Genomic DNA, 288358 nt, shown 5'->3' with positions numbered 1-288358 from the left:
GCATTAGGGAGTCGTTTGTCAATAAGGGCGGGTTTCCAAATGGCTGGTAGGCGGGAGGTATCATCTCACTTGTTCATGCTGTGTGGGCGTTTTTCTATCTCGATGGCTTCTCTGATTATTCTGTTATTAAAATGTTCACTTTTGGCAATGGTTCTGGTATTTTTAAAGTCAATTTCATGTCCTGTGGCTTTAAGGTGTTGGACCAGGGAAGATGTTGGTTCCTCTTTTTTGACTGAGTTCTTATGTTCTTCAATGCGTGCACTTATTCTTCTGTTGGTTTGTCCGATGTATGTGGTGGGACAAGTGGTGCATGGGATTTCGTATACTCCTTGATTTTCTAATTCAATTTTATCTTTGGGGTTTCTAAGGATGGTGGATATTTTTCTGTTTGTGCAGAATGCTGTTTTGATGTTGTGTTTATGGAGGATCTTACTGATTCTGTCTGTGGTGCCTTTTATGTATGGGAGGAGGGCTTTGCCGTTTTCTTGTTCTTTGTCTTGGATTTTAGTGGGGGTTTCTTTTTGGATTAGGTTTGTAATCTTATTTCTTTGGAATCCATTGGATGTTAGTACATTGGTGAGAGTGTGTAGTTCAGTTTTTAGGTGTTGTTCGTCAGCTAAGCGTTTTGTTCTGGAGATGAGTGTCTTGGCTACAGAGTTGATCTGTGCTGGGTGGTGGTGTGAGAGAGCGTGCAGATAGCGGTTTGTGTGTGTTTTCTTCTGGTAGATGGTGTGTCCTAGGGAGCCATTGGATTTCTTGTAGACTAAGACATCCAGGAAGGGAAGTTGGTTGTTAGCTTCTGTTTCCATGGTGAACTGTATTTTGGGGTGTAGGCTGTTGAGGTGTGTGAGGAAGTTGTCCAGTTTTTCTTTCCCATGTGGCCAGATTATGAAGGTGTCGTCTACGTATCTGAGCCAGAGTTTGGGTTTGTGATCCGATTTTTCTAGAGCTTGGGTTTCAAAGTGTTCCATGTAGAGGTTGGCAATGACAGGTGAGAGGGGTGATCCCATGGGTGCTCCTTCTGTTTGTTTGTATTTTTGTCCATTATAGATGAAGTATGTGTTGGATAGGCAGTGGTTGGTCAGATCTAAGATGTGTTTGGGGGGGTTATATTTGTTTTATAGCCTTGACAGCTATCCCTAAAGGGGGCCGCCTACTTAGGGAGGCATGGCTCTCGGATAATAGATCTATTAATAGACATGTCGACCTATGCCCGGCATACGTGGCTTTAAGATCATGGAACATTAATAATCAGCGGCAACACCCCCGATGGCTTAATAATAATCCCGGTGATACCAAAGAGGAAGGGCAAACTGCCCAACAGACCTGGTGCAATCGGGAGGAGGAAGGGCAACTGCGGGACACCCCGACCACCCCAGTGAGGCTACCGCAATCCCAGAGGACTAGGGGGGTGGTGGAAACTGAGATCTGGAGTTCTGATAGTGAGAACGAGATGAAGGAGGATACGGCAGGTGGAGGCGTGGGGGAATCGCCAAACGCAACAGCTCGCCTACGCGCTAAGAGAAACATCGTGGCCGGTCCGGAAGGGAGGAGAAGACTCCCTCGCGCAGCCAGAGCGATCGGATCCAGGGGGGATAGATCACGGGACATGGCCAACGACGAACCCCCGAGCACCGCCAGGGAGGAGGGGAGAAGATCAGAGAGCGGTGGAGTGCGAGGGATCGAGTCGTCACGCCCCCTGCCCGACGATCCCGACGACTCCCATGGAATGCACATGAACACCAACAGTGCAGAAAGGGGGAGAGCTGAAGAGGAATGCTATGACAGCCAGAAGGGGCGTGATTCGACTACCACACACACACACCCCGGACCGAGTACCCGAAGCAGGACGCGCGCAAGACAGCTGGGTATGGCGATGACCAAGAAACGACCCCTCCACCCTGCTGAACACCCCCCCACGCCGTATTTGACTCGTAACAGCTCGCAAGACCATCCGGATGACGGGCGCACCAAAAATGAAAGTATTGGGACTAAAAAGGAAAGTTACTTTAAAAGGAACAATTGGATAGGACATGGCTGTGAAAGGAACGTGGAATGTGCACTACCACCTGAACCTGGGGGGAGATCAGAATGCAAAGACAACCGAAACAACTGGAGTTGCCACCCAACCACCCCAAGGTTGAGAGAAATAAGGATGGATGAAGATAGAAATGTAACCAAAAAGAGAAAGGAAAAACAGGTTAACCGTACGCAATTGAATCAATCAGGCCCGATAACAAGATCAAGGAGCCGGGCGCAAACCTTGACACGCCTATAAAGGACTTTCTCATTCTCTGGAGCGCTAGCCCTGAAGATGCCGGCAGGTGACAGCGAAAGCTTGGCGCTTTTAATTAAACTTTTATAGTTTTAATTAATTAAAAACTTTTACAGTTTTTATTACCCTGGTTTTCATTTTATTTCTTCACCATATATATATATATATATATATACATACACACACACACACACACACACACAAGCCCTAGTGGGACGGATGATAACATTAAGAGAAAATCAGATACCCCCGAGACCCGCAGTAGAAGGAAAGATGAAATGGGAGTAAATATCATCAGAAGGGAGGAGGATATAAGGGTGTTAACAAATCCAAATATTGACAATGAAAGAGCAGGTAAGAAGATCCGGAAGAATGACAGAAGAGAACGCAGTACAAATATCAAGAAAACATCTGGAATACAAATTGACCGGCCAGGGCCGGTGACATGGTCTAAGAGCCGAGTGCAAATGTCAGCCAAACCTATTTAAGTCATCTTTGTTAACTGGCTTTTAGCCCTGACGATTTTGGGAGTTCCCAACGAAAGCTTGGTGGTTTTAGTGAAGTATTTTCTTACTTGGATCCTCCTAGTGGTCGTATGTTATTTATTGTTATTTATAACTATGCCCAGGAGTCGTATTTTTATGGATATCAGTGTGTGTGTGTGTGTGTGTGTGTGTAAAAGTAAGGCAAGTATTTTTCCAAAAGGGGAAAAATGTTTATTAAAGATACATACAGAAGGAAAAGTTCTACAAAGCTATAGTCCATCTGTCAAATATGTATGAAAACTTATATAAAATGTTGTTGCATAATATTTTGTCACGCCTGGTAAATAATAAACCATAACTCTTTCTGACTAAACAATATCAACAAACTAGAAACATTGGCTTGTCCATTCCTAGGTTCAAGACACCCAGTCTTCATCATTAAAGTTCCTCTTGAGACAAATTGAACACCTGGTGATGTTATGGACACATCCATATCATTTTCTTGGAATTGATTTGTTATTACTTTCTTTGGGTTTTCCTCATCTTCCATCTACTTAATTGAATCCAACCCCACATAGTTGGTTCTCAAGAGCGAGGTAGGTGCTTCCATAAATCACGAATCAATCCAGATTCTCCCATAGAAAAGCATGTTTTAATATCCTTCTGTAGTCCTTTTGTGTGTAATATTCCAATCATATAGGTTTAGTTGCCCACATAGTACCAAATGAAAAGGAATGTGTTGATCAAGTATGTTTGGTTGGCTTATTATAGATATATAAACTTTAGATTATGATTAGATTAGATGTAGTATCCAAATTTCACAACGTTAAGATTTCTGGATTTCAACTTCCAGAATTCTGCAGCCAGCCATGTTTAGTTTAGTTTGGGTTTGGGTTTGTTTGAGGTTTTTACTTTAGCTCCAGGAATGTTATGTACTGTTGTACACAGATACATTTTCTTTCATGATTTAGAAAGAAAATAATGAAATTTTGTACAAGAGCCCAGTCAATTCATAAGAGTCATGCGGCTATAAAGAGCGCAGGCTGAGGAATAGCATCAATTGAATTTTGTTCTTGTTACTCTTATAGCTGTTTTATGATTTCTTTTTGAGCACGCTGATCAGTGATGATAAAGCTATCCACCTCCATTCTGATTCTTAGGTCTGCTGTTTTTAAAACATAGTGGGAGTTGTTCAAAGGCAACACAGCTAACTCTTTGGAATGTTCCAATAAGCTTTATACTGAAGACATTAGATATCCAACAACAATTGATATGTTTGAGAGTACACACTGCAATTGTTTGTTGTAATTGTTCTCTGGAAAGTAATTCTATAAAGACTCATTCTGGGGGAATCATGGTATGAAAAGAACCACATGAAGGCTTACGGCTGTTCCCCTGCTTCTGCCATGTAATTATCTGTAAAGCTCTACCATGCTGCAAGTAGATATATAATCTCATATATGAGAATTGATCCTCTTTCTCCAAAAAAAACCAACTGCTTCCTCCGACTGCAAGATTCTGCTGGCTCCAGATTCCCTATATTAGACCATCAGGAGTGTTATTCTCATCCAGTGTCTTTTTATATGTGTATGTTATTTAGGGAAAACATAAGTACTTATGTAATGAGAGTTGATGACTTTTTGATTTATGTGGCTACCTCAGCAGTTTTTTGAGAATCTGGATATTTCTGTTGCACAATGCTGTTGTTGCTTTCAGTTTCCCTTTGGGCTTCTTGGAAAGCTCTTTTTTTTTTTTTCAAACCACGTTAAAACTTTTAGGGCTACAGGACATATAGTAAAAGCATTTATGTTCCATTTCAGCAGATAGAAAGTTAAAAAATGGAGCCCACTCTAAGTTGAAAGAAAGGAATGCCAAGCAATGATTTAATATGTGCATCGCCATCTAATTTTGATCAAGGAAGGAACTTCAAGGTCACTTTCCAAATCCTGAAAATAAAATACTGTATACCCCAGGTGATAGCTCTGACTTCAAAGATCTTCTATGAGAAGCTTGCTTGTTGATTTCAACACATATATAGGTTTTGTTTTTGTTTTTTTTTTACTTACAATCATATCTGAGCTTGGAAGTCTGATTTATCTGCTGTTCTTGTTCTGGCTACAGTTCATCTATGCCTTTTTAAACATTCATCTTAATCAGCCACCAGATAACCATACCCAGAAGGCAGAATTCAATTGTAAGGTAATGATAAACCTTCTCACCAACATATAGAAACTTTGTTTGGTTCTTTCTTTAAAATGGGACAGATTTGTATGTACACACAAGTTAAAATTCTAAATTCAAGTTATGAGTTGATCATTTCATTGAGGACATAATAAGTTCACAGGACAACAGTGACTTGGGATTCAGTCCCAATACAATAGAAGGCTCCTAATTTCAAAGCATCTATGAATTTGGAAGATTATAAAAAATGAATGAATAAATGAACAATGTTGATGAATTTCCTGGAAAGAATTATGATTGTTTTTTTTAATATACTCAAGTCACTTGATTTGCATTTTTATATCCTTGTGCTGACTTAGGAAAGGAAAGCATCGCTCATGGTACATGGTGATTCCATTTCTTTCAGATTATTTTATGGAAATTAACTTTTATGTATTTTGGACTATTACTGTTAAAAATCCTCCTCCTCCTCCTCCTTGCTGATGAATAAATATCAAGGATCACACCTCTATCTTGCAATATTTACAGAGCTAAGGAAATCAGCTTCAATAAAATAAAATAAACAGCTTCATGTTTAGAAAAAATAAACAGCCATGTTCCCTCAGCCATAACTGAGGCCTGTTGTGGCAAAATAAGAAGCAAATAATGACTTATATCTTGCTTTATTTGTAGACATAACTGCCTTCAAATTTTAAGACTATAGCAAGTTATAACTAGTTTAGCCTAGTGGTTAAGCATCAGGCTAGAAATCAGGAGGCTGTGAGTTCTAGTCCTGCCTTAAGCATGAAATCCAACTGGGTGACTTTGGACCAGTCAGTCTCTCTCTCTCTCAGCTGAACTCATCTTGCAGGGCTATTGTCATGGAGAAAATAGGAAGAAAGAGTATTATGGGTCAGCATTTTTAGTTCTTTATAAAAATATTAAAGCCTGGATATATTAATAAATAAAATGTAAAATATCTGTGATTAAGACAGGAAATAGAGTATAGAGGTGAGTCAAGAGTGAACAATAACCTTAATTTAAACTGATAACAAGACTTTTTTTTAACCTGACATTTTTAGTATTATTTGTAAAGGCATATACATTATTTAATGATAACATTGTTTGGAACAATGATGTATATTTGCATCTTTGATGTTCTTCACTGAACCACATGGAAGAAGTGGCTTTCCATCCATGGCTGATGGAAAGTTACTGTATGTGATTTATTTCAAAATAAATGTTTTTGTACTCCATCTTCAACATCAAATTTCTGTTCTCGGTATGTTGTCTAGCTGGAAAACAGAAGGGGTGAAATGCTCAGTGAAGGGATGCCTATTTCTCTTCTGGTTTTGCACAATGTGGCTACAGTATAAAGTACTTTACTGGATTTTTGCTTAATGTGTTATGTGGATCCAGCTATTATGGTTTGTAAATAATGATTTCTGTCTCAGCATGATATACTAACTCTGCCATTCAGTTCTATTTCTTTAACTTGTATGGTAATAAAAGGTAATGTTCAGATGGAACTGGAGTGTTATTAAGAAATAAAGCAGTGCAGGGTGTTGGCACACAGTGGTACACAGGACACGTTGGGGAGGCATTGGTAGAGTGATAGAGATGGGATGTGCAACTTCTAGTGATTAGCTTTTCTTCAATTTCTGAAACTCTTGAGGTAGAAATATAATATTCATGTGATAGAATTTTCAGTACGGAATATGTTGTGTTTATTAAAAAGAGGCAGTTGACAAATGATCAAAAGGAGTCCTTAAATTGTATGAGAGTTCTTTTTAGTAGAATATGTGAAAAGAGAAAATTGGTTGCTTAATATTTGATGTTTTGACTTTAATCTTCTGCTATTTATCAGCATCTCTTGCATGGTCCCAAATGGTTTTATATTAACATATTTCTAGCTAGGACACACAAATTAGTTACCAGAGTAATTGTAGCATTCCTTGTGAAGTCTGACTAAATGGATGCTCTATGCACATGGTCTACTCAAAAGGGATAAGTGATACAAAACTGGGATGAGATGTTTATTCTGCCCATTTTATATGTTTGTTGGTACATTACATGCACTTACAAAATAGATGGAATGTGTTGCATAATGGAACAACTCTGCTTTAGTTGGTCTGACAGAAATTGTGATCCTGCGGACATTTCTAGACTGTCCTCTGATTCACTTTCATTAGCATTAGTTGGAGATAACAATTCTCCTATTGTGATCTCTGCACCATTTCTAGAATGTAGTAAGAATGAATTACTACCCCAGTAAGAACAGCCCAGGAAGAATTAATTAGTATCCAAGGAGAGTATACATACCAAATCTCCAAAACAAAACAACAAGAATACTGTAGGCAGTTATTATCTGATCCAATCTAAAATTAAAAGTATTGAGAGTATAAGGCTATAGCATACCTCAAAGTTTGAAGACAATTCTCAGTTTTCCTGTCCCACCCACAATTCTATGTTATGTTCATTTTTTTCCTGAAACAAGTAATTATATATGTGCAAGCAGTGGTATTATCCCTTCATAAGCAGAAGCTGTAGCTTGTTTTGAACTTAGCACAGGTTATGCAGACTTGGATATGATTAAAAAAAAAACTGAAGGAATCTTTTCTCAAGATTGTACTACAGCTGTGAAAGGCAACTGTTCAATTCTGGGAGAAGATGCAGCTGCTTTGAGCAATTGCCAAGAGGTTCTTCATGATTTCCCCTGTATTCACCCAAGCCCCATTTTCCCTGTGAGAGAACAGAGGTCTATACCCAATATAAATATCATGCTCAGGGTTGGTATTTTCTGCTTGACATGCAACTCACTCGTGTTTCTGACATGTGGAGATTTGTTTCTGAAAGTCTTAGCTTGCAAAATGTATGTTTGAATAGCCGAATTTCCAATCTAGGATAGTGTGTTATTTCCAAAAATAGAAAAGTTGTTTTAATATAATGAAAAGAGAGAATTTACACTGCATTCACAGAAGTTTATTTCTATCCTGCTTCTGGTCTTTTCCTCATCCTAGCTCCTAATGTAACTCAAAGGTTAAATGTTGCCTTTGGCCCCAAAATGTATCCTGGATAGTGTTGATTGAATCTGTCAAGTTTAATTTTATTCTGTTCATTTTTTTTTCAAACTTGGTTTTGTTCCATCCTGATTTTACTGATTTTCTTTCAAACTTGTTTATAGAGGTCTCTAAATATGTACATTTTAACATGCACATCTTACAAATTATGCATTTATATGCAACACTTGCCTTGATGTGGTGAGACATCAACTCAAGATTGATCCCACTCAGCTGGCCACTGATGTAAGTGACTTCTGTGGAGGAGCAACACAACATAAGAAAAGCACTGTGGTTACTCTACTCTGACAATCAATTGGGACACTGTGCTTCACAAGTCACTTTGCTTGAACTGTCATCAAAGTAAAGTGCTCCTTTGAATAACTAGTTATAGATTAGTGTGCTTTTATACTTTTGACCAAAGGATATAATAGCTTTCTTTAGGGGTTCATTGTTTAATGTATTGGGAAAGAGTGAAGGTTAATGCACTACTCTCCTCAGACACTATCTATGTCACCTTCCTCATGCTGTGGTTAAACATCTGCAGACAGGATGCTTTTCTGTCAGTGTATACCACCTGCATAATGTAGAATTAGAAATGAACATGTAGTTCCACCAAGCAACCTATTCACCCAGTGTTCCATCAAGTCTACATGAGAAGAATTAATTACATAAATTAGTTACATTATTTCAGCAGAGAAACAAATAAAAAATATAAGGCAATCAAAGGCCTCTGAAAAGGAGGGGTTTTTTTCACCCACTTGAAAATGCTTTATTACAAATCAGCTTTGTTAATGTTCAGATTTCTGTACTTAGTTTCTCTTTTGAAATCTACCTTCAACCATTATTGACTGAATATCTGTATTGCTGGTCTTCTATGCAAGAATTGGTCCAGTTAATGGAAGATAAATGTATTAATGATTATTGCTGCATGTCCTACTTAAACAGTCTTTAAGAAGTAAGAGATTGCACTAAGGGACAGTAGATGTATTGCTAAGAATGTTAGATCTGGTTTTTAAGCATTAACATGAAGGCCACCCCCATAGTTAGTCTAAATTTAAAAGCATGCAAGGAAATATCTGCAGAGTTTTAAGGAAAGGATTGTGATAGCATGCTTTCTAAACTATTTTGGGCATTCCTCTCTGCATTAAAAAGGTGAAATTTTGTGGAAAAAAGAACTTTTGGTATAACTGCTTACTCCATGATATCTTTACTCTAGGGTGGAAATGTTATCAAATTGCAATTTACATGTTTATCACACTCCTTAATAAGAAGGATATGGCATGGATCAGATTATTTTGGTCCCCTTTAGTTTTTTGTTTTTTTTGGTTTGGTTTTTTTTTAAAAATTATGACAAATCATTTGTATGGAAGGCAAGAGAGATGCCATGAACCAATCTGAGACATGCCCATATACTCTTTTTAAAGTGTTTTATGTACAACATATCTGTTCTAGCAGAACATGCAATCCCAGCTCAAGTGAAGTAAAATGTTAACGGTGTCATTAATTAGATTATGTCATATATATCAAAAAGGGGATCCCCTCCCTGAAATCCTGACATCTAGTGAGACCTCAGAAAACACAACTTTTCCATGGGTATCCATAACTTGTGGAAACCCCCCCCCCCACACACACACACTATTGATTTGACAGATACCCCCACCCTTCTAGCTTTTTGGAAAGTCATTAAGATCTGGCATTTACTGAGACACTGGAATTATACAGGTAGACTCTTGCCAAACTGAAGTACCCTACCATTTAGAATAGGCATGTCAAACTCGTGATGTCATGTGACATTGTGCAATGTATCAGGATGGTTTTGCCATTGCCGGCAATGGGGTGGGCGCGGCTTCCGGATGACGCGTCCGGCTCACGGGCCGGCAGTTTGACACCCCTGATCTATAACAAGCTCTGAGAACTATTAGGGAGGAGCTTTTCTTCACTCTCTTTCTCTCACACAAATATCTGAACTGAGCTGCCTCTTATATCTCTGGAATGACCTTCCTCCCTTCTGGGAATTTAGATTGCATCCCATCACACAACTAAACTTGTTGCTTTTTCTTTAAAAAGAGGATTGATCTCTTTAAACAAGGCTGATGGCAGGCAGTCTGATGCCACATAAAGGGAGAAAGAGATTATATTTTGACTCCCTGGTTACCATAGAATAGGTTTGATCCTGAGTTTATGGTTGGTAAGTGTTATTGTTTAGTGCCCCTAAAGAAAACGTTAAATCAGAACCTCTCAAAGCAACTAAAATCATGAGGGTTAGCAGTAGACCAAGATACCTAAATACTGCTAGAGAAAGCAATAGCTCAGGACTTTTTTAAGCATGTAGAAAAGTTCTGGTCTATCAGATCTAGCCCCAAGAAAAACAGCAACAGAAAACAACAGCAGCTGTACTAAAGGAATGTAAGGGCATTTCAGAACTTGACCAATTGCTTTGAATTGAATGTTGTAATCTTTTTAAAACTGTAGATGTATTTTATATATGACAGGACCATTTGTGACTTTATATCTTAGCTTCATGTGGGGCTTTTGAAAAATTGATACATGAACAATGGGCCATTGTTTTAATTTCATTCAAATTATTTAAATGGCATCCTGTTTAAAGAGCATTCAGTCTGAAGCCCTTCTGAAAAAGTCGTTTGTGGAGTGCCGTTACTTATCTATTATTTTGTGGAAACCAGAAAATTGATAAGTCATAATGATGCATGGAACTCATCTCAGCCACAACGCACCTTTCATTTATCTGCCACTGAAAAAATGTGCTCCATACAAGCTTACTTTGATTTTTGTTAGACAGGAGAGCTTCACCTTCTTACGAGCTACATTAAATGATCACAGAAATATATCTTAGCTCTCTATTTCTGTGTCTCCTGATGCCAGAAGATCAGATACGATGTTTTCCCACAGGGGAAGAAAGTATAGTGAAAAGAAATTGTTAACAAAGAAATGTTTTTGAAGATTAATGAAAAGAATAAAATATTTTCTCTACAGATATTGGGGGCATACTGCTCAACAAAATGGTCAAAAATTAAAACTTTTCTTTTAATGAAAGTTAACCAAAATAACAATGAAACCTAAACCTTTTGTATTTGTTTGAAAAAAATTGGACCCAGACATTCTCAAATGTTTGGTTTCAATAATATTACTATTAGCAATGTAAATCTGAATAGAACCTTAAATAATGTTATGACATGTACTGCCCACTTCAGGAAACAGTACCTCCACTTTTCTTTTTATAATGTCTTATTTTAGGTCAGCTACATTCGTGATAGCACTGATGTTAGAAATTTCACCAGACCCAGCCAATGATGGGACAATGTAATGGGAAAAAGCACAGTATCCTAATCTCAAAACTTGAATACATTCTTTGGAACGTTATAGAACATGAAACCAGTAGAATGGCTGTGTATTAAAGTAGTCTCATACATCTAGACATGTTCAATCTATTTTCAGTAAATAAATACAAAACTTCTTTACCAAAGTTCTTTAGCTGTCATGAGAGGAATCATTCTGATATATTGGTGAAAACAGAACAAGGAGAGGCCTCAGATTTGCAACAAATACATTAATTATTTTGCAAACCATTCAAAAGTAAACATATTTTAAATTGCATTGCCCTGCAGAATATGACTGGGTTTGCTGGATCCAAACTGGGTTGGTCACCAGGACTGGTAGGTTTTGTCTTCCGAACTTTTGGACTCATGCTGGAGCCCATCTTCAGGAAACTTCTCTGTGTGCTCTGGACTGTTCTGTGTATGGTATTTATATGGTGGCTGCTGGGTGTAGCTTTTTAGATGTAGATTGGGGTGTTGATGGCTGGCTATTAAGTCGTTGGCTGTTATTTCCTTGTGCTGCCAAGCCCCCACCACCTAGGGTAAGTACTTAATACGCTGGGGGTAAATCAGCACACCTGTTGATTGACAAAGGGCCTGTTTCCCCTCTGGTCCCAGTGATCAACCCAGATTGGATCCTGCAACATTATCCTGGGACACGTATATTTGCCTTCATTCATGACTAGGTTGATATGCATTTCTTCCTAAACAAACAAGCATCTCTTTAATCTTAATCTAGAAAACATCTCTCTCTCTCTCTCTCTCCCACACACATACACACACACACACATCTTTGAATAATTGAAGTGATAAATTATATCTGATCACACGATTCTGTGATACATAGTATATTTTCTGAATGTAATGCAAATAATTCATGCGTTTAGTATTTTTAACATTTGTACATAACTTTAAAAATTAGAACATCAACACCTGTTAAAATTAAAATAACTATCTGACTACCCAGATGACATGTTTAATGTCAGTTAAACATATTTCTTTTCCAGATTTTGTAATAGAGAAATACTTTGTGTAAAAATCTGGCCTTCAAAGGATACATACACTAGCATTGTAGAAAAACACCTTTGGGAGATCAGCCAAAATGTTGGCAGAAATTACAGCTTCACTTTAAATGATTGCACTTACATAACATATAATAAGCCTTGGTGTTAACTATAGTTAAAGCATTCACCTAGATACATACTGCACCTGGCCAATTTCTTAATCTGCTTTCTTGTTTCATATCATAGTAACCTTTTCACTGGCCATTACTTTTACTATTTTAATTTGTACCAGTAATATTTAGTGACACCTATTTGTGGAAGAATAGAAGGAAGAAATCACCAGGACTCCCACAAACCTTAAAATTAAAATAAGAACAGTGCAAACACTGTTGTGGGAGCAGTTCCCTTTAAGAGGAATACGTTTTCGATAACATGCACAGCTGTGTCAAATGATTTTATATATACAGTGAAAAGGAGAATGATGAGCCATGCCATTTAGTGTACAGAAAGCATCTTTTTGTTCTTTCCTTTTCATTGCTCTTTATTTTCCTTCACCAACCTTGTAGCAGTCCTTGAACTCTTTTTCCCATTGTGATATAACAATGAAGCTTTTACAATGGGTAAGCAATCACTTTGGGATTCATCAGGAGCTCTTTCAAGTCAACTTGGCTTGCAAACCAATTTTTCTGATTATTTTTTTCTCTCTTTAACTTTTGTTTTTAACATCTGCAATGTTGCCTCATACATAGCTACTATAATAATGGCAAGCTCCTATCCTAAGGATGGATTCTTATGAAGTCAAGATGGCCCCGTGCATTCAGAAAACAGAATATCAGCTAAAAGATTATTACAAGAACATCTAAAAGGCATGGACGGAGAAACACTGTTTTAACAGTCCAAGAGGAAATGGAAGGAAATGGAAAGCAACATGTTGAAAGAGGTTATAACTGATTTATTGGAATAGATAACATGAATCTCTATGCTAAAAATATTTCAGTGGTTTCCACTAATTAAAATAAAGTGTAAATGTAATACAGAAAGTCCTCGAATTATGACCACAGTTGAGCCCAAAATTTCTGTTGCTTAGTGACACATTTGCTAAGTGAATTTTGCCCCATTTTAAGACCTTTCTTGTCAAGTTGTTAAGTGAATCACCATAGTTGTTAAGTTAGTAACATGGTTATTAAGTGAAACTGGCTTCCCCATTGACTCTGCTTGTCAGAAGGTCACAAAAGGTGATCACATGATCATAATTTTGATCATGTGACCATGGGGATGCTGCAACGGTAATAAGTGTGAAAAAATTGTTTTTTTCAATGCTGTTGTAACTTCAAATGGTCCCTAAATGAACTGTTATAAGTCAAGGACTACCTGCAATGGTGGATAATCACTTTGGCAAATGAAAGCCACGATTACTCAGGAAGTTGTAGAAAATTAAGTCTGAGTGGTTTGGAGTTACCAAAATGTGAGAGTGTTTTGATCAATCAAACCATTGTGCCCCCACATTCTTTCTAAAATGGCGCACTCACAAATAGTCTGTGTTAGTTCAAAATTAATGCCATGGAACTTTGCAAAGCCAAGCAAGTCCATATCCCACACCCAATTCTATGTGAGCTATGCTTTATTTGGATTGTTTGCAATGTTGTGGTGCTTTAGAGCTTGTGGGTGGTACCCTTTTACACTGGTCAGAATTTTTCACTTTCTTTACCTCCTAACACCTTCTATACAAAGTGGAAGTCCTTTTCTGGATCCCTGATTTCTTCCCTGCTCCTTTCCCATGCATATTTACAAAACTTTCTATTTCATATTCAGAAGCTTTTAAATGTAGCAGTGGGAGATTTTTTTTTTTTAAATTGTCTTCTCTGCAGGTCTCACAGATTCAGCCCATTTTTCAAACTCAAGTCTTTCTTTTGCTGGCTTTTCCTTTCACATTTAGTTCAGATTTGATTCCGTGGTGCTCTCAAAGTTATATCACAGCTGGACAGACATTGGGTGATGCCTTCATATAATTTCTTTCCAACATCCTGTTGGATTGAAAAGAATGAAAACAGAAGTGGAATAGAGAAAGAATGTGATGGTCTGAGGAGGAAAAAAAGTGTAGATAGCTGATAGATATTTTCTATAGGTTATATACTGTATGTTGCTATTTTGGGTTAGCCTTTTTTTTTTCAAACTAACTAGTCCTGAGTTTAAGAAAATATCCCATAGGAAACTCCTATTTGTTGATTTCCTGTCAATTCCTTTTTCTAATTCCTATGAACACTTTAAGTGTTTTGACAATTTTTGAATTAGCAGTGATGCAAAGAACATCTTCATCCTCCATAGACCCTATACTTATTTATAATCTTTTTAAATCCAATAAATTGAAATATATTAAATAGATAAATAACAGATAAATAATAAAAAAATCTTCTAGATATGAAGAAATAGCTTGATTTTGTTACCTGTATTCACAATCAAAGACTGAAAATAGATCTATCCCAAGCACCAGTTTCACTTATTTTTTCCAACTTTACTGCAATTTCCTGGGTTACAGACATGTGAAAAAAATATTAAGAATCTTTAAGTGTGTTATATAAATATCATTGTATTGGAATAACATATTATATTAAAACTGAGAAGAAGAAACAATGGATGGTTTACATGGCTAGATTTAATAACATGTTACAGGAATGAGGTAGTTGTATATGAACACTTAATGTTCTTCAAATGTCACTCATTTAATCGTTATTCAGTACAGTCTTTCCTGATTATATTAACACTATTATATTTTTGCTGTACTTCTGGTTGTTATATTTCACAAATGAAATATTTTAAGAAGAAAAAGTTTGGATGTTATTGTGGATTTGACAGAAGTACTGTACTATTCCTGCATTGTTGAAGTAAGGTTTAGGATTTTTTTTTGTTAATCCAAACAAATCTCCAAACAAAACTTGCATCTTGTTTTTTTAAAAAAAACATTTTGTCTATTTACATAGTACCTTTGGATGCAGCCACCTGAAACTTCCTGACCTGGCAATGCTCTTTTACTTCTGTTCTCAGAACTAACATTTCTATTTTCCCATCTTGTTTGGCTTAAAATCTAAATTGGGAGGACAAACTGACTTTTTCAGATAAGGCAATTTCTTTTAAGAATTATATTTTAGAACAAAACAAGCCCTGGCATCAGTACGTAATAGTAATAATCACCCCAATGTGTCACCGTGACAGTGTAATCATTTTATTCACTCATATTAATAATCCTAACTTATGCTTGAGAATCTTCACACTACATATAGTTCTTGAACTGCAGAATATTTGAAAGGAAAGAGAAAAGGGAAAGGAGAAAGAAGGGGAAAGGGGAAAGGGGAAAGGGGAAAGGGGAGGAAAGGAAAGGATTACTGTAACACGCTCTACATGGGGCTACCCTTGAAGAGCATTCGGAGGCTGTAGTTGGTTCAGAATGCAGCCGCGAGAGCGATTGTGGGCGCGCCAAGGTATGCCCACGTGTCACCTATCCTCCGCAAGCTGCACTGGCTTCCTATGGGTCTCTGGATGCAATTCAAGGTGTTGGTTATCACCTTTAAAGCCCTTCATGGCATAGGGCCAGGTTACTTATAGGACCGCATACTGAAAGGCCTACATTACAGTTCCCAGAGACCGGTGAGGTCCCATAGATTGGGCCTCCTTCAGGTCCCGTTGGCCAGACAATGTCGGCTGGTGGGCCCTCGGAGAAGGGCCTTTTCTGTGGTGGCTCCGACCTGGTAGAATCAATTTCCCCCCAAGGAAAAGAAAGGAAAGGAAAGGAAAAATAAGAAGTCTGTGTAGAGGTAATGTTTGTCACTGTGAGGACTATCTTTCTTTTCCAAGAAGAGCATTATAGATGCTGAAAAAAAATCATTGTATATATTAACATTTAAAGATATGTAGAAATAATTTATGTAATTTATGTTTGAAAACTTCAAACTACACACACCATCATTCATATCCACTGAATGTTGAACTGGTGTCATAGTCTCCAATTGATATGTGAACAGGAGAAATAGAGAATAGGGTTTCTTTACATCAGTGTACAAGAACTCCTAGTCATCCATCCTAGTTGTTGGCTGGATATACTATGAACCCATGGATGTATAATATGGACATTTGGAGAGTATTGCATTTGGAAATTGAGTATCATATTGGAGAACTAACCTGCAAAAAGTTAAATGTATTTAATTAAAACTAGTTATTATGATTCTTTAGTTCATCTCTTCTTTCATTACATGAAAATTCAGTCACAATTTTGGCAGAGGGAGTGTTTCAAAGGGTTTTGAAGTCAAAACATGAGCATCTGCAAGAAGTGGAAGTGCAAATGACAAAGTATGCATCCCAACATTGCAATGACATTTTTCTCCCTTTGGAATATATGGCCTACATCATGTCCATATATATAAGGAGGAGAAAGTGAGTTGTAATGTCATGATGCACAATTTGTTCTTTTGTCTAAATATTGCCTTACTATGTTCTTCTGGTTCAGGTGTGGCCCTGAAGAAGCAGGTTCTCTCTTTATATTACATAGGATTTATCATTATGAGAATGTATTGCATCTTCCCCTGGTCTTATACATATCATCTCCTTTACTTCAATGGGATGATCAGGAGGAGAGTAAAAAATGTTATATTAGCCTGGAATAATGGCTGGTGTGTATTGAAGTCAACTTTATGTTTGGCTGAGGTTGGCTTCTTTCAAAAAAATCATACTCAAGACTAACCATGGTTTATTGGTTTCAAATGATATATCAATGATAGTTAATATATTAAAAATACTATAAATGCTTTCAGATTATTATTTCAGCCAGGTCACTAGAAAATGGGAGAAGTGTGGGAAAGCATAGAAAGAGAACCTAGGTTGGTCCCTATAATGGAAAACAAACAAGTTTTCTTATCACTGGAAGTAAAATCTGGTCTGGTTCCAAGCTGGGAGAAAGATGCTGGAAAAATGAATTGGAAGCAGTCTGCAGGAAAGGAGGTTTCCATTTATTTAGGAATCAAAAGTGAAGTGACATAGCAATCGGTTTAGGACAGCTGACAAAACAAACTAGTGCGTGGATGGGTTTTTATGTGGTTCCAGGGCTTTGTGATTTAGATGCCCAGATTTGTTGTGAAATGTACTTTAATCTTTACCTGAGTGTGCCCTTTTAGTATTCTTATTATTGTTGCCTGACTCCCATTGTGACTGAGAGTTGCATTCTATCTTTGGAGCTGGGGGGGGGGGGATGTAAATCTTAGGTGTCTTTGCCTCTCTGCTTTTTTAATTTGATCAATTCCAGCCTTCTGTGGGAGATGTAGCTAAAAGTGTTTTCTTTATGAATAGAATAGTTTGTAAAACTAAATATCCATTCACAGGGGCTGGCCATTTGAGTGGTTTTACTTCAGGGAAGTCTTTTCTCTTCTGGGGATGGGGAGGCATTTCTTTGCTTATTTGGGGGCTTTCTTATATTAAAAGGGAGCGTGTGGATTCTCCCTATATTATGGTTCATTACCACCAATCAATAAACAATGGAATTTAGTCATATAAACCTTATTCATACATACATCTTTCAGAAATAAAAGAAAAAGTACTTAAATCTCCCAAAACTGTCTTTGAAAGAAGGTAAGCTTAAATATTGCCATCTGGCTAAAGCATATTGTCTTTTTATTGAAACATGCAGCATATTCTTAATATTTTCTCAGAAGGAAATTACCTTATAAATGAATTCCAATCTGAGAAGCCAGCTCCATCAAGCTTTGTTTCTCTCTTACTCATCTCATTACTCTGCTGTGGCACAGGAAGAGACAAAGAAAATATATTTGCTTTTCCTTTTCTGTGATGCCTTTTGAAATTGTACAGTTAAGGTCTTTCTACTGATACGTAGGCCACACCGGGAGCCTTTGCAAGTGTAGAAAGGATACATGGATGAAATAAAGGGGACTTTATATAATACACTATGACTGCTGAGCTTGTAAGATCTCCTAAGTGCCTTATTGATGGAAGGGCATCTTTATAATCATCCTCTTAAACTAATGCATAATATTCCTTCAGGTTTTTCTCTAAATAAGCATTCTTGAAACTCTAGCCAGTGGCTGTAATATTATGTATGTTTACATTTTCTTTAGGGATAAACCCTACATAATTCAATGGGACTTGGCTGCAAGAAAATATGCTTAATTAAAAATGTTTTAACTCTCAAATGTGCAACAGTTTATGTACAATTATGCGCACACACACACACACAGAAAGAGAGAGAGAGAGAGAGAGAGAGAGAGAGAGAGAGAGAGAGAGAGAGAAGAAAGAAAGAAAGAAAGAAAGAAAGAAAGAAAGAAAGAAAGAAAGAAAGAAAGAAAGACAAATAAATGTAGATAGCTCTGCATGAAGACTTTTAAAATAAAACATGCAAAAATAGCCTAAGCAGATTTTAGTGAGTATTTTTCAGTAAAATCTGTTGAAGCTTAAATAGTCTAGCTGCAGTCCTATACACTTTCTGCATTATCTATAAGCTTATCCTTCCAAAAATCAAAGCGGGTATTTGCGTAACAGTTCCCAACCATGTCAATTCTAGTGCCAGAGCAGCTTAAATGTAGTTGAAAATTTGTCTCACATTCATGGAGTTCAATCTTTGGATTGCAAACTTCCAAAAGTGGGAAGAATTATGTTTAAGTAAACACATATTGGAAGAAACCAAATGATGCTTTTATAGATTGTTTGCAGAGTTTTAAAACTCCTAATTAAAAATATGTATGAAATGACAGAAAATTCCTTTGTTGATTTTCTGTAGCGAGAATGCAAAATTGGCTTATCTTTGCCAGTTTGCACAGGTGCAGATGTGTTTGATCATATGGTGTGCTTACGAAAAGCCAAGGCAAAACTCCAAATTGCTGGCCCAGATGCTTGGCTCCTTGCTGTTAACTCACTGTTTAGATGGAGCAGAATATACTGGTATTTGCTAAACCAAAAGGCCATATGCAAGATATGCAAAGGAAAATTAGACCACAATTCCAGAGTTCCATTGTTAGTTTGGCTTTAAGAGAAAAAAATATAATCATATTTTATCCTGGTTTATCTACACTCAAGCTTAATTCTCTGCCTGCTCCCTTGATACGATTCTAACACAAGGAAAAGCTATTCTCTTCTTTCAAGTCTTGTCTTTTTCCTCAGACTTCCTCACTTCTTGATATCTGGTGCTCTTTCCATCTATTGAGAGGCATGTCAAACCGCTGGCCTACAAGCTGGATGCGTCACGCTGAAACCACACCCACCCCATTGCAATTGGGAAAAAGTTCCGATACATCGTGCGATGTCACATGACGACGCGAGTTTGACATGCCTGATCTATTATGTTACTCTGCTCAAAACAAGCTCATGTCAATTGTCATTCATTCATCTTCATGTTTAATTAGATTCTCTTGTTTTATTGCATCAGTAGAAAGATCTGTGTATCATTTAATAAGACTTAATATTGGGAATATATGTTTTAGATAGCTATAGCTTCAATATTCTTAAACATAAAGCCTTACATTTTAAAATAGAAAGAGAAAAATAGCTGAAGGTGGGATTGATGCAATTCTATGATACAATGTAGGCCTTTCTAGTTTTTAAATCAGAAACTGAGAAGGAGAATGTATGCTATTTCAATTTGGCAATGCACATTGGGATCCAGATTGAACAGATCTTTTGATGCAAACAGAAATGTGCACCACCATCTGGGCCTGTAAATTGTGTGCCATTTAATGCACAGAATTAAAACTGGATCAAGGATACATATATAAAGATAGCTTTCAAGAAACCTCAGCTTTTGTTTTGTTTTGTTTTGTTGCAAAAAAATAAAAGTTGTGACTATTATTTTCTACTTTTTCCTCCTTTCCAGTCTAGCCAACTAGACAGATGTCTAAATACTAACCAGGACTGGGCCTCCTTTGGTTTTTATGAAATATACTAAGATACTATGAAAAGAGAAGACATAAAGTAGTTTTCTGTTCTTTCCTTTAAGGCAGAGTCCCCAACCTTTTGGACACCAGGGACCAGTTCCGTGAGAGAGGTTTTTCCACAGACCAGAGGGGGTGTGGTTTTGTGTACTGCCTGCATATGTGGATGGGGCTTTGCTTGTTTGCTGGAATGCCACGGCCCGATTCTGATCCATGGACTGGGGGTGGGGACCCCTGCTTTAAGGTACTTTTTGAATAGGAGTCATTAGAATCTGGATGATAAAACATATAATAATCTATCTGAAAATAAACCAGTGGCATTTAGCCACTTTATGCAGTTGAAGTCCATACATAAAGGCTAACCTAACTTTGAATAAAACATATATAGGTATTGTTTTTGACAATTTAATAATGTCATTGATGAGGAAAAATGTTTTCCAGTGCTGTATTTAAACAAGAGAGAGTGTATGTACTCACTGTCAAATCCCAAGATCAATGCTTTATGTCGTGTCATGCTGCTTTGATGGCTTCTTTCCTTACCAACCCTAGATATATTGATCATGCTTTTGGATCATCTCTGGCATTGGTAGGATGGGGGATGTGCTTCCATCTATGTGCTATTAAATGTCTCATGGCTTTTGATATCATCAACCATATATTCTTCTGGATCAGCTTAGAAGATTGGGTGTGGGAGCATGTTGTTGTGCTAATTTGCCTCCTTTCTCCAGGTTTGTTTCAGTCATTGGTGATTGGGATATTTTTATATTGTGCATTCATAAACAGATTAAAGTCTCCATTTTCTCCCCTTAGGAAGCAATGGACACATGATCATGTAATGTTGTATTGTTTACTACGAAAGAAGAACAGAGAATGCAAGATTGTTATTTTTACAGAAGGAAAGAGCAGAGATCTTCTCTTCCTCTGATCAGAACAAAGAGAGGGGATAGTCCAATCTGAAGGTGACTAGGGCATGAATGATTGTAAATAAAGCCTCCTGATCTAGCAATGAGCACAAACTGGCATACAACACAAAGCTGTACAAAGACCATACTGGCCATTATTGCCATTTGTTCTTTGAGCAGTAGTAATGAGTCTAGGAGGATTCCCATAACAAGCACTAGATCTGTCCTGGGTAGTGCGGCCTCATCTCATCTAAAGCAGTGGGCAATACAATCTCATCTAGCACCAAAGATGGCATAGTGCTAGATGGTAGGTCCCAATACCCAAAGCTGATCAGTCTTACCAGGATTCAACTGAAGACTGTTGTTCCCCCTCTAGACTCTCATAGCCCCCAGACCCTTGGATAAGATATTCATGGTGTTACTTTTCCCATGCCTTATGGTTTGTATATTTTAATTTTTAATGATATTTTAAAAGTTTTAATAATGATTGTTTTATGTTTTTTTTATAATTAGGGTTTTTATATTTTATTCTTTTATTTAGTTGTTGCATGCTGCCCAGCTTCACTCCTGCTTGCAAAGAGCATGAGACCTCTGCTGCTAATCTTTTCTTGTGAAACAATCATCAATGGTCATTGGATAATAAAGTGCTTGTTATTGATTAACAAAGGAAAGGATTAAAAGAGTTCTTGCACTATTTTGAAACAAGTGTGCAGAACTCTTCAGAGAACCCAAGAAGGAAAACAAAATCTAGGGAAATTCAGTTTACTTTCCCTCTTTCGTTTTTTTTAAACAAGTTTTATTCGTTTTTTTTTTTTTTTCATTTTACAAACAAGTGCTTAAGAATCAACATGGCAGCAGGGCAATCAATTGTCCACAAACAAAGTCATACTCATAAAGTTCAGATTAAATCGTTAAAAAACCCCTCTCTTTTCCCTCTAGTAACATATTATATTCAAGTTAATGTATTTCAATACAACTAAGTCAATCAAAACAATCATCAATAACCTTTCATCTAAATAAATCCAAATCCTATATTAAGCTTTACTATTTCAAATGCTATATTCCATATTGCTAATATAAATACATGATTAACACTTCAGGTGTCTCTCCATTCCATTTTTCCTTAACATAATCAATAATCATTTATTAATATCATTCCTTCTTTTTTCTTAATAACATTTCATCTAAATAAATCTAAATCCTGTATTAAGCTTTACTATTTCTGTTGCTATATTCCATATTTCTAATCTAAATACATAATTAATGGGTGTCTCTCCATTATCTTTTTCCTTAACATATTCAATAAACATTTATTAGTATCATTTCTTCTTTTTTTTCTTATTCTTCTTCCATTACAAAATAGCTATCATTTCTAATAAAAAAAATATTAGTTCAAAAAAGAAAAGAGAAAAAAAAGAACAAGAAACAAAAGAAAAACAAAGACAAAACAAAAAAGAGAAAAAAGAAAAATATCTTTCTATTTCTATTATACTTTATAATCTATCAATCCCTCAATATCTGTGTCAAATTCCTTTAACCTCCTCCCAAAATTACTATATTCACAACAAACATGTTAATACATAGACGAACATCTTGTTATTAAATTCAAACCTTTAATTAATTTTTATTCAATCTAACATCTTATTTAACTGTCTTAAGCCATAAATCAGTCCATATCTAGTAAGCCTTTTAAACCCATTACATAAAGCCTTAAGTCACACTCTTAAATCTTATTCTAGCTTTCTTTTTATGCCAGATAGATTTCCATAACAACACCTCTATATCAATGAACAAGTCACTTTTTATGCCTTGTAGTATCCTTTGGGTCAAACAAAAGCATCCCCTTTTCTGTTTTAGAGTCCTAGCTCCTTTGTAAGTAATCCCTTGTTGTTTTAAAGAGTCAAGTCTCCACATTTGAAATTGTTGAATAACAGGCTCAGTTATGTCCAACTTTGTAGTTAATAGTTGCTTATCCAAGCTACCATAGTTCTCAGTTAGTTAAGCTTGTCTGTCCATTTCTGTTGTTTTTAAAGTTGTAAGTGGTTTAGTTACAATCCTTTTTAGTTCCTCAGAGATCTCATTAGCATGCATACGAAGTAAAGTGGAATCTTCTTTACCCTTAGTTGATCCCGCTTCTGTTGTTTTTTGGTCTATCGAAAGCTCAGATAGAGTCTGGGGGTCAATTTGTAAATTCAAAGCAGGATTTCTGTTTTTTATTGCCATAACATATTTTATTTGCAAACATATTTCATCAGTAGCTTCATAAAGTTTTTCCAGTATGAGTTTATAGTCAGGTTGAACATAGGGTTTCTCCGTTTCAAAAATAATTAGAAACAGTCTGTATCATTTAGTAGAGGCTGTGTTCAAGGAACATTTAATCAGTATCCACCCCCACCAATACAGCTGTTAAATTTCTTTGTCTTTTTCCTTTTTATGGTAATCTGAAGGTCAAAGTCAGTCTCACTATCAGAAAAAGAGACAGTTGCAGTTTTAACTTTTTCTACAAGGTGTCCTCAGTAAAGTATAAAATCTCCTCCCAGAGACCAGAAATATTATAAACAAGATCAGAAAACACAGAAAAAAGGAGAATTCTTCAGATGTAGACTGAGTCCAATAGTAGATTCAATATTAAAAAAAAATTCCAAGACCCCAAAGTGAATAAAAAAAAATAAAAATAGAAAAAAGTCACTTTAAATTAATTCAGTCCTTTTAAGCTTCTTTTTCCCACATTCACAAACGGCGCTTTCATAGAGCAGAGAAATAATTTCAAAAGTGCTTTTTACAGGCACAAAAGAAAAAGGAGAACCAAGAGAGGGAAAGAAAAAAAGTCTCACCCAGCTTAGCCATGTTGGTTCTGGTGCTTAGATGTTCTTCTGACTTCTGGTTACAGCGGCAAGGTGAACGACCATTTTACTGGCCGGTCTTTCCACCATCGGCCCAAAGGAGCAATCTCAGGCCGTGGAAGAAGCTGCCACTCTCCCATGGACAACGAGGACCTCCTCAGTGGTAGCTGCCCCTCCAGGGTGGCTTTTCGACCCGATTAAGGGTCTATCGGCAGTGGAGAATCAGCTGGCAAAGAGAACAGTCTCTTTGCACAGCTGCAGGCGCCGTGATCCGGAACTGGAAGTCTATTTTCCCTCTTTCTTGAATTGCAAGTGGGATTTGTTCAATGGCAAAGAGATTAAAAAAACAACAACAAACCAAACATCTTCTTGCCTCTTTCATGTGAACATTTGGACCCCACCTTTCCTTGTTGTAATCCCTGCCTAAATAGAATTGTGTGATATTGTGTAATATTTTTATTTTTTTTATTGCCCGAGTCCTGTGTGTTTTGTAATAACCTGATGTTTTATACCATTGTAATTTTTATTCCTAACTTTGTACATTGCTTCAGATTACCTTATTAATGCTAATAGATAAATGGCTTGTAAATATTTCAAGAAAATTAAGAGAGTGTAAAACAAAATCACTGGAAATTTTCACAGGGGTAAAAACATTCACAAAACAATGTATCCTGGTGCCTCAGTGTTAGTGATAAAGCCTACTTTCTTCGCTTCTCTTGTGTGTTGAGGATAAATCGGGAATTAATTTTCCTTCTTCCCTGATAAATAATACATTTTAAATTTTCAATAAACGCATTTGTGCCCTCTGAGTATATGAGAAGATTCCCCAAGTGGTGTGCCATATGGCAATTTTGGGTGGAAGCCATGCTTCATGCTGATGCACTAATTAAAACAACTGTGACTTTAAAGACATTGCATGGGTATTACCACAAGGGGTTAATAAGATCATGTATTAATAATGCTACAGTGTTATTTTCAGAGGACTGTAGTTAGAAAGAACACAAGCTAACCAAGAAAATAATTGGAGATAAATTCTGGAAGATTATCAAGGAAGGCCTAGCTATAGGAAATGTCTTGGCATCCTGAAACAAAGAATAAAAATAAGGTCTGGTCTGCATATGTAATGGATTTACGAAGTAATATGGATGGATTGAATCATAACTCTACAGCCACAAACCCTGATCTTTAACTGAAAGTACAATTAAAAGATCAGTATTTGAATCTGAGGGGGAAGGAGAGGGTATATTTCTACATTTAGCTTATGAATACGTAAGAAAATTGTCCAGCTGCAAACCCTTTTTCATTTCTTATCATATGTTCATTTTTAATTTGCACAAAGTAATTTTATAGAGGCAAAGATTTTTAAGGAGCCTTTTAGGCAATTAGCTCTAACTCCTTGCTTAGTGCAGGAATCCAGATTAAACCATCAGAACACATCCGATGAAAAGTAGCCCACCACCTTCTACATAAAAGATTATATCATCAAACTCTCTGAGATCAGAATTACCCTTTATGTAACTGAAACTCAATCCAATATATCAGTTTATATTCAGGGGCATTAAAGAGAGCAACTCTTGGATGTATATGATCTACGTTTTAATTTTGTATAAATTGTATGGCATGCATGGAACTATTCTAACTAAGGAATTATGGTAAGGCAGGCTGCAAGAAACCTAGATTTCAATATTATCATTTGGACAACGCACAAAGTGCTTTGGGAGAGATGCAATAGTTCTCATAAGAAAAAAATGTGGGTTACTGCTGGTTTAAGTATAACATGTGAACCAAGATAGGTGTGACTTAATGAAAAGCCATGTTTACACAAACCATGGCTTAGTGGGCATGATGGGTAGTCACAATAAACTTTTCCCTTCCCTGACATGCATATTTTTTTAAACTTAAATGTGATTTCAAAGGTTACTTGAATTAAAAATAGATACTTTTCTAAGATACTTCTAAGAAGCAACAGAAAGAGTAATTAGGTGTTCTCATAGCTATAAGAGTTATAGATATGTCATATTTTTCCAATGAGTTTTTGAAGCATAACACAAAAACAGATCATCAAGATCTTCTGTGGTCAAATACAATCATTTCCCCCTGCCCCAAGGAGAAAAATGTGAAGAGTATTCATTCTGTGTAAAAAAAGAAAAAGGAAAGAGAAAGAGAAAGGAAAAGGAAAACTGATTCTCAAATACACAACCCCTCTAGATTTGTGCTTAGATTGTGGTAACATATGCACCAGAGTAATTTCTAAACTTAATGACTTACAAGTCTCCCGAAGAGCTTTGCAAACTTCCATTAATTTTTGTTATTCCATAAAATAATATTATCTAATAATAATAATTTGCTTCTGTACAGTGATAAATAAGTCAACTACAATGATTAGTTAATACAATAATCAGAAATTTGTAAAAGGAAAAAAATAAAAAGAAACCAAAAGGCCAGACTCAAATCTAACACTTCCTAATGAAAATTACTGTATATACAGTGAAACAGAATATTGCTATTTGCACAGAGATAGCCGTGTCCTGATCCATTCAAATATAACCTCTTCCTGCCAGCCCAAAAAATTATTTATTTATTTATTTATGAGACTTATATACCGCTTTAAGTGCAAGCACTCTCTAAGCGGTGTACACCAGTAAGCAATGTATATATATATTTACATTGCCCCCAACAATCTGGGTCCTCATTTTACCTACCCTCGGAAGGATGGAAGGCTGAGTCAACCTTGAGCCGGTGAGATTTGAACCGCTGACCTGCTGAACACAGTCAGCTAAAGTGGCCTGCAGTACTGCACTCTAACTGCTGCGCCACCTCAGCTCAAAAATAATTTGAAGTTATTATCTTAGACAATCAGTTTTCATAAAAAAAATCACAGCTAATTGGTTTCTTTTAGCTTCACCTGAAGATGGACATAATTATCCTGAGAATGGGACATGACCATATTCTCCCTTTAATCATATGGAAACTTAGTATATTACTACAGTGAAGGGTTTTTGGTGAAAAAGAGATTGGATAGCAAAGAAACATTTTGTTTTGGAGAAAGCTGTAAATTGGCCTCTGTTGCAATGGTTTGAGGTTTTAAATCCAGCTCTCTTAAATTTAAATTAAAAACCTTAGTTCGGACTCTATAAGGAGTTGTTGAAGGACAAAGTTTGATCAAACAATAAACTGAAAGATCTCTTCTCCACAAATAGGCAAACACATTGATATGGATTGACCAAACCAGAGAAGGAATGTTAAATTCACACAAGCGCAGAATTTAAGAGAGAATTTTTACAAAATGTTTTATAGATGGCACCTTGACCCACAAAAATTGTCTATTATGTACCCTGATTTACAGCCTAAATGTTGGAGATGTGGTTGTTTGGATGCTACCTATTATCATATTTGGTGGTCATGTAAAAATATAAAAGCTTTCTGGATTAAGATATGGTGGAATATTCAAAGAATTTTTAGAAGGAGGGTAAAATTTACCCCGCAATTATTTTTATTAGGTATTGTTACGGATTGTGATGCTAAGGAAGTTATATTGATGTTAAATTTGATCACAGCTGCAAGGCTGCTAGTAGGACAATATTGGAAGAAGGAATCTTTGCCTATCCTACAAGAGTGGTTTTATAAAGTTTCTTATTTGGCGGAAATGGCAAAGATTTCGGCTTTCTTAAAAGAGCAATCTCAAGAGAAATTTTTTGTTGTATGGGAAAAAATGGATAAATTTTATACAATATAATTTGGATATGGATAAATATTATTTAGCTTTTTTATAATTGTATAAATTTTTTTTTGATATTTTACAGATTGTTTTTTCTTTTCTTTTCCCGTCTTTTCTTTTTTTTTCTTTCTTTTTTTTATCTTTTTTATCCCTTTTTCCTTTTTTTTCTTTCTTTCTCTCTCTATTTCCTCTCTTTTTTTCTTTCTTTTTTAAGTATTTTTTTTAATGCTTATGTTATGTATATTTTATTATTAATTATTTTATAAGTTGTAAAAATTTGTTTAGGTTTTTTAAAATTTTAAATAAGCCTGTAACCAGTTCTGGGAAGTTCGGGGAGGGGGGAGGGAGGGGGGGTTGGGAGGGGGGGTGAGGGTTGGTTGTTTATTTGTAAAACTTTTAAAAAATTTTCAATAAAAAAAAAAATCCTCATCCTTTTCCCATCACAACTTTTCCAGGATTTGAAGACCATTATTAATGGTTTGCATAGCCTTTTTTTCCTAAATAGCTTTATTTAATAGCTCTTTATAGTGTCCAATCCTCTCACCTTTTTTTTTCTATTCACCCTTTCCAATTTCTCAGTATACTGTGGTGACAGAACTGGGTGCAGCATTCCAGGTATTATCAGCATGCAGCAGAATTATTACTTCCTGTGACCTAGACACTATAGCTCTGTTGATGCAACCCAAAATTGTATTGCCAAGTGCAGCACACTCCTGGCTCATGCTTAATTCATGGATGATCATGCATTGATCAGGTCCTTCTCATATGCACTGTTGCTGATATTACCCGTCAAGCATCTAGTTTTTCTTATCTATTCAGAGCTTTACATTTTTTTTCCACTGAACTGCACATTGTTAGATAAGACCTAATATTCAATTCTGTCCAAGTTCTTTTGAACCTCAAACTCATCTGCTGGTCTTCTTGTAATCTCTCCTAGTTTTGTGTCATCTGCCAATTTGATGAACATTTTTTTTCCTATCCCCTTTTCGAAGTCATTTATGAGAATGTTGAAAAGCACTGGATCCAGGACAGAACATCCACTGTAAAACTCCATGTATTCATAGAACAATTAAAGCACCTATGTTGGGGACTATGAATTCATTTAGTAATGGGACCATCCACCCTACACTTTTCCACTTGGTAAAGAAGGAGGCTGTGGCATATTAGGATGTAATCCACCCAGAACTGGAAATCTGAATCCATTCAAAACAGCCAGGTATGCTACTTTATGTTGCATCTTATCTCACTGGCTCAGGCTGTCTTTCATAACTTTTGTCATGAAGCAGAACCTGAAATTAATTATTCCAAAACATGTGTATCAAGTTGGCTAGTGTATTTCCTTTAGTCTCAAAGAAAAGCTTCCTAATGTTTAAATCTGCCAGCAAATATGCACTGATTTAAAGCTAAAGCCTGAATGGTGCTGGATGAAGTATCGTAATACTGAGATTTGTTTTTTTTCAATTCCTTATGAGTCATGTGTTATCAATTTATATATTCAAATTCATGCCCTCTGATAATATGGGAATTGGCATAGCCCCTTTTCTAATTTAAGATTTAAACCAAATTTCCAACTCTCTGAAAGTATATTAATATAATGGATTGTAGCATCCTTATATGATAAGTAATAGAACTATATCATTTGTCTTTAGTACTTGGTTGGGCCCTCTGATACTTTCCTTTAGCATTCATTCATTTATTAAATCCTTTCATTTATTTAGAGCATTTATAGCTGATGCTTTTATCACCCCCCTTTTTAATTTTGAAATGCCCACAGAAGGGTGTACAGAATTGTAAGAACACACCTATCTTGTTTTCAGATTTGCAGTCCCAAAAGACATGATCCAGAAGGACTAATAATTATAAATTAAAAAAACCTAATTTGCGGTGCAGTTTTTAATAATTTATTGTTGGCATAATGATCAATTTTGGAAATGCATTCCTATATTTGACTCCCCATTTTTTTGTCCTTTCTCAAAATCTCTGTGCCTTAGATTTTCATCAGAGTTAACTTTCATCCACAAAAGCTTAAGCAAGATCACTTGCAGTAATACATTTACTTTTAAGGTGGCATAAGATTTTTCATTTAAGAATATACAGTAATTACTAAAATTCTGATAGGCTGTCAGTCATGGCCTTTTGTTGAATTTCTCTTGATGAGTCATAAATTGTGCAAACTGGTTTTCTGAAAAAGATTCCATTTGGTTTTTATCTCTATGTATTTCTACAAGTTCACTCCACCCTGCCTTTATCTGTCAGTAAACCACACATATTGTCAGTCAATTATTCTCCATTTATGGAAAGCACATGTTGAGTATTCAGTAGCAAAACTGGAACTGCTCATAATCACAGAATATCAGAAGAGCTGTAAGTTAGTATGAAGATCTGTACAGTGAATACTCATGCCTGATCACAGAACAAGCTTTTGACCATACCAGCATAACTGAACTGAATTTTTAAAGAATCCTTTCAGGGTCTACCATTCTAATTTCTAATGAAAAGCACCAATTTTTCTTTTAAGGGGGTAATTTTCTCATCACTTCAATCCTTTTCTGGGGAGGGCCTGAAATTATTCCTCCTGAATATTTTGTAGCATCAATATAATTTCTGCATAATAAACAACTGTTACATATCAAAGAGATAAGCTGAAAAATCCTGGGTTTATGTGCTTAGCATCAGTAGTTAGAAAGTTCCTGTGTGCCTCAGTGTTGTGTTTTGATATTTCGGCTGCATGTCTTTTTGCAAATCCTAACAGTAGTTGAGATTCATATGTATATTGTAAGAATTGCAGTTATGCTAAAAGCCTAGGGCAAAGGACACATAGTTCATTCACACCCATGTGTGTCCTACTACACCTGCTAGCTGGAAATGTATTATTTGAATTCATTGCATTTGCAGGAAATGAGGCAGTACATTTAAGTTTTATCAGTGATTTGAATGTGATGGCTCATTCAAACATACAAGTCAGCAACTAATGCTATAGCAATTGTATGTATTTATTGCAGGCATCCGTGCTTGCATTGGCAGTTTGTAACAAAAGTAGCCATTGCCTTGAAAACAGCAAATACCTAAGCTAAATCCTTTGTTCTGTATGTTCAGTTGAACTAGATATTTACTATTCTAGAGGGAGGAAATTTACCACAAAGCACTTGGCTAAAAATCTTTGCAATTGACCACAAACAACAATTATTTCTATCCAGAGGATAAGATCCAGATCAGCTTTAGCAGGATATCAAAATTAAATGGGACCCAATTGAGATATAATAATAATGGAGGATGAGGATAAAAGCAAAGGACTTCCATTATCTAAAATTGGCCAGTACTTTGTTACTTTGCAGGAAATTGAAAATCTTCATTTCACCCTAAGATAGTTGATGGCAACCATGAACTGCTTGGGGAGAGAAATTCTGTCAATATTTTTAACAGCTTAATTAAAAATGATTTTTTTCCATTGCAAAGCTATAGTAAATAATAGTGACCTTCAGTCTTTTGAAGAAAGAGCACTTATCCTTAGTCCAACTTGCAATTAGGAATGATACCTGATTATTACAGAAGAGTATTAGAAAAGATCTACCCATATATCTTTAGCTTGTTAGTTTCCTAGTTGGTAATATACAATATAGCTATGTCTTCCTTCACTTTTTGTTTGTCCCTTTTTTCTTAACATTCTCTCACTTCTACTTTTCTTTCTTGAAATTATTTTTATATGAAATGTAACCACAAAAACAGTACATTGAATATAACAGCAGAGGATAAAATAAAGTCAAGTTAAATGTCTAGGTATATATTAACATTTTAAAAGGCACACTTTGCTGAGTATATCTGTAATAAGCTTTGAGGAAGAAGAGGATAAAGAGCTACAGCCAGAAAAATGGTCAGATCTGAGTCTAAATTAGGAATATAATTTGAGAAAACATCTCAGACTTAACCTTTGCTAGTTCTCTTTAGGTAAAAACAGGAAAGGGAGATGTATTTTCAGTGTCACAAGGTTCTGTTTTATAATCTTATAATAAAAGTTTTCATGTTATTCATGACTTTAGTGTTCCAGTCCAAGTCTACATCAAAAGACTGATAATATCAGACTGGGAAACCAAACCTGCAGAATACATAGCAATGGCAAAATTAATTGCATATACTCATATGAGATGTTTGAACAAGTTTAAGAAAAAATGGCTTCCCTGTATATCATACATCACACAAGAAGGAACACTTAAACATTTTGTCTTAGGCAAACAATATATTTTTTAAGAGGAAAACAATTAATGTAAGGTCTGTAATCAGAAATCATTTAAATTCATTGAAACATGTTGATTGTAATGAACAGTTGAAGTAAAATGGAGAGAATATGAAATCTAGTAATTTTCTATTAATATTTTTTTATTTTATTTTTTTATTTTCCTATTCCCCCTCTTCTTTTTTGTGCAATTGCATTTATCCTTAGAATAATGGTGGTGACATTAACTTTTTGTTCAGATTTTTTATAGATATTTTTAGACTTCTTAGCAGCAATATAACATACTCAGTTCTACACAATCAATCAATCAATTAGGGGACCTGGTGGTTGCAGTGGCTTATTCGTGCTGGAACTGCTGGCCAGAAATGGACTATATTCCAGTGGTTCAAGCCTGGTACTGTGAAACAGAGTGAGCTCCCATCACTCATTCTCTACTTCCTGCCCACCCAGCAGTTCAAAATCATGCAATATTGAGAGTAGATAAATGGGTACCACTTCAATGGGGAAAACCTAGTTGCATTTGTGTGTGGGGAGAACAGAAGATGACACTGGACCTGGTCTGACATGAGACTGTTGGAGGAGGCCAGAAGAGCCAGCAACCTGAGTTCTACTTGTTAACTGGTGTAAAGCTAGTTTTCCCCCCAAGGTGCACCAAGGATCGGTGTACAAGCACCAAACAGAATAAACTAGCAATCTAGGCTGTCAGGACTACATTGTGTCTAGCATTTGTAGATTTCATTGACATTGTATGCCTTATGCTAAGTAAATAAATCAGTTAATGAAGGAAATACCAAGTTAATTTCTATGACCAGTATAAACACCTTGTTTATTTTATCCTTCTATTCATTTTTTTATTTTACTTTTTTCTTAGGTTATTATTCTATTTTTAAAATGTTTCAATTAAAAAGATCTAGTTGTATATTTTGAATCCTGTCAACTGGTATCTCCAACAGTTCTTTGATGATTGGGCAATAGTGGAAACAGTAGCACAGATGTCGCTTTCTCTCTCCCCATCTATCATTCATCTGCCTGTTTTGAGCATGTGCTTGTATCTGTAGATAGATCCATTATTTAAATTCACAGGAGTTTACTCTCTGGTTAAAAACATTTCTGAACATGCTTGGTTCAAGATTTAAACCACAGTGAAGTTTAATAGAAGTTCTTGAACTACCTGAATGACAACCTTTGTTTTTTAATTCCAAATGTAAATAATCTTGCAAATATAGGTTGCCCTTCAAACACTTACGGTGAAATAGGAGTGATATCAAGAAAGGGAAAAATAATATTCAACCCCTGACTGTTTATTTTACTCTAATGCCCTTTATGATCTTTTGTCTCTCTGGAAATCCTCCCCTTTTCATTTGCTGGAAAAAAAAATATAGATAATTTTTCACTGGTTAACCGCTGCTTCAAGCAGATGCTCTGAAAAATTTCTTTTCTTTTTTTTTTTTTATTGAAAATTTTATAAATTTTACAAAAAAACAAAAACAATACAAAACAAAAGACAACATATACAAAAAAGAAACTAAACATTACATATATAAAAAAAAAAAAACCCATCCCCCACCCCTCACAAAAACCCTCCCTTCCCCCCCCTGAGCTTCCCAGAGCAGAATATAGGCTTAATTAAAAATTAAGAAATAAAAATAAAAAATTAAATTAAAAAATTTATATTTATATATATATATATAAAAATATCTATATATATATATAAAAATAAAACTTATAAAAAAGCTATGTGATATTTTTGTATACCCAATCTAAATTGTATAAATTTTATCCATTTGTCCCAAACAGCAAGGAACTTCTCTTGCGTTTGTTGCTTTAAGAAAGCCGAAATCTTTGCCATTTCCGCCAGATAAGCTACTTTAAGAAACCATTCCTGCAATGTAGGCAAAGATTCCTTCTTCCAATATTGTCCTACTAACAGCCTAGCGGCTGTAATCAAATTTAACATCAATACAACCTCCTTTGTATCACAATCTGTAACAATACCTAACAAAAATAATTGCGGAGTAAATTTTACCCTCCTTCTAAAAATTCTCTGGATATTCCACCATATTTTGATCCAAAATGCTTTTATCTCTCTGCATGACCACCAAATATGATAATAGGAAGCATCCTTATAACCACATCTCCAACATTTGGGTTGCACGTCAGGGTACATAGCTCTGAAAAATTTCTTGAGTGATGCTTACATTTTTGTCACTGATCTTTGGTAATAAATCCAGCATATTTTCTAAACTTAGCATAAGTATTCTGAAAATATCAGAAAGGATAAACCCTGTCCAAAATCTTACACTGAAATAGCTAAAACAAATTCATTGTTTTTTGCAGGCCTTTGTTTCCTTGTCACATGATTAGAAACATAAAATGAGAGAACATCTTACCTTAAAATTTCAGATGATTAAAAATGCTGAAATAGCCTCCATACATCTGTGTAGGTCTTATTACAAGGAAAAGGAAACATATGGTTTTATTTATGATATTTAGGTTAAAACACTTATGCTTCTTGGCATCAGAATATAGAGATGCCTTTGAGGTGGGGAAATATTACAAAAATATGATAGTTTTGTACAGTTAACACCACTAATGATGCAGATAGATCTCATGGTAGAAAGAAAGATAACATTTGGGCTATGTCTATTTAAATCTTAAAAAGTTAGTCAGTTGAAATAAGGGAGAAACAAGTTCCATATAGAATATACTTTTTTTCCCCAGTTAAACTGGGTAAAATCCTCAGGGACTCCTTTATCCTTTTTTTTTTTTTTTTTAAACATGCTAACTTACATAGTGTTTGAAATGCCTTGATCCAAGAAACAAACAAACAAGCAAAAATAAATAAAGCAAACAACACAGATGTCTTAGGTTTTAGTTTAAAGGGCACGGGTGAATTCACAACCACATCTTGGTCATTTCACTTAGCTGTGTAATTATGCTGTAGCAGTTTGCAATACCTGGATGAAGAGGCAATTCTGATTGATGAAGTTAAGTCTGACCTTTTGCTTGGCTAAACCATTTTTTTCAGATCATCCATACTGATCTTGTACCATTCCAAATTCTTTCCAATAGATCTTCGTGTCTCTTGGGGCTTACTTCTATATTGAATTTTGTTCTCTTGAAGCATTCTTTTAAAAACAACAACACACATTTCATTGCACCCTCAAGTGAGAATTTTAACACTTTTTAAAAAATAATACAGAACTGCTTATTGGATTCTCACTTTATTTAGCAAGAGTTGTAATGCTGAGCCATTGTACTTTATCTTACTCATATTAATAGGCATCTTCCATTCTTAAGCTAATTTATATACCTGATGCAGTTTACAGATTGCACCAATTCTAGGTTATGAAGATTTTAATCAAGAAGGATGTCTTTTTAATCTTTTTGCCCAGCCTCGTTTTGCTTCAGTATTAGCTTGGCAATTATAGGTAATGAATTTCTGGGAGGAAAGATGAAGGAATAGCGCCCTTTCAAAACAGACACCTGGCATGTGTTGTTGTCATGGTGATTTCCCAGATGCTCAAATAAGGGGAGAAAAACAGCAATTCAATATCCCCATAACACAAGAAGCAAAAATGCTAATTGATAACTGTTTCAGATAAATAAAGGCTGGGCTCTGGAGTTTCTCATTCCAGTCACATTTGGGGAGGGATGCAGCTAGCTATAATACCCTAGAAGCACCAGAAGACGGCACTACTTGAATATCATATCAAACTCTTCTGCTCATTAACAGGGTGCATTATTCCAATTAGATGGACATGAAGTGTGATTAACACTGTCATCCTTTGGATCTCTAAGTAACAGTTAGTTGAGACTAAATTTAATATTTGGAATCCTAATTCCATCAGCTGACTCAAAGAGGACTGAACTAAGAATCTATGGGGAGACCTTATATTCAAATATATCCTGAGGCTCAGCCTCAAAGATAAGATTTTTTTTTCCTCGCATGTACCTGCTCAATACAAATGCTAGAGAACTACTTAACTACAGTGACTTTATATTATGGGGGGAGGGGGCACTCATAAAGGACAAACCTGAAAAGGGGGCAAAACTGAAAGGGGTTCATAAGGGATTTATTTTAAATGTTTATGTTTATAACTTTGTTTTACAAAATAAAATTCAAGAACCCAGGAAATAAATCAATGCGTATATCTAAAGGACAGTTTTCTGAAATACTGTAAAGATCTACCCTTTTATAATAAAGAGCATATGGTTACTGCATCCTTAACATGAAAAACCTACTAAGCATTTGAGATTGAGTGCATTCAGGTAAGACGATAGCAGGTGTTTGAAAAATGAAGGATTTGCTAAAATCTAGTATGTAGCATACTAGCCTTTTTTAGGAATGTATCCCAGATTTAAAGGAGGGGAAAGAGTTCCTTAAATGAAACTATATGCCTGGTGTTTTCATGGAGCTATTTTCTTGGCAACACGATGGAAAACATTCCCACTGGTACTTTCTAGGGCAGTGATGGTGAACCTTTTAGAGACCGAGTGCCCAAACTGCAACCCCAAACCCACTTATGTATCATTGTGTGCCAGGTGGGCGTGGCCCATTGGGTGGGCATGACTGCAGTGGAAATGACAGACTGGGTGGGACTAAAAAGTTTAATCAATCAATTCCAACTTTGCGAGATCTTTTTTCCTGTGAGAAGTTGAAATTGATTGATTGAATCTTTTTTTTTTTTTTTTTGCACACAGCGGCAGAAGCCTAAAGCAAAAAGGTTTTATAAAACCCAGCTGAAGACCTAGGACTGGGCAATGGCACGTGTGTCCACAGAGAGGGCTCTGTGTGCCACCTGTGCCATTGCGTGCCATAGGTTCACCACCACAGTTCTAGGGACTTTTTTAAAACAACCTAAGACTTTCTGGTGGTGACAAAGTAGCTTAGTCTGAGATCAGCCAAAATCTTTTCTAAGTAAAAAGCTGGTTTGCTTACTTTGACTTGAGGTTTGGTAACTTGATATAGACCAAGGGTGTCAAACTTGATTGTGTCGCATGATGTATCATGATGTATCACAATGTTTTTTGTCTTTGTGGAACTGGGGTGGGTGACTGTGTGTGATGCATCCGGCCCATGGGCTGCCATTTTGATATCCCTGATGTAGACAGTATCTTATGGCTCTGAAGCCAAGCAATAGTCCTCCTTACCCATATTATTTGATTTCCAGCCTTTTCCATCATGCTCTTTCAAAAGTCTCCTAATATATTTGTAATCAGGGATATCTGCAATGTACGGTCAAAACAATGGTCCAGACATTGACCACAGTGTGTGCAAAGATCCAAGTGATTTATGTAAAAAAGCAAAAGCAACAACAACAAGCCAACAACTTCAAACATTAAAAGGGCAAGACAAGAAACAATGGTTGGAAACTGACCAAAGAGAGAAGCAACCTGGAATTAAGGAGAAACTTCCTAACAATGACAATTAATCAGTGGAACAGCTTGCCTTCAGAAATTATGGATACTCAATCACTGGAGATTTTTAAGAAGAGACTAGACAGTCACTTGTCTGAAATGGTATAGGTTTTTCTGCTTGAACACCACCATGTAAAAAAGATGTTGAGACTCAAGAAAGAGTGCAGAGAAGAGCAACAAAGATGATCAGAGGGCAGGAGGCTAAAATATAAAGAACAGTTGTTGGAAATGGGTATGTCTAGTTTAACGAAGAGAAGGATTATGGGTGACATGATAGCAATGTTCCAATATCTCAGGAGTTGCCACAAAGAAGAGGGTGTCAAGCTATTCTCTAAAGCACCTGAGGGCAGGACAAGAAGCAATGGATAGAAACTAATCAAAGAGAGAAGAAACCTAGAACTAAGAAGAAATTTCTTGACAGTTAGAACAATTAATCAGTGGAACAACTTGCCTTCAGAAGTTGTGAATGCTCCAACACTGGAAGTTTTTAAGAAGAGATTGGACAACCATTTGTCTGAAATGGTATAGGGTTTCCTGCCTGAGCATAGGGCTGTACTAGAAGATTCCAAGGTCACTTCCAGTTCTATCCCTATCCCTATCCCTATCCCTATCCCTATCCTATCCTATCCTATCCTATCCTATTCTATTAACAGAGCTTTGATTCCACTGACATATCCACCATCTTGGCTCTTTTAAACTATACCCTGTGAACACCTCTCCCTCTAAAATAGTACTCTTCATCCTTTTTAGCTAAATGCTGTACTTCTCAACCTTTTCAAAAAAAGATATATTAGATTTTTTTTAATTTTCAGATAACTGATTCACAATCATTCTGTGTTTTTTTACATAGTGATCAATTTAAATGTATGCACTTCAGCATTGTGAGGAAATAAGTATGTATTATGGGAGAGAAATAAGTATGTGTTTATGTGAGGAGAATCAAATTCACACATAGATTTCAGTTTTGTTCCAGCTGCTGCTGGTTGTTATTTTAAAGAAAGTGTTTTCCTGCTCTTACAATTTTAGAAAGTAACTGTCTCATAAAGTAATTAAACACATTGCCATTGATTGCCTGCTGAAGAATATTGACAAATAAAATGCTCAATAATCATAGTATAAGATATTAAAGACGTTTGCAAACACCCTTTGTAAAGCTATTAACTACATAGCACAATCTCTTGTATATGACTCTTTGTGGGCTTTCTCCTGGTGTATGAAAACCAAGATATCACAATCGGTTTCATTGTAATAAAGCTTAATGCTTTATATAGTGGTTGAGAAATCAGTACCAAAAGCAATATTTCAAAAAGAATAAAAGTTTCAAGTACATACCTTAGGCTAAAATGAAATAATAAAAAAAGACTTCCCTGCCCATCTGTTCCTTATGGTAATGTTTTTGTTTATTTTTTAAAGACAATCTTTCTATTCAGGATGGTTCAGATTGCCAGTTTTATATCAGCTTAATCTTATTATTTTAACAAGGCAAAATAAATTAGTGAAGGGTTTTTTTTAACAGCTGAAGAGCTCATTACATTTTTGCACATTTAAAACTACAACTTAGAGAATCATAACTTCAGCATGCTTTCTCTTTCTTCTAAATGACACCAGAATCTGATCTGTTGATATCCTGGTTCAGTGGTGGGATTCAAATATGTGAACAACCAGTTCTCTGTGTGGATGCTGCTTTCGGAAGTCCATTCTGGGCCTGGGCAACAAAAAAATAGCTTCCAGTTCTGCCAAACTGGTATGAACTGGCTGAATTCCACCACTGTCCTGATTTGAAAGCAATATTCCAGCCCTGTCCACATTGGATATCAAATAAGATTGTAGTCTATGAAATTATTATTACTTCTTTAAAATTGGAGTGCAATGAATGAGATAGAAAGGTAAGGAATATATTGAGATTGAGATAATTTCATCTGTACCATGTCAGAAATAAAAGATTATCTCGGAGTGCAGCTGCTCATGTCAAGAGCCAAAATTTGAATAGGAGCAGCTGTTTCTTAATTGGAATTTCCTAACATAGACACACCTGTAGCATCAGGTAACAGAACAACAAAAGCTGTTCACACATACGTTTTCCTTCCTAGACCATTATGTTCAAAACAAGAACTGAATTCAACACCGCTCATTAAGTCCCATTCTCTGTGTTACAACTAAATAGGACTCTTTAAGGCTTTAATTCCTCAAGAATTAAAGAGGAAAGTATTAAACTGATTAAAGTCTGATAGCCCCAAAACATGATTTGAACTTATTTGATTCTTTTTTTTTTACTATTGTTTGAATTGCATATATGTCGATCCTAATAATGATTTGAAATAGTCTTCTGAACTCATGATTGGGAAGATATGCAGCGAGGAATTATACCATAAATTACTATATTTGTTTCTAATCAGAATACTAATAGGCAACTTGCAGACCAAAGTTCACATGCAGCCCACCCTAATTGGAGAAGGAAGTAATTAGGATAGATTCAGGGGAGAGAGGAGCCTGTTCTTAATTTGGCATCCTGTTTAGGTGAGAATGATTAAATTCAGGGGGTTATATAACAGGTCACTAGAACTAGAACAAGAGATGAAGAGTTTCAGGTTTGCTCTGATTTCACTCATCCATGGCTTTAGCTTCACTCACCATTAGCACACAGTCTTCAAGTGATATCTCTTGGGACTTAGGAAATTAGGAGAGCGCAACAAAGCCCATTGTGAAATAAATGATGTTCTTGTACTTTGCACAGCAAAGACGCCTATGTTCACCCATTCCCCTCATTCCTTTGAAGCAGCCCCAGAAAATGCAAACTGCCTGTTCTTTGTAGGAACTGTGATTAGCTTGAACTCTAGTGAATAGGAAGCCATGATTATCAACTGATTAGATCCTGCTTTACCTGAGCTGCTCCCCATTTAAGCTAATCACTGTTTCTTCAGGTTAAGATGTAATAAGAAATTTGTCTCTTCCAACCAAGCCAAAGGAAAGTTATATTCACAAACTCAGCTTCCCAATAAACAGCATAGACCAAAGATAAGTCCAAATTGTTTAAAAGATAATATGCAAATACATTTTCAAAGAGCTCTAAATAAGTGAGGAAGCCAAAACGTAAAACAAACATTGCTGAATGTTATTGATGTTGTTTTGCTTAGGCTGGCATGTTTTATTTAACTATGAATTTTTAATATTATAAACCAATTAGAGTATTTTTAGAGTTAGGTGGCCTCAAAAAAATTATCTAAAAATAAATTTAGCAAAACAAAATCATAGTCTGGGAGGGTATAATCCCTTGAAAATGTAGGTTTTATTTATGTTGTAATATGATTTTAAAAAGAGCCAGTTTGGTATAGTGATTAAGGTGCTGGTCTAGAAGCCAGGAAACTGAGATTTAGGCCTATCTTAGGCATAAGAACTACTGGCTAGCTGGCTGACTTTGGGCCAGGCATTCTCTCTGCCCAGCCCACCTCATAGGGTTTGTTACGGAGAAAATAGGAGATATTTAGATATGTTTGCTCCCTTGAGTTATATGTATAAAAGGGTGATTAAAAATATAACAATAACAACAATGTAGCGACATTGACAGACTCTACTTACCAAGGAAACTGGGTGGACGTGGACTGATGCAAATTCATCAGATGACTGAAGAAAAAAAAAGCATTGGAAGAATATCTGACAGATAATGAAGAAGATGTACTGACACTAGTATATCAGGAAGACATACTGAGTACTGGAGAGACCAAACTGGCCTACCAGAAAGATCAAATGAAGAAGAGAAAGGAGGCATGGGAAGACAAAGCATTACATGGTCAGTACATTAAAAAAAAATAGCAGGGAAAGCAGATAATAATAGGATCTGGCAATGGCTAAGAGCAGGACAGTTGAAGAAAGAGACAAAAGGACTAATTCTGGTTGTATAATATCAAGCTTTAAGAACAAATGCATACAGATCCAGAATTGAGAAGACAGCAACATATAGCACATGCCATCTCTGCAAAGAAGTTGAAGAAACAGTAGACCACCTGGTTATTAGCTGCTTCAAGAAGATCACTGCAAGCAATGGCATGACAAAGTAGCAATAATAGTGCATTGGCATATCTGCAAGAAATATCATTTGCCTGCAAGCAAGAATTGGTGGGCTCCTAGAATAGAGAACGTCATGGAAAATGAAGAAGCTAAATTGCCCTGGGACTTTAAAATTCAAACAGACATGCACCTGCCACAGAACTATTGATAGGAAAGACAAGAAAAGTTTGGATAGTGGATGTGGCAGTACCTGGAGACAACAGAATAGAAGAGAAAGAACTGGAGAGGATCACAAAATACAAAGACCTGCAAATAGAAATAGAACACCTGTGGCAGGGGCAAATGAAGTAGTTCCAATAATAATACGCACCTTGAGTACAATCCCAAAAACACCTGGAGCATTACTTCAACACCATCAGCACTGACAAATTCACCATGAGTCAATTGCAAAAGGCAGCTTTACTTGGAACAGCTTGCATCCTGCAATGCTATCTGTAACACCATCAAACATCCAGATCTGCCTATCCCAGTGCCTTGGAAAGAACCTGATAGGTCGACAAAAATGCCAAATCCAATCTGAACATCTGGTTGACTATGCAATGACTCACAGTAATAGTAGTAATACTGAGAGTCATTTTGGAGTTGAGTCTCTTTTTATAATCCATTATATAGCAATATTGAGGAAAGAATAGCATGGATGCATCAAAAAATTGTCTCTAATTTGGTGCAACAAACACAATGAAATAATGTTTGCCAAAGCCAGGGAGAGCAGTAATGCAGAGCTTTTGCCTTCTTGTCCTTAGCAAGAATGCATTTGAACTTTTCTTAAAGAATACCTTGAAGAAATACATGGGTTAAATATCTGTTACTTTTCATTATTGAATTCTTAGTCTAGGCTACAATCGACATAAGGATAGCAGAAAATGTCTAAGACGATATCATGCTGCTCAGCTAAATTCTGTGCCTTCAGCTGTTGGCTGTTCAGGAAAGCAACACAAGCAGGTCAGCCAGCCCACAGAGCCCCTAATGTAACAAAGCCACAAGGAATTGTGAAAGCAATCTGCAGGGGAGTATGCAAACACCTGTGTTGTAGGCATTTGTGCAGAAAAGTACAGTATGTTGTTATTCTCAGGTTCTGTGGCATTTACGAGGTAAAGCAAGGGATAAATGTAAAGAATATAGCATAACAAAATAAACCAGTACCCATAAATCAATAAAATGCATAAAACTTTAAAAAGTAGAGCCTGCATCTAGAATCTGTCTTCCACAGGTAAGTAACATGGATTTTTCAACAGAGCTGGGGAATGAGTGTAGGTTACAGCTGAGCTGCCCTTTGGTTGTGATATGGCTAAAATTGACTTAACTGATTTTTCCTGTTCTTTAGCAAATTCTGAAGGGGTTGGGGTAGATTACTTCAAGTGTTATCAGAACTGATAACAGATAACAGAATTGGAAGGGACCTTGGAAGTCTTCTAGTCCAACTCCCTGCTCAGGCAGCAAACCCAAACCATTTCAGACAAATAGCTGTCCAAACTCTTCTTAAAAATCTCCAATGTTGGAGCACCCAGAACTTCTGAAGGTAAGTGATTCCACTGATTAATTGTTCTGTCAGGAAATTTCTCCTTATTTCTAGGCTGGTTTTCTCCTTGATTAATATGTGCCCATTGCTTCTTGTCCTGCCTTAAATGCTTTGGAGAATAGGCTGACCCCCTCTTCTTTTTGGCAGCCCCTCAGATATTGGAACACTGCTGCCATGTCAATCCTAGTCCTTCTTTTCATTAAGCTAGACTCTTCTTCATATATTTTGGCCTCCAGTCCCCTAATCATCTTTATTGGCTTTTTTGCATTCTTTTTAGAATCTCAGCATCTTTTTTATATCATGGCGACCAAAATTGAATGCAATATTCCAAGTGTGACCCTTACCAAGTGTGATATTATGCCAGGTAACCATTGTACTATGACAAATTATTTTTTGCTATATTTAGGGTTGGGAAAATAATTATAGCTGCCGTCTTCTATGGCAGATGAGTACAGTCACTTGTAGAGGAAGAAAAAAAGCATTGCAAGTCTTTCACTAAAAATAAATCAGCTCTTAAAGGGCTGCTTTCTGAGGCATGTCTTTTACCCAGCACATCTCAAAGCATTTCAATTAAGGATAATATGTGTTGTTTGGGATCATTAAAGCTATCCATTTAAATCCTGCAATTTATGAGAAGCTTAAGCAAAGTGATTCTCTGTTTCTTACTCATAGATCACACGTCCATAAGAAGCAAAGGCCAGATCCACATTTTCAACTTGCTCAATTGCAAGTCCAACCCACTATTTTTTTTAATGCATGATCAGACTTTTATCCCTGATCTACCCCGGCTTTTCTACAAGTGCAATTCCTGTCTGTGTCTTGAAGCCCTACTTCATAAGTACTGTTTTCCATTCTCAGCCCCTTTAAGCTCTTCCAGTCTCATAATCTACAGAAGCTTCATTCTAGTCTCAGCTTTGATTGGCTATAATGCTTGGCACACTCCTTTCCTCCAGCAACTGGTCACTGCCCTTTATGACCATCCTGGACTGCTAATTTTTTCAACAGTTTTTCCCCCTCCCCCCCTTTCTAGCTGATTGCTCATAAAGAAGATGGAATAGAGGGGATGCTATTTCCATCTCTTCTGCCAGCAGGTTTCTGTTCCAACCTTGCATTTCCCAGTAAGTATCCTTTTGATTTCTGCCCACATTGGGTGAAGCATCCCACCCCTTTTTTGCTACCCTGTAAGTGCTGCAATAAGATTCTCCCCTTCTCTTAAAAATACCTTTAAACTGCAATGTAGACATATTGAAATAAAGCCATGGGGTTTCAATGAATGCTACTTCTTTGATTCTACTTAGTAAGCTGAGTCGTCAGTTCTTTGTAGCTACCTTCAATGGAACAAAGGAATGAAGGCACAACAACCTTTTGATCTTGCTTTGATGATTGTATGATTGAAAAAAAGATGGTCCAATGGGGTGTGGGTGGGCGGGTGAGGGTTGGTATTAGTATCAAAATGGACAACATGGGAAGGGGACATAAAGGCAATTCTGTGTATAAAATATCTGGAAAATAAAGCAAAAGGGACTGCTAGCGCCACCCAGACCTGACCTTATTGGTAAAGCCAAACAGAAGGAGAAAACAATTCATCAGAGGCTTTGGTGGCCATAATTCAGGGTTTTCTCATTCCCAAACCATTGCAATCTGGATTGGAATTTTTAAAGTAGGAAGAACTAGGAGTAGCATGGGAGTATGAGCTGCTTTATGGAATTGCTCATGGTAATAGACTTCTCTTGAAGAATTTCTGGTGCCTCAAGTCACATGATGACCTGCCTAACTATGTGGAGTTGGAGATAATGGTGTATTATAAGTACAGTATAAATGTGGTGGTTTGTTGCTACCTTCAAAGCATATTTCTCAGTGCTATTTTTTGCTAATAATAAGCATCTTTTTTTCAGTGATTTCTTATGAGAAGAATTAAGAGCCTACAACAACTACATGATCAGAGTTCAGTCAGATATAGCAAGGTGTCAAGTTTTCAACAGCCACTCTACAGCAATGGGTTTCTCTGAATATTTTGACACTAGTAATCACTATCCACTTGAAGTCAAGATGATTTATAACTTTAATTTACTTATCTCTTTTGACAGATTTTTCCCCTCTTGAATCCCACTGAATGTAGTATATGTCATAAACTTTCAGAATATATAAAAATATCTTACTTTGACTTTGTTTTCCATATTTGTTTGATATAAAATAACACCCAGATTCAAGAACTTCAGAATGGAATATTAAAAATACTACATGTTCAAAAATGCCTAATGAATCCTCTGACATTATAAATAAGAAGAAAATAGTACCTGGCAAAAGGGGAAAATCTTATAAATCACATACTTAAGGTAATCTTCTTGTGAAGAAGAAAAGGAGGAGGAGGAGGAGGAGGAGGAGGAGGAGGAGGAGGAGGAGGAGGAGGAGGAGGAGGAGGAGGAGGAGGAGGAGACAACATCTGTTTATCCCATATTCATGATAAGGTTTCAAGAGTTGGCAAAAATGCCAAATCTAATCTAAACATTTGCATGATTGTGTTTCCAACTACAATAAAGTAAACAACAATAAAAATATGATGGAAAAACTGTTCCTTGTGCAATAAGACATTGGCAATTTACAGCAAAGACTATTTTAAAAAGCATAATTTAGCTGATCATCACAATGTGAAGAAATGCATCAAACCTGTCATCTCAAATATGATAGCATATGAGGTTCCTTTTTCACATTCCTATGATCTGCAACAATTTTAGATTCATGATATAACAATATTAAAACTACAATGAGATATCAATTTTTGGAGGCTTCTGTTTTCTTACTGCAAAATGCCTGTCTCTATGTAACAAAAAAAATTCTGAGTTTTGATTCTTTGGAATCTTTTTTCCATCATCTAGTTGTAGTCTGGATATTTGAGCCTAAGTCATAATATATCTCTCTAATCCTGTCTTACTATCTAAGATGCAGCTGGAAATCATATATTGCACTGTATCATTTTGTGGAAACTGAAGTAGTACTTACAGGACACTCCATCCAGATAACCACTCAAATGGTTACAGTACTCAGAGCAATGATGTAGACATCCCAGTTTAATTTATGCCTTTTCTGACTCTGTTGTAACAGGAATAAAAGGATACATCTAAGTGATATATTTAAAGTAGCTGGACATTTTAACCTGAACATACTAAAGTCTGACAAGCAAAGGGTGAAATGGTATTGAAATTTAAACAGAAATAATATTATTATTATTATTAATAATAATAATAACAACAACAACAACAATTGACAAATTCGCTATTAGTCAATTGCAAAAGGCGGCCTTACTAGGAACTGCTTCTATCCTGTGACGATATCTGTAATACTATCAAACATCCACATCTGCCTATCCCAGGTCCTGGGTAAGGACTCGATAGGTAGACAAAATGCCAAATCCAGTCTGAACATCTGGCTGACTGTACGATAATCAATAATAATAATAATAATAATAATAATAATAATAATAATAATAATAATAGAGTTGGAAGGGACCTTGGAGGTCTTCTAGTCCAACCCTGTGGTCAGGCAGGAAACCCTATACCATTTCAGACAAATGGTTGTCCAGTCTATTCTTAAAAACTTCCATAAAATTTTTACATAAATCCAACTTAACAGAAAATGTTCCAATAACAGTGAGTGGATTTTATGCATGTGCAAAATGCACAAATAGACAGCATGTTTGTATTGTATATTCAAATTGGAGAGTGTCATATTTGCACATGCATGCAGTGAATAATCCAACACATGCAACAATTAGCATATGGAAAAGATCTTGGAACAGAGCACTAACAACTCTGTGCATTACAAATAGAAGATATTATAGTCCAGGTAGTTTAAGGAAAACTTCATGAAAATGTTTTGTGTTAAAGTTGGTATAACATCAAGTCCATATTAACATGTGCTCTCTATATTTCATTGACTGCAGCCCAGTAGAAGAATGTCCATAATAATTATTAAAATTTACTTTAGATATGAAAGTAAAAGCTTTTGTCAAATTAGAGAACTTTAAATCTATGAACGCTTTATTCACGATATTATTAAGTGGACAATCACTTAAATATGAGCCAGCAGTGTGCTGCAACTGCCAAAAAAGCCAACACAGTGCTGGACTGCATTAACAAAGGGATAGAATCAAGATCACGTGAAGTATTAATACCACTTTACAATGCCTTGGTAAGGCCACACTTGGAATACTGCATCCAGTTTTGGTCACCACGATGTAAAAAAGATGTTAAGACTCTAGAAAGGGTACAGAGAAGAGCAACAAAGATGATCAGAGGGCAGGAGGCTAAAATATAAAGAACAGTTGCTGGAAATGGGTATGTATAGATTAACGAAGAGAAGGATTATGGGTGACATGATAGCAATGTTCCAATATCTCAGGAGTTGCCACAAAGAAAAGGGAGTCAAGCTACTCTCCAAAGCATCTGAGGGCAGGACAAGAAGCAATGGATAGAAACTAATCAAGGAGAGAAGAAACCTAGAACTAAGAAGAAATTTCTTAACAGTTAGAACAATTAACCAGTGGAACAACTTTCCTCCAGAAGCAGTGAATGCTCCAACATTGGAAGTTTTAAGAAGAAACAGGACAGCCATTTGTCTGAAATGGTATAGGGTTTCCTACCTGAGCAGGGGGTTGGACTTGATGACCTCCAAGGTCCTTTCCAACTTTATTATTACTATTATTATTACTATTATTGTTGTTGTTGTTGTTTTATAAGTCCCATATTTAACCCCTGACTTGCTTTTTGTTTTTAGTATCTCAGGTAGCAACTAGAAAACTGGTTGTTGTTGTTGTTGCTGTTGTTATGATCATCATACAGTCAGCCATATGTTCAGACTGGATTTGGCATTTTGTCTACCTATTGAGTCCTTACCAAGGACCTGGGATAAGCAGACATGGATGTTTGATGGTATAACAGATATCGTCGCACGATGGAAGCAGTTCTTAATAAGGCTGCCTTTTGCAATTGACTAATGGTGAATTTGTCAATGCCAATGGTGTTCAAGTGGTACTCCAGTTGTTTTGGGATTGCACCCAAGGCATCTATTAGTATTGGTACTACCCTTGTTATCTTCTCCAGTTCTTTCTCGTCTATTCTGCTGTCTCCAGGCACTGCCACGTCCTCTATCCAGACTTTTTTGTCTTTCTTATTGACAATTGTTAAGTCCGGTGTGTTATGTTGCAGGTGCTTGTCTGTTTGCAACATAACACCCCGGACGTAACAATTGTCGATAAGAAAGACAAAAAAGTCTGGATAGTGGACGTGGCAGTGCCTGGAGACAGCAGAATTATTGTTATGGATCATTGCACAGTCAGCCAGATGTTCAGACTGGATTTGGCATTATATTATTATTGTTGTTATTGTTATTATTATTATATAGCTATATGCTATCTACTGGATTCTGCAAGTCATATTGATATCTATATTTCCAATTCCCCTTATTTGAGAAGCTGTACTAAGATGGCAGGTTGTTAAGCTTATTATCTCTTCCAACCATTGGAAGTGGTAAATAGATGTTTAACATCTAATTTCCATTTACTCTAATGGCAAGATGCAATTCCTTAGGTACAGCACTCTACCATTCATTTACTCATTTGTATTTTAAAAGGCTATTTACTAGATTTGAATCCCACTTTTCATTCAGGAGTTCAAGGTGCTATACACAGCTCTTCCTTCTCTTGTTTCTCCATTCTACAACAGTCCTGTGAGCTGAGAATAACTCTCCCAAACTGCTGAATTAGCTCTGTTATTTAGGATAAACTTGAATTCAAGTGTCCATAGCATGAATTTAGTGCCTTAACTACAGCAGCATACTTGGCCTATTTAAGTCATAATAATAGGAAAACAGAATAAGGGAGCTCCTGGCATACTTTCTTACTATATTGCACCTTTAAGATGTCATCTATGGAGACATTGATGGATACAACATTAATTATGCCCTACAAGATTGTTTCATAGCCAACAAAATAATGGAGAGCAGTACTTAACCTTTCAATTCACTCATTCAGTTTCAATATCCCTAATAATACTTACAGTGGATGATTTACACATTATTTTCTAAGCTTCAGCATTATGGCTATAAATATTGTAGTTCAGGTAGGTTTATAAAACAGCCCTTCCAGGTTTCAAGATGCCATGCATTAATTTAAAGTTTAGCTGCTTGGCATTCATTTTGCAATATTCCATTTTGCAGAATTTTAGATGATCACAGCCTGCCTCATGGTTCAATTTGTTTTATACTTGACCTCATTTATTGGCAATTGGTGTGTAGGGATGAGTTCCATTTTCATCATAGACCAATAGAGAAATGGTTCTTAACCATGTCTCATACATTAATCATACAACACACAAACATACACACACACAGAGAGGCAAATATATAAAAGCAGAAAAAAGTTACCTTGTGCTGGTGAAAAGTTCTGATCAGAGCAATTCTTTATATAATGTATTCCACTTAGCATTGTCTCCTAATTATTTACAATGTTAGAAAGCCTAATTATATGTCTATTAAATCTGTATAGCTTTTAGAATGTTGTCTAAAACACTACATCTTTTTTAAAAAATGTAAAATAGATCTGCAAATGACCAGGTGTGTATTTTCTTCTTCTGTCTTATTTTAGGGTACTTTTCAAAATATTGTGATAAGTGAACACATTTTTTTACTATAAACAGAATGGTAGGCTAATACCTAATTATACATTAGCACATTTGGTATCTACGTTTACATAATAATGTTTTCTTCAAATTAATTTCTAATTCAGTATATGAATTAGTATATGAAAATGTTGATAGTACAGGGCTCCTGGTTGGAGTGGGGCTCAAATACATTTAGCCAAACTTGATAAAGAGATTGTTTTAGTCAGTCTGGGAAATCAGTGACGTAAATAATTCATGTCAGTTCAAAGCAAAGGTCTGAATGGGATTATGATTATGCAGAATATAAATGCAAAGTGCATATTCTTATGCATTATTTAAATGCACAGAATAATTTGGAAACAACAAACTCTGCTATAACAAGTGGCTATGGAGATTCTCAGTCATCCAGGTCATGGTTGTCCCAAAGATGCTTTTTCAAAAGGCAACTGGACTTTGTTTTTCCTTGAAGATGTTTTGCTTCTCAGCCAAGAAGCTGAACTGAAGAAGCTTCTTAGATGAGAAGCAAAACATCTTCAGGGAAAAACCATGTCTAGTTACCTTTTGGAAAAGCATCCTTGGATCTGCTATAACAACTCACAATTTGCATGTTAGAAATGTATACCCAAGAATTGGGAGAATAAAGAAAAGGACACATAAATATATTTTATTTCAAGTTCTGTGCAAATTAGATCCAATTTGCTTCAAAGCTCAACAGTAACAGAACATAGTGTGCATCCAAAAGTGCACACACACACACACAAACAAAGAGAGAGAGAGAGAGAGAGAGACTCCAAATCTCAACAGACCAACCAAACACAAATATTACTAGCACTTTTTGCATTACTGGTACCCCACTATCATTAGCAATGGATTGAAATGTAAGATGGACAGGCATATTTCCAAAATTATTCTTTGCAAAAAGTGATCTTGGATTGAAACCATTATATAATACTTTCTACTCATTTTTATGGACCTTCCTTACTGGGCATGAGGTCAGCTGGATGACCTTGGGCCAGTCATTTCCACTCAGCCCTAGCAGTGATATTGAAGTGACAGAAAGATATAGAAAGATAAAAAAGCTAGAAAGAAAGATAGAAAATATTCTGGATGCAGTTTGTGATCTAAAGTCAGATAGTTATAGACATTTCAAATATTGCATATCCCAGGGAGTTATATCAGGGACAAAAACTAGAAGCACATCTTTATTCATTCAGAAATGAATTTCCTTTGAAGACTTAGGTGTCAGAACATATGGCAAGAATAAAGACATTAGTAAGAGATTTAAAATGCTCAAAGCATTTCTCTGCATTCTATTTATGCATAATCAAAATGCTTCAGATTTGTACCTCAGCTTAATTCATGTTCATGTTATCAAAGTGACAGAGCAAATATGTTCTGGCACAGTGACTGAGGTAGGTGAATGCACAAGAAAAATAATTGGGTAGATTTATGGCATTGTTTGAAATTCACATGCTAAATCTCTCCCCCTCCTTTTTGATTAATAAAAGGAATATAGAAAGATGAAACAATATATAATATAATATAATATAATATAATATAATATAGTATAGTATAGTATAGTATAGTATAGTATAGTATAGTATAGTATAGTATAGTATAGTATAGTATAGTATAATATAATATAAATATATTTTACTATTCTTTTCATGAACTGTCTACATTTTCTGTCTACCTGTATGACATACACAATGTCCTTGATTTGAACCTTGAGGGAAACAAATTTAAAAAATATGTACTATTTTCTTATCCTGAGCTATTTACTTCCACTGGGCCCTTTTTTTAATGTCCAGCAATATACTATTTTAACATGTTTCCAGTTAATTTTTTTTTGTTTGTTTGTTTGCTTTTAGTTTTTCATACCCCAGAGACAAAGTAGGCAGCTTAGGGAAAGAAAATAGTTATTAAATCAAACAATCAAAAACTATCCACATTTCTGCTATATATTAAAACAGGGACATATTGCATGTCACACAAGTGTTATAACTTCTATAATAATGAGGAGATCCTGTTATAACAAACATTGCAGTGGACTTTATTCAGGAAAGATTGAGAAAATGAAAACAGACAAAAAAGTCTAGTTGTTCTGCTTCCTTATAGGTTGTGCATTTTGATTTTTTATGTATAAGTCTAACTTTGTTTATCTATGTTTTGCTTTATGTGTGTGTATCCAGTAAGATGCATCTACCTAAAAGAAAGCAGTTGGTTTAAATGTAAGCTTAATTCTCCCAGTAGTAGTGGGAGAATTGCCTAACAGGAGAAGGTGTGAATGAATTCACTATGAATGAATACATTGTAAGCTGCTGCTAAAATGTTTGAGGGCAATTCTACACTGAAGCCTATTACCTCCTATGCTGTTCTTCATTTATTCTCAAATAAACCTAAACAATTCTGCTCTGGATTGCGTTGGTGGAAATAGAGCTAGGCTGGTGCTCAGTCTGAATTATGGCTACCACAAGATCTCATTGGTTGAATCTCTCCTTGCTTTTCCCTACTTCCAGAGGAGACAAGTCTTAGTAGATGGCTACTTTGTAGACTGGCCCATCCATTCCTTCTTTTTTCATTTTTATGATTTATCCCTCTTTTGATTGTCTTTCTTTTGATTTCCCAGATATTTGTCTATATGAAGGCCTTTATCTACATATATCTTCCCACATTATATCTTCTGATGCTAGCGTAGATCCCTTCTCTCCTTCCATTCTTGTCTTTTTGATACTACTATACCCTGCAAAGCAACAGGGAACAGATTCTTCTTTAATTTTTGCCTTATATGTAGATCCAGGAAGATTCTGCACCAAGGAAAAACCTGATAATTCAGCTCCATAGAAACAAAGCAGCAGTGGATCTAGTTGCAATATAAATATGCTTTTACAAAAAGGAAAAGAGAAGATTTGCAGTACTTTAGCAGAAGACCATGTTTGCTGGTGTAGAAACAAATAGGATATCCACTTATAGGTGAAAATCCTGAACTGAGTGTGACTTTCTAAGTGTTGAGAATAATTCCTTAGTTTAACATGCCATTTTGGATCTACAAAAACAAACAAACAAAAACAGACAAAACTCAACCATAAACTAGCAGGTAAGTAGAGCAGCTCAAACTGGCCACCTGGGACAGTCAGGCACTATAGCCAATCAGAGTTGAGATTAGTAATTGCAATAGCAATTAGATTTATATACCACTCTATAGAGCTTTACAGCCCTCTCTAAGTGGTTTACAGAGTCAGCATATTGCCCCCAACAATCTGGGTTCTCAATTTACCAACCTTGAAAGGATGGAAGGCTGAATCAACCTTGAGCCCTATCAGGATTGAACTCCAGACTGTGGGCAGAGTTAGCCTGCAATACTGCATTCTAACCACTGCACCATCATGCCTGGCATTTATTGTGGTTACAATAGAAGGAAGCACTGTACACTAATTTCAAAGTTGTGGGTTGTAAAGCAGAGGTTTTTAATTGAAATTGAAATTTATTGGGATGGAAAAGGCAGAAAGATGACATCATCCACCCCTGTATGATGAAATAATGAGTTGCCTAAATTGGCAAGGGATCAAATTTCCCTCAGTCAGGTTCTTAAACCCACCTAGAATTGAGCTACCATGAGCATTGGACAGAAACAACTTAAAGATATTGTGCAAATAAACCCTGCATTCCAGAACAGAAGTTAGAAGATGCTAATGTCCTCATGCCCTTTTATAAATGTCTCCTAAAAAAAACCTGGTTAATCGTTTCAGGATTAGATAGATCTTCAATCTGACCCAATAGGTTATTCTTAATAGAGATAGCATAGAGCATGACCAGGCTGAGCCCGAGGCAGGGGTCAAATGAGTCATCAGTCATGAATCCCTTCAACATTCACAAGATATCTAAGTCTAGCCCACCTTGAATTCCTTTGTCTCTTATCTACCAGCAAGTTATTTTGGCCATTAGTAGTTCAAATTCTTGTAGAGAGCTTAAGCTTACGATAAATCTTTATAACCATTTGAACTGCCTGGATCTTCTGATTTCCCTGCTTTTGATAAGATAATCTGTATGTCTTTGATTTTTACGGTATTTATTAGTATGGATTTTTATATGTTATACCTGTTCTTTTTATATTTGTTATTGCATTGGATTGTTGTGTGCTACCCAGAGTGGGTTTTGGGGAGATGGAAGGGTATATAAATTTGATTAATAAATAAATCAATAACATATATCTAGCTCTAGCTCTCTGTATCAGTGTAATTCATGGTGATTTGCTCAGAAGTAAACTTCACTCAATTCACTCAATTCAATGAGCCATACTCCGAGGAATTTATGTAATCTAAAACCCAGTTTAAAATATTTTGTACTAAGGAATAATAATGGTAATTAGTTGATGTAGGTTTTTGATGTAGCTATTTGAAGAAAAGACGATGAATAATAACATAAAAGTAACATACTTTAATTAGGTGTTCAGCAAAAGCTGAGTCACTTATGAAGTCTCATATGCTTTGACAGTAGAAACAATAGCATTTCCAAAATCTCCATACAACATGTGTTTTTAGAAAGAAAATTAATACAGCATTCTTAGATCAAGATTTCTGATAATTGCTATTATTTGAAATAATTACATGTCCTCTTCTTATACTTATATGAATCTCTCTGTTGAATGGTCTCTGGCTCCAGTATTTATTTATTTATTTATTTATTTATTTTTATTTATTTATTTATTTATTTATTTATTTATTTATTTATTTAATGCAGGTGTTACTGAATTTCTGGAACAGAACTTTTCTCTCTTATTGTTGGAGAACAACCAGCCTGGACTCCTATATAAACACAAGAAGGCTACGTCTGACACACACACACCCTTGAATATTTTAGAGTCTCATTTGGAACTGGCTGGTACATCACTTCAGTTTTCTTCATGTTGATGAAGAGACCAAAGTTGTGAATTTGTCCATGTTGGCTTGCATTTCCTGCATTAAGAGTGCAGTCATCAGCAAAGAGAAGATCTCCTAGCACAGTCTCCTTTACCTTGGTGACAGCCTGAAGTCTTCACAGGTTGAACAATTTCCCATCAGTTCTGTACTTCAGATTAACTCCCACTGAGCTGTTCTGAAAGGCATCTGACAGCATGGCTGAAAACATCATGCTGAACAGGGTTGGTGCCAGCCTTGCTTAATGCTGTTAGTGACAGGGAAGGCCTCTGAGGCTCCACTGTTACTCAGAACACGAGCCGCCATGCCATCATGGAACTGCCGTACCATCAGAATAAATCTGTCAAGGCAGCCAAACTTCGACATAATGCGCCATAATCGTTCACGACTAACTGTGTCGAAAGTCTTGGTGAGATCTACAAAGGTGGCGTATAGTTTACGATTCTGCTCCTGACATTTCTCCTGGAGCTGTCGAGCTGCAAAGATCATGTCCATCATGCCATGCTCTTTGCGGAAACCACACTGTGTCTCAGGTAGTATACCCTGTTCCAGATGGTCAATCAGGCGATTTAGCAACACTCATGCAAATATCTTGCCTGCGACGGAGAGAAGTGATGTTCCTCTATAATTATCACAGACTTGTTGATTTCCTTTCCTCTTGTAGTGGTGCACGATGGATGCGTCTTTCAGTTCCTGGGGAATGGAACCTTGTTTCCAGAAAGATCGGAACAACTGGGTAAGTTTTTCAACAAGCACAGCACCACCAGCCTTATAGACTTCCGCTGGGATTGCGTCAGATCCTGGCACCTTACCACTGGAACACTGACTGATGGCCTGTGAGGTTTCAGCCTCTGATGGTAGGGGATCCAGGCTATAGTTGATATTTACCTGGAATATCCTTTCAATCGCCTCATTATTGATGGTGGATGGGTGGTTCAGCACAAAGTGGAAATGCTCAGCCCAACGCTATATATATATAATGTGAAGTAAAATGAGGTGATCACCAGGATAAAATCCTAAACATAAATGTTTAATCTACAAAACCAAGCTTTCATCAGCCACACTACTGACATTGTCAGGGTATAAAATGCTGGATCCGGGAGTCCATTTTTATGTGGCCAGCTGCCTCAAAACAGACTCCCGGATCCAGTATTTTATACCCTGATGATGTCGGTATTGTGGCCAACGAAAGCTTGATTTTGTAGATTAAACATTTATATTTATGATTTTATCCTGGTGATCACCTTATTTTACTTCACATTACGTATATACCCGGGATTCGTGTTTTTAATACTATTAAGGATATATATAATTTTTACTCCATCACTTCATTCAGAAACTTTACATAAATGCAATAGAATACAGAGCTTGGCATGTATTTTCTTAAAGAAAAAAAATGATTTGCTGTTATACATTTACACTTAAATACATCAGTCTTTCCCAAACAAGCATCCCCCAGAGTGACAGAATAAACTCTTACCTTCCATAGCTGCAACAACTGTGGATGCTAATAGCTGTATTCCAAAGCATCTAGAATGATTGGGGAAGGGAGATTCATTCCATTCTTTTTTTGGTAAACATATCCTTCCTCACATTATTTTCAAAAAGAAACCATTAAATTCTTAGCAATTTTTTTTGTTATGCACGCAAAGTGAAGTGGCCATGTTATAAAGGAAATATATTTCTTGAATAGGCCAGCACTTCATTTTTCTTTTTCACCCAGGTTAGAGCTCTTTTAAAACAAAGTTCAAATAGATAAAGTGGATTTGGTGCAAACTACTGTCAATCTGAATTGTTTTCAGGATGCATCAGCCTGAATCAATGGAATGATTCTCCTTGCTGTCAGGTGGACACTGATGACATTCTGCCTAGAGTATAATAAGCCCTACATTTGCTGATATATTTCTAGATTTAGGATGACAAATTGTACACCAGTAGAAAAAAAAATCCAGCTATGAAATATGATAAAATTTATGTCTTTTCTACTCTAATCCTCTTCCTATGATCAATCAGTTTATAAGCTCTGTTCATACATGATAGAAAAGTTTTAAATGACCTTTATATGTCCTTTATAAATTAAGTGCCCTCACCATTTTTTGTGAAAGGGGCTAAATTTTATACTGATATGTGTACAGCCAACATGGAGTGTTACCTATTTAAGCCTCACCAGGGATGTATCAAACTTTGTCACCATCAGAATATTTGCTAATTTGATGAAAATATGGTTGCTAGTTTTCAAGAAACTTTATCTAATATGGAACCTCTACAATTTTGTAAAAACATTTCCCTGCCGTAGCAGTTCTACTACCAATTGTTAAATTTATAAAAGAAAGCAATTTCTTTCCACATTTTAGTGATCTATTTTCCCCCTTGAACAAGGAAGACCCAAATTTTAAATATAGAATGAATAGATTCAATAGATGAAAGCCATTTAGAATCCTTGTAGAGACTTTTCCTGCAGTTCCCCCACAACTAATCCTACTGTGTTAGTTGTTCTAAACTAATGTCCTCCTGCTGTACCAGCAGATACAACCTCCATGTGACTGAGATACTTGAGTAATCATGGTATTACATTGTTAAATCTTAATGAGCTGTAGAGGGCCTGGAAGGACATAAATCAAGGAACCAACAACTCCCTAAGGAAGGAGAGAGAACCATTCTTGGCTATAATTCTGTATCCTACTTTACATGATCTCTAACAGGCTATTTGTGCTGTATTTAAACTTGTGGCTCCGTCATAAACTACTGGTAAACAGGATGAAAACTACACATCAAGAGTTTTATATGATGAGGATAACGAATGCCCCATGGGTCTCCTGGGATGTTTCAACTGCAGCAAAATACTCAAACTCTTGTTAAAACCAGAAAGGACTATTATTTTACAGAAGTGCAATAACAGATGGACTTATAATTTCAGCCATTTTATTCATCCCCCTTGCACATCTAACTATAATTCCTGATACTCTTTGATTTAGAAACAATGTTCTCTTCTGTGGGACTTCAAACTTGCATACAGGAGTTGTCTCATTTTATTTGCATCTCTCTCCCTCTCTCTCTCTCTCTCTCTCTCTCTCTCTCTCTCTCTCTCTCTCTCTCTCCCCAATTATTTTCAGAAATTGCTACTTAACAACTGATTCATAAATGGAAAAGCCATCCTTAAAAAAGGGGATTCATGGAATTCCATGAGTTCCTAAATCAGTTCTCTCTCAGCTTTACTGATTGACTATTGAGCTATAAATTTCAGAGGAAATTTATTTGGTGGCTTCTTTCCCACACTTATTTAGAATGGATGAATCCTTTATGATAGGTGATTTTTTTTTTTTTAAAAAAGAACACTTTAAAATATTATTGAATATTTTTGGCTACAGCTAATATGAGTTGGACTTCAACAGCACCTGATCTGAAAGAAACAGCCCTATTAAGGAACTTGCTGGGAAAGGAACAAGTTATTTTGATTTGAATGCGAAAAATATTCATTTCTCTTTCTCAGCTAAGACAAGCAAGCTAACAGTAAACAACAGCCTGATCAAGAACCACCAAGAACACTCCCACCAACACTGGCAGGGCAAGACATTAGTATATAAAAACAAGAGCAAACCCCATTCTTGTAAAGCACTGATGATGTTACCTAGTTTGGTAATTAAATGTCTGCGAGAAAACAAGCTCAGACCAAGGGCCCCACAACTGAACATGTATTCTCATAACCTCTCTTGCTTCTTCTTCTTCATCTACAGCAGGAAGCAAGCTACACTTGAATATCAGATTATGACTCAGTTTTTACTGTATTAGGAGAACTTCTATAACCAAGTAGAAATGTATGTTTAAATGTAGACCAGGTAGAAATGTATGCTCAAGAACTGTCTCTTTCTATCTCTGCTGATTTCTAGTGTGCTCCAAGTAGAGAGGCAAATCTGATGGCACAATACACTCCCCAATTATCATGTCAATCATTTTAACTCCATGTATGTATGCATCAAGTTATAACTCTAAGAACAAAAACAATTAATAATCTAACACCAGAAAAAAATGGATACTTGGCATTTCATAAAGAAACTGCAATACTAAAAAAAAAGTGTTCCATGCATTCATATTTAGTACCAGAATCACCAAGGTAAGCATAGGTATAAATGGTATCTAGAAGTATTCAGCAACATATATTTTGAATGTGGCTTTCTATGATGGCAACATGCTTTTCTAGAAAAGAAGGAACTTTCTATAATTGTATAGTCATGGGAAGATCACCATCTGGTGGTGTTTCACTAGGAATCAAAATGCCTGGTGGAAGGAGAGTAAAGACAGTCTGCCCTTGGAGACAAATGAATTCAAGGCAGTTATTAGGGAATTTCCAGCCCTCTCAGCAAAGAAATTGCTTTCTGAACTAGTGAAGAATTATTGAGGATGGCTGTCTCTTTAGGAATTGAAGATATGAAAGGTTCATATTCCAAACTAAGCAATTCTGTGACATTGGCATTTGAAGTCAGTGTTTTTTTAACAGCACCTCCTCCCCCCCTTTTTTGTGACTAAAACATTGTTGTCCCTTCTATAGGGCACCACAAATGGCAGAATAATGAGACCACCATTCCTCACTCTCCTTTTGTGTAGACATCTTGTGTGCATATACTGTAATAGATGTTTCTTACTCTCTCACCCTGGAATCTGAGCTGACTTCTTTTCTTTAAAACTTTTTTTTTTCACAAGATTAGGAAGGAAAGAAGTGATCACAGAAGCGTGTGTTCTGTTCAAAATTTTAAAAAAGCCAAGTTTGCTATAGATTTAATCTTCTTTATACCTGAGCCTTCTTGTAATTCATAGAATTGCCATTGTAGTGAAACATGGATGAAACTCCTTGCAAAAGGTTTTATGTCAGAGATGCATCTGACTTAACTAGTTTGTAGAATCTGGAAATGTAATTTGACCCCTTTAAAAAAATAATGATTTTTCTCTTAGACACAATGGTAAGACTATATAACTTTGAAATAACAGCTGGTACCCTGAGCAGTAGTGAGCATAACTTCCACAGTTCTGATTTAATGAAAGATAAAAATAATATCTGTGATCAGAAGCTGTAACAAAGGTTGATACCAGTGTGGCTGGTCTGAAGGCTCAGAGATTGATATTAGCATTTCTAAAATTATTTGAAAACAATTACATCACTATTGCAATGGTTTAATAGCAGTGTTAATGTTTTATGGAGCAACAGTAAACCAGATCCTGTCTTTTAGTGTGTTCTTCATGAATGACTCCCATTATAAATGAATAGATATAATTTTATTTTTTTTAAATAATGTAAGCATTTGTCTTGCATTATAAAAACTGCATTAATTAAAATAATCAAAACTGTGATCCAGTTTGGATGATTTAATGGATTGTTTTTATGCAGTTTGTAATGAAAATTGACCTCTTTGCTTAATCAAATTTCAGAGTAATTCAGCATTTTCTGAATAATACATAATATTGTAGTTAAGGCGGCACAAGAGCAAAGGAAAAAAAACTATTGTTAAAAGTTTTGCATTTTTCAATTTCATAAAATTCCATCAAAAATAATAAATGTTACTTGCATTGTTAAACAATGTAGTAATATTTATTTATCAAATTTATATGGTGCTCATATGTCAGTGAAGGCAACATTGAGCACCTTATCTCATTACTATTATTACTATTGCACTGTTCAAAAATAGCAGTAATTAATTTTTATTTGGGTTAATGGCGGAGTTGCCAGTGTTACAACCTGTCAGTTCATGGATTATTACATCTATTATAGTTCTATAATGTCATTTCAAACATTATTAAGCTGTGAACAAAGAAGAAGACAAGCTCAGGTTCCCAAAAAGATCTTGACACACTTGAACAAAGGCCCCTACCCAACAATATGAAATTTAATGTGGAGAAAAATAAGGTTGTACACCTAGACAGGAAAAAACAAAGGTGCAAGTACAAATTAGGCAAAACCTGGCTGGAAAAAAAAAAAAGCCCGGCTAACCAAAGAGAAAAGCAACCTAGAACTAAGGAGAAATTTTCTGACAGTTAGAACAATTAACCAGTGGAACAGCCTGCCTCCAGGAGCTGTGAATGCTCCAACACGGGAAGTTTTTAAGAAGACACTAGATAGCCATTTATCTGAAATGGTATAGCGTATCCTACCTGAGCAGGGGTTGGACTAGATGACCTCCAAGGTCCCTTCCAACATCATCATCATCATCATCATCCTCATCATTATTATTATTATTATTATGGATCATCGCACAGTCAGCCAGATGTTCAGACTGGATTTGGCATTTTGTCTACCTATCGAGTCCTTACCCAGGACCTGGGATAGGCAGATGTGGATGTTTGATGGTATTACAGATATTATTATTATTATCGATCATCGCACAGTCAGCCAGATGTTCAGACTGGATTTGGCATTTTGTCTACCTATCGAGTCCTTACCCAGGACCTGGGATAGGCAGATGTGGATGTTTGATGGTATTACAGATATCGTCGCAGGATGGAAGCAGTTCCTAATAAGGCCGCCTTTTGCAATTGACTAATAGCGAATTTGTCAATGCCAATGGTGTTCAAGTGGTGCTCCAGTTGTTTTGGGATTGCACCCAAGGAGCCTATGACTATTGGTACTACCCTTGCTTGCTTTTGCCACAGTCTTTCTATTTCTATTTGTAGGTCTTTGTATTTTGTTATCTTCTCCAGTTCTTTCTCTTCTATTCTGCTATCTCCAGGCACTGCCACGTCCACTATCCAGACTTTTTTGTCTTTCTTATCGACAATTGTTAAGTCTGGGGTGTTATGTTGCAGGTGCTTGTCTGTTTGAATTCTGAAGTCCCAGAGCAGTTTAATTTTATCATTTTCTATGACTTTCTCTATTTTATGATCCCACCAGTTTTTGCTTACAGGCAAATGATATTTTTTGCAGATCTTCCAATGCACCATTGTTGCTACTTTGTCATGCCGCTGCTTGTAGTCAGTCTGTGCAATCTTCTTGCAACAGCTTACCAGGTGGTCCACTGTTTCTTCAGCTTCTTTGCATAGGCGGCACTTACTGTCTGTTGCTGTCTTCTCAATTTTGACTTTATATGCATTTGTCCTTAAGGCTTGGTCTTGTGCAGCCAGAATTAGTCCCTCGGTCTCTTTCTTCAATTTTCCTGCTCTTAGCCATTGCCAGGTTTTATTATTATCTGCTTTCCCAGCTATTTTTTTTAATGTATCGGCCATGTAGTGCTTTGTCTTCCCATGCCTCTATTCTGTTCTTCATTTGGTCTTTCTTGTAGGCCAGTTTGGTCTCTCCAGTAGTTAGTAAGCCTTCCTGATATACTAATTTCAGTGCATCTTCATCATTGTTCTTCAGATATTCTTCCAAAGCCATTTTTTCTTCTTCAACCATCTGATGTACTTGTAGCATTCCACGCCCACCTATTTGCCTTGGTAGATAAAGTCTATCAATGTCACTGCGTGGATGAAGGGCATGATTCATTGTCATTATTTTTCTGGTCTGCCTATCCATTGCTTTTAGTTCTGCTTGAGTCCAGTCCACTATTCCAGCTGTGTACCTAATGACTGGGATTGCCCAGGTGTTGATTGCCTTTATGGTATTTCCTCCATTGAGTTTGGATTTTAAGATCTTCTTCACTCTCTTGATGTATTCACCTCTAATCTTTTTCTTGACTTCAGTGTGCTTGATGTTGTCAGCTTGAAGGATACCCAAGTATTTGTAGTACTCTTCCTCATCCAGACTCTTAATGTTATTTTCGTGGGGCATCTTGATTCCTTCAGTTTTCATTATTTTTCCTTGTTTGATAGTAAGTGTGGCACATTTGTCCAAGCCAAACTCCATTACAATATCTTGGCTATATATACGGACAGTGTTGAGCAGCGATTCTATTTCAGATGATGTTTTTCCATACAGCTTCAGATCATCCATATAAAGGAGGTGGGATAGTCTGGCAGATGTTTTTGATGTTTGATAGCCATGTCCTGAGTTATTCAGTATTGTTGACAGAGGAAACAGTGCAATAACAAATAGTAATGGTGATAATGAATCTCCTTGAAATATTCCTCTCTTGATATTAACCTCTCCCAGCCTCTCACCATTGATCTGCAACTGTGTCTTCCATTGTGCCATCGATCTTTGCACAAATTTTCTGATGTTTCTACTGACTCCTGTTATTTCTAGGCACTTTATTATCCAATCATGTGGCAGAGAGTCAAATGCCTTTTTGTAGTCAATCCATGCCACATTCAGGTTGGTCTTCCTTCTCTTGCAGTTTTCCAAGATCATTTTGTCTATTAGGAGTTGATCTTTTGTTCCTCTGCTATTGGGGCGGTTTCCTTTCTGCTCAGGTGGAAAGAGATTGTTTTCAACTAGATGCTGTTGCACTGCATCAGCTACTACACCAGTTAGTAATTTGAAAGTTGTTGGTAAGCAGGTAATTGGCCTGTAGTTACCTGGTGTTGCCCCTTTTGCTGGATTTTTCATTATTAGGTAGGTTTTCCCAGTTGTTAGCCACTTTTCAATTTCTCCTCCTTGTAGTATATTGTTGAACTGCTTGGCAATGAGTGGGTGTATAACAGTTAGATGTTTCAACCAAAACCCATGCAGTTCATCTTCACCTGGTGCTGACCAATTTTTGATTTTCTTTGCTCTTTTTTCTACCATTTTTGTTGTTATTACTAGTTCTTTCATTTCAACTTCTGTTTTATTTGCATCCACCTCTTTTAACCAAGCCGCATCCTTGTTGTATTTCTTTGGGTTATCCCATATCTGCTTCCAGAACTCCACTGTTTCTTCCTTGTCAGGTACTGACTGATTCCTTGCAGTTTCTCCATTGATGGATTGGTAGAAATGTTTCTGATTGGATTGAAATTGGAGGTTCTGCCTATAGTTTGCAATTCGAGCTTCATATCTACTGATTTTCCTGGCTATAGCTGTTATTTGTTGCTTTATTATTTCCAGTGCTTCCTTGATCTTCCTTGTTTCTAAGTGGTATTTCTTGATTAGGTATTCTTTGGTCTTCTTGTTCTTCAGCTTCTTTTCTTTCATCTGTTCTAGCTTGCTTGCATGTGATCTTAACTTGCTGATCTTATTTTCTAGTCTAACCTTCCATTTTTCTGGTGCACTGTTTGTTTGTTTTTCTTCTTTGTTGATTTTGCATCCCAGGTATTCTGTTATAACTGCAGCTGTGCTGTACATTAGTTGGTTTGTTTCTTGCAATGAATTGGTGCTTATACTTGATATTGCAATATTTGCATCTTTTAATGCTTGTGCTAGCTGTTTCTTTGGAACAAGCTTCAATGCAGGTAGCCTTATTCTGTTGTTTTTGTGCTGTTCTAGATGCTCAGTTATTCTTTGTTTCAATTCTTTTATTTCTTTAGTTAGAGGGTTTTGTTCTTCCTGAGGTAGAGGTGCCTGGTTTCCAAATGAGAACAGTTGTATATCTCTGCTAGATTCCTTCACTGCCAACTCCCCCTGGTTTGCCTCTACATTCTGAATTACTTCTGGTAAGGCTTTGATTTCTTTGCCCTGGGTAAACCTTTGCAGTTCGTCCAATTCTGTTTCTGTGAATATTTTATTTCGTGTTATAAATCGGCGTTGATCTGCTAGTCTCTGTTCTGTTATTTCTGATTCTGGATGTTGTTCTTTCCAGAATTGGTGCATTCGTTTTAGATATCCTCTTCTTGTTGGACTTGATCTGTAGTAACAGATCATTATTTCTTTGTTTTCCATCACTGTGTATCTGCGACGGGTAAACACCTTTTCTTCCAGTAGTTCTGCAGCTGCTGGCCCTGGTTGCTCAGCCAACAGTCCTGAGTCCTGTAACCCATTTTTCACCAGATATCCAGGAACTCCAATATCTAGTGCGGACCTTGTTAACCCGGGCGACGTCCGAGCCGGTATGGCATTCTGAAATTTACGTCTCACCATATTTTTTATGGGAGAGACACTCTTTGTCTGACTCCTCTGATGAGACCTGTCCAGTATGGTTGAACCTCTGGCATAGCTCTCATCTTCCTCAGAGTACACAAGCCCCACAACCACGTCAAGGTAGTGCCTCACTGGGGGATTATTATTATTATTATTATTATTATTATTATTATTATTATTATTATTATTATTATTATTATATAAAACAGTAACTGTAAGAGGGACCTTGGAATGCTAGTGGAAATCACTCATGAGCCAAAAATGTGTGCTGTAGCAGCCAAAAAAACAAATAAAATTCTTGATTGTATAAACAGAGGGATAGAATCAAAATCATGTGAAGTACAGTATTAGTACCACTTTATACAACTTTAGTAAAACCACACCTGGAATATTGCATTCAGTTTTGGTTACCACATTACAAAAAAGTCATTGAGACTTTGGAATAAAATGCAGAGAAGAACAAATAAGATAATTAAAGGCTTGGACACTAAAACTTATGAAGAACTATTGCAGGAACTGGTGTAATCTAGAGAAAAGAATGACTATGGATGACATGATAGCAGTATTCCAGTATTTGAGGGGCTGGCAGCCCCTCTTTATTTTCCAAAGCACCAGAAGAAACAATGGATGGAAACTAATCAAGGAGAAAAGCAACCTGGAATTAAGGAGAAACTTCCTAACAGTGAGAACAATTAATCAGTGGAACAGCTTGCCTTCAAAAGTTGTGGGTGCTCCATCACTGGAGGTTTTTAAAAAAGATTGGACAGCCATTTGTATACAGTCTCCTGCTTGAGCAGAGAGTTGGACTAGAAGACTTCCAAGGTCCCTTCCACCTCTATTCTGATTGAGAATTAAAAGCAGAAAAAGTAAACTAATGAAAGATGGGAGAAATATGCTAAATTCTTGCTCTATTTTAGTATTTAGCTTTTAGGTAGGATTTTTTTTTTCCAGTGATACCCATGATTTAGGTTTATACCCAGTTGGCTAAACTGACATATCAATGAAAGGATTAATATTTTTTTTGCAATAATATAGAAATAATTTGCCATTGATGCCTTCTTTTTTTCAATTCCCACAGCCTACAGCCCTCTGAGGATTCTCGCCTGATGGATTAATTAGACCTGCCTTGCTTGACTTTCAAGTCCAATGCTATATGCTTGACATGCTGAATAAATTCTTCCATTGGTCAATATGTGTTTTAGAAAATTAAATGATAGAAATAAGAAAGGATTTCTTTCTGCATGTTCTTTGTATCTGCATCAAGCTAATATTTGAAGGATCTTGGGTTAATGCAGAGGCAATGTTTTGCATGAGAAGGTCCTATTTTAAATCATGGCATCTCTAGGATCATATAAAATGGATGAAAGGAAGATCCTCTCTGTCTGAGACTTTGGAACATTCTGACTGTTGAGAATAATCCTGGATAAAAGCAGAGCAAGAAGAAAAAATAAGAAAGAAAGCTATTTATCTATGAGGCAAGATTCCAAGTATCATTATCTATTCTTGTGTAGCTGCTACAGTATAATACAAGTTGTGTAATTTACAGGCAGATATTCCTTCAAAATTCTATTTTCATTGGTGTGACTAGCAATTTGAAGATAGAAATAGTAGAATAGCAGAAATTTTGAAATGATTAACTACTATGAAACCATGGAGTGACTATGGTAGAGATAGTAGTCATCATGATGGCAATTCCTGCTTTTTTCAATTTATTGGGAGAGTTTCTCCAGCATGATTGGATGGAGAACCCACGGATGGGTTGTCTTAATCTATCTGCTCCAATTAGACTAAGTCTGAAATTTAGTACCGCCCCCTCTGTGCCAACTGCACCCCAGTTTTAGACTTAGTCTCTTTGCTCTAAGATGTGTTTTTTCTTCACTCCTGGAGCAGAAGACTGTGTATTCCTATTTTATTTCATCCCAACCTGTAGCCTAGCAGGCTGACAGGCTGACAAAACCTCCCTTTGGGGGGGGAAACTTTCCCTTTCTCCCTTTGAGAGCCTTTCAGCTTCACAATCAGCTTGAAAATTAGATTCCCAGAAGCAAGAGAAATATCCTACCAGGGGCTGTTCCTCTGCATCAGAGGCTCCATTCTTCTAACCAGAGCCTGGAGGCCTTAGAGGCAGGGGTAAGCTTGCCAATTGACTGGGGGGCTCCGCAAGGGACGACGAGGCTCATCAGGCCTGGAGGGAGCCTTTTCTAGGTCCCTCGGCCTCAGCAGACCGCCCCAGCAGCAGGAGAAAGTTTTTGGCACCGATCCAATTTTCAGAGCCTGGAGGCCTTACTAGGCCTCGGCCTGCCTCAGCCTCTCTCAGCTCACCTAATTGTAATCCATTCTCTGCGTTAGGAGCCCAAGCGATTCCTCGGAATGAGGGCTCATCGCAGCTTACGCCACAGGCCTCAAGGCCTTCTTCTTCTAATGGCCTTTTTTTTTTTGGAATCCATTCGCTGCGTTAGGAGCCCAAGCGATTCCTCGGAACGAGGGCTCATCACAGCTTAGGCCTCAGGCCTCAAGGCCTTCTTCTAACTGCCGTTTTTTGTGGCGCAAACTCTGCGGCCGTCATTTTGAATTGACTCACAGCGGCCATTTTGTGTGAGACTGAGGCCCAGACTGCCTGGAGTTTCTCCTGAAGGCAGTGTTTATCACTGGTGACAGAGGCTTCGAGACTACAGCATTGAACCGGGGAGGGCCTGTTCGCTCCCAAGGGACGCGGTGCCCATTAATTCCCCGCCCACCCCCCTCAAGAGCTGAATCATCTCTGCAGGCTCCCTTGGTAAGTTACAGCGCCGAGGGGGGGGCATTTTGCCAAGGTTGAGCCCATCATGGCAGAGAAAATCAGCGAGCCGGCCAAGAGGAAACGCCAAACAGAGGCAAGTGGAAAGAACACCACCAAGCGAGCCTGGCCAAGCAGGGAGCCACAGAGGGAGGAGGAGTCCCAAAGACTGAGAGCGGCCTCCCCAGATCTGACAGGCACGATGGGAAGGTCCATTTTTGAACCCCTTTCCTCACATTGTGCCTCAGCCCCAGGGGCCTGGTCTTCCCCCAGGGGAATTCCCCAATTAGATTTAACCACAAGAGTGGACCCAGGGAGGGGCACAACCAACCAGGACACCCCAGGACCCCAGGCCACATTCACCCCCACTGCAGCAGGGCTTCGCCCTCCTGAGAACCAGGCCTTGAACCCGGACCTCCTTCAGTCCACGATAGCCCAGGCTGTGGCTCAGTTTATGGCCTCCAACACCCCACAGCCACCCCCCCAGGCCACGTATCATCCACAATCTCCAGATTTGATGGAGGATCCCTCATCTGATTTGGAATCTACAGGGGCTGAACAATCTGGCCTGATTTTGTTTGAGGACGAGGGCATCACTCCCTCTGACCCCACCCCTCCTGTCGGTCTCTTTGACCATTCATTCTTTAATTCCCTGCTACTCAGGGCCTGCACTACTGCAAACCTCCCCCAAGAACAGGAGACCCCACCTACAACGTCCAAGGGTCCCCACGCCATATACACCGAGCCCTCAGTCTCGCAGAACAATATTCCCTGCCCTCCCCTTTTTCTGAATATAGTTCAAGAACAATGGGAGAACTTAGGATCCTTCTTAAGCCCCGGTGCAGTAGAGGGAACATTATTCAATGTTGCCCGTTCCCTGGCCTCCCTATTGGAGATTCCTGAGATTGATGAGCCTTGAACTCATTGTTTCCCAATGCTAACATCCCTGGGGACATAAATGAGGCACTTAGGGCGGAGGATAAAAAGACTGACTCCGCATTGCGTAGTTCCCATCTGGCATCAGCCTGGGCAACAAAGGCGGCAACGTCCATGGCCTTCTTCACCAGGGCTTCAGCCCTTGGGTTACATGAGCTCCAGGACAGGATCCCTCCGGAGCAGCTCAGAGCTCACCAAAATCTGGGTAAGTTAGTGGCTACATCCCAGTACCTAGCCGACGCTTCTCTGCACATGGCTAGATACACTGCCAGACTATCGCTGCAGACATCTCAGCACGAAGGCTCCTTTGGCCCAGGAATTGGCGAGCAGACACCAAGACCAAGTGGCGTCTGGCCTCTAAACCTTACACAGGTGGACATCTATTTGGTAAGGCACTAGAACCATACTTAACTGAAGGTAAGGACAAACGTAAAACTCTGGTTAACTCATATCACAGAGCAGTTACAGGAGGCTGCCTTTCGACCAGCTCCATCCTGGGACTGGGCCCAGGCATCCCCCTATTCCTTTCAGAGACAAGAACGACAGCAGGATCGTTCAGCATGCAGAAGCAGACCACAGATCCAGGCCAAGCGGCCCCTTCAAGGCCGAGGGGCCGTTCTTCTAAACGAGGCAAGTGATCTCACAGTCTCACTTCCCATAGGAAGCCAGCTGGCCCCTTATTCCAGCACTTGGGCAGTCACCACTACAGATGCTGGCTGGCCCCTTATTCCAGCACTTGGACAGCCATCACTACAGATTCATGGGTGTTAGACACTGTCACGCAAGGTTTGAGACTAGAATTTTGTTCTCAACCACCTGACAAATTCCGCTCTTGCCCTATCCCAATGAGCAGGTCCAGGGCTGACTTTATGTCAGAGGCCATAGCTCATTTATTACAAATACGAGCAATTGAACCAGTACACAAGACCAAGAAGGACGAAGGTTTTACTCAAACCTCTTCGTCATCCCTAAGACTTGGGGGGCTGGAGGGCAATCTTAGACTTGAAAGATCTAAACCTTACTTGAGGTATAAGAAGTTTAAGATGCAACCACTTCAATCAATCCTGGCCAGCATCAGGCAAGGTGACTTTCTTACCTCAATAGACCTAACTGAGACATGTTTCCTAACCACCGCAAATTCCTCAGATTCAGCTATGCCCACTACCAGTACAGACCACCCTACCCGAGGGTATTTACAAGGTACTGGCAGTGCTCGCAGCCCACCTTAGACAAATTCCAATCAGAATTCAATGCTATTTAGATGACATACTAATTCAGTCATCATCATTCCGAAACGCTCAGTCAGACCTCGCCCTAGCCATCAAGGTCTTTCAGGAGCACGGGTTTTCTGTTAATTTCCAGAAAAGTCATACAACAACCCGGCTCCTCCATTTGGGCGCTGTTATAGACATGGACAATTGTACGGTCTACCTATTTCAGGACCGAAGGAACTCTATTCAGACTCTTGTACGTCAGATCCAAAGGGCCAGAGTAGTCACATTGGCCTCCCTATCACAGCTACTGGGGAAGACGGTGTCCTGCATGCAAATTGTGCCATGGGCACGCCTCCTTCCATTTCAGAGACTTGAACTCCCTTCAATGGTGGGACTCCCCGGCGCTGTCACGGGGAGCAGTATTAGAACCAGACAGGATTACCATTACCACAGATGCAAGCCTATTTGGGTGGGGGGCACACCTCCACACGCACTGGGCTCAAGGTTGGTGGTCCAAACAGGACCTAAAGAACAATATAAACTGGCTGGAACTCAGAGCCATACATATGGCCCTAAAGGGATTCACCGATATAGTACAGGGCCAACATGTCCTGATTTTAACCGACAACATTACAGCCAAGGCCCACGTCAACAGACAAGGGGGGACAAGGTCCAGGCCTCTCATGCAGGAGGCCAAATTGCTGGGGTCCTGGGCGGAACTGAATCTTGCCTCCATCAGGGTGGAGCACATATCCGGAGTGACCAACCAGCAGGTGGACTCACTGAACTGAGCAACCGTGGACCATTCCGAATGGCAGCTGGATCCAAAGGTCTTCAGAGAGATCGTGGACAGGTTTGGTTCCCCAACCTTACACCTTTTGCCTCCCCCACCAACTCACAACTTCCCAGATTCCTTACTGGGTTCCCACCTCCATCAGCGGAGGGAACAGATGCGCTCCGTAGTCCCTGGCCCAGGGAACTGCTCTATTCCTTCCCTCCTCTGCCGTTTCTTCCTGCCACGATCAGGAAGATCCTTCGCGAACGAGCAGAGGTCCTCCTGGTTGCGCCGCATTGGTCGAGACGCTCTTGGTCGCCGACCTTATGGAGCTCTCCGCATCATCTCCATGGAGGATCCCAGCAAGTCGCATCTCCCACATTCAGGGGGAACTACGCCATCCAGACCCTCAATGACTCCAGTTAACCGTCTGGCACTTGAGAGGCAGGCCTTAGGCTGAGACTCATATTCGTCAAGGGTCATAGCTATGATTCAGCAATCCAGGCGAACCCTCGACGAATAGAATATACGATGCCACATGGAGAGACTCCTGTAATTGGTGTTCAGTTCGAAAAATTGACCTTTTGGCGGTTTCAATGCCAGTTATCTTGGAGTTCCTGAGGGATGGTCTAGACAAAGGGCTTTCCACAAGCACCATCCGCAGGCAGGTAGCAGCACTTGCCACAGTTATTTCCTGTGGCAATGAATCCTTAACACATTACCCTATGATACGCTCCTTCCTAAAAGGAGCTAACAACGTCAGACCATCAACTGTACATAGATACCCCTCGTGGGATCTTCATCAGGTTTATAGGCTCTTGTTTCGCACCCTTTGAACTATTGACACTGGTTTGTTTAAACAGTTATCGATGAAGGTGGAATTTCTTGTTGCTGTAACTTCAGCGAGAAGGATATCTGAACTGGCTACTCTTCAGTGAGGAAGGACCTGTGTACGTTCCATAAGGACAGGGTAACCCTTAGGCTAGGCCCCTCCTTTGTGCCTAAGGTCAAGTCCTTGTATCCTAGATCTCAGGAAATAGTTTTGCCGGACTTCTGTCCTAACCCATCTAATGACATAGAGGTTCAGTGGAACAAATTGGATGTGCGCAGGGCTTATATTGTTATATACAGAGAACCTCATCTTTCCACAGAACAGAGGCTCTGTTTGTGTCCTATCACCCTTCATCACTAGGTCAGAAGGTTTCTTCAACCACAATACGCAGGTGGATTAGAGTTTGTATTTCTCTGGCATACCAGTCTCAGTCACTGCGAGATCCCAGGCATATCACGGCCCATTCAACCAGGGCGCAGCTACTACAGCTGCCTGGTCTACTCAGGCCTCCGTAGAGGGAATTTGTAGAGCAGCAACATGGGCATCGCCCTCTTCCTTTGTCTGTCACTACAAGAGGGATGTATATGCATCTTCTACGGCTTCATTTGGCCGCAAGGTTCTAGAACACGCATTAACATTGGATGGGACCCAGGCCCAATCTAATTCCCCACCCTAGGGACACAGGACTTTGGTATGTCCCATCCGTGGGTTCTCCATCCAATCATGCTGGAGAAAGGGGTGTTGTCTTACCTGAACGCCTTTTCTCAGCATGATGATGGAGAATCCACTCCATCCCATTAGGTCAGTTGGCCTGGTTCCCATATTGTTCAGACGCGTCGGACTAAAGTCTGAGTATCTCCTTAGCCTAAATCTGGGCTGCAGTTGGCACAGAGGGGGCGGTACTAAATTTCAGACTTAGTCTAATTGGAGCAGATAGATTAAGACAACCCATCCGTGGGTTCTCCATCATCATGCTGAGAAAAGGCGTTGAGGTAAGACAACGCCCCTTTTTATCAAGACTTCTTTTTTATTTCTTTCATAGGATTGGTGTTCATCATTTTGACTTGTTATAGATCTATAATAAATGTTGCCATTATTATATGTAAAAAAAATGTGAAGATACAGCTGCAGGATCTTAACCTGGTGTTGGCCTTCATACACATCGAGTTCTTCTCAAGAACCTAGGATGTACTAATGGGTAATATATATGTGGATCCCAGCACTGTGGCTTTTTGTAATTGACAATGGAAATTTTGTCAATGCAGAGGTTTTCTAAGTATCTCCCAACATTTTTAATATGGCACTCAGTGTGCCAATATCTAGTGGAACTGCAGGCAGTTTATGTGGTAAAGTTCCAAACTTTCAGATATTGGTACTTTGTGGATATTATCCAATTTTTGACTTTGATTTTATTGGTATTGTCACATCAATCACTTTCTTCTTTTCACCCACAATTAAATCTGGTGTGTTATGAGGCAACACTTTATTAGTCTGTATTTGGAAATTCCACAATATTTTAACCTACTCATTTTCAACTACTTTTTAAACTATATATTCCCACCAATTTTTCATTACTTGATATTTTTAGAGGAGTTCCATTGAATAATTTTGGTGACTATGTAATGTTGTTTATAATCAGTTTGTGCGATATTCTTGCAGAGCTGAGCATATGAATTACTGTTTCTTCTGTTTCTTTGCATAATCTGCACTTTTGACTCATTTGATGAATTTTCAATTCTGGCTTAACTGCATTAGCTCAAATAGCTTGTTCATGAGCAACCAAAATTAAGACATCAGTTTCTTTTTGTAATGTTCCATTAAGGTCTTAGTTTTATCCACTTTCCCCTCAAACCTTTGTAGAAATTGACCATATAATACTTTTCTTGCCAACCTTCTGTTTGTGTCTTTTATTGCATTATTTTATGTTACATAATATGTTCTTACATTATATTATATAAATAATGTAAATTACATTATTTCACTTTTTTACTGCATATTCAGTAAGCTCTATTTTTTAACTTGCATAAATGTTGTTCTTCTTTGTCTGTTATGTAATCAGTTGATACATGCTTTTCTTCTTCAATAGTTTATATGACTTGAAATAACCCACTGCTTTCTTTTTTGTAGGGAGGGTATAATCTAGCAATATCATTATGGGTTACAGTATAATGCATAATGAATAGTTATCGATTTTCTTGTTTTTTAGTCCAAACTGTCCAATTCCTCTTGTGTCTAGTTAATAATTCCAGCAGAGTATCCTATCAGAAGTATGGGCCAGGTATTGATAGCTTTGATGGCATTTCCACCATTAGTATAAATTATACTCTATCTTATGGTTATCTGCTTTGCCTGCTAGTTTTTTTCCCCCCTTAATGTACTGGTCATAATAGCTTGCCTTGCCGTGTCTCTTTTCTTTCTTCATTGGTTTTTCTTGTCAGTTTGGTCTACTTAATAGGCCTTCCCAGTATACTAGCTTCAGTCAGTGGTGGGATTTAAATATGTGAACAACCGGTTCTCTGTGTGGATGCCACTTCCGGAAGTTCATTCTGGGCCTGGGCACTTCTGCTGAAGTGGTGCGAACTGGCTGAATCTCACCACTGGCTTCAGTGCATGTTCTTCACTATCCTACAGATAGTCCTACAATGCCCATTTTTTCTTCTTCAACCATCTGATATACTTACAACATACCACACTTGCACATATTTTCCTTGGTAAGTAAAGTCTGTAAACATCACTGCAAAGATATTGCAGTGAATGAATGAAGAACAGGATTCATTGTCATTATTTTTCTTGTCTGATTATCCAGAGCTTTTAGTTCTGCTTGAGTCCAGTCCATTATCCAGCTCTGTATCCAATTATTGGAATCACACAGGTGATTTCCTCCAATGAATTTGAACTTTAAGATCTTCTTCTCTCTCATGATATGTTCACTTCCAACCTTCTTGACTCCAGTGTGCTTGAAAGATGCCCAGGTAATTATAGTGTTCATCTTCATTCAGACTTTTGATGTTATTTCCATGGGACATTTTAATTCCTCCAGTATTCATTATTATCCCCTTTTTGATAGTAAGGGTGGCACATTTGTCCAGTCCAAACTCCATTGTCCAGTCCAAACTCCATTGTCCAGTCCAAACTCCATTGCAATATCTTGGCTATATATATTCAGGTGGAAAAAAAAACTTTGTTCTCAACTAGATGCTGTTGGACTTTATCTGCTACAATACTAGTTAGCAATTTGAAAGTTGTTGGTAAGCAGGTAAATAGCTTGTAGTTGCCTGGTGCTGCCCCTTTTGTTGGAGCTTTATTATATTCAGAATGTCACCAAAGAGGCTAACCATCTAAAAACACATTATATCCTTTAGTTTTTGAAAAATGGTCAGAGACTTCACCCAAACTGTCTTAAAGTAAAATTAGATTATTGGTTTTAGAAGGTGTATGAATTGTATCTTTGCACTATGAGACTTCAGCTTAGCTTGACAACAATATATTTAAATTCTCAGAATAAAGCTTGTTTCTCAAAACTAAAAAAAAAAAAAAAGTTTCTTGCTCCTGCATTACTGTTGCTAATCCAATAAGCTACAGCATAAGCTGGAATGCCCTGAAAATAATCTTTTTCAAATCTGGAATGTTATTTCTGCAATCCTGAATGAATTAAATAATCATACAAGGGTTAAATAAAATCAGATTGTTAGGACCTGAAAGCTGGAAAATAGCTTCTAATATGATAATTGTTAACTCTGAATTCAGGTAGCATGTTTTTTTGTGGCAGTGGGTCTAATAAAAGCAAAGAAGCCTGCTTATGAATTTAAATTTGAATATGAAGCCTGAAAGGAAAGATAAGATATGCAGAAGATATGGGTAGATCCAGGAAAGGTGGATTCACCTCTCAAATTCAGCATTAACATGGCATTATATTGTTTATGGAGCCAATCCACTCTCAGTATATTAAATAAAAAATGAGGGTATGATCTCCTTTGCTTTAACATCCCAAACCACAGTGCATTGTGGAATGAAACAGCTGCATTCTTTTCAATGGCCCTATATTTGCAGAGTGCTTCCATGGCTCCTCGGAGCTCCTGGAGGCATATAATTGGCAAATGACTTAGGCTAAATGCCTGAAAACACACACACACACATCCATTTTTGTAGACTTCCTCAAGTAGCCCATGATTTCTAACTAAAAGACCAAAGCAAAGCACCACAGAGCAGGGGGTGCGTTTCAAGTTGGCTATTTCCTGTTGGCTAGTAAGCATTTATTTCAAGAAAGCAGAGCATTTTAAATTCCCCATTCTTGCTTTTAATTATTTGCAAGGGAGATTTGTTTGATATACGTCTCTTCTTTCAGACTATGACCAACTGCAGCTACCCAAGAGAAGCTGGGAGCTTTTATTGCTTCATCACTGCCTGTTAGTATCTCCCTGTGATGTAGTCAGGCTATTATGATTTGAAGAGGCATGTGGAGAAGGCTTGCTCATGGAACACCTTTTAAAGTCAGACTTTCTACTTCTGGTTCCTTTGAATCCAGTTTAAAAGGCAGTTGAGTCCCACCCAGGTAGTTTTGAACATTTTTAGATAGCTTGGGCATAAGGACACGATGAGCACTAAGCTTTGGCCTTTCTGACTCATAATTAAGTAGACAGAATAATCAGCCAATAAGTCCCTGTTACTGAGTTCTTGTAACTGAGTACTTTATCCCACCCTCTCAGGTCCATACTAATACTACCCTTTCTCCTCTTCAGATATTTTTTAAAATTATGAATGCTTCTTCATATTTCTGTGCTTACTGTAGTGGCAGGCTTCTGTTGCCTTCCAAATTCTACTAATACTACTTTGGAGAAATTCTGTATTTGGTCTCTTATCCTTAATTATGACAGCACACTGTTATGCGAGCATCTTAGTCAGTGAGAGGCAAGGTGAATCCTCTTAAGGCAGTGATAGATTGCCCTTCTAAAGCAGAATTTGCTCCTCTGTATCAAGGCTTCCCCATCACTGCTAACCCAGGGATACACATAAAATACTCCCAATTATCAACCCCCAGTTCCAGCATCGTGTGAACAATGCAGTGTCAACTCATGTGCATAATGGGACTGGAATGTTTGTCTGGAAGATCTTAGAAAGAGAAATGAATCCTGTCATCCTAAAGAAGTAATTCTTATACTTTGATCAATGACCTGGGATAAGAGAGAGTGCTGCATCATACTGGCACCCTGAGAAATTATATGGAAGGAAGATTGATTTTCTCCCCAAGAACTCCCCTCTGATCTTGTTGCAAAATTTTCAAAATCTGAAAAGTTCTTTGATGGAGCACTTCTTAATGAGTTCCTCCTTCATGGAAGTGTGGGAAGAATCCAGAGAAAGAAATATTTTGGAAAATATTAAAAAGGCAAAATATATTTCCCCAAGGGAATAATGGAGAAGATCTTAAAAGAAAAAAAAACAGAAACCAGCCCCAGAAATTAGCCCAGCCCCTAGGTAGAAGCCAGCTTTTAGAAATGCAAATTCAATAATCCTTTCAAAAAGGTTGGAGCCTTCCAGCTAGAAACTGAAGAAATTAGGAAGACAAAGACCCTTAAAATCTACATACCCCACCTAAACAGGACATAATAGGATTAACCCACCAATACCAAAAGTGCACACACAGGCTCAGGTCAAAGTACATGACACAGGAAATACAAAGCCTCAAACAGGAACAGGAAACAACCTAAAGACCCCCAGAAGTTACAAAAGCCCACCACTCTGCTCCATGTGGTCAGTTGTTTTTTCCAGAGCTATCTTTCTGTCTGGCTCTCCTGTTTAATAAACTACAACCTTCTTTCTAAAGCAGTGTCCATGTTTGTTTATTCCCATCATGGTCTGGACCCTGATGAAGATTTTTCTTTCAACAGAAGATTGTAACCATGCACCTGTACAAGCACACTTGTAGAGTATCAGGCATGGGATAAGGCAATGCTTTCTCAAAGAGGAAGTCATTTTAACCCCATATACTCAAGTTTTCAAGAGTAACAGAAAGGGAAGTAAACTGATCCCCTAATACAGCTTCTTCCCAAAGTCAAAGCCTAGGATTCTGATGTTCTAACTAGAATTTCACAATTTGATGTTTCTTAGTAATGCTTCAAAGTAAAGTACAATAAACTAAAGTAAAAAGTAAAGTATTCACTGCCAAAAATCTGCAGAGAGTTAGAGGAATCAACTCCATATGCCTTCTGAGATGTAAGGAATATGATGCTGCAATTGGAAACTAGAGCTTCATCTAGATGTTAGTTGGAACTGTAAAATTAATTACCCAGAGAAGACTTCTTCACTGACTTCCGTCCCTGCAGGAAACCACCATGAGAAGAAAAACAGAACTATACCTTATCAAGATAATTGAAGCCTGGAAGCCTGGTTGTGTTTTTCCTCCTCTCCCTTTTATAACACAGTGAGTCAGAGAAGTGCCAGCCTGAGCTACTTTCTATCTCCTTTCCTAGAGTTTAAGGAAGGTTTTAGACCTTGTTGTTTCTGTAATGCAGTGGTTCTCAACCTGTGGGTCTGGACCCCATTTGGGGTCGAGTGACCATTTCACGGGGGTCGCCAAACAACGCAGTCCGCCATTTTTCCCCCCTTTTCCTTAGCTGTGCTACTCCCTTTTATTCTATTGGCATTTGAAAGCCAATAGAATAGACTCTCTTGAATAGAATCTAATTCTATTGGCTTTCAAAAGCCAATAGGAATTGTCCAGGCTGTCTCTGCCCTGCTGAGCCCACCAAAAGTCCCATTCTGCAAACGGTACTGCACCAGTTGAGTAGTCCTCGACTTACGACCGGTTGAGTAGTCCTCGACTTACGACCGGTTGGGGGTCGCGGCATTAAAAAGGTTGAGAACCACTGTTGTAATGGCTTCTAAATATTATATTCAGTACCATCTTCATGGCTTTCTACACTAGTCGTGTTCAAGGAAATTGGATTCCTATGGTGAGCAGGGGCTGGACTTAGTGGCCTAATGATACCATGAAAATCTATAGTTCCGTGATGCTAGATTAGTTCTGTAAAGATCGAAATAAACTCTAACCCTAACCTGAAAAAAAGGAAGTGGTTGTAGTATTTGGACTATTGTAAAGGCACTATGTAAAGCAGTGTTTTTTCAGACTTGAATATACATTAGATCTATCTATCCATCTATCTGTCTGTCTGACTGACTATTATCTATCTATTTATCATCTGACTTGCATGCTACTCATGTTGCCTAGATGTGAGCAGCATACATTAGATATTGCAGAGAAGCTGTAATGGAATCAGATACATTGTGTGACTTTTTTTGCCAAATGTTCTTCATACAAAGACAGAGGTCCTGCTGCCAAATTCAAACATGTGTGACATAGTTTAGGGCATTTTATAATACCATGTATGTCACAGAAACCAGAGCAATAGACCTTGTCTATTTATACTTTGGATTTCTCCAGGTTTAAAAAGCTTTTTTTTTAAAAAAAAAAAAAAATACATTTATTATGAGTGTCCTGTGCTTTTTTTTTTATGTTCATAGTGTACTTGCTGATGGATTTTATTTTACTCATCCATTTTTTCCCTGCCACCAATTCTTCTTGTTTGTTTAATTTTAATCCCTAGAGATTTACTATAGAAACCTGAAAATATCTTTATAAATGTCTCCATTCCATCCTTTTCAGGTGCATCTTCAGTATTTCAGTCATCTAAAAAAAAAGACATTTCTATCAAATAGATGAGCTAGCGTTCAGCAACACATTTTGTTATATATCTTGTTTTAAACAGGGTATAACAAACCATCCTGCTATTGCAGTGGTTCTCAACCTGTGGGTCGGGACCCCATTTGGGGTCGAACGACCATTTCACGGGGTCGCCAAACCACGCTGTCTGCCATTTTTTTCCCTTTTCTCTAGCTGTCCTACTCCCTCTTATTGGTGGCCACACCCACTTGGGGGTCACCACAACATGGGGAACTGTATTATGGGGTCACGGCATTAGAAAGGTTGAGAACCACCGTGCTATTGTATGTGGGTGGGTGTTCATGTGCCTTCATATGTCTGCCAGTATCTACTTGAGAAAATCTAATTCTATACAATATAAATTTATTAAACAATTTAAACAAACAATGCTGCTACGATGCACAGCTTTTATAAGGCACATTCTAGGTAGCCTTAGATAGTCCACTTAGTATAGGTAGAAGAAAGAAATAAGTGGTCCAGCTTCACACTGAGAGAAAATAATGATTGGTTTAGTCAAAACTAAACCAATATTTTGGTTTATAGTGAGATGCTGAGAAAAAAAGCAAACACCTGTCATTAGGAATTGCTGGGATATAGAATCAGAACTTGTAAGTTCTGTTGGTACAGACCGGACCATCCCTCTGGTGAGATAACAACCCCATCAGGAACCAGACTTTGAGCTCAGATTATTAAGATGGAAAACTAAAAGAATACAATCTATAGATTCTTCCATGCTGGGAAAATAAGTGAGATAGCTGAAGCAACTTGCTGGAAAGACATTGCCAAAAGTTGTCATATGAGAAATATATTCTTTTCACAAAAATGAGAGTTGGACTATAACCAACTGCTTCTTATTCCCCAAACAGTTGGAGGACAGTCCAAATCGAATTTAGTGCAGGAAGGTAAGTTGAGCACTAGATGGCAAGACAGATTGCCAAAATTATTGGAAAAGTGTACGATATCAAAGAATTAGTAGAGATACAATCAGTGCTGAAGACATTAACTCAGAGATGAAGCATAACATTATCAAAACACTGCTGTGAATAATAGGTGCTAAGGAGAAACAAATGGCTAACTTGGATATAAAGTGGTGGTATCAAGGAAGACAAATCTACAGACAAATTACTCGTGTTTCCAAATACAGGAGAGATATATAAGCTTCATTAAAGTTCAAATAGAGCTGTATTGTAAATAGAAAGTAAATAAACATTCAAATAGAACTATGATATAAATAGAACTATGATTCTAATGAGAAAGTAAACAAAGCACTTATATAATAACAATAACAATAATTGCTATTATTAAGGGTAGTACCAATAGTGATAGGCGCCTTGGGTGCAATCCCAAAACAACTGGAGCACCACTTGAACACCATTGGCATTGATAAATTCACCATTAGTCAATTGCAAAAGGCGCCCTTACTAGGAACTGCTTCCATCCTGCAATGATATTTGTAATACCATCAAACATCCACATTTGCCTATCCTAGGTTCTTGGTAAGGACTCGATATGTAGATAAAAATGCCAAATCCAGTCTGAACATCTGGCTGACTGTGCTATGAATAATAATAATAATAATAATAATAATAATAATAATAATAATAATAATAATAATAATAGTAATAATAATAATAAAGTTGGAAGGGACCTTGGAGGTCTTCTAGTCCAACCCCTTGCTTAGGCAAGAAATCCTATACCATTTTAGACAAATGGCTGTCCAGTCTCTTCTTAAAAACTTCCAGTGTTGGAGCATTCACTGCTTCTGGAGGCAAGTTGTTCCACTGGTTAATTGTTTTAACTGTCAGGAAGTTTCTCCTTAGTTCTAGGTTGCGTCTCTCCTTGATTAGTTTCCACCCGTTGCTTCTTGTCCTGCCTTCAGCTGCTTTGGAAAATAGCTTGGCTCCCTCTTCTTTGTGGCAACCCCTGAGATATTGGAACACTGCTATCATGTCCCCTCCTCATCCTTCTCTTCATTAAACTAGACAAACCCAATTCTAGCAACCATTCCTTATATGGTCCACCCTCTAGTCCCCTAATCATCTTTGTTGCTCTTCTCTGTATTCTTTCTAGAGTCTCAACATCTTTTTTACATCGCGGTGACCAAAACTGGATGCAGTATTCCAAGTGTGGCCTTTCCAAGGCATTGTAAAGTGGTATTAATACTTCTCGTGATCTTGATTCTATTCCTCTGTTAATGCAACCTAGCACTGTGTTGGCTTTTTTGGCAGCTGTAGCACACTGTTGGCTCATATTTAAGTGATTGTCCACTAGGACTCTGAGATCCCTCTCACAGTTATTACTATTGAGCAAGGTACCGCCTATACTATACCTGTAAATTTGGTTTTTCTTGCCTAAATGTAGAACCTTACTCTTTTCACCATTGAATTTCATTTTGTTAGATAGTGCCCAGTGTTCAAGTCTGTCCAAATCCTCCTGAATCCTAAGCCTGTCTTCTGGAGTGTTGGCTATTCCTGCCAGCTTGGTGTCGTCTGCAAATTTGATGATTTCCCCATCTATCCCCTCGTCCAAATTGTTGATGAAGATGTTGAAGAGCACTAGGCCTAGAACAGAGCCCTGGGGCACACTTCCCTCCATGTAGATGCATTTCCATTGAGGACCACACGCTGAGTATGGCCGGTCAGCCAGCTATGAATCCATCTGGTGGTGATGCTATCTAATCCACATTTTTCTATCTTATCAAGTAGTAGGTTGTGATCTACTTTATCAAATGCCTTACTGAAGTCCATCATGATCCACATCATGATGGCAGAATGGACTCCTGTCATTTCTGGAATCTAGAAAAAGCAAATATAGATGGATTTTTAATCTGATTTATGTAGACAACAGTAGTTCGTCTTCTGAGAAAGAGGATAACAGTAACTTTCTCTATAATCTGAACCACATTTTGAAATTAAGGATTTGGCTAACATTTCATGCTACTGTAGTATATAAGTTGTACCAAAAATTAGAGAATTAACCCTGAGTGAGAGTCTTCAATTATAATCAGAAACACATCACATCAAACTGCAAGATATTTTTAAAATGGTGAAACAAAACATTTTCTTTTTTAAAAATATATATAGTGACAATCTGAAAGTCCTGTGCAGAGGCATTACAGTATTTCAGTGGCTAATAATGAGAAGCAATTTGGAATTTATTATATTTTGCCCTACTGACAAGGTCAGACATTTTTACTGCCTTGGGAATAATCTAGAGAAAGATTGCAAATTGACCCAAAGGGACTGAAGTGTAATAAAAATGATCATAGATTACCTGTGCTGAAGCTGCCGGAATCACAAACCCAAACCTTTCTCAACCTGGATATCATCCACATGAGCAGAAATCATCTTCCAGAAATCCTCCAGTTCAATCTTTATGGCCATTCTTGAAAATTCTGAGAGGTAAAGTCCACACATCTAACAAAAGCACAATTGTGGAAGGCTGTATAATACATGGCTGTATTATATTCCATAAGTACATTCACACAACACAGGTGATAGTTAATGAGACTTAAAACACAGCAACTTTTTATTTTATAATATACTTTGTTAGCAGTAAAAATATTGTACTATTTTATGGTGCAAACCTAGCCCCATGTAGAGCACATTGCAATAGCTTAATTAGGTTATGGGGTTTTAAGTTCCCAGAAAGAAAGATGCAAAATCCAAGCATGGCATTTCTCCCCCTCTTTTGCAACATAAAAGCTTGTTTCTTTTTACCATGGGTGAAATGATAGGCAAACCTTTTAATTATCTCAATTAAAAATTGACCAAGAGCGATACCAAAAGGTTTCCACTGGATCTGAAAGTTATTAGCATTAGAAAATTACCTTTCATTGTCTGAATATTCTACCGGGTCACAGCCCAGTAAAGAGCTGTGGGCTGCTTGGAACCAGGCTGCACAAGTGGCCGGCGAATGTGCTCACATGCAAAGCTCCATTTGTGCACGTGGTACTTGTGCAGAACCATCCCCTCTCTCTACCATCACTACCACTGCCATCACCGATCTGCAAAGCCAGAAAGGTTGGGGGCCACTGTTCTAACACTATTACTTGCAAACTATTAGGATGTGCCAAAATTAAGGCTATAAAAGTAAATGTGGGTCAATCAAATTTTTCACTAACAGCTTCAGAGTCAAGGCACTTGGGAAACAAGGCACATTACGCATTTCAAGCATTCCGAGCCAATGTCATGTAAATAAAAAGTAGCAGAAACCTTGCATTGGTTGCACGGTATGAAATTGTTCCATTCAATGTAACCATTGCCAGGCCTCAGAGGGTCATGCTCAAGGAGATTCACCAAAGAGTAATAACTCAGCAAAAGAATTGGGAAATTGTGATGAGAGAAATTGCGCATAAAAAATGGGGGGGGGTAAGTCTGGAGAAGAGGACTCTGGAGCAAGATACAATTTTTAAAATGGGTTAAATGTTACAAGCAAGCCGTTATACCCATTATGGCCAGAGAGACTGAGGAAAAACAGCAACAGCCTTTAATTAGGAAACAGGGTGAGGGAATACACATTGAATATAGGCAAGGCTTTAATAAGAACAAAAATAGTGAAATAAATGAAAGAGAGTATCCAGGGAGGTTTCATGAAAGCATGAAATAAGTTAGGACAGGGACACAGTAGGCCACTTACCTGCAGTTAAGATAGCCAATTACTTGCAAACAGTTGTTCAAGTGGTTTAAGGAAGGAGGCTATAAACACCTGACAAGACTGAACAATTAATAGATGCTCCCACTTAAAGGATAGCCTTGAAAGGTTTATCTTCTCCAACTTTTTCCTAGAGTGATTTTGATCCCATGAGACTACACAGTGAGTATTAAAATATTGCTTAATATTTGGAGATAGGAGTAGAAGCTCTCTTAGTTGAACCCTTTTCAGTAAATGACAACTTTAACATATGACAGCATCATTTTTTTTCTTTAGCAGGGGTCCATTCTGTGGTGTTTTTGCATTAAAAAAAATCCACATATTTGTTTTTGTTTGTATATTTACATATAGGAAGGGGGACAAAGTTAAAAATGATTGCAATGATATATTAATGAAATAATAGCTTATCAAACCATATATTTTATCCCAAAGATACATTTATTTAGATAAAGCCTTACACTATTCTATTAAAATATGCTTTTAAATGTGCTCTGGCATATTTATTGTGGCAGGAACGTGTAGGGACATCTGAAAAAATAATGGAAAACTGTGGGTGGTTAAGAGTAGGGTGTGAGCAAAATAGAAAATGCACTTTTTTCTAAACTTGAAACAAAACATTCCATCTGCCAAACCAGTTCAAATTAGCCATGATTCTTTAGAACAATTCCTCAGACTGATTGGAGTGTTCAATATTTCTTGTAAACAGAACTTAAAATAGTTAGATACAACCTTCTTCTGATACAATCCAGAAAGCCATGAAACAGCAGTAACCAGATGTAGAAAAACATTAATGGTCAGCTGGATGTTTGTAACTCATTTATGGCTCCTTAGCCTAATCCTCATTGAACTCAATAATGCAACAATAATTTATGCTCGTTGGATAGCCATAAATTATGAAATTATGAAAAACAATGCAAGGATAGAGATTTCTAGTAAGCTACCTCAATATTTTGGATACCTTATGCAAGATGCAACCCTTTCCAATCAATCAATTCCTCCTTAGCAGGAGGATATTCTGGTAGAAAATATGGTATCCCAGTCTGGAAATTTAGTCCAATAATTGGCTACTTTTAAGAAATGATTTAAAATAAAGATCTTCAAGTTCTATGTTCTCTGCACCTAAACCTAATCTTGTAGACAGTCAGTACTATTGGCCTCTGCTCCAGTATTAAAGGTTTGCCTGCCCTTCTCTCTTTCTTCATTTTGGCTATCAAATAGTGTATTATTATGATTGGTCACACAGTCAGGCAGATGTTTATTTCACCTTTTGGTTCACCTATTGAGTTTTTCCCTAGGACTTCTGATAGGCAGATTTTTAATAGTATCAATGGTACCATCACAGGATGTAAGTTGTTCCAAGTAAAGCTGCCATTTGGAATTGATTTTATCAATGCTAAAGATGTTCAAGTGGGACTCCAGAGCTTTGGAATTACAATATATCAGTATACAGGTAGTCCTTGACATACAGCCACAATTAAGCCCAAAATTTCTGTTGCTAAGTGAAACAATTATTCAGTGAATTTTGCCCCATTTTACAGCCTTTCTTGACACAATTGTAAATGGTTCACTTCAGCTGTTACGCTAGTAACACTGCTTGTCAGAAGATTGCAAATGTAATCATATGACCCCGGGACACTACAATCATCATAAATATGAATCAGTTGCCAAGTGTCTCAATTTTGATCACATGATCATGGGAATGCCACAATGGTCCTAAGTGTGAAAAATGAGTCACTTTTTTCAGTGCCATTGTAACTTTGAACAGTCACTAAATGAACTGTTGAAAGTCAAGGATTACCTGTATGCCTTTTATTACTGGTACTATCTTTGTCTTATCGATCCAAAGAGTGTGGCCATTTGTAATTGACAGATGCAAATTTTATCAATGTACAGATTTTTTTTTTAATTCTGGACTAATTGTATTAGTTCAAATAGCTTGCTCACGAACAGCCAAAATCAAGGCTTGAGTTAATTTTTTAAAATGTTCCAGTTGTAAGGGATTGACAGTGTTTAGCTTTATCTACTTTCTCTTCTATCTTTTGTAGAAGATGACTATATAAATTCTGTGCTTTGCCAGCATTCTGTTCAAGTTTTTATTTCATTACTTCAATAGTCATTTTTTTAATATTTCCTATATATTTAGTAAGTTTCAGTTTTTAACTTGCATCAATGCTTGTTCTTAACTCTCTTTTAGATAACAGTAAATGCATGCTTTTTTTTATCTGAGTTTGTTTGACCTGAAGTAATCCTTTGTCTCCATTTCTGTAAGGCAGGTTTAATCTATCAATATCATTACAGGGCTATAATGCATGGCACATAGTTATCAGATTTCTTGTTTATTTGGTCCAAATTATCCAGTTCTTTTTGTGTCCAGATAATAATTTCAGCAGTGCATGGTATCAGAAGTATGGTCCAGGTATTAATGGCTTTGATGGTGTTTCCATGATTCATTTTGGGGTTCAGGACATTTTTCTCTTTGGATGTATTCTTTACTAATCACATTTTTAATTTTTCCTTGCTTTTGTTATAAATAAAATGCCCAGATAACTGCAGACTTCATCCTGGTGATTCCTGATGGTTTGGCATTCAGCATTTCAATTCAATTACTGTTCATGAATTTGCCCTGATTTATTGATACCATAACACATTTCTATAGGCCAAATGACCCTGCAATATCTGTGTGAAAAATATTATTACTATGATTTGTCACACAGTCAGATGTTTAGATTGGACTTGGTATTTTAGCAACTTTTCAAGTCTTTTCAAGCAACCGGGGGAAGTTAAAGATGCCTTTTGCAATTGACTGAAGGTGATTTTGTCAATGCTGGTGATATTCAAGTGGTGCTTATTAAGGAAGGAAGGCAGGTAGACTGAGCTGCTGCCTATGGAATGACCTCATAACCGTGAAAATTAATAAATCTCCCTTTTCCTCACCAGCATGGATGTCTTAAATGTTAAGTACATTGATTTAGTAGAATGAAAGAGCAATTATGTTTCGTGCACATACAATGTTTTGCTTTGCAAAACAACTCTTCTTTTTAGAGGGAGGTGGTAAAGAAATGGATTGTAGAACTGCAGCCAACAAATGGAAATATATACCAAAAGCTCCATTAATAGAGCTGAAGGGCATTCAGAGAATCCACACATAGCAGGCCAAATCATACAAAACCTGCCTGTATTTGAAATATCACTCACGAAAGGGCAATAGATGCAGAGAAGGCAGTATGGAATAAAACACACAGATAGAATAAAATACTGCTGAAAGAAATATCAGGTCCAGTTTCAAGCCAGGAGTAAGACACTGGAAATAAAGTGGAGGCTAAGATACTGGAAATAAAAAGGAGGCTGCTTGGGAAAGAAGGTTCTTGTTTATTGATGAGCAGAACCAGCCTTAAAATGCAGTTTTAGGACAGCTGACAAAATGGAGTTGAGAGTGAGGAGAGGGGTTTATACCTTCTTTGGGCTTTGAACTTGAGATGCCTGTTCCTGTGCAAAAACATGTCCTTTATTATTCAAACGGCTGTTGCCAGATTCTTATGGGGTCATGTGAAGGTCATGGTTGCCTCTATAGGCAAAAGGGGAAATGCAAAACCTAGATTTTGTCTGAGCTAATGTTGTCAACTTTGGACGTGCCTAATTTTGTTGCTCATCTGGAGTCTTTGTTTGCTCTTTGCTTATGAATAGAGTTACCCAATTTTTCTGAATGGAGACAACATCTCCATTTCTAAAGACTTCACACTTTTCAGGTTTCCTGTAGCAGGATGACTGGAGCAGCTTTCTGCCTTTGTTACAATTTTTTTTCTCCCATTTCTCCTTTAGGGAAAATATTTTATCCTGCCTCTTTTTAATACTCCCCAAAATATTTCATTTTCTAAGGAGGAGGGTGCTAACTTCCTACAGTATGAAACAGCATGGAATGCATTGTACAGAAGGAATATGGAAAAAGCAACATGAGAGGAAGCAGAAATAGCATTTCATTGAAATACTGAGTCATATATGAGGGTCTTGCCCTTAGCTAACTTATGAATTGCCAAGGAGTGCTTGTGACTGCTTCAGTCTTTTACAGAGCAATTATATTTTTTAGTATATTAGATTATTATTGTTACTTTTTGATGAAGCACTTCCCTGCTCTTGATGGCCTTGGGCAGCCTGTAGAAGTTGTAATTCTTGCAGATCTCATTGGAGTTAGTTCTTTCAGTAAAGGAAGCAGCCAGAAAAATCTGCTCCTAAAATAAGTGTCATTTGATCGATCTGCAGAAAAGATGTACAGTACCTCTGGCAGTGTCCTGTTTCCCCAGATCTCTGCATTTCTATTATAACTAGGGCAGATGTCTTGAGATAATGTTTGTCATGGAATACTCCCATGTCGAAGCATATGGTCCAGCTACAGAAATTACAAATGCATTCCTTTTTTGAAATGTTCTCTTTTTGATCTTGTTGAATGCATGAGTTGAACAAATATTCAGTGCCTGTCACCTCTAGCTAGCATAGAATGTAGTAAGGACTGTTAAGAATTAAAGTATGTGAACATTGGGTCACATTTTGCTTATCTCTGGCATTCTGATTTTAATTTTAGCTTAAATTAATTGCTGTTTTTCTTTTTCTGTCTGTGGTTTGAATCTTGGTATATCATATACAGTTTGATTTCAGTTCATCTTTAATGGGGGAAAAAAATCAAACACTTTGAAACTTTACTGTGCAAGTGTTTTCTAGAGAATATATAATGCCTAACTTATTACGCATTGCATTTCAAGGCCCTAGCAAAGGAACCTTTGAAACAAACAGATCTAACTTTTTTCATTTTGTGCCAGGAGTTGAAGAAAATCCCTCAATGGATCTCTCCCGTTAAATAGACACAAACATCTTTTGAATGTGCATCAAGCCAAGCTTCAAATTAAAATGTTCAACCTGCTCTGAAGGGTATATTTTTGATGTCTTATGATTGTCTTTCTGCTTAGGTAATTAAATCTGTAAATCCTAGCTAGGTGAGATGCTTCTAAGCAGCTTTCAAAAGACAATTTAAAGTTTTCATCTGAAATATATATGAGAATGTTATACAATTGTTGCTCCTCTCTCATTCTGTTTTAATTTTTTCTTCTTAAAAGACATTTATTATAGGAAAAATATTTTAAAGAATACATGTGATACAGGTGATTCTTCAGTGCTTTTAACCATCATTGAAAACAAAAGCAACCCAGATTGGTAGGCCCAAATTATAACCTGTTTCTTGGAAAAGAAATAACTATGCAGTGGCCATTTCTTGGTTCACTGTGAGAGAAAATATATTTTAATTCAAATGAAATAAAATAAGTAGGTTTCCCTTTTTTGCCATCCTTTCTTTGCCAATACATTTACATTTATTTAAATTTACATTGTATGGTTTTTAAAGCAGGAATATTTTTTTCTTCTCTATATAAAAAAAAATAAGTATACAAAATACTTCATAACTATAATATCAGAGAAAGTGAAAGTGTTTGGATATATCTCCATAAATTACTATTACATTCCTGAAGGTATGTTCAATCTTTATTGATTAGTTTTTCTTTTTGTTTTAAAAAAAGAAATATGATAAAGATTTCTCTAATCTAACTTGCTACTTTGAGCCAGCCAGTGCCCTGCCCATGTGATCTTGAGGAAATAGTAAACTTCTGCTTCTGTGGGGCAGTTATCATGGGTAATATAATGTGTGCTCTATTACATTTATCTATATTAAGAATGGACATTGTCCAAATTTGGAACCATTTGGAACTCTATGTCTTAGAGCTTCAGCCAGCAAAGACAATAGACGTGGATTTTGGGAAATGCAATTTAGCAATATGTTTAGAGCACAGTTCCACACCTTTTCCGGTTTTGAGGACCGTTGTGAGGATGGAGAGGGGATGGTTATGTGTGAACAATGGGCAAGCGGGCACTCACATGCCACTTCTGTGGCCCGGTTTCAAATGGCTCAAGGCCTGGTAGTGGACCATCGCCCGAGGGTCATGTCTCATTTTTTTACAGCATAGTTTCATCAATTCCATTGTATTTGTGTAAAGAGATTTTATTTGACTCAGATCTCATCATTCTGGTCCGAACTAGTGTGCAATTATTCCCAATTCTAATATAGTGGAAGAGCAAGAGGTGTAGAGAACAGTTTCTTTAGATATTTTCACCAAAGCAGAAAAATGTTTTAATGCCAATTATAGTCTTCAGTGATTCTGTAACCAAATCTTCTCAAGTTAAAATTCCAAAATTTTCTAGTCAGCATATGGCAGCAATGTCATGAAAGTAGAGAGCACCCACATCTTCCTTGGGGCCAACGAAGTCATACACTTTTACTGTTTATTTTAAGCATGTAAATTGCATACAATTTATAATTATACAAATATAAATTAAAAATATAAATTGTTTAAGTCAAAATAATGAAATAACACGCTTATTTGGGAAAAGGATCCTAAAAAGGCTTTTACTGCATAATAGTAGATTTATTTATAACCTGGAATTAAGGAGAAACTTCCTGACAGTGAGGACAATTAACCAGTGGAATAGCTTGCTCCCAGAAATCGTGGATGCTCCATCACTGGAGATTTTAAAAAAGAGGCTAGACAGTCACTTGTTTGACATGGTATAGATTCTCCTGCTTGAGCAGGGGGCTGGACTAGAAAGCCTCCAAGGTCCCTTCCAGCTTCTATTCTATTCTATTCTAGTCTATTCTAGTCTAATCTAGTCTAGTCTAGTCTAGTCTAGTCTAGTCTACTTTGGAAACTGAGAAATTGTGAGGTTATGATTATCATACTAAAAAGTGATTAATCCTTGGTTTTCTTTATTTACTTTTTCTGTTATCATTATAGTGATTTTATTTTGTCTGGTATTACTATACTGTACACCTGTCAGAGTCAGTGTGGAGTCAGGCACTGTTTAAACTGAAAAAAAAAATTAATCTGACAGGCATGGACAATCTATCAATGTATGATGTCACATGAAGCTGTTCTCCAGCTGTAGTTTCTAGCATCTAGTGGAACACAGATGATGCTATCCTGTTCATAATTGCCAATAACATTATTCCCATCCAGAAAAATCTTTATTATAATGCCCTTCCTATTATAATGGCCCTTGGTAGAAGCTTGGCATCTGAGTGTTTTGTTGTGGATTTCTAGCAAATGTAAGGCTATTCTACTTGCAATTAAGCTTGTCATTGTTAATCTGCCTTCACACAACTGGGAATTGTGATGTGAAAGAAACCTGAAACTGTGGTGTCTGCTGACTTCTATATTTCTTCCATCAAATTTCCACATTTTCCCCCCAAAGATACATTCAGAAAAGGTAAATAGTTCTGAAAGTTGACATAAGTGGGCTAAAGGAAGGGTGAAGACTCCCTCAAATTAAGCTTATTTTTTTCTTCACAACAATACAAGTAGTCCCCAAGGTACGAACCTAATAGAGCCTGCCCATTAGGCTCATAAGTCAAAAAACTCGTCAAATGATTCAGACTTAATTGTACAAATTTTTAAAATCAAATTCATTAATTAAATCAAATGGGTTGTTAAATGAACAAAGATCTGATTTACTATTTTCTCTGATAGCTGCCATGTTAACAGAACTGGGAGGGTTTCCCGCCAGCCATCTATCAGCTGTTTCCTGTGCGCTCAGGAACTAAATTGCCTCCAATTGTTAAAAAAAACAAAACTGCTGCTAGCCAGCTGAAGCATCTTGAGCTAGCTGCTGGGGGGGGGGGGCATTGCGTTTTTAAAAACAAAAAACAAAAACAAGCACAACTTGCCACTAATTAGCTTAGGAGTCTCCAGCAAAGCATCCAGAGGGAGAGGAGGAGGAATTTGCAGAACTCTTGGCTGGCAATAGTAACAGAGATGGAAGGGACTTTGAGGTCATCTAGTCTAACCCACTGCTCTCACAAGACAGTATTTCTGATAAATGCCTATCCAGTCTCTTCTTAAAAGCTTCCAGTGATGGGGCACCTAAAACATCTGGAGGCAATTTAAATTTAAAACCTACAAACTACAGTAATATATGCTAATCTCCAAAATAAAACCTCAATAGTTTGCAAACACAATAGTTTGCAAAGTATAATACTTAAAAAGCAGAATGTTCCCAAAGTGCTTGCAAACAAACACTATAGAGTAACAACAACAACAAAATTAAAATACTTATACAAATAATTGTAGCACTTGAGCCTAGGCAGTAGCAGATTGCAGCAAAAGCTCTCGGCTCTTGTTTGGCCATGTGTTCAGGGACAAAAACAACAACAACAACACCCTTACAGTTTCAGGAAATTGCATTTGTAACCTAACGGCCCAGGAAAGTCATAGAGATAAAAAAAATGTCCGCCGTTGCAGTAGAACTGAAACGCTCGTACCTGAGGGATTACCTGTAGAGAACTAATTTGTCACTGTCTCCCTCCCCCCCAGAAAACCAGCAGAACTGTATCAAGGGTCATAAGAAATAAGGACTGATTGGTAGCACCAATTGGTAGCACTATATTGCTTTTAAAAGCTTCATAAAGCCTGGCACATTTTCCTCTAGAAAAATATGAAAAGTGAAATCAAGCATGGCTTATTCTAGCTTTCATTTTTGGAGGAAAATGTATGAGTTGATTCCACCAAGACATACTGTAATTTCTTATAGTGGCACACAGTACTCTTCCACTTCGGAGATTTAATACTGGTGAAATCTTGCCTTGGGGAGAACATACACAAGAAAGAACAATGTTGTGGGAATTTCTGTGAGAAAGAATTCTGATGGAATTTAAAATAAACGCTATCATGTTCACGGGAATAAGCAACATTCTCATTGGGTTTTATCCAGATCCATGCATACTGTGGAGAATTTTGAATGTCCAGAACATGCATTTGACCATATTTCATTGAACAACAATGGAAGTTTTTAAGAAGAGTTGGACAACCATTTATCTGAAATGGTGTAGAGTTTCCTGCTTCAGCAGGGGGGTTGGACTAGAAGACCTCCAAAGTCCCTTCCAGTTCTGCTATTCTGAAACTGAATCTTCACCTGCTTAATAAGACTGTAAATCTGTCATTTCAATTTCACACCTATGTCCATCTTAATTCTTTGAGATTGTCAAGACCTTATTTTTTTTTTAAATAGAAATGAATAAATAGCATAGGTAATAAGAATGGCCTGCAGAGAGCCAGGTATGATAACTAGAACTGTAAGGAATCTAGGATAATAGTAAAGCACCCCACAAGGTGAACTTATCAATATCTATTACACTATCAGAATGTGTGCCGAGTGTGGATAGTACATCCTAATTCACTTGTTTCCTCTCTCAACTGTTGTTTGGGACCAATATCAGCTCAGTGAAAGAAAAGAGTATATTATCTCTGACTTTTTTTTTCAGGATTATGATATAATGTAAGACGTCTCCTTACCATATTTAGGATGGTGGAACTTCACTTTTCCTTCAAGAAGATGTCAAGTAAGTCATTATTTGGTTAAAGGAAGCATGACCATCACAGTTTTGAATTACTTGAAGAGCAATGAGAAGCATCCAACAGGATCTAAGACAGGGATGTCAAACTCGCAATGTCATGTGATGTTGCGACGTATTGCGACTTTTTCGTCATTGCCGGCAATGGGGTGGGTGCAGTTTTGCTATGATGCATCCGGCCTGTGGGCCGGCAGCTTGACACCCCTGATCTAAGGCTTTCAGCAACATGTCAAAAGGAGCATTGTGTCATTGGAATACAAACTCTGTGATACAAATAAGAAAGAACTTATGTCCTGGCAACATGCTGCTGTTGTCATCATTTTCTGCCTTCAACCTGCCAGCAATTTCTTTCTGGAAGAATTGGTAATGTATCCTATGCTGTTATGAAATGAATCATCAGAGAAAAGATGGCTTACACTATAATTTTTAGGGCTCTGCCCACTTCAAAAATGAAATATTTCTGACCTCCTTCAAGTATAGTCTCTTCTTGCAATTCATCAAAGTATCCTAACATTTTCACATTTATTTGCAAGCCTGGAAAAAATGTAACTGCTTTAAGTAGTGAACTTGGGCCTCTTAAAACAGCTGCAGTATTTTTCAGGCACATCATGTTTGAACATGATCCAAATAAATTATCTTCATTCTTTTTTGACAGTATCATTACTTCTCCCTGCAGACTGTTGGATCCAGTTTACATACCTTCCAATATTTTATTGTAAAATAGTGAAGTCTTCTATAGGCTAAACAGATTTCCACCAATGCTCACTTTTATAATAAAGCCTAAGTAAAAGTGAATTACATTGTGAATGCTCCTTTACCTGCCAAATATAAACAACAATATTGTAAATAATAATAATCAGAAATCTAAACAGCCAGTCAGAGGCTGAGTTCATTTTCTCTGCTTGATTTTTCTTAAAGTGAATTTATGCTGGTGGTGATAGACTGTTTCTATATCAGTAGCCACCTCCACAGTGTAGCAGACTGGGAATAATTAGTCAACCTTGTGCTATCTGCCACATAGTTCCTTCAACTGTTTCTTCAGAATCTTTCAATGTTGCTAAAAATTGGGCATTTGTGCACTATATTTTGACTATCTGTCCTTGGGTCATACTTAGAGAGGAAGCAGATTTAACACAATAATGCTTGCATGTCAAAGAAGCCTTAGCGTTATGCTGAAACAATATGTAGTAGCATTTCTCTTCCAAATACTATTTATTTTATATATTATGTACTTGCAAGAGAGTGATTTCAAAAGGGGACACGATGTATTGGTTGGGGTAAATTATCTTTCTCTCTTTGGCACAGTTGAACCCAATAGCTTGCTTACTGAATAATTCCAGTTAGTTGTTCTAGGGTAGTTATGTTAATACCTTCCAGTGGTTTTCAACTATACCTTGCTAGCCATTGAGAGTTGAAATCCAAATGAAAAAATAAATAAAGCCATAAAAGGGCTAGCTATTAGATCTGAGATCCAACAATCTAGACTACCATAAAATGGCTGTAAATAAAGTTTCTGGATTTCTTTGGTGTCGTCTAGTGATAAATTCTTGTTTGTTTGTTTTTTACAGACCAGATCTGATAGCTATAATCTGCAAGGGCCATATGGCTGCTTCTGATGCTCAAAAGCCATTTTTTTCACAACCATGTGTCTTTTCTAGTTGCTATCTGAGATACTAAAAACAAAAAGTAAGTCAGGGTTTAAATATGGGACTTCTTCCTACCAAAGGTATAATTTGATAATAAACTATGACTTTTAAAGGTGCCAATCAAGTAACTAAAAGGAAAGAGTGAAGAAAATCATGTAGCTCCTTAAAACAGAGATTAGAATAACCAAAACCACAGCTCAAAATTCCTATTGAAGAGCCTCGGCAGTACATATCTGATGCCGCTGTTGCATTGCCTTTATTCATTCCATTGTATCATCACCTAGTTTAAGAAATATACTCTTAATTCTTCCACTTGATTTCCTGGGAACCCAAGCTTGGGATGACTTTGAAAAATCATCATTGATTTTGTATTGAGTGATGAGGGTATTCCCTGTAGCTGGTTGGCAGCTTTAAACATTTCAGGTTTATGGTTGTGTTAATTTGTCAATCTAATTGCAGAAGCAAGCTGACATGGTAAGATGCAATGCCACAGAGATAAGTCACAGAGGAATAATCTATGGCATTTTGGCATATTGGATTGATCAGTCTGCTTTTATTTTTATTTTTTTAATATGAAACTTTATTATAAACACATGGTCCGTTTACATTCTTCAAGCTGTTAGAAAGTGTTATATAACTCTTTGCCAGCAAAAATCTAAATTTACACACACAAACACACACACACACACACACAGAAAGAGAGAGATAGAGATAAGCAAAATATTGAAATAAAGTAAAAAAAAACCATAGAAACTTATCTTAAAAGAGGAATTTTTGATGTAAAATTCATTTAAATAATTTCATCTGATGCCTTTTAATTAATTTATTATCTCTTTTTTCTTAAAAAAATATCCAAATATCTAAACCTACCTTGCCATGTGATATATTGGATATAATGGAGCCATTTCTGCTTCAATTTAATTCAGTTTCTATTATCAATATATAGAATCCAATATACAGGTAGTCCCCATTTAATGACCATAATCATGACCGGCAACACTGCTGTTAAGTGCTGCAATCACTAACCAGAAAATTTAGTAATTTGTAAGTGCATTAACAAAGGCCAGTTCCTACCTTCATTAATAAAATCTTTCGGTGTCTTTAAACTAATAAGCTTTGAACCGATATTCAAAAAGTTGGGAGCTGGAGATTTCCAGTGGAGGCGTGACAAGTTAAACATGTCTTCATGGATAATGGAGAAGATAACTGTGGCAAAAAAACCCAAAGAACCAATAAGTAGACCGATTCTTCAGAATGTCTCTGGGCAAGGAGATGACTCAGGATTGCCTACATGTGTTCTGGATAGCTGCTCCTCTCAAGAAGATTGTCTGACAATGTTTTCCGATGGGTTTGAGTGCCAGGAAACCCGGGGATTAATGATAAGCCATGGCAGAGCCTTTTAAAGGACATACACATAATATTTAAAGTGGTGTTTCTCAACCTTGACAATTTTAAGGCATGTGGACTTCAACTCCCAGAATTCCACAGCCAGCATTCTGGGAGCTGAAGTCCACATGCCTTAAAATTGTCAAGGTTGAGAAACACTGATTTAAAGGATACTAAGTTCACTAGCCTCACTTCTAATCACTTTCAGAAGTTGCTTATTTAATCATCTTAAAGCTATCAGAGATCTTCAGATCTTCCTGTGTGAAAACCATCTAGTGAGCTATTTTTGAGCAAAAGAAAAAAATAACTAAGTTTATATTAGTTTTTATTACTGTAATTAAACTCTTCAATTGTATGTATGCATACATGTTGGAAGTTGAGTTGAACTTCCATAAGGACTAGCACAGAAGGGTATTGTTCCACTAACTTAAGAGAGAATAGAATGAAAAGATAGTGCTAGCCTCAATGCAGATGTCCAGAGTCATAGCTTGAAAGTTCAAGTTGCCGTGCAGGGAGGCAGAAGCAAGAAGCCTCTGATACAAGATGTATCAGCAGCCCAGGCTGTATCAGCATCCTCAACTCATTTGATCTACCATGTTCATTTGATCTACCATCCTTTTCCCAAAAACAGAGGTATAAACATATCTAGAATTATGGGTTTGCTCTTCTTTTTATTTATATTCAATTCTGCTAGCATCTTCACAGAAACCTTTCACTCTCCAAGATCTAAACTTTTTTTTCTTTTTTCTTTTTTCTTTTTGTATTTTTAAAGGTAATTTTTAGTTACTAATTTAGACAAGGTCACAATCAAATGTGGCTTTGAGTTTCTGTGGCATAAATGGAAAATAAATGATGAAAGGAAGTGTTGCACTTCCTCAAAGAAGCTTCCCTCAAAGAGGGTGCTGAAAAAGATAATTTTACTTTAAGTGGGTTGAATCACAGCTAAATAATGCCAGACAACTAGAATATTTCTTACATTCAATAGAAGTAAAAGATGAAATGGATTTAATTTGTCAGGCAAGGGAAAATTAATTTTCTTCTTGTTCAACTTCTTTCTACCTACCTCCTTCTGCAAAGAATGCTAAGTATTTTATTTATATTTATGGCACAGAGTTTGGCTGTAAGACTACATAATAAAATTAATAATAGGGGATGTAATCTATGGCAGAGTTCTCCAATTTTGGGGGGCTCATGGCCTGGAGGGCAGAGCAGCTTCCAAATTACTGTGTGTGCTTGCACGTGCAGGGATGCAAACAGGGCCACGTCCTTTGGCACAGTACTAGTGGGTGCGTTTGCGTATGTGGCATGCACTGGTGCCGTGCACATGCAGGAATGGCTGTGCACCCCCATGGTGGCTAGCAGCCCACTCATGCATGCACAAACGGGGAGCAAACACCCACCGCACTAGCATTCCCATTTGTGCCCATGCACATACACAAACAGGGCTGTGGGCGCTAGCACGAGTGGGGGGAATGGATGCCCATGCATGTGCGCCCTGGCCAGCCATTTCTGCAGCCTGCTGGCCAAGAGCCTTTAGCCCTGATCTATGGCATAGATACATCATACTGCACAAATATAGTGACTATGGGTTGAATAAATATGTAAATGGTGAGACCTAAAAAACAATCCAGGTTCATAACTAGAAATCAACATGAGGCTTCATGGGGAATTTGGAGGCATTTACTCTCTCTCAGGAGAATCTACATCACAGGGTTGCTATGGAGATAAAATGAGAGGGAAGGGGGGGAACGGTCAGGTAAGGGGAAAGGAAAGGAAAGACAAAAAAGGAAGGAGAAAAGAAAAGAAAGGAGGAATGAAAAGGGAAAATAAATCTGGAATACTGTCTTTATAATTTAAAATATTTTATAGCACTTTTGTAGGCTGAAAAAAAACTAATAAGGAAGGTGTGTCACAAAAAATGTTTTCACAGAAATATCAAGAAACAAGCAGATTCCAAATAAGATATAATAATAATAATAATAATAATAATAATAATAATAATAATAATAATAATAATAATAATAATATATAGCTGAAACTGGTGTGGTAGCTGATGCAGTACAACAGCATCTAGTTGAAAACAATCTCTTTCCACCTGAGCAGAAAGGAAACCGCCCCAATAGCAGAGGAACAAAAGATCAACTCCTAATAGACAAAATGATCTTGGAAAACTGCAAGAGAAGGAAGACCAACCTGAATGTGGCATGGATTGACTACAAAAAGGCATTTGACTCTCTGCCACATGATTGGATAATAAAGTGCCTAGAAATAACAGGAGTCAGTAGAAACATCAGAAAATTTGTGCAAAGATCGATGGCACAATGGAAGACACAGTTGCAGATCAATGGTGAGAAGCTGGGAGAGGTTAATATCAAGAGAGGAATATTTCAAGGAGATTCATTATCACCATTACTATTTGTTATTGCACTGTTTCCTCTGTCAACAATACTGAATAACTCAGGACATGGCTATCAAACATCAAAAACATCTGCCAGACTATCCCACCTCCTTTATATGGATGATCTGAAGCTGTATGGAAAAACATCATCTGAAATAGAATCGCTGCTCAACACTGTCCGTATATATAGCCAAGATATTGTAATGGAGTTTGGCTTGGACAAATGTGCCACACTTACTATCAAACAAGGAAAAATAATGAAAACTGAAGGAATCAAGATGCCCCACGAAAATAACATTAAGAGTCTGGATGAGGAAGAGTACTACAAATACTTGGGTATCCTTCAAGCTGACAACATCAAGCACACTGAAGTCAAGAAAAAGATTAGAGGTGAATACATCAAGAGAGTGAAGAAGATCTTAAAATCCAAACTCAATGGAGGAAATACCATAAAGGCAATCAACACCTGGGCAATCCCAGTCATTAGGTACACAGCTGGAATAGTGGACTGGACTCAAGCAGAACTAAAAGCAATGGATAGGCAGACCAGAAAAATAATGACAATGAATCATGCCCTTCATCCACGCAGTGACATTGATAGACTTTATCTACCAAGGCAAATAGGTGGGCGTGGAATGCTACAAGTACATCAGATGGTTGAAGAAGAAAAAATGGCTTTGGAAGAATATCTGAAGAACAATGATGAAGATGCACTGAAATTAGTATATCAGGAAGGCTTACTAACTACTGGAGAGACCAAACTGGCCTACAAGAAAGACCAAATGAAGAACAGAATAGAGGCATGGGAAGACAAAGCACTACATGGCCAATACATGAAAAAAATAGCTGGGAAAGCAGATAATAATAAAACCTGGCAATGGCTAAGAGCAGGAAAATTGAAGAAAGACCGAGGGACTAATTCTGGCTGCACAAGATCAAGCCTTAAGGACAAATGCATACAAAGTCAAAATTGAGAAGATAGCAACAGACAGTAAGTGCCGCCCATGCAAAGAAGCTGAAGAAACAGTGGACCACTTGGTAAGCTGTTGCAAGACTGCACAGACTGATTACAAGCAACGGCATGACAAAGTAGCAACAATGGTGCATTGGAAGATCTGCAAAAAATATCATTTGCCTGTAAGCAAAAACTGGTGGGATCATAAAATAGAGAAAGTCATAGAAAATGATAAAATTAAACTGCTCTGGGACTTCAGAATTCAAACAGACAAGCACCTGCAACATAACACCCCAGACTTAACAATTGTCGATAAGAAAGACAAAAAAGTCTGGATAGTGGACGTGGCAGTGCCTGGAGATAGCAGAATAGAAGAGAAAGAACTGGAGAAGATAACAAAATACAAAGACCTACAAATAGAAATAGAAAGACTGTGGCAAAAGCAAGCAAGGGTAGTACCAATAGTCATAGGCTCCTTGGGTGCAATCCCAAAACAACTGGAGCACCACTTGAACACCATTGGCATTGACAAATTCGCTATTAGTCAATTGCAAAAGGCGGCCTTATTAGGAACTGCTTCCATCCTGCGACGATATCTGTAATACCATCAAACATCCACATCTGCCTATCCCAGGTCCTTGGGTAAGGACTCGATAGGTAGACAAAATGCCAAATCCAGTCTGAACATCTGGCTGACTGTGCGATGATCAATAATAATAATAATAATAATAATAATAATAATAATAATAATAATAATAATAATAATAATATATTTATGGTCAGAGTAAATTAATCAGTTTCAAATAAAAGAAAAACAGTGTGAGAATTAAAAAACAATAGAAATGATAAAAGAGCAATAATAAAATAAATTGAAACAAAAATGTTAGGGACAATTATCTAAGCTTTTGATTTAATCTCAAAAAAGTGACTGATTTTAATTATGCTATTGAAAAAATAAACATAATACATTTAGCACAAATGTACATTTTATGTACATTTAAAGTACATAAAATGGATGGATTTAGTTGAAAAGGTCCTGGCTGATTTTTATATGATAGTATTGTATCTCTCTTCTTTCATCTTAAAAAGCAGAGAATTAAATTTCACCGGGGATAAAACTCTTTGAAGTGACATACTTAAGATATTCATTAAGTAATTGGGTGAGATAAATGATATTCTGCCTACAGCATAATAGAAGATATAGTATTCTGATCACTGTGAAGGTCGATATTGAAGAAATGCTATTTAAATTCATTCTGATTTCATTTAATAAAAATAAGGCATATCGAAAGGCAATGTTGTTTAAAATTTAGATCAATTCCTTTATTTTCCAGACTGTTTGGAAAGGCATCAGTCTAGTTCTTGAAGGCTGTTGAAATTTATTCTCTTTATATTTTATCCAAATACTTATTTAGAAACGGATAGATTCAGTGTAAGACCAAAACAAGCTGTATACTTCATAATGATTCTACTCAGGTCTTCTTCTTCTTCTTCTTCTTCTTCTTCTTCTTCTTCTTCTTCTTCTTCTTCTTCTTCTTCTTCTTCTTCTTCTTCTTCTTCTTCTTCTTCTTCTTCTTCTTCTTCTTCTTCTCCTCCCCCTCCTGCTCCTCCTCCTGCTCCTCCTCCTGCTTCTCCTCCTCCTTCTCCTTCTTCTCACAGTCACATGACCACATTTTACAATGTTTTTTTGCTCAACACCAGCATTTACTGTATTTCTGGTTTGGGGCAAAGCTGGCCCATAGCAAACAATGGATTCATTTAATGGTCTTGGCATTCATTTAATCACTATCATGTTCACTTTATGACCACCACATTCACTTAACAACTGCCACAAAAAAAGTTTGTAAAATTCAATCGGTTAAATGGGTGATCCATTTTATAACCAGCAAGATTTACAAAACTAATGAGCAGGCTCAATTACACTCATAGGTCAAGAACTACCTGGACTAAATAGGCAGGATGTTTGTAGGAAGATTCTACCGACTGGAAGAAAAGGCAACATAAAATCCAGAAATACAGCAAATGTCATTTGAGAAATAGTTGAAATACCAGCTTTTATTTTCAATTTTATCTTAGAGGCCAGTACGTCATGTTTTTAACAGCTCCCAAAGAAAACTTGGATTTTGCACAGTGGAAACAATTGCTCATGACTTGGGATTTTTTTTTGTCATGTTTACTGTCAAGAAGAGAAGTTTTTTTTGGGGGGGGGGGGGGTTGGTGGCAAGGGAACAAGGATTCCAAAGTAATTTGACTATCAAGCTATGCTTTGAATTAGAAAGTGGAACTGGATTCCATTTGTGGTTTCTTCTTAGGCAATAAAAGGAGTTGACCCCAGAAAATATAAGTAGGGGGTCTCCATATACTGAATCACAACTTTATGTTTCATATGGCACTTCAAATTTAAGGAAAATGGCAGTTTTCTTATTTTACTTATATAATATTTGAATACCTTTAATTAATACCACAATTTTGCATACACTTTTCATGGTTTTATGTAGAAATTATTGTATGGTATAAAATACCCTATAATAATTTGTTAATATTGTTAATAATATTTTTAAAATTCCCAGTTCAGGGAAAAAATATAAAAATATAAACATTTCTGTTTAAGTACTCTAACACTTAGAATTATATACCACTTCATAGTGCTTTACAGCCTTCTCTAAGTAGTTTACAGAGTCAGCATATTGCCCCACCCTCAACAATTTGGGTCCTCATTTTACCAACTTTGGAAGAATGGAAGGCTGAGTCAATTTTGAGCCGGTCAGGATTGAATTCCAGGCTGTGGGCAGAGTTAACCTGCAATACTGTATTTTAACCACTGTTCCATCACACTCTTTTAATTTCTTAGTTCTAAGTTTATTATTCTTGGTCATGTTGCATTTAAAGACAGATCAGTTTTGTTTTGTTTTTTTTCAATCTTTCCTCCTTCAATTCACTTTATCTTCAGATATTCTAGCAAACAAGATAAAATTGAAGCACTCCTATGTGTGCTCTTTCCAGATGATCAAGTCCTAAATATTCACTGCAGTTTTTTGAGGAACTTACATATTTTAACATTAAACATGAGATGGATTGTAACTTGTCTTTAAAAGAATCACTCAGGTTTAAGCTGAGCAACACCAGTTATAAGCAAGCTTTTTATTTTTGCACTGTAGCATAGCCAGTGAGGCCATGAATGGCCATGTACCAGTTCAAAGGCAGTGCTTACAGATCAGTTTTCTGACTGAAAAAAAAAATAAAAACATTTTGCATCTGGTAATTTTGTTACATTGATTTATACAGTAGGGAAGAGGTGGTATGTCTGCAAGAAAAGCTTATAGATGTACTAAATTTCTCACTCTGGTAAGCTTTTTTTTCTTTATGTATTACAACAGTAAAACACTTTTCAACAATTGTTTTCTTTGTCCAATCAATCTAAAACAGCATAAAAGGGAAAATGTGAGTGCATGAACTGAATTATGTATTTTTTTCCTCATATAAGTATATAAGGATTTTGCCATTTTAAGACAGTTACCAAGTGAACTGATTTAATTTTACTCATTTGAGGACTTCTGGTTCTGCACAGCTAGCACAACAGCTGAGGGATCACAAAGATCCATGTCCTACGGTTGATTTCTCTCTGTTTGGGGACCCTAAATGGGCCCAAAGCCACCCTGGAGAGGTGGCAAGGAAGGAGGGAAGCCCCGTCAATCCTGGGGAGATGGTAGTCATTCTGGATGTCTGGGGAAAGCTCTCCAAAAACTGACAGAAGAAAGGCTAGTGTCATTTGTGACTTTAGCCCAAGCTACATGCAGCCGAAGCCAAAAAGCACTAAATTAAGCGTGATTGTAAAAAGTGTGAGTGAACTGGATAAGAATATTGATTCTCTCTCTTCTACCTGGCTGATTTCCTGAAAAAGAAAAAGAAAAAAACCCAGAAGTAAAAGTCCTCTGAAAGTGAGCGGGGTGTGTCTTTGCTCCACCCTCCTCTAAATGGAAGCAGCAAATTAGGTTTACAGAAAAAAAAAATACAGAAAATTGAAAGATGGACTGGTGCTGACATCTAGTGGTGGATGAAAATACTGCCCTAAATATACAGCCCAGAAAGAAAAGCCTATTGTGACCTTCAGGGCTTTGATTAAACAAAGTGCAGCTGTAACAAAAGAAAAGAAAACATTGTGGACTATCTACAAAGTGAGAACTATAAAACATTTTAAAAAATTGACCTTCCTGTATTATAAATATTTTTTTAAAAAATTGTGACTTTAAAGTGATTGGCAGAGAAAGTATTTTGGTCATTATGGAGCATCAGAGATCTGCAGAAAGAGCATATCAAGAAAAAAATACTTACCAGGAGGAAATGTATGTTCTGTTACATCAAATGCAAATGATATTAATTTAAAACCACAAGGAAATTAAAAATGAATTTGAAAATTTAAATGAATGCATTCTCAATTTAACATCACAACAATTAAATGATTAGAAAACAAAGAGAGAGAGAAATCATGTAAAGCAGACAACTGAATATAAACTATTGGAGACTCAAGTGCAGAAGGACTTACAAGAAACATAGAACATGGAAAAGGTAACTTGTACTCAAAGACCACAAAGTTAATTTGAGGATAAGGAAAAAGATTTGACAAAATGGATTGCTGAGCTGTTGGGAGTACCATAAAAAAATGGAGAGACAAGGGATGATGAGAGAAATCTTCAATGATTATGAAGGGGCAAAATCTTTTTACAAAGAAATGATATTTGATTTGCCTATTATATCCACAACAACATTTACAAGATTATGGGAAGATTCTTTGATTCAATAGAATATATTGATTGGGAAAGATGCTTGGCAAAAGGAAAAGAGCTAAAGTGAGAATTGAAGAATTACATGATGGGGTGTATAAGAGGGAATATTTAAAAATTAAACACTTGTTTGAATATGGTTGAAGAAATAGAAAGATTTTAGTTTAAGAGGGATGAACCCTCCAAGTAAGATAGTTGTCAAGACTGCTAACATCGTATGTTCTTGCTTGCCATATATGAAGAAGCAAACCTGTTTTATTTAGCCGAGTAGCATTTCTAAAGTTAAGACAGATAGCAGTAGGTTAAGGGGTGGGAAAGTATGCAAGTCAACCATAACAATGTCTGGGCACAGTGTGGCCAAGGTCAGCTCAGTGCAACGGGAGGGGCACCTCATGGTTCACATTAATTGGAGAATGTGATTGATGACTGTAAAATGAAGGAGTGAGTTATGCTTTGTTACAGATGCTTGGGGGAGGGAGGATTCAGTTTCTGGCTTAACTTTGTTAGTGCCGAAGCTATGCAGAATAATAAAAGTTTCTTTTAGAGGAAAAAGTCTCTAAATTCTTTGAAAATCTGCTTTCTTTCGGAACCATGTCAATAGTACTTTTTCTTTTTTTGTTTTGTTTTTTGATATGAGAAATACAAAAATGTTTGGGATGATCAATATAAAGGAAATGTTTTAGTTATTTAAATGTAATTGACTTTTTAAAAATTCCAATGGATAATTAAAAAGGAAAAATGTTTTGAATAGTGTTAAAAGATTAGATGATTGGATTTATTAAATGGAATATTTAAATATTAAACATAGGTTTAATTATGGGTAAAAAGAACAGAATTTTTTGGGGGGGAAATAAGTGTATACTAGTTCAAGAGGGATATGTATTTTAAGTAGTATATTATTTTCTTATTTTTCTCTCCCTTTTCTTCTTTTTCTCTCTCTCATCTTTTCTTTTTCTATATTTTTCTTTTGTGTCTTTTTCTTGCTTAGTTTTTAAAATATGAAAATAGATTTAAATACTTTAAAGTAATTAACTCTGGGAAAATTTTAACCAGTAAGAATGTTTTGAACATTATAGGGAAAATAAATTTAAATAAGAATTGTAAACAGAATTCATGACGAGGCAACCAAGATGACCAGATAGAAAAGAAGCATGATATTGATGTGATTATTATTGGTAGAATTTTTAGAAAAATATTTATATTTAATTTTTACCTATCAAATTAATAAGAATTATATTAATTTAAGGTTGCAAAGAGAATATTATTGGAAGAAGAGAAAATCAAGCAAAACTATTATGTGGACTTTGGAATACACAAACTGACTGTTAGTGATTACTTTGTAAACATAAATCCAGACAACATACTGTTTACCAAATATCAAGATGTTTATGTTAAAAAAATCAATAAAATATATTTAAAAATTACTCATTTGGCAATAAACATATTGTGTGTAGATTTCCATTCATGAAGCATTTTTTTCCCACTGGGGAGAAACAGTTTTATTTATCCTTTGAAAAGGTATCAGTTGACCTTCCAGAACAGGAAAGGGGCTAGTGTAGAAGTTCTTCAAAAGAAGAGATGGAGCTGATAAAAAATACATTTTTTCTTTGTCTTTTTCCTACAGGAATCTCTGCTAAAATTAAAGGATTTCAGTGAAACTGTAACTCTGGATACAACCCATGATTATTATTGCAATATTGGATCTAAAACTAACATGCGGTCAGAAAACAGTCAACAGCTTGATATTAACAAAGTGTATCACTATGGCTTCATGTGAGCCTCAGAGTTTCTGATAAACTCCCTGGAATACTTCCAAATTATCCACCATTTTTTAAGTAATAAAGGGGGAATTCTTAATTATCTATAATAAGACATAGGCATGAGATTAATCCTCAACATTTTAAATTATGATAGTTGGAGCCCTCCGGTCCTTTTGCTCCGAAGCACCATTGATAATACAGATACCGCATAGCTTTCTTCACCTCAGAGTTATGATGACATGATGCAGTTTGCTCTATCTGACAACCCTCCCATTTTTATTCAAAGCACATTTCTTCAGACAAATATAGAGCCTTAATCCCATTCCTTTTTTCCCCCTTTCATTTTATTAGCTTTTATTTTCCACTAATAGGAGCCTGAGCAAATGGAAAAGGTGTTTATTATTAGGCCATGCAAATGCATGGCACCACATAATGTTGTATATTTCATTAGGAGTGGAGCATTTCCTCCCCCCGCTGCTTATTTTATTCATGCTATGAGCAAGAATGCTGCTGATTGTACAGATGTATTGTAATTTAGCCTCCCCCCCAAAAAATGTCCCAGAAAGTCAAAGAAAGAGGGGGTGGGGTGGAAGATGGAAGGTTTTTTTTTAAAAAAAGTAAAAAAAAATGAGAGGGATGTTTAATTTCAGAAATCCTATGAGATTGGCTGAGTTCCAAAATGAAAACATGAATGTTTTGAGACCAGATTATATTACATTAAATAGATATTGCATGTCAACTCAGGCTGGAATCTTATGGTACTTACAGTACAAGAGCATCCCAGGGATCATAAAATATTTGGATTTGAAGAGTCAGAATAGCTCTAAACTTTCAGAGGATATCTAAGATAAGAAGGTAATTGTGTTCAATATTAGGAAGGGTGATTCTTGGAAAAAAAGGTATGCTAAATCCCAAAATATCCTGGCTTCCTACCAAACTGATAATCTACACTATCTCTGAAGCTGAGTATATTTCTGTTCTTTCAAATGGCTCACCCATGCTCTCTTTTATTTCCTCCTCCTCCTCCTCCTCCTCTTCCTCTTTTATAATAATAATAACAATAACAATAATAACAACAACAATAATAATAAAGTTGGAAGGGATCTTGGAGGTTATCTAGTCCAACCCCCTGCTCAGACAGGAAACCCTATACCATTTCAGACAAATGGCTGTCCAGTCTCTTCTTAAAAACTTCCAGTGTTGGAGCATTCACCGCTTCTGGAGGCAGGTTGTTCCACTGGAAGTTTCTCCTTAGTTCTAGGTTGCTTCTCTCCTTGATTAGTTTCCATCCATTGCTTCTTGTCCTGTCTCAGGTGCTTTGAAAAATAGCTTGACTCCCTCTTCTTTGTGGCAGCCCCTGAGAATTGGAATATTGCTATCATGTCCCCCTCATCCTTCTCTTCATTAAACTTGTTGTTGTTAATTGCGAAGTTGTGTCCGACCCATCATGACCCCATGGACAATGTTCCTCCAGGTCTTCCTGTTCTCTACCATCTTCATTAAACTAGACATACCCAATTCCAGCAACCATTCCTTATATGTTTTAGCCTCCAGTCCCCCACAAGCAGTCTTTGCTGCTCTTCTTGTACTCTTTCTAGAGTCTTAACATCTTTTTTACATCGTAGTGACCAAAACTGGATGCAGTATTCTCAGTGTGGCCTTACCAAGATATTGTAAAGTGGTATTAATATTTCTCGTGATCTTGATTCTATCCTTCTGTTAATGCAGCCTAGCATTGTGTTGGCTTTTTTGGCAGCTGCAGCACATTGCTGGCTCATATTTAAGTGATTGTCCACTAGGACTCTGAGGTTCCTCTCACAGTTGTTACTATTGAGGTACCACCTATACTATACCTTGCCTAAATGTAGAACCTTATTGCTCTTTCCTTGATAAAAAAAGAAACCTAGGCATGAAATCCAGTGTTTGTATGAATATGAACTGTTTTCTTTTTTTTTTTTCTGGTTCAAATAAGAGATTTTTCACCCCATCTTATTTTCCTGCAGTCAGAGCATGGGCACGTTTACAGATGAATGTCCTTTTTTTTTTTTTTTTTTCCTGGTTGTGCTCGCAGATTGTCAGCCTGCCTGAAGAAGTGATCGTGGGGTTGATTATACTAGATGCTCACTTCTGATGGCTTGGATGCCTGCGAAAAATGTGTAAAATTTGTTACACAAAGTTTCCTTTTTTTCTAGCAACAAAGTTCCTACTTCCTTGTATTTGAAGATCATTGAAAAATATATCTTTTTCAAAGGCAACTGAATGGGAGATTGAAGCAATACAATTAAGGACATGCTAACTATACACTTAGAGTTTCATTTTAAATGAGAGTAATTGTCCAATGAAGTAGAGTCTCAAAATATTTCAGCACCAAGCCTAATCTTTTTTTAAGTCCTGTCTCAGTGGAAAATTTGAAGAGATAGCTCTAATTCTTCTGAAACAATGGGCCATGAAATCCCAGATCAGTCCACTTCATACAATGAACTCTTACAGCACACATTTGGATAAAGATCTTTTAAATGCAGTATGGCTTCTCATCCGTGAAGTTAATGAAGGGTAATGGACCTCAATCTGTTTTCAGACAGCTCTGATTTTCTTCAAAACACAAATGGTTGTCTGTCATCCTTCAGCAAGCAGTGTGGATGAAGGTTGGGTGCCTTCTCCTGCCCCCTTCAGATTGCACTGTAAATGGAGAGTTATAAAGACAAAGAGCATCTGGTGCCTTCTGAAAGTTCTTTGGGAACAAAATTACTAGAACACAATTAGTTTTCACAGTGGTCATTTATCATAAATGTCCCTCAAAGGTTTTCAGACATGAATGATTTAATGAAAGAAGTATTCCCTTCTATGTGACAATAGGGGTTGATTTCTTTTTGTCTATTTGTTTCTTTGCTTGACCCACAGTACCATGTAAGAGCAAATTAGGTTCTCACTTTGTTACCTTCCATCTTTCCTGCTGTGCTCCAATATTCTTCCAGTGGGAAAAACTGACACTCCTAAGACACCATGACATCAGCACTGAATACAGGCATAAAATAATATCGGAGCATTTTAACCTTCCGGGACACTTGATTACAAATTTGAAAGTTGCCCTTTTGGAACAATGAAATTACACCAGCTTTACAGAGCTAGAGATTGTGATCTTGCATATATCAAAAGGTTTCAGGCTATTTTAGAAGATGTTAAAAAACACAATAGGTTTCTAACACTTTACAAGTTCTAATTGATGAGGTACTTGTAATCTGTCTTGCATGTAGCCTGCATCTGCATAGCCACTCTTCCCCCCACTCCACTTGCCTCATCACCTTTCAAACCTCACATCCATTGAACCACTCCAGGAATCTGATGAAGTGAGTTACATCTTGTATCTTTTAATAACATTTGCTAGTCAAAAAAATATGCAACCACAATCATCCTGATTTTTGAGCTACCCTAGATCAATATAGCTCTCCTGCTGCAGTGTAAATATATTGTCTATCTCTTCTGTGTGACTGTACCAGATCTAATGAAGAGTGAAATTTGTTTAGGAAATTTTCAATGAATTGATTAGTACCATCAAGGTGGTAAACTCTGAATTTGCCTCTAGTCTTTTCCCTTACTTGCCATGAAATTTAGGAACTGGAAGTAAAGTAAAGTAAAGTAAAAAGTAAAGTAAAGTAAAGTAAAGTAAAGTAAAGTAAAGTAAAGTAAAGTAAAGTAAAGTAAAGTAAAGTAAAGTAAGAGAGGAGCCAATGAACCACAGTAAAGGAAAAATACTAACAAATTTGTAGTGTCCAGCAGGGCAAGTAATATCCTGCTTATTTTCGTTATATAAAATTGAGCAAAAGCCATGTATAATGTGTGAAGCTTGTTAAATATCATTAAGTTGAATTTATAACTGTGAACAGGATTTTATCCAAAGTACTATTTTTCTAGTAATAAATAAAAAAAAATATTTATCATGCCTGAAATAGCTGACTTGTTGGGGTAAGTCTTCTCTTCTCTTCTCTTCTCTTCTCTTCTCTTCTCTTCTCTTCTCTTCTCTTCTCTTCTCTTCTCTCCTCTCCCCTCCTCTCCTTCCTCTCTCTCCTCTCCTCCTTGTGAAATGCCCAAAAAGAAAAACAGTAACATTTAATGATTGAATTACAAGTGAAATTTAAGACGTAAAAAGAAATATAAAAAGGGCATAAGAACAAACCGCAACGCAGGAACTAAGATGAAACGGACATAAGCCAATAACAAGGCTTCATTTTCACAAATCATTGACTTGTCAATCTGCATCATGAATTCTGTATTTTTTAAGGTGTCAATAAGCCTTTCTTCCACATCAGCAGCCATTTCATCAATTCTTTTTGATACGGTGTCATTGCATGATAGTGCTTGCACTGGGCCCCAACGTGGTGTCAACAATCTGTTTCACTGCTGGTAAAATCAGTGTTTCTCCGATAGTGTGAGGTTTGCCACATTTTGCTATCAACAAAGATACTTGTTTGCTATCAACAAAGATACAAACACACGTCGATAAACCTAGTTTCAACAGTTACGTTGACATTTCAGCTGACGTCACAGAGAACAGCCACTCAGCATGCGATGTTTCGAAAGAAGCACTCCCCCCTCTATCACTGCCCATTCTGGCCAATGGTGTGCCACTGTATGGGTAGAGGATTCTGCGCAACGCGCATGTAGATAAGCGATGTGTATTCACATATGTATATATTCTGTACTGAAGCTAGCTGGAGGAATATTTGAAAACACAATTCAATGCACTAATAGCGAGTGATCTGATATTTTTGTATGACAGATATACAGTGATTCACTGTACAAAAAAGTCTCAAAAGTGTCCCCAAAATTTCTCGCTCCAACGCCCCCATATCACCCCCTTTTTGTTCCTTCACCCCCACATTGCCCCTTTTCAGTCCATCGCCCCACTGAAAAATTAAATCGCCCACTGGGGAGCAATATCACCCAGGTTAAGAACCACTGATTCAGGACACTGCATCTGTTAATTTGCCTCTTTTGACCCTACAAATGTCACCCAGGGGTAGTTAGAGAGCATGAAGGTGGAGCTTTTAGAGATGTATACCATTTTTCTCTACTTTGTTATTTCTGCCTTGAAATAACAGGTTTTCCCAAATAGGCTCTATAATTTTGTATGAGGTTCTACCACTGAAATTCTAGACAATTGGCTGGCCAGACAGGATAGGATTATAAAAACCTGGCTGCTTGGCAGGAACTTGTTCTCATTTTATCAGTTAAACCAGACACTTTCTAAGAGGAATAATAATAATAATAATAATAATAATAATCATCATCATCATCATCGTCGTCATCATCATCATGAAGCCTTAAGGACAAATGCATACAAAGTCAAAATTGAGAAGCCAGCAACAGACAGTAAGTGCCGCCCATGCAAAGAAGCTGAAGAAACAGTGGACCACTTGGTAAGCTGTTGCAAGAAGATTGCACAGACTGACTACAAGCAGTGGCATGATAAAGTAGCAACAATGGTGCATTGGAAGATCTGCAAAAAATAGCATTTGCCTGTAAGCAAAAACTGGTGGGATCATAAAATAGAGAAAGTCATAGAAAATGATAAAATTAAACTGCTCTGGGACTTCATAATTCAAACAGACAAGCACCTGAAACGTAATACCCCAGACTTAACAATTGTCAATAAGAAAGACAAAAAAGTCTGGATAGTGGATGTGGCAGTGCGTGGAGACAGCAGAATAGATGAGAAAGAACTGGACAAGATAACAAAATACAAAGACCTACAAATAGAAATAGAAAGACTGTGGCAAAAGCAAGCAAGGGTAGTACCAATAGTAATAGGCTCCTTGGGTGCAATCCCAAAACAACTGGAGCACCACTTGAACACCATTGGCATTAACAAATTTGCTATTAGTCAATTGCAAAAGGCGGCCTTACTAGGAACTGCTTCCATCCTGTGACAATATCTGTAATACCATCAAACATCCACATCTGCCTCTCCCAGGTCCTGGGTAAGGACTCGATAGGTAGACAAAATGCCAAATCCAATCTGAACATCTGGCTGACTGTGCGATGATCAATAATAATAATAATAATAATAATAATAATAATAATAATAATAATAATAATATACAAGGAACATCTTCTCAAAGAGAATAATGCTGCATTTTTCTAAATCTCTTCTATAACCAGAAGGGAATTGAAATGGTTATCCATGAATAATTCAGCAAGGCTTAGCCTATTTCCCCTTCCAATGTATTGGACAAGTTCTTCATTATTTTTTCAGTGACAGATTAGTTATTTTTATCAATTTAAAAAAAAATAGAATCCATGTAAAACATTACTTCCAATTCCTTCCATCCTCAGGTTTTTCATTTCCAACCTTCTCAACTGGCTTCCAACAAGGAAAAAATTTGGAAGTTACCATGTGATTCACTTAATTGCAGTGATTTGCTTAACAACTATAACAAAAGAGGTCCTAAAATCAGGTGTGACTCATCTAATAACTTTATTGGTTATCAATAAAGCATATCGTATTACCAAGAAAAATCACCTTGCTTTACCCTGTTACAACTATTAGCTATTTTGAACAAATCAATTATCCCGAATGTGCTTTTTCAAAAGGCAACTGGACTTTGTTTTTCCTTGAAAACATTTCACTTCTCATGCAAGAAGCTTCTTCAGTTCTGACTGAATGATGGACGATGGAAGGATTTATATTCCTTGTGGTCATCTGGTCATTAGCACTCTTTCTGAGAGTCATTGAGAACGCTTGGAAGTTTATCTGTGCCCTCAGGGTCACCTGAATAGTGAAAAAGGTGTGGAACCTTCTTGGAACTGCTAAAAGGACTCTGTTGTAAACAGGAGATGGGTGGTGACATATCCCTCCCCCTCTGCTGAGAGAAGGCTATTCAATGTAGATAGCCTCTACATTAAGAGAAATGTCTTCAAGGAAAAACAAAGTCCAGTTGCCTTTTGGAAAAAGCACCTTTAGGACAACCATAACCTGGATGACTGAGAATCTCCGTAGACAATCAATCATTTTTTTATTATTATTATCCAGTCAACAGACCTCCACTTTACAGATAATAATATGATAGATCTCCAGAGAAAGCCAAATCTATGAACTCAAATCCTACAATAATTACAGAGCAAGATGGCTAATTTAAGCAAGTCCTCATAGCTGACAAGAGAAAGCTGGCTGCTACTATAACAGCTTGGACTTTCAAAGGAGGTAAAAGATATAAAAAGCAAAAGTTCTCCCAGGAAACATAAACAGTATTGGGACAGTTAGTTCTGTACATAAATCCTTCTGGAAGAAACAAAAGAGCACCAATGCTGCACCGTTTCTACTTGCTCAAAAATCCAAGGTCATGCTCTGTTAGCACAATGTACTGTGCAGAACAGCTGGTGACAGCATTATAAAACAGGCTAGAGTAAATGACCACTCACCCTTGGGGAAACTTAAATTTTGGAGATATTGAGCTTGCAAATTAATTTTGATATAAGGCCATTCCAAAAACAGAGGTGATGAAATCTTTTTCAGCTGTCACAAATGAATTCTAGTAAGCAGCAAAAATCCTTCTTATTTTTAGTTGTCCATAAACATAGAAAAGAAGATACAATATCAAATAAGGTGACAATTTTAATGCCACCTATTAATTCAATTTAAAAGAAAAACTCTCAGGGCTCTAATACATGTGTGTGTGTGTGTGTGTGTGTGTGTGTGTGTGTGTGTTTATGTATGTAGAATATATACACATATATTTATACATAGATAGATAGATAGATAGATAGATAGATAGATAGATTTGTACATACATAAATGTGAATATTTTATATATACATTATTTTATAATATCAATTATAGATTTACAATCTAAAACCACTAACAACACACACACACACACACACACACACACACACACACACACAAATCTCCAGATGTATTTGAATTCCATACTTAATATATTCAGCAAATATTTGCTTTCTGGATAAATAGTGATTATGTGACAGATGGAAAGGTGTTGAGACTTTAGATTGTTTTTTTTAATAAACACTTACTCAAACATTTGAGTTTCTTCATATAAAGAGTGAGAAGAACAGAAGATTTATAGACATTCTCCACATCTGATAAAGTTATATAAATCTCTGATTTGGGGATAATTTGAACTGGATCAGGGTCAGTTGATACTAAAAAGACTTAACATAGAGCCATGGTACTTTTTCGTGTTCCCTTCTATTTTTAAAAGATGCACATGTTCCTTCAAAACATTGTTTTTGAAAGATAGGTTGCATGCCCTTTTAAAGCAATAATCTAAATTCACTAATAACAACAGTTTAGAATTATTGAACAGCACAATGATAGCATTAATGGCTACAATGGCTACAGCAGCAGAAATGGAAACCTCAGAACTATGTTTAATTAAACACTGCATTGCAGCTTAGCAGAGTTAATATTAGAAAGCCTAGAAGGTTTTTTTTTTTATTGTCTCTGTTCTTCATTTTGGGAAGGCATGTATGTTACTATGAGGATTTCTAGAAAATAATTTATAACTTTGTCTACTACATTTGACCAGTGAAGATCCATGGGAACTTCATAAGTTCACTTTAAAAAAATCTGAACATGAAAAAAAAACTTGACATTAAAAATAAAATGTGGGAGCAAGTATGATTGACATATTCATCCATCCTTAGTCATCAAAGGCACATTTTGTCTTCTGGGTCCAAAGAATTAAGAAAAAAGAGAGAAAGAAATTGCCAAGAGACATAGTGAAAAACTGAAAGAGAATGGGGCCTTCAAAGCTCTGTAGCTGGAAAATATACATAAGCATGTTTTCAGTGATTATCTTATTTTAGCATGGACCTTTGGTAACTCTTCACAAATTTTAGATTATGGGCTGATCTTATAGCAAATTAAGTTGCATGATGAAAACAAACTGAATCATGGTTATGGAAGAAGACATTCAAAGTTGCAAGATATATTACATTGGAATAAACATAGGTTTAGGGATTGTATTCATATGCTTCTTTGATTTCCTATAGATGTTAGTATGGTGTGGATGGTCACTATATGTTTAAGCTCCTAAGATCAGATATATCAATACTAGAAAATAAATTTATTCATAGATTTGCTGACTGATTTACAGCAGACTTAAAATGAATTGCAAGTGATGAGTTTTATGTGTGAAAGGAAGTTAAATGTGGAGTGTCATGAGAGGAAATCATTCTGACTTAGACCTTGGTTGCAATCCTATGCATATCAAGCTGTGTTGACTCTCCACTGAACTTTTTGGAGATTAATTCCAATACAATTTTTAATGAGCTCATTTCCACATTAAAATAAGTAGGTACTTTATTTTTATATATCAATAAATAGCAAATTTATTTTTCACGGTTGCACAAGTTTTAATAGGTTTTGCGGTCTATTCTAATTTATATGTTTAATAAGGTTGATAAGCAACTGAGGGGGTCTTTGGTGCTCCCTAAGTTTGGTGGTTTTCCTGCAGACATTTCATTACCAAACTAGATAACATCATCAGTGCTAGAAGAGAGTGGGGTTTGTTCTTATTTTTATATTCTAGTCACTTGCCTTTTCAGTGTTGGTGGGAGTGTTCTTGGTGGTTCCTTGATTAGGTTGCCATTTAATGTTACTTGTTTGTCTCCTATCGATACTTCAACTGAAGCTAGCTGAGTAGTATGCAATTCCAATCTTTATAACTCAAGCAAGCAAATAACATATAATAATCCAAATATACACAGGAAACTAGTAAATAAAAACTGGTAAGACAAAAATCAATACCTCAAAATTAAAGTACCATTTTAAAGTGTAAACAATCCCTATATGAAAACAGAAGGGGGAAAAAAAGAGAAAAATTAAATGTTGTTCTAATTAACAAAAGAATTCCAAAAATGTGACCAAATTGTTCTTCCCTGCAATCAATTAATCAATGGATATATACAACAGACCGACCCACACAGAGGCATATACCACCTGTCAACAATTCACTGTTGTCTAGTGTTTTGTTTTGTTTTTATTCAAGGAAACTGATTTTTTTTTACTAGTATGTTTAATCAACCATAGTTTCTAAGTAATTTTTTCCAAGCTGCCTTTAATCCACTGTGTACTTCTTTTAACTGGCTTATTGACATTTAGAATTATTTTTACAAGTTAGTAAATTCTACTTATTGTGTGATATTATGAATTATAGGAGCTAATCTGAATGAAGAATGGACATTTCGTGTAGATTCTGAATAAGACTAACATTTCTTTTTGTTTTTAATCCCATTTTTTATTTTTTTATCAGTTTTATTTTTTTATCAGAGTCATTCTTGGTAAAAAAATAGTTTAAAATATCTACTTTCTCATGTTTTTACAGGATTCACCATTAAAAATACAATTTACTTTTTTTGGGGATAGGATTTATTGTTTATCTACCTGTATAAATTTTGATTGACAAAAAATGATACAATTAGCAATAGTACTACTTAGCCTTTGCCAGAAATGCTGTTAAAATATATATATTTCAACTAGATTCAGAAGTGCAATAAATCAATTGGTTTTGACTAATTCACTCTCTTTGTTATGTGTTAATATTATAATTAACTAGATTTTATATCATGATTCAGGAAAATGATTACTATGCAATGTTATTTTAATCAGATAATATATATAGTGAAAAGGCATTTCTGAAGCAAAATTATAAACAGTTGCAGCAATCCTATCAATTTCACAGGATGTATTTAATTAAATTACTTGTTCTGTTTCCTATTTTGAAAATGCTTCATCGTGATTCAATCTATGACTGTCTAATACAAAAGTAATTTAACTGAGTGTAAAAGCTTATGGATTTTGTTTAAATCAATTTTTTCTAATAATACATTTTGTCACAAAACTGTACATACTATTTATTTAATTTTAGATACTGCAACATGCACGTGTTCTAATCAGTAGTAAATTACAGATAGTCCTGGCTTAACAACCACAGTTGGGACTGGAGTCTTGATCATGGAGCAAAGTGATCATTGCGTGCCCACACATGACTATTTTGCTTAACAACTGCAATCCCAGTTGTATTCATTAAGCAATTTCCCAGGTCATTAAATGGATAGAATGAAAGAGCTACCTTCAGAAGATTTCATCTAAGCTCATCCCTAAATATTCCTGCAGCCTCACAAATGCCTTTCCCTCTCCTCCATGCACAGAGGGAAAATGCTCCAATAGGCTGAGATGGAATGAGATGAAATCTTCAGGATTTCAGCTATGTCCCCCAGAGTCCATGAAGGATTTCAACTCCATATGTCCCCCTTGGCTTAAAACCTTCCAGGCCAGCTTACCTATTTCCTTTCTGGGAAAATCGGCAAAGATTGCAAATGGCAATCAGAAGATTATGGGTCACTTGTCAACCAATCATAAGTGTGAACAGGTTGCCAAGCACTCAGATCGCAATCATGTGACCACTTCAAGAGCCATAATTTATTCAAATGGCTTTTAAGCCCCCAGTCATTTAATGTTTATGGAAATTCTTAGTCGTCTACATCATGGTTGTCGCAAAGGTGCTTTCTCTCAAAATTCAACTGGACCTTCTTGTTTTGCTAGAAGACATTTCTCTTCTCATCCAAGAAGCTTCTTCAGTTCTAACTGAATGGTGGAGAATGGAGGGATTTATATTCCTTGCAGTCATGTGATCATTAGCACTTTTGGGACAGTCATTTGATGAGGACTATCTGAACTTTAATTTGTAAATATTTTTTAAAAAATGCATTTGCTAATAGTAGGAGCCAGTAAATATCATTTAACTTGTTTGATTGCTTCTTTGCTGAATTTCTACCTTTTCTTGCTTTATACATTCTTCTCCAAATCCTTCTTTCATTATATCCATGATGCTTCTGAAGAACAGTCCGATTTTTAAAAAAAATGTCTAGAAGAATCAACTAAGTCTCTTTTGTTTTTTAATATTGGATTAAAATACTTACTAGGAGGGACAGAATGTTAGGTTTTGTATTTCAACAATCAAAGATAAACTCTGAGAATCCTGGAAAAATCAGAAATTGAATTCACTGCATTCATAACATTTCACTATCCAGAGGGAAAACACAGGTTTCAAAAGTTGATAAATGTTGAGTATTCTTGCTGGGATGGAGACATTTATTTTTCTTACTAATTTTTTTTACATTTGGGGAAGGTAAAATTATAAGTGGAGATTTAAAATCTCTTTTAGGGAGATGTTTTTAAAATTTCTTCCACAATTAGGTTCTTGTATTTGTTTTATCTGTTTAATATATTCTTCATAAAATTATTGAAACATAAATTTCTTTTGACCTTGAGGGTAATTTTTGATTAGCTTATTAAATGACAAGCAGGGTAGTTTTGAAAATGAAACACAAGTATATCTGGGAAATCATGTGATGACATCATGTCAAATCATTCCAAAGATTTCACATCTTAAGGCAGATATAATGTAAACTTCTATATTCAATATCCAATGAATCTAGCAGGTGAACTTTGGGAAGCCTTTTTTGGATTTTTTTTTTTTTTTTTTTTTGGAAGGGTGTATGGGATGGAACAAAATCACAAAAACATATTTTTTTAATGAAGTAGAAGAAGCGTATGAGAAAAAGCAAAACCGACAGATAGGTATAATTATTCTAGCCATTGTCTATCCACTGCAAGATAAAGGCCTCTTCCACATGTTTCCAACCAATACGGTCTTGAGCTTTCTTTTGCCAATTGGGGCTGCAATACTTGCTGATGTCGTTGATCCATCTTGTTTTAGGTGTCTTTTGTGGATGCTTTTTATCAAGTGAAATCCATTCTGTAACTGTCTTAGTTCACTTGCCATCAGTTCTTTTTGCTGTGTGGCCAGCCCATTTTCATTTCAATTCTTTTACTCTCTTGATAATATTGTATATTTTCATTTGTTCTCTAATCCATGTGCAGGTCTTTCTATCTTGTCTTGTGATGCCAAACATGTATCTTTCCATGGCTCTTTGCCACTTGCAGATTTTGTATTGGTTAGTGTCCATGTTTCACTGACATATGTTAAAGCAGGTAGCACACGCTGATCAAAAACTTTTCTCTTTCAGTTCTTGAAAATTACACTTAGCTTGCCAAATGCCTGCCAACCACATTTAACATGCAATTCAATTTCCTTTATACATATACACATACACATAATCTGTCAATAAAGTAACATCAGCTTATTTTTATATTGTTCTCCAGTCAGCTACAAGAAATTTTGCATTCTTCAAAGTCCTACCCTCAAACATAGGGTTAACAAATTTGGACCATAAATAATATAATAGAATATATTAGGAGGGAAAATGGAGGCCAAAAGTTAAAGAAAAAAAATCATACTTATAAATTTTGTGAAATACACTATTACAGCAACTACACAAGCATGTGTTTCATTAAAGTTTTATTGGTCTTTTTTGCAGCAATGTAATCATCATATTTAATAGAGTAAACACATTTTCTGTTGCTCAGCTGTGATTCCATTTTTTTTTCATTTAGAAACTTTGCATCAATTCACTCTTTGAGTCTCTTAATAACTTTCAGCATAATATTAAACTACTAAAATTATCAAGGACATTAATCTTTAATAGGATAATGTAGTTGTTGTCTTTCCAGAAAATTTTAATTAGAACATACCCTTCAATTGTGTGGTGCAGATAGTATTCATCATCATAATGTTCAATTTATCACTTTTTGTCTTTTTTTGTTTTTGTTTTTAAATTCACTCCACTTGCATTATCGGGTAAATGAAACGCAAAGTATGTGTTTCTCCATTAAACCAAAAAAAAACCTGTTTTCAAAAATGTTTTCATTATTTCACTAGCATATTAGATATGATAATACTTTTGGTTTTCCACATGGTATGGAACAGTTTCATTCCTTATTACACTGGGAAATTTCCTGAAATGATAACAGTTAGCATTATTCCAAATGGTTTCCCTAATCTAAATTATTAGATAAATTATGAATGGGCACCACAGAAAGCAATACAAGTTTTTCACAATTCACTTGGCAGATGGTTTCCATTGCATGGGACTCACCCTATGTATTTTCTCAGAAATAAACTCTACTAGTTTAAAATACATGCAAATGCAGGAGTATTTCCTTCAAAGCCAACTTAAATATGGAATGCTTAATAAAGGTTTGCTTCTGCTGATATAATTCTCCTTTTGCTGGCCAAAACAGGTAGATTTAGCCTTTTAAAAAGGTCAGCCAAATTGTTCTGCTAGGTATGTTACAAGGAATCAAACAAGAGGTGATAAAGAGGTGATGCTAGTACAGTTTTAGGCTGAGGCAGTGGTGGGATTCAAATATGGGAACAACCAGTTCTCTGTGTGGATGCCGCTTCCAGAAGTCCATTCTGAGCCTGGGTAACAAAAAATTAGCTATCGGTTCTCCTGAACCAGTGCAAACCGGCTGAATCCCACCACTGGGCTGAGGGTATTCTAATTTCCAAGACATTAAAATCAAAGAAGATTTAGGATTTGATTTTCAAATTCTCCTATCATGATATTACTTAGGATGAACTAGTTTCATCCAAAACTAAAGCTAATTCAATTAGGCCATTATCATTTGGATTATTTAGGAGTGGACTGTTTTGGCCTGGCTTACCTAAACAACCAAACCAGTTTGAAGATACAACATAAAGTTATTAGCTTGTTGGGCAGTTCTGAGTGAAGGAAGAACCATAGGTGCTGTACTCTTAATCCACTACAGTGCAAAGGCAGACACAGTGAAAACTACAGCATGATATTGGGTGTCTTTTATAAATCCATCTGGGTGAGTTCCTTTTCCTTCCCATAGGGTTTGAAATGTATGCGTGTACGGCAGGTACCTTTTACGAGCACAGAACGAAGAAAAATCCTTCCAAATGGTCTATATGATGAATAGAACACAGAGGAAAAAGCAGTTAGAGGAAGGAAGGAAGGAAGGAAGGAAGGAAGGAAGGAAGGAAGGAAGGAAGGAAGGAAGGAAGGAAGGAAGGAAGGAAGGAAGGAAGGAAGGAGAAAATAATATGGAGTTAAAAAAAAAACTTTAAAACCTGGGTGGTAAATGAGTCATTATATTAAACAATGGCCAGCCATAGTACAGAGCAATAATAATGGAGTGAAAATACTAGAAGGCCTATGATTTGGAAAACACAGACGATTAAGTAACTACCGAGAGTTACTAGATTTTTTGAGTTAAAATCAATTTGTGCATGTGGACTAGTGAACATTAAAGTCCATCATGAAAAGACCCCAAAAATGACACTGGTTAAAGAAAAGGAAAAAGAGAAGGATGTTGCTTTTTCAGCATACTTGTCAATTTATCTGTGTTTGGCTAGCTCATTCAATCTCTTTCTCAGGCTTTCATTATTTTCTCTGGCAGCCTTTAGGCGAAATGTTCATCATGATGAGTAGCTGGAACATCTATTTGCCTGAAAAGAAGTTATGAAATTAGGTAGCACAAACCCATTTGACATTCATCCAATGCTTCATTTAAATACAAAACTAAATAATAATCAGATGTTCAGCGTGGGAGAATAATTTCACAGCCATCTGCCAATCACTGCAAACACACCCGGTTTGCTCTGAACTTCACCCTGAAGAGGGGTAGATATGTTTGACCTTATGTATTTAATGAATGCATTTTCAGCATATTTAGATAGGTATTTGTTGGTGTGCATCCTTCTAGCTCAGTGGTTCTCAACCTTTCTAATGCTGCAACCCCATAATACAGTTCCCCATGTTGTGGTGACCCCCAACCACTTATACATTACCGGGTGCCAAGGGCGTGGCCAAAGAAAAGGGGGAAAAATGGCTGACAGCCTTGTTTGGCGACCCCTGTGAAATGGTCGTTCGACCCCAAATGGGGTCCCGACCCACAGGTTGAGAACCACTGTTCTAGCTGATATAGCACAATGGGGAGATTTCATTGAAATTATACTTAAAATAGCCACTACAAGGTTTACCCCCCACACATACACACACTTTTTATGTTCCTTGGAGCTTTGCTAATACTTTACATTCTTCCCACTAAATCTTTGTCATTTGGAGTAGGCACAGAATCAATTAAGCAAATCTTTAAGATTTTTAAAATAGTTTTAAAGAGAGAATCTAGTAATGGGGGAAAAAGTGCTGCAAGAGAACATCCGTGATTTGTAGGTTATGTGTTAAATTCTAGGGTTTCAGTGATACGTTTTTTTTCCTCAACACAGGGCACCACATCGTGATAAAATAATATCTTTTAACATGTTGAGGTCTTCCACCTCCCCAAAAGATCAAGGTGGGATCATCCAATTGGGTTGTCCACCTTCTCTTGAGAAACAGCTTCTACTCAAGCTTCTACATATGCAGAAGTCCTGTTTGCCAGCTTGGGTAAAGTACTGTAGTTTAGCAATTAGAAAGCAGGAAGTCATTTTGATTCACTGAATAACATTGAAATGGGGCTTTGCTTGACATTTCATGGATCTGAAGCATTATTTTGAAGCTTCACACATTCTTTTGAAATGAGGAGAACTTTTGCAGCATGAAAAAAATTTCCTGACTTGCTTGTCATTCACATTCTGCCAGTCATTTCTTTTGTAGTTTTTTGGACCCTTGTAATTTGATGAGGAAAAATGCCTTTTCGAAAAAAGAAAGAAAGAATAAGAATATTCTCAAGGTTAGGGATTCTTCAGATGCTTAAGAGCTTAAGAGCCATGATGGCACAGTGGTCAGAATGCAATATTGCAGGCACAGTCAGGAGTTCGATCCTGACTGGCTCAAGGTTGACCCAGCCTTCCATCCTTCTGAGGCTGGTAAAATGATTGTTGGGAGCAATAAGCTGACTCTGTAACCTGCTTAGAGAGGGCTGTAAAGTACTGTGAAGTGGTATATAAGTCTAAGTGCTATTGCTACCGTGTTTCCATGAAAGATCCAGGTCTTATATTAATTTTTGCTCCAAAAGATGCATTAGGGATTATTCTCTAGTTAGGTCTTATTTTCAGGGAAATACAGTACTAAATGCATTCATCTGGATGACGACCTTAACTGGACTTTATTTTGGGGGCAAGGCTTATATTATGCGCATCCTGAAAAATCATGCTAGGACTTATTTTCCAGTTAGGTCTTATTTTCAGGGAAACAGGGTATTAATCTGGATCTCCCTGGTCCCGCCCCTGCCCAGGAACACAACACCACCCACTTTGAATAAACATTTCACTGAATTCTTGTCAGTGCTTACAATTGTTGTACATAATTTCACAGCAACCACATTAGGGGGGAATCATGTGGAGAATTCAAAATTGCCTGTTCGGCACACTGCAATGGTATTACTTTTTTCTGGCAGATTATATAGCTTTGTAGATCACCCTCTTCTCATCATTCAGCCTGTTTGGGATTGTTAAGCAGTCGAGAAGTATTACGGTTTGATATATGAACACAGTAATAGCCTGTTGCAAGACAGCAGAAACAAATTAAGCAAAGTAGTGGGAGACTGGGGGTTATCTACTTGTCTTTTTTCTTTCAAAAAGCTTGACTGCTAAAATATGTTGAATGTGACAATAGACTTTCTGCTGGGGTTCCCCTCTTCCTCCCAGCCCTGTTGTTAACAAAATAGATTCATTTTGATGACAGATTTGAAATCTATTTGTCATTAGAGATTTTTGAGTGGATAATTCTCAGTCCCTTTCATTATGGATATGTGCCCTGGAAGGGAGCGGGAGGTGAGTGCTACTTATCCATCTCTAAATACATATTTATTATTTTGCAAAAAAATAGCTCTGTCTCTCCACAGTGAATATAAAGTGAACATTACACTTTTCCTTTTTTAAATTCTTTTGCTAAAAAAGCAAGCTTGTCTACCATACAAACAAGGGATCCAGCCATAGATAATATTTCACCCCAAGCTTAATGAGGCCCTTCATTCTATCTTCATTTAAAATATTGCAAAAAAAAAAAAGTGGGAAAATGACTAAGCATTTGGTAAGTTATAAAACTGACCAATATCCTGCAGTTGGCTTGGTGGCTTCTAAGTTGTAGTGGCCTGGATTAGAAGAAAGAGCTTGTTTTGTATAGTGGTTAAAGCATCAGAGTAAAAATCAGAAGACTATGAGTACTATTCCTGCTTTAGGCACAAGCCAGATGGGTGGCCTTGGGCCAATCACTCTCTGTCAGGAAAGTAGACAATAGAATCTTACCAAGAAAACTGCAGGGACCTGTCTGGCAGTTGTCCAGAGATTTAGACAAAGGTTACCCCCCTGCACACACACACACACACACACAAACACACAGAGAGAGAGAGAGAGAGAGGGGGGGGGGGAGACAGAGACAGAGAGATGCTACAAAAATTACATTCTAAAAAGAAAGGAAGTGTCTCATAAGGGTCCCTTAGTATTAATACTAGTTTGTACTTCTTGTCTAGGCTACCTCAAACAGCTGACAAAATCACGGGAGGATAATACTAAGAAAGTATGAGATTTTAGCGTCATCAAGCAAATTCACATCATATCTGAGAATCAGATCTGGAATTTCTTGATCACTCACACAGTCTGTTGCCAGTTTATAGGCATTCTAATGGCTGAAATTAAACAGAAAGTATATTGAGTATCATTACCATGTTGTTAATTCATCAGTGGAAGGTTCTCTTGATAGATTGAGGTGGCTAATGGGGTCCCTTCATTGATAGTGTCATTATGAATGCTTTGTTTGAACCAGCCACACCAAATTAGTTTTGAGGATTTTAACTTGTGGGGATGTGTGTGTGTGTGTGTGTGTGTGTGTTTGTGTGTGTTTATACATATACATATACAGAGAAATACAGAGAAACCTACACATGAAAACTCATATACAATAACTCCCTTCTCCCACAGATAGTTAATACTGATGCTCTGTCACCATGGTTCTGGCCAATGAATATAAAGTATGCCTCTATATCTATCTATCTATCTATCTATCTATCTATCTATCTATCTATCTATCTATCTATCTATCTATCATCTTCAAATTTATTAAATTTCAGAAAAGTATGCAATACAAAAAAAATCAAATAAAAAGAATTAGAAAGAGGGAAGGAAAGCAAAATAGGGGAGTGTAGATGAAAAGGGGGAAAAGCTTTAGAAAAAGTAACTTCCAACTTTCTTTGATACAGATAAAAACCTAAACATCAATGAGCCTCTGAATTAGAATAAACAATAACAAACAGTACTTCTATCATAAGCCTAATCATCCAAACCCAATATTAAAATGTTATTTCTTTCCGATTCCAGGAAAAAAATCCAAATCATTTCCAAGTAGAAATGAAGCTAGATAAAATCTTTTATTTAATCAAAGAAGTCAATTTTTCCATCTCCAGTGACTCCATTAATTTCACCATCCATTCTTTCATTGTGGGCATATTTGAGTCCTTCCTTTTGTGCATAAAAGTGTCTTGCTGCTGTTGTCATATATATAAGAACAAGGTTCCATGTTTTTTTCAATCTGTTTGTCTATAAACCTAAAAGAAAAGCCTCTAGCTTTTTAGTACTAAGAATTCTCTCAGTTAAAATATATATCTGATTCCAATAAATCTTAGAGTTCTTACATGTGCAGCAGAAGTGATAAAAAATGCCTTCAGTTTGTTTACATGCCCAGCATACATGACACATTGAGGAAACCCTTATACGAATGTGACAACTTATCACAATTTAAATGCCAACATGTGAGCATTATAGAAGCTGAGTACAGAATAAGAAAGATAGAATAATACCTCTCAGTTCAAAATGGAACAGGTAAGGCAAAAGGTTTCTTACAATGAGAATAGTAGGAAACAAGACTTTCAGTAGTTCAAAAACAACCCTGCTGACTGAGTTTTTTCCTTTATTTGGAAAAGTAAACTAGACGTCTGTAACACCTTAAGACAGGGGTGTCAAACTCAATTTCATTGTGATTGCCCTCGGAGGGGGCGGTGTGTGTGTGGCCATGGTGGGTGCGGCTTACTGGGTGGGCGTGGATGGAGTGGGTGTGACCTGGGTGGGTGTGGTTTTGGCAGGCAGCAGTGCACTCTCCTCACAGTGCCGAGCGCTTGAGCCGAGTGGTGCGAAGCTTGCCAACTTTGCACCTTGCTGCCTGCTGAAACTGGGCAGTCTGGGGGCTAGGCAGCATTGCACTTCTCATCAGTTTCGTGCCACCCAGCTCAGCTCTTGCCGCTGTGAGGAGAGCGCCCCACTGCCTGCTGAAACCAGACCGGTTGGGAGCTGGGCGGCCTCACATTTCTTTTTGGATTTGCGCCACCCGGCTCAGCCTCTCAGTGCTGTGAGGAGAACGCCCCACTGCCTGCTGAAACCCCTCCCCCAGAGCCCATCAAGCCAGATAGGTGAAGTAGGCGAGGGCCATTTGCTGGCCACTTCCAGGTGATGGTGCATTTCTTCATTCCTCACAAAGGGTGACACTTCCCCAGCATGCACCCAGGGGGTGGGGGCAATGTGGCAGGGGCTGGTTCCTCACTGTTTCCAGACAGCCTTGTGGAGCTAAGACTGAATGTGTTTCAGCATAGATGGCCACCACAAAATTGTACATTGACTCCCGGCCGGCCTGGGCCAGGGCCAAGGCAGTGGAGGCCATTCCCTCACTGTTTCTAGGATGGCTTCACAGGCCACATGAAACCACTTCACGGGCCGCATCCGGCCCCAGGGCCTTGTGTTTGATATGTCTGCCTTAAGAACTGCACAAGCCAGGATTTATGTTTGATCAACTCCACTGTTCTAGAAGAGCTGTGTGGACTGATAAAGAATCCTTGCAGGGTTTTGCAATGTCAGCATTCTATGACATATTGATTCTGATAGGATCTTCCCCTCAAAGTTTGACTACACTAAGTCACATGTCCCCCAAGGAGAAACCTCTGATGGGAATAGCTAATGTTCTTCTGAGGTTTTTGTGTGTTTCACCATGTTCTGAAAAATTCAAAGATTGGAAGTGGTAGCACAAAGGCTTTTGGAAAACTGACACGTGTAGGATTTCTTTTTTGAACCCTTTCCTAGTCCTCTTCCTGAGAGATTGATGACAATATGAAAGGGAGGCCAAAGTCTACCATTTCCCAAACTACCAATCCCTTTGAAAAGCTTTTTTCTGCCCATAACATTGATTTTTCTCTTCGAGTATCACCACTGGATGAAGGTTTCAAATATTAACTTTGGAAAAGAGGCCTGATGAATCTGGAGGATAATACTTGACATTTTTTTTCCAATGAATCCCTGAATTCATATTTTCTCCTTAGGGGACAGATATCGAGGTAGGATGGGGGGTGGGTGGGAAGACTTGAGTATGTGCCAGATAGGTATCACTAATACTGTGAAACTGGGGAGGGAAGACTTAATTGATTAAAGAAAAAGAACTATTAAGGAGACACATGTTTCAGAAATTTCTTCTGCCTTATATCAAAAACATCTTTTTGCATCCAAACAAAGCAATCTAGCTATTACTGATTTCATTTTTTCTCCTCTTTTATATTGTTTAGGATTATATGATTTTGGAAAAGTTCTTTTTTTAAAAACAAAACAAAACAAGAGCTTGATTCATTAAATCAAGATGGAGTTAAGAGACTGGTTTTCTTGGAATCCCTGCAGGGAAGGAAGTGATGGAGACTTGACCCCCTCACCCATCCCTGAAGTGCTTATCTAGTTGTTGATGTGCATTTGGTCTGGCAAGATTCTTGTAAATATGGGAGTAGCAATTTAAAAAATTATCAACTCACAGTGTTGTTCTGGTTCTTTGAGTCTGCTTTCTTCCTGATCATCTGCTGGAACGTTAATTGTAGACAATCTTTCTCCTGAACAACCACCTGTCTCTTAAATAGTCTCTTTGTTAAGAAAGCCTTAGTCAGGTGGGGATTGGGCTTCTGACTTGCGTCCATCTGCATTCTTGAGACTTGAAGTACATAAAAGCATTAAGAAAAAAACATAGCTCTAATCCAAGGGATAAACCAATACAATAGGTAAAGTTGCATGTGAGGTTCTAGTAATTCTTCTAGGACCGTAATTGTATAGAAATTTCTATTATTTTCCAAGTCTGTTTATTTAAGGGTAAGAGTTGTGCCGTGCAACCCCTGGATAATGAAATGCCTAAAACTTTATGCTTAGATATCCTTTATCCTTTCATTATCTCAGTATTAGAAAAGAAATCATGAAAATGAACCCATGATTCATGACTCAATGTGTCTAGTTCTTTTTAACTATGTAATTATACGCTATGTATAATTTGTTGTCTTGTTTTTTACTTCACACTGTACATTTTTTGCTTGTGAAACTGAACATGAATGTGTTAGCCTAAAGAGGGCATAACAGTCTTTATTGTTTCATAGTAGCAAATAAACTTGACTAATCTTCCAGATTTGACTTATAAAAGAAAAGACTATCAGACCATAGAATAGAATAGAAATTTCACAAATGCTTTAACATTGTAGACAAATTATAGAGAGGAATTGGTTCCAGAGGTAAGACAGTGAGTGACAGTAAGGAAAATACTAAAATAATGGATTTAGCAGAAAAAAAAACCCTTTTAAATCTTTGCTTTATATCAACTAGGAAAAGACAGTAATCAAAATACATGTTTTTGCTGTTTTACAGGTCATCAAGGGTAATGGAACAAGCTGTAGATAGCAAAGCAAGAGAATTTGATTCTCCAGGAGATTGATAATTATTTTTTTGCTTTTGAATTTTTTTATGTGACTCATGTGATAGAAAACAGAAAAGTTAATGATTTATAATCTTTGGTATTCAGTCCACTACTAGATATTTTAAAAGCTGTTGGTGTTGATGCTTCTTCTTTTGTAGAACAAGCTTTAAAATTAAAAGGTTCTATTAGTGAGATAGTCAACTGTGATTACTCTTGTTAATATTTAACTGCATTCTGTCTTACAGTATATTCATGAATAGTTTTTTTTCTTCTTTTTTAGGTTTTGATGCTGCTTTAATCATTAGTGACCTGAGTGGCAAATAATACCTCTATATGTAATTTTAAAAGCAAAAAATAGCCAGACGATGAATAATGTTACATAATAATATATTCTTTTGTGAAATATCATCAAACCTATATAATTGTACACCTATATGCAGAGAAGGTACTGGCTTCAAATCAACTCCCACTCAATAACCAATTGAAGTCTCCAGGATTTGATTGCTTTCCTAAATCATAATAATGTTGGAGGAAGTTGAATATTTGGGTGGGGGAAAAGTCCTGATTGTGTATTGTGGAAACTAACAAGCAGAGTAAAATCTGCTCTCGAAGACCTTTAGATTAAGTTTCTTAAAACTAATTTTATATCCATTGGGATGCTGAAGGTCCCTTAATATATGCATTTTACTTTTTTTTCCTTTGAATTGTGAACAAGATCACAACATTCTGAAAAATGATTGAATAGACTTGGAAGATAATGACTCCAGGGTGTGGTAAAACCATCAAGATGGTGGCCTTGATGATGCAATGAAATCTCTTCCCATAAAAAGCAGGTGGAGCTTTGATTGCACTGTGATGTTGTGGCTGAAATCTTGATGATTTTGACCACCCATTGTGGACAACCGAAATTGGCTAAGCATGCTTGCAAATTCATAGTGAAAACTTTCTTTTCCAATCCTGTTCCAAGGTTTCTTTCTTTGTTCTACCAGAACTCTAATTACTATACTTTTTAGTTTTGTGCTCTGTACATCATCAAATGGGAACATGGATGGCACACAAAGTCAATATCTTGAAAACTGCTGCACGATTTTGTGCAAAAATCTAATTTACTATATTCTGAAAGTAGTCTTTCCCAGTAGAAGACACTTCTGTTTTCCACCTCATTTTCAGAAAGATCTCATATTTATTTTATTAGACTTTCCAATATAATGTTATTCTCTAATGATAGCAGATAGCACAGCATATTCTACTGCTGATTTTGTTGTGTTTTGATATATCTCTTCTTCATGCTGCAGCTGATCTGCTTACTGATGATTAGGATACTGGATTATAGCTGGGTGACCCAGGTTTTAGATCATCTTCTAAAATGGAAGCTCACCAGATGACTGGGATAAGTATTTTTTTCTTAGCCCACCCTACCCCACAGGGTTTTTACTGTGAAGAAAAATAAAAAAGGATATGTCATTTTGAGCTCCTTAAACCAAAGGCAGGATATAAATCTAAGAAATAAATTAGAGATCATGTGGAGAGTTCTTTTATGGCATCTATCTTTGAAATTTAACTGAGGGATGGGAAACTATACATTTACAGACAAATTTTTTGACTGTAAAGACAAGCCACTACCCTACCCCACCCGCACACATACCTTTTTATCACTTCATAGATGTATATGAAAGGATTGTCCTCTTCTTCCTTTTTTAAGCAGGGACAAAATTAAACAGACTTTCAAAATAAAGATTTTTTTTTAGTGCTACAAAAGTGTTGCACTAAATAAAGCTATTACAAATGTTTTAGCTTTTAAAGATTTTCCCATTTGCCCATTAATAAATATTCCATTTTTGACTGAGCTGACTAAAAGTAAAGTCTGTACACAAACTAGAATAATTTTTTTGCTACATGTTCAAGTAATGCTTCATTTCCAGAATATAGATGGATTGTATTTTTGAACAAAATGTGTAAAGGAAATACTAATATAATCCATTAAATAAAGCTAGGGGATAAACTTGAACTACAAAGAGGACAAGTGCACATAAACATATAAATACATAAAGATAAACTTCTAGACAACTTTTATTTCTTTAAGAAAACCTGACTCTAAATCTTGAAGAAAACACTAGGAATAAAAAAAGATCAGGACAAATTAAATGCCTGAAAATTCAATTTTCTTGGAAAACAAAATAGAGCAGTTCTCATTAGTGTGGTGTCAGCAAAAGCCACCTCAGTAAAAACTTTAATTAAAATGATTGGAGATTTTTTCCCCTCAAAGGGTATGTATAAATGTTCATATGCTCTGAATGTTGATCTAAAATATAGTTTAACTAAGCTGCAAAACTCTTATTAATTTTTACACAAAGGTGTACTTGGTAGGAAAGCTAGCAGAATGGTGATTACAATGATTCTAAAAGCTGGGAGAGGTCAATATCAAAAGGAAAGAGAAAACAGTTTTCTTGCTATTTGTGATACCTATTGTTGTCTTTGTGTGATTTCCAGGTCAAATACCTCCAGCATAGTCCATGATACAAAATCATAGAATTAAACAATGATCCCCTGCTCTGCTTAGAGATCCAAATTAAAGTATCCACAAAAGATGTCATTTTTGTAAATTTTCTGGAGAACTCAAAGAAACTATGTACAAGTTCTATATTTTTGCTATTTTTTTTTGTCAAGAAAAAGAAACCCCCAAAGAATCATGTTGTTACAGTTTGACTCTAGCAATGAAATTTGGTGGCAGATCCTGGAGTTCAAAATAATAATAATAATAATAATAATAATAATAATAATAATAATAATAATAATAATGAGGAGGAGGAGGAGGAGGAGGAGGAGGAAGAAGAAGAAGAAGAAGAAGAAGAAGAAGAAGAAGAAGAAGAAGAAGAAGAAGAAGAAGAAGAAGAAGAAGAAGAAGAAGAAGAAGAAGAAGAAGAAAGACCAAATGAAGAACAGAATAGAGGGGCATGGGAAGACAAAGCACTACATGGCCAATACATGAAAAAAATAGCTGGGAAAGCAGATAATAACAAGACCTGGCAATGACTAAGAGCAGGAAAATTGAAGAAAGAGACCGAGGGACTAATTCTGGCTGCACAAGACCAAGCCTTAAGGACAAATGCATACAAAGTCAAAATTGAGAAGACAGCAACAGACAGTAGGTGCCGCCTATGCAAAGAAGCTGAAGAAACAGTGGACCACCTGGTAAGCTGTTGCAAGAAGATTGCACAGACTGACTACAAGCAGCGGCATGACAAAGTAGCAACAATGGTGCATTGGAAGATCTGCAAAAAATATCATTTGCCTGTAAGCAAAAACTGGTGGGATCATAAAATAGAGAAAGTCATAGAAAATGATAGAATTAAACTGCTCTGGGACTTCAGAATTCAAACAGACAAGCACCTGCAACATAACACCCCAGACTTAACAATTGTCGATAAGAAAGACAAAAAAGTCTGGATAGTGGACGTGGCAGTGCCTGGAGACAGCAGAATAGATGAGAAAGAACTGGAGAAGATAACAAAATACAAAGACCTACAAATAGAAATAGAAAGACTGTGGCAAAAACAAGCAAGGGTAGTACCAATAGTGATAGGCAACTTGGGTGCAATCCCAAAACAACTGGAGCACCACTTGAACACCATTGCAAAAGGCGGCCTTACTAGGAACTGCTTCCATTCTGCGACGATACCTATAATATCATCAAACATCCACATCTGCCTATCCCAGGTCCTGGGTAAGGACTCGATAGATAGACAAAATGCCAAATACAGTCTGAACATCTGGCTGACTGTGCAATGATCCATAATAATAATAATAATAATAATAATAATAATAATAATAATAATAATAATAATAATAATAATAATAGCAGAATAGAAGAGAAAGAACTGGAGAAGATAACAAAATACAAAGACCTACAAATAGAAATAGAAAGACTGTGGCAAAAGAAAGCAAGGGTAGTACCAATAGTAATAGGCTCCTTGGGTGCAATCCCAAAACAACTGGAGCACCACTTGAACACCATTGGCATTGACAAATTCACTATTAGTCAATTGCAAAAGGCGGCCTTATTAGGAACTGCTTCCATCCTGCGATATTACCTGTAATACCATCAAACATCCACATCTGCCTATCCCAGGTCCTGGGTAAGGACTCGATAGGTAGACAAAATGCCAAATCTAGTCTGAACATCTGGCTGACTGTGCGATGATCAATCATCATCATCATCATCATCATCATCATCATCATCTCTGCAGTTTATTGTATTGGGAGCATTTTTCACTATTATACTAATTTTTTTCCCCTGAACTTTAAAAGTCTCCCAATTCCTTTTTTGTTGTTGTTGTTGTTCTTGTTGTTGACTTTAATCTTTAATGTTAATGTAAAGGCTTGCTATATGAAATTCCAAGAGTTGTCTCAGATTCATTTAGCATCTAAGGATGTTCCTTACCTCATTATCTTAACATAATTTTCACCCTACTCTATACCTATCTCATAAGATTTTCATCATCAAAGCCCTATTTTTCCTGTATCTTCAAAAGGAGAGAGAGAGGAGAGGAGAGGTATTGAACAAATTTGACGATGGTCTGGCCAAATAATAATTTCTTTAAAAACTATTGAAGAAACTCTGGGCATTAGAAGGATTTTAATTTTTCAAGAAACATTCAGCCAAAATGGAACAGATTAAGAAAATGACAATGAAGATAATTAGAGATCCAGGAACTAAGTCCCATTAAGAGAAACTGAATGTTCAACCACTGTGAATGTTCAACCACAGGAATCTTTCTTCAGCAGTGAAGGAAGATATGATAACACTCTTCACATACTTACAAAACATGAAACACAAAAGGTCAACATCTATTCTCTATCATCCCAGAATAATAGATTTAAGTTATTAAAAAGCAGTTCAACAGTAGAACTAATTACCCAGAAAAGTAGTTGGCTTTTCTTCACTGGATGTATTCAAGCATACTGTCTTCATCAGTATCTCACTAATGTTTAAGTCAAAAGTCCTGATGATGAAACTATATTTTTTTCTTGCTACAATCCATGGAGTTATTTCACAAGTAATTGTGAATTTGGGCTGGTTTTACAATAAGATAAATTAATAAGAAGCTGACATTTTAATAACTAATTCTTTTGTTCAATGTATATGTAATGAATTATGGTTATTTTAGCTGAAAGCTGAATGTTTAAATTGTTGTTTTTGAGTATTTTATTTTGTGTGGAGCATACAGTGTATTTCCAAGCAAAGAGATCTTATTGTTATTCATTTCATAGACTTCATCTTTGGCTCCAAAGGGGAAAAGAGTACGAACACTTTCAAATGTTCAAATAGATCAGCATGTAATTATCAGAAGCAGGTTCCTGCTAACCTACCTGCATAGGAATATGTTGCAGTAGATTAGTTGTTTTTCTATGTTGTCACTACTAAAATGTATCTTTCATATATTAAGAGGTTGTTATACAAAGTGTCAGCTCTTCGTGTTAGCACTGGGAAAGGCATTAGTAACTTTAGCAGATACAGTACCTATAACTAGTAAGAACTGGCTTTCCAATAATTTGTTTAAAGAATAGTGAAGATATATCTACAAAAATAATTCTTCAAAAGGCAGTAGATATCTGTAGACTAATAGTAATGATATAATAACAGTGAAAGAAGATGATCTAGAATTAGTGCTTGCCATTCCCAATCTATGCTTTCTAGATGAGTTGGGATGATTACCTCCAGACAATACATTGGACAAATGAAAATATAAGATTTTTAGTTCTGATAAGGATTAATAATGGGTCAATGATGTTTAATCTAAAAAAGACTTTAAATTATTTGCCACCTTGACATAATACTTATGACAGACTGAACAAATTTTCAGAAAGCTTGCTTTTAAGTTGAATATGTCACTTGGAATTGTTTGACCTGGAGTCAGTGAAACAAACTAAAATGAGTGCAGCAAAGTTTTATTCTCTCTAGCACAAATACATTAAGTAAAATGCTTAATATGTTTCTGTCTATAGTCCATCTGTCTGTTCAAACATCTCTCTCTCTCTCTCTCTCTCTCTCTCTCTCTCTCTCTCTCTCTCTCCCTCCCTCCCTCCCTCTCCCTCCCTCCCTCCCTCCCTCCCTCCCTCCCTCCCAAAGTAATAAGTAAAATAGTATAATAACCAGTTGATGCATTAAACTGGTTAAAAAGTTAATTCATAACATAAACTGGCTTTAGACTAGTTGCCCTTAACCCATATTTCATTTCTGAAAACTTATTATTTCTTTAGCCTTCTTCTTATCACCTGCTGTGCATTCTTACTCCATAACTGTCTCCCTGTCCTTCTCAATATATTTTGCTTATATGTTGACCACAAAGTCTAATATAGTAACAATAGGGTAATGTATTGTTCCTTTAATTCCACTCATCCCTTACAACTGAATATGATATTTTTAGGATCCTTCCATGTAACTCTGTATTTATAGAATTTTTTTCTGTATCTTGTTATGTACAGTTTTGTGTGAGTAACTAGTCTTCAGTTGATTCATATATAATTGTTACTTTGAATGACTATAAACTAAGAATTGATTATCTTCTTCAAATTTTGGATTACCATTCCAAAGATAAAATTTATTTTTACCTTGCAAATCTCCAATGATAACATTTTCCAATTGACCCAGTTCATGGATAAGATTGTATGGCTTAGTGGGAATAATATCTCAAAATATGTTTGCTTCCTCTTATTGGAGATAAATAAATCACAGAAAATAAGCAGGTGTATAGCACCACTTCAACTGGCAGCATTAAATTACATTAAACCAATACTTAAGAGATGTGCCCAAGATGCTTATTTTTCACTAAGCCCAATTCAAGGAATTAATTTGGATGTGTAAAGCTTTAAAATTCTCAGGAGTCTTCTATTGATCCAAACGTTTTCCTATTTACTGTGATGCCCCATTTTTTGAAATCTACTGCAGAGGCCATTCAAATTATCTTTGAATGATTAAAAAAAATAGTGAGATGTAGTAGTTAAAGTGTTATACTGAAACAGGGAATTCCAGTTTCTGGTCCATCCTTAGCCAGAGAAACTATCTGGATGTCTTTGATTTAGTCATTCTCCTGAAGATGTTGCTATGGAGCAAGCCAACCAAAGAAAAAATCTTGTATTATGATTAGATATAGTTGCATCCTGACTATAATGCTACAGAATCCCATATTTAAATAATTATGAACATTTCAACATTATAATAGGATTTTTCTGTAATTCACCTTATGTGAAAAATACCATTCTCCATATATAAATACATATGTATATACTTCCCTATTCCCTTTTAAGGTAAGTAGTGTTATGCAGAATGAACAAAGACAGTCAGAAGTGAAAGAAATAAAATCAAGAAATTAGGAAAACAAAAGATCGAGGAACTAAATCCAGTTTACACCAGCACTATAACTTTACATATATTTTTGTTCTTGCAAATCCTTCATGTTTTCATCACATTGAATTTTGTATTTTAAAATTGTCATGTCTCTCTATTTGAGAACATCCCTTAATTCCATACACATTTTCCCCATGGGGAAAACAATGATGAGTGGGGTTTTTTTGAGCCTGATCACTGAATAACAGTTGGACTTATATATTGGGATGGGATAACATTATACATAAGACATCTTTGCCTTGTACCTGAATGTTTATTGGCAGTCAGCAGCATTTACCTATGTAAATTAAGAAGTAACCAGCCCTGCTTACTTGCAGTGTAACCACGGATTACACTGTTGTTTTTTCTGGCTGCATCTGCATTTGAATATGTTATGTTCCAAATATCATGGTATTGAGTTGAAGAGGTGGCTTGTGACAGAAAAAACAAATACATGAGGATATTGCTACTAGTCCAGAATAATTCAGAAACTCTCTTCTTCTTGACACTGATCTCTATGCTTTGCTTGGTCTACTTTCACTTTTTGGGGGGGAGGTCATCTGACATGTAAAGGTTCCCACTACAAAGCTTCAGTGTTCCCATAGACATTTCACACCACTTCAGCAGCTGGGGTGAGCTAGCTGATTCATAGCAAACATTACTGTCTTCCTTGGCTACTTCAGGAGATGTGTAAACTGAAAAAACAGTGATAACCAACACTATCTCTTCAGTTGTCCTATAGCTTCCAAATGATTGTATGAACAGTACACAGATTGAGCAAAGGGTGTGCAAAGTGTCTTGATGCCATTCTTAGGTGCTTGGACAACTGTTAATGTATTGAAAAAGCGTGAATAAGTCTCTGCAATGGATACTTCCCCTTTAGTTACCTGAGAGTTGAAATCCAGTGCCTGAGATATCCTATTAGTTTTTGATATGCTACTCAGATCCTTACTAATGTATATACAACGATTTACAGTATACAAATGTATACTTTGTTCCAATATTCTCTGTTATATGGATGTTGCTCTATGTGTTTGTATGCATCTTTAAACATGTACAGTGGGGGGAAAAGTATTTAGTCAGCCACCAATTGTGCAAGTTCTCCCACTTAAAAAGATGAGAGAGGCCTGCAATTGTCATCATAGGTAGATCTCAACTATGAGAGACAAAATAAGAAAACAAATCCAGACAATCACATTGTCTGATTTGGAAAGAATTTATTTGCAAATTATGGTGGAAAATAAGTATTTGGTCAATATCAAAAGTTCATTTCAATACTTTGTTATATATCCTTTGTTGGCAATGACAGAGGTCAAACATTTTCTGTAAGTCTTCACAAGGTTGGCACACACCGTTGCTGGTATATTGGCCCATTCCTCCATGCAGATCTCCTCTAGAGCAGTGATGTTTTGGGGCTGTCGCTGGGCAACACAGACTTTCAACTCCCTCCAAAGGTTTTCTATGGGGTTGAGATCTGGAGACTGGCTAGGGCACTCCAGGACCTTGAAATGCTTCTTACGAAGCCACTCCTTTGTTGTCCGGGCAGTATGTTTGGGATCATTGTCATGCTGAAAGACCCAGCCACATTTCATCTTCAATGCCCTTGCTGATGGAAGGAGGTTTGTACTCAAAATCTCATGATATATGGCCCCATTCATTCTTTCCTGTACATGGATCAGTCGTCCTGGTCCCTTTGCAGAGAAACAGCCCCAAAGCATTCTCTCTCCTCCAAACACAACGAGTTGTGTTTCTACCTAACACAACTAACAGTTCTACTTTGGTTTCATCTGACCATACGACATTCTCCCAATCCTCTTCTGGATCATCCAAATGCTCTCTAGCAAACTTCAGATGGGCCCAGACATGTACTGGCTTAAGCAGGGGGACACATCTGGCATTGCAGGATCTGAGTCCCTGGCAGCATAGTGTGTTACTGATGGTTGCCTTTGTTACGTTGGTCCCAGCTCTCTGCAGGTCATTCACTAGTTCCCCCCGTGTGGTTCTGGGATTTTGGCTCACCGTTCTTGTGATCATGTTGTGATCATGGTGAGATCTTGCGTGGAGCCCCAGATCGAGGGAGATTATCAGTGGTCTTGTATGTCTTCCATTTTCTAATTATTGCTCCCACAGTTGATTTCTTCACACCAAGCTGCTTGCTATTATAGATTCAGTCTTTCCAGCCTGGTGCAGGTCTGCAGTTTTGTTTCTGGTGTCCTTCGTCAGCTCTTTGGTCTTCACCATAGTGGAGTTTGGAGTGTGACTGTTTGAGGTTGTGGACAGGTGTCTTTTATACTAACAACAAGTTCAAACAAGTGCCATTAATATAGGGAATGAGTGGAGGACAGAGGAGTCTCTTAAAGAAGAAGTAACAGGTCTGTGAGAGCCAGAAATCTTGCTTGTTTGTAGGTGACCAAATACTTATTTTCCACCATAATTTGCAAATAAATTCTTTCCAAATCAGACAATGTGATTGTCTGGATTTGTTTTCTCATTTTGTCTCTCATAGTTGAGGTCTACCTATGATGACAATTACAGGCCTCTCTCATCTTTTTAAGTGGGAGAACTTGCACAATTGGTGGCTGACTAAATACTTTTTTGCCCCACTGTAAGACTTTTCTCATTGTTGCCAAGTATGTGAAGAGTGGGATTTGGAGGCAGACAAAACCAAGTTGAAAAAAAATCATTTCATTCCTCAGTCAGTGGAATTGAATTTGAAACAGGAGTTTTCTTATGCATGTGATAGAATTTATGCTTAAAAGAATTTGAAATGTGTTCATTATCACAAATTTGCCATCCAACTGTTAATATAAGAGTGTAGTGTTCATAGAAAAGAAAAAGGATTTTGCACTGTCAACAATCTGGCTTGCTGTTATTAAAGGATTGCAACTAAAAATATAACAAAGCATCAACACAAATAGTGCTTCAGAGCAATTTAAACAGATGGGAATAATTTTGTGCCAACTACAATGGCCCAATTAAAACCCATTGCTTCCCAGCAATCAATTATCTTTTCTTATGGCCCCATAAAAAATTCTGATGATTAAGTATTCCATTCAGAAATTGGTATTTTTTTCCGCCTTCTCTAGGTTTATTTCAAAGTAACAACTTGCAAGATTGGAAATTCAGTCATATAGTGGGAGGGTGTTTAATTTTGATTTCAAGTAATGCCTTTTTCTGGTACAAAAAAAGAGAGGGCAAAATGAGGCAAGCCTTTCACATTTTTCATAAACAGAATTTCATGTAAAAGGGCATGTTTTTAGCAGTTGCATACACATAGGAATAGTTAAATTTAAAATAAGTATGGAGGAATGAGAAATAATTTATACTGGAGGAAATGTATGACTAAAAACCCACATCATGGCAAATTATGTGAAGAAATAATTGTATCTGGGAAATGTGCATGAAAGGAGATATTTTGGGAGAGTCTATCTTGAAAGCTGTCTATTAATCGAAGACATTGCATACAAAAGCAATTGAAATGAATGGGTGAGGGTTTTTTAAGATTAAAAAGTATTGTGAAAATAATGGATTAGAATGCTGCTTTATTACTATGGACAGTAAACTGAACTACATTTACAGTGATTTATTCATATTTATAAGCTAAGATAGTTCTCTGCCATAGCTTTACCATTTACTTAGTTCCTTCCTTCCTTCCTTCCTTCCTTCCTTCCTTCCTTCCTTCCTTCCTTCCTTCCTTCCTTCCTTCCTTCCTTCCTTCCTTCCTTCTATGTAGCTGATACCCATCTCTTTGACCTGCTTCATTTTTTTTCTCTTTTGTGGAAGCCACATTCTTGATAATCATGGAAACAGGAGACAGATAAAAGTGAATATTGATATAATGATTGCAAATATTTCCTTCATAGATCCTAGGAATGGGACTAAAATTGCTAAATATAGATACAGTATTTCACTGCTACCTGGTTCATGGAATGATGCATTTTATCTAGAAGAAACTCCAAACTCCAGTTAATGTTCACCCATACTGGGCTGTGGACCTGTGGGGGGAGGGAGGATGAGGGAGAACAGGGGAGCATGGAACATGAGGGACATGAATGTGAATAGACTTACTTTCTAAAATGTACAAAATGGCCAACATTTTTTCCCCAGATTTTAAAATCCGAATATGTTTATAGCAGATCTGGGTTTGTTTGTTTTTTTTTTTTTTTTGTCAAAATACTCCCTGATACTTCCTGAAATGGCCTTATGGCCACATAACTATTAAAAGAAAATCTTAAGGAAGATAGAAAAGACAACTTATTCACTTCATAAAATAAATGTAATCACCTTCTTCCACCTTTTTCTTCTTTTTATGATCCTGTAATACCTTGCTTTAGGGTGGTGTTGGGGGAGATGGAGCTGAGCATTTACTGGCCAGTTGCCCTTTGTGACACTCCCATGAAGTTCACAGCAGATATTTTCCCTTTGTGCCCAGATAGAGAAACACCTGTCGCTGCCTAGGATTGAACTCCCAACCTTCTGAATGGGAAGTGAGAGTTGTCACCTCTAGGCCATCACGCCATTCTTCTATCAACAGCAATAACCTGATTAATTATTCTCTATATATGCATTGTTATTAAATGAGGGTCCTTCATCCCTGAACTACAAATATTCTGCTTTATTGGTATTATTATTAAATATCAGTTTATAATTTTGATTCTAAATAATCAATATGAACTGTCAGATTGAAAATCACCCTCCCAAAGTAGATAGTTAAATGGAGCTGGTCCACTCACTCCTGGCATGGATAATTTAGTGCCAAAAAAAGAAGAAAGCTGCTGAACCCATAGATCTGTGGATCGCTTTTTCTGAAGATCTTGTGTAGAAATGATGTGATACTTGTTATAACATGCATGGTTGTTATATCATGCTTGTTACAACATTCTCAGAGACCCAGAGGCCCTAGTCTATAGCTGTGGAAGAAACTTATAAAAAGTGAAGTAATGGAAGAAAAAGAAAAGAAAAAAAATCAAAATTATATTCTTTATGAAAGGGACATGCATTAAAAGATGACAGAAAAGATTATAAAATACCCCAGAAAAGACTTTATCTCCATTTGCTCTAAGAAAAGGTACACATTCCTGCTGTGGCAGATCCATCAAAATAACAGAAAAACACAATTTAAAAGCAAGCTGTAGTAACACTGGGCAGCAATTATCATCAATTTTGTCCAGAAAAGTCATCCAGTTAAATAATAGCAACTTCACCCCGTAACTCCTTTCTGTCCCTTTGACAAGTGCTTAGCATCTTTCTGAACTGAACAGCCAAGGGGGAAAAAAGAAAACATTCTGACAAAATGATTTAAAACAAGCAGACAGCATCACTTTGAAATAAGACTAATGGAAAAGGAATACAAGGATTGATAAAAGTGAACAAAGTTTTATCTGAGCCCCATTATAACACTGAAAAAATGTTTTGTTTTGGGTTTTTTTCAGGAATAATAGGACCACTGGTAGTGGACAAAACCTATATATGAGATTCAGCATAGGTATCAGGTATTATGAAAAATGCAGGTTTTTTTAAAAAAAACAAAAACAAATATCATGCAATGCTATTTGTGTTAATTTCGAAATGCCTCATTCATATTAATCAGGTGTAAATAGTCTGAGCCACATAATAATTTTTTTCTTCTCATTTGCAGTGATAGAAGAAAGTCAGCTACCAGCAATTTTACTTCAGATTGCTCACAGGTTTAGTATAAGAAGTATACAGTCTGGATCTGCTATAGTTTGTCACTAACTTGAAGTTCAATAATTCAGTGCTGCCAGTATTCCGGTGTAGTGGACCACAACAATCAAAATATTTGTTCTGTATCAAAGGTTATCAACAGCTTAAATTATTTCAAGACATTTCCAAAAAGTGTTTTGGAAAAACTGGATGCCTTTGGGCTCACATCTTCTTAAAATTTCTTCACTAGTTGTGAATAATATGCTTATTCTCACATGCTTCTACTCAACCCAATATGAGATCTTTAATTCAGAAGATCAAAACTGAGGAATCTAAAGACTTTGTAGAAGTCAGACTTGCCATGGACTTAGCCAAAGTGTTATGGAATTGTGTAATGAAAAGCATTTCCTCTGATTCTACAGAAGAGAATTTTTTTTTTATAGAAGATTTATGCATGCCAAGCATGTTTATCAATGACTACTCAGAATCCATTCATATTGGAGGTGAGATAGACTATATAAGAGCACAACTGGACCCCAGATCATGCAATGAACTTCCATGGCTAGATCTTTCTAGTCCTATTTCAACACCTTAATCCTTATATCCCACTGACTTCCATGTAATTCTGGTGTTAACCCTACTGAATGTATGCATGGTGCTAGAGGTTTTATATTATTAAAGTTTTGGTCATTAAGGGATCTTTTTCTATTCCAAATGCTTATTATAAAGATTATTCCCTCCCAGGTAATTTTATGTGAAAAAACATGATATAAAAAAAACCCTAATCTTTCTTTCCCCTTGACTCTAAAAAAAAAAAAAAAAAAAAAAACAGTGCAAATTCATCAGCTCTGGCAGGTTGTTATCAATGTTTCACAGAACCTAAAATCAAGCTAAAAGATAACCTTTCAAAACACCAAGAAAAATACACTTTTTAAAAAGCGCCTGTCAGTTTCTTTCTAAGGGAAATAAAACTATTGGGAAGAGGGGAGATATCTTTAAAATCTGATAGCCCCCTACAATTCATTTCTAAAATTACATTTCCCATTGGATAGATCTTTGTATCAGAACAAGATGAAACTTTGTGCCACTGTGTTAGATAGCCGAGTACACTCTTCACATACCTTATTGGGGAGGTTATCTTCTTTCAGCTACTCCACAATCACTGTGCTCTCCCTGTGGGGGTTATTCAAAGCCAGATGTATGGCAGCAATCAGGGAGAAAACATTCAAACACTATTTTTGTCACTTCCCTCATTCCCCCCCCACCCCCGCATCCCTCCCCTTATGATACCCAGAGGACTTTAAAAGAAAAAATCCAGCATTTAAAAAGGTATCCCTGGAAATAAGTTGAATGGCATATCTTTGAGCAGTTGGTGAGCACTCTTTGGCAATTAGTCAATTCATTGCCAAAGAAAATTCTAAATGAGTGTTGTTGTTGCTCTTGTTCGGGGTTGCAGATTGTGCAGTTGGATGTGAACAACTAGAGAGGATAACAAGGACTCTTTTGCTCAGGTTCATCCCAGGCATACTGAGGACAAAGTCAACTCTTTCATGTCTTGAAGCAAAGCCTGTACAATTAGCCTGCCTCTGGCTAGCAAAAGATACAATTTCTCTTTGACTTGATGCTGCTTAATTAGATGTAAGAGATCTTGCAGGCAACTTAAAAAAATGTTGGAAGTGAAAGCCTGAATTCAGATAAAAGGCTGGCAGTGAGTTTCAGTCAGTATTTGAGTGCCCCCTATTTTGTTTTTTGAGTGGGGGAGGATATTGAAACATTTCCCAGCTTTATGTGGGTATGCTGCATAAAAGAGATAGTACCACCTCTGCATTTCTTGATTTCTCTAACAAAATGCAAGGTGGAAAAATAAATGAGCGAATTGTTTTCTCGAACCGTTTCAAATAGAACTCAATAAAACAAGAAGAGTATTATAACTCAAGCAGAGAAATTGAAGATAGTTGCCTTCAGAGGGGTTCTATGTTTTAAGGCTCAGAACATATGTTGTTTTTCACAGCATAGGAGCTATTCAGTTTTAGCTTTTGTTTCAATGAATAGTGAAAAGCATAGCTGAAGTTTTAAGACTGGATATGTGGAAAAAAAGGAGGGATGTGGGATTCATCCTATGAAAACAAGTAGCTTTTATGATGGGGATGCTCATTTGTACTTTGACCACATCAATGCACCCCCTAGTTTATTATATAAAAACGTTCTGCAGACCTCAATCAAACAAAACAAAACAAAAATAAACAAAATATTTTACACATGAAATTAGGTAAAGGACGATTATCATCCACTATCTAAATACCTGAGGATCTTTTTAATTTTACTTTTGACAAGTAGGAATCACAGAAAGTTGGTTGATGACATCATGCAGAGCAGGGGTCCTCCCTCCCTCCTTTGCTTGTTATTTAGATATCCTGAGCCTAATCAAACACATAACATATTTTAATCATTCTCCATCACCACCAAGAAATTGCTGAAAATTATCACTATTATTGACAATTGATTGATTATACCCTTTCAATTTCAGCAATTTGATTTTGAAGATGTTGGAAGAAGATGCAGAAAGACATCTGGGGCTGTGCACTTCACACACAAATCTAGGTTAATAATAATAATAATAATAATAATAATAATAATAATAATAATAATAATAATAATAATAAAGTTGGAAGGTATCTTGGAGGTCATCTAGTCCAACCCCCTGCACAGGCAGGAAACCCTATACCATTTCAGACAAATGGCTGTCCAGTCTCTTAAAAACTTCCAGTGTTGGAGCATTCACTGCTTCTGGAGGCAGGTTGTTCCACTGGTTAATTGTTCTAATTTCAAGAAGTTTCTCCTTAGTTCTAGGTTGCTTCTCTCCTTGATTAGTTTCCATCCATTGCTTCTTGTCCTGCCTTCAGATGCTTTGGAAAATAGCTTGACTCCCTCTTCTTTGTGGCAGCCCCTGAGATATTGGAACACTGCTATCAAGTCCCCCCTCGTTTTTCTCTTCATTAAACTAGGCATACCCAATTCCAGCAGCCGTTCCTTATATGCTTTAGCCTCCAGTCCCCTAATCATCTTTGTTGCACTTCTCTGTAATCTTTCTAGAGTCTCAACATCTTTTTTACATCGCGGTGACCAAAACTGGATGCAGTATTTCAAGTGTGGCTTTACCAAGGCATTGTAAAGTGGTATTAACACGTCACGTGATCTTGAGTCTATCCCTCTGTTAATGCAGCCTAGCACTGTGTTGGCCTTTTTGGCAGCTGCAGCACACTGCTGGCTTATATTTAAGTGATTGTCCACTAGGACTCCAAGGTCCCTCTCATAGTTACTACTATTGAGCAAAGTACTCCCTATACTGTACCTGTGCATTTGGTTTTTCTTGCCTAAATGTAGAACCCTGCTTTTTTCACCATTGAATTTCATTTTGTTAGATAGTGCCCAGTGTTCAAGTCTGTCCAGATCCTTCTGTATCCTAAGCCTGTCTTCTGGAGTGTTGGCTATTCCTGCCAGCTTGGTGTCGTCTGCAAATTTGATGAGTTCCCCATCTATCCCCTCGTCCAAATTGTCGATGAAGATGTTGAAGAGCACTGGGCCCTGGGTTACATGTGAGTTTACATGTGAGTTACATGTGAGGAGCAAGTCACTTTGTCTCTTTCCCTGTCAGGACTGCTCCAGTTTCTCAGAAAAGCTACATTTGATTATTAATCTTAAGGATCATTTCATTTTTTTAAAAAAATGTTTCTTACATTATTATATGCAAACACACACACCACAGTTTTGTCATTAAAGTCAATGTCAGTTTAATGAAAATTAAGCAGTTAATTTAAGGAATTGGTAGCAACAAACTAGGTTTGGTTAGTAACAAGCTAAGTAGTTAATCAAGGACTACTTGATTAAGTAGTTAATCAAGTTTTAGAATCCTGAATTTAGATTAGCAAAAGTTGGGATTGTAGGGAAGCTGAATATATATTTTAGACTGTGTATTTTTTCCTTCTATTTCCCCATGGAATCCCATCATATTCAGCCCATCAGACATGTGGCAGTGAATTTCAAATGATAGAAAATTTTCACAACTGCATAAGGCAACTTCTTTGAGATTTCATTTCTCCTTCCAATCATAAACCAGTGGATTTTTACTGTTTATCTTGCCTGTAATTTTCTGTTGCATTTTCTTAGACATGACATGAATATGTCTTGTGACAGAACTAAATGATAGCTGGGCTCTTTCACATCCACATTGTGCTTTATCACAATCAAAATAACACTTTTATATTTCTATCCCCACTCAGAAAACTTTGACGATGCATAACAGCCAATTGCTACAGTAGATGAATAAACAGGCACTATTGCTGTTCCTTCATTTTGTTTAGGAACTCAACAAAAAGAGGGCTGACATTTTTATGTGCAGTTGTTGCAGCTGGGCTACTGCAAAGCAAAGTGGTTGTGGCAGGCAATAAAACATTACTGCTGCTGGTGCTGAAAAAGAAGGATGCAAACAATTGCAAAGAACAATAATCAGGAGGAATGTGCTACAAATTGGAAGATTTAGCCTGCAGATTGCCACATATGTTAACTTATGAGATATGTTCTTGCATGTGTTCTAAATAGCTTTATTCAGCAGCTTGATAATGAATTGTTGAATGCTGTCTTATGTTCCAAATTGCAGCTCAGCAATTACATATTTTATGGGGAAGAAGATGATGAAAAACATCTGTTCTCTCCTAAAATTAGAGGAGAAAACAGTAAAAAAATAAATGGTAATAAATAATGATTCTCCTTTTCAAAATCTCTAAATCTTTGCTTAATAGCATTTTAAAAGTTGATTAACTTTGGCACAGCAGCAGTGCTATCAGCAGCAATACATAGACGTGAAAATTTAACTCAAGTTGGCCAGATTGCTGAGACAAACCATTGCAGTTGTGTTCAATGGCCTTCTAAAGGGGTTTTCTTGAAAAGAAAGAGGAATAGGGGTAGGAAAATCCTCAATCAATCATAATAAAGCCTAACAAACTATTGTATGGTGGGAGATCACCAACAGCCTCTTCACGCAGGTATAAAAATTACTTCACCACTACAGTTAGAACAATTAACCAGTGGAACAACCTGCCTCCAGAAGCGGTGAATGCTCCAACACTGGAAGTTTATAAGAAGAGACTGGACAGCCATTTGTCCGAAATGATATAGGGTTTCCTGCCTGAACAGGGGGTTGGACTAGATGACCTCCAAGGTCCCTTCCAACTTTATTATTATTATTATTATTATTATTATCAATCATCGCACAGTCAGCCAGATGTTCAGACTGGATTTGGCATTTTGTCTACCTATCGAGTCCTTACCCAGGACCTGGGATAGGCAGAAGTAGATGTTTGATGGTATTATAGGTATCGTCGCAGGATGGAAGCAGTTCCTAATAAGGCCGCCTTTTGCAATTGACTAATAGCGAATTTGTCAATGCCAATGGTGTTCAAGTGGTGCTCCAGTTGTTTTGGGATTGCACCCAAGGAGCCTATGACTATTGGTACTACCCTTGCTTGCTTTTGCCACAGTCTTTCTATTTCTATTTGTAGGTCTTTGTATTTTGTTATCTTCTCCAGTTCTTTCTCTTCTATTCTGCTGTCTCCAGGCACTGCCACGTCCACTATCCAGACTTTTTTGTCTTTCTTATCGACAATTGTTAAGTCTGGGGTGTTATGTTGCAGGTGCTTGTCTGTTTGAATTCTGAAGTCCCAGAGCAGTTTAATTTTATCATTTTCTATGACTTTCTCTATTTTATGATCCCACCAGTTTTTGCTTACAGGCAAATGATATTTTTTGCAGATCTTCCAATGCACCATTGTTGCTACTTTGTCATGCCGCTGCTTGTAATCAGTCTGTGCAATCTTCTTGCAACAGCTTACCAAGTGGTCCACTGTTTCTTCAGCTTCTTTGCATAGGCGGCACTTACTGTCTGTTGCTGTCTTCTCAATTTTGACTTTGTATGCATTTGTCCTTAAAGCTTGGTCTTGTGCAGCCAGAATTAATCCCTCGGTTTCTTTCTTCAATTTTCCTGCTCTTAGCCATTGCCAGGTTTTATTATTATCTGCTTTCCCAGCTATTTTTTTAATGTATTGGCCATGTAGTGCTTTGTCTTCCCATGCCTCTATTCTGTTCTTCATTTGGTCTTTCTTGTAGGCCAGTTTGGTCTCTCCAGTAGTTAGTAAGCCTTCCTGATATACTAATTTCAGTGCATCTTCATCATTGTTCTTCAGATATTCTTCCAAAGCCATTTTTTCTTCTTCAACCATCTGATGTACTTGTAGCATTCCACGCCCACCTATTTGCCTTGGTAGATAAAGTCTATCAATGTCACTGCGTGGATGAAGGGCATGATTCATTGTCATTATTTTTCTGGTCTGCCTATCCATTGCTTTTAGTTCTGCTTGAGTCCAGTCCACTATTCCAGCTGTGTACCTAATGACTGGGATTGCCCAGGTGTTGATTGCCTTTATGGTATTTCCTCCATTGAGTTTGGACTTTAAGATCTTCTTCACTCTCTTGATGTATTCACCTCTAATCTTTTTCTTGACTTCAGTGTGCTTGATGTTGTCAGCTTGAAGGATACCCAAGTATTTGTAGTACTCTTCCTCATCCAGACTCTTAATGTTATTTTCGTGGGGCATCTTGATTCCTTCAGTTTTCACTATTTTTCCTTGTTTGATAGTAAGTGTGGCACATTTGTCCAAGCCAAACTCCATTACAATATCTTGGCTATATATACGGACAGTGTTGAGCAGCGATTCTATTTCAGATGATGTTTTTCCATACAGCTTCAGATCATCCATGTAAAGGAGGTGGGATAGTCTAGCAGATGTTTTTGATGTTTGATAACCATGTCCTGAGTTATTCAGTATTGTTGACAGAGGAAACAGTGCAATAACAAATAGTAATGGTGATAATGAATCTCCTTGAAATATTCCTCTCTTGATATTAACCTCTCCCAGCTTTTCACCATTGATCTGCAACTGTGTCTTCCATTGTGCCATCGATTTTTGCACAAATTTTCTGATGTTTCTACTACTCCTGTTATTTCTAGGCACTTGATTATCCAATCATGTGGCAGAGAGTCAAATGCCTTTTTGTAGTCAATCCATGCCACATTCAGGTTGGTCTTCCTTCTCTTGCAGTTTTCCAAGATCATTTTGTCTATTAGGAGTTGATCTTTTGTTCCTCTGCTATTGGGGCGGTTTCCTTTCTGCTCAGGTGGAAAGAGATTGTTTTCAACTAGATGCTGTTGTACTGCATCAGCTACCACACCAGTTAGTAATTTGAAAGTTGTTGGTAAGCAGGTAATTGGCCTGTAGTTACCTGGTGTTGCCCCTTTTGCTGGATTTTTCATTATTAGGTAGGTTTTCCCAGTTGTTAGCCACTTTTCAATTTCTCCTCCTTGTAGTATATTGTTGAACTGCTTGGCAATGAGTGGGTGTATAACAGTTAGATGTTTCAACCAAAACCCATGCAGTTCATCTTCACCTGGTGCTGACCAATTTTTGATTTTCTTTGCTCTTTTTTCTACCATTTTTGTTGTTATTACTAGTTCTTTCATTTCAACTTCTGTTTTATTTGCATCCACCTCTTTTAACCAAGCGCATCCTTGTTGTATTTCTTTGGGTTATCCCATATCTGCTTCCAGAACTGCACTGTTTCTTCCTTGTCAGGTACTGACTGATTCCTTGCAGTTTCTCCATTGATGGATTGGTAGAAACGTTTCTGATTGGATTGAAATTGGAGGTTCTGCCTATAGTTTGCAATTCGAGCTTCATATCTACTGATTTTCCTGGCTATAGCTGTTATTTGTTGCTTTATTATTTCCAGTGCTTCCTTGATCTTCCTTGTTTCTAAGTGGTATTTCTTGATTAGGTATTCTTTGGTCTTCTTGTTCTTCAGCTTCTTTTCTTTCATCTGTTCTAGCTTGCTTGCATGTGATCTTAACTTGCTGATCTTATTTTCTAGTCTAACCTTCCATTTTTGTGGTGCACTGTTTGTTTGTTTTCTTTTTTGTTGATTTTACATCCCAGGTATTCTGTTATAACTGCAGCTGTGCTGTACATTAGTTGGTTTGTTTCTTGCAGTGAATTGGTGCTTATACTTGCTATTGCAGTATTTGCATCTTTTAATGCTTGTGCTAGCTGTTTCTTTGGAACAAGCTTCAATGCAGGCAGCCTTATTCTGTTGTTTTTGTGCTGTTCTAGATGCTCAGTTATTCTTTGTTTCAATTCTTTTATTTCTTTAGTTAGAGGGTTTTGTTCTTCCTGAGGAAGAGGTGCCTGGTTTCCAAATGAGAACAGTTGTATATCTCTACTGGATTCTTTCACTGCCAACTCCCCCTGGTTTGCCTCTACATTCTGAATTACTTCTGTAAGGCTTTGATTTCTTTGCCCTGGGTAAACCTTTGCAGTTCGTCCAATTCTGTTTCTGTGAATACTTTATTTCGTGTTATAAATCGGCGTTGATCTGCTAGTCTCTGTTCTGTTATTTCTGATTCTGGATGTTGTTCTTTCCAGAATTGGTGCATTCGTTTTAGATATCCTCGCCTTGTTGGACTTGATCTGTAGTAACAGATCATTATTTCTTTGTTTTCCATCACTGTGTACCTGCGACGGGTAAACACCTTTTCTTCCAGTAGTTCTGCAGCTGCTAGCCCTGGTTGCTCAGCCAACAGTCCTGAGTCCTGTAACCCATTTTTCACCAGATATCCAGGAACTCCAATATCTAGTGCGGACCTTGTTAACCCGGGCGACGTCCGAGCCGGTATGGCATTCTGAAATTTACGTCTCACCATATTTTTTATGGGAGAGACACTCTTTGTCTGACTCCTCTGATGAGACCTGTCCAGTATGGTTGAACCTCTGGCATAGCTCTCATCTTCCTCAGAGTACACAAGCCCCACAACCACGTCAAGGTAGTGCCTCACTGGGGGTTATTATTATTATTATTATTATTATTATTATTATTATTATTATTATTATTATTATTATTTCTGCTTGGATATCATGTTTCCCCGAAGAGATCTTGTCTTATATATTTTTTTTTCCAAAAGAGGCACCACGTCTTATTTTCGGGTGATGTCTTACCTTGGGACTGGCATAACCAGGCCTCCCACATCTGGACACCTGTTGCACCACTGCTTGACTTCTTCAGCAGCCACTTGCTGGCGCTTGCAGCCAGACACCACATGGCACATAGTGCCAATGCCACATGGCAGGAAGCCGCATGGAGCTTCAGGCCGGTGCCACCACTCATGGCAGGAGGCTGTATGGTGCTTCAGACCAGTGCCGCCACTCATGGCAAGAAGCTGTATGGTGCTTCAGGCCAGTGCCGCCACTCATGGCAGGAAGCCGCATGGTGCTTCAGGGCAGTGCTGCCACTCGTGGCAGGAGGCTGCATGGAGCTTCAGGCCGGTGCCGCCACTCGTGGCAGGAGGCCGCAGGATGCTTCAGGCCTCCTCTCATGAGCAGAGGCATGTCTTACTTTGGGACTGCTGCAACCAGGCCTCCCACACCCAGATACCTGTTGCATCACTGCTTTACTTCTTCAGCAGCCACTTTCTGCTGCTTACTCCAGATGCCACATGGCACGCAGTGCCAGTGCCATGTGGCAGGGGACTGCATGGTGCTTCAGGCCAGTGCCACCACCATGGCAGAAGGCTGCATGGTGCTTCAGGCCAGTACTGCCACTCATGGCAGGAGGCTGTATGATGCTTCAGGCCAGAGGCCTCTTCCCACAAGCAGGGACACCAATGTGATCGGCGCAACCACCCATGTGGCCTCAAGCAACCACAGAAGAACTAAGACAGCGAAGCAACAGGTGTTGGGGCATGAGAGGCCTGGCTGCGGTGGTCCTTCTGGTAAGGTAAGCAGGTGCAGGGTGGGTCAGGCAGCTCTGCCCCCCCCCACTCCTGCACTAGCTTGATTTTTAGGTGTGTGCTTGCCCCAAAACTAGGGTTTATTTTTGGGGTAGGGCTTATATTAGGCCCACCTCCCCAAAAATCAAGTTAGGGCTTATTTTTGGTGTAGGTCTTATTTTGGGGCAACACGGTAGTAGAAAAAGATAACGTAAAAATTTAGAGAGAGAAGTCAAAATGTATTTATACTTATAACTGCTGTGAGGAATATCAGAAGCCACTTCTTTATCTGATTTTTCTTTTTTCGACTTTTTTCTTTTCTTGCACTTTTTGGTTTTTATTTGTCTTTTTCTTGTTAAAAGTTGTAATTATACACACACACACACACACACACACACTCAAATAGAGAGCCAGTGTAGTGTAATTATTAAGATACTGGGCTGGCACAAGGCTGATTCAGATTTAGAAGCTCTCTGGGATTTTTTGGATCATCCACTCTCTTTCAACTTAATTTACCACAGGATTATGGTGATATTGAAAATATGGGGGGGGGAAACCACACACACTAGAGCAGTTTGAGCTCAAGAACAAAAATGAGATAAATAAATAGACAAATTTATTTGCATTCCCACCTGCAACTTCAGTAATAAAGAATAATTAGGTCAACATTCACAGTAGGAGAGACATTTCACATTTTAGTGTGAAGCAATCATACATGACAAATATTTGTAGCTCAGGGTTGAAATAAGGGCTCTCTAAGCTTGGTTTGGTTTGTTGCAGATTTTTTTTTTGCATTGATGATGTTACCTAGTTTAGGTAATGAAATGTCTACAAGGAAAAAGATGACAAACATTTGTATATATTCCTTTGAATTAGTGTTGACTCCTGGCGACTGCCTGGACTAGTCCCTGCAGTTTTCTTGGCAAGATTTCAAAAGTGGTTCAACATTGACTTCTTTCTACGGTGGCTTTAACCTCCACACCAAAGTAGCACTCATATAGGATTAGAATTAACAATTTCTTACTGCAAATATGTAGTGATTTGTAGGTATAATTTAAAAATAAAAATAATGAGAGTTGCTTTTAGTTCTTCAAAATTCATTAATTTATGAGGAATAAAATTATTTGCACGCTGATGGGACATGAAAGTAGGAGGCAATACATAGAAAGGGACAGAAGAAATAAACAGACTCACATGAAAAACCTATTGAGTGAGAGCTAAATGTCTATAGCTGTAACCTTACTGACTTTTGGCTTGTGATATGATTAATGTGATATGAGACAAAAGGAAATTTAGGAGACTTTTGACAAACGTCACACTCTCTGATCCAGAGTCATAACTGATGTATTTGAACTATAATAATGTTATGACAAAGTGGACTGTTGCAGTAGGCTCCTGAGAATCATTTTCTTCTGTCCTAGTCAAAAGAAAAAAGAACCCACATACTCTATCTTCCATTACAGACCATGATAATGTAATCAACAATTTCAAAAGCATATTGAGATTGTCTTTTAAAAAAACAAATAAAAGGATTGGGCTTCATGATTGTTTTGTGCTTGTCACAAATAGTGCGTAATACTTCAAAGCAATGCTCTGAACTGAAATGTGGTTGTCTCTGTTGAGATGTAGCTTTTGATCACTTATTATTATTCATATATTTATTGCATTTATACACTATTCCAGTCAAATACCATCCCAATGTCAAACAGCAATAAAACAAGAACCATTAAGCAACTATTAGATCCTCTCTCTCTCTCTCTCTCTCTCTCTCTCTGTGTATGTGTTTGTGTGTGTCTGTGTGTGTCTGTCTGTCTGTCTGTCTCTCTCTCTCTGTGTGTCTTGTCTCTGTCTCTCTCTCTCTATCTTGTCTCTGTCTCTCTCTAATCAGACATAAAATTGACAGCAGATCTAGTGCCCAAAAGGTCAGCAAAACAGCCCTTAGTATGAGCAGTCTTTACCCTTTATTAAGAGTTTAGTTTGCATTCTTGAATGGCAAAAACATGGAAAATGTATGCCACATTGACTGTGACTTTTAAAGTCTACAAACCAAGAATCAGTAAGGTTACAGCGATGCAATATGTACTTTGATAATGTTATAAAAAGGGGTGTTGTCTTACCTGAACGCCTTTTCTCAGCATGATGATGGAGAATCCATGGATGGGTTGTCTTAATCTATCTGCTCCAATTAGACTAAGTCTGAATCTTAGTACCACCCCTGCTGTGCCAATTGCACCCCAGTTTTAGGCTAAGGCGATACTCAGACTTTAGTCCGACGCGTCTGATCAATATCGGAACCAGGCCAACTGACCTTATGAGAGGGAGTGGATTCTCCATCATCATGCTGAGAAAAGGCGTTCAGGTAAGACAACGCCCCTTTCTCCAGCATGATTGGATGGAGAACCCACGGATGGGACATACCAAAGCCCTGTGTCCCTAAGGGTGGGAATTAGTTTGGGCATGGGTCCCGTCCGATGTTAATGTGTGTTCTAGTACCTTGCGGCCAAATGAAGCCGTAGAAGAGGCATATTTGTCCATCTTGTAGTGACGGACAAAGGAAGAGGGCGAGGCCCATGTTGCTGCTCTACAAATCTCCTCTATGGAGGCCTGGGTAGCCCAAGCAGCTGTAGTAGCTACGCCTCGGGTGGAATGTGCCGTGATATGTCTAGGAGCTTGCAGCGACTGAGTCTGGTATGCCAGAAAAATACAAGCTCTAATCCATCTGCCTATTGTGGACCTTCGTCACTAGGACAGAAGGTTTCTTACCTTCTGTCCTAGTGACGAAGGGTGAAAGGACACAAATAGAGCCTCAGTTTTGCGGAAAGATGAGGTTCTCTGTATATAACAATGTAATATATATTGCGCACATCCAACTTGTTCCACTGTACTTCTGTGTCATTAGATGGGTTAGGACAGAAGTCCGGCAAAACTATTTCCTGTGATCTATGATACAAGGAATTAACCTTGGGCATGAAGGAGGGGTCTAGCCTAAGGGTTACCCTGTCATTATGGAAAGTACACAGGTCCTTTCTCACTGAAAGAGCAGCCAGCTCAGAAACTCTTCTGGCTGAAGTTACAGCAACAAGAAATGCCACTTTCATCGATAATTGTTTAAACAAACAAGTGTCAATAGGCTCAAAATGTGAAGAAACAAGAGCCTATAAAACCTGATGAAGATCCCACAAGGTGTATCTGTGTACAGTTGGTGGTCTGGCATTATTAGCTCCCTTTAGGAAGGAGCATATCATGGGGTGATGTGTCAAAGAGTCATTGCCACAAGTAATTACCGTGGCAAGTGCTGCTACCTGTCTACGGATGGTGCTTGTGGAGAGCCCTTTGTCCAGGCCATTCATCAGGAACTCCAAGATAATTGGCACTGAAATGGCCAAGAGGTCAATTTTGTGATCTGAACACCAATTACAGAAGCTCTTCCACGTGGCATCATATATTCTATTCGTCGAGGGTCGACTGGATTGCTGAATCATGGCTATGACCCTTGACGAATATGAGTCTCGGCCTAAGGCCTGCCTCTCAAGTGCCAGACAGTTAACTGGAGCCACAAAGGGTCCGGATGGTATAGTTCCCCTTGAATGAGGGAGATGCGACTTGCTGGGATCCTCCAAGGAGGGGAGGTGGAGAGCTCCATCAGGTCAGTGAACCATGAACATCTCGGCCAATGCGGTGCAACCAGGAGGACCTCTGCCCGTTCGTGAAGAATCTTCCAGATCGTGGCGGGAAGAAGCGGTAAGGGAGGGAAGGCATAAAGCAGTTTTCTGGGCCAAGGACTGCGGAGCGCATCCGTCCCCTCCGCTGATGGAGACGGAAACCTGGAAAGGAATCTGGGAAGTTGTGAGTTGGTTGGGGAGGCAAAAAGGTCTAAGGTTGGGGAACCAAACCTGTCCACAATCTCTCTGAACACCTTCGGGTCCAGTTGCCATTCGACATGGTCCACGGTGGTTCTGCTCAGTGAGTCCGCATGTTGATTGGTCACTCCAGATATGTGCTCTGCCCTGATGGAAGCAAGATTCAATTCCGCCCAATACCCCAGCAATTTGGCCTCCTGCATGAGAGGCCTGGATCTTGTTCCCCGTTGTCTGTTGACATGGGCCTTGGCTGTAATGTTGTCGGTTAGAACCAGGACATGTTGGCCCTGTACTATGCTGCTGAATCTCTTTAGGGCCATATGTATGGCTCTGAGCTCCAGCCGTTTATATTGTTCTTTAGATGCTGATTGGACCACCGACCTTGAGCCCAGTGTGTCTGGAATTGTGCCCCCCAACCAAACAGGCTTGCTTCTGTGGTGATGGTAATCTTGTCTGGTTCTTTGAATTCTGCTCCCCGTGATAGTGCCGGAGAGTCCCACCAACGAAGGGAGTTCAACATCGACCGTGGAATTCGGACCTTCTGGTGGGATGTGCTGGTGTGAAGTCTCTGAAATGGAAGAAGAAGCCACTGTAATTCTCTGGCATGGAGACGTGCCCATGACACAATTTGCACGCAGGACACCATCTTTCCCAGTAGCTGTGATAACAAGGCCAATGTTACTACTCTGTCCTTTCGGATCTGACGTACAAGGGTCTGAATAGAGTTCCGTCAGTCCTGTGATAGGTAGACCATACAATTGTTTGTATCTATAATAGCACCCAGATGGAGGAGCCGAGTTGTTGGTACAGTATGGCTTTTCTGGAAATTAACAGAAAACCCGTGCTCCTGAAGGGTCTTGATGGCTAGGGCGAGGTCTGACTGAGCATTCTGGAATGATGATGACTGTATCAATATGTCATCTAGATAGCATTGAATTCTAATTGGAATCTGTCTAAGGTGGGCTGCTAGCACTGCCAGTACCTTTGTGAATACTCTCGGTGCTGATGAGAGGCCAAATGGTAAGGCTCTGTACTAGCAGTGGCGTTGGGCATAGCTGAATCTGAGGAATTTGTGGTGGTCAGTAAAAATAGGAATGTGCAAATATGCCTCAGTCAGGTCTATTGATGTAAGGAAGTCTCCTTGTCTGATGCTAGCCAGGATTGATTGCAGTGATTGCATCTTAAACTTCCTATACATCAGGTAAAGGTTTAGACCTTTTAAGTCTAAGATTGCCCTCCAGCCCCCCGAAGTCTTAGGGATGATGAAGAGGTTTGAGTAGAATCCTCGTCCTTCTTGGTCTTGTGGTACTGGTTCAATTGCTTGTATTTGTAATAGATGAGCTATGGCTTCTGACATAAGATCCGCTCTAGTCCTGTTCCTGGGAATAGGGCAAGAGCGGAACCTGTCAGGTGGTCTGGACCAAAACTCTAGTCTCAGACCCTGAGTGACGGTATCTAACACCAATGAGTCTGTAGTAGTGGCTGCCCAAGTGTTGGAATAAAGGGTCAGCCGGCCTCCTATAGGAGGTGAGACTGTGAGATCACTTGCCTCATTTAAAGGAACGACCCCCTGCGCCTCAAAAGGGCCGCTTGGTCTGGACCTGTGGTCGGCTTCTATATGCTGAACGATCCATGCTGTCGTTCTTGTCTCTGAAAGGAAGAACGAGATGCCTGGGCCCAGTCCCAGGATGGAGCTGGCCGAAAGGGCTGCCTTTGGTAATTGCCCTGCGATAGACTGTTCCCTGAATGCTTATCTCCTTTCCTTGCTGAGTTAACAAGAGTTTTGCGTTTGTCCTTACCTTCTATTAAGTAAGGTTCTAGGGCCTTACCAAAGAGATGTCCACCTGTGTAAGGTTTAGAGGCGAGACGCCATTTGGCCTTGGTGTCTGCTCGCCAATTCCTGAGCCAAAGGAGCCTTCGTGCTGAGATGCCCGCAGCGATGGTCCGGGCAGTGTATCTGGCCGTGTGCAGAGAGGCATCGGCCAAGTACTGGGATGCAGCAACCAACTTACCCAGATTTTGATGAGCTCTGAGTTGGTCTGGAGGAATCATGTCCTGGAGCTCACGTAGCCATAGGACTGAAGCCCTGGCAAAGAAGGCCATGGATGTTGATGCCTTTGTTGCCCAGGCTGACGCCAAATGGGACCTGCGTAAGGCAGCCTCAATCTTTTTATCCTCTGCCCTAAGTGCCTCGTTAACATCCTCTGGAATGCTAGCATTGGGGAACAGTGAATTTAGGGGTTCATCAATCTGGGGAATTTCCAATAAGGAGGCCAGGGAAGGAGCCACATTGAATAGTGTCTTTTCTATGGCTCCGGGGTTTGAAAGAAATCCTAAATTCTCCCATTGTTTCTGAACTATGTTGAGAAAAAAAGGGAGGGCAGGGAATATGATTCTGAGAGACCGAGGGCTCAGCATATATGGCGTGAGAACTTTAGATGTTGTAGGTGGGGTCTCCTGTTCCTGAGGAAGGTTTGCAGTTGTGCAAGCCTTGAGTAATAAAAAATTAAAGAGACTGACAGGAGGAGCAGGGTCAGATGGAGTAATGCCTTCATCATCTGACATAATCAGGCCTGATGTTTCAGCCCCTGTTGATTCTAAGTCCGATGAGGCTTCATCAATGATATCTGGAGATTGGGAATGATATATGGACTGTGGAGGTGCTGTGGGTGGCTGTGTAGTGGTAGAAGCCATGAATTGAGCCTCGGCTTGAGCTATCATGGCCTGAAGTTGCTCAGGATTTAAGATCTGAGCTTCAGGAGAGCGGAGCCCCGCTGCAGTGGGAGTGAATGTAGCCTGAGTCCCAAAGTAATATTGTCCTGACCAGCTGCACCTTGTGTCCCTGGAACAGCCCTTGTGACTGATTCAGATTGAGAACTTCCCCTGGGGGGAGACCAGGCCCCTGGGGCCAAGGCACAATGTGAGGAAAGGTGTTCAAAGATGGACCTTCCTCTTGTGGTGGTGCCTGTCTGACCTGGGGAAACTGCTCTCAACCTGTGGGACTCATCCTCCAACATATGCTGACTATTGGTTTCCTTGATTGACTTGGCTCGTTTTGAGGCATTTTTTCCCCCTGCCTCCATAGCATGTTTCCTTTTGGCCGGTTCGGTGGAAGCTTTTTCTGCCATGCTGAGTGATTGTTGAATACACCTTGAGGGCTCAACCTCAGCGAAAACGCCCCGCCCTCAGTGTTGTAATATCACTGAGGGAGCCCAGCAGAGACAATCCGGCCCCGGTGAGGGGGGGGGGCAGTGGGGGTTAATGATAGGCAGTGTGTCCTTCCGGAATGAGCTTGCCCTCCCCAATTCAGTCAGGGTTCATAAGAATGACAGTAATCAGTCAAAATGGCGGCCGCAGCTTCAAACACATCAAAAAACTGTCCTTTGGAATGTTCCTGCAGGCAGTTAGGCCTCAGTGTTTGTTCAAAATGGTGGCTGCAGCTGCCTCAAAATGGCGACCACAACTGTCTGTGCACCAAAATGACCATTGAGGAGGAGGCCTGCGTGGTCTGAAGCCTTAATTGCAATGAGCCCTCATTCCGAAGAAACGCTTGGGCTCCTAATGCGGCTGAGGGTAATTGAGATGATCAGCTGGGCAGCGGTGCTGAAATAACAGGCAGCTTGCCATTTGCAGATCCCCCCTTTCTGGTAACGTCTACTGTGGCTGAGGGACCTTAAAATGATCCCTCCAGGCCTGACGACATGCGTCGCCGCTTGCGGATCCCCCCTGACGATCGGCAAGGCTTACCCTCATCTCCGGAGTCCCAGGAAGTCAGCGAGGCTTGTCTCCATGAAACGGATCTTCCGATGAACAGCTGACTGTGAAGGAGATCGTCTGGGCGGCAGTTTAAAATTCGGAGGCCCCTGACGAAGAGCTGGCTGGTGGGGATCGTGAAAACGGCTGTTTAAAGCTGTTTAATTCATGAAGTGAAAGTTCTCTGAAATGAGTTGAAAGGGAAGGGCACGCAGGAAGGTGCCGAGCCTGTCAGCCCAGCCGGGCAGCCAGGCTTGAGGAGGAGTGAACTCCAGATAATGGAAAAAAAAGGTTAAATATAAAAAATAATCAATAATGAAATAATTAGTCTAAATCAAAGTGAATGAGAAATTACTGCAGTCTTCTGCTCCAGGAGCGAAGAAAAAAACACGTCTTTAGAGCAAAGAGACTAAGTCTAAAACTGGGGTGAATTTGGCACAGCGGAGGCGGTACTAAGATTCAGACTTAGTCTAATTGGAGCAGATAGATTAAGACAACCCATCTGTGGGTTCTCCATCCAATCATGCTGGAGAATGCTATTGCTCTTACTGTTCTTTATATTGCTTTCAAGATTATCATGTAAATCCTACTTACAGAGAAAATATTATGATGACTGTTATTTGTCAGGTATATTTTAGGGGGTTAATTGAACTATACTTTACCTAGTTAATCAATAACTATATGCCACAACAGTTAAAGGAGACCTTTCCCAAAACAATTCACTGCATCGTACCATGTCTTGTGTGACCCGCAATGGTATGATATGGAAAATTGATGGCATTTGTTCTTGTTTGTGAGTGCCATCCTAGACATTTGAAAGGCACTAACATTTTACTAGCACACATAGATATAAAACAATACACTTGGGGAAAATATTGTTTCTTTCCCCAAAACAATGTCTTGAATCATCTTTAGATTAAACACATATATCATCTCAGTCCTCCATTTTTACTCTTTGGAAAACAGGGAACTATATATATATATATATATATATATATATATATATATATATATATATATATATATATATATATATATATATATATAGTTTAAAATAGGCTAGAGAATTTCTTCCCAAATGCACAAAACATCTTTTTCTCCCTGCAGGGAGTGTTAAATCAAGAAATAATGCTGTCCATTCTAACACTTCAGCATTCTGCTTCTGCTGTTCCTACGGAACAGTCTTGGAATTTATAAGTAAAGATACATAATACTGAATTGCACATGGCAGAAGGTGGGGTTGCTTTTAAAACTTGAATTGGATCTTGTGCTTGAATTAAAGCAAAGTGGTCTTGGCAGCAAGCAGAATTTTATAAGCAATAATGTGGCATGTACATAAAGAAGTTATGATTCATGCAATTCCCCCCCTCCAAAAAAGACGAAAATGGGTGATTCTGACATTAGACTAGGGAGAAAAAACCTGAATCCTCAACTCACATAGCCCCTAATTTTTTTATTGCTTGTTTGTTACTTATTGTCATGGTTTTCAGAGCCCTCTCACACTAATATCAACAACACAATTGCCACATATAGGCAGTGCAGTTTTTACCATTTTGAAGCAAGTTTTATAAATCTTAAAATAAGCTTAGCTATAAAGATTAGGTGAGATCCACAGCTACAAAAGATTGTGCACATGGAGCAAGAGAGTTCTCTCAACTGAGAAATGCAGAAAGGCCACAGTAATGAAACCCCTGCTGTTTCTCTTCCACTTCATGGAGTTGTGAGGGCCACATTGCCTATATATTGTTTACAAAGCAGGAAGGTGCCCTTTCATTCTCTCATTGAACTAAAAAGCATTCAGCTCCCTGAGTGGGGAATGCTGCACCACACTGTCCTTCACCTTGAGCTGCAAAACATATTGAGTCAGTTGTAAATGTCAATACAGAAGCCTTGAATTGAAGGTTGGAATCTGACTTTTCCCATATTTGTTTGACTTGATCACAGCAGGTAACATTAATACATTTCTCGATTTACTATATATTGCCTTATAAAGCCACAAAGATAAATAGTTTGAAAATTGTGTGGCTATACCTTGACTTTATTTGTATGAATTGACTCTCATATCAAAGCAAATGCTATTAGCGTTGTTGAAAACATAGCCTTTTCTCTCCCTCCCCTCGTCACCATCTTAGCATCCCCTTATTAAAGAGAAAATAAAAAGAATATTACAATGCAGTATTAGCAGTTAAATAATTTATCTGAAAAGGGATAATAAACACTTCTATGCCATAATGATGTGGTATCAGAGATACAATGTTCCTGTGATTTTGTGGCTGTTATTGTTGTAATTTCCTATTTTGTGTACACAAAGGGTTTTTGTCATAGATCTGATTGACCCTTTCAGAAAAGTGGTGCTTGGAATGTAGGTGAATTCAAGTGTGATGCTTTCTACTTCAGTGAACATTATTTCTCTAAGAAATTTTATTCAGGGACAGAATGTGCTGTATTGCTTTTAATGTTATTGTAGGAAGCAATCAATGTCTCTCCAGAAAGCTAAAAATGATACACGTTTTGCCAATTATAATATACTTTTATACTGTTGGTTTCCTTTTTGAATCTTCATTTTGATGTTCCACTGGAGGGAAAAGTGACTATAAATGAACTGAGCCCAAACTGAATCTTTTGTTTCATGTGCCTTTCTGAAAATATGAAAATGTGCCACTTATTTTTATCAAAGTATTTGGAGATTTTGGAGAGATGGAGGGTGGAGGATTTTTTTTTTTAATTTGATACTCATATGCATTAATTTTTTTCTCTTGTCAGATTTTGTTCATGAAGTAATGATACTCTTGAATTTAAGATGATGATGATGGTATAGACAATTCAATCTTTTATTATTGCCACAGATCAGAATAAAAATTAAAGCATTAAAATAAAATGGACATTTATGGTCAAGATTGTCAGACAAATGGCCAGGAACAATCACTAGGAGGATAAATTTGGAAAACACCATTAAAAGTGAGGGGTAGGATCAAAATCCTGTGCTGAGTATCTTATACTGCATACAGAGACAAAATGTATTGGATTATTAAGTTAATAGAACTGGCTGAGATGGCAAAATTAGTTATCTTAATTAAAGAAAGACAATTTTGTTTTAATGTGGAAAATACTTTTGGACATTTTTCTAGAAACTGAAAGAAATGCTACATTAATTTTGGGAATTAATCATTAGAAATGTTTATGGTTATAGAATTGTTGGATATTACTGAATTTTAGATCAAAACATTAATGTATTTTATAGCTGTAATTGTATCAAAGAGAGTCAGAAACTATTTTTCTTCATTTTTCTTTATTCCTTTGCATCTTACTTTCCCCTATATTTTTCCTTTTCCTTTTTTTGTTTCTTATATTTTATCTTTTGTAGAAATTTAATTAAGTATTTTTAAAAAGAGACATGTAATTTACAACATAAAATGGATTCTAGTTTCAGGAAAACTGGTGCTGTTATAATCATACTCTTAGAAAGCTAACTATTGGTTTATTAAAAATAAATGTCAATAGTCTTATTTGCTTTCTTTTGGAATTCAAGCTATTTCAAATGTGTGTGCTTCATGTGATGTCAATGTTTGATTCAACAGGGAAGAAATATTTAAATAAGATCTCCTCGAATATTGTAAAAGTTGAATATTTATGAAAACGTCATGCAAACTAATCTTTCACTCTCGTTACAATTATAATCTTTTCAGACTTCTGAAGTTTATAAATTTGATATAACAGCCTCAAGCAAGTAGTTGTTTTTTAGGAAATGGGGAAAAATGTTGGGTTAGGTTTGTTTATATTTTTACTTTCTAATTTTCTTCAGCTTATATCTTTAGCTTATTAGTTTACCAATTGAAATGCAGTTCACACACACACACACACACACATTGTATAATTTTTGTGCACAATTAACACCCATTTTTAAAACTCATTTTTCCTTATTATATACATTTATATATTTTGTTGTATACATAATTTTACAAATTAGGTTAAAAATGTAATATTTTCCCCCTCATTGGTCTCATTTTTTTTGCATTTTTGGGAAATGTACATTTTATGGGGGAACATAAAGAATTTGCCATATGGATATATATCAAAATTGCTTAGGCCCTGAGGGTAGAAGATTGAAGGTCCTAAATCTTCTCTTTCAGAAGCCATCTAGGTTTTCCACATCCTGGTCTTGTCTCTTGTTTTGGTGTATTGCATCTATACCCTAACTTAAATCTGTATGAGATAAATAATGCTGGATTGCTCCAAATTAAGTGTATTCTCCCAAAATCCGGAGAGGTTTCAAAGTTTTGACAATATTTTTTAAAACTCTGTGTTTTCCTGAACATAACCTGAAGTATGAATAAAAACTGAAATTCAATATCCAATTCCATAACTTGCACAAAGAAAAAAAACACGAGACTTATTATAAGACAACAAACCAAGCAAGCAAGCAAACAAACAAATACACCTGTTCTGAGAGAAAAATCTGGCTTATTTACTTATTTTTATTGAAAAGAAAAATATGGACAACTAGAAATTTATGCTAGGGTTTGTTTTTTTAATTGTTTGGTATGTTTCTCTACTTCAATTTGTTGGGCTTTTACAGCTTCTTGAAGATTCTAAAGTGTTAGCCTGAGGCTGTGAGAAGTTGAAAACTCTACCCTTTAACCGACATCTTTTCATGGAACTCTATCTTTACAAAACCCAAAACTTACGGTATCTATAATCAGCAGATGAAGAAGCTGGGGTATCTATGTAAGTTATAGAGCCATCTGTTACTTGTAGGAATGTGTATTATGTATTTGAGTTTGCAGGCAGCATTTACAAGTTATATTCTGGTTTGGGTAAAAGTATGAATTAGGTGAATTCAGGGTGCTTCTCCATCCTCAGGTTTTAATATATTCTCTCCTCCCCATCCCCTGCTTCGTTTCCTGATTATATTGGTACTATTTCCTCTTTACACGTTTTTCAAGCAGTGTTATTGTAGATAATTGTTCTCACTCTCTCTCCAATAGCTTATGCCTTGTGGTTCTTCTAACAGCATGTTTAACATACCCTAAGTGTAGTGCTTGCCCCTGTGGAAAGTACATTACTTGCGAACAAACAGGCTTGTTTGTTAACCCCATAGAATGCTCTAAATTGCACTTAAATGAATTATATGGCCAGAACCCTTTAAAATAGGATTCAATTATCAAGGGAACATCTGTGAAAGAGATGGCATTGCTCTCTTGGTTCATATAGCTTCATCTGCTGCTAGATTTCTGTGTTTCCTTCTCAGATATATATTTTGCAGGTCTTATTGTATGACTATATTAGCCTCATTATGTCTTATCAAATCACTTTTCCCTCCCAGCCTCTTTTATAATCCTTAATAAGGGCAGCAAAGGTTCACTGCTTATCACTTTTCTTAGTCAAGGCTTATGTAGTTTCCCTTGTGAATTAGTCCCATCTGTCTAAGGTCCTGAAACAACTGAACTGCATGACCAAGATTTTGCCACTTGCACAAAGAGTTCAATGGAGAAATTATACTTTGAACTGTATGATTATTGGAAGTGGTTCCCAGATATCTTTGCATACACAAAACCAGAGAGCTCGCTCAAGTGACCTGGGTGAAGAGCAATATTTCTCTAAGCTCTATAAAATAGTAGCCTTTATAACCTTATCAATCTGAGCATGCTGTACTCAATTAATAAGACCTCCCAGACTAAGCTTCTGCTTCCCACTTATTCTCTTTTTGTTTTTGCTGCAGAAAGACTGTTTTCTTGCATAAACTAGCCTGACAGACACCACCTGATTGATGATTTGCTCCTTCCTGAAACTGACCACTATCAAGTATTGCTTTTCACTATCTGAGATGTTGGCTCTTAGTGAGCCATGATATGTTCCCATACTGGGATGGATGATGATGATGATGATGATGATTGTTATATATCTGGTTTAAAAGGAAAAAAATTAAAGAAGGAAATAAGATATGCTGCAGCAGGTGGCAGCAGCTGACTCATCTTCTCTTGGTTATGAAATTATGCAGGTTCAGAGCTGCATAGTACTAGAATAGGAAATTACCATGGAATTCCATGTTTGTAGGTAAAATAAAAAAGTTTAACAAAAGTCCTGGAAAGGGACAATGCCTGTTCTATTTATTAACAAAAATGCTTCCTAGATGTATTTCTGAAGTCTTCAGAGTTGAGCATGAATCAGTAGTTTTTTTCAAAAAGTATACAGTACAACAACAATAATAAAAAAACTGTTTTCTTGTTATAAATCAGTCTACCTTAGATAAATCAGATCAGAACCAATGCCAGCTGTTTGGGTAAAATCATCAAGAACACACTAATATGCATGAATACTTCCTATATTACCAAAGCACAACTGTTTTGAATTAAACCCATTGCTGAGTTCTTAAAAAAAAAAAAAAAAAAAAAAAAAGATTAGAGACAATAGAGAAAGGAGCTTATATATTCTAAAAAGGCAAAGATTTTACAGATCATGAATCTCTGACCATCCTTACCTATATTTCAGCTTTAATACCTTCGTGAAAGATCATTCCTATTATAATATTATGTGCTATTTCTGTTCCCATGTTTGCTTTGAAATTTTGCATTATCATATTTGTATCTGATTTACAGTTTGATTCAGACTAATTTTGCTTTTCTTTCTGGCTTGACTGTTCTGACCTTTACTGCTTTCAATCTCTTGATGAAATTTTAGCATCACTAGAGGAGTCCAAATCTGATGTGGGAAATGAAGCCAGAGCAAAAGAATTCTGTGTCTTGTTTGTAAGCCGAGGAGAAATATCAGTAATTCGTGATGGCACTGGGAAATGGATGAATTTAATAGTTTTACTCTGCCTATATTGTCATTATTTGGAATCTGTCAGGACATTATAAGTTGTAGAATTATCTTGCACTGAAAGAATCTGAGTGGCAGAACATGGAAATTCTCTTGGAAAGTATTTGGAAACTTAAAGTAGTTCAGAACATCACTACCAGATTGTTCACTGACAGGTTGAATTGAGCATATTTCATCCATAAAAAAAAAAAATGATTCTGGAACATCACTTGAAACCTTGGCTGCTCTTTTTAATGTTGGGTCATCCTAATATCCAAATGTATAGGCTAACCAAAGATTTCCTAGAATTTTTAATTTACTAATGGCATTCTTTGGGACTGAGGACAAGTAAATTTAGTTGCATGTCTGCATTGGTTCTTTTAATGCAAGGGTCTTCAAACTTGACCTTTTTATGACTTGTGGACTTCAACTCCCAGAATTTTAATGTTTGAGCACATTATTTGTAAAATGTTAAGCTAATCTTGAGTTACTCTAATTCAAGCAACTGCAACCATGCAGTTTTCTTGGCAAAGTTACAGAAGAGTTTGGGAACTGCTTTCTTCCTGGATGATGATGATAATGATGATGATGATGGTGGTGGTGGTGATGATGATGGTGATGATGATGATTTGTATTTTCTGCTTCCAGTGTAGTCAGCAATCCTGAAAACTGAGTTGGCATCCCATCCAAATACAAAACAGAGTTTTTTTTAATATTTAGTAAAGTGAAAAACATTTTCCAGAATGCTTTTTTTTTGTGCACAGTGCTATCAAACATACATATTTTGTTATGCAAGTTTCGAGTCAGGAAGTATGTTGAAAAGGACATTAGGAAGCTGTATGAATAATGGTAACTTTCTCTGATATTTGAGGGGTAATCATTATATACAATTGATCTATTCTTACCTTCTTCTTCAGTCCAGCGAGGCTTATCAAGCTGCCTCCACTTAAAATAAGAAAAAGCAACATGGGAGCATTCAAAGAAGGTGACAAACATTTTCATTCAAATATTTAGAAAGTAAAAGATTTAGGGCAGGAGTCCCCAACCACCGGTCCGTGGACTGGTATCCGGCTGAGGCATGCCAGTAACCAGTCCACACAAACAAGCAAAGCCCCATTCATGGGATGCAGGCAGTACACAAAACCACACACTCTTCAGTCTGTGGAAAAACCTTTCTCCACAGAACCAGTCCCTGGAGCCCAAAAGGTTGGGGACCTCTGATTTAAGGGACAACAAACAGTAAAGATATCACTGAAGAAACTTGGGCTGAACTTTTCGGCCTGTTTCCCCTAGTCATGTATTCTGAGGATCTTTTAATGAAAGCATTTTTTTCCCTCAGCATATTGAAGATTTTGCATTCCAATTTCTTTACATTTCTGCAAGAAATTATTGCAAATCTTGACATCTTTAACTACTGGCTTGTTACTGGAGGTTGAGAGAACAGCCTTGGGAAACTGCAGGAACCTACAAAAAATTGCTTGGAATTGATTGAAGTGTGTGGGTTATTGAAGACTTTCCATGTTTTAGATAATTTTTTTTTAAAAAAATGATCAGCTTGTACAAACAAATCAGAAAATGAAACAAAATATGAATATAAATTTAGCTCCCCATCCTGCCTTGGTGCCGATATTGCTGAACAAATCTTTATAGATGGTAATAGGCTCATAGTGTCTTTTATATTTATACCTGGACCAGAATTAGGAGACTGAAGGCTAAAACATATAAAGAACAATTGCTGGAATTGGGTATGTCTAGTTTAATGAAAAGAAGGACTATGGGTGACACGATAGCAGTGTTCCAGTATCTCAGGGGCTGCCACAAAGAAGAGGGAATCAAGCTATTCTCCAAAGTACCTGAGGGCAGAACAAGAAGCAATGGATGGAAACTAATCAAGGAGAGAAACAACCTAGAACTAAGGAGAAACTTCCTGACAGAACAATTAACCAGTGGAACAACCTGCCTCCAGAAGCTGTGAATGCTCCAACACTGGAAGTTTTTAAGAAGACATTGGACAATCATTTGTCTGAAATGGTATAGGGTTTCCTGCCTGAGCAGGGGGTTGGACTGGAGGACCTCCAAGGTCCTTTCCAACTATTCTATTCTGTTCTGTTCTGTTCTGTTCTGTTCCGTTCCGTTCCGTCCCGTCCTGTCATGTCCCGTCCCGTCCCGTCCCGTCCCATCCCATCCCATCCCATCCCATCCCATTCTATTCTATTCTATTCCCCTGTGAGAGTGATTTTTAGAATCCATCCTTCTCCTTTCAACTGCATAATTGTTCTCCATTCTCTTAAAATGTATATACCCATTGCACATTTATATTTGTATTGAATGCCAGTCTGAAGTTAAGATGTTCCAAGTCCTACTGCAATAGCTGAATCAACTCTTCCCTCTGATCATTGGGAAGTCTCAAATCAATAGGAAGGAAAAGAAAATGATTTTTTTTATAAAAATCCTATTAGTGCTCTGAATAGTTACCCCACATAAAATATTTCATTTATTTTAGTACACACACACACACACACACACACACACACACACACACACACACACACACACATGTAACCCTGTAGTCTATACAGTAAGGGATTTTCTATACACAGAATATTGTCTATCATATATACACAATATACAATGACATCCAAACAGAAATTTTGAAGCCAGTGGCAGTTTTACTTTCAAAGCAAATCTTATCAGCTAAATATACTGCATATACCCTTTTATTATTTAGAAATAATCCTCGATTCTGATTGGGTTTTTTTTTTTTTTTTTGTAAAATATGTTAGTCTGAGGCTTCAGAAATTAAAGTGATTATGTGAGGCATTTATTAGATCTTTATTACGCAAATCACACCACCATACAGATTGTGTAGTGAGCTGTGCACAACAAAAAATAGTTTGTTGTTGAAATTAATATTTTTTTATCTAATTAGAGAAAAAAACCAGAAGGAACTTCTGGGAAATGGGGTTGTTTGTTAAGAAATTGGCTGCCATAATAAAGAAGTAAATTTGTTTACCATAAGGCCTATCAAATATGTACACAGCTGTAGATGATTTAGCAATTAGCAATGTCCAAAACATCCATAGCTTCAGATGATGCTAATTTTAAATTGGACCAAAATGAATCTTTCATGCAGAAGAATACTCTGATCCAGCAAAATATATTATGCTAATACTAGCCTATGGTAATGTTGATTAGAAAATCAATAGAAATAGAAAAAAGATAACAATACACGGAAATGTATATAATGACTATAAGGAGAATAAATGAATCCTTTAGCCTTTTAGATCAATGCTATCGAAAGGATCAGGCAGAAAGTATCCTTAGCTAGTGATTAAAACAACTGCCATTGATTTCAGAGTATATTTTATTTTAACTGATTGGAATTTGAAATGAGGAAATATTGCTGGATCTAAATCCTGTGGTTTTAAAACTTGCTGAAAGATCTGAAGTAAAACACATTATTTCACATTAGTCAGTACTGAAAAGAGACAGCCCAGGATAATCTGATGCCTAAGCAGAATTCCATGTTCTGTATTATGTTGAAAAGAAACTAATAAAGATAATGGAGATAGTTGCAGTCATCATAATAATAGTATAATTGAGAGGCTGTTCTTCTTTGACTGTAAGGCTGTCAGTTGAAACATGTCAACTAATCCTGCAGAATTTCTGACCTTAAGCAGGATGAGCTGTTCCTAAATACTAATCATCAATCTGTAGGATTAAAAAGGCTGAATGTACGGGTTATTTGTCTTTGTTCATATTCTCATTTTTCGAACCTCTGCTTGTTCCTTTTCTTGTTCACTTTCAATTGTAATGTGTGTGGTTAGGACTGTGTGTGTGTGTGTGTGTGTGTGTGTGTGTGTGTGTGTGCGCGCACATCTGCAAATGTAGCCATCCATCTGTATGTACAAATTTCTATGAAAATATGAAAATCCATAGGATTTTATATGGGCATTTCTTCCTTAAGATAATTCAGTTTTCTGGAATGTTATTCTTGTTCCTCTACATCAAGAATTTCATGGCATGGGTTCAGGTTATCTGAGGGACCACCTCACCCACTTGGACTGGCCCATCCCACTTGTGCCAGCAACGGAGGCATGCTGAGGGTCCCATTAGCCAATTATTCTGGCTGGCGGAGTCCATGAGGAGGGCCTTCTCTGATCATGCTCTTGCTATCTAGGATATCTTACCCCCCAACCCCCGATGTGAGGTGGCCCCAACCCTCCTATCCTTTTGTGAAGGCCTAAAGACCTGGCTCTGCCAGTTGACTTAGGGTCCTAATGGGGAAACAGTACAATGAAGGTGGTTGATCAAGTAATAGCAGACACCACTTCCCTCCACTCCATCCCCACCCTCCCCACATGTCATTAGATTTTTTTTTTTTTTTATTAAAAGTTTTATAAATTTTACAAGAAAAACAAGAACAATACAGAACAAAAAACAACATATACAAAAGAAAAAAAAATTAAACAATACATATAAAAAAAAAACCTCCACCCCACACCCCTCCCAAAAACCCTCCCTTCCCCCCCCCTGAGCTTCCCAGAGCAGAATATAGGCTTAAGAAATAAAAAAAAAATAAAAATTAAATTAAAAACTTTATATTTATATATATAAAAAAGATATCTATAATATATATAAAAATAAAACTTATGAAAAAGCTATATGATATTTTTGTATACCCAATCTAAATTGTATAAATTTTATCCATTTGTCCCAGATAGCAAAAAACTTCTCTTGCGTTTGTTGCTTTAAGAAAGCCGAAATCTTTGCCATTTCCGCCAGATAAGCTACTTTAAAAAACCATTCCTGCAATGTAGGCAAAGATTCCTTCTTCCAATATTGTCCAACTAACAGCCTCGCGGCTGTGATCAAATTTAACATCAATACAACCTCCTTTGTATCACAATCTGTAACAATACCTAACAAAAATAATTGCGGAGTAAATTTTACCCTCCTTCTAAAAATTCTCTGGATATTCCACCATATTTTGATCCAAAATGCTTTTATCTCTCTGCATGACCACCAAATATGATAATAGGAAGCCTCCTTATAACCACATCTCCAGCATTTAGGTTGCACGTCAGGGTACATATAAGACATTTTTTGTGGATCAAGGTGCCATCTATAAAACATTTTATAAAAATTCTCCCTTAAATTCTGTGCTTGAGTAAATTTGACATTTCTCACCCAAATAGTTTCCCAGGTGTCCAATGAAACTGGCTCACCAAAGTTCTGCGCCCATCTAATCATACAATCTTTAATTAGTTCCGTTTCTGAGTCCAATTCAACTAAAACCCCATAAATTCTCTTAATGTGGGTTTGTCTTTGATCCTTCAGTTGCTTAATAAGATTTTCATCTTCTCTAAGAAAACCCACCTTACAATCCATCTTCCATCTATCTAGTAGTTGCCTATATTGGAACCAAGAATAAGTAAAATTTTCTTGTGCTAATTCTTCCCGTGATTTTAATTGCCAGTTTTGTCCATCCCATTTAAGTAACTGTCTATAAGACACCATATCCATTTTAACCCCTCTTTTTATTCCTTCTATCGCATGCCAAGGTATAGCCCATAATGGTACTTTAAAATCACTTTTATAATATTTTCTCCAAATCCTAAGTAAAGAAATTCTTAAAATATGAGATTTAAAAGCCCAATCTATTTTTTTATTAAATATTAAATAGGCATGCCACCCATAAAGTAAATCCCATCCCTCTAGATAAAGTATCTCAGAATTTGTCAAATTTACCCAGTCACTAATTAATGTTAAAACCACCGCATCATAATATAATTTCAAATTTGGTACCTTGAGTCCACCCCTCTCACGGAAGTCTTGCATAATTTTGAACTTAACCCTTGGTTTTTTCCCTGCCCAAATAAATTTATTGAGACCCTTCTGCCACTCATTTAAATTAATCTCATTTTTCAAAATTGGTAACATTTGAAACAAAAAAAGAAACTTGGGTAGAATATTCATTTTTATCACTGCAATTCTTCCCATGAGGGATAATTGCAGCTTTTCCCAATTCTTCAAGTCTTTCTGTACCCTGACCCACAACCTTTCATAATTATTTTTAAATAATTTTGCATTAGAAACAGACAGCATCACCCCCAAATATTTTACCTTATTAACAATCTCAAAACCCGTCGAGTTAACCAAAATCTGCTTCTCCTGACTCGACATATTTTTAGGTAAAATTTTAGTCTTATTTACATTAATCTTAAAACCCGAGACCAAACCATAATGGTGAATCAACTGTAATAAGTTTACTACAGAATAATCAGGTTGCGACAAAGTAACAACCAAGTCATCCGCAAAAGCTCTCAACTTATATTCTTTTTTATTAACATATATTCCTTTAATTTCCTGAGACTCTCGAATTTTGATCAATAATATTTCCAATGTTAAAACAAACAACAATGGCGATAAAGGACACCCCTGTCTAGTACCTTTCTCTATTGTGAAAACCTCCGAAAACCTCCATTAACAATAAGTTGTGCTGTTTGTTTTTGATATATTACCTTAAGGGCTTGTAATATGTTTTCACCAAAATTCATTTCTTCCATTACTCTTAGCATAAAATGCCAATTCAGTTGGTCAAATGCTTTTTCAGCATCTAAAAATATGAGCCCTGCAGGAACTTGGTTGTTCTTATCTAAGTATTCTAATAAATTAATAATTTGTCTAACATTGTTTTTCATATACCTTCCTGTTATAAACCTCCCCACATGTCATTAGATTTTCATGTTTGGTTTTAATTTATTTATGTTTTAATGTATATGTATAGATACATTTTTTATGATTGTAAGCCACCCAGAGTTACCGGTGGTAAGATGGGCAGTCAATAAGTTTTATAAATAAACAAACAAATTATTTTGCTTAGAAACACTCCCCAAAATGGGTGAAGCCAGGATAGATACATAGCATATATTTAATGAAGATTGAACAGGGATGGTTTCAAAATAATAATGAATGCATATATCAACATGGCTTTGAAATCTTGGTGTAGATCTTATCTACCTCCTATGTATATAATCTGAGGGAACTGTTTCATTGGTATTTATCATATTGGCAACTCTTCAAAGAGAGCTGTTGGCACCTAGCTTTCTTTCTATCCCCTAAGATAAAAGTTTGGTGGAAAATGTTGGTGCAATATTATTAAAGTCAATACACTTAATGTTTGCTATGGATTCAGAAAGAGCATAATCTTGTTCTAAGCTTTGTTCCTCTGGTCAGTTACAAGCAAAAAAAAAAAAAAAAAAAAAATTCAGAAAGAAGTATAAGGCCCCTTGAAGTGAAGTGAGGCTATTTAATGTAGTGAGCTTTTTAAAGATATTTAAATCATAGCCTAAAACAATGGTGGCGAACCCATGGCACGGGTGCCAGAGGTGGCACTCAGAGCCCTCTCTGTGGGCACATGTGCCATCGCTCCAGTCCTAGGTCTTCAGCTGGGTTTTATAAATCCTTTTCGCTTTAGGCCTCCGCCACCATGTGCAAAAAAAAAAAAAAAAAAAAAAATCAGTCAATTTCAACTTCTCGTGGGAAAGAAAAAGATTTTGCAAAGTTGGAATTGATTGATTGAAGTTTTTAGTCCCACCCAGTCTGCCATTACCACCACAGACATGCCCACCCAATGGGCCACGCCCACCCAATGGGCCACGCCTGCCCGGCACTCGACAATGCATAAGTGGGTTTTGGGTTGCAGTTTGGGCACTTGGTCTCTAAAAGATTTGCTATCACTGGCCTAAAATAATATAAATGAACAATACAGTTGGCCAGGTTACCTCTAATTACTATTATTATTTAAGTCTATATATTTTTTTTAAAAAAAGCAACTCTGCCAATACAGTTCAAACAAAAAGGAAATACAAATATCTAAATACACTAAATCAGATCAACAAACTAATGTAAATATACAGGGAAAAAAGAGAACATAATTCTATATTTCTATTTTAAACACATATACATAATTGAATGTTTAACAATTAAACCTTGATTATTCTGCAACACACTTTTTTTTTTTTTTTGCAGCTGTCCAGGGATGATATACCCAAAGCTTTTCATAAACTGACAAGTTCCAAATTTGGAGATTATCATTTAACAACAGTTTAATAAATTTAAATATGTTTGGAAGAGTTAATGGTAAAGGGAAACCAGACTGTGAAAGAACATGGTGGCTGGACACTCTCAAAGCTGGCACCAGCCGAGAATAGAAAAACTCAAAGAAATAGTGCAAGATCAAAAGATATGGAGAGACCTGGCCCATAGAATCACCAAGAGTCATATTTGACTGAACAGATATCATCATCATCATCATCATTAACATATCTGAAGCATAAGTTTCTCTCAGGAACTTGCTTCACCATAATAATGAAATCGGGGCAATAAGGACCTTCGAGTGGGTATGACCAAATCACATGTGCTAGGGCCCATTTAGATGTATTAATTTAATCTATCAAATTTATAATTGCAGACACAAAACTCTTGGCTAATTACAAAAATAACCACCCAGAACAACAGGTGTAAAATATAAATACATTTTAAACATAAAGACAATACATGGCATTAGCACGGTTCTCTGTGTGGATGCCACTTCTGGAAGTCCGTTCTGGGCAACAAAAAAATTAGCTACCGGTCTGCCAAACTGGTGCAAACTGACTGAATTCCACCACTGCCCCCCTCCTCCAAATTCTTCAGAAAAGTTCAATGTTCATTTTTTTCTAGGTAGGATATAATATTGGAGACAAATCTCCAATGGGAGGCCATTCCAGAGCCCCCCACCCATCACTGAAAAAGAAACCTTCTGTGCTTCAACTATCTGACCTCAAAGAAATGGGGTTAACTTGCTGCTCTCCCAGTACGATTGCAGTGTTTGGGCTTACCTTAGCATGGAGATATGGCCCTGCAGGTAACCAACAGTAAAGTCATAAAGAGATTTTATTTTATTATTTTATTTTATTATTATTTTATTATTTTATTTTACTTTATTTTATTTTTTATTTTATTTTATTATTTTAATTTATTTTATTATTTTTTAAGATAATTCAGTTTTCTGGAGTGTTATTCTTGTTCCTCTACATCAAGAATTTCACGGGATAGATTTCTGGTTGGGATCTCATGGCGATGCAGACACAAGAAGACGGGCTCCATCTTTCGTGTCTGGTTTTGCCCCTCTGGGGGACCCTGGAAAGTTGCCCTGTAGAGGTGGCAAGTGAGGAGGGGAAGCTCATTGGTCGCAGGGGGGTGTCAGCCCCCCTGTTTGATCTGAGGAAGCTCTCCAAACTGTCAGGGGAAAGACTGGCTGCATTCGTGTAGCCAGCCCTAAGCTGCAGACTATGGAAGTCAACAAGCACTACCAAGCAACTTTACAGCAATGTGGATGAAACTGGGTGAGACCTGACCCTTATGATTTTGAGACCTCTTCCTGAAAAGCTGCCCAAAGCACTCCCCCCGAATGAAAGCGGGAAAGGGAATTTCCACCTCATTCCTTCAGAAAAGAAAAGCGGCAAATTAATACTTGGGGATACTGGCAAACCTATAATACTTATCTGGAACTAAAATATACTTACAGCTTGAAAATTTGGGGACTAAGAGTGTTTTTAAGACCTTTTTATTTTTTCTAAAAAAAAAAAAAGACTTGAAAAGTTTAACAATATGTTTTGGATCTAAAATCTGGAAAGTGGCATTGATGACATCTAGTGGTGAATTACAGCACTACAACTTATTTATGCTTAAAAGAAATCTGGCTTGAAGCCCATAACTAGATAAGGCTTTGACTGGCCTTGGAACTATTTTATTATTGAAAATTACAGCTGAGAAAAAAAAGGAACAGGCTTGGGGGCTGCTTATCTATGTGGCAGAGATGATAAACATTCTAAACTTGGCCTGTCTGAATTTTGAACATAAATACTGACTTCTAGCACTGTATTGTGGATTTTTTTTTCTAGAAGAAATATATGGAACACTTCGGATTATAAATTTTATTATATTTATAGGATTATAAATCTTCTTGGTGGTATATTAAGCAACCCTCAATGATTCTTTTTTTTCTCCCTGGACAGAAAGGATATATTTCTTATTGGACAGAAAAAAATGAACTTTACTTATATCTGCTTGGGGGAGATTCAGGAATGGACAGTCAGTTGGATAAATCCATAAAGGCTACTTATAAAGCTAAAATAAAATAAAATGGATGTTTTATACTCAGCATTAAATAGTAAAACATGATCTTTAACATTTGTTCCCAGCAGCATTAACTTACTATACCACCAAGAAGATACCGATGAAACACAGAAATAAATTCTCTCCATGCTGAAATTAATACAAAAAAATATTCTAGCTTGTGAACAGATTACTGATAACACAAAGGAGATAAAAGAACAATTTTCTAACTCAAATCTACAAACTCAGAAGACAACTACAGAGAAGGAACCAGCAACCCAGAAAATAGAAGGAAAACTAGAGAATGCTAATGCAAACACTAATGATTTAAAGGAGGAAATAAATTACCAGACTCAGATAAATGAAAACTCAGGAGACATAATGATAATATTGGAAATGGAAAAGACATTTTATAAACCAAGGTTCCAGAACATACTGGATGACAAGAAAGGAGAGCTGATGCAATGGAAGACAAAGTCGTTAACAGAACCGTGGGGAACCAGAGAAGGAGGTAGGTAGTTTAATGAATATCAATGGGCTAGCTCTTCCAAAAGCATTTTAATCATATTGTTTCTCTTGTTCCAAATAATATATATATAAATAGAGGAAGAATCGTTTGATGATCCAAATGCACTAACTTGGAAAGTTAGTTGGCAAAGAAAGAAAGCTAGAGTAAGACTGAAGGAAATAGAAGTTTTGACATGTTAGAGGGGATGCTACATTATTGATTAGAAGTCTGAATATGGTTAAGAATAGATTGCTAGAAATAGAAGTATTATCATAACTAGATAGTTAGGATTTGTAATCAGAATATTATATCTTGGTATGAAGAGGGAAATAAGAATATTTTAAGAACTTTGAATAAGGGATTCTTTTGGTTGCCCAAATATAATTTGTTTTGAAATTATAAATAATTGGATACTTTGAACACGGATGGGAAACTAAAATTGAAAAAAAAAGGAAAAATAGGATATGGATTAAATATGTGGAAATTGAATGCAAGTACAATTAAGATATGCTCTGGCTAGGAAAGATATTTTAAACTGATATTATTGATATTATTAGAAAAATATAATAAATGTTGATATGCAATGGTATGTTTGCTAACAATAAGAATTGTATTTGCTTAATGCAGAAAAATTATTACTAGAAGAAGACAGATTATACTGGCGGGTGTAACATTGGACTCAATTGGAAAAAACTTATATGTATCACCGAATTATTAATGGACTCAGTCACCACATTGTTTATTAAGCACTTGTTTGTGAAAATAGAAATCAATAAAATATATATATAAAAAGAATTTCATGGCATGGGTTCAAGTTATTTGAGGGACCATCTCACCCATTGGGACTGGCCCATCTCATTCATGTCAGTAGGGGAGGAATGCTGTGGGTCCCATCAATCTAATTATTTTTATTTTATTTTTATTTATTTTATTATATTATATTAAGCAAACAGCAATATAAATGACACTACTGTAGAAGCTAATAAGCCAATCCACTTGCATCTCTGTGTAAGAAAAAGAATAACCCTTTATAAGAGATTAGTTGAGGAGTTCAATACCCCCGCCCACTTTTTGTTAAATTACCTTGCTATTAAGTTCCTAGAAAACATATTTTTATTCCCATTTCTTCCATGCTTCTGGTAGCACAGGCTGGAAATTTATGAATTTTATTTCCTTTTTCTTAAAATTCCTAAGATTCTTTAAATATAAGGTCTGATTTCGCCCCTCTCAACATTTCTTAACAGCTTCTTGTAAGGACAAACTAGTTACATAAATAAGATAAAGGAGAGGGCTAATTAACCTAACCCCTAATGATAAACTTATTAAGTATGATTTATCCTCTTTTATAAAATTGGCAATACACAGAATCTCTTATTAAATGAAAAGTGGCTTTCTGACCTTTTTGTCATTACAAACGGCCCTTTCAAGTGAACACTTCAGCATTTTTTTGTGAACGGAACTGAACTTAATGTTCCTAATAGAATGCTTAAGTCAGACTTTTTCATGCAAAGGGTTCCTTTTCATTATAACAAATGTCTGTCAAATGATAAGTGTCTCAGCACAATCGTTATTATTTATGATCACATGCACAAAGTCAGTGAATCCCTCACATAAATCATTTTCTTTTGTGTCCTTTTTTGTTTGCCAGAAATTTGAAATATGTACAATATCTTTTAACAAGCATGACAGGTTTTCTTTTCTTACAATGACATGTGTTCTGCCACATATGAAGCTGGCTAAGAGCAGGACTGAAAAAACAAAAAAAGACTTTCAAGTCCAATATGAACAGCCAATTTGCAAGGTATGTCTGGATTCAGGAAGATGATTTGACAAGCAAGCTGTTGACAATATTTGACTCAGCTTCCAAGAATCCTATCCCACCTTCTTGTTGTTTGACAGGGGAATATATTCAGGTTTGGGATAAAACTTTGAGTGGAATGGTGACAGTATATGCAAATTATATTAGAAAGTTGGTTTTAAAGGCTAGTTTCTCTCATTTCTATTTTGTTGTTGTTTTAAATATATCCTTTTGGTGCCAAGAATATTGAGGAGCTATTGCTTCCAGTTTAAACAGAATCAAAGCTTGAAAATGTATAAATCCATCTGTAAAGAAACTAAATGATAAAGTAATATCATTAATGGGACATTATATTCAGAAGGATGCTAACTTTTTATCAAAGAGTGAAGCAGACACAGCTTTAGTTTAAACCTAACCCACAAAATATCCATCAACATTTTGTCTTCTTCAGATCCCTTTCCATCAACAGGGATGTGTCCTTATTTTTCCACACTGGGGTACCAAGTGCATCATAAATATAAATTGTCCACTTTTGTTTAAAAAAAAAAATCAAAAGTATGTTGTTAATGTTCATTGTTAGGGCAATGTGTGAAATCATTAATAAAAGATAGGTAAATGACAATGTAATTGCAAACATTTGATGGCTTAAAATAAGGCTTAAAATAAGGAAAGGAATATGTACTCAGTGAGTTGCTACAAGGTTTCCATGTGATTAGGTAGAATTATGTGGAAGCCTCAGGCAGGAGATCTGAGGTGTCAGGAAAGTGCTGCAAATAGTTATTTATTTTAGCATTATTGCATTTTTACTGTCAAGGATGAAGAAATGGGATTTTGTCCCTTTTGTACCAAAATAATTCAGCGGGCAAAAGTGTATCAGACAAAACACTCCAAATCTGAAATCCTAAACCTCAAATAGATAAATGATAAATGATAGATAGATGATAGATGATAGACAGACAGACAGACAGACAGACAGATGATAGTAGATACAGAAAACTTTATACCTATTTTTTTTGTTTATATAAGCATTAGAACTGGCCTATAACATTTAAGCATGTTGTCTGGGAGGGCTTTTATATATATTTCTAATATTGTTTTATATTTTTAATGTTTTTGGTATTTTACTTTTGTATTGTTTTTAATTGCTGTTAAATTGATTGCCCATAGTTACTGAGAATGAGTTGGGCAGCCATATAAATTTCCTTAAATAAATTGACCAAAATGTTATAATTGAGATGTGCGGCTATATAAATTGAAACAACAAAGGACAAGCTATGAAATTAACATAAAATGCAAATAAAATCAAGATTAAAATGAACCAATAGTTAAAAGCTCAAAGAGAGATCTTTGTTTTTGTCCTTTTCCAAAATACTGATGTAGTAAAGGCCAAATGCACATACCGGTAGCTATGGAGGGCATTCCCTTTTGCTCTAAGTACCTAGATAGGAAGGAAAAGAAAGGCACATATCCTGTGACTTGTTTTCTAGATTATAAATTTCATGGCTTCCTTAAATAACAGACTGAAGTGTCTTTTACCTATTGGGATAGAATCCCAAGAATATCTGCAGTTGTTACTCATATTTCTTCCTCTCCTTGGAACTCAGGGTTTTTTTCCCCCTTTGATTTATTGTGTTCTCAAGTTGAATAATTCCAGCAATTTGAATGATTTGCTTTCTCATAGCTCACAAAAAGAAAATTATTTTCTTTTCTCATCAAACAAGATCAGTAATTACAGTTGTTTATAGTGAACTACACCAAACAATAAGTGTATTAATTGCTGGAAGCTGCTCTACACGAGAAAGAATGCTGGCCTTTTTTTTTTTTTATGAATGGTGCTTCATCTTTTAAAATGTAATGAACAGAAATGGTGTTTCTCTAGACAATGAGCTCTGCTTTTCAGGATGACAAGGGAAAGTATTCTGATTTTCATTATAGATAAAGAGTTGTTTGTTCTCAAGAGAGAATTTCCTTTGCTCTATCTCCTGCTTTCTATTTTAGATTCAAAGAATTTCAATTCTCATCTATTTAATTCATTTACACCAATGCCACTCAATTTCCAGTATGTTTTATTCCTGTTTTTTCGTATGCTGAACAAATTCTTTTCATTGACCTCTAATACAGCAATATTATTTACCCAGAATGGAATCTTCTCCCACTCGCGTTCTGTGGAGGCTTCTGTCAAATGGTGAGGGAGGGGGGAGAAAAGTAATTAAGTTTGTTAATGAGTGATTACTGCAATGTTATTTCCATTAGTGTGTCAAGGTCTTTGTAATGCATTGCATACCTATTATGCATCCATTTGGGGATATCTCTCAGTTAATTAAAGAGGTGCATGTTCTATTTCTAATGACACTAGTCTGGCTAAGGAACTATACTTTTAAAAGAGTTAATGTGTCACAATACCTGGAGCATTTACATGAACCAACAAATCTAGAAGCCTTGGTATCCTGGGCTTTCCTGAAAGCTGAATAGTAATGAGAAGTTCAGATCAGTTCGCAGATTTGCAAAGACTGTTGTGATGTTTTGAGCATCATATGCTTTCTGCACTGTAATATACAAAAGCTGATGTGATAATTAATCCATTAGAGTTTTATTACAGTATCTATTAGAGAGGTCAAAAGATTTCACTGATAAGGTGAATGTGGAAAACATGCTTTCCTTGATTTCACATTAAATTGTAGAAGCTGAAGCGACTTAGATGATTGGATGAAAGCTTATCAGAGTTGCCTAATACTGATCCTTCTATAAAGAAGAATTCCCTATTTATTTAGTGATTTCATTCCAGTGTTCAGGGACCACATGATCAGCTATTTCTGTACTGTATTGCAAGATGGCAAGATGGGATACTAAACCAGTGTGTTTAATAGTGAAGAATGTCAGGAGGGGTATCCGGCCATAGAGTCCCATTCCTGCTTTATTCTTCCACAAATTTGGTGACCTATATGTTCATGGAGTTCAATTTCTAGATTTCTTTGAAATATGTATAGTATCTTTGAATAGATTTCTGGGATTTGAAGGCTCCTTACATGGAAATGCCTGTAAGCTATTGTCCTGCCACTACATAAGAATTTTTTCTAATTTTTTATAATATTTCATTGCATTTGCACTTTTGTTTCTGATTTTAACATACTTCAGACTGATGTAACAGACTATACTTTTCCCTCCCATAACCAGCATTTTCATATGCTGCCTCTAAAATTCAGTTTGAATTCTGAAGTGGCTGTAGTATTTAGAAAGTGAATCAGTTTGTTTTCCATTAATTCAGAACAAAGCTACATTTCAACCCAAGGCTGAAATAAAATGTTTCCTCAAAATCCAAATCCTTCTTCCTTTCTGTAACTTCCCTGGATTATTTAATAAGTCTCTTTCAAATTAATAATATTAAAGACAAAAATCCCTATCAATCATAAAAGGCAGTTTTACTTAGAACAGCTTATATCTGGAGCTAAAAGATTTAACACCATTGAATGACAACATCAGCCTATTTCAGGTCTTTGGGAAGGATTCAATAGATGGACATGATGTGAAACCCAGTATAAACATCTGGCTGACTGTGTGACCACCCGTACTTATGTTACATATGTCATAATCAGTGTGCAAGAAACAAACCAACTGAAGTACAGCAGGGCTGCAATTATATGGAAGATCGTTGATGCAAAATCAACAAGCAAGACAAAAAGTGAAACAGTACATCCTCAACATGTTATCCTCAAAATAAACAAGTTAGAACAGATGGAACAAAAAGAAGCTAAAGCATAAGACCAAGGGATACCTGTTCAAGAAACATCACCTAGAGATAAGGAAGGTCATGAAGCACTGGAAATAATAAAGCAGTCGATGACAGTCATATCCAAGAAAATCAGCAGATGTGAAGCTCAAATTGCATTGTACAGGCAGAATTCTCCAATTTTATTGACTCAGAAATGTATTTTATCACTGGCAATGTATAAAAACTTTGCCTTGAATGTGCAGCAATGTGAGTAGTTGATGGGGTTACAGTGAACCCTTCCCACGTTGAGATACTTTAGATAAAGAAAGTGTCCAGATGGATGTAAACCTAAAAATAAAGACCTGGGGGCCTTAAAAGCATGTCCATCCATCATTTTTCTGTAGCAAAAATAACACTCAAGTACGTAAAGGCTCAGAAATAAAGATGATCTTATAAATTGGCCAGGGAATCTTGTAAGAGAAGCTAAAAAGAACTCTTTTTAGTCCTGTATTATCTTGTTGGGGGAATGGCAATATCTTTATCCTAAATGCCAAGAACAAGACAAGATTCTTTACCTTGAGTTTGTCCATAGCTCCACAACATAATTAATGATATAGCTAGCAAGCGTATGAATTGTATTGCCAGTTTAAATTGTATTAACTCCTACATTTGAGAGATAGGAATGAAATGTGGGCTTTTCAGCATTTCTTTATAGAGGACTTCCATTAAAACCTGGGACTGCATTGGCCTTATGACATCCTAGGAAGGATACATATGAAAAAATGTTGCCTAAAAAATGATTAAAATTGATTTTCTTCCATTCATTGGGATTTAATATCGCAACTGTATACTAGCTTATTGCATTTTTCTGGTAAATTGGTAATAGAATGTGATGTTAATATAAAATTTCAGGAACCAGAATGTCAATAAAGATTATTTTTTTTTAAAAAATGTGCATGGAATTAGTAAAGGATGTATAAATACAATACACAGCATTATTAGTCTGCTTCTGAAGATGTTTGAGATACCTAGAGGATCAAGATAAAAAATCTCTCTTTTACTGTAGCAGTTCTACAATAAAAAGAGCTGTTATTATCTGTTGCCTGTTTCCAACTAATTAATCTTTTACCATCTAATCTTCTCAAAATACTTATTAATAAATAAACTTATTGCTTCATCAGTAGATTGTAAGCACCTGTGCTCATTCCTACTCTTTCCTAATTGGCCTTCCCCATCATCAGGAGCTGCCAATCAAAGAGCAACACTGAGCACTAGCAAGAAAGAGGGGAGGCAAGATGGTTGCCCAGGAACTCTGGAGTCACAGGCTTCATAAAAAAAAAGGCTGAATAAAGAAAGCCCAAATTTAGAAGTCAAAGTAAAGCTGCAACTAAAAGACAGACATCCCTGAGAAGAAAAAGCAACCAAAAAAGATTTAGCAGCTAAGAAAACTGAGGGGAGAGACAGGTTTTTATTTTCTCCTTCCCACAGAATTGGCATGAAAAATGGTTCTCCATTTGTCAGATGGAGCCAAAATTCAGAAGAAGAGGAGAAGAATTAAAAAAATCTAGTCAGGAACAAATAGGGAGAAAAGATGAATAAATAGTAAAGACTGATGGAATAGAATAGAAAACAAACAAACAAACAAATAAATAAACAAATTACACAAGAAACTCTGCAGAAAAAGGAGCATAGCTCTAGAGAAAATGACAAAGGCAATATACAAGGTTTAAACAATCAAAATAGAAGTCAGATACCAGAAGTTACAAATATATTGGAGGTATAGAGTAAAAATAAATGAAAATGTGATGAAATTGAACTTTAAACAATACAGTATACATGTAGTCCTTGACTTATGACGAAATGGAGCCTGAAATTTTGGTTACAAATTGTTGTGAAGTTGAGGCATCACATGATTAGTCTCAATCTTATGACCATTTTACAAAGTTGTTAAGTGAGTCACTGTGATTATTAAGTGAACCATATGGTTATTAAGGAGATCCATCATATTCAATTGGTGTTTTTTGCCTTAAACGGCAAAAAAAAATGAAAATAACAGTCATGGGACCGCAGGACAGTGCAATTTCTCATAAATGCAATCTGGATGCCAAGCACCCAGAATACAGTCACATGACCATGGGGGGGTGGCAGCAGTTGTAACTTAGGTTATAAATAGTTTTTTTTTTTTAAAAAAAAAAAAATCCAACATAATTTTGAATGGTCATTATATGTCCAGTTGCAAGCCAAGGACAACTAGTAGTATGGATACGGAACTTATAAAAAAAGTTTTACCCTGAAAATTAATTCCTGAACTTGTTGAAAGACCTTATAATTTAAAATTTCTTTTTATAAACTACACATCTCCCCTGCCAATTATTGCCTCTGACAGTAATAAAAAAACTGAATTGATTTGAAGTTTCTCCCAGATATAATACTGAAGGGAGATACAAAACCCAACCAACTATTCAAGTTTCAAGTGTTTTTTGCCTATTGAATCTGACTCAGTCCTGTAATTGATGAAAGAAATGAATGAGAAGAAAGAAAAGAAAGAACAGAAATAGAAAGAAAGGAAGGAAGGAGAAAGAAAGACATCAGGAAAGAAAGAGAGAGAGAGAAAGAGAGAGAGAGAGAGAGAGAGAGAGAAAGAAAGAAAGAAAGAAAGAAAGAAAGAAAGAAAGAAAGAAGGAAGGAAGGAAGGAAGGAAGGAAGGAAGGAAGGAAGGAAAGAAAGAAAGAAAGAAAGAAAGAAAGAAAGAAAGAAAGAAAGAAAGAAAGAAAGAAAGAAAGAATGAATCTGTAGAACTTCCTTCCTCTAGATCTCTGGGCAAGCTTCCTAGACTGGAAATAGACAAATCTATTTTAAACCTTAGGAGCATCTTCATCCTTATTTGAGGCACCATAAGACCAAGGAAGCCCAGTTGATGGGAACAGAAAATAAATGGCACCAATCATATAAATATCACTAAGCTTCTCCCTCCCTTTTGCATTGACAAAAATCTCTTTTCTAACCTCCATCTACAGTAAGTTCATGTTGCATATAAAAAGCCAGGTGGGGTGGACTTACTGAAATTCTCGTATATTGAAATCATATAGAGTCAGACTATGAAGCTTTGCTATATACAACAATCATATCTTCCACCAACCTAATGTTTAGCAATTATGTGAAGACCCCTGTGAAAGTACAATGTTGTTGTTGTTGTTAATTGCGAAGTCATGTCCGACCCATCGCGACCCCATGGACAACGTTCCTCCAGGTCTTCCTGTCCTCTACCATCTTCTGGAGTCCATTTAAATTCACACCTACTGCTTCAGTGACTCCATCCAGCCATCTCATTCTCTGTCGTCCCCTTCTTCTATTGCCCTCAATCTTTCCCAGCATTAGGCTCCTTCTCCAGTGAGTCCTTCCTTCTCATTAGGTGGCCAAAGTATTTGAGTTTCAACTTCAGGATCTGGCCTTCTAAGAGCAGTCGGGGTTGATCTCTTCTAGGACTGACCGGTTTGAACGCCTTGCAGTCCAAGGGACTCATAGGAGTCTTCTCCAGCACCATAGTTCAAAGGCCTCAATTCTTTTGCGCTCAGCCTTTCTTATGGTCCAAATTTCATAGCCATAAATTACAACTGGGAAAACCATGGCCTGGACTATACGCACTTTTGTTGGCAGGGTGATGTCTCTGCTTTTTAGAATGCTGTCTAGATTTGCCATAGCTTTCCTCCCCAGGAGCAAGCGTCTTTTAATTTCTTGGCTGCAGTCCCCATCTGAGGTGATCTTGGAGCCCAGAAAAATAAAATCTGTCACTACCTCCATTTCTTCCCCATCTATTTGCCAGGAATTGAGAGGGCCGGATGCCATGATTTTGGTTTTCTTAATGTTGAGTTTCAAGCCAACTTTTGCACTCTCCTTCTTCACCCGCATCAAGAGGCTCTTTAGTTCCTCTTCACTTTCTGCCATTAGAGTGGTATCATCTGCATATCTTAGGTTGTTGATATTTCTCCCGGCAATCTTAATTCCAACTTTTGATTCATCTAGCCCTGCCTTTCTCATGATGTGCTCTGCATATAAGTTAAATAGGCAGGGTGACAGTATACAGCCTTGCCGGACTCCTTTTCCAATTTTGAACCAATCAGTGGTTCCGTGTTCGGTTCTCACTGTTGCTTCTTGACCCGCATATAGGTTTCTCAAGAGACAAATGAGATGGTCTGGTACTCCCATCTCTTTAAGAACTTGCCACAATTTGTTGTGATCCACACAATCAAAGGCTTTTGCATAGTCAATGAAGCAGAAGTAGATGTTTTTCTGGAACTCCCTAGCTTTCTCCATGATCCAGCGTATGTTGGCAATTTGATCTCTAGTTCCTCTGCCTCTTCGAAATCCTGCCTGTACTTCTGGTAGTTCTCGATCCACATACTGCTGGAGTCTAGCTTGTAGGATTTTAAGCATAACTTTACTAGCATGTGAAATGAGTGCAATGGTGCAATAGTTTGAACATTCTTTGGCATTGCCTTTCTTTGGAATTGGAATGTAAACTGACCTTTTCCAATCCTGTGGCCACTGTTGAGTTTTCCAAATTTGCTGGCAAATTGAGTGTAGCACTTTTACTGCATCGTCTTTTAAGATTTTGAATAGCTCAGCTGGAATACTGTCACCTCCACTAGCTTTGTTGTTGCTCAGATTTTCTAAGGCCCATTTCACTTCACATTCTAGGATGTCTGGTTCGAGGTCAGTGACCATCTCATTGTGGTTATCTGGAATGTTAAGCTCATTCTTGTATAGTTCTTCTGTGTAGTTTTGCCATCTCTTCTTAATCTCTTCTGCCTCTGTTAGGTCTCTGCCATTCTGGTCCTTTATCATGCCCATCTTTGCATGAAATGTTCCCTTCATATCTCCAATTTTCTTGAAGAGATCTCTGGTCCTCCCTATTCTGTTGTTTTCTTCTATTTCTTTGCACTGTTCATTTAAGAAGGCATTCTTATCTCTTCTAGCTATTCTCTGGAATTCTGCATTCAATTGTGTGTATCTTTCTCTTTCTCCTTTGCCTTTCGCTTCCCTTCTTTCCTCAGCTATTTGCAAAGCTTCCTCAGACAGCCATTTTGCTTTCTTGCATTTCTTTTTCTTTGGAATGGTTTTAGTTGCTCCCTCTTGTACAATGTTGCAAACTTCCATCCATAGTTCTTCAGGCACTCTGTCTATCAGATCTAATTCCTTAAATCTATTTGTCACCTCTACTGTATATTCATCAAGAATATGATTTAGTTCATACCTGAGTGGCCTAGTGCTTTTCCCTACTTTTTTCAATTTAAGCCTAAATTTTGCAACAAGAAGCTCATGATCTGAGCCACAGTCAGCTCCTGGTCTTGTTTTTACTGACTGTATACAGCTTCTCCATCTTTGGCTGCAGAGCACATAATCAATCTGATTTCTATGTTGACCGTCTGGTGATGTCCATGTGTAGAGCCGTCTCTTGGGTTGTTGGAAAAGAGTGTTTGTTATGACCATCGTAGTCTCTTGACAAAATTCTATTAGCCTGTGCCCTGCTTCATTTTGTACTCCAAGGCCAAACTTGCCTGTTATTCTGGTTATCTTTTGGCTTCCTACCTTAGCATTACAATCCCCCATGATGATAAGGACATCATTTTTTGGTGTTAATTCTATAAGGTGCTGTAGGGCTTCATAGAACCAGTCAATTTCATCCTCTTCAGCACCAGTGTTTGGGACATAGATTTGGACTATTGTGATATTGAATGGTTTGCCTTGGATCTGAATTGAGATCATTCTGTCATTTTGGGGATTGTATCCCAGTATTGCTTTTCATATTCTTTTATTGACTATGAAGGCTACTCCATTTCTTCTGAGGGATTCTTGCCCACAGTAGTATACCTGATAGTCATCTGAGTTAAATTCACCCATTCCTGTCCATTTTAGTTCGCTGATTCCTAAGATGTCGATGTTCAGTCTTGTCATCTCTTTTTTGACTACGTCTAGCTTGCCTTGATTCATGAATCTTACATTCCAGGTTCCTATGGAGAAAAAATCTTTACAGCATCGGACTTTCCTTTCACCACCAGATATATCCACAGCTGAGCATCCTTTCGGCTTTGGCCCAGTCGCTTCATTCTTTCTGGCGCTACTAGTACTAGCCCTCTGCTCTTCCCCAGTAGCATATTGGACACCTTCCGACCTGAGGGGCTCATCTTCCAGCGTCATATCGTTTTGCCTTTTAGTACTGTCCATGGGGTTTTCATGGCAAAGATACTGGAGTGGTTTGCCATTTCCTTCTCCAGTGGATCACATTTTGTCAGAACTCTCTGCTATAACCTGTCCGTCTTGGGTGGCCCTGCATGGCATAGCTTATAGCTTCATTGAGTTACGCAAGCCCCTTCACCACGACAAGGCAGTAATCCATAAAGGGGGAAAGTACAATACAAATATATTATGTGGAATTCTGCCTTCTGCACATATTTATATATCTGTTCTTCATTTGCTTATACATAAGACTATGCCATAGAAGAAAGAATTTAATCTTCTTTCACTATGAATAAGTATCTTATGTGGATTAAAAATGGACAGTTCCTCCTCATAGGCTAAGAATTTTTTTTTAGGTTATGACGGACAGGGAAAATGAAATAGTTATTATAGCTAGCTTGGAATAGAATGGATTCTTAGGTGAAGCTAAGCTGAAGTCTGTGACCTATCTGTAACCTTTCAATGACCTATTTGCTTTAGGAATGGTGGTTACTGGAACAATGATGGTAATGGTGATGGGGAAAATGATATTAGCACCTGCAATAACCATGAACAAGAATCTTCAATATTTCCTAGCATTTAGAGCTGGCAATCTCAATTACATCTTTGACAATTAGCTACCATTTGAATTTTAATCAATAGGCTTTGAATTGCCCATAATGCCAACTAGAGTCCTGTCTTAGTAAATATGCTAAGGACAATGAACCAAGACTGTTCATGCATGTTTGGGTACACACACACACACACAGCCTGTATTTTGGAACTGAGAAGCTTGATTTATCCTCTTGAGTGTGTGTGCTACATGATGATTATTGTATTTTAAAACAAGATTAAATTACAGCAGTGCTTCTATGCTCATAAATGTGATAAAATCCTTGTCTTTTTTTTTTTTTTTTGCTTGCAGCCTTTCTGTCTGGACCAAAACCTGGTTCAATAATATTATCTGTAAGCTTAGAAAAAACTGTCAACATTTCCAGCCAATGCAGAAGAGATCAGAGAAATTTATTGATTACTCTCCATGGGATATTTCCCCTTTTCTTTAAAAGGGAAGAGAGTGAAATTTAGTGTTTGCTTCAATAGCTTGCATAGAAATAATGCATTTCCAATATGCAGATAATAATGGCACTGTGTCTTATGTGACTAGCAGCTAAGGTTGGTGATCACATGACCTCAGAATGCTGCAACCATTGTAAATGCACGTCAATTGACAAGTACCCAAATTTTAACCACATAATGGTGGGGATGTGGTAACAGTAGTAAATGCAAGGACTAGTTGCAAGTCACTTTTTTTCAGTGCCACTGAAAAAATAGTTGCTAAATGAATAGTTGTAAGTCGGCTGTAACATTCTGCCTGTTTTTTTAATGGCTGGCAGGAATGCAGAGTAAGGAAACCAATGTCTGTCTTCTTAGATAAATCTGAGATATCTGTCCTGTCTCTTAAATAGCAAGATCAAAGTGCAAAACATAAGATAGCAAAATATGGAATGTGTAAAGAATTATATGCACAACTCTCTGGTTTTTGTTGTTGTTTGTGGCTGCCTGTTGCTGTAAAGTCATCAGCCTCCTAATAATGTCTTGAAATTTGAATTGGTTGGAACACATATAAAATGATTGTAATAGAATAATCAGGGCCATCTGTTTATACTGGCCATAACTATAACAACATAGCTCCAGTTTTCAAATGTGTCTTATGTTATTTCTGAACTGTTAGAGACATCCCTGTAATAATATAAAGAATGGAAAGTCTGAGACGAAAATGGCATCTTGGCAGGAAACATGATAAGGAAGAACATAAATCAGAGATATACAAAGTGCAGCCCAGAAGTTATACATAGCTCACAAACCTCTCTCTCTCTCTCTCTCTCTCTCTCTCTCTCTCTCTCTCTGTGTGTGTGTGTGTGTGTGTGTGTGTTTCTTCCAGAGCCTTCTCAGAGGGTTGAGGCCAAATTTTGGACTTTTTTAACATATTTAAATCAGAATCTTAAAAGTAGTTCCTGAAAAGAATAAATCCCATGGATTGTTGCCTTGGTGATATCATTGGAGGAAAATTAAGACGGTTACATTATCTATAGAAACAAAACAATAGAACGGAGAGATTTGCTCAAACACATGTAGCCTACTTTTCATTTGTTAAGACTATTCAGCAGAGATAGCTACCTTGTAGTCTTCCAGATACTACTGAATGATAGCCCCACAAATCTACCATAAGCCTTATTATGCTAACATCCAGAAGAGAATGCATTTCCTATAAGATAGGTAACTGCAATCATTTCTTTTAATCTACCACTTTTCAACACAACATTAGAAACCACAGATCAATTTAAAGTCTTGTTTACTGTTACAGTTAACAGCTGTTCCAATCATGATGCCAATTTGGCTGCAGTATTGCATTCCTATTAAAAAGAAGAGCAAGAGAGCAAGCATTTAAAATATGCCCACTTTTATGAAACTGTCATCAAACTCCAACAAAAGATAATTATTTTTTATTCTACAACTTGACAGAAAAATGATGCTACCAAAAAAATGAGATACTCTGAGTAATTTTGAATATCTGTTCACAATCATATGCCAGATTTCTCAAACAATGCTACAGTTATCCTTTCTCCTATATAATTTGTAGCTCCCAGTTTATCACAGTCCATCTATTGTGAAGCGTAATCCAATCAATAATTTTAATGCTATAAAAATTTGGCAACCAAATTATACCCAAGTACCTAGTTGGATCTCACCGTTAGAAATATATGTACACCCAAAATTTACCCAATTAGATAAGATCATAACATATAAAAACATTTTAGATGAAAGAGGGGAATTGAAATCCAGGAAAACCATCCAGGATGAAGGGATAGAATTAGAATGGTGGGCATACCTGCAACTGCAGGCGAGATATTGGAAAGATAAAAAAGAGTTAGGCATTAAATTAGAACCAATAGAATTGGATAAAATAATATAGGGATTGCAGGATAAAATGATTAAAAAATTATACCATTATTTGTTAGATCAGGCAATGTATGAGGAACAAGTAAAGTGACTATGTTAAAATGAAGCAAGGATTTTGGTCTTAATTTTGATCTGCACATCTGGCAAGAACTATGGGCAAGAAACAAGAATCTTACTTTGGCCACCTCTTACAAAGAAAACCTCTACAAAATGTTCTATAGATGGCATCTCCCACCCAGAAGATTAGCTAAAATGTGTTCCAATGTCTCCTCTAAATGTTGGAAATGTATTCTGACAATTGGAACATACTATCATATGTGGTGGGAGTGTACGCAAGCTCATGATTTTTGGAATAGGATCAAAAAATGATTGGAAGAAATATTAGAGCGAGTGGTAGAGCCAAAACCAGAACTTTTCCTATTAGGTATAACCACGCAAAAGTACGACAAAGGCGTACTTTATTTAACATTACACATTCTAATGGCTTCCAGACTGGTTTTTGCTCAAAATTGGAGGAATAAAGGAATTCCAATGGAAGAAGAGATCCTGTATAAAATCCTTTCATGTGCTGAGATGGACAGGCTTACAATGATTATGAAGGACAAGACAAAACTTGAATACTTCAAAATCTGGGACAAATTTTATCGTTGGTATTAATTAAGAAGAACTGCTCGGATCTCAAGTTAATGATAGGATTGAAATATATATATAACTGTACATATAATTGTATATTTAATTGTGTTACATAGAAGGATGAGGCTTATATAGAGGTTAAGAATGATGTATTAAGTTTTTGTACCACGAGAAACAAAATGTTAGGAATACTTACTCTGGAATGTCACGCTTGTCCATTTTTGTTTTAGTTGTATTACAAATAAAAAACTTTTTTTAAAAAAAAAATATAATAATTTCAATGCTATAGTCAGAGCTACTATATGTGGGCTGCACAAATCTAGATCACTACTAAATGTTAACAGAGACATAAAGAAAACTCTCTTTATTGCCATCTAACGTTTGTCTATGTAATTCCTTTTTTAACACAGAAACTGAGTTCAACAAGCAGCTCTCTTAGATATCTCCTAAGCAGGATGCCTTGCAGTTGCTTAAACAATTATTAAATAAATCTGTTACTAAATGTTCAATTCTAGCTGCCATCTAGTATTCTGAAGCTTGTATCTAGTAAGTCCTATTTTATACCAGTTTGATATAGACTGGAACAGAGCTAAATGATTCAAAAGTCCTTTCTCTGCATTATTATCACCATAATTATTGCTTTAATGATTGTGAATAATTAATTCTTGTCCCACATTGGATTAATTATTGCCCCAGAAATGTTGAGATAATTTTTCTGGTAGGAACAATATATTATCTTCCCTGCTATAAATTTGAAAATCTAGGTACTGAAATGGCTTTCTTATGCAAATAGATAGTGCTTGTTACCCCAAACAGGAACATTCTATGTAATACCACGAAGCCTACAAATGCTGTGTTAGAAGTAAGTCTTCATCCTGGGTCATCCAAGCCAGGAAGCGACATGGCGACTGCTTTGGGAAGATGGTTACAGTTTATTGAAGAAGCAGAAAGATGGTTCTTCAGAAAAGAGCAGAGAAGGGAAGAGCACATGGACAAAGGGTTTTTATACCCTCTCTAGCCTTTTGTTTGGAAGTTTCCTGTTCCTGTGGCATGAACTTTGAGGCTATTTCCTGTGTCACGTATTCTGACCTGAGCCTAGGTGTTCCTCTCTGGTATACTTGATGGTAATGGGTTAGTCCTATTATGTCCCAAAAGTCATATCCTGCTTCCCTGGGGTTGGGCTAATGACTTAGAGTTTGGGTGAGGTATGCAGATTTTCTCTTTGTCTTCTTGAGTTCCCTGGCTCCAACTTTCTGATGGTTTTACATCTGCATTTGTATAAGGCTGGCTCCTGCTTGGGGCAAAGAAATTTGAGGCCAGGATTGGTTTCTGGTTTTCAAAAAATGCTTTTAAAAATCCTTTTGGAGAAAAATATATTTGCCTGCCCTTTTAATATTTCCTTCTCTGGGGCTAATTTCCCTCAGCTGTTTTAAGGGGAAGACCCTCCTGGAGTTACCTCAGGAATTGTACTTGGGGTTCCAATTACATCAGGAGCTGCTTTTTCAATCTATATTCTCTTTCTCCTGGTCAATGTATCACTCTAAAGCAGTGGTTCTCAACCTTTCTAATGCAGCGACCCCATAATACAGTTCCCCATGTTGTGGTGACCCCCAACCACTTATACATCACCGGGTGCCAGGGGCATGGCCAAAGAAAAGGGAGAAAAATGGCGGACAGCTTTGTTTGGCAACCCCCGTGAAATGGTCGTTCGACCCCCAAATGGGGTCCCAACCCACAGGTTGAGAACCATTGCTCTAAAGGTTGTTGGGAACAATCTCTATTATGAAATTTGGACCTGCCAAGGAACCAAGCTCAGTAGTATATTTGAACAGCCTGTGTCAGTAGAAATCTTTCAGTGGATTAAGAATGGGTAGTATTCCCTGATGATTGGTGATCATCAGTACAGGTAGTGATTGAGCTGTTTAACTTTCCAATCAAACTCAATGCTTCTCTGTCTATTTGACTATTTTTTTTTTTACTCCACATCTCTGAGTGTGGATGCTACAAAGAGCAATTCAATGACATTTTTTTTAAAAAAACAAAGTGGCATAAGTTTGGCAATGTCATAAATCTAAACATTACAGGCCTATTCATTAGTAAATCTGGGCCACTCATACTGTTCATGTTGTTTTATCCACTTCCATGTCCATTTGTAATAAGGAAGAATCAACTCAAAACCCAGAACAAGCATTTATTTTTTCTCCTGGGAGATGGAGGTTAGGAGCTCCATCTCCCAGGAGAAAGAATTAAAACAGCTCTACCTTCTCCTTAATTGTAAAGTTTATCCTATAAAATGGAATAGAAAGCAAGCAAGCATGTATATCTTATTTTTCCCCATGTACTAGTATTTCAGGTTTATTTCCTAAACTTTGAGTGTTAGTGTATAGGCATTTAGGTTCTTTCTAGCTGACCCTGGGTATATGTCCTATATCTCCCACTTTGCATCTTCTTTCTCTTTACTCTGTATCTCTTTATATGATTGGTTATCTAGTGGTTTTTGCTTGGACTTAGGTTCTAAAGGTTGTGGAGATTGTGTCCCCTCCCCTTCAATTTTGTTTAAAGCCCTTCTGATAAAATGAAAAAGCAGGGAGAAGAAGTCAAGTAAGGAAAACAATGAAGACATAGGAAAGAGAACAGAGAGGCACCAAAAGAAAATACAAACCAGGCTTATAGGCAGATCTGAGAGACAGAAATCTGTCTAAACCAGGAGGCAGAGATCAACCCTGAAAGTGAATCAGATCCATCTGAGGCTTTTGTATTTATTGTTCAGTTCAGTGTTCAGTTATCTTCCAAATAAAGCTGGCCGTTTTGATGTTCTTTTTTTCCATTTGTCAATATTCATGATGATAATTTAGTTACTTTTCCTGCTTTTCCTCTCCCTGTCTCTCTCCCCATCTGTAGAGATAGAGATAAAGCCATGACAATATACCACTATGGTATATTCCCAAGGCTTTATTCAGATTAATTGGGATTGGGGAAAGCAAGTGAATTGTGCATCAGCTTGTGACCACTTGGTCCAAAGTTATCTTCAAACATCGCATTTAGTTCATATTTGATAACCGTTTTAATTGACAGTTGTAATTTCTAATTGGTGATGCAAATATATAAGTTCTTCATTTTCTTCAATGATTTCAGAAGTCCTGGCTTCTATAATCAGACAGGTTTCTAATAAAACATTATAAGTGTCATTACAAATTATCTTTTTAACCTCTCCATTTCAGATCCATTTGTGTTGTGATTTATTTGCTCCAGTGACCTTAGAAATAGTGATAAATGACCATTTGTTTTTGAAGAAAAAAAAAGAAAAAATAGAAAAGAAAAAAAAAATGATTATAAAGAAACAACTTCCAATATGCATATACATTTTATCTTCTCTAAGGTTATATTGTTATTTCATTTTTCCATAAGCTATTGTTTATAATAATCATATTTATAAATGACAAGGTTCAATTTTTTTTCAGCCAAACATGCATAAGTTCATCCAGTAATAAATGTAATTGTTGATGTTTCTCTAAGCAAAAAAAAGTTAATTTTGCCATCTCTGCCAGCTCCATCTTCCTCACCAACCATTTCTGCATTGTGAGAATGTCAGAGTCTTTCCATTTTTGTACATATAGTAGTTTTGCAGCAGTGATCATAAATAAAAATAATTTTACATGGTTCTTTTCTAGTTGCCTGTCCATTATCAATAAACATTTGCTTATATGTGAGAACTAAAGGAACTCCAGTTTCATCTGCTGATTCTAAATTGCTGATTTTCCATTTGAATCAACAAAAATCCAGCAGTTATTTATTTATCTATCAAATTTAGACACTGCCTATCTCACTCATGGAGTGACTGTGGGCTGTGTAGAGTTAAAAGCATAGAAACATAAAACCCATATAAAAATAGTTTTCAGTAAAAGGAGGTAATTAAAACAAGGATTAAATAATTGAAGTTAAGGAGATTCTTCAAAGCACTAACCAACTCCAAGATTGTATGATCAGCGCCAGGTTTTCAAATGCTTTCAAAAGGCCAGGAGAACGGGGGGCTTGCCTCACCTCTGGATTGAGGGTATTCCAAGAATGAGAGTGATGGCAGAGAGGCTCTTTTCCTGGACCCTACCAGTAAGGCAATTTATCCAAATTGCCTTACTTATGAATCACCATTCTCATTTAGCTGCTTCTTGCCAAGGATCTGATAACCTTTTTCACAAATCTTCAGAAAATTTTCTACATACTGCCTGTAACTGTAAATGCATAGAAGAAAACAACAAAGATCCCTATCCCAATTCCTAATTTAGATTAAACTTGTCACTATAGAATACCAAGCTGTATCAAAGGATGGGCTTTCAATAGATTCCTTGACACATCGAGTGGCCTTTGAACAAAAGGAATCAATAGGAGGGAAGAAGTTAGTAGATAATTATTAACAGTGGATTCTGCTGGAGCCTATAATCTTAGTAAATTAAGCATTTCATTTCTCCTGGCCTGGTTTGAACTGCAGAAAGCTTCTGGAAAATGAAGATATAGAATAAAACCACATAGTTTTGATTCAAGTCAAGAAGATCTATTCACAAAGCCCCTTTGTGATTTAATTTCCAGTTTTTACTTACCATTGAAAATACCATCTTCTGTTTCTAGCATATTTTTATCTCAAATGTCTTTCAGATATAATTATTTTTGTTCTGTTCTTTGTTGGGATGGTAGTAACAGTTTTATTAAAGGGATCTATATACCGCTTTTAATTTTCATTAAAAAAATCTCTAAAGGGTTTACAGCAAAATCACAGTTTTAGCTTTTTGCAAAGAACAAACTGAACAATATTTAGTATCACCAGTGATGACAGGCAATGCTACTATTTGGGCAAAGAGGTATGCCTTCATTATCAGTGGAAATACTGTACATCAGGGTGTCAAACTTGCCGCACCACATGACGTGTCGTAATGTATCATGACTTTTTTCTTCTTGCTGGAACTGGCGTGGGAGCGGCTTCCACGTGATGCATCTGGCCCGCTGGCTGGCAGTTTGACACCCCTGCTTAACATTGTTTGTCAACTAAATTGTTTGTCAACTAAATTTCAGGGAGACCACAACAGAGAATGCCCATACCTGCATTATTTATTTATTTTACTTTATATTATTTTATTTCGTCTATTAAATTTATATGGTATGTATCTCACTGTCAGGTGACTCTGAATGGCTTACAATATCATTAAAACAAGATCACAAAATGTTAAAACATTAACATATTAAATAAAATTTTACTAAAATCAAATGTTAAGATCAGTATACGGAGCAGGTAGGGACGGGATCTTCTTAGTCCACTATCCACCTACCCATTGGGTCACCATGTCAAAGGCCACAATGTTTCAAAGGGTTGGGACCATGACAGAAAAAGGCTGTTTTTGACCTTACCAGCCAAAATTGTTTGACTGATGGAACCCACAGCATGCTTCTCCTGCCTGAGTGAGAGGAGCAAGCCAATCCCATTGGAATGAGACAGTTCCTTGGGTACACGGTCCTATGCCATATAAAGGGCTTTAAAATTAATCATCTTGAATTAGATCATTACACAGTATAACTTGTGCAAAAAAAGATTACTATTATTAAATGAACACTAGCAAACTGTAGTATAATTTTTTTAACAATCATCCTTTGCAAAATATGAATACAGTGGATATCAAATAAGGGAAAAAAAAGACAATTGGGTTCCATAGGCATTCACAGGATAATCAAGGTGGGCCACTGATGTCATGTGCATCGTGACATCATTGTTACATACTGTAATTCATATTCTTTGACTATCATTGTACCTGGTGCCAATGCTGGGACCTGAGGTATTTAAGATCCTAAAGATCAACTGCAACCTGTTCAAGGTGTCAGATAATGAACTGGGAGAAATATAATTTTTGACTTGCAAGATTCTGGTAATGTAAGCTTATAGTAAAGTAGAGTTAGTTAGTACTTCTTGTCTGGACTATCGCATAAGGCTGACAATAGGATCTCTTTTCAGCAAACTTGCTACATTCTCATCAACAACAGCATGATTGGGGAATAAATCTCTCCAAATGGCGCCCAACTATACTTTCCTGATATTAGTGAACTTAACTCACATCATCATTGTTGGCCATGGTAGATAGAATTGCTGGAAGCATTAAGCAATAATGAAGGCAGACATAACCTAAACTATCTCGTTAGACAAGGTAACAAAATAAATACGAGAGAGAGAGAGAGAGAGAGAGAGAGAGAGAGAGAGAGAGAGAGAGAGAGAGAGAGAGAGCGCAATGTGTAATCTAGAACTTGCTGATTTTCTGAGGCTCCACTTACTATCTCTAATAGAAAGGCTAGACTGGATTTGTAAGGGATTAGAGAATATTAACCACTAAAATATACTGTGGAGAATGGATTACAGACCTTAACAGCTACGTTGAATTAATAGTTATTTTATATTCCTCTACTTCTGAAGATTTCTTTTTCTGAGCTTCTTAATGGCTTTTAAATTGTGCATCAGCACAAATATATAACTTGTACTATTATAATTTATTATATTTGCCAGCACTGAGCTTCTATGTACACCATAATTTGCCATATATAGGCTGCAAAAATCCAAATACTACTAAACAGAAACCAATAATCCTTTACTTTTATCTGATGATTGTTATGCTCTTTGCAGCCCAGATATGTAAGGCATACACAAACACAGGACATTTCCATTAACTCTGCTTTAGTCTTCAGCTGGATAAGAAATTTCTTAAAAATTCTGGGAATTTCTAGGTATGGAACAAGCCCACATAACAAGAGTTCCTAATTCTGAACCTCTTCTTGATAAAAGTCTCTTATCAGAGATTAAATATTGCCAAGGAAAAGTGGAAAATACTAATGGCTCCTTTAAGCTGAAGTTTGATCATTCAGAAATGGTGACAGCACTTAATCATTCAATAGTTGACTGCAAAGGAGAAAAAAAAATTATGAAGTCTGTAAACTTTGACTATCACTATTCTATTGAATATTTTTTTTCCTAGAAATTCTTGTATTCAAAAGCTTAAAATGAATAATTTTAGCTGACAGAGAAGTCAGAGATACTGACTTCAACTCATATGAACTCAATAAAACTGCTATTCTAAATTCCATGCTAATATCTGAAGAGGGAGCTCTTAACATGTCTTCTCTATATGTTGTGATTTTGATAAAATGCATATCTTAAGCAGTTAGAGTCCAAAGCAACTTTCCTGTGCACTATTGTGTGATATTTAAAATAATAATTTCACTTTTAATAGTCCAAATATGATAAATAAATAAACAAACAAACAAATAAACAAAGAATGAATGAATGAATGAATGAATGAATGAATGAATGAATGGTAATACTGCAGTCTCCCCACCCCAATCCTACCCAGTCCTACTGGGATATTTTCTGTTGAATAATGGTGTGGAGGGTATTTCTGGGAAGAATGAAAAAAGAACAGTGTCAGCATATGCTGAAGAATTTATATTTCCAACAGGGTCACTTAAGGCATGAAAGTTATCCCACTTATCCATCTAAATCAAGAAGGCACCTATAATTGATGATAGAAATATAGGAAGATACATTTAATGGAATTCCTGAACATCTCATTGTCATCAAGCAAAATGTTATAGAATAGGCAGAACATAATGAAACAGGCTGGCTCCAGGATGGTAAAGAAGTGAATCAAGGCTATATGCCTTTCCCTGTTTATTCAACCTATATGTGGAATATGCTGTATATTGATGAAAGTTGGACTGGAAGAAGGTGATACTTCAATAACCTGATATGCTGATGACACTAAACTGAAAATGCAGATGATTTACAAGTTAAATAATGAAAGTCAAGGAGTAAAGTGGAAAAAAATGGAAATAAAATTAAATATAAAGATGACTCAGGTACAGTAATCAGTCTTAAAATTGGCAATGAGATATAGTTTCTACCTTTGACATCAAGTATCAATAATAAAAGAAGAAAAAAACAGTAAAGAAATATGCTACAGATTAGCACTAAATAAAGTAGCCATGAAGACCTTGGCAAGTTATTCAGATAGTAGGATTACCTATATTTAGAAAGATCAGAATTATACAAATATTGGTTTTCCCTGTGACACTCTATGGAAGTAAGAGTTGGAACTTGAAGATGGTGTTGGTCACAGAAGACTCCAAAAGAGCTTTATTCAATTTTTGTTTAAACACTTCCAGGAAAGGGAAGTCTATCCACCTAATCAGGCTGCTCAATTGTTGAATAGCTTTTACCAACGGGAATATTTTATTCCCCCTGATATTTAATCAAAATCTTCCTTCTATTTAAACTTATGGATTTTTTCCTGTCTTCAAAAACATTTCTGCCCACTTTTGCATGTAATAATCTGTTAGATACTTGAAGACATCTCCATATGGTCTTCTTCTGGCTAAACACAACCACAGCTAGTATTTTGAACTATTTCTGATAGATAACTATATTCCCTGGACCTGCTTTAATCTGTCAATGTGTTTCTTACAATGCTGCACCTTGAATTTAGCACAATATTTTTGCTGCAATCTGAGCAACACAAAATAGAAGCTATCACTTAGCTTAATCTTAATATTGTATTCTTTTGATGCAGTTTAGGATTGCAGCTTCCAAAAATATAAAATGTTTGAAAGCCAAACAAAAAAATAATGATAGTATCCTTGACATGTGATAGCATTTCATTGGTAGTCATCTGTTTAGAAGTTAAAAAGAACATACCAATGCTCGCCGTAATTATTTTGAAAAACCCACAGTAAATCAACATTTACTTCAATTTTTTTTCCAAAAAGCCATATGGAAGGCTTTCAAATGAATTGTAATTCCTTGCTTTCAATAAAAATAGAATTCAGAGCATCAATTAGAAATCCAATATTTGATGGTGGCACATAAATCCAATCTAAGCTAGATAAACAACAATCAGAAGAACAAGCTTTAATCTGTGGGATATTGTGCATCTGTTAAGGTCTTAGCATTCATATTTATCACAGAAATAAGTATATTGGGGGTTATATGTGCATGTTCAATGCAGTTTGCATTGTACTGTTTTCTCTCTCTCTCATATCAACATCATCATCCTCTTAGGTTTTCTGTAGTGTGTCCCAAGATAAGATCTAGAAAAAAAAATTCAGACCTGAAAGTAGAGAGCATTATGGAGGCTGCAGAAGAATACAGATATCTATAAAAGAAGTAGATAAAGCAAAACTACATTGTTAGCAAACTCCCAGCAAGTAAGCAAACAAGACCTTAAAAAATATCCTGAGAATATTTAACTGTTAAACTGATTATGGAAACATATGGCTTATATAACCAAAATTTGGATTCCTCCATGCATAAACGTACTGTATATTTTAAGATTTTTAGTAACATGTACTAGTATGTAACTTATTGCAGCACATAATTTATTTGATGGTTTCTGTATTGGTTGCAGCTTTGAATATTAATTCTTCATTTAAACTTCAGTAAAGATGTTTTAGTCTGTTTATAAAATATACTACATTTAGCTATTTACAGTTAATCATTATAATACTAGAAAATTTTATATTTTATAATCTTCATGACATTTTTAAATCCTTCACTTATTTGTATTTTACATTTCATTTCTTCTTTTCATGTTTGTTTATATATCTTCAACAGTTGCTGATCTCTCTCTCTCTCTCTCTCTCTCTCTCTCTCTCTCTCTCTCTCTGTGTGTGTGTGTGTGTGTGTGTGTGTATGTGTGTGTAATCTCAAATGGCTAATTTATAGAATGTATCCAAACTCCAAGACACATGATCTGGAGAAAATGAAATTTGGGGATGTTGTGGTTGCTCCAGTGCTACTGGCTGCGTCATGTGATCTTCATATTCAACAATCCACGACAGTTTCTTAGCCAGTCTTGCAATCCCTAACTTCCTCCCTTGCTTCCTCCCTCCCAGCAGCAAGGAATTGACTCATCATGTGGCTTTTTAAAAAGTAACAACTTTAAGTTGCATGAAGAAAGGTCTGAATATTTGTATTTCTTTATGTGCCACATCTTTGGCACAAAAACGTGCACATATATTTACATCTCATTTTTGTTCAGGGTACATACATAAATATTCATCCCCCTATATTTCTTCAAAACAACTGTGTGCAGCAGGTTGGGCTGAAAGTCACCAAGCCAACTACTGTGCCTGCAGATGGAATGGAAATTGGATTTCTTTAGTATCAGTCAAATACATTAGACTATATCTTAGTGTTTGACTGTCCTGTTTCATTTTTCAACTGCTTCCTACTCTGAAAGTAAATGTAGATTGGCCCATCCTTCAGCCACCAGAGCTCAGATAGACTAGGGACTATCCTAGCCCTCAGGAGGTTACATGGTCCTATTTTTAAATGGTCTCTTTTTGCAACTCATTGGAGAAGATGGCAGCAATTCTAAGCTTTTATGAGGTGAGAATGAAATATACAACATTATAGGTAAAATAAAATGGTCAATGGTCACATCGTAATGGGAAAAGGAAGAAGGAAAATGAAGGCTGCACCTCTCCAGAATCCCAGGCAAAGGTACAGAATGAGGAGACAAGAAAAGATGGGGGAGAAAAAGGAAGATCAGCTCAAGAATATGTAGCAAACATTAATTGCTGCAAGAGTTTTTCCAACATGACAATATCCACAACAGTTCAACAGAGAAAGAGCAAGGTAAAATGCACAACTTACACAATGTAATATTTCTGCTGATGTTGGTGCCATGGCCAAAGTCTGCCTTCACAGTCATGTGTTCTTATTCCCTGTAGAAAATGCCCGTTTCTATTGTATGAAGGGGAAGTTCAGGATAGACAATTTGCAACCTTTTCCTAATGAACTCCTCGATTTATATAGCAGTGATAAACCTATTGCAATCAAATTCAAAAAGAACATCATACAATACAACTTTCTCTACCAAACAGCATCCTTTGGTGCCAAAGAAGGCCTTCCGACAAGCTATGGATGGAACCCTTCTATGATTATTCAAGGACAAATCCTTCATTGCATCAGATATTTCATGCCAGGCTCCAACCAGCAGCTCAAATTTATTCAAATTTATGAATCTTCAAGATAGTGTAGAATTAAGTAATGAGCAAAGAACAGTATAGGATTATATGTATAAGTACTTACAAACCAATCTTTCTTTAGTAATTTTCATTAATGTACCAGCAAGGAGGAAACAACAACAACAACATATGTTACTTGATCCTTGCTAAACTTAGGGAGGATGGAGATGTTACTATTGTTATAGGATGAGAGCCCTTGATTAGAAGATAAAGCACTGATGGTGTTACCTAATTTGAGTAATGAAACATCTGCAAGAAAACAACCAAGCTCAGAGTTCACCAAAGACCACCCAATATTTTTTTCAGTTACTGTGGTCATAGCTGAATATTGAAAGGAGGATTATATCAAGTTCTTAGTGATTCTTATTCATTACTGTAGTTGGACAGAAACTGTATCCTTCTTGTATCTCATAATAAAGTCACTCATTGTTTTCAGATGCCTACCTGTTCCATTATCTGTCTGTCTGTCTGTCTGTCTATCTGTCTATCCATCTATCTATCCTCACCCTCTCACTCACACAAATATATACATCCCCTTTTTATCTATAGGCATCAGGAATCTGCAAGTCCATGTAACTGAATTCAGGTGTCAAAAGTCTCAGAGTGAAGGAACATGTCTGTGGTTTTCTTCCTGGATACATTGAATTTTCAAGTAAGAATAATATTTTTATGAAAAATATTTCATCTTTTTACAATACAGCACAAAGAATACTCCCAAATTCAGACAAGTTTGAAATATTTTTTTCTAGCTTATAGTTGTTCCTATTAAATGAGTGATTATGATGAGTCACATGTTACTGTGACAATAGAAGATTGGGACATTCTTCCAATGGACCAAGAATAATTAATTTAAGCTGCAATACTGCACCAGATTAAATTAGGGGAAAATACTATGTTTAATTGGATCTCCTTCTAATAATCTGAAGCATGGACTTTTATCCCCCAGATATTCTGGGAGAATCCATCAAGAAAAAATATAATTTCATGCAGTCAAAAGAATATTCATTGAAAGTGATGTGAAAGTTCTGCCAAGAAGTAATACTGTTAAAACAGTGGTAGTTTTATCACGACCAAATTTCTAAATTTGTCTTGGAGCTTCCAAAAGATTATACCATATGGTTGAGATATATATATTAGTCTCTTCTGAATAAATTGCAGAGCAGGTCATAAGAAACCATATTTAAATCCATATTCTGTGTGGGATTATTCTGAAGTGCTCTTCAGCATATTTATTATACTTATTTATGAAATATACTTCTATGCTATTGCAATTATAAAGCCACTTGGAGGCATACATAGTATAGTACAATGTAAAACATAAGCCTGGTATGAAAAGTAAAATAGAGAACTTTATGACTGCCTAATGTCAAGCCTTGGCAAATGAATAAAGATTATTTGTCTTTCTTTCTTGGTTTCTGATCTTAATAATTAGTCAACATTAATAAACTCTGGAATAAATATGGGCCTCTATTGCCAACTACAGGTGTTAGCAACATAACCAATCTTGAATGATCCCAGAAAATCTATGTATATTCAGACTTAGTTAATAATGAGATGAGAAAACAGCATCAAAGCTCAGATCTGCGGGTAAGCTAGGAAGTTAAAAAAAATTCTAGAATATGAAAATGGGAAACAAGTTCCACCTTGCTCTAATAAAATTATATAGATATGTCTACATGACCAATAAAAATGAAGAAAGTACACCTTTATCTGTTATTTATTTATCTCTCTGTCTATCCATTTACTCCGAAGTTAGCAATTCTCCACAGCTGACATGATTTACTACATTGATATGTACTGAGTTAAATAAAACAGAACATTTCATTTTAATATCAATAGTACTTAGACATATATACATATATAAAGCACATGGGGCTTTACAGTCCTCTCTAAGTGGTTTACAGAGTCAGCATATTGCCCCAGAACAATCTAGGTCCTAATTTTGCCAACTTCAGAAAGATGGAAGGCTGAGTAAACCTTGAACTCCTGGCAGTGGGCAGAATTTGTCTATAGTACTGCATTTTAACCACTGGGCCAGCTCTAATGAATGTATACTTTCTCCTTTCTCTTATCTTAGATCCAGTATGTATTAAAAGCTCCTAGAAATAGCTGTTCAGGGACATTTGTCCAAAGTTTAATTTGATAATTATGTGGCAGAATAAGAGTTATAGCCTCAGACTGGGAATGTTTCTCTGGACAGAAATTAGCCATATGCCCATTTCATAGGATTTTATGTAGATTAATAGTAATAATAAATAACTTCCAGATATAAAGTATGCCAATGTCATGTTTTAGAATCCAAACTATTATAATAAAGGTCTTGTTCCACCCAATAGTATGGTTTCATCTTGGTTTGTTGGTTTAGGAAAAGGCCAATATATTAAAAAAAAAAGTCTGATAGATGCCAGCAATAGAATTCCAAGAGTAAAGATAATTGGCACTGAATATAAATTATTTAACAAATGTGTTGATGCTTTGATGTGTAGTACTTCTTCCATCAGATAGTAAAAAATCAATCTGAGTTCATTAATTTTCCAATTAGGAGGAAGTAACAAACAAGGATTTAGTAGTATAGTGCTAAACATCATAACATGGCACCTATATACTCATTCAATTGTGGCTTTTCAAAATAACATTTCACTAAAAGATAATCTTTTTAAGATTTTAGTTCTCTTATGAAATCTCAGAAGTGCTCTTCATAGTCCAGGTTTTTTTTTAAAAAATGTGCATTTGTCAGGGCTAGGAAGTTATCTAATATTTGTATTTGAAAACAATATTAATGAATAGAAGGGAAAAAAACTGATAGGAAATTGAAAGGGAATATGGAATTGATTAAATGAACACAGCAATTTTTAAGTAAACATTATGATTATTAAGACAATCCATTTCCCCCAATGGACTTTTTTTTCTGGAAATAAGTAAATGCTAGAAACAAGCAAAAAAGAAAACATCACAAATTGCAGTCATGTGACTGTGGGATGCTGCAAATGGCCATAAAAGTGTACAAATTTCTAAGCATTCAAAATGTGATCAGGTATGTATTTGTGTTTGTGTGTATACATTGTAACTCAGAAAAGTAGTTCTAGAGATACCCATCATACATTGTACAGTCATTCAAGTTTGAATGAAAGGCAATCAAATTTACTTTTCTCCCATTCTTGCTTAGTAGTTTTAACATAGTATTTAATATGACATGGAATATCACTCAAAGTTCAAATGAAACCTTTGGCACAGAAAACATGATATATCTATGCTGTATTCTGTTTGGGAAGAAGGAGAGTTAATCTGAAACTCTCACATCTATAAATCATAAGGCTTCAAAGCCATTCATTTGTTTTAATGTTTTATTTGGGTTTTTTTTTTTAATGGAAGGGGCAGAGGTTCCAATAGTGGCGGTCTCTATCTGCAAGCCAGAATCTCAGTACAGAAACTCATAAAAATATACTTTCATCTTAGAGTCAGGCAGGTAGAATAGTGTTTACTTATTGCCCATTAAACATCCACCTTTTCATATGAAGACAAGTGGTTCTTTTGATTTCTTCATACAGAGGAAGTTCTTCACCCATCCATTATGCTTTCTGAGCATCCAAGGGATACTTTAAAAGCCCAGCTGACTTTTTTCAAGAAAATGTGCTTTTTACTTCAAGACTACTTGTTTAATGACTTTGTGACCTCATTGGGAAATCCAAACATTTACTGGATTGTGAAAGAAAGAAAGAAAGAAAGAAAGGAAGGAAGGAAGGAAGGAAGGAAGGAAGGAAGGAAGGAAGGAAGGAAGGAAGGAAGGAAGGGGATATAATTTCAGAGAGAGTTCTAGTTAGCTGCTACTCATCCTATTAACAGTTTAAAGAAAGCTAACATAAAAATATAAAAGAAAGATGCCATAGATTTCTATATGAATAGATGTACAAAATCCATTAAAATCAACATTGCCTCAAATGCAAAAGCTAATATGTGTTTGTGAAAGATGCATAACAAAAAGAGTACATGTTCTTGAAAGTTATATAAAAATGAAGATTAGGTAAAATTGTGTACAAATATTCCGGATGTTAATAAAGCTTGTGAACTGTTGCATAAAACTACATCTATTTGCAAACCTGGATATGAATTTTACCCTACAGAGTATATATCTAAGCAAACCGTGAGGTGTGTACACATGGATGAGATTTGAATATCAATTCAGAGTCCCATCATCATTAATTTTGCTTATGTCTAAGCTGAGGTATTTCTGTATTTGTCTTCAAAAACAGATATTGGTGGCAAAAGATTAATATTTACAATAATATGTGTTTTGTATACCATTTTTAAATGTGTGGAACAATACTGTGTCTATTTGCATTGCTAGAAGCAATTCTGTCAATATGGTAAGAATCAAAACATTCAAATTTCAGTTGCGAATGTATTACACATCAAGTTGCAGAAAACCACAGTTATATACACATACACATATGGTATTGCTTCGAGCAATGCAAACAGACACAGTGTTGCTCCATACGTTTTACAAAAGTTTATACCTTCTTTTGACACCTCCTTCTTTTCCCCCCTCAGGTTAAGCTTCTCAGGAAAGAAACAGTTTACAAAACACACACTGTTGCAAAGATTAACCTTCTGCTATTGCTGCCTGACTTCAAAGACCAAATAAAAGCAGGTGGGATTAAGGTATGAGGAAAGCTATTAGAGAAAGAAAGGAGGGAAAACTTGATACAACCAAATTGTGTCTGAAATGCTTAAGGCTTCTTGTCAGAGCAAGATGTGCAATTAGTTTTATTACCTCCATTGCTTTACCATTATGACCTTCATAATGGCAAGGCTGGCCTGCAGTAATGAAGGTCATTCCAATTCTTCTTCCAAGGTTATTTAAATACTTGCTTGAGTCATCAAGTCATCAAGAAACAGGACAGCCAGCTTTCAGGCAATGCATCCTGTTTCTGTCTTAGAAATTGCCAAGGCGCCAGCCATTAAAAAGAATGAAACGGTTGTCTCAGCTAGAAAAGGAATTTCATAGCAATATGGGAATGATTTCAAATGGTTGGTCCAATTGGCTTCTGCAAGTGAGTCTGTAATTTGACTAAAATATTTGGGTGCAGCTGTTGCATCCCTGAATCTACCAGCTCCCTTGTCAGTGTGGTTGAAAACTAAAAGGAGTAAATAACAAAAACTAAAACAAAAGAATCATAAAAAAGAAGCTGCAAAAATAAAATCATTAGCAAGGGCTTGAATCCAGTTAAGGTTTAGCAAAATTCTGCCATTGCTGGAGGAAAAGGGCCAAGAGGTAAGCTTCATGGTTTCTTTCCCTTCTCCCTGTAGCTTCTCTGCTTCCAAGAAAATGTATCAGAAGGCCTAATAGAACCTGCAGGATGACAGGGAACATGATGTGATGGGGCACATGGGAGAAGTTCAATGAATGGAAGAAGAATTTAGACGGACAGATAGACAGACAGACAGACAGATAGATAGATAGATAGATATTTGTTTTCTGAGGTTTTCTCAGGTGTTTGTATGTAGGTCTTTGGTTATTCGGGTTTTCTCCCACATAAAATTGGAAGTGTCTTGGCGACGTTTCGACGAAATCCCATTCGTCATCTTCAGGCTGGTGTTTTCAGCTTCATGCTTCGAGGAGCTGAAAATACCAGCCTGAAGATGACGAATGGGACTTCGTCGAAACGTCGCCAAGACACTTCCAATTTTATGCGGGAGAAAACCCGAATAACCAAAGACCTACATAGATAGATATCTGTCAATATGGACAAAAGATGAGACTGGATTGGAATAAAGCAAAAGGAACATATGTATGTAAGTTATGTATGTATAGCAATTTATATGGCCATCCCATTCACAAACATGGCTTGGTTGGCTAATCAAATTAACACATTAATACAAAACAATAATGAAATAAAAACAGAAAGCCTAAAACGACTACTGTAACGGTATGTGGAATGATCTTGGGAAGAGCCACATTCAGGGGAATGTTTGGATAAAAGGCAGTTTAGTCCACAAAAGGCAATGTGGCAAATGATTCACAAGGAACCCTTCCTAATTTCTTGGGTTGTAAAGGTTAGGAGGGAGGTTCCTTTAATGTAACCTTATAATAAAGTTGCATTAGTTCATCTGGCCATGCTTCCTGTCTAGACCATCTCTGAAGGCTGACAGCAACTGAGGAAAACCAATTGATCACTATATCATGGGTGCACCTAATCTCCTGACTTCCAGGAGAGAAAAAGAAGCTTGGTCTTAAGGCCTTTCTAAAAGACCAGCAGGGACCAACAGGGAATAATCTAAACTTGGGATGATAAAATGTTATAATAGTACATTTTATCTTGTGAGCTTTAATTAGGACTATTAGTAACATGTCTGGTTGGTACTAGAATCCAGTCTTAATTTTCTAGAAATTTGCTTACAGGACAAGATCTATGATCTAATAGAACTATGTAATAATAATGAAGAATTGTGCAGGATTGCTTTATCCCAAATATTTTCTTGAAATATTCCTGTCTAAATGTGTTAAGAGTCTTTTTGTAACCAAAATGGATTTACATATGAGCATGCAGGAAGATAACAGTAAATTGGGGGGGGGGGTGCACAAAAGAAGGAAGTAGTCTGAAGGGAGCCCAAAAGCTGCAGCCAATAATGACAGGTTATTCCATAATTCTTGGAAAGGGGGCATGGAAAAACAGGGGAAGGAAAATAGAATGGCCTAGCTTCTAAAAATGTCATTCTAATACCTTTGTTGCACTTGTGCAGGTTTCCCTCTGATGAATATTGTCTCCCTTGAATGTATGCTTCTTTCTGTATGCCTTGAAAAAGGAAAAATCCATCAATTCTCTAGACAATATATACATTTTTAATCTGAGGATTTAACATTAGCTTTTCTTCTTTGGTCCATATACCAAGCACCTAACTGTATGAATGCAAAAATAAATTGATTGATTACATTTATATGCTGCTTATCTCCTCATTAGGATAACTCTAAAATACTTACATATTCAATCATTGCTCCATAACTGAGCATAAATCCTGACAAGATGAAACTATATTTTTAAAGGGGATAAGTTATCTCTTTTCATGCAGTAGTTAATGGAGCTACATAATAAAAACAAAAGCTTCTTTTAAAGTGTAATTTATGAACACGCATGAAGACACTTCGAATACTTAGGAACAGCATTCTGGTAAATGGTAAATGAAATTTTATAGCAATATTTTCCATTAGCAATGTTAACCAGACAGACCTGTAAATTTTTCACTTACCTTATAGTCCATTTGTTGTTAAGCAACACGGTAAGCTGCTTTTTACAGGGGAGGTGCCCTGAAGGCACATGGTAAATTATTAATATTTTAGTTTATGAGGTCAGTATAACTGTTAAAAGAATAGAGAAATTCTACTACTAATTTATACTTATGATTGCCCTCTCAACCTATTGAAGAGTCCCTTGATTTACTTTTCAAATTAAAAAAAAGTATTTTTAAATGTCTGTTGAATAAGCAATTCTTTGTGCTCAGCATTATGTGTGGTGTTTATATCTGTTTGAATTTACAGTAGCCTAAGAAATAAACTTTAATAGAGTTTCATTTATGGACATTAGGATGAATCATCATAAAAAGAGGCTGTAAAAATTAACACAAAAATGTATAGCTAGTGTACATGAATGTGCATGTTTGGCAGCAGATGGGAAACCACTAAAATATAACTGAATTCACTTAAGTGGTTTTATGTATCCATCAACCGGCAATTTTGTTTGTTTGAGACAAAAAAAATATATTGTTAGATTGCTTTTTCTTCTTTCTCTAGGAGTCATCTCAGTAGATTTAACCTGTAATCACTTGTTGACAAGCTAGATATGGTGCTAAGGCTCTTGTAAATACTGCAATGTGGAAAGAGAATGTAGTTAATGGCTCTACCATGTAAAGTGGCTGGGTGGGGGGTGGGATGGAGAGATTTAACATTTGCTATAGTCCTGATATAGCTATAGTCCTCAATCTGCTGCCCAGGACAAGAAAAAGAAATGGTACAAGTAGCAATCATGATGCAAATATTAATCTCTTTGCATATATTTTAATTCATACATTAGTGAGCAAGTTACGATTAATAAATTCACCAAAGAAAGAATATATATGTCATAGTTCTGAAAGAAAAAGCTTTTCAAAAAACTTTGAGGCCTTGTTTATCTTAAAGAATCCTTTTATTGCTGCATAGCTTCCCCACATACATAATGAAGCCAAAAACTGAATACTCCTTCCCCCAATCACCTGTAACAAAGCATAACTCACTCCTTCATTTAACAGTCATCAATCACATTCTCCAATTAGTTTGAAGTGTGAACTTTCCCTCCCATATCTCCTCTGGTTACAACTGGCCTTGGAATACTGTACTGAAATATTGTTATGGCTAACTATTCCCCGAGTACATACTTTCTCCCCTCCCTTCTAACATTGTCTGACTTTCACTCAAGAAGTAATAATAATAATAATAATAATAATAATAATAAAGTTGGAAGGGACCTTGGAGGTCATCTAGTCCAACCCCCTGCTCAGGCAGGAAACCCTATACTATTTCAGACAAATGGCTGTCCAGTCTCTTCTTAAAAACCTCCAGTGTTGGAGCATTCACCGCTTCTGGAGGCAGGTTGTTCCACTGGTTAATTGTTCTAACTGTCAGGAAGTTTCTCCTTAGATCTAGGTTGCTTCTCTCCTTGATTAGTTTCCACCCATTGCTTCTTGTCCTGCCTTCAGGCGCTTTGGAAAACAGCTTGACTCCCTCTTCTTTGTGGCAGCCCCTGAGATATTGGAACATTGCTATCATGTCCCCCCTTGTCCTTCTCTTTGTTAAACTAGACATACCCAATTCCAGCAACCGTTCTTTATATGTTTTAGCCTCCGGTCCCCTAATCATCTTTGTTGCTCTTCTCTATACTCTTTCTAGAGTCTCAACATTTTTTTTTACATCGTGGTGACCAAAACTGGATGCAGTATTCCAAGTGTGGTCTTACCAAGGCATTGTAAAGTGATATTAATACTTTACGTGATCTTGATTCTATCCCTCTGTTAATGCAGCCTAGCACTGTGTTGGCCTTTTTGGCAGCTGCAGCACATTGCTGGCTCATATTTAGGTGATTGTCCACTAGGACTCCAAGATCCCTCTCACAGTTACTGCTATTGAGCAAGGTACCCCCTATATTATACCTGTACATTTGGTTTTTCTTGCCATTGAGGACCAACAGAAGAACCAAGCATTGAAGAAGACAAGAACTCAGTCAAAAAAGAGGAACCAACTTCTTCCCTGGTCCAACACCTTAAAGCCACAGGACATGAAACTGACTTTAAAAAGACCAGAACTATCGCCAAAACTGAACACTTTAATAACAGAATAATCAGAGAAGCCATCGAGATAGAAAAATACCCACACAGCATGAATAAACGAGATGATACCTCCCGCCTACCAGCCCTTTGGAAACCCACCCTTATTGACAAATGAGTCCCTAACACAGAGAATGACACCAGACCCACACTCACGAAAACCACACAAGATGTCACCACCACACATCCACATAAAAAGCAAACCCAAACCCACACCGATGATGAGGCACAACCACAAACCAGGAGCCATACCACAGCTGCATCATTACCCACTTTAAACCCCTCCAATTCATACATGAAGCAAACTGACACCCACCATGAAGATGAGGCACGACCACGAACGCGAAGCCAAACAACAGCAATGCAGCTCACCATCTCACATCCCTCTGCAACTCAGACTAATCCGAGCACAACAAAGCCCCCACCCAAACAGAACATTCCCCCAGCCAATCAGAGCACAGCCAACCCCCCGTCCAATCAGAGCACAGCCAAGTCCCTAATCAATCAGAACACACCTCCACCCAATCAGGACACAGCAAATCTCCCACCCAATCAGTTCATATCGCCACTGGCAGTTAAAAGGAAGAAACAACTACGATCACACATTGCTCCTAGAAGCACAAAGCCGAAAACACTAGCCTGAAGATGACGAATGGGACTTCATTAAAACGTCACCAAGACACTTCCAATTTTATGTGGGAGAAAACCTGAATAACCAAAAACCTATATATACATTTTTAAATTTGTAGAATACACACACACACACACATATGTATATATATCCTACAAATTTAAAAATGTGATCTTCAGTGAGATGCAGCTAATTCTGCTAATGGAAGTTTTATTTAAATAAGGAGCTTATTCTGGGTGACAGAAGGAAAGTTTGAATAAAATACTGTAGAGTGTAGAAAATCTGGAACCTGCCAATTTCACTTCAGCAAATGAAGGACATTTAATACGGGAACTTGTCAGGGTAAGAAAAGATAATTTAATAAGATTAAAATTCAGTACCAATGTTTAATGGCAAGATGGTGGTGGTGGTGGTGGTGGTGGTGGTGGTCATGGTGAGGATTGATAGCATTAACAAGCCAAGTTTTTGGATGATATCCCTGGTTCATTTTCATTGAATAAAATATCTTAAAATATTGCAAATGTAATTCCCAAACATATCAACTTTTCATAACATTCTCAGTTCTATTCTAAAGTATTCTTACTATTTTTTTAAATGAAAAGGAACACAATTTGGACCTATGAACTCCATAGAGAACAAGACAGCTATAGGAAGAATCAAAAGTTAAAATTTCAAGCTGGGCTTGGGCACTGGTTCAAAAATGATGAGGTTTGTATATTAATGGATTGTTTTCTTGAAAGGGAGGAAGCTCTTCTATGAGCTAATGTCCAATGTTCAAGTCATGCCTTCTGAATCCAAAAATGTGCATGCTAATTTCAAAGAAGGCTGGCATTATCCAGTGCAATTCTATAATAGCTTCTTTGGATCTATATTTTATTTTGTTACTCTTGACAAACATTCTGGCTCATCTTCTTGGATCCCTCAAGTCCTCCATTAGCAAGTCAGTTTTGCAAATAACTTCTTGCTGTATAATTTACAAAGAGTTTTAATGAAAATTGAAAGAGATACAACAATCAGTCTCAATTTTAGCTAAATCATGCAAGGCCTTTTAGAAAATATCTAATTTCTAATAGGCAAAATAGCATACAGCATTAAAATATATTAAAAATATAACTCTTCAACTGGTAGAATTATAAACAAAAACAACAGTTGATATTCCATGCATCTGACAGTTGAGATGCAATTCACAAAAGCTTACACTTCTTAATATAATTTGTGAGTCTGAAATTTTATTAAAATATGAGCTATTGGACTTCTCCTTTTTTGAAGAGTGTTCTAAATTATTTTAAGCTTTTCTTACTTTAAAGATATTTCAGTAGTTGGTCTTGAATCTTGATCTTTTTTGGTATAAGCATTTTAAGCAAGTAAGAAAGATGCACACATCAATCATTTTTTTCCTAACTGGAATTGCTTAACTTAAACCATTTAAATTCTATACAGATCTCTCAAAAATATCTGTGTAATAATGAGTTTCTTCCAATATTTGTACAGTCAGCTAGCAACTTACACAGAAATATGACAGTGTCCTGTTCCATAAACTTTGCTAAAAGATATGAAAGAAACTATGCTGGAATAAGTCTTATTCTGGTTCATACATTGCACTAAGCTATATTTTGCTTTAAACATCATTTAATGAATCTCCTCCCAAGCTGAGTTAACAGACTATGCTAATCCATGAGCCATGTTCTTCTAATATCAAAATCTAAACCACAATGGGTTAGTGTATTTTGCAAAGCCAGGCATTAAGTCAGACTATTGGTTCATCTATCCAATTATTTTTATTTATTCTAACTGGCAGCAGTTCCTCAGTCTGAACCTATAAGTAGCTAAGGACAGAACTTAGGACCATGCCCATGAAAATAGATGCCTTACTACTAAGATATTGAAACGTTTTTCAGTTTATGCACAATATACGTAAAATGAATACTTCCTTCTGTCCATTATGAAAATAAAACAGTATCTTATTAGTCCCAATTACCTTCAAATACTTGTGAAGGTAATCCATGAACTTGATTATTAATATATGAATTAATTAAATTTGAAAGGCTGCCAATCTATCTGGCAAAATTCTGGGCACTGTATAAAAACAAAGAAAAATCTGGGTCAATACCTTATTATTAATAATATTAATTATTTTGCGTATTCCCAGTGACCCACCAACACTGCCTGAAACCAGCAATGGAGAAAGGAAGAGAACCATTAAGGAACAGGGCTGGGTCACCCTAAAAGTCTCAACCATTCAGCCTTGTCAAACTTCATTTAGTTTCCATGTAGTTATCTGCTACATGAAAAACATCATAAATTTCACCTTTGTGGCATCAAAATGAGACAGCCAGTATATGTTTTAGTAGGAGCTAGGCAACACACATTGTAATGCATGCTCGACCACAGACCATCATTAGAATGTTTTGTACTAGATACTTGCTTTCACTCCAATCTACATCACAGGTTTATTGTGGAGGGGAAAAATAGAAAACGGAGTGTTATATGCACTGCTATGAACTCCTGAAGTGGGATTGTAGTTTTGAGTAGTTTTCCAAGCACTAACATGAGTGGTGAGATGTGACGGGCTTGGAGACTATGTAGCCTTTCATTTGAGAGTATGCAACAAAAAATATTTTTTGGAACAAAACGAAGATAAACAAGGTAAACAAAAAGAAGTCCAGAAATTGGAGGTGACAACATTTGTACTCTTTAACATGTCACACGAACGCAGTGTGGTTTTACAGAATAATTGCTTCATGTACTGCTGATAGTATTTAATCTTATTGTAAAAATAATGCTTTCGAGAGCAAGATCTTTAAGCAGAAAACCCTATTGCTTTAATATTACGAGCTTTTAAAAGCTGATATAATCATGAGTCAAATCATTCTTTCCAGTCTTCTTTCCATGCCATCATTCTTTGGTGTCCTTACTGACTCATCTTTAAAAGCACAAGCTAGACAAAGTAAACTATATTTAACTTGGTAAGTTACAGATTTTACAGATAGCATGTTCACAGACAAAAAGACAATTCAATCCAATGTTTTTTGCTTACTTACTTTCCTTTGCTCTCTACAGTTTCAAAATATCAAGGAAGACCAAAGTAATTTTATTATTCTTCCTAGGGTATGACTTTTGCAATTAGATTAGTTGCAATTCACCATACTGATTATATTTTCAAAGTGCTAGGAAACATATTCAGTAGAAGAAACTCTTAGCACAGAGTCTTATCAAGTATTGTGTTGAGAACATAATATATTCAGGAAAAACTATGTACATTACAGTTATGATTTCTCAGGATCTCAACCATTAAAGACTTCCACTGAACATATAATCATGGAGCTTCTTTACATTGCCAAGTAGTACCATTACCAATATGGACAAATGATGGAAAGTGACCTTGGAGGCCAAAAATAGTTGATGTAGCCCCTTATTCACACCTACTCACTGTGAATGTCCCATTTTCCTGTTCCTTCAAAAGAGTGTTTTCTTGCTTTGGTCGGCTCAAGCATCATTGTCCAGTTTGCCTGAAGCAATTCATTTCGTTTTAAGCTACACTTTGACTGACTAGAAACAGGAAAAGCCACTACATTTTCTGTGCTTTTCCTGAATTACACCAATTGCTGATTCTATTTTAGCATGCCTTCCTTAATAATTGTAATAACACATACCTGACACATAGAAAAGTCCCTGGTTTGAAAACTGGCAGATCTTTTTTTTAATTAGCATTTTTCCTTCCTTGTGCTACTTGCTTTCCTGTGATTTGAGAGACTGAAAAAAATATTGAAATGATGCACCAGTGGACATAATTAAGAAAATAGCTGAAAAGTACGCAGTTCAGGGAAAGAAAGAAAATATGCTGAACATCCTACATTCTACAAGTTAGACAAGTATTGTAACCATTATGCTACAAAAGAGAAAAATTGCTGTTAACAGGATCTGCAACAATTGTTTCTCAGGAAAAACTGGAAAAAGGAAAGAAAGGCAATTTAATTTTAAAACTGCCTGTTGCACCGGCATATAACTTTGAAGCTTTAACTTTATAATGGCAATTACTCTCCTGGAATACCAAACTGGAAGATATAGAACATGGGAAATTGCCCAATAGGAGGATACAATAGCTGGAGTCTAGACTTAAGGACAATTGCCAAAACAACTCATCTGAACCGAATACATATCATTGTCTGACCAATGAATACATTTATATCCAAATGTCTGCACCTGACAGCAACAGATGTCGAATTGAAAGTAATGCTGGTATTTCTCCATGAAGGAACTTCATCTGAATATGGCAGCAGCAACCAATAATCTTCACCGAAGTTCTCTGCCAGTCACATGGTTCACTTAGTGACCATTACACTTTGTGAGCATTTTATTAGACAGACTGTAGGCTGATGTAAACAGAAGCCACTGGGAAGCTTGGTTTTGAACAAAATGTGAGTGCTATGGTTTGACTCTATCTGGATATAGGTAGCACAATGGAAGCCACTGGGCCTTTGTTAATTTTCTGTAGTTGATTAGGATTCCTTTAAATAAAATCTATATTTAGAATTTACTAGAGATTCAGTCAATTTATCTAGAAACACTCATTAAAATATGGAGACATTGTACCCTTCTCCATTCTTTTCATTTAAACAACACATATTCAGTAAAACATTATACACACACACACACACACACGTGTGTGTGTGTGTGTGTGTGTGTGTGTGTAAATTAAGTGTTTGAGATATCAGAACCTGAATTATTTAAAAGTATTCTGAAAGGATACAATGTCTTCTAAATGTCTGATTTTCTTATAGATTGTAACAGAAAAAGAATACGTGTTAAGTCTTAGCTATTAACTGACAGATTGAAATAGCAAGATATACATTTCCATAAGAAGCTATCCTGAACTAAAGTGAATTCTTTTTAACATTTTTGTATTTAAAACACTACCTTATTGTTAATATCAATTAACCATCTACCAAACTGGAGCTCACAGCCTTATACATTATTCAAACAGCTGTCTGTCAAATGCCTTTCTCAAGGCAGATAAGCAGTTTAAATCTGAATCGCATCTTAGGGAAGACAACACTTAAATGTTGTTATATAAATCATATTGAGTACTTGCATATTTCTTCCTTTTTTCATTCACTGATAAGCAAACACTAAATGCACATGGTACAACTTTTCACCATTTACAGATCCTAACTCTTTCATCTTCAGCAATGGACTTTGGTACAGTTTCTCTTTAGATTTTCTCCTGTTCCAATTGCTCATTAATTGTTGACATGACTTACCCATAATTCTTTGCAAAGTTACTTTTCTGAGCAGTCATTTACACTACAGTTGTTGTATTTATTTATATTTCCAGATGATATTTTGAAACATTTTCAGTTATTTTGCTTACATTTCATGACAAAACTTGCTGTACCTTATATCTAGCATTTCAATTCAATAACAGCAAGTATTGTTGTAAAATCTGCAGCAAGAGGGATGCTGTTTGTTGTACTTGCAAACTTATGCAAACTTAAACATAAGTATGCCATCCTGATATAGACTAATTTGTATAGGAGCCAGTAGATTGTCTTCATATTAAATTTGTAGCAAAAAGAGAGGATGGGCAGAATTGAGCAAAACTTTCTAAAATAGCAGAATGAATTATAATAGACCACTTGTATATTCAATTATTAGAAAAATACTAGCTTTTTAGGGCACTTGTGTGATAGTAAAAAGTGCCAGAGAATATTTATTTTAACTTCCATCAACAGATGAGATCAATCATATTATGATTGCCAAGATTCTCAAGAACTTTAAATCTTTTACAACTAAAATCTGACTACGTAGATCTCAGCTATGATGATCAGTTGAATTATATGTGACATTTCCTACTTAATTTAAGGCAAAAACAATATTATAGCTCTAGAAGTTAAATTTTATTCTTACTGTAATGACTAGAACAACTAAAATGATCCATATAAAGTGCTTGAGTTCATGGTTTCTCCATAAAAGTCTGCATAAATATATTAATTATGCATCATGTCTACACATACCTAACAGCTTTCTGTTTCTCATAGGAAAGGAATACATAACAAACACTGACCAAAAACAGATTAGTGATAGATTTCCAAAGATTAAAAAGGATTGCTATTTTTTTTTTTTAAAAAAAATAACAATTACATTGAACATATCCTACCTCGCAATTTTTTTTTTAGAAAAAAAAATTGAAGGAAGTGGGAAGAATGTTCAATAAAACTGAAGAAATAAATGATAGTTCATGTACAATTACATCTGCACATGTTTTGCTTTTCAGATCAGAATAATCAAAGTTGGTAATCTGAATGTATAACAGATCTGCACATTATCAGCCACTAAAACAAATTAAGTTCAGCAAAACTTTTTCATAAAATGCTTGCTGTTCATAATACCAGATTTTGGACTGAGTATAGCTGGGTGGTAAATTCTAGCTGTTGGTATACATATACATATACCCAATGGATCTTTGGTTGAAAAGCTCTCTCTCCTACCATGCCTGGAAATGAACAGAGTTTGAGATCTCTGAGAATCACCGCCAGATGAAATAGAAAATATTGAACAGCTAGACAGCCAAAGTGATGAAGATGTTGGATTAGGACCAGGGAGATCCAGAAGTTCCCAGGACAACTTTAGGTCAATCATTCTTTTTCAGAGTATCTAGTTCACAGGGAGAATGCAGCCCTACAGTGCATACACTACTGCTTTGAGTTCTTAAACAACATGTAAGATATAAATCTAATAAATAACATGGGTCATTTAAAGTTGAGATAAAGTGTCAGCATTTTTTTTAAAAAAAGGCTGCACTATTTACAGATTGTTAATTGTAATTTAAGTTTAAGTGGGAAGATATTTTAAAGTTTTTTGGTGTATACAAGAGCAATATCTATCAGTTTTATGGTGCACTCTTTCTACAGTCACTAACTAAAATAGGAGCAATAAATGGACTCTTCTCAGCAGATGCCCCAAATCACTGTGAAAGGGAGAAAAAAAATGGCTTTTTCTCAACTTTTGTCCCCCACCAAAAGGTTTCTTATTCTCAGTACCACCAGTACCACTGAAACAAATCTATAATTTCAACTATTTCCTATGGAATGAATGATAAATTATTTCCTAGTAGTAACTGACTGATTTGATTAAGATATTCATATCCCTAAGCACAGAACACAGATGCATTTCTCAAAACCAGTACATTTTCTTAAAGATCAGCTTTGCTGTTTTACACTCAGTACAACATTACAACATTTTCCTTTTGGGTTACATGAAGCAGAGAATTAGGGATGTATTTTTTTCCTGAAATTAACAAGATTTTTTAACACTGGAAGTTTGATCATTGAGACTGTTCAATGTTTCACGTGTCAAATTTTGTTATGCTTCAATTGTTTGGAACCCAATGAATATTATAGCAAGGGTGACTTCTTGAGAAAAGGACTAAAGAATGATATACTGAATTTAGGTTAAAGAATATTCATCCACATCAGTATGTTACATACAAAGTATAACCTCCCTGCTTAAACCTGTATTCTAGAATTCCCACGTGTGGGGGTGGAGATTCTGGGTGGGAATTGTCCTTTGTATTATTTAGGAAAGCCCCACCCTTTTAAAAGGGAACCCCCATAATATTGGTATCTGTCTGTCTGTCTATCCATCTTCTATCATCTATCTATCAAATTTAAGCACTGCCCATCTCACTAAATGGCTCTGGGCAATTTACATATTAAAAAGTCATGAAGTCATGGGAAGGTACAGTTGAAACAAAATTAAAACCAAATGACAAACATGCTCAAAGAATCAGGACCATTTGTAAAGTTGAAGCCTCAAAGGTTTACTCAAGCCTATACACAAAAATTTAGTTAACTAGCTGAAAAGTAAGCTTGGTATAGTTCAGGTACTTGCTTGTAAAATGAGCCTTTATTTCACAAGCACAACAGCTCACAGACAATTTAAAGTTGAAAAAAGTGGTAGGACAAATAGGTATATAGACACTCCAACATCAGACTTGTGTTTGCATTGCCTTTCTGTAGCTGACTGTGGGGGACAGGATCTACTTGCCCTAAACTGTATAAACTTAACTTTTGAAGACTCTTATGAGTAGACAGAGGAAAAGAGAAGGCTGCAGAAAAGCTTCAGTCACATAATTTAGTTCTAGTATTCTATTTTATAGATATGTCTGGAATGACTGTCAAAAAAGCTCTAAAATTCATGAGAGATGACCTCTTTAACCTGGTAATCCCAAGTCACTTCATTCCAGCCTACAGCGAAAAAGTGGATATCAGATGCATATATTTGTTATTTGCAAAATCTTTAGCATAATATGCAAATCTCAAGGTTAGCTTTTCTCCTTTTGATAGAATCTTAAAAGGCAGATCTCATTTTAAGTATACAATTGGTATAATTGTTCAAAACAGAATTATTATTCTAGAATTGGAATAGTCCATTTAGTAGATGTGTCTGTCAAGTTTCCAAATATTGATTCCACTTGAACATTATCTATCAGAAATCCTACTCATAATATATTTTCTGCTATGGCCCCTAGTGAACACAATGAAGCATTTTACCCATGATTACTTCAGCATTTTCCCTTCAAAAGAGTGTTTGCAAACTTGGGTAATACAACAATTACTATTTTTAGGTTTACAATCTATAAGATGTGATACATAGGAAGCAACCTTCAGGCATCAAATGTTTTAATTGCAATTCTTCTTGTAAACAGTAAGTCCAATTAATCTCAACACAGTAGACAGACCACTTCTGCTTGCTTTCTCTCTCTTGTCTTCTCCACTCTAGCCTATTGAAATACCATTGGACTAGAGGGTCTGAAAATGAAAAAGCCTGCAATGGGCCTCTAGCACTTCACCTTACATTTCTGGCAACTATAAGTTGGTAATATGTGCAGGTTGGGTGAAGAAGGCGGGTCACTTCTATGAAGTGAAAACAGTTCTGTAAATTCCTTGGTGCCAAGCCACATAAAATAAAAATAGTACACTTGTTCATATTATTAAGTTATCTGAATCTGTTTCAATTAGTTATGGCTCAGAAGAAGAAGAATAACAAGTGATTGAGCTTCTGGAATATCTGGCTTTTGAAACTATGAAACATGGCATCTTCTTGGGTCAACAAAGAAATTTCCGGATTTGGAAGCCCAGTTTTCTCATGGCTCCACTTTTACCTCAAGGGCAAGGATCAGATAATAGCCTTGGAAAAATCAATGCATTTCTCTGCAGCTTTAGAATGCAGGGTGCTGCAGGTTTCCATTCTATCTCCCCTTGTTTTTCAAAATGTATAGGAAGCTATACATTTGGAGGGGGGGAATAAAGAACTGGCTCCACCTAAAAACAGATGATAGTCAGGACCACTTTTCTTTTTGTTTATGATTATTGCCACCATCATCATATGTGTGTCAGGTTCTTTGTGGGCTCCTCAGTATGTGCAACTTGTAAAACAATTATTGTGGTTTAGTTAACACTATTTTGTTAAATCTCTAATTCTTAGCATGCTGGTATTATTGTAGTATATATTTATTGTATTATAAGGTTTAAAAAGGTAATTGCCTTTTACTTATAAATACTCTTAATCTAAACTGTGGCTCAGATCTAATTCTTTTCCTACATTCAATACTTTTTTTCCCCTGCTACAATAAAATAGCATTAATTCATAGTACTCAACCTAATTTCAGTTTTCGGTACTATATTAACAATGATGTTGCTATAGCACTAAATATTTACAGTGAAACTATAGACTGTCTAGGGATTATTTATTTATTTATTTGTTTAAAGCTATTGTGTAGCTTGTTTAATGCATGTATGTAAAGGCTGTACCAGTGCCTAATAATTGGACAATTGCCATTATTGTTCCCCTATAGAAAGTGAAAGCCAGAAAGAATAAATGGAAATGCTATGAAGGACATGGGGAAGAGGCTGCTTGTTCACAATGTCTTGGAAAGTATTTTGTGATATTCTGATCAAAGGAGTATAACAATTACCAAAGTTTGATAAGTGCCGTATGATTTTATCTGTGTAGAACAGTTGCATAACATTCTCAGAGACTCTTCCCATCCTGCTTACAATCTCTTGGGACTATTGCATTCTGGCAGAAGATATAGAACATTTAAAACTCGGACTACATGTTTTCTGAATAGTTTTTATCCCAGCGCTATAATTGCACTTAATAATGAACTAAAGGGCCACCATCAGTGAACTGTTGGGCAGTATTACTTGGTCTGATGGGTGGATATTTGGGCAGTTTTAGCGGTGGGAATTGTGGTGGGTGGGAGTGTGTTTGGAGATTATATGTGTGGGACCTGGTCTTTGAGTGTCACGTAAATTTCGTTGTATGTGTATACTGTGTATACACATACAATGACAATAAAGTTTATTATTATTATTATATTGTACCTGAGCAGATGTCATAAATATATGAATGTGAAAAAATAAAGTTTATTGTACACTTTCTTTGTATAATTTGTATGATTAAAGAAGGCATATGAAAAGTGAACAGGCTTGAAGTACAGGATGTTTTACACACATATGAAGTTGAATATTGATTGTTGAATGTGATATAGTGCAAGTGAAGCACCTGTGGGGATGGCTAGAATGCTTAGCAAATAGTGTAATATTAAGATATAATAAGATAAGGAAGTGTGATCTCTTACTGAATCTAATGATATATAAGGAATGCATAATAATGTTAAAGGTGTGCTGTTTAGGGCCTGAATGTAAGTTATTCTTGAAACTTGACAATTCTCTTCACTGAGAATCTGAGAGGTTTGCAACAAATGTTAGATGGAATGTATGATACAACAAGGAACTGAAAATTAGCATATCAAAGGTGGTGCCCTACCTTAAGGAAATATACAGAAAATTCAGAAAAATCTTTTGCTCATTTTCTCTATCCCCAAACTGGACATAGTGCTTTGAAGAGCTAACTATACCTCTCTTCAAAGTCTTCCTATATATGCAATAAGTAAGAAGTAGAAATATATATTCTCTCCTCAAAACAATGGAACACTATCTCATTACACATAATTAGATGCTTCATATAGAAAGTTCCACTGGTCACTTCTGGTTTTTGCGCCGTAGTTCACAGCCATGGGATTGTGGAGCTCTGCATTCCACGGCTGATTTCATCCTGCCAGGAGACCCTAAATGGGTCTGAAGTTGCGGCAAAGAAAGAGGGGTGTCCTGTTGATCACATAACAATGGTGATCATTCTGTTTGATCTGGTTGAAAACCCTCTGACCCAACAGGAGAAGGGCTAGCTGCACATCAGCGTCTAGCCCAAGCTACTTGCAGCCAAAGTCCAAGAGCATGAGCTAGAACAACAGTGAACAGCATGCTTTGAACTGGTGAGAGTATGAATCTTCTCTCTTCTACTCTGCAATTAAGTCTCTGGGAGACATCCCCAAAATAAGAAAACCTCCAAAAGTAAAGGGAGGAAATTACACCCCCATTCCCCCATAGACAGAAGTGGCAAATTAACTTTTAAGGGGGAAAGAAACATATTGAAATCAAATTTAAAATACTACAGTCTGGCTAAATCTAAAAACTAAAAAAAAAATACTCTAAAGGGTCTCGATGAAATTATACGTATAAAAAAACCAATAAGAATTATTTCTTACCTGAAAAAGCTGGAAAACAAACAACTACTGACACCTAGTGGAGAATTAGAACATAGCACAATAACAACAATGCCCAGAAACCAAGAAAAATCTGTTCCCTTGAACTCTAATAATCTTTAAGAAGACAGCTGCTGGGAACAAAGAAAAGAATATATACTAGGCCAGCTATAAGATTAGAAAGTGTCTGAAGGAAAAGAAATACTCTGATGGTTGTCTAAACTCAAAAATTGTTTACAGGAAAAGAAAAAGTTTGATTTTTGACTAATCTTTTAGGGGGGAATTTACAGGAAGAATTCAAGGTGGCTAAATATACTGAACTGCAATTTTGACTGGTTGACAACTGACCCATGAATGAAAGAACTGTTATAAAACATTGATTTTACTGAAGCCTTGACAACTGGAAATACAGTGGATTATAAAAACTATATATAAAGATAAGAACTATACAAAACTGGACTGTTTAGATTTTGAGTTTTGGCTGGTTTGACAAGGCTAATTGCAGAGACTGTGGCACTGATGATGGATTATTTGAAAGCGGGAGATAACATGGATATGGCATACTTATCAAAAAATGACAGAAAACCACATTTAATACCTACTGCTGAAGGACTCAACCTGGAATATCAAAAACCTCCAGAAGCAACATTTCAAGACAAGACAAATACTCTCCAAGAGAAATTTATGTAATGTTATGACAGATGCAAATGACAATAGATTTAAACCACGAAGAGATTAAACACAACTTTGATGACATAAATTAGCACATTTCTAATCTAAACTCACAATCAAAAAATATTCAGAAAATGATGGTAAAAAATGAACAAACAAATCAGACAACAGAACATAACCTAGAAAAAATGACTTAATCAGTGGAGCTATAAATGAAGAGAACTATAATTTAATACAAACAGAAAAAAAATTACAAGACTTGAACATAACAACAAAAATGGAAAATATACCTTATTCATTAGAATGTCAAAATAAACCTGAGGATAAGAAAGAAGACTTAACAAAATGGACACTGCTAGGAGAATCATTGTTTGGGAGACAAAAAGCATATATTTTATCTACTCTGTCTTCTCCGCTCTCAACATCACTTACAAAAATACAAGAACTTCCTTGCAAGCTGAAAATATCAATTTGGAAAGCTATTTGGCAAAAGAAGAAGGACAAAGACAGATTCAAGAGATTTGATTCACCCTACCAGATGGAGTATTACATGAGCAAACATTTGTTTGAATATGGTTAAATGAACAGAAAACTTTGGCTATAAAAGAGCCTTACAATAACAGGGATAAGAGATATAAGTAATATAGTACTTTTGATAATATATAAAATGTAAAAATATTGGGATGATGTATGTGAATGAAAAGTTTGAATTTCAAAGATAAATTAAGTTTGAATTAGGATTAAGGAATGATTGAAATATGGAGGAGAAATTAAGTTTAAATAAGAACTTTGAAAAAAGGATATATAGTGATTTAACAAATTAACAAATTTTACAAATATAAGTGAAATATAAATTGATCAGAAAAGATGTTATAGGTAGATGTCATAAGATAGATGAGCAGTACAGTATTTTTATAACATATGAAATATGAAAACATTGGAATAATGTTTTAAAATGGAAAATTTGGATATTTACATGTTAAATACTGAGAAAATTATGACTGATAAGAATTGTTCAAATATTAAGAAATCAAGCTTAAACAAGATTTATGAAAATAGGATATATGGTGAATCAATAAGTTGACTTTTATAAAAAAAAACACAAATTGATAAGAAAAAAAGTCACATGTGGACGCTATTATTGTTGGTAGAAACATGGAAGAAAATGTTCATATTTATGCATTGAAAATATTAAAAACTATACTTGCTTAAGGTTGAAGGAGGATACTATTGGGAGAAGAGAAGATCAAAGAAATATACTATTAATCATTTTACTAATTATGGAAGTATAAAATTATTATTGACTGTTAATTAACTACTGTTGATTGAGGTTTTTTTTTTTTTTAAATTATGAACCAAGACAACATGTGATACACCAGGCACTAAGGATTGTTATTGTAAAAAAAATCAATAAAACATTGTGGGTTTTTTTTTAAAAAAAAGTTCTACTGGTCATTAGTTTGAGAAATGGCATTAAAGTATCAGTCTGCCAAGAACAGCTGGATGCACAGATACCTGTATTCTATTCTCAAAAAAAAAAGAAAAGTGAATCTTTCTCTTTTTCTGACATATTCCATAGCAGTGAAGTGCCTTCATTTCTTTTACAGAGAGTAACCTAAAATCTGTTCATGGTGGCTGCCTCATTAAATAATTAGTAAAGTGAAATGAATACATATTAATAAAGTATCTATCAAATTTATATACCATCCACCTCACTACCTTAGTGATTCTGGGTGGTTTGCATTTGAAAATCATAAAACCATATGAACAAACATAGTTTAAAAGACAGAATTACAAACAGAGCTTCCCAATCCAGGAAAGGGTGTAATTGGTATACAACACAACTGCTTCCTGCTCCTCAAGCAGGAGTCATGAGTCCAGGACCCCTAGGTTACTCACCAGGTCCATCTGGGCCAGTACAACCCTAAATAAGACCAAGGATGGTAAATCCACAGATGCAGGGGAAGCCCCCACTCACAGCCACACCCAGTCTTACCAGCTTTGATTGACACATGCTATTCCCCATCCAGACACCCAAAGCCTCCAAGTGCCATAAAAAACAAACATTCACATCAACACTCAGTTCACTGAGATGAAGATGAACAACTGGATACAGTTGATATGAATCATTCATATACTGATGTGACCTCCTCCCATTTTGATGGATTATTTCACTTAGCAGGTTCATGTAGATCAGGGATAGACAACCTTGGCTCTTTTATGAATTGTGGATTTCAACTCCCAGAATTCCTGAGTCAGCCATGCTCAAGAATTCTGGGAGTTGAAGTCCACAATTCATAAAAGAGCCAAGGTTGCCTACCCCTGATGTAGATGTTAAAGAGGAGTGAAGAAAGCCCCAAGCCTGGTGACATCTCACAAAATATACAGTCTCACAAGCCACCTTAATACTATACTTTATCATGCAAAGGAAAAAAGAAAAAAGCTATTGAAAATACCTACAAGATTTGAAGAATATTTTGATGTACATGTCAACGTTGCTAATATTGGATGTTCTTGCTCTGACAAAATATGCAGTGCTGTGTGGTATTTTTAGAGTTAACTTAAATGGTGCTGGGAGGGGAGGAGAAAGAATGTGTGTGGAGGATTAGTGAGATAAGGAATTGGCCGACTGCAAAAAATGGAAGAGAACCTTTGGCCTTCAAATTGATTGGAGAACGTGATTTATTACTGCAAATAGAGGAGGGGAATAGGCTGGAATATTATGTGACAGGGGAATTTAGTTCTTGGCATCCATCCATGCCGTGCTGACATGTTGTTACATGAATAAAGACTTTTTAGGATAAACAACACCTGGGAAGCTCTTTGAAGTGTTTCATTAGTCGGAATCCTGACAGTACACATGAAAACAAAAAGTCAAAAGTTATAAGAAGGGCTGGATTTTGATATTTCATTGATATCTCTTAGGATTACATCTCTATTTATTAATGAAACACACCTTGCAAACAATTCATACAGTATATTTTAAACCAGAGTTCTTTCATTCTTGCAGCAAAATATAAATAGTGCAATGGCTTCTCTCAATATTCCAAGTTTTCCTAGATCTTCAGAAATGTGAAGCTTCTTCTAGGCCTCCCTCATTTATTTACTTCAAACAATCTGGGATATGACATAAATTGTGTGTTTTGATTCTCATACAGGCTTGAGATGGACAACTTGAGTAAATCTATATTAAAGTATTCAACAAATTCCTCTTACTCTAGTGCAAAAGGAATGTGTCCTTTCAGATTTTAAAAAAAATCCCCTTTGTAGTAGATTAAGAGAAATTTGTTGAGTGCTTTAATGCATATTTATTCAACTTTTCCATATATAAACCTGTATGGGTATCAAAACATATAATTTTATTTTATGTCCCATTTTTTTCTTCATTTTTCTGTAGTAAGATATAATTATAAAAGAAGTATATGCATTTACATGATGTGGAAAAATGTGTCCCTAATTGCATTTGATCAGTTTAGGGGGGGGGGGAGTAAAAAAATATACACATTAGGAGAGAGGCAAATGAAATGGTGCACCATTTTCCATTACCTTTTTTCATGCAGATTTCAAGTAAATTGAAGGATAATACAAACATGGAAAAGAAAAACAAATAATTTCTACGAATCTGTCCAATTCAAACCCACTATCTGTATTATGTGGAAATGCATTATGGGAATACTATAACTCCTTTCAGATTGTAATTCCACACTGTTTTTCCCACAATGAATCATCACATCTGTCCGCTTTACTGTATCTCATTTCTTTTTCCTTTAGTTGTTTTGAAAGGCCATTATAAAACAGAATGTGCATTAACATTTAAATGAGGTACATTCATTTAATCTGCATCCAATCTGAGACATTAAAATAGCACAGCCAACAAGGTATCATGTTGATACAGGGACACAGAAAACTTACTTTTTCTCACGTTAGCCATGTATTTCTTTAGCCCAGCACTGTTTACTTTGATTGGCAATAGCTTTCCAGGAACTCAGAGGTCTTTTCAGTCTTTTAGCTAATCTAACCCTAACCATGAAGAGTCTATGTGTGTCTTTCCTTTCCCACTCATTAGCCATAATTATTCACATACATCTGGGATTAGCAGAATAAGTATAATTTGTAGTTCTATTTGCAAAACTAAAACTGAATGTCAGGGTAGTATTGTCTCTGTTAAGCTTTCCTTCCTTCCTTCCTTCCTTCCTTCCTTCCTTCCTTCCTTCCTTCCTTCCTTCCTTCCTTCCTTCCTTCCTTCCTTCTTGCCTGCCTGCCTGCCTGCCAGCTTGCCAGCCTGCCTACCTGCTTCCACATTATTTCCTCTTTCTAACTTCCTTCCTTTCTTCCCTCTTTCCATTCCTCACTGTTCTTTCCCCTCAGATGTTATGTAAATTACCAGCAGTCTAATTGGGCTGACCTTTTACCTTTTGCAGAGGTAGAGTACAATAATACTGTGCAAAGTAGCCGGGACTCACCCCATTCAAAATAGTGATGGGTCGAGATTTTGTGCCCATACCTAAATTCCCACAGGATCCTACTACTTCCCAGACTTTGGGCCAGTGGGTGATATCTTTCCAGGGGGTTTGGGTGAATGTGAAGAAGGCACTGACCAAAGCTACCAAGGTTTACAAGGAGCAAGCAAACAAACAACGTTCCCCTCAAAACCCTTTTTATGTTGGACAATTAGTTTATCTTTCAATGAAATATCTATGGTTAAAGTTGCCCAGCAAAAAATTGGATCCAAAATTCCTTGGTCCTTTCCCCATGGTCAGGATCATAAATCTTGTGAGGGTGGAGTTAAAACTTCCACAATTGTTGGGGAAAGTTCACCTGGTATTTCATTGCAGTCTTTTGAAACCTGTGTCAGAATCCACTTTAAGACCTATTCCAAAAGAGCTGCCTGGTCCAATGGTGATAAAGGGAGAGATGCATTATGAAATAAAAAGTATTCTCAATTCTAGGCTGTACAAGGGAAAATTACAATACTTTGTCCAGTGGTCCAGTTACAATATCTTGTCCAGTTCAGAGGCTACATGGGTGAAATGTACAAATGTGAAGGTGGATAGATTGATAAAAAAGTTTATGATTAATACCCTCACAAGCCCCGAGGGGATATCTAACCTGATTTTTGTTTCTCCTGCAGGAGACATTTTCTTTCTGAAAATGTCAACTGTCAACTTTGAAAATGAGCATGTCTGCAGCCATTTTCCCTACTCATTTTCAGTTGACACATAGCATGGAGGGAGTGGGGTTTACCAGGTGCTTCACTAGGCAAAACAGGCTTTCTCCCATGGGAACCAAGGTCATTGGCTGTTCCCGGGATTGCAGGTTGGGTGTTTTGCAAAAAAGCTCACCAAGAAGTTGTATTGGGGAACGTAGTAGCTTGCATAGCTTTAGGGGTGGGATTTCTTAACTTTGTATTGGGAATTGTTATGTACCTATTCAGACTTGGTTTCACTTTTGACGTACCGATACTTTGTATCAATAAACAAGTTCTTTGAGGAACTTGCAAGCCTCAGAGTTCTGCTTTATTTGTCTCTGTCTGTTGGAACCATGACAGCAAGAAGAATGGGGAACAAGATGGCTGCCTGGGAGAGCGGCAGCCAAAGGTTTCATGAAAAATAGACTGAATAAAGACTAAGTGCCAGGTAAAGAGGCAGACTAAAAGATAGACAAATCTGATGACAAAAAGACAACAAGGAGAGACAACTAGAAAAGAGTCAGCAGCTTAGAAAACTGGGAAGAGACACTTTCCTCCCCCCCTTCCCTCAGAATTGGTATGAAAATGTTCTCTAACTGTCAAATTGAAGAAGAGAAGAATCAAAAAGCCCAGCCAGGAACCAATAAGTTGAAAAGATAAAGTAAAGATTTTGACAGAACAGAGAACAGAAACAAACAAAGAAAAGGGATAACACAGAGAAGGAATTCTGTAGAAAAAGGGCATAGCTCTAGAACAAAAGACAATAACAATATACAAGGATTAAGATAACCAAAATAGAAGTCAGCAATAAATAAATAAATATATTGGGGATATAGACTACAAAGATGTAAAAATATAATAAAATTGAGCTTTTGAGAATGTAGTACAGGTACACAACTTACAGAAAATAGTTTTATTGTTTAGATTAATTTTTAAATTGAAGGGTTTATATTTTTCCCTAAGCTTTCCTTTTGTAAAATAAATTTGTCTTTCCAACCCTCACAAGCCAGTGAAGAGAGGTAGAAAAACCCAATAATCACCCAAGTTTACAATACTTTGTGTTGCTTGTGTCATCAATGTGCTGTGAAAGGAAAGGAAAAGAAAGGAAAGGAAAGGAAAGGAAAGGAAGGAAGGAAGGAAGGAAAGAAGGAAGGAAGGAAGGACGGAAGGAAGAAAGAAAGAAAGAATGAAAGAAATGAAAGAAAGAAAGAAAGAAATGAAAAAAAGAAATACAAACTATACTGGTTACTAGGAGGCTTCAAGGTGCAAGTTAAGGTGACAACCAGACATTCTTGGCCTTCTTGTCTAAGGGTCATGGTACCTGTCATTGTTGTAAGTTCTGGTAGCTCAAGCCCAATGAGGCAAAAAGGGGGGAAATCATAAAGCAAACCTGACTTTGGTTTACATGTATTCATATTTAATAGCGATCCACACAAAAGTGCAATTGTCGCAAATAGTCAAAACTTCTGACAGCATAACTCCTAATCACAGCTTTTGTGTTGGAAACATTTATTTTATTTATTAAATTATTACATTTATTCCTATCCTAAAAATCCTTCCTAATCTTGAAAAAGAAAAGCAGCTTTTCAAACTTTTGTCATTTGATTTTTATCTAAGAAAAGAAATTCCCACCCCATCCCCCAACAACAACTGGGGGGGAAGGTCAATTTGTGAATATAGTACAGCAACCTGGGTCTGTTTTCAACTTGTATTTCATTTTATAATTAATTTGTAACCAAACACATTGTAATCTTGCATTTCCTTGTTGCTTGATTATAAATATACCCTATTTTCTCATCTTTCTTATCTTCTCATCTTTCCTATTACCTTCTCCTATTGGTATCTTATGATTTATCACTTCTTGTTTATGTGTGATTTATGATTGCAACTTATGATTTATGATCTATGACTTATCACTTTGTTGTTTGTATGTACACTGAGAACTTACACACTGGGGACAAATTCCTTGTGTGTCCAATCACACTTGGCTAATAAAGAATATTCCTATTCTTTTTCCCATTTCCTGTGTAGCTGGGGTGTCATTATATTAAACCTGTCTATTTGTGCATGACCTGGCTTTGCAAACTCATAATAAAGCATTTAGAAATTGAAGAACTATAGTGTTCTGCTTGAACACATGAAACAAATCTCAAATTGTAAGTGGCAAATGAGATGGAACAGGAGTTCTTTTTTATAGATTTTTCTCCAACAGAGAAAATGAAGCAACAGAGAAATGAAGGAACCATCTTTTGGAAGAAGAGAGAGCCACTGCCTTCACCATTATCGATTACTGACAGGAATAAGAAGCCTCCTGGAAAACTGTTTTATAGAAATTTACAAGAACAATTGAAATCTTCATATGTAAAATACTGAATTTTTAAATGGTTAGGTCTTGATATGTATTATCTTAAATTGTTTTTCATTAATTTCACTAAATGCATCCCAATTTATTATGCCATATTGCATTTTCATGGGCATTTAGCTCTTCTCCTTTACTGATAAAGCAATATTTTCATAACTATTCATACTTTAGATTTTATGCTTTGATTATAAACTTCCTCAAAACCTAAATAATATTTTCATTCATGGCGAAACATGAAAATCTATCTGAAATATTCTTGCTGTTTAACTCTCAAATGAATGAGGTAAATTTATTATAGAGTTACCATTTTGGTACAGTAAAATGAAATTACCTATTTTTTTTAATTTTATTTTATTTGCCTTATTTGCAGTGGTTAGGATATACTACAGAGAAATAAAAAAGGAGAAGAACAAATAAAATATTACAGCAATGTTTTAGACCAAGTAAACTGATCCATATTTGGATTACATCACTCTCTCACTCACTCTGTATCTATCTGTCTATCCATCCATCCATTTATCTATCCATCTGTCTATCTGCCTATGTAATCACCTAGCTACCAGACTGCCTAGCTAGGTAGGTAGTTAATATATTTAAATCAATAGCTTTTAATAGCAATCCCAGTCAAGCAGAACATAGAAATCTTTCTAGAAATTTATACTGATGGATCAGTATCTTCTTATTTGGCTGCTTAGACATTTGGGTAATAAATATATTATTAACCCAAAGACAAATACTGCCTTTTAATGGATATTATTTTTACTTCTCTTCCAAAAACAGAAATGATAGTAAAGTAAGATTGGTTAAAAAAATGTTCTCCTACAACGTATTAATAAATACAATAGTTAGTCAGGGGGCTGGGAGATAGTTGTTCACAAGTAACTACTATGACCAAAAAAGAAAAAGAGAGAAATGTGTTAAAATCATGGTGTCAACCCCTTCTTTTCAATCTTCCATTCCAATATTTTAGCACCTTCCCCCCCCCCCCGTAGATACGTGTGGCAGGTTAAATAATCTTATGAACATACCACTTTAATAATAATAAGCATTTATGATCTGTCTTTGCAGGCATGAAAATCAAAGACATATTCTGTTATACCTATGGTAATGTTCTCAACCTCAGAGAGTTCAGTTTAGAAAATGTTTATTTTTTTATCTATCCAATAATTAAGCCCGTTGATATTTCACAGTTCTTATACTGTGAAATTTAGAGCAGCACCTAAACAATTCTCATTGGAAATCTTTTTTTTTCCCGCATTCAAGTTATTTCAATTTTGTTTATGAAGGTACATTCAGGACTAGATACTGAAAACATGTGGTTTTCTGGATTCCCAGGGACAGGTCAATCATGAATATATATCGCTTTTTACAATATATCATCTTTCTGGACTGGGACACTTGCTATGTAAAGGGAGTTCGTCCTTCACAGATAACCTCTATCCCATTGGGCATCATTTCAGAGGTAGTTCCAGAGAAACAGAATGACCCCAAATAGGTAAAAAGCTCTAGGAGTAGGAACAACATAGGACTTACTGCTCACTTCTGCATTGAGCCTCCTTATGGGAAGCTGGCAGGTAGCATCAGAAATCTTCCTTCCTTTCTTCCTTCCTCCCTCCCTCTCCCTCCCTCCCTCCTTCTCTCCCTCCCTCCCTTCCTTTTCTTCCTTCCTTCTTGCCCGCCTTCCTGCCTTCCTGCCAGCCTGCCTACCTTCTTCCACATTATTTCCTCTTTCTAACTTTCTTCCTTTCTTCCCTCTTTCCATTCCTCACTATTATTTCCCCTTCCTTTCTTCCCTCCTTTCCTGTCATTCTGTCATTATCTCCCTTCCCTTCCCATCAGGCAGGTAAGTGGCTTTGCTGGATTGGATAGGGAGCAAGGGATTGCAGGATTGCTGAGAAACGGTCACGGAGCATTGAAAATGAAGATCATATGACCACAGCAACAAAGCAATAGCAGCAGTTCTAGCACTAAAGTAGCCACAATTTCCCCAAATTTCATTTCCTTGGGAGTCCTGGATCCTGGATTCTTAAATTATTTGAATCTTCTGAAACATGGACTGAATGTATTGTGCCTCATGCAGTCACTTTACTTACCCTTTAAAATAGGGTAAGGATAGCTTAGTGCAACCTCCATACTCAAGACCAACAATGGTTAAAACTTGCTTATACTTTTTTTAAAACATGGATAAAACACAAAAAACCATGGTTCATTATCCATCTAGAGTTAATGGGGTGTCCCTCAATTACTCCAGCTCATATCTTATTTATTTTTCTTTTAATCTTGGTTTCCTGGAAATCCTAATCCTTTTTCTGACAAAGTATCAACTAGAAGTACCTAGAAGTGCCTGGTTGATGGAACAATTCTTCCAGTGGTAGACTCAGAAAGTAACCACACGGGAATTGTAAAGAAAAGGGGGAAAAAAGTAACCCACCTTGAAATCCTTTGTGGATTTCTATAGGAGAGGAAACTATAAAAATGCTTGATATTTTAGCAACTTTCCTTCCTTCCTTCCTTCCTTCCTTCCTTCCTTCCTTCCTTCCTTCCTTCCTTCCTTCCTTCCTTCCTTCCTCCTTCCCTCCCTCCCTTCCTTCCTTTCTTTTTCTTTCTTTCTTATGTACACCATGTCTTGTACACACATACCTGAGAGGATGGAGATATTATCATGATAGACAAATCTGTTCATTGAACCTAGTCAGAGATATGATGTTGAAGTTCTCCTTATCTGTAATCTGCTCCTGTGCCTGTTTCTTTTTCATCTTAACTTTGCACTGCTCTCCCTTTCTTGCAGAAGAAAAGGAAATCAATCCTTTAGTGGTGCTTTGCCTCTACACCATCATTTTAAATTATCCTTTACCTACCGATCAAAAGAGGACGAATGAAATGGCAGTGAATACCAACAAGGATCATGCTTGTTCATATTGTGATTTAGTAAGCCAAGACACCTGGCTGCTTCTGAAGTGTGAACATGGAAAATATTTACTTTCACTCTAGAAAACTTGATGTCTAAAAAGCTGCATATAAATTGGAAGAACAATGAAGAAAATGAAGAAAAAATACATGCCATTACAAGGAGAAATATGTTGGAAACTGCCTGCATTTTGGCATAACCATTTATCTCTTTTCAGTATATACTGCAAGCTGGAATGTAGCTATTGAATGTAAATGTTTTGACATAGTTAATTTATCAAAATGTGAAGCTGCTGTCTCTGAGATCTTAAAGGGAAAAGAGGCATGTTTTCTACAAACTACTTGAACTTTAAAAATAGTTTTTCAAAAGTCTGAGTTACCATACATGACTTATAAAGATGGTGTGTGAATTTCTCCCTCCCTCCCCCCCCCTCTTGAATTAGAGACTAGAAGCTATTATAAAGATGGATTTCATATACATTAGATGCAAGTATTTTTTCTGGAAAGTTGGAACAACTTTTATATTCAGATCTATAGTTCAACCTAAGGTCAGTCTAGCAGCAGGCAAACTAATTTTCTTCAGGCAGATGGCTAGCAACCTTTGCAAAAGGGATTGATGCTTTTAGCCCATGGGAAACATTTTTCTTCAAAATGGCTAATAATGGGTCCCCTCATCAGCAATCTCAATGTGAAGGTTAAAGTTGCATCCCAAATGAACCTAACTACTTATTCTTTGGGTACATTAGTGAATAGAATATATATTTTCCCCCTGCTGCTGCTGCCGCCTTATGTTGACCTTGCTATTCCCTAGGAAAATGAACCTCTTTGAAAAACTTTAGAAGTCTTAGATCATGGTGCATTACTGCAAACTCACTATGATCCTAATTATGGCTGTGGCTATATGTAAGGGATATCAGCCTAAGACTACGGCCATGAATATCCCATTTCAGCTATTTTTTGTCTACTTTTCATAGTTGGAGCATATGCAAGCTGTTTTTCTTCTCTGTCATGGATAAATAGAAAAAGAGATAGAGAGATATGCCACAATTCTGAATAAAGCAATTGCTCACCATCAAGAAAGCATCCAGGGTAAAATGCAACCATCCTTCCTGCCCTTGATATGAAATAAGTTGTGTCCTTGACTCAAGTAAAGTGCAATGAAGATTTATTTGAGTTTCCTGATAGGACATTCAGCCACTGTCCAACCACACATGATTGTACTTTTGTCTAATGTATTTAAATACTGTAGATACAAGTTCTGCCTTAAATGCCATTGACAGTATCGGTCCCAACTTCAACATTTGCAAATATCTGGAAAACTATATGGGTGCAGATTTAGGTTGTGCTCCAAACCCCTACAGTACATTCACCATATGCATGAATGGACATCTTTCATTTATGACCCTGCCCTTTGGGAGATTCCTAACCAACTTAGCTGACAACTTTTTCCTCCAAAAGGTAGAGAAGGGAACTAGAGGAAAAGCTATACTGGAACGAATTCTTAGTAACAGAGAAGAAGGATAGAGGGATAGAGGGAGTTGAAGTTGCCAGAACCTTGGATGAGAGTGACCATATCATACTGGAATTCAATATAATGCAAACACAAGCAACAGAATATAATCCAACTAGTGTCTTACACTTTAAAAGAGCTGATTTTAACAAACTCAGAGAGAGAACCTAAGAAAAATTCCATGGATAAAAATCCTAAAGAGGAAAACAACTCAAGAAGCATGGGAAAATATGATCATAAAAGCCCAGTCCAACACAATATCACTGGAAAAGAAAAACAAGAAATCCAAGAAGAAAACAGCATGGCTACACAAAGATCTCTCTCAAAAACTGAAACACAAAAAAGGATAAGTCAAAAAAATGTAAAGAGGAGCACATAACTAAGGCAGAATATCAACAGAAAGCCTGAATCTCCAAGATGAAGTCAGGAAAGCAAAGGCTCAGAATGAACAAAGACTTGCAACAAAAGTCAAAGATAATTAAAAAAGTTTATTTCAACATATAAATAACAAAAAAAGTCAAGGAAACAGTTGATCTACTAAAGAGAGAAGATGGCAAGGAAGTGACGGGCAGTAAAAAGAAAGCAGAGCTGCTTAATTCATTCTTTGCATCAGTCTTCATGCAAAAGGAAAGTATAGCCCAACCTCCCAAAGACAAAACTGTAAAAGACAGACTAGAAATAAAAATTAAAATAAGCAAGAAAATGGTAAGAGAAACCTGTCTAATCTTGATAAATATAAGTCAGGGCTTTACAACTGGTGGTACATGTATCACTAGTGGTACGTTGGCACTTGGCAGGTGGTATGCATACGATGGGTTGAACAGCACTGTAAAAATGTGTAAAAGTGGATGAGGTGAAATGGCAGCAGCACCGCACAGGCTTGTGGGAAAGTCAGCTGGAACTGCGCGAGGCATTGCCTGAGTCCTACTGAGAGCCCAGGATCAAAGCGCACAGTCCAGCTGATTGGCAGCAGCCTTGGGGGTGGCAGGCAGCCTCACACAGTCTTCAAGTGGAGATTCAGCTGGAGCTGTGCGAGGCATTGCCTGGGTCCTTCCGAAAGCCCAGGATTGGTGAGTGCAGCTCCAGCTGATTGGGGTGGCAGGCAACCTCATGCAGTCTTCAGACAGAGATTCAGCTAGAGCTGCATGAGGCATTGCCTGACTGGGTCATGTGGAGAGCCCAGGATCAGCGTGTGCAGGTCCAGCTGTTTGGGGGTGGCAGTCTTCAGGCAGAGATTCAGCTGGAACTGCACAAGGTGTTGCCTGGGTCCTGCTGAGGGGAAGAATAAAGAGGATATAAAAGGGGGGAGAGAAGGGAGAATATAAAAGGGGGAGAGAAGAGGATATAAAATGGGGTGAGAGAAGAGAGGATATAAAGGGTGAGAGAAGAGAGGATATAAAAGAAGAGGGAGAGAAGAGAGGATATAAAAGAAGGGGGGAAAGAAGATAGGATATAAAGGGGGAGAGAAATTTATTAAATGAGTTTTGCCCAATTTTATGACTTTTCTTGCTACAGTTGTTAAGTGAATCACTGCAGTTGTTAAGTTAGTAACATGGTCGTTAAGTGAATCTGGTTTCCCCACTGACTTTGCTTGTCAGAAGGTTGCAAAAGGTAATCACATGACCCTGGGACAATGTGACCATCATAAATATGAATCAATTGCCAAGCATCTGAATGTAAATCACATGGCCCTGGGGATGCTGCAACGGTCATAAGTGTGAAAAATGGTCATAATTCACTTTTTCAGTGCCATTGTAACTTTGAACAGTCACTAAGCAAACTGTTGTAACTCGAGGACTACCTGTACTTTATCACTTTTTTCTGGGTTTTTTTTGTCATCAAGTTTTTGACACCTTGCTAGGCGACTGGTAGTACTCAAATATTGCCATATTCTAAAAGTAGTATAATCAATGAAAAGGTTGTAAAGTCCTGATATAAATCGTTAGGACCTGATGGATTACATCCCAGAGATCTGAAGATGTCAGATGTTATCTCAGAACTGTTGTACCATATCTTTAAAAAATCCTGAAGCACGGAGAACTACCAGAGAATTGGAAAAGAGCTGATATGGTTCCCATTTTCAAAAAAGAAAAAAAAAAAGGGGGGGGGAAAGACCCAGGAAACTACAGGCCAATCAGTCTAGCATCAATAGGGAAGATAATGGAAAACAAATCATCATAAAGCAGACCTGTGAACATCTAGAAACAAATAAAGTTTGTTTAGTAGCCAGCACAGGTTTGTTAAAAACAGATCATGCCAAACCAATCTTATTTCATTCTTTGACAGAGTGACTAAAGTAGTAGACTAGTGAAATTATATGGACATGTTATACTTAGACTTCAGCAAGATATTAAACAAAGTAGACCACAACCTACATCTTGGTAAACTAAAAAAATGTGGGCTGGACACCAGGTGGATTTGTAACTGGCTGAAAAACCATATTCAATGATTAGTCCTTAATGGCGCTTTACACGGAAGGAAGGAAGCAGCGGGGTACCACAAAGTTCCGTCTTAGGCCCAGTACTCATATCTTCATAAATGACTTAGATGAGGAGATAAAAGGGGAACTCATCAAATTTGTAGATGACACTAGGCTGGCAGGAATAGCCAATACCCCAGAAGACAAGCTCATGATCCAAAAATATTTTAACGGACTATCCAACAATATGAAATTGAATGTGGAGAAAAGCAAGGTTTTATACCTAGCCAGGAAAAAAACAAAGGTACAAGTACAGATTAGAAGAAACCTGACTCAAAAACAGTAACTGTGAAAGGGACCTTGGAGTCCTAGTGGACAATTACTTAAACATGAGTCAGCAGTGTGTGGCAGCAGCCAAAAAAGCTAATACAATCCTTGGTTGTATAAACAGAAGCATAGAATCAAAATCATGTGACCACATTTCACAAACATAGTTGCTTTCTAGAGAGGGGTATGATTTCACTTTCCCAAGGTTTTTCTTCCAATAAGTTTTCCTAGTTTATTAACATTCCTGAGCCTTCTAAATATCTTTATGGCTGACTTTTGGCTGAACAATTTTACTTTCCTGCAAAGATGTATTTGGACTAAAGGCTTTTAGCCTGATCTTAAAAGAATGTCACTTGAGGCAAGTATGTTTCTTCCAAGAAGCACAAAACAAAATAATGTTGTTCTGACCTTGAGATAAAACATTCTGAATGTTCAGGTAGCATTTGGAGCAGAAAATAATTATTTTAAACATGCAGTGTTTCAGTATAGCACCCTATGCTAACCATTGAATATGGAATATCCATGTATTACTTCTGAATATTAAATCCCCAATTAGCTATTATGGTCATTTTATCTCTAGTTTTATCTTCCATGAATTTAATTCCTGTATAAGTATTATCTCAACAACAGTTCCAAAGCAGAAATTTATCAATAGTTCCATAGTTTATTTCTTCAAGTTTTTAAAGGATCACAGGAAGCCAAGTATAATAAGAAAAGTATAATTTTTAGAAAGGCAGAACCCTATCAAATTTAAGCATATTTAAATCTCATGAATATGTGCTGTACATGGTTAATGAACTTCCTACAACTACATATTTTCTCTACTTAACAATCGTGTTTGAGAATGAAATGGAGAAGCTATTATTAGCTTTCATGCCATTGGGGACAACAGTCTAAATCAGGAAGTAATGTCATTTCTTGGGAGAAAAAAAACAAAATAAAGTTGTTTTTTTTCACATAACTTTACTCAGTGAAAGAAAGAAAAAAGAAAGAAAGAAAGAAAAGAAGGGAGAAAGGAAGGGAGGGAGGGAGGGAGGAAGGAAGGAAGGAAGGAAGGAAGGAGAAAGAAAGAAAGAAAGAAAGAAAGAAAGAAAGAGGAAGGAAGGAAGGAAGGAAGGAAGGAAGGAAGGAAGGGAGGGAGGGAGAAAGGAAGGAAGGAAGGAGAAAGACAGAACAAGAAAGAAAGAAAGAGGGAGGAAGGGAGGGAGGGAGGAAGAAAGAAAGAGGCAGGGAGGGAGGGGGAGGGAAGGAAGGAAGGAAGGAGAAAGAAAGAAAGAAAGAGGAAGGAAGGAAGGAAGGGAGGGAGGGAGAAAGGAAGGAAGGAAGGAGAAAGACAGAACAAGAAAGAAAGAAAGAAAGAAAGAAAGAAAGAAAGAAAGAAAGAAAGAAAGAGGGAGGGAGGAAGGGAGGAAGAAAGAAAGAAAGAGGAAAGGAGAGAGGGGCCGGGAGGGAGGGGGAGGGAAGGAAGGAAAGAAGGAAAGAAGGAAGGAAGGAAGGAAGGAAGGAAGGAAGGAAGAAAAAAAGAGGAAGGAAGGGAGGGAGGGAGGGAAAAAGGAAGGAAAGAGAAAGAAAGAAGGAAAGAAAGAAAGAGGAACAAGGAAGGAAAGAAGGGAAGAAAATGAAAGAAAGAAAGAAAGAAAGAAAGAAAGAAAGAAAGAAAGGAAGGAAGGAAGGAAGGAAGAAAGGAGGAAGGGAGAAAGGAAGAAAGGAAAGAAGGGAGGGAGGGAGGAAGAAAGGAAGGAGAAAGAAAGAAAGAAAGAAAGAAAGAAAGAAAGAGAGAGAGAGAGAGGAAGGAAGGAAGGAGGAGGGGGAGGGCGGGAGGGATGGAGGGAGAGGGGAGGGAGGGAAGGGACAGAATGGAGGAAGGAAGGAAGAAAGGAAAGAAGGAAGAAAGAAAAGAATAAAGAGGAAGGGGAAAGGAAGGAAGGAGAGAAGGGAGGGAGGGGGAAAGGAAAAAGAAAGAAAGAAAGAAAGAAAGAAAGAAAGAAAGAAAGAAAGAAAGAGGAAGGAAGGAAGGAAGAAAGAAAGAAAGAAAGAAGGAAGGAGGAAAGAAGGAAGGAAAGAAGGGAGGGAGGGAGAGAAGGAGGGAGGGAGAGGGAGGGAGGAAGGAAGGAAGGAAGGAAGGAAAGAAAGAGGAACAAGGAAGGTAAGAAGGGAAGAAAATGAAAGAAAGAAAGAAAGAAGAAAGAAAGAAAGAAAGAAAGAAGGAGGAAGGGAGAAAGGAAGGAAGGAAAGAAAGGAGAGAGGAAGAAAGGAAGGAAGAAGAAAGAAAGAAAAAAAGAAAGAAAGAAAGAGGAAGGAAGGAGGAAGGAGGAGGGAGGGAGTGATGGAGGAAGGGGGGGGAAAGGATGGAACGGAGGAAGGAAGGAAGGAAGGAAGGAAGGAAGGAAGGAAGGAAGAAAGGAAGGAAGAAAGAAAGAAAGAAAGAAAGAAAGAAAGAAAGAAAGAAAGAAAGAAAGAAAGAAAGAAAGAAAGAAAGAAAGAAGAGGAAGGGAGAAAGGAAGGAAGGAAAGAAGGGAGGGAGGAAGGAAGGAAGGAAGGAGAAAGAAAGAAAGAAAGAAAGAAAGAAAGAAAGAAAGAAAGAAAGAAAGAAAGAAAGAGGAGCAAGGGAGAAAGGAAGGAAGGAAAGTAGGAAGGGAGGGAGGGAGGGAGAAAGGAAGGAAAGAGAAGGAAGGAGGGAAACAAGGAAGGAAGGAAGGAAAAAAGAAAGAAAGAAAGAAAGAAAGAAAGAAAGAGAAAGAAAGAAAGAAAGAAAGAAAGAAAGAAAGAAAGAAAGAAAGAAAGAAAGAAAGAAAGAAAGAAAGAACGATCTGAACATTACCACCTGCCAATGTAATAGCAAAAAACCTGCTGTGTGGAATCAAATGTGTGTTTTTGTTTGGAAGCCTTCAAAGTGCCGCCCAGAGAAGGTGACTTTATTTGCCCCCTGCTGCAAAGCTTCATTTCAAAATGACAACTTGTACTTCTTATGTAAAGTGTTGCTCAGTTACAATATTTCAAGATATGGGCAAAAGAAGAAAAGGATCCTAGGGAAACATACTTTATCCTCCCATTTGAAACTGGGAGTCATTGTCCATCATTTTATACTGTAAATAATCATTAAATACAAAATAGCTTCTCTAGCAGTGTTATATAATAGTAGCGTTGCCATCCATTTATATACAAGAGCCTGGATCCCAGTGATATTTTAGTCACTAAAATGATGCCAATTCATTTCTTTGTATGTTTTGATCGTGAGAAAATGAATGAGATCATGCTGCAGTTTGTCACTGCCACAACAAAGACTACCCAGGATAATTTTGTAATATATAACATACCTTCCTACATCAAATGTCTGTTTATCTGATTTTTAATCTATCATTCCACTCTGTAAGGATCTGCATTTATCCCACTTGTTTAATTTCAAAAAACTAAACAGGCCCAGGCTTTATAATTATGTGAATGAGATGGATGAGAGACCAGTTAGAGTTCTTGGAGTTACACATTAAACTGGAAAGTTGGAAAAAGTAATCTGAGAATGTCATAATAGAAAAGGTTTGAGGGTTTAGTTTTTTTTCATATTTTTGCTGATAAAACTTGCCTGCTCGTTAATACATTTTTGGAAGCTTATTTATTATGGGCATTTTAAAACATTTTCTCTCAATGAATACTTTTATTTGTGCATTTTGAAGATGTGATTTGGAAGAATATCTAGATTTTAACACAGGTGTAATTGACTTCTGGGGAAGAAATGATGAACTGAAAACAGCACCACTCTCAACAGAACATGGCAGAATGAAGATCTAGTGAATGGACTGGCTCTTTGTAGTTACTGTCCAGACAAGAAAAGGACATGAGATTGCCCATGAGTGTTTAACACAATTGCTCTTTACAAAGAGACAACAAGACAGCAGTCTCCAGCAGGTTTAAAGCTCTGGGAACAAGAGAAAAACATCTTTGCTCAAACCATAATCGGTGTCTTTTCAGTGGACTCTAGGCTTGCATACCTTTGGAAATTGCTTGTTAACTGCTTTTTAGCTAATTGTCTGTGGAAGTTCTCAGTCATCCAGATCATGGTTGTCTCAAAGCTGCTTTTTTTTTTTTTTTTTCAAAAAGACTGTTTTTTTTCCCCTTCCTTGAGAAGGAAGAACAAAATGTTTCATTTCTCATCCAAGAAACTTCATCAGTTATGATGGTGGGGGGAATGGAAGGATAGTTACTGACAGTTGAGACTGGATAGTGGGGGGAATAGAAGGATAGGTTCTGATCAGATTGTGGGAAGGGGTGTATGAGAATGGAAGGATTATATTTCTTTGCAGGAAGAACTGTACTTTGCAGGAATTGTACTTCCTTTCTTTGCAGGAAGGATTGTACTTCTTTGCAAAGATTCCTATTAGCTTATCTTTGGATCAACAGGTTTACAACACTGGGTCAGTCTCCTCCAATCTTTATCAAAAGAAGTTTAAATACATGTTTAAGGAGTTAAGAATATATTTTTGGAGTAAACAACAAAAGGATGATTAAAAATTTGATTCTGGAAAGTTACAAATGGACTAAGGGTGCAGATGGATTTGAAATAAGCATTTTGGAATTAATTACAAGAATCCTTCTCATAGAAAATGCTTTTATTTTCAATTATGTTTTTTAAAAAAGATAGGATAGATACTGAAGGTTAAAGATTTTTACTTCACTGCAAGCCGAGAGACAGTGGTTGAACCAAGTTCAGCTGAAAGACTTTGCAAATGAGCAGAAAATTCATCCTTCCCCACAAATCTGAATAAAGCATGGACAATGACAGCAAAGTTGTTTTATGAGGTCATTTGCATGCCATTTTTTTGGTGCCCCAGCATGACATTGAGAATAGCAATAGCAATGTTCTCAAATCATAAAAAATAATGCATTTAACTGCAGTAATATAAGATTGTTAATAAAGCCCCAGTCAGAAGAGCTAGATAATAGGCACAAAAAACAAATAAAAGCAAGCACAGCGGTTAAAACACATCCAGTTTCCCAGCAGGAAATGTCATTTGAAAAAACCAATTTACAGTATGATTTCAGAAAAAGTGCCAGCAATGGGACTGTGTGAAACTCATCCATGAAGGTGTTACAAGAAATGGTTGTCTGGCTCTACAGCTGTCAGGCTTGAAATGAAGCAAAACATAGTCTAGCGTCTTCTTTGCCGTTGAAGTAGCCCAAAAAAAAAAAAATGCATAGGGATGTAGATGTTTCCTAAAATACTCAGTACCCAACCATTGAAGGCTTGAAAGGTCCCAACTATTTGGAAATGGTCCCAACTATTTAGGGTTTAGCATGTTAGTCTTGAGCTAAAATAGGAATAAGATACTCTCTGAGAATGGTCCCTGCCTTGAAAAATGCTGCAGCATATCATAAATATCAATTCAAACAAAATACATAGACTAAACCTACAGGATAAGACAGGCACTCAGCCTCATGAAATAATCTTTTTGTAACCTACCTGAATTCTAAGTCAGTTCTGCTTCTTAGAGGGATGACATTACCACAGAAAAAGATAATTCAACAGGGGATCTCACATACCTTGGAAATATTAATTCAGCTCACATTGGGCATGAATTTTTCCATTCTTTTAATGGAAGAGAGAAATTCTCCTATTCTCTTTCATTCATTCCTCTTCTCCTTTGCCCATTTATCAAAGAGTTTGAATGCTGAATCTATGGGAGCCAGCTGGATTCTACTATCAGATGGAGAGAAACAGAACCAGTACAAACATAGTCTAGGGCTTACATTGTGGAAAATCTGGCCATTTACACAAGAATGTCTGAGGCAGCAGTAAAGCATCATATCTGTGGTCAAGGATAGCCTGCTGTGAGAAGAGGCTCCAGCTGGCTTGTTGAAATGAAAGTCAATTCCCCCCTCTTCTATCAAGGAGGCCAGAGGAGAGCATTTTAAAATTAAGCAGGACTCATACAAGGCCCTAACACTTGATACTTCAAGTACAATAAATGATATAATTTGCATATTTATTTGAAATGAAAATTCTTTATATTTGATTTTCAGAAACTTCAATCTTATTACTTCCAAATATTGAAATATCTTTCCTATATAGATCTATGAAACATTTACCTTAGCTTATGTTTAAAGTACTCTGATTATGCTACCACGTTTGGGAAAGGACAAGCATGAACCTTCAGTTTTAGGACTTTTGTATAAAAGTTCTTTCCAAATCATAATATCTTGCTGAAAGAAATTATTCCTGGAATAGGATTGCCTAAAAATGTTGATAAAAATTGAAAAATGAATTTACTCTCTCCTCTTCATCACTAGTGAGTGCCTTCATCTTTTTTTCTTAAAAAAGAAGATGGATCATATGGTGGTAGTTATGTTTATTGAGATCATGGCATCTGTCCCTCTCAATTCCTGGCAAATAGATGGGAAAGAAATGGAGATAGTGACAGATTTTATCTTCCTGGGCTCCAAGATCACCGCAGATGGGGACTGCAGCCAAGAAATTAAAAGACGCTTGCTCATGGGGAGGAAAGCTATGGCAAATCTGGACAGCATACTAAAAAGCAGAGATATCACCCTGCCAACAAAAGTATGTATAGTCAAGTCCATGGTTTTCCCAGTTGCAATGTATAGCTGTGAAAGTTGGACCATATGAAAGGCTGAACGCAAAAGAATTGAGACCTTTGAACTATGGGGCTGGAGAAGACTCCAGCGAGTCCCCTGGACTGCAAGGCGATCAAACCGGTCAGTCCTAGAGGAGATCAACCATGACTGCTCTTAAGAAGGCCAGAACCTGAAGTTGAAACTCAAGTACTTTGGCCACCTAATGAGAAGGAAGGACTCACTGGAGAAGAGCTGAATGCTGGGAAAGATTGAGGGCAATAGAAGAATGGGACGACAGAGAATGAGCTGGCTGGATGGAGTCACTGAAGCAGTAGGCTTCAGAAGATGGTAAAGGACAGGAAGGACTGGAGGAACGTTGTCCATGGGTTTGCGATGGGTCGGACACAACTAACAACAACGTTTATTGACTTCTGAACTCTGTAGATGTCAGATATCTCTATTTTCTTGCCCTAATCTCCAAACCCTTACAACTGCTACACCAAATATTATTTTTTTACCCACTTAGAAGGAGTCTTCAAAATGATTTGCATAAAATTTGGTTGCAAGTATTTAACTGCCTTTGACAAACGTTATGGCAAGTTTGAACACACAGTATGTCGTCTGGCTTCCTTTCAAGCTTTTAGTCTTCATGAGATTTATGAATAATATATCTCACTTCCCTACAAGGTTCCCTTCAAGTACATTCCTATGCTCAACAGGCCTTACTTTTGTTTCACAGCTCCTCCTCTACCAGCCAAAGTCCATCTGCCTTTTTATCATTCAAACAGATGTATCAGATACTGTGTTAGGATCAATTTTTCTCTAGCAACTGATGATTTAGAAGAAAGCTTGTTACCTTCCCTTGGTAAGTTTAAGAACTGAAATAGGTGTGTGATGCTCTGGGAGGCAATGTACTTGCTTCTCTCCACTCTTTAGATCTCTTTTCTTGTACAATGAGGTACTTTCCAAAGTTATGTTATTTTCAATGCCAAAATAGCTGATTTTCAATGTTTTTCACCTATTTGGAGATTTTTGAAAGATGAGAATGGCAGCCTCTTGTTTAATGGTATGTGGGAATGACCTTGGCAGATAGGGGAAAAGGAAGCTGCCAAGAGAATGATCAGATAGGGGGGTATGTGTATAACAGCTGCATAACAGGCAAAGAAAGAAACTCAGAAAGGATCCTCACTAAATTATGAAATGAGATGTCAGGAGAGTTGTACTTTTTAAATGCTCTTGTAACTTTGAACGGTCACTAAATGAATTGTTGTAAGTCAAGGACTACCTGTACTTCTCTATTTTTTTTTCTATTACATATTAATACTGTGGCAGCACCATTATCAATCAAAACTATTGTGCATGGAGAAAGACAGGTTAAGCTTTTCTCTACCTTTCTCTACCTACTCCTGCCTCAATGTCATGGTTCCGATAGATGAGACCAGTAGAAATAAGAACTCTGAGGCAATTGCTTTCCTCAAAGAACACTTTTAATGGCTATATAATATCAGCACGAACAAAGGTGAAACCAAGACTGAAAGTTACCCCCCCCCCAAGGTTACAAAGTAAAAGTTGAACTCCCCACCTCTTAGTGTGTCATAAATCACAACCCTCAATTAACAACTTCAGCGGGCTTCCTAATGGTAACTCCAGCCTGCCAAATACTTATGCTGCTTGACCTTGGTTCCCACGAGAAAGTTATTGTTTTGACTAAACTATAAGAATGCATTTCCCCCCTCCCATTGCTGTGGCAGCCAAGAAATGTGGCTGTATTCAGAGTGTTTGAAGGTCTGACACTCTCTTTACATATAAATATTAAAAACCGCACACAACACTCTCCATTAGTGCCACCACTGGATTTGTTTTTTTTTAAAAAAACCTCAATAATTGGTGTGAATACTCCATGGAAAGCAAAAGAAAATTCCAAATTTTATCTCTGTGCACAATAACACAAATCATATTAGCATTCTGCAGATTTACTTGAAACAAAGGAGAACATAGAGAATTCATCTTGAACTCATGACATTCAGATTTGTAATATGCAGTAGGGAGAAAAAAATAGTAGGAGAAGATCGGCATTAAATTTTCCAAGAAAGCTTGTAACACATTTGGCATGTGGGCAAGAAACCTCCTCTGAATTTGCACAATGTTTAATCGTCTCCAAAATAGAAAAGGAATTTGGGGTAAAAAAAAAAAAAGAGAGAGAGAGAGAGAGAGAGAGAGAGAGAGAGAATAACAAAAGTAAAGCCTGTCTTACTTTTTTATGACAATATGAATATGGATCTTAATGAACTCAGTGGTTTCAGAAAAAGATAGCATTCTTACTTACATAATTATATAAGATTCCTTTGGAGGCTGAAACAAAGAAACAAATTGCAATCTTAATGGCTATTAAAAACAGAGTATCTATGTGATAATACATTTGTATTGTGTATTTTTATTATGATGTTTGCATCGGAGAGGGAAGGACAACCCATCTGTTCAGAGAGTGTTATGATTTGTAATATATACATAGGTAGATAATAATACCTTAATAGTTCTAGAGATTAGTTGGGGTACCTGTAGAATTCTATAAGTTGAAGCCCAACTAAAGAAGATTGCAATAAAATTAAACTTTAAAGGCAAAAGTTTTTTTAAAGGACTGATATGATGGTAATCTACATGCCATATAAGAGCTAGGCTGATGGTCCCTGTTTATCATAGCCTTGTTCAGCATCCATAGGAATAGGAATAGACAATATTAGTATCTGACTGAGAATATACTATGGGATATTGACACTGTAGCCAGACTTGGAAAATTGAAATATATCACAGAAGAAGATAATGGCAAACTTCTTGGATGATGTTGTCATGAAAACTGCATAGTTTGTATCCATATTCTCAAAAAGACTCAAGTTTGACTTGTCGGCATATTCATATTTTTAACATGAGTAAAAACAACAAACACATTGGAAGTCCTTTAGATCCTGTACATTTACTTTCTGAGTTGCCGAGGTAGAAAATAGGAAATTGTTGAAATGGTCATCAGAGGTTAATGTTTATTACTGGTGGCGCAGTGGTTAGAATGCACTATTGCAAGCTAATCTGCTGACTGCTGACTACCATCAGTTTGATTCTCACTGGCTCAAGGTTGACTCAGCCTTCCATCCTTCCAAGGTCGGTAAAATGAGAATCCAGATTGTTGGGAGCAATATGCTGACTCTGTAAACCACTTACAGAGAGCTGTAAAGCACTATGAAGTGGTATATACATCTAAGTGCTATTGCTATATATTCCTGAAAATATACACTAATGAATCAGAAACTGGCATCATAAAATATTTACTTGAAAATATTTCAAGTATCAGAAAATATTTACTTGAAGTTGGTGCTCTTGGGAAGCTTTTATATTTTATTCTACCCAACTTTAATAAAATGATTTAATTTATTCCATTTTTTTAAAGATTATTACTATTTAAAAAAGAAGAAGCCAGTCTCTTCAGTCCTGGCACTACAGGAGATCAGAACAGCCTGTTTCTTTATTTGAAACAAAAGATTCAGTGATGGAAGTCATGACAAGGCGACAGTAGCAGTGTGAAGCTATGAATAGAATAGAGATTAGCTGGGTGAGTCATTAACAAAGGGCTACAATTCTCATATTCAAATGCTGGCAATGGAGGTAGACCTGACACCTGTTTGTTTTATAACGGAACAAAAAGCACTCATATATACATGAAATGGCGCTTAAGATCATGCAGTTGGTATATTTGGCAAGTTGCTATAATTGAAGTCTGTTAGTCTATGGAAGAAAAAAGTGATTCATATCTTGTATGCATGTGCTTCAAAGTCACTGAGAAATATTTCGTAACCTTTCTGAGGTAAAGGAAACATTTTCGGAAACAGGGAAATATACTAGAACTCTACAAAGGTTTGAGTAAAGCACAGAGATATCAGCAGGTAACCACAATGATAAAACAATGATATGAGCATTGGGAAATCATGATCTAACAGAAAAACAATAGAATAACAGAATAAGAGAAGGAACCTTGGAGGTCTTCTAATCTAACCTTCTGCTCAAGCAGGAAACCCTACTTCATTCTTTTTAACTCGAGTGCCAGCATGAAGTCCAAATATTTAAGATGCCATGTCATATTTTGTCACATGCTCACTTCTCTCTGTTGGACATATATTGACATATCTTGAAATTGTTTCATGAAGAAACATGGATTCCTAAGAGTAAAGCAAAGTGGCTATATTACTTCACTGAGCGGTGCTGCTGCAATAATTAGAATGCAGTACTGCAGGCTAACTCACTGCTCACTCCAGGAGTTCGATTCTGAGCAGCTCAAGGTTGACTCCCCTTTCCACCTTTCCGAGGTCAGTAAAATGAGGACCCAGATTGTTGCTGATATGTAAATCGCCTGGAGAGGGATGTAAATCACTGTGAAGTGGTATACAAGTCAAAGAGCTATTGTTATTGCTATTTAATTCTGCTTAACACTCCTCTGCAGCTTTCTTGAGCCTCCTTCCACATTTGCAAAAGCCGAGAGTGTCCCTATGAGGTAAATTATAACACTGCCTTAGTGGCATAAACGATGGAATAAAATTTGGAGCATTGTCATAATGATATTATATAATTTGCTTCATTTGCCCAATGATGCCATGATGCATATCCCTTGACTCACATATAAATTTTTCTCAGCAGACACAAATGTCTAATAGATATAAAGAAAGGGCCCACTGTGTTATTCCCTTCCATAATTTTAATGAGCAGGTTTAGATTATTAGGTACCTGTAATTTTTGGTTTTCCAACTCTGAAGTGATGTAGTAATGATATTCCATTCACGTAATCGAGTATTGTTCTAGGATAACTTACTCCATACTCCATCCACTTAGAGGTTTTTTGTTCTGTTTTGTTTTTAATTTTTCTGGGTTGTTTCTGTCTGTCAGGGTGAAATTACACATCGGGATAAATACATGGTTGTTTCTGAAAATGCTGTTCTGACTCCTCCTTATCCTATTCAACATCTATCTAAATGTTTCTTATCATACAACTCTACAATATGATGTTCAGAGCTTCTTCATACCTATTCATTATTGTCTTTTTCAGAGAATTGCAAGATGGCAGAAAGGCTTCATGACTGCATGCTATGTAGGAAGTTCCACAACTGAATGTTTAGAGATCCTAAAGGCAACAAATGACGCTCAAGCTGTGGATGGGAAGAACTATCATATCTAAGTTGCAAAAATGCTAATAGACAAAGAATGGAAACAAAGGATGCATCATTAATAATATTTGGGAAGGGCTAAATAGATTGAATTCTTAGAGAGTAAGAACAAATCAGAGAGGAGAGAATAGCTAAAGCAAAGCCCCCAACTGATGCGTCTTTTGGTAAATTGTATTTTTATAAAGATTATTTAAATGTTAAAAAAAAATGGAAGTAAGCATGATGCTGAGCAAAGAACTAGCCTCAAATGTCACTTGTATTATAACAATGCTCCAAATCTTACATGGTGTGTGTGTGTGTGTGTGTGTGTGTGTGTGTGTGTGTTATTAGAAAATTAAAAGACTCAATGCTTTACTTGGAACTGTATCCATCTGCCAAAAAAAATCAAAGGGAAAGTGAGGTGGCAAGAAGTATTCTAGACAGCAAGAGGTGGTGATAAGAAGCAACCAGACAGCTTTTTCTTGTCACCCACTGTGACATTCAATACGTGTGAATGCTCATAACAACCATAAATCTAACTGTGCTTAAAGATTCATCATCTAAAGCAATCCTTTTCAAGGGATTGTCATGGAAGCAGTAATGGAGTTGAAGAGTAAAGCAAAATCAAGGGAAATGAAATGATAGGGGAAAGAAAGAGAATCTTTTTGTATCAGCAGTCGATAAACTCAAACTGGAAATTCTTGTGAACAAAACAGTATATAATTCACACAAGAAGCCCAGAAATAAACTTGGTTTGGCAAAATTACTAAACCACATAAATTAGATCCTCATCTTAAATAACCCCTGCTACTATAAATTCATTAAGAGATAATGGTTGATTTGAAACCTGTACTTCAACACAAAGAGACATGCAGTATAAAAGGAACAAACTGGTATTCATGTACAAATTATAACATTGACTAAGTACTTCAAATTCTTCATCTGCACCAAAACTTCATTTTATAGCTCTACTGTCAATTAAAAGACAAAATAGTCACTAAGTAATCTTAGAAAGCTTCTTGGAGAGAGCGGGTGTAACTTCAAATCATTTTGACTGCTAGTGATTACTTGGACAAGTCTCTGCAGTTTTCTGGGCAATATTTTTGGAAATGTTTTGCCATTTTCTTCTTTCTAAGTCTGAGAGAGCATGACTGCCCCAAAGTCATTCATTTGATTTTATGCTTAAGGTGGGATTTGAACTCATGATTTCCTGGTTTCTAGTCTGATACCTGATGCCACTACACCAAGTTGGCTTTCAATGTTGATTAAGTATTGCAATTTCTGCAGGGATCCTCCTCCTCCTCCTCCTCGACATTTCAAAAGTCATAATATTCTATACCATCAATCAATTACTGACCAAAAGCTACCATTGACAGTTTTACCAACGTGGGTAAATTAGCCAAAAGATTTGCTTCAACACTGAATTTCTTTATGGCAAAACTTTTCCTGAGGTAACTGTAGAAGAATTCTAGTCCACTATCATTCCTGTAGATCATGGCCCCTCCATGCATTCCTAGAACTGCAGCATGACAATGCTTCACTAACCATTTATAAATGACATAATATTGCTTTGCTTTCATTTCCAGTGTACTGTGGAGACAATTTAAATAAATGATCCAGCTTAAAGAAGTCATAATTTCACATGTGTCATGTCCTCACAAAAAAATGTGGCTTCTTTAAAACTGGACCATTTATATATGATTTTGAGCTGTCACCACAATGAGATGGGAATGAGATGATGTAAAACATAGATGTCACTGTGTCACATGACATGTTATGATGTATTGCAACTTTTTTTGCTTTGCTGGAGCTGGGGTGGGCACAGCCTCTGCATGATGCAACCAGTCCATGGGCCAGCAGTTTGACACCCCTGATGTAAAATGTTTTCTAGATGAGCCTGGGATTTATCCATATCCTACTGGCTATATCAGGCTGCTTCAGGCATGTCCATTTGATTGTAGTCTTGTTTATAGGATCATTCCGCTTTGAGCAATGGAATATTCCAGTTGAGCTTTCTCTTGTACCCACTAAGTCTTTCCACTTCTCCTGCCATCCCTCCATTACCAGCAGTTTATCTTCAGGCAACTAGGATGAGAAGAAGAGGAAACTGAGTTTGCCTGTCCACACATGTAAAGCTGATTCATATGGTTGTAGTCCTGGAAGATAAAGAGTTTACATTCTCATTTCTCCTGCCAGTTTATAAAAGAGGTGGCAATAAAAAATGGCGAGGGAGTTGTTTGCTCACCAGGTCTCTGATCCCAGAAAGCTGAAAAATGTGTTAGAGATCTGGCAGGTAAACAGTTGGCTGCCAACTATCTAAACCTGTCAGTCAATCTAAAACAGAGAATAAAGAAGTTGACAGGAGTGGTGGATGGGAAGTGCAGACAAGGGGGAAGAGATCTTTCTTCCCGACATGACTCACAGAATTCCTTCAAGACTATTTTCTGATTACATTGAAACCTGGGTTTGCCATTTTTAAATTGTACTTAAAAGTGTTCAAACAATGTACCAGCATGGAGGAATGCAATGGTAGTGAAATGAATTGAAGTGAGAAGAAGTGATCCCATCTGCATCTTGCAACAACTTCCCACTGTCAACTGTGGTTTGGAACTATTTTTAAAACAGACAGACACTGTCACCAGGATCTCTCTGTTTTTACTGCAGCTTCCCTGGAGTGCCTGTCAGCTTCTCAGACTAACAAGTGTTGATGGTTCGGCTCCCCATTGAGGATGGATGGTGGTTTCCTGCTTTACTGGACAGCCATGATCTGTCTTACTATGACACTAGGGGGAGGGGGAGAGGCATGCCCACTATAGCCAGGAGCCTTTTCTGCTTTAGCAGGCTGTGCTCATCCAAATCATAGATCAGAAGTCTGAGAACAAGGCTTGGCAGACAGATAAACCTATGAGTTCAACCAACATCAAAGTTTGCCTCCTCTCTCAGAACCAACTCCCATTAGGGAAAATGATCACTTGATGTTTTCCCTGCTGACTGGTAACTCTGGTGAAATAAAAAAACAAAGCATATAAGTTTCCTTAATTTATTCCTCAATATATCTGTAAGGATGCTTAGCTTGGTTACTAAACAAATTAAAATCTTAGCAATAAGGCAAGTGCTAAGTAAGCTAGCTAACACACATTACTTCAGGAGCTAAAGGAAATCACCTTGATGCAGCCATGAGGAGGAGCCCTAAGCAAGCATCATTACACTTAATTTTCCACAATACATTCTGATTTCCACAGCTGCTAGTCACTGGAAGGATACTTAGCTAACATACTGAAACTGTTCTCATCTTTCACCACAAAAGTACTGTTCAGGAATATTATTTGCTTTTGAGACATTTCCAAGAGACTTCTCATATGCTTGTAAGCATGTCTTCACAACCTTAAATTTAATAAGCAACCCTAAATAGTGTCAGAAGAGATGGAGAATTATGACAATAATACACAATATTTCTTCTTAAATCATTTGTTTAACTGGGACATTCCAAATATTTTGTATATATTCATAAAAGTGGTAGGACTGAGAACGCCCTACAGATATGATGGTGCAGTAGTTGGAATGTACTATTGCAGGCTAATTCTGCCTACTGACAACAGTTCGATTTTCACCTACTCAAGGTTGACTCAGCCTTCCATCCTTCTGAGGTTATTAAAATGAGAACCCAGATTGTTGGGGGCGATATGCTGACTTTGTAAACCAATTAGAAAGGGCTGTAAAGTACTATGAAGTGGTATATAAGTCTAAGTGCTATTGTTATTGCTAGGATACTTGGATCATCCAGATATGTATACTTATCATTATTTGTTGTTTGTGCCACTGAATTTTGTTTGGAAACAATCCAAAATTTCAGGAGGACACAAATGACCCACCCCACTCATCAATAAAATAGCAGTTGTCATCTATATCCTTAATTTGGAGAATTAAGTCCAGTTATAGACTTGATCAAAATAAATATGTGACAGTAGTTTTTTTTAAAATATATATATATAAATGACAGGGATCTAATCAATCTTCTCTTTGCTCTAGTCTTGCCAACAGGACTCCTTATGTATTGCAGTGCTACATCCAATATAGTAATTGGATTACTGTTGTCTGAATTATGCTCAGAAAAGAGCAGCAGTCTGTGCAGTTGATAAAAGAGTCGTATAGTTTTAACATTTTGCTCCAGTCAGATGTCTAATAGCACCAATTTAGACTAGTTAGATCACTCAAGTACTCTATGTAGAGCAAATTATAATAATTATAGGGGGCCAGAGAGGTGAAGAAGAGGAGAGCAAAGAACAAATGCATCATTGTACCTTCATGACACAAGGGCTGCCTCTTTTGTATCTGGACCATGACACTGCACATACATATAAAAGAGACAAAGCTTGTATTGTGATGGCAAAATACTGGATCTTGATAGTGTCTCTGATACTAATCCAACCTCTTTGAATTGTAGAGTGAAAACAAAGATTGCTTTACATTCAATTCCTGTAACTAAATGTCCATCATTTTCATTATAGCAGTACTGAAGTCCTTTGCCATTTGCTTCTTCCAAGATGCTTTTCAGTTTCCCAATCCAACTGATAACCTTGAAACTTCTTGAAAGTCTCCTTCCCAAGTAATAGTTCAAGACAACCACGTTTAGCTATTTTGGGGGGAGGGGGCAGGAATTACTAAAGGTAATTTAGTTGTTGCTATAACACTGCAGTGATTGAAACTCAACCAAACCCAATTCTCCTATCATGAATATTTTCTATCTCTCATTTAACAGCATGGAAAATTCAGAAGTACAGAGCAGGGCCCTGAGGAGAAGAACTACATTTATTGCTAGGATATTTGGGTTTTCAGGAAAGGGAGATGCTGAACAATGGGAAAACAACCATTTTTTATAGAAGTCAGGGGCTACAAAGTGGGAAATATTAGAGATTTGATTTGCTGGAAACTTTTAGGAAGGTAGGCGGGTTCTTGTTCCTGAACCTGATGTTACTTCTATTGTTAGGCAAACCTGTCCTTTTAGGAGCAGTAACAGAGACCTTGTTCAAGAGATGGAATGTTGGGGTCATCAGGCTGATTGAGGATGGAAAGTTGAGGTTCCTCTATGTGGCAATTGACTTGTTAGGACTGCCCTTGGGCTGTACTGTGAGCTGGCAAAAAGGCTTCTATCCATTGATCTAGATGGGATGGTGGGTGGGAAGGTCAACTGGGAACTGATAGGGTTAGGCAAAGAGAGGACAAGTATTTGATCCTGGCTACTTGTAAAAGACAGGAACAAAAAGGGTGCAACCTCTGCTGTGACTTAATTAATTTCCTGGTATACCAACCAGATTTGGCCTGAAAAAAGATCTGAACATCTGGAAACCACAACACATGACTCACATGTTGTATGCTGCTTAGCATGATGAAAGCAGTGCAGATCAGATCAAGATGGAATTAGAGTTTATTCTCTGGCTTGTTAATTCCTTCTGTTAATTTCATAAAGTCTGAGGGTTGTTTTTGATGACTTTAAACTTTCAAAGTGCATGCTGTAAAGTAATGATATGTATGGCTATAGTAAGTGGGGAATCTGTCAAACCTGACTGACATCAACCATAACTCACTTTTCCTTTAAGTCACTGGCCTATCAATCACTCACAAACCACCCATATTGTGCTAACACAGGATAATTGCCTTCTCACCACATGCCATATCAGATTTTTCATTACCTAAAATAGAAGTGTTATTATGTTGTGTTGTTCTTATAAATGCAATGGAAACTCCTACTCCTCCTCCTCCTCCTCCTCCTCCTCCTCCTCCTCCTCCTCCTCCTCCTCCTCCTCCTCCGCTACTTCTTCTGCTGTCACCACTCCTCCTGTTCCTCCTTTTGACCTGAAAATGCTTATAAACAATAGTGTAGCAGCGATGTGGAGGATCACTTCCCTAAGGAAAGCATTCAGAAAACACTTGTGCCTCTGAGATAACAGAAAATTAATTAGGAGTGACTGAACAGACTTAAGTACCTTGTTCACCTGGATCAGATGTTGCAAAGATACATGTTTTCCATTTCTCAATTCCTCAGGGACAAAACCACACAAAGTGGTTATTGTGTTGAAATGTTTCAAATGCGTTGCTTGGGAGTAGGTCACAACACTTGATTTTCATTTTATGCAAAAGTTAATGACAACCAATAATGTAAAAATGGTCCTGCTGGATCAGTTCAAGGCTCATCTTTACCAGCATTTTATTTCCTGCAACGATCTCTAGGGTGCTTGCAAGAACAAGATATAGCAATATCTCTCTCCCATCATTATTTCCTTCAGCTGGTACTTGGAGGTGTACTCTCCCCAAAATAGATAGACCTTCTGCAATTTATCCAATCCCCTTTTAACACTACTCAAGCTTGCCAGAAAATTTTGGGTTCAAATACATACAGTGATGCAGAAAAATTTAAAGATTAATATTCAATTGAAAACAGACCTTTCTTGGTGGGTCTAATGGGTAGACAATTATAAAAGAGTTATGAAAAAATGTTTTTTTTAAATGTATGATAACTGCTGTAAGATTATTACATGTACAAAAAGAAAAAAAAGAAAAAGAAAAACCCACAATGGAGGGCTGGCTGGTGAAGATGACAGATTTAGCAAAGATAGCAAAAGGAACTTGTATCATCAGAGAAAGGATAATGACTACATTTATTGGTGATTGGAAACTCCTTATGGACTTTTTGCCAGAGGGGAAAAATGAACTTATGATTTATGGTTCTGATGTTTAGAAAGGGTGAAGTATGGAAAGAAGGGCATTATACTGTGAGAAAGTAAAATATAATTCTGTTGTTAAAAAGACCAGAAGCTGCTTCTTTTTAACTTTTTCTTTTTTTCTATTTCTTTCTTTGCACTTTTTTCACTTATTACTTTTCCTCACTTTCCTTATGTTTCTTTTTCAAAATTTTTATGGTTTTTATTCTTTTAACATTTCTTTAATAAAAGTGAAATATATAAAGTTCATGGCCATCAACATATTTTGCAGTAAAGAACTCCAGAGGTTAATTCCATTCTGTATGAAGAAATACATTTTCTCTCCTTCAAGTCTGACTAAACCTGGTTTTGGGTTGCAGTAAATAAATAAATAAAAATCTATGCCTATCTACTTTCTTCATGACATGCCTGATTTTATATATATCAATCATATCTCCTCTCTGTCTCCTCTTTGATGAGCTAAGAAGTCCTAAATTTTCCATCCTTTTTACTCTTTTGTAAGGAATGTGTTTGTTCGTCTCTTACTTTTGGTTGTTCTCATTTGCACTATTTCTCAACAAATTCTATTTTATTCTTTTCATATGGTGTGAGCAGAACTGTATATACTTCTCCAGATGTACTGTACATGGGGCCACAAATTTTTATAAGGCCATTACAATGTTGATGGTTTTATTTTCAATCCCTTAAAATTTGAAATTTACCTTTCCTCTTTCAGTGGATATCTGGATATGTGTTTAGAAGGATTATCTGTGCTGTAGCATCAAAGCAGTGGTGGGATTCAGCCAGTTCGCACCAGTTCGGCAGAACTGGTAGCTAATTTTTTGTTGACCAGGCCCAGAATGGACTTCCCAAAGCAGCACCCACACAGATAACCGGTTGCTCACATATTTGAATCCCACCACTGCACCAAAGCCACAGAGAGGTTTTTAATCATAAGGATGTCAGGTCAGGTAGCTTATTTTATTTCTAATTGTAGAATGTGAATCAAAACTGAAAGCAGAGCTTTCCATTAACATGAATTTAGGAAAATGTAAAACAGCATATATAACTTGTTTGTGTGTTTGTTTTTATCAGCATTGGATGAACTTTGTAGGAATTTTAGAGTTTTATGTACGCCAAGTTTCATAGGAAGAGTTTTTAAATGGTATGGTCTTTCAACTATAGGAGTTGCTTACTTATGCAACTTATGCATCTTAACATGGTCAAAAGAAGGAAGAAGTCACACTCACATAGCTGCCAAATTGCCCCCTTCTAGTCAGGCATTGGGCTTTGCATTGAACATTAAGGGATGTGTATGTCCATATCTCATCAAACTCTTGTCTATATGAGCACAATGTGGGGTGCCATTTTGTATGTACCAAGCCTAGATGCTTTAGCATCTGAGCACCTGCTGGGAATTGCAATGCAGCAGTAGCTAGAATGTCATGGGCTTGCATGGCCCCAGCTAAAAAAAGAAAGTGAGCAGCTAAACAGCAGTTCCTGCTGAGGTAACACAACAGCAAACCACAGTTCTCATCACCAGCAGAGTAAGTAGGCCATGAATTTCTAGTGTGAGCCAATTGACAGAAGCCTGTGTTTACTCAAACTGATTGCCTCTTCCTCAGCAGTGAGTTAATTAACAGTTTAACAGCTGAGCTCAAACTGTGTCGCCCTGGTGTATTGCTGATTAAAATGGATGGACTTGATGATCTCCATTTTGGCCTTGACTGCACTTTCAGGATGATGCCACCTTATTTGGCTGCTCCACGTACTGCATCTCAAAGGTTCCTAATGAAACTGATTATTCCACTCACCAAGCATATGGAGATAATAAACTGAAGATTGAAAATATATGAAGATAACATTTTTTGTTCTTAAGCTAGTACATTTTATCACCTTGTCAGTTGCTCATACAATGCACTGAAGTTTATAGAAATATGTCATTATTTAGTCATTTTCAGAATGATTCTTGCTAAGATGGAATACATAATCATGAGCTGTAGGCATCAATTAATTTACTTGTTGAATTACAGACAAACTACAGGAGAAACTTGTTTTAATCTGATCTGATTTTTAAAAATTATTTATTATGATTCTATGGCCACCTAGAAACAATACCTCCCAATAGTTTATCATTTAGGGCAGGGGTGTCAAACTGCTGGCCTACAGGCCGGACACATCATGAGGAAACTGCGCCTACCCCATTGCCAGCAATGGGGAAAAGGTTCCAATACATCGCGCGATGTCACATGACATCACAAGTTTGACATGACTGATTTAGGGCAAATAAACTGTTAAACAAATTAAATAATTAAAAAAATTACTGTTGCTAAATATGCATAATTTAGAATAAAATTCTTGCATGGGACAGAACATATTTTGTGCTTTTGTTAAAAAAATATTATGATGGTAAATAATAAAACAGCAAGAGCCCAATGGCAGTTGAAAGTTTGAGTGAGTTAAAGAAACGGCTAGTTGATTTTCATTTGGAAAAAAAAATATATGTTCCATTCACAGTTGTACCACTTTTTTTGTAGAACTCTACTAATAGCTTAACCCTGAGGACAACTCACGGTGCCCGATGTAAGAAGAACCTAGCAGATCTTAAAAGTTGTTTGTATGAACTTGTAATAGATGCATAGTGAATCTAGAGGGTTGGGGCCAGGTTTTCAGATTATTTTTGATGCCCAGTCAAGAACTGTTGTGTTTGTTTAAACACTCGTTCTAATGAATGAAGTGTGAAGCTTTTACATTTATGTAGTTATGAATGAACTAGGGTTGAGTTAGTGTGAGAGAGATTTTTGCACCTAGTTATGAATTAACTGGGATTGTGGTGGGGGGAGTGAGGGGTTTGTGCAGGCACAACTATTCTGTTTTTCATTATATAACCAACCTCCCAACAACTGCAACCCTTTCGGCTTGCTGCCACACTTCAGTTGAATCCCAGGGAAAGACATCACAAAGGACTTTTCCTGTAGAGATTTCTGAGATGTGATATTCTTGACACTGCTGTTGGGAAATCCTGCCCTAGATAAATTATTGGGAGGTTTCTCCTTCTCCGAAATGAGAATTTACATATTTGTCACCTCACTTCAAAATGATCTATCAGTATTCATTATAAGTGTAAATGGCGTTTGGTATACAAAACAGGTGCCATGAATATAAAATAAATATTGCTCTTTGATATAATTCCTTCTTCCCATCTTGGCTGCTCTGAAAATCTCATTAGAGAAGATTCTTTGTCTCAATTCTGGGAGAAGCTTGTTTGAATCTCTAGTGGAGCATTCAGTACTTCTTCATTTGGCCATAGGCAAATGAGAAGACAAAGAACTGTTGCTATGGTATTGGATTGTTTCATTTTTTTATTTGCTTTTTTATATGAATATGAATTAGGAACATGGTATATGGCTTAAACTGTTGGAAAATTACTATGAATATTTTTTGGGGTTTAGCTTGCACCCAGCACATACCCAGTCTTTCTCTATATCCCGATCAGAACAAGCATATGCACCACTCAGTCCAGCTACCAAAATAGAGTTTGATGTTCATTCATTAAGCATTGGCAGACATCAAAAACAGGTAGCAAAACAAGCCAAAAGCCAAGCAAGAGCAGCAAGAGAGAGAGAAAGACAGGAACAGCACTCTCCAATTTAAGACTTTTTCTATATCTATATTAGTATTTCCCAGACCTGGATAAATTATCCAAAACTGGGAAAAATGGTTTGTCTTTGGGTAATGATACATGAATCCATTACCCAATCACAACAGGAACATTTAAATTGACTTAAAGTTTTTTTTTACCTACATTGGGTAAAAAGGACTTTCTTTAAGCATTTTTGAGTAATGAGGGAAAAAGAAGTCTGAGAAGCATTTTCCTGTATGAAAAGACACAAAGCTTTCCAGAGCCACTGGAAGCAATACTGTGGATAATTAACATGGATATCCCAAAGGAAGTGGCATTTGGTTATTTGAGCTTTATGTTTTTATATGCATAATGGCAACTGAATAGAGATGGAAAGGAGGTCACCAGGAGAGCCCTCCTCTATTTTGTACCACAAAGAAAAGCATGTCTCAAAGGTGACTACAGACTGCATTGTTCTTAACAAGTAAGAACTTCAAACAAAACCTTGAGCTGGTATAGTTAATTCAGGATTGTTTTTATTTCTTGAATTACAGTGTCTCACGGTATTTGCATATAGGATAACCGGTTGATCTGAAAGTTGTTGACTGGACAAACTCTGGCTGTTTCTTTAAAGCAAACTATTTGTCATCACACTTCCCTTCAGTATAATCTTAATGTATACGCCTCTCCTAAAAATCCAAACCCCAAAATGACCGCAAATGTAAACAATTGTTGTTGTTAATTGCGAAGTCGTGTCCAACCCATCGCGACCCCATGGACAACGTTCCTCCAGGTCTTCCTGTCTTCTACCATCTTCTGGAGTCCATTTAAGTTCACACCTACTGCTTCAGTGACTCCATCCAGCCATCTCATTCTCTGTTGTCCCGTTCTTCTATTGCCCTCAATCTTTCCCAGCAGTAGGCTCTTCTCCAGTGAGTCCTTCCTTCTCATTAGGTGGCCAAAGTATTTGAGTTTCAACTTCAGGATCTGGACTTCTAAAGAGCAGTCGGGGTTGGTCTCTTCTAGGACTGACCAGTTTGAATGCCTTGCAGTCCAAGGGACTCACAGGAGCTTCTCCAGCACCACAGTTCAAAGGCCTCAATTCTTTGGCGCTCAGCCTTTCTTATGGTCCAACTTTCACAGCCGTACATTGCAACTGGGAAAACCATGACCTGGACTATACGCACTTTTGTTGGCAGGGTGATGTCTCTGCTTTTTAGTATGCTGTCTAGATTTGCCATAGCTTTCCTCCCCAGGAGCAAGCGTCTTTTAATTTCTTGGCTGCAGTCCCCATCTGAGGTGATTTTGGAGCCCAGAAAAATAAAACTACCTCCATTTCTTCCCCATCTATTTGCCAGGAATTGAGAGGGCCAGATGCCATGATTTTGGTTTTCTTAATGTTGACTTTCAAGCCAACTTTTGCACTCTCCTTCTTCACCCGCATCAAGAGACTCTTTAGTTCCTTTTCACTTTCTGCCATTAAAGTGGTATCATCTGCATATTTTAGGTTGTTGATATTTCTCCCGGCAATCTTAATTCCAAATTTTGTTTCATCTAGCCCTGCCTTTCTCATGATGTGCTCTGCATATAATTTAAATAGGCAGGGCGACAGTATACAGCCTTGCCGGACTCCTTTTCCAATTTTGAACCAATCAGTGGTTCCGTATCCAGTTCTCACTGTTGCTTCTTGACCTGCATATAGGTTTCTCAAGAGACAGATAAGATGGTCTGGTATTCCCATCTCTTTAAGAACTTGCCACAATTTATTGTGATCCACAAAATCAAAGGCTTTAGCATAGCCAATGAAGCAGAAATAGATGTTTTTCTGGAACTCCCTAGCTTTCTCCATGATCCAGCATATGTTGGCAATTTGATCTCTAGTTCCTCTGTCTTTTCGAAGTCCTGCCTGTACTTCTGGTAGTTCTCGATCCACATACTGCTGGAGTCTAGCTTGTAGGATTTTAAGCATAACTTTACTAGCATGTGAAATGAGTGCAATGGTGCGATAGTTTGAACATTCTTTGGCATTGCCTTTCTTTGGAATTGGAATGTAAACTGACCTTTTCCAATCCTGTGGCCACTGTTGAGTTTTCCAAATTTGCTGACAAATTGAGTGTAGCACTTTTACTGCATCGTCTTTTAAGATTTTAAATAGCTCAGCTGGAATACTGTCATCCCCCACTAGCTTTGTTGTTGCTCAGATTTTCTAAGGCCCATTTCACTTCACATTCTCTAGGATGTCTGGTTTGAGGTCAGTGACCATGTAAACAATACAATGGACTTTAGGGAAAAAATGGATTTTTTTGTAACAATGTAAAACTAAAAGGCTCTTCACATTTCCCCAAGAATGTTTGCACCTCCCCAAATACAACTCACAGCCTGGGAAACCATGTTTAAATAGAGCCTTTATCAGGTTCTACACACATAGAGAGTACTACAGCCAAGCAAAAATATATGGTATCAATCTATGTTAGAAAAACACAACTCCTATATCTGGGGTGCAATAATGTTCACAGCCAGTAGATGGCAGTAGGGACTGAATGGATATAGTAGGATAGGGTCCCTGAACAGTTTCTTGTTCCTTGTATCGTTTTTGCTGTTGTGTTTTTACTGTTTTTATTGTTGTTAATAGCATAGAGTTGGGCTACTAAATTATATGGGCAGCCATATAATTAAAAAAAAAACATAGAAAGAAACAAAGTATATGTTTGGCTGTGCTTTTGCTGCCGTCTAATGACTGTCTAAAAACAATTTGGTATAGTGCATAAAGCATCTAGAAACCAGGAGATTGTGGGTTATAGTCCTATCTTGGACATGAAGTCAGCTGGATAACCTTGGGCCAGTCAGTCTCTCTCAGCTCTACAAAGGAGGCAATAGCACACCATTGACAAAATCTTGCCAAGAAAACCACAAGTACCTGTCTAGATGAATATTATTTCTATTATGCTGTACGTGAAGGTCAGAGGCATATGTACTCTAAATGGCAGTTAATGCATATTGAAAAGGCATTTTATAATATGCTGAAGGCATCATAATGCTCAATTATTCCAACCATATTGATGGTAATATTAATAACTGTATTTGTGCATAAAAACACAGTGAATTGTTCAATATCATTTCAATCCTAGAATACTATATTAATGAGCAAGTGAGCATATTTGCATGAGCAACTGGAACACAATTATTAGAATTACATGAATCAAAAGCTTCCTCTTTCCCTGCATCCAATGGGGACATAAAATGAAGGAAAGAACAGATACTAAAGATATTCCCAATTTCCATATTATTATGACAGGATTTTCTTTTTCAATATTCTTTCCAACACAGAAATGTTCCAAGATTTAGGAGAAACTAGGAAGCAATTTTCTGGAATGAATGAGAGGTAATAATTCAAACTATGTTGAATATGCTATAAAACCATGTTGGAACAGTAGAAAACCAAGTGTGAACTAATTAGCTTTATTCTTTTTGTTGTTGTTGCTCTTTTAATTGTTCTATCTTACCCTAACTCTTTCTAAACAGACCATCCCCACAAATGTTTGTAATTCCAATATGTTGATTGGTGATGAACACAGTTTGTTCCTGTATACCTAACTACATTGTCAGAATGGCCCTTGCAAATAACAATCCTTTGCACTCAGCTGAATACCGGCCAAGCACCTCATAGGATTTGCCTTGGAAGCGTTTACTTTCAGCACAGAAGGAATAAATGTTTATTTTTAGAAATGTCTCTTTGTAAGAAGCCAAACATGCAAGCAACAAAGAAAGAAAATCTCATCAACAAATAATGAGCCCAAAGGAGAACAGGCAGGATAAATAGACATTAGCTACGCTATGAAAATACATTCCCATTATGAATATATCTGCAAACATAAATAGTAAAATACAAATGCAATGATAAACTGATAATTTGAAAAGGCACAATTCTGACTACGGGAAAACTTTAAATGGGGTGGAGGACGGGGTAGGGAGAAATAGCAATGCTCATTAACCAGACTTGCATTTACAATACTGGAAATCAAAAGAGGAGCTCAGAGGCAGATCAAAAACATCCTATTCCCATTTCCTTTTAATAGGGTACAATCTCCTCATCACTTCCTCCTCTCTTCCTCCTCCTTCTTCATAACATTTGCTCAGAGTGTACAATTCTAAACAGAATAACCAAGAATATTTTGTTTCACTGATTACCTTTACCTTAGATTTTTTTGGGAGGGGGGGGGAAACATGAATAATCTTGCATTCAATCCCTGTGACTATGTAATATTGATTAATAGTGTGTATGTTCTCACTGGCCCTTTGAATATTTATTATCTTTCCATTAAGGTACTCCATCAGGACAACTTTCATTAGAAGGATTATATGTGGGAGGGTAAGGGCTTTTTATTTACTTTTAAAAAACAGTTCCTTTACATTTGTTAATTGTCTTGAATGAGGTATTGTTCCACTGTAAAATAATAAAAATAATAGCTCTAACCCAAACCCTAAAAAAACATATAAATTGTATAACAGTTGCAGAAATTTGGTCTGATCTCAGGGCACAATAAAAATATGTGGTAATAACAAAGATGGTTCAGAATTGGTATAAATGAGTTGACATTTATAAGGCAGGACAAGAAGCAATGGATGGAAACTAAACTAGAACTAAGGAGAAATTTCCTGACAGTTAGAACAATTAATCAGTGGAACAACTTGCCTCCAGAAGTTGTGGATACTCCAAACCACTGGAGGTTTTTAAAGAATATATTGGACAACCATATATCTAAAATGGTACAGGGTTTCTGCTTGATCAGGGGGTTGGACTAGTCACCAAAAGATCTCCAAGGACCCTTCCAACTCTGTTATTCTGTTATATATCAGCCCCTAGATATGGAGTAATCACAGTCAGTCACTTCCATATCCCTGTGACTAGACATCACTTCCCTAGTCAATACTTTCTTCTTTGAGTTCTTGTAAGCTTATACTTATGTCATCAGAGTGCCTGCTTTTTTAATTGTCTTTGATTTTTTTTTCCTCCCAAGAATGAAGGATTTCTCCAGTAACTCTTGCCTTTGCATTATATCCACAAACTGTTGCAATGTTAGCTTTATTATTAGTGCTTCCAGTGAGCAGGCTCGTTTACTTCATCTAACAAAATGATGACAGTTCAAGGTATTCTCAACCATTTTCCCCTGCAGCATGTTTCAAGGGCATCCTTTTTCTTTATTTAACCTTTCTAATGGTCCAGTTTTCATAAGCATTAAATTAGGGGGGAAAAAACATTGCCTTTAGAATATGTGGTAGACCTTTGTTGTCAGTATTATACTTAAATATTTTGTCTAGATCTGCCAAGTAGCACCTAATGCGTGACCACAGTCACCAACCTTATGAATTTTTGAACTCAGAAAGATAAAGTCTATTACTACTTGAAAACATCCATCTATTTGTACCAGATGGCATCCTTGTTTTTTTATTATTATTATTGTTTGTTGCACAATCAGCCCAATATTTAGCTGAATGTGGCATTTTTATCCTCCCGTTGAGTCCCTTCCCAAGGTCCTGGGATAGGCAAATGTTGTTAGAGGATTTACAGGTATCATCACCTGTTAACATCCTTAAGGTGTAAGCTGTTCCAAGTAAAGCTGTCTTTTGAAATTGACTAGTGGCGATTCAGATGGTAGTACTCAAGTGGCACTTGCTATTGCTGGTGGTCAGTCTGTGCACCTTTCATGCAGCAGCTAATTCTGTGCTCTACTGTTTCTTCAGCTTCTCTGCAATTTTCCTACTCTTAGTCATCACCAGATCTTGTTGTTATCTGTTTGCCCGCTAGTTTCTCATGTACTCATCATGTAATACTTTGCCTTGCTATGTTTCTTTTCTGTTGTTCATTAGGTCTTTTTCAGGGGTCTGCATGCTCTAGTGGTGCCAAGGTTATGCTGAATAGGCCCAACCATATCATACAGGTCTTACTTGAGGAGTGCGAGCAAATCTGTTCTTTAAAAAAAAAATCAATATGGTGAAAATAAGCAATTTGAATTTCATGCTGGATCAAATGTAGCCTGGATTAACAAGAGTCATGTTGGATAATATAGCTCCTGGACATTCACTGTAAAATGTTCTCAGTTCCCCCTGCTAGGCAACCAAGACATGAAGCTGACAGGCTACTAGAAGGCAATCAATAGTAAAGAATTTGGTCAAAGGAAGAAAACTGCTCTATTATTATTTCTACCAATCCATCAACAGAGAGACTGCAATGAACCAGTAAATGTCTGACAAAGAAAACAAGCAAACAAAAAACAATGCAGTTCTGGACACTACTGTGGCACAACCCAAAGAAATACAATAGGAATGAAGTATGGATAAGGCAAGTGGGGAAAGGAAAAAAAAAAAGCTAAAATGCAAGAGCTTGTAATAATAACATAAATGGTAGAGAAATGGGCAAGAAAGATCAAGAACTAGGCTTGTTGAAAAGAAGATAGTTGAAAACAAGCTCTTTCGATCTGAACAAAAAGAAGAAACTGCCCAAAAAGCAGAGGGACAAAAGATTAGTTCCTAACTGACAAGATGATTTTGGAAACTGTAAGAGAAACAAGACCAGCCTGAATGTAACTTGGATTGATTACAAGAAGAAATTTGACTTCTTGCCATATGAAATAACAATAGAAACCCAGAAGGTTTATGAAAAGATCAATGGCAAAATAAAAGATACAGTTGCTGGTCAATAGTGATAGACTGGGAGAGGTTAACATCTAGAGAGGAATCTTTCAAGAGGGTTTACTATCCCCAATGATTGCCATTGCATTGATTCTTCTCTCCACAAGTCAGTCCATGGCTATCAAACATCAAAAACAGCTGCCAGGCTATCCCACCTTCTTAACATGGACAATCTGAAACTTTATGGGGAAAAAAGACCACCATCTCAAATAGAATCACTGTTCAACATTGTCTGTAGATATTATAGAGATTTGGATTGGACAAATGAGCCACCTTTGCCATCAGCAGGAGAAAAATAGTGAAAACTGAAGGAATCAAGATGCCCCACTGGAATTATATCAGGACTGGATAAAGGCAAATATCTGCAACTACAAATATCTGAACATCCTTCAAGCTGACAACATCAAGCACACTGAAGGCTAGGGAAGTAGGGCATAACTGAATATATCATGAGAATGAAAACAATCTTAAAGTCCAAATTCAATGGAAGAAATACCATCAAGGTAATTAACGCATGAGCATTTCTAGCCATTCAATAGTAGACTGGACTCAAGCAGAACTAAAAGCCCTGGATAGGAAGACCAGAAAAATAATAACAATGAATCATGCCCTTCATTCACACAGTGATGTTGGCAGACTCTATTTACCAACGACCATAGGTGAGCATGGAATGTCTCAAGTAGACAAGTTAAAGAAGAAGAAAAAACCTTTGGAAGAATATCTGAAGGACTGTGAACAAATATGCACTGAAGCTAGTTCATCATGAAGGCTTACTGAATATTAGAGATATTAAACTCCAACTACATTTGAAAAACCAAATGAAGAACATAAAAAAAGATGTGGCAAGGCAAATTATAACATGACCAGTCCATTAAAAATTGCAGGCAGATAACAATAAGACCTGGCAATGGGTAACAGCAGAAAATATTAAAAAAGAAACAGCAGAGCTAATTCTGTCTGCACAAGACCAAAACTTAAGAACAAATGCATATAAAGCCAAAATTAATAATACAGCAATAGATTGCCAGTGCCATCTGCAAAGAAGCTGAAAAAACAGTGGACCACCTAGTCAGTTGCACAGACTGATTACAAGCTAGGGCATGACAAAGCAGCAGAAATGATGCATTGGAAGAGCTGCAAAAACTACCATTTACCTGCAAGTAAGAACTATTGGGGCCATGAAACAGATAAAGTAATAGATAATGAAGAAGCTAAAATGATCCAGGACGTTAGAATTCAAACAGACAACACACCAGGTCTAACAATTGTTGATAAGAAAGACAAAAAAGTCTGGATAGTGGATGTGGCAGTACTTGGAGAGAAAGAGAAAGAACTGGAGAAAATCACAAAATACAAAGACCTGCAAATAGAAGGAGAACAACTGTGGGAAAAGAAAGAAACCACACAATCAATAGTAATAGGCATCTTGGGTATAATCCCAAAACAACTGGAGCACCACTTGAATACAGTCAGCATTGACAAAAATCACCATCATTTCATTGCAAAAGGCAGCTTTATTTGGAACAGCTTGCAATCTGCAATGTTACCTTTAACACCATCCAACATCTGCCTAACCCAAATCCTTGGGATGGACTCAATAGGTGGATAAAAATGCCAAATCCAGTCTAAAAATCTGGAAGACCATACAACCAATTATAATATGTAACTACCACTGCATATTAATATGCTATAATATAAACAAAGAATTATTTGTGAAATACAAATTATACACAATAACCCAACACCAAATATATATAGCAGCAAAATAAAACTAAGTTTCTCCCCGTCTGTCCCTCTAAGCCAATTTAAATGTATAAATACTATCAGAAGAGTGAGGCATGAACAGAAGATCAGCATTCCTTAAAGTGTTCTCACAGGCAAAGTTTGTGAAAATGACAAAACTCTGGGGCTGGCTCTTTGTGTTAAAATCGGGCAGCCAGATACCTCATTCCTTCCTTTTAATTTGTAGGCAGTTGATCTGTTCTGACATCTATAATTCATTTCAAATGTTGATTTGAAGATGCAATTCATAGTATAATTTGACTGAATCTCTCTGAATCCAATTACCTCCTTGAAGTTTCACAAAATCTTAATGAATGGCCAAGGAGCATAAACCACATTGATTAAGTTGCTCCTGTGGAGTAGTGGAAGTCCGGGAACTGATAGAAGCCAAGAAGAGGAGTACCCTACAACTTCCTTTTCTCTAAAAATAGCACAATGCCATCAAAGTTCATCATGACTGTCACACCTGCAGTTTGCTTTCATAAGTTAAATGGGTAATGAGCCCAGCTCATATTTACTAGTAGCAGTGTTGGGATAATTTTGACCATCTACTCTGAGAGTGTAGGAAAGAGAATATAGGAAAGGAAGAGAAGAATGTTTCTAGGAAGAAATCCTTATCCTTCTGATCTTACCTGTGATCCATTCTTTCATGAAGCTAGGTGAAAATAAATTGGTTCCATGCTACATTGATGATATCAATGATATTGATTTTACCTCGACAGGAGATTGGATCTGATAAGTCTTCCAGGCCTTTTAACTACTTTTACTTTATGGTTCAGCAAAATAGCGATTCTATAATTCAAATGATTGCTTTTGGGGGGGGGAATGAAAAAAAAAGGTCAGTTGACAGCCAGATAATTTCATTCTTTGCCTTTTTAATTATGAAAAGCCAGTGGAAAATTCCTCAGCTGTAATATTGAATATTGTTAGATATTAAAGATGTCATTTAAATTATTTTGAAGCTCAAAGGATGTTGTTAGTTGAGATGCTCGTGTGGCTAAGCATTCAACGGAGAGATGTATCAGTCTGTGGCTTGACTGAAAGTCTCTGAATATGAGACACAGAAACAGCAAGTCAACAGTTAATATTCCTTGTATATAGAGAACTACACAACTGAAACCAAATAATCACACACCATGGCATTTGGGAAGTTAATTTATAGCTCAGTATCTGAACAGTTGGAGTCTCTGTTCTTGATTCTATAAGGTTTTATGATTGAAACTTCTTGTGCTGGTCAATTGCTAAATAATAATTACCACTGCATGTTATCTGCCAAATGATATAAAAAAATGGTGCTGCAGGTCTTCTATTACTGCATTCCAGTGATAATAGTCCTTCACATGTGAACCTACAATCAAAATTAGACACATCAGTGAATTTCAAAATTGTGTTCCAGGAAACTTGATTCTCCAAACAAACAAACTGAAGCACTGTTTAACAGAAACTAACCCATCTTTCCATTCAAAAAGGCATCGTCTTAAGGCAACATAATAGTAATAATTGCCACTGCCATTCCCTCTCCCACAACTGGGAGGGAGAAGCTTGTGGTCCCTTTTATCCTCTGCTTGATGAACTTCCATGAAGGTGAGCCTAAGCCTTCAGGTATAATTTTCTTAGTTATGAAATGCTCTGCCATTCGGATAATTCAGAAAGCTTTGTATACATTCACTGAAGACCTTGTCATGTTGTGGCTGGGCTACTGAAAGTCATCCTTTGTGAGCCTGTCCTTGAAGATCATCAGGAGCTTCAGTGGCTTTAACAAGAAGCTCCCCATGTATTTATAAGCACATTGGAACTCACCAGTGAATTATTGCTAGTTTGGGAGTTGCATTGGCTGCCATTTAGTTTCAGGTTGCAATTCAAACTGCTGGTTGTCACCTTTAAGGTCCTGTATGAAATCTATGAAGCTACCTTTTCTGGATTGAACTTGTATGCTCAGTGAAATTGGGTTGAAGAAGCTCACCAAGAATTCAAGGTATTTTATCTACATGGTTTCAGTAGTTAGTCTTCTTGCTGATGCTTCCATTCTCTGGAGCAGTTCCTACTGTTTTTCAGTTTCGTATGCTGATGCTGTGTGTTTTATTCTTCATTTTGCTCTGTATTTATACAGTGCATTCTGAAAGTATTCAGACCCCCTTCACTTTTGTAATTTTGTTATGCTGCAGCCTGATTCTACAGTTGTTGAAATTCATTTTTTCTCATTAATCTACACTTAGTACCCCATAATGACAAAGTGAAAACAAAATTTTAGAAATGTCTGTAAATTTATTAAAAAGAAAAAAACTAAAATATCACATTGGCATAGTTGAAATGCCTTTGGCAGCAATTACAGCCTCACATTTTTTGGGGTATGACACAACAAGCTTTGCACACCTGGATTGGGAGATTTTCTACTATTCTTTCTTGCAAATCGTCTCAAGCTCAGTCAGGTTGGATGGTGACTGTTGGTGGACAGCCATTTTCAGGCCCCTCCAGAGATGTTCAATAGGGTTCAAGTCACGGCTCTGGCTGGGCCACTCTAGGACTTTCATAGAGTTGTCCCTAAGCCACTCCTGTGTTGTCTTGGCTGTTTGCTTAGGATTGTTGTCATGTTGGAAAGTGAACCTTCAGCTCAGTCTGAGGTCCTGAGAGCTATAGAACAAGTTTTGATTGGGGATATCCCGGTACTTTGCAGCTTTCCCTCAACCCTGATCAGTTTTCCCAGTCCCTGTTGCTGAAAAACATCCCCATAGCATGATGTTGCCACCACCACACTTCACTGTTGGGTAGGTGATGAATGGTGCCTGGTTTCCTCTAGACATAATGCTTAGAATTGAGGCCAAACTGTTCAATCTTGGTTTCATCAGACCAGAGAAACTAGTTTCTCACAGTCTGAGAGTCCTTCAGGTGGTTTTTTGAAAACTCCAAGCAGGCTTTCATGTGTTTTGCACTGAGGAGAGGCTTCAGTCTAGCCACTCTGCTATAAAGCCCAGATTGATGGAAGACTGTAGTGATGGTTGTTCTGGAACTCTGTCCCATCTCCACACAGAATCTCTGGAGCTCAAACAGAGTGATCATCAGGCTCTTCTTCCCTGATTGCTCAGTTTGACTAGGTGACCAGCTCTTGGAAGAATCCTGGTTGTGCCAAACTTCTTCCATTTGAGAATTATGGAGGCCACTGTGCTGTTAGAAAACTTCAGTGTAGCGGAAATTTTATTGTAGCTTTCCCCAGATCCATGCCATGCAATAATTCTGTCTCTCAGCTTTGCAAAGACAGGATTATTGCAAGCTCTCTCCTTTGACCTCATAGCTTTTGCTCTGGTACACTATGCATTGCCAGCTGTGAGGCCTTTTATAGATAGGTGTGTGCCTTTCCAAATCACGTCCAATCAATTTACCACAGGTTGACTTCAATCAAGGTGTAAGAAACATGTCAGCAATGTCCAAGAGAAATGGGAGGCACCTGAGCTAAATTTCAAGTGTTCTTGCAAAGGATCTGAATACTTATGCCAATGTGATATTTCAATTTTTTTCTTTTTAATAAATTTACAGATATTTCTAAAATTCTGTTTCCACTTTGTCATTATGGGGCACTGAATGTAGATTAATGAGGAAAAAAAGTGAATTTCAACAACTGTAGAATCAGGCTGCAGCATAACAAAATTGACAAAAGTGAAGGGGGTCTGAATACTTTCTGAATGCATTGTATATATAATATATCTTATGTATTCTAATGTTGTGATCTACCCAGAGTCATGCAGAGTCATGAGATGTGTGGCTGTATATATCAGTTTAATAAATCAATAAAATATTCTTGACATTTCTTTACCTTTCTATGTGTTTCATACTTCTTGAAATCCAGCTTTGGACATCTGCATTTTTTTTTCTCTTCCCAAGGCCCTCCAATGGATTTTAATCAATGCACTGGAGTGCAGATAAGCAATACGATTGTCTGAACGATTGCCAATATGTGTGGTGTTTCAATGATGCACCCGGGTACTTCTGCACAGCAATAAAACACTATGCAATAATACATCTTCATGCAATTCAATTGCAGCCCCCATACCAGTATTGGAGTTTATTTCTTGGTGATTCTTATGTTACTTTATTACATATACCTTGGTCCAAAAGGGAACAGAAAGGAGCCGAAAGCTATAAGAAACAGTACGCAAAGGGTCCTGAGTATAATTCTGAAATATAAATAAAATATAGCTACTGAGGACTCCTAATTCAGATTCACTTCAGAAACCTCTAAAGGAAAATTTTAATGAGCAACATGTTTAATTCGTGTTTCATTCTTAAATTGCACTGGCAGAAAAAGCTGCCCAGGTGAGACTCTTGAACCTGTGGCTCAGCTTTCACAGGAATTCCCTCTGGGGTACTCACCTGCCAAATGATATGTCATTAAAGCAGTCCAGTATGGAAAGAAGAACCAAAGGCTTATTTTTAAACTTAAAAACAAAAACTGAGCTTGGTGGGGAAACAGAGCACTCTTGTCACGTAATTGTTTAATGTAGTTATTTTTATACCAACATGGCAGTTTCTGAAGAAGCTAAATATTGTGTACTCAAATGAGAGCATTGCTGTGTTGTTATTGCCTTTGGTAAACTAGAGTAATTTGAATAGTTGAATAGGGCATTTATTTTGGTCAACTGAAAAACAATACCCTATGCAGAGGGAAGCAAATTACTGATGTATCAAGAGACGGATCATATTCAAGTATAACTTGTAAGCTGCTCAGGGGAGCTAAACAAACAAACAAACAAGCAAACTTTTCCAATCAGTAAGCAAAATATGATGGGAAATAAGCTAAGATTTCAGACTTTCCTTATACATTTCTTAGCCCTGTCCTCCAATGTCCAGTCCCCTTTGAACAGGATGAAGCCATTCTACAGTACACTCAAACAGTCAAGGGGACTGGCTTAGCCTTCATGTTCATTTTCAATATGTTGTATTTTCATCTCCTATGAAAGCTTATGTAAATTTGACAGCTCAGTTCTGCACAGATAAGGCCCTTCAGTGTTTGATTTTAAAATATTGAATTCTGCAGGTCACTTTGGCTCAAGTTTCTTGTCTTTTATCCTTCTTGTTAAATCCTTCATTCACATGCGAATGATGAAGACACATGGTGACAACTAACAATGCTTTATTCTCCTACTCCAACTCCAAGCAAAAAGCAAAAGGCACGCAGGCCTTTTATAGGGCTTGAAACCTGGACATACGCACAAGGCAGCTTTTAGAATGCCCGGGACCATTTGCAACAATTCTGCGCTTGCTGAGTGTCCTCATCCGGCCCAGGACACAACACCCCTCACCCTGGATAGAACACACACAATTCCAAATTTCTTTACAATAATAATAAAATAAATTATAAGAAAATAATAGTCTGCTCATATGCAGACACCCATCTTATAACTAATACAGTTAGCTAACCAACCCACTCTCTAATGTGGACTTTGTGTGTCTATTTTGTACCCCACATAGGTCCTATCTCCTCAACCTAGACCTGTAAGGTCCCTTGTACTGACAAGAACCTCACATATTCACCTAGGTGCTTAGGAGGGGCCTTAGCCCGTTGTGATTTACGCAAGGTTAGGGAGGGTACCTGGCCTATCAACTCACCTGCCCGGCTAGGCAGACCAGGACTTGTTCTTAAGGGCGCCTGGCCTACCGGCCCATCTGTTGGGCTCGCTAGACCAGGACTTTTATGTACAAATTTTGCAGGTGACCCCTGGTGAGACGTGCCGGCAGAATTGCCAGAGCTCTCCCCAGGCTCCATGAGAGCAGCTGAAATTCCCCAACCCTCTGAATTGGCTGAGGATTCCCCAACTACCCTGGATAGCTCCAGGGAACTTAGTCCTCGAGCCCATGACCAGTCTCGGACATGACCTGTGTTGCAGGTGTGCCCCAATACTCCCAGTCCTCTGTGGCCGAGGTGCCAGAGTCAGGGACAGTCTCTATGGCCAACCCCACCTCAGGTGAATTCCTGTTTGGAGCTCTTGTGGATACACATGACTCCCTGTTCGGCACAATAGCCGAACTCTGAGGATGCCCTTGCACCTCCCCTGGGAAATCCCTAGTGACCTGCGGTACGTCCCAGGAACAGTAAGATTGTGTCTCAGAAGGTTGACCTGAAGTGCGATGTGGTTCCTGGGCCCTCTCCCCCCCCCCCGAGAGCAGAGGCAGGGGCAGAATCCACAGGGGACAACTGCCAGCGCAGTTGATTGATGTGACGCTGCAGGACGCGGCCATCTCCCAAAGTCACTTTGTATGAGAGAGGTCCAGAGATCTTACAGATGACAGAAGGAACCCACAGATGACCAGGAGCATAGTTCCTAGCCCAGACTGGATCACCCAACTGTAGTCTCCTTGGTGCCTGCAGTTGCAACACCTGTGAAGCCACCCGGTCTGGATGCAATGTCCAATTTAGTAATGAGTCTGCAACCCCAGCAGAGTTCAGCTGGCTCTTCTCAGTGGTCGTGCAAGGTGTGGTGCGGTGTGCATGAACAAAGTTAGCTAACCTGTGATGCCAGCTACCGAACGTGAGTCTTTTGAGTGCGTCCTTGGTGGTGCGCACCATCCTTTCAGCTTGCCCATTGGTGGAAGGGTGGAAGGGAGCTGACATTGCATGCCAGATCAGGTTGGCCTGAAGAAAAGCCTGGAACTCAGAAGAGGTAATTTGAGGGCCATTCTCTGAAATCAGGACATCTGGAAGTCCGTGTGATGCAAAAATACCTCTCAACACCTGGATAGTCTGGCAGTAGTAGTGGAGGAAACAGAAACAACTTCTAGCCAATTGGAATGGCTATCAACAAGGATAAGGAAGAATTGCCCCTGGAAAGGTCCACCATAATCAAAATGTACCCTTGACCAAGGGGTGTGTGTCTCCTCCCACTTGTGTACAGGGGTCTGAGGCATTTCAGGCCGTGATTGTTGGCACACTTGGCACCTGTGCACCTGAGCCTTGATAGCTTTATCAAGCCCAGGCCACCAAAGATGGCTGCGCACAAGCGCTTTCATCCTGACTATCCCAGGATGTCCCTCATGCAGAGAGATCAAGACTGTAGACCTCAATGAGGCTGGGATGACTATCCTGCTACCCTATAAAAGGCACCCATTAAAGGTAGACAGTGCGTGTCTCCTTTGCCAAAAACTTTGAAATGTCGCATCTGGACACGTGTCAGGCCATCCTGACAACACCCATGTCAGCACGTGTGTAAGCGTGTGATCAGTGGCAGTTTCAGCAGCCACGTCCCTAGCATTGAGGGGAGATTCAGGCAACTCCTGAATGGAAAGAATATTTATGGCAGGAGCAGGGTCTTCTTCTACCTTAGTTAAAGGCAATCTGCTTAGGCCATCTGCATGGCCCATTTCTTTTCCAGGTTTGTGAACTAGAGTGTAGTCATATGCTGACAGGAAAATGGACCATCTCAGCATACAAGGAGAAATGATATGTAGTAGTAAACAAACCCAACAGAGGCTTATGGTCTGTATAGACCGTGAAGTGGCGGCCATATAAGAAATCATGAAATTTCTTTATGCCAGCCACTATGGCCAAGGCTTCTCTGTCAATCTGAGTGGAATTACGCTCTGCAGACGACAGAATCCTTGAATAATAGGCCACAGGGACTTGAGTCCCATCAGCCTTCAGATGGCTAAGTACTGCTCCCACCCCATAAGGAGATGCATCGCATGTGATGCAAACAGGCAGTTGCTCATTTAAATGCGCTAAAACAGCATTAGAAGTGAGCAAGGCCTTAACCTCATTGAAGCTCTTGTCATGGACTTTAGTCCACTGCCAAGGAGCCTGCTTGTCTAAGAGCCTATGTAACGGCTCTGCCACTGCAGATTTGTGTGGGAGAAATGCATGGTAAAAATTTAAGAGCCCCAAGAAGGCTTGCAGCTCACTCTTGGACTTGGGGCTTGGGGCCTGTTGAATAGCTTGTAGTTTAGTTTCAGCAGGGTGAATGCCTGAAACCTAAGAAGTCAGTGGAAGTGATTCCTATCTTGCATTTATCCTGCTTTAGCTTAAGGCCTGCTTTTCGAAAATAAAGCAAGACAGCCCTTAATCTTTCTGCCAAATTTTGAGATGACTCCCCAGCAATGAGGACATCATCGAAGTAGGGACAGACCCCAGGAATACCTCCAAGTGTGCTCTCCATGATACTTTGGAATATGCCAGGGGCTACATTGACCCCAAATTGCAGTCTCTTGACCTTGAAGGCTCCCCTGTGAGTTACAATAGTCTGGGCCTCTGCAGCTGCCTCATCAACAGGTAGCTGTTGATAGGCCTGTGCCAGTTCAAGTTTTGCAAAAATACACCCCCCCTTGAGGGAGGCCAGGATGTGGCTTACAACAGGGACTGGATAAGCATGCTGTTGCAATGCCTTATTCAGTGTACATTTGTAGTCTGCACATATACGTATTTCTCCATTAGCCTTTAGAAGCGTTACTCTGGGAGTTTCCCATGGACTAGAATCCACAGGTTCTAAAATGCCCTGCTGGAGCAAATTGTCCAGTTCCGCATCTATCTTACCCTTGAGGACAAAAGGTACCTCCTAGGCTTAACCCTGATGGGCGTGATGGTTGGGTCTAACCATAGCAAAATAAGAGGCCCCTTGTAGGATCCTAGTTCTGAACTAAACACATCTGCAAACTCCTTGCAAACCTCTGCAAGGCCCAGCATTTGCAAACTGTGCAGCCCAGTTACTTGGATTCCCAGAGCCTCGAACCAATCGAGTCCAATAAAACTTGTATGTTCACCCCCAACAACCACCACATCTAGGGAACTTTCAAAATCCTTATATTGTACCTTAAGGGTGGCCTCCCCCTTAACACACACCATAAAATTTTGAAAATCAGTGAGTATTAGATTTGATGGCCTGAGTTTAACTCGAAGGCCACTACTGATGCAAATCCGTTTGAAGGTATAAATTGAAATAATGGAAAGAGCGGAGTGTCCAACTCCATCTGTAAGGGAACCCCTTGAAATCTTACATTAATTGAAATTTTCTTCTTAAGGGGCTTGTGTGTCCCTGTTCTTAGAATGCTCCTGCGCGATGTGCAGAAACCCACCCTGTGTTGGCTGGGGACTCTGGTACCTTTCTGAAGCAATTCTTCCTGAGGTTGAACCTTCTGGCGACCCAAACAGATGGATGCAATGTGGCCTTGCCTGCCACATACCTGGCAAATGGCGGAGCGGAACCGGAAATCAGCTCGCTTGTGGCGTCCTCTGCACCTGAAGCATTGAAGAGATGCTGGGACATTGACCGGACGTCCCTTCTGCCTCCTCTCAGCTGGCTGGTGAAGTCTGTCGACCTCTTCTTCAGGATCCACTTCTGATCCTTCTCGAGCATCCTCTTGATGGACGGGTAGCTATGTCTGGAGGATTCCTGGCGAGGCGCAAGGCCTTCACAGCTCTGCCTGCTGCTTCCTCAGCTGCCACCTCTCACAACGCATCTTGGAAGGAAACATCTTCTTTTGCAAAAATCTTTTGTTGTAAGTCTCTGCTCCTTAAGCCACAGACAAAGCGATCTCGCAGCCTCTCTTCCAGATCCTTGAACTCACAAGGTCTGGCTGCTTGCCTTAAGGCCGCAATAAAGTCCACAGCAGATTCACCCGGCCTCTGGTCTCTCTGCTTGAATGCGTGCCTCCAAGCAATGACGGATAACTTCAGCTGGAAGTGTTTCTTCAACATTTTCCTCAAGTCAGCATATGTTACTGACTCCAGAGGTGCAGGGGCCACCAGATTTTCTGCGATGTCAAAAGCTTCTTGTCCACAGGCACACAAAAGAGTTGCTGCCTTCAGGCTGTCTTCTCTAATCTGATTTACTCTGAAGTAGTTCTCCACCCGTGCTATGTAGGAATTCCACCTCTCGAGGTGGGAGACATCGAAATCAATCAAGCGGCCAATCTTTGACATCATAAAATTTACGATCTTCACCACTCGCTTCCTCTGCAAGCTGCTGTTTGGGGAAACGGTCCTTTAGCCAAGCTCATCCTCCAGTGACACTATACTGGCAGGCTGGGACGCTGATTCAGACGCCGTCTTCCCCTCTTCAGGACTTCCAGGGTAAGTCCTTAAATCTTTTGTTTCAGCTTACAAAGGATCCCACCTTTATCGCCAGTGTTAAATCCTTCGTTCGCATGCGAATGATGAAGGCACATGGTGACAACTAACAATGCTTTATTCTCCTACTCCAACTCCGAGCAAAAAGCATAAGGCACGCAGGCCTTTTTATAGGGCTTGAAACCCGGACAGAGTGAACCAATAAGAGTTCTTCTTTCTTCGCACCTTGCACATGCACACAAGGCTGGCGCCGCTCTGTCTGGTCCCGGGCAGCTTTTAGAATGCCCAGGACTATTTGCAACAATTCTGGGCCTGCTGAGTTTCCTTATCCGGCCCAGGACACAACACGTCGTATTTGCATTTATTCCCTGTCTCTTCTGCTAGTCAAATTATTGTTTTGTCATTGTTCCTTTTTTAAAAAAACTTGACTTCATTATACTGTCAGCAAATTGGTAGGTAAACTCTAGGTCTCTCCTAGGTCTTACCTTATAGCAACAGTTCATTTGCTAACAAGGTAATCTTTGGTTTAGAGATCTTAGCTTGTACAGAACAGTATGAGCTGGGAAAATAGGGCTTTGATGACACTTGTGGCTTATTGATCCAAAGGTGCCGAAAGTCACTGGAATTGGGTTATTATCATTAGCCGAGAATGTTTCAGTGTGATGTGGGCATGACTGTGCTTTGTGGCATAGTATATTCTTTCTTTGTTTTATTAAAGGGGCTCTGTGAAAGTTTCAGTGATGAAAGCTATGACAGATATACAGTATTTATGAGCTTTCCTGGTATCAGTTATATGAAGCTGAGCAGATCAAGAAACTGTCTCCTCAAGTTTAGAATATTGAGAAAGCCTGGGAATTTTGGAAGTTGGGGAGTCGAGGAGGACAGTCTGAATCCTTTTTTAAAAAACAAACACCTTGCTGGTTTCCTGGGCTGGGCACATGTTTTTGCACATGCTGATATAACTGTCTCTAAATAGTGTCTCCAAATTAATTTTCCTGGCTCTCTACATCTGATGATCACCTGTATCCAATGTCTATTGTTTACTAATTCATACCTTTTGCATAATGTTGCTCATTATAGAAAGTAAATATCCTCATGAGTAGGTATGCCTATATGGTAAATAAAGTAATTGTAGTGAGTTTGGAAGCATAATCAATTGCAACAGGCTCATTATATTGTGGCTTGCAAGTAAAAAAGAAGAAATCTGGGTCATCAAAGTCAAACTTTCAAAATGTTTGAAGTCAAATATTTCCTTGGAGATAATGTCAATGCTGATGACAAATGGTTGCACTACCTTGTTATATAACTTGTGAACCAGTTTTAGAAACTGAGACTTTTGGTTCAATATATATTCCTTGAGAGAATTTAATACTGGGGAAAGGTTCCTGAGCAACAGCTCCTGGCTGCTGATCCTGTTATATTTTAAAACAAGTTGCTTTCTTTGAGTTACAATAGGTGGCCCTTTGAATGTGGGGTCTTCTTTTGGATGTGAACAATGCCACATAATAGTGGCTGCTTGTAAGCCAGTTGGGTCAGACAATACTTATCAATAAACATTGACACACTTTCATTTAAGAGGTTGTCAGCATTCATTAGCTTTTTTATTTTGAAACATTCCTTTTTTCCCTCTCATTATTTCAAAGTTACGGTTATATGGAAAAAGATGTATTGAAAACAAAGGTGGAAATGCATGTTGATAGAAAAAAATGTATCATGTGGTCAAGAAAGATTCTTATTAGTAAACCTTTGGTGACAGGACATCATGTTCTACTCATTGGTGATGTGTGGTTGTATACATGCAGACTTGCATATCTTCTGTTGCATTGATTAGCATTCTGCCCTCACCAAAATATTCATTACTCAAGAGCCGTGATGGCAGAGTGTTAGAATGCAGTATTGCAGGCTAATTCTGCCAACTTGCAGCAATTTGATTCCTACCAGTTCAAGGCTGACTCAGCCTTCCATCCGTCCTAGGTTAGTAAAATGAGGACCCAGATTGTTGGGGGTAATACGTTGATTCTGTAAACCACTTAGATAGGGCTGTAAAGCACTGTGAAGTAGTATATAAATCTATTGGGTTCATTTCCACCCAAAAAAGGACCATTTATTGTGACTAATTGAAATAGTAGTAGTAGTAGTAGTAGTAGTAGTAGTAGTAGTAGTAGTAGTAGTAAAGTTGGGAGGGACCTTGGAGGTCATCTAGTCCAACCCACTGCTCAGGCAGGAAACCCTATATACCATTTCAGACAAATGGCTGTCCAGTCTCTTCTTAAAGACTTCCAGTATTGGAGCATTCACTGCTTCTGGAGGCAGGTTGTTCCACTGATTAATTATTCTGTCAGGAAGTTTCTCCTTATTTCTAGGTTGCTTCTCTCCTTGATTAGTTTCCATCCGTTGCTTCTTGTCCTGCCTTCAGGTGCTTTGGAGAACAGCTTGACTCCTTCTTTGTGGCAGCCCGAGATATTGGAAGACTGTTATCATGTCCCCCCTCGTCCTTCTCTTCATTAAACTAGACAAACCCAATTCCAGCAGCCGTTCCTTATATGCTTTAGCCTCCAGTCCCCTAATCATCTTTGTTGCTCTTCTTTGTACTCTTTCTAGAGTCTCAACATCTTTTTTACATCGTGGTGACCAAAACTGGATGCAGTATTCCAAGTGTGACCTTACCAAGGCATTGTAAAGTAGTATTAATACTTCATGTGATCTTGATTCTATCCCTCTGTTAATGCAGCCTAGGACTGTGTTGGCCTTTTTGGCAGCTGCAGCACACTGCTGGCTCATATTTAGGTGATTGTCCACTAGGACTCCGAGGTCCCTCTCACAGTTACTACTATTGAGCAAGGTACCCCTATACTATACCTATGCATTTGGTTTTTCTTGTCTAAATATAGAACCTTGCTTTTTTCACCACTGAATTTCATTTTGTTAGATAGTGCCCAGTGTTCAAGTCTGTCCAGCTCCTTCTGTATCTTAAGCCTATCTTCTGGAGTGTTGGCTATTCCTGCCAGGTTGGTGTCGTCTGCAAATCTGATGAGTTCCCCATCTAGTCCTTCATCCAAATCGTTGATGAAGATGTTGAAGAGCACTGGGCCCAGAACAGAGCCCTGGGGCACCCCACTACATACTTCCCTCCATATAGATGCAGTTCCATTGATGACCACTCGCTGAGTACGGCCGGTCAGCCAGCTACGGATCCATCTGGTGGTGGTTCTGTCTACCCCACATTTTTCTATCTTGTCAAGTAGTAGGTTGTGATCTACTTTATCAAATGCCTTACTGAAGTCCAAGTAAATTATGTCCACAGCATTCCTCTGATCCACTAACTTTGTCACTTGGTCAAAGAATGCAATAAGATTTGTCTGGCATGATCTATTTTTGACAAACCCATGTTGGCTTTTAGTAATGACTTTGTTTGCCTCTAGGTGTTCGCTGATTCATTGTTTGATTATCTTTTCCAGGATCAGGCTGATAGGTCTGTAATTTCCTGGGTCCATTTGTTTTTCCTTTTTTGAAGATGGGAACTACATCAGCTCTTTTCCAGTCTTCTGGTAGTTCCCCAGTGCTCCAGGATCTTTGAAAAGTATAGTTCAGTGGTTCTGAGATCATTTCTGCCAGTTCCTTAAGAACCTTGGGGTGTAATCCATCTGGTCCTGGTGATTTGAACTCGTCTAGGCTGGACAGATGTTCACTTACCATTTTCTTGCCTATCTTAACTTGTGTTTCTATTCTGTTTTTTATGGCACTATTTTTGATAGGTTGGTCTGTTTTTTCCCTTTGTGTAAAGACGCAAAAAATGCAGATGCAAAAAACAAGCTAAATATATTGAAGCAATGTGACAGAGATAAAAGTTCATAAGGATGTTGACAATAATACTTACCCCATCCTCACCCAGAATATTATTCTGTAATTTGAGGGAAAGCATTTCAAAAAAATTATCATCCCCATTTCTGTTTTACTGAGTGAAATCCTAGTTTGGACTGTCTCAATTAATAGTACTGTGAACAGATCAAAAATACTTGTGGTGTCTTGAATCCTAATCTATATGCTTTGATTTATTGATGACAACTGCTTTTGAAAACTCTAGACTGCTTCATTGCATAATGCCATTTTAAAAATTTATGCCATAATAAAGGTGTTAAATTTTAAGGAGCCCACAAATCTTTATGCTGTTTTCACTGTAAAAATCTAATAGTCCTTCTTTAAGATGTTATTATGAACAGACATTAGGTATTATATAGTCATAAACATTGTATCCTTCACTGGACTGTCATAACAAGAGCCACAAAATCAAGGCATTTGATCACTGGTCTACAAATTTTGGGAAATTATTGACCTCCAAGATAAAATGTGTTAATTCTTACATATTTTTATTAAATGAATGAGAAAACAAGTAATAAAGGTGCTGCTTGGCTAAAGTTTTCAAGATATTTCACAATAAAGATTTATACCCAGGTGAGTATATTTACCTACAAAGGAGGGAACTATCTAATGATCATGGCTTGCAATTTCTCAACAAAGTATGGTAGAACAATGAAAATGGTACGACGTGGAAGTGTATAAATTTATCTTCACTTTGAGACTACCTAACTGTAATTTATTGTTATTTTATTACAAGGTACATTTGCTTTGGTCAGATCTATGCATTATACAGTTACATCTGGTGGCTTGTGAAAGTGTCATTGCTTAACATTTCCAAGGAACAGTTATGTGATATTTTCCCTCAGAAGCCAAGATGCCTTGAAACTGTGTAAACAATGCAGAGAACTTCTGCTACATTTGTGGTGAGGTTACATTTGCATCTCAGAAGTGCAGTATGATGGCAGTGGTAAAAAAAGGCATACCACCTATATTTTGGATGCAAAATAGGGATCAGGACAAGAGTTGCCCCCGTCATTATTGTTGCATTGCATGTGCAACATATCTGCGAATTGGCTAAACAAGAAGAAAATGTCCATATCTTTCACAGTCATAATGGTGTGGAGGTATGCCCCATCTGTCTGATCCAACTAAGTTGGTTTCCTTTCCTAGCTCCACAGCTTCCTTTCCTATAGGTAAGGTAAACATTTATGATTTCTAATCCGATTATTTAATACTCTCATGTACATGAAAAAACTAAAATGTTATATCATTATAAGTTACAATGCACTACCTGTATCTCTAAACAATCATCATCATCATCATTATTCAACTGAATAAATAACAGTTATGTAATTTCCAGAGACTGCAATAATTTAGAATCACCTTGTTTCTTGGCCAATGAATGTTATTGGAATGACATGAATCTGCCACTCTCTTAAACAGGATTTGAATCCCACATTCATTTTACTTCATTTTATTATTTTATTTTATGATTTTTGCACTACCTCAGAAGGTAGATTCTAGATAATAGTTATAAAGTTTGATGCAACCAACATATACAAATGCACACACACACATACACACACACACACACACACACACACACACACACACACAGATACAGGAAAAAAGTATGGTAAAAGGAAGAAAGGGAAAATCTGTTAAGCCAGAAGCTGAAGGACTTTATTTAGGATATTGAACATTTTGATCAATGGCCTGGATTAAGGTGGTCAAAAAGGTCATTTATTCAAATTGCTGGTGCCACTAAGGTAGAATAGCCAATATTTCAACAGGCATTTTTTATAAAAAAAAAATTGAAAATACAAACTGAGGAAATGTCTTCCTAATTGATATGTAGCTCTAAGAATAAAATAAATTCTATAGATCTATACTTCATCTTCCAACATTTTCACACAATTATATATATAGCCTTTGTGAGTCTAATCCTGAGGTGGACAATTTAATATAATTATTTAAATATTAATTAAAAATACTTGAGAGGTTTTTATGGCAACAATTCAATACTTAGGTATCGCATCTAAAGAAAGTTTTCCATAATAGTTGAATTTCCAGATTCAAATATGTAGACCACTTTTTCAAAAGAAGTCAGAACATAATAATAAAAAAGTGGATTGCTTGCTATTAATTTTGGCACAATAGAAAGGTTAGACTTATGGCTGATTCATAGAGCAGATTGTGCAAATAAAAAGAAATGGAAGAGCAGGTCTTTATGATGCAGTCATATTCACCTTTGTTAAAGATAAAGCCTGTGCCTTTGAAGTTTAAAGTAATTGCTTTAATCAAAAGAAGTTGAAATAAATAGAATATGATGGTTTCTAAATTGGCTCCAGATGGAACACAAAATCCTTTTAGCCTTGAATTCTACAGATCTTGTTTGAAAGAGCTAGGGATCCTTTAATAAAAAGACAGCTGGCAATCCTTGTAGTGTTTAAAGAATGCTGCATTTATCAACAGTGGGGAAAGTAGGAAAGTCCCTTGTCTTAAGATAACACGATTTCTTACAAAAGCTGGACTGACATACAGTACTTAAAGTTAAAAAAATATATATCTAGATCTGGGGCATTGTTGGAAAACCATTTTTTTTCTCCCCAAGTTCCAAACATATTCTGGTACCTTGTCTTGCTTTATACTCTCTTCTCACATTCTTCTCCATATAGATAGAGCAAAAAATGGTGGAAATATTTACCAGTCGACTGTTCTGTTTATCATTACTGAACACCAAAGGCCTGGAAATTTTCTAACCCCCAGTATTATCCTCACCAATCTTCTAATATTTACACCCACCCTCCACCCCCGGTGTCCAACCTCCATCTTGAAGAGAGATACTGGATGCAGTTTGGAAGGCACTATCAGCTAAAACAACCTGGACAGAATATACTTACTTGCACTACAAAAGTTGAGAGATGAAGTGGAGCAGGCAGAATGTGCTGATATATTGAATAGACAAAAAGAGAAGGCAAAGCTTTATGTTGCTTAGTAACCATAGGGACTGAACCTGAACATCTGTTCCCTGAGAGCAGGAACAAATAATTTGACATCTTTCAGATATGGTTCAATTTCCACAATTATTTCCTTTGGCCAAGATTTCTGGATGATGTCAAAACTGTACTACCGTATGTTGCCTGTCTGTACCTAATAGCTTTTAAGGTATTTAATCATATTTTGTTGTTATTTTAATAATTATTTCATTAAAATAAAAACAAAAATCATTGATGCACATTTTCCAAGCACTACATTAAAGAAATATTTTTACTAATACTGAAATTTCCATCCAAGTTTTAAAAAGTCATCCAAGTTTATTTCACATTTAGTTTGATTTGAGCATTTAAATATATACAAAATGCTGTGCTTTTTCAAAAAGAAGTAAGAACATAATGAAACATGGATTGCTTGCTATTACTTTCTGAACAGTCAATTCAAGACAGTTTCCTAAATTAGATCCATTTTTAATATTTCCTTGCAAACATTGTATTTCCTAACAAAGATGGGCATAAGAACATAAGATTTAGCTATTTTCAGCTTTTGAAGGTGGTTCTGGCTTCATGGATCTGGTCCTCCTTAGAGATTCCTCAAGCAATTATATTGTCAAGTCCTTTAGAATTTGTGAGTAATGGAAAGCAATTCCTTCCTTTCACTGCAAATCAAATAAGGAAAATATCTAACAGCCTAGATATGAGTTCTTAATCCTGCCTTCTGAATAAGACACCCTCTTCTCTGGCTCACCTGAATCTGATCCATTTCCATTCTCAGCCCTTCAGACCTCAATTCTGCCTTGGCTAATTCACCGGGTGATGTTTTCATTAATGAAATTGACAGGCTCTCTCTTTCCACTTTTACTAAGCTGTCAACTGATACTCCTGGGCACTTTTCACTCCCTAAGCTCCACCTTACTCTTTCATAGCAGCAGGGAATGGATTCTTCCCTGGGCATAGTGCTGAAGGGAGAAAAACCTCTTGCCTTTCACCCTTCTATTTTTTAAGTAGTTTTATCCTTTCCTTAACTTAAAACTTTGTTTTTCATGTCCTTTGTTTCCTCAGGCTGCCTATTTCTGCCATTGTGTCTGGGGAATTCTGGGAACTGAAGTCCACAAATCTTAAATTGCCAAGGTTGAGAAATGCTATTTTATAAGGTGACCAACTTTTTTACAATGAAAAGGAGGACACAAATAAATTGAAGAAAAAAAATATCATAAATAAAATAAACATTTTATTCATTGCAACAATAATACAGACAGCTTTCATGTGCAAAG

General features: G+C 37.1%; 1 protein-coding gene and 1 non-coding gene across 2 annotated transcripts; both read right to left on the bottom strand.

Annotated features, from left to right (window-relative positions):
* Positions 1-102230: 102230 nt before the first annotated feature.
* Positions 102231-102366, bottom strand: LOC120310709. The gene has a single exon (XR_005557441.1). It is a non-coding gene; the product is annotated as a small nucleolar RNA SNORA50 (small nucleolar RNA).
* Positions 102367-156302: 53936 nt separating this feature from the next.
* On the bottom strand, positions 156303-287880 carry LOC120310708 (lamina-associated polypeptide 2, isoforms alpha/zeta-like). The gene is made up of 2 exons (XM_039349420.1): positions 287833-287880; positions 156303-158951 (listed from the first exon to the last, which is right to left on the bottom strand). The coding sequence occupies exon 2, from the start codon at positions 157792-157794 to the stop codon at positions 156688-156690; it is 1107 nt and encodes a 368-aa protein (XP_039205354.1). The 5' UTR covers positions 157795-158951; positions 287833-287880; the 3' UTR covers positions 156303-156687.
* Positions 287881-288358: the final 478 nt, after the last annotated feature.

This window comes from Crotalus tigris, unplaced genomic scaffold, assembly GCF_016545835.1.
Source record: "Crotalus tigris isolate CLP2741 ecotype Arizona unplaced genomic scaffold, ASM1654583v1 scf7180000018270.1253626, whole genome shotgun sequence".
NCBI classification, from domain to species: Eukaryota; Metazoa; Chordata; class Lepidosauria; order Squamata; family Viperidae; genus Crotalus; species Crotalus tigris.
The sequence above is the reverse complement of the archived record's forward strand: the minus strand, read 5'-3'. Positions and strand labels throughout refer to the sequence as shown.

What these genes read in the sequence shown, in the direction of transcription:
- LOC120310708 (XM_039349420.1), bottom strand. Translation starts at nt 157,794, where the DNA reads ATGATAGCTCAAGCCGAGGCTCAATTCATGGCTTCTACCACTACACAG.